Source organism: Zalophus californianus, chromosome 1, assembly GCF_009762305.2.
Source record: "Zalophus californianus isolate mZalCal1 chromosome 1, mZalCal1.pri.v2, whole genome shotgun sequence".
Classification (NCBI taxonomy): domain Eukaryota; kingdom Metazoa; phylum Chordata; class Mammalia; order Carnivora; family Otariidae; genus Zalophus; species Zalophus californianus.
In genome coordinates, this window is record NC_045595.1 from 53,264,128 (window position 1) to 53,552,485 (window position 288,358).

At 39.6% G+C, this 288,358-nt stretch overlaps 2 protein-coding genes and 1 pseudogene across 2 annotated transcripts; 1 reads left to right on the forward strand and 2 right to left on the reverse strand.

The window, feature by feature from the left end:
- Window positions 1–18,480: 18,480 nt before the first annotated feature.
- On the forward strand, window positions 18,481–224,538 carry SYN2 (synapsin II). Its single transcript, XM_027583091.2, has 13 exons — window positions 18,481–19,025; window positions 176,208–176,265; window positions 177,554–177,645; window positions 179,869–180,025; window positions 184,720–184,809; window positions 195,133–195,195; window positions 195,597–195,739; window positions 199,484–199,558; window positions 200,023–200,125; window positions 201,483–201,632; window positions 216,719–216,779; window positions 220,815–221,031; window positions 223,598–224,538. The coding sequence occupies exons 1-13, from the start codon at window positions 18,634–18,636 to the stop codon at window positions 223,731–223,733; spliced, it is 1,737 nt and encodes a 578-aa protein (XP_027438892.2). The 5' UTR covers window positions 18,481–18,633; the 3' UTR covers window positions 223,734–224,538.
- LOC113916574 lies at window positions 24,801–25,157 on the reverse strand (annotated as a pseudogene).
- On the reverse strand, window positions 182,166–192,935 carry TIMP4 (TIMP metallopeptidase inhibitor 4). The gene is made up of 5 exons (XM_027583092.2): window positions 192,396–192,935; window positions 191,114–191,211; window positions 190,594–190,708; window positions 187,846–187,970; window positions 182,166–187,184 (listed from the first exon to the last, which is right to left on the reverse strand). The coding sequence occupies exons 1-5, from the start codon at window positions 192,532–192,534 to the stop codon at window positions 186,987–186,989; spliced, it is 675 nt and encodes a 224-aa protein (XP_027438893.1). The 5' UTR covers window positions 192,535–192,935; the 3' UTR covers window positions 182,166–186,986.
- Window positions 224,539–288,358: the final 63,820 nt, after the last annotated feature.

The window sequence follows — 288,358 nt, forward strand, 5'->3', positions numbered from 1 at the left end:
AGAAGTCTCAACCACACACTTTTTCCTAGATGGGTCCTTTGTCACCTCTGGGTGAAGCAGAAGGAGAAATAGTTTACATAATGGTGTGATCACATCAATGTTTCAAACTAATTTTTCTCCAATCACATTTTCTGACAGCTGGTTTAGAAGTTGTTACCATTTTTTTTTTTTAAGCTGGAAGGCTTTCAGTTATAGATCTAAGTTTATCAGAGCATTGCTTTAAAGAGCACATTTAAACAGAGCTTCAGATTTTAAAACAGAGATAATGGGAGCTATTTTACCAATGACACAGACTGGAAAGAGAGTGATTCCTCCTCTGAGGAACCTAGGGAAAGATATTAATTGGGAATTTCCCCAATTAAACTCATGGGTGAAATCCCTCATAAGGCATCTTACCTTAGATTGTGGTTCAGCTTGGGACCTGACCTGTATGTGTGATAAACCTAAGTGACAGACCTATTGACACAGCTGATCAAAGATAATCAAGGCCCTGACCACTAGCAGGCATTTATGTAGTTGGTGAAACCAAGGGTTTGACATAATCCCTCAAATCTTGGATACAGTTGTCTCCTGTTGTTACAGGGCCATGATGGGAAAGAAGAATGAGTTGATTCAGATAAAAACTGGAGATAAACAGCTTTCTGCTATGAAAAGAATACAGGTTTAAGAGTCAGAAGTACCTCGGTTAGAATCCTTGCTTTGCTGCTAACTAGCTAGGTGACCTTAGGGCAAGACCCTACACTTCTCTGAGCTTCAGAATCCTCATGCATATGGTGGGATTGTGTGTAGGCGGATGGGGCAAGAGGATGCAACGGAAGTGCCAAACACAGGGCCTGGCGAATGACAAGTTCTCAGTACTTGGGTTAAGAGTAGTTTTAAGATCATTTCCTGGCATCTACCCCTAATCTTATTCGTGATTTTCATTTGGCTTCACCCATCCGACGGAGTCAGGTCACTCTGGCCATACCTCAGCCCACTTGTTAGACTCTGCTTACCAAAGAAGTAGAGAAAGCAGTTTTTGATACAGTGTAGCTTGAGGGCATCACACAAATCTTAAATGGCTCTTATGGCTCCCCATTGTCTCAGAATCAATTAATACTCCTTAGCAAGGAAGGCAGTGTTGTGGTGAAGAGCCTTGCCTCTGGAATTAGCTGGGTTTGAATCCCAGCCCTGTCCCATCCTTCCTGTTTGACCTGGTGAAGCTACTCCACTTTCTGAGCATCAATATTTTCAGTTGTAAAAAAGAAAAAGGGATTATAATAGTGCCAGTTTCATAAGGTTGTTGAGATTATGTGAGATAATGCATGTGAAGATTTCAGCATGGGCCTGGCACACATCAATCATGTAGTGTTTGCTATTGTTACTATTTATTATTATTACTATTATTATTTTATATTGTTGATTTTTAAAAAAATTTTTAGAGAGGGAGAGACACTGGAGGAGGGAGGGAGAGAATCTTAAGCAGGTTCCATACCTAGCATGGGGCCTGATGCAGGGCTTGATCTCATGACCCTGAGATCATGACCTGAGCCAAAATCAAGAGTCAGAGGCCCAACTGACTGAGCCACCCAGATGCCCCTTTAAATTTAATTTTATTATTATTTATTACCACTTGGTTTCAACTTACTTGTTTAGCCTTATTTTCCTCCAGCCATACTTCTTCACACAACACCATGCTTCAGCCACTTTGAAATACTACCAAAAAATGCATTGAGCAGTATAGTGGTTATAGTTAATAATACTGTATTATATAATGCAAGTTGCTAAAAGAGTAGATATTAAATGTTCTACCACAAAAAAGACATGGTAATTATGTGATGTAACACAGGTGTTAGCTAATGCTATGATAATCATTTTCAATATATAAGTGTATCCAACCGACATGTTGCTTAAACTTATACAATGTCATATGTCCATTATAACTTACTAAAGTTTGGGGAAAAAAATCTAAAAAATGCATTGAGCTCCTACTATATCCTAGGCCATTTCTAAGTGTTGAATACTCACTCAAGAATACAACTCAGTTTTTTAAGACACAAGGACTCATGGTCTAGTTAAAGTCTATTTGCTGTTTCTGAAAGTTTCTCATACCTTTATGACATCATCTCTTTGTAGATGCACTTCCTGCTGCCTAGCAAGACCTTTCTTCCTTCTCTCAGTGGTGGTCTTGTTTGTCCCTTAAAGTCCAGCTTGATTGTAAATATTTCCTGATCCCTTGAGGTAGAACTGAATGTTCTTTGCTCTTGGATTCTATAGCACCTCGCATATAATTCTATTATAGTACTTATTGTATCAGGGTGTTTATATATCTGTTCCTGCTACCACAGTGGGAGCTCACTGAAAGCAGGGGCTCTGCCTCACTTATCTAACAGTTATTTATTAAGCCTTATGTGCCTGGTACCACTACACATGCTCAGACATCAGAGATCTAATGCATGTTCCTGCTCTTGAAGAATTCATAGTGTAGTAAAGAAGCAGCCATTTATCCATCAAATTCAATTCAAATTGTTATAGGGCATACCCACGTCAGTCTTATTTATCTGTACATTCCTCATACCTAAGCTCTGTTAGTTGGCTTAATTTGAATTCTGTCACCAAAAACATTTCCCTTAATGACTGGCGATAGTGCTGAAATTTTACCATTCAGTTTGTTTCCTTTAAGTCTTTATTAATCAGGATTCTTTTGGTGGCAAGTGACAGAAACCTAACTCAAATGAGTGTAAGCCAAAAAAAGGAACTTACTGGCTCACCAAGGAAAAGGTGAACAGCCAAATTATGTGAAAAGACAGGGGAATGTGCATTTCAGGAAGAAGTGGCATCAGAGGCTCAGTGCATTTTTGCCTTATAGTTACCACCACCATCAAGACTAGTTATTAGGGGCACCTGGGTGGCTCAGTCAGTTAAGCATCTGCCTTTGGCTCAGGTCATGATCCCAGGGTCCTGGGATCGAGTCCACGTTGGGCTCCCTGCTCGGTGGGGAGCCTGCTTCTCCCTTTCCCTCTACTGTTCCTCTTGCTTGTGCTCTCTCTCTCTGTCAAATAAATAAATAAAATCTTTTTTTTAAAAAAAGACTAGTTATTATTCTTTAATTTAGTTATTAAAAAAAAAAAACAACCCAGAGAAAGACTCTGATTGGGATGGCCTGGGTCAGGTGAACCAATCAACTACGGTCAAGAAAGTGACTCATGTGAAACATGGCAGCCATGTGGATGGAGTTGGGAGAAAATACCCAAGATAAGGTTGGGGAAGAGGATGCTATACAGATTATGCAATTAAAAGTTTCCACAGGGTCTTGGAGACATGGCAGGTTTTCAGAACTCTTTGGAAAATCCATGGTGAAAAGGGGTGTTAGACCCATTCTTAAACCTTATTAGCTGGTGTCTTGTGGGTACTGATGATGGTCAACAGAGAATCAAGCATTATGGATGGTACCCAGGGGAGAATAGCAGCATCAAGTAATGAGAGTGGGAATGCAGTAGAGACAAACTTGTATCTTCTTCTGTTGCGGGCCAGCCTTATCTGAGTCCTCCTTAATGGAGAAACAAAGTCCTTAACTACTTATAATGGTTATGCATATCAAAAATTATTCAGGAGCCCTCAGGCTCAAAGTCCAGAGGAGAGACAAGCTACAAAAACCCAGAAGGGGCCAGAGGCAGGGATCAAAGTCAAGGAATGGAGCCAGGAATTTAGACCTAGGAGGTAGATTGAATGGGTAGGCCGATTAGATAGCAGTGGGGATCGACTGGCCTTGAGGGATTGCCTAACCTATCAGCTACCATTTATAGCTAGCTGTTAAGGTCTGGCAAGAATGTGTTATGTGGGTGGGCTGGTCTCATTGAAAGGTCCAGGGATGGAGCAGCCATGGCACAGTGCAAAATGCACACATTGAACACTTACCATGAGCCCAATTGAGCCATAATTATAGATTAGTATATTTGGAGCCTTAATGGAATTTTCCAGGAGAATTCAGGGCCAGAGAGCCCTGTGCAAGTCAACAGAAATCTGTAATTCTTGGGTGTCAGAGGCTTTAGGAAAGAAAGAGAATAACTGCAAGAAAGGATTTGAGGTATTTGTTTTGTATGGATCTTCTGAGATAAAAGGAGATGACTTTGTGACTGTCACGAGAAATGTAGACGAGGCCTCACAGGTGTCAAGCTTGGGAAGTCAGAGATCTAGGACCCTGTATTTATCCTGCACAGCCACTAAGCTGTGACGCACACTCTCTTCCCAGCACATGCAAGGTGTCCTTCATGCATTTACTATATGCCAGACATTGTCCTAGCATTTTTCATGCATAACTTCTTTGAACCTCAGAAAAACCCCATGAGGGAGTTACTAAAATTGTCCCATTTCACAGATGAGAAATGAGGGCCACAGAATGAAGTTGATTGGTGAAGTCACACAGCTAGCATAAGGTAGATCTGGAGCTTGAACACCAAGCTCCATGTGATTGGTCACCTCACCAAGCCCCCCCCCCGCTTTTAACTCCCTTAGTTACCCACTTTATTTGTTTTTACACATATCCCTTCGATGCCCACAGTTACCCATTCAGGTAGTACCCAGGGTCATATTGATTATTACTAAAAAATAACTTTGTTCTTTTTTTTAACTTGAATGTTTTTTTGAAAACTAAGTAATATAGGCAGATGGCATAAAATTTAGAGATACAAAAGAGCATACAGTTATTTCCCATCACCCAGTTATCTTACTAAGCATGTTAAAAAGACAGCAGATCCAAAATGGAGCCACTTGTGCTAGATCCCATGTCAGCAAACCAAGACCTAATGTAGTTGCAGTTTCAGTCCTCCAGGAATGTGATTTTTTTTTAAAAGATTGATTGATTGATGGATGGATGGATGGAAGTAATCTCTATACCCAATGTGGGGCTTGAACTCATAACCCTGAGATCAAGCATCACACACTCTACCAACTGAGCCAGCCAGGTGCCCCAGGAATGTAACCTTTAACCAGTCAACATGGAATCACCTGGTCAGGAATAGTGAGATAATCTGCCCAACAGACCCCTTTCATTTCCCCTTAGGAGGGTGACTTTGCCTGAAACAATGGATTCTTTGCTAATAATTTCTTCTTTCTGCCCCCTTTCTGCCTTTAAAAACTTTTCTTTAAACAGTATGGAGATTCCTCAAAAAGTTAAAAATGGAATTACCCTATGACATACAATCTTACTACTGGGTATTTACCCAAAGAATACCAAGATACTAGTTCAAAGGGATACATGCACCCCAATGTTTATAGTGGCATTGTCTATGATAGCCAAATTATGGAGATAGCCCAAGTGTCCATCGACTGATGAATGGATAAAGAAGATGTGGAGATATATATATATATACATATATATATGGAGATAGATATATATGTATTCATATATATATGTTTGATATATATTCAATACTCAATATATATATATATTCCATATATATAGAATATTACTCAGCCATAAAAAAGAATGAAATCTTGCCATTTGCAACACATGGATCGAGCTAGAATATATAATGCTAAGTGGAATAAGTCGGTCAGAGAGACAAATACCATATGATTTCACTCATATGTGGAATTTAAGAAACAAAACAAATGAGCAAAGGGGAAAAAAGGTGGGGGAGAGAGAGAGACAAACCAAGAAACAGACTCTTAACCATAAAGAACAAACTGATGGTTATCAGCGGGGAGATCGGTGGGGGGATGGGTAGATTAAGGAGGGCACTTGTGATGAGCCCCAGGTGATGTATGTATGGGTTGAACCACTAAATTTTACACCTGAAATGATATTACAACTGTATGTTAACTAACTGGAATTTAAATAAAAACTTAAAAAATCTTTTCCTTTTCTACAGTTTTGCAGAGCCTCGTTCTATTCCTCATAGTATACTGCCTTATCCATGAATCGTTGAATAAAGCTAATTTGATCTTGAAATTTACTCAGCTGAATTTTTGTTGTTTAAAATGCATGAGGTTTAGAAGTCATTTGTATTTTCTTTCTTTCATGTCTATTACCTATTTGCTATAGAATTGTTTTTTTTTTCTTACTAATATGTAGAAGCTTTTATTATGAGGGAATTAGTCCTACGCCTGTGGTATGAATTGCCAGTATTTTTCCCAGTTTCTCTTTTTGCCTTTTGAATATGTGAAGGTTTTTTTCCATGGAGAAATGTTTTGGCAGTCTAATTTATCAATTTTTAAAATTTTATTACAGAGATATGTCATCCTTAGACAGCTATTCCTTACTCCAAGATTATAAAAGAAAATACCCTACGTTTTCTTCTATTACTGTTTTGGTTTTGATCCATCTGAAAAATTTTTGATGTAATGTGTGAGATATGGATCCAATTTAGCTTGATAACTTTCAAGTTATTCCAACAATTTTTGTTGAATAATCTTGTTCCCCACTGCGTTGAAATGCCACATTTATTCTATACTAGATTTCTGGATATATTTAGCTTATTTCTGAGTTTTCTGTTTATTGACTTGTCTCTCTTTTTTTAAATTTTTTAAAAAATATTTTAAATATTTGACAGAGGAGAGAGAGAGAGTGCACAAGCAGAGGGAGTGGCAGGCAGAGGGAGAAGCAGGCTCCACAGTGAGTAAGGAGCCTGATGCTGGACTCGATCCCAGGACCCTGAGATCATGAACTGAGCCAAAGGCAGATGTTTAACCCACTGAGCCCCCCAGGCATCCCTATTGATCCGTCTCTTGATGTGTAAGTACCACATTGTTTAAATTACCGCAGCTCAATACCATGTTTAGTATCTGGTAGAGCCAGTCATTCTCTTGCTACTCTTCCTTTTCAGAATTCTCCTAGCTATTCCTGCTTGTTTCTTTTCTTTTCTTTCTTTTTTAAGATTTTATTTTTAAGTAATCTCTACACCCAATATGGGGCTGAAACTTGTGACCCTGAGATCAAGAGTCGCATGCTTTACTGACTGAACCAGCCAGGCGCCCCTCTGCTTGCTTATTGTCTATATTAATTTCAAAGTCAGCTTGTCTAGTTCCCCCCCAAAATCTGTCAGTATCTTTTTTATTGGAATTACATTAAATTTACAGATAAATTTAGGGAGAAATGACATCTTTATGATGTTGAGTCTTCCTACCCAAGAAAAAGATATAGCTTTCTTTTTTTAAGGGTACTTTGGTGTCCCTTAGTAACATTAATTTTTTTTCAAATAGAATTTGAATACATCTTTTTAAGTTTACTGATGGATAATCTATCTTTTTTATTGCTATTATAAATATTTGTTCCCTTCCTCTGTGTATTCTAACTGGATGTTCTTTTGGCAACAATTTAAAATCTCCACTGTGGCAGTATTGCCTCAAGCTATCTTGAGAACCATCATATCTGGTTTGATTTGGGTTCCAGTTCTTGCTGCCCCCTTGCAGGCAAGACCTAGACCACTTGAGACAGAGGTGGCCTCTGAGGGTTCTGGCCCAGGGAAAGCCCTATCCATTCACCCTAAGACCTTCTAGAATGGGTGCCATGGATACTAAAACAGGTTGATGATGTTATATATGTTATAAACAACTATAAATCTGTATGAATCGAATGCCTTCTCATCCACTGCAAGGCGTCTGTCCACATCACGGCAAAATATGGCAAATTAAAGCTTATGCTCCTTCAAGCTGAGACTCTTTAGCTAGATTTTTCTTTGGTGTCCTGACAACTCGTCACCTTGAGGAAATTTATGCAGCATTCAGTATTACACTTTCTAGAGATGTGACATGATTTTCTCCTCAAATCACAAAAGGCAATAGGGAGTCTGGTATCCTCCCAGAAAAATGGAATCTTGGGCTGGCATTGGAATTTGTTGATGTTCATTAGCATACTTAACCAACATTAATATTTAATGAGCACCTGCTATCTATGTGCCATCCTGTGCTGGAGCTCTGGACACAAATTAATAAAGTCACAATTCTTGTCCTAGAGGAGCTCATGGTCAAGTGGGAACAGTAGGCAGAAACTCACTGTAATGCACTAGCTTAAATACTCAATGGAGTTAAGATCAACATGCTCTGGGAATGCAGAGAAGGGCGTTGTGAAATTTATTTGGGCTTAGCAGTATTGGCTTTTGAGCTGAGCCTTGAAAGATAAGAAGTAGTTTGACAAGGGTAGCAGGTGGTACTAGTAGCCTGTAACTCTCTACTTAAGCACTAGCTTTGGTGAAGAGATATGTCTGGCTCTTGCAGGTTGGTGGGGGCACTAATGCTCCCAGGAGCAGTACTCAACCAATCTTGAGTGGGATTTGGCAGATAATTGCCCTGGTTTTCTCACCTGTTGAGTGGCATAACTCCAAGATATGCTTTACAATATCTACCAGGGTTGCTGAGTAGGATTGGACCCCAGCCACCCAAAGTGGTAACCTGCTCAGTAATGTCCTGGCTTTCTTCTCTTCCTGGTCTCACTTGTCAGTGTCCCCACTGGGGCTTCCTGGGAATCACCTCTGCGCAAACTATTTGCACTCAAATCCTAGTTTCAAGGTCTGCTTCTGGGAAACCGACCCAACAGAGCAAAGCATACGCAGAGTGCATTCCCAGAAGAGGGAAGAACATCAGTAAAGGCACAGAAGTATGACAGCATGCCTTCTTTTGGGCCTAGAAAGCAGTTGCAGATGATTGCAGACCAGTTCAAGGAAGGCTAGGAGATGAGCAATGTGGAGAAAGGATGGTGGGATTAGAATGGGTTTTTTTTTTTTTTCTATCCACCCAGTGTGGAGCCCAACATGGGCCTTGAACTCATGACCCTGAGATCAAGACTTGAGCTGAGATCGAGTCAGATGCTTTTTTATTTTTTTGTGTCTTTGAATATTTTATTGCATACTACAATAGAACATTTCAGTAGGAATCTTCCTACTATTTCTTCACACCACGGAGGATCAGTTGGTTGCTTTAACACTGAAAGTGTTTTCCAGAGTAGGGTTCACATTATGAAACAGGAGCATGTGTTATATGACACTGATTACAATTGCAGAAATGATCCCAAACAAGTATCACACAACCAAACTATTCTTATAAGTTTTTTCCATCCTGCCCTTGCTCACCTCATTATTTGAGTTATTCTAATTTGAGCACTGATTCTATCTTCTAATAGAAGTCATTTTTATACACTCATAGTCAAGTATCAGAAGATGGAAGTATGCCCGTAGAAGCAACCATAGGAAGTCTAAATTCATAAATGTAATACATACACCAAGAGTCCCATGCTTAATCGACTGGAGCCAACCCGGCGCCCCTAGAATGGGATTTTTAAAAGGCCCTCAGATGATTTGGTGGTGGGCAGGGGCACGGTTTGGGGAGCAGGGAGAAAGAAGACCTTCATCTTCTCCTCCCTGGTATTTTTGCCCAAGGCTTGGGGCTCCAAGCTCCAGCTCTGTAGAGCTATAGGGCTCAGGCCCTCACCTGGGCAAGCCTCACGCCCTCTTTCTGATTAGGTAGCTGCCTTCATCACCTGCCAGGCCAAGCCCTTGCTGGGATGCAGCCGCCGTCGCCGGAGGTGGGCGGAGCTCGGTCCACAGCCGGAGCTGTTGCCAGGCCCCAGTGGCTGTCTATCCCCGGCGGCTGCACAGACGGAATTTTCCGTCCTGCAGCTGTGCTTTAGCACTCACCACTTGCCTGTCTCCGCTCTCCGTGCGGGGCTCATCTGAGGCTTTCTATTCAGACAGTCATTGATATTCCCATCCTGTTGTTGGCTCCTGTCAATGGAGGAATTGGGAGACTTTTGCAGAATAGCCTAGGGGAGAACCAGGTGTTTTTCCTGTCTGCCTGGATACTGAGAGGTATTTTTGTTTTTGTTTTTGTTTTTTTGAGCAGGTTTCATAAGCAATCTTTAGCCTTGTTTTCTTTTCCTTCTGCCTTTTATTTTTATTTTTTAAAGATTTTTTTTTTTTTTTTTTTAGTTTTTATTTATTTGACAGAAAGAGAGACAGCAAGAGAGGGAACACAAGCAGGGGGAGTGGGAGCGGAAGAAGTAGGCTTCCCGCGGAGCAGGGAGCCCGATGCGGGGCTCGATCCCAGGACCCTGGGGCTGAGCCACCCAGGCACCCCTCCTTCTGCCTTTTATTCTTTCATCTTTCTTTCTTCTGCCTGTCCTTCCTCCTGCCAGGCCCTGGATGAGGCATTCTGGATTCAGAGATGACTTGGTTGAGATCTCTGCCCTCAGAAAGATCTCAGTTTAATGAAGGAAACAGAACATGACCCAATAATTACAATACCATGTGCTGAGTACTACAATTGAGTCATTTATGTATTTTAAGTATTTGTTGAATGAAGAAAGAAAAAAAAAGAATGAATGTTAGGGCATGGAGGAGGGGGGCATAGACAGAGAGGGCTTCACAGATGTGGTGGTGCATGAGCTGCATTTGGAAAGACTGGTTATGGTCATGAGCACCTGCTAACTACCAAGCACCATGCGAGGCCCTTTTAGCTCAAATCCTCATGACAGCCTGATGAGGTAGATAGTCTTACTCTACAGAAGAAGAAAACATCAGGGAGGTTAGATAAATTACCTGAGATCATAGATCTGCAAATGGTACCGTCAGGATTCTAAAATAGCTGTCTACTGCAAAGCTTGTTACCAGGTGTTCCACTGCACCATGTTGCAAGGCATGGGGAAGGGTATCCCAAGCAGAGGGAGCAGCTTGGGCAAAGGCTTGGAGGCACACTAGAGATGACATATGGGATAATTTTCTGGAACCGTTGGCTGCCATGCTCTAGTCCCGAGCACTTTCCAAAGTGCTCACTGTGGCTTATAGGAAAAGCAAGTGGCAAGTGAGTGTTCAACTCTTCCTCCTAAAGTTGTCAATTAGAGTTTGAATCTCAGCTCTTCTGTGACAGGCTGTGTGGCCTTGGGGAAGTCACTTCCCCTCTCAGAGCCTCTGTTTCATCTGTTTAAGTGAGAGCATGATTCTTACCTTGTAGAGTTGTACGAATTCAAGGCAATGCGTGAAACAATCATTACAATTGATTTGTTCAAGGTGACTTTAGGATACCCAGGACTGGCTCATGATGGAGGGGCTGGCTGAATCATCAGGCAAAGGGACTTTTAGATAATTGGATGGGGGAATGCCTTCCATCCTCCAAGAAATGAGAATGCTGGCAGAAAGCCTACTGCTAGCTTGCTTCAAATGGACCAGATGCTATTTTGGAGATGAGAAAAGACATTCTATTGACATGGCAGTGTAGGGAGAGGATAAAAACCAAGGAATAGGAAAATGGACCCACTCCTGATCAGGAACAGGGGACAGGCAAGCCAGCCAGTTCAGTTCTCCAGAGGGCCTCCAGCTCTGGCAGTCCTGCAGACTCTGGGGTTCAAGGGAGGGGATGGAAAGAAAGTGCTGATGGGCTTTCAGGCTGAATCACACTCATTAAAACAACAGTCAAGTGTTCGACCTTGGACTATGACTCTGTTTTTCTCCGATCCCTGGAGCTGGCTGTTTTCGAGAGAAGAAATGGGGCCATCTGCTCAGAGCTGGTCCTGGCACTAAGGAACCTTTCCCTGGGGACAGCTGTGCAGGAACTCATACAATGTGGTGTCGAGAATGGGGGTGGGGAAAAGATTCTTCTCAATGTATAGATACATTAAGAAGATATGCCATTGATTCCTTATGGCCTTTCACCAATAAAGAGGTGGATGTCTTTTTCACACAAATCCTCAGATATTATAACCACATCTTCAAAATAAATCTTCACTTAGAAATCATAGGTTTTGAGCCTATGAGTCTCTATGACCTCTTCCTTTTACACCTGAGGATACTGAGACTCAAAATGAAATTGACTTCAGAATATTACATAGCTATTAAGCTATTAAGTGGTGAACCAGGGATTCAAATATTTGTCTCCAAATCAGAACATCTGTTTCATTATATTTCTTTCTTTAAAATAATTGCTGTCATGAATATGTGGCAGACATTATATTGAGCAGTGTTTATAAATGATCTCACTTAATTTTCTTCAAAAATTCTGCAAAGAACGATTAACCCCACTTTAGAGATAAATAAACTGAGTCTCACTGAAGAAATTGCATGAGATTGCTTTGCTAATAAGCAGCTGAGGCAGAGGATAAAGCCATACGGGTCTGACACTAAAAATCAAATTGGTTCACAATCTAAGCAAAGCAGAGATTACAAACACAACAGCTCATTCACTGGCATCTTGTAAATATCTCTTCCTACCACCTGGCAGAAGCCTCCTTGAGGAGGAACTGTAACAGAAGTAGAGGGAGGGGGTTACCTTCTACACCCCCTCGGTACAGAAAGCTCAGCACTGTCCCTGGGGTGGGTTGAATGCTAAGTGGAAAGGATGCTCTTTCACTTATCCATGAAGTGGCATGAGGAAGCAACTAGAAAACAACCTCTGATGAATCCTCTGAGTTTCCCAGGGAGGGGAGACCCACTCTGTGCTGCTCCTGTGTGCGTGACAGTAAGGTTCCTCTATCACCATGGCAACAACCAATATACCCGCATCCCACAAGAGGCCAAAGCTGCTCTGTGGGGAACTGTGGTCCAAACTGGGTGGGAGTAGGAGTAGGGTGTATGGGGGGAGGGGTGTCTCATCAGCTTGGTTCTTTTTGGTTGAAGCTACCTTGTTCCTGGGGGCAGGAATGTTTATACAGGATGCCAAACCTCCTGTGTCTGCAGGATTTGGGGCAAAGGGAGATGACAGGGAAGCTGAGGAGAGCCCAGGAAGGCATGTTATTTCTTCTGTGGCTTCCAGTGAAATGTATTTATCAGGCAACTGCTGATGAATGGCACCTTTCTAAGGGGCCTGCCAGTGTACTCTAATGGGGTGTCTCATGGTCTTTGTAAGCAACCAAACCTGCCTTCCAGCTCTGCAATTTTTTAGTTATAAGATGTTGTGTTAGTATAATGTCTTTGAAGTCCAATTGCTTCAATGGTAAAAAGGGGATATTTAACACCTCCCTTGAGGGAGATTAAATGAGATAACACATGGGCAGTTTCTTGCATGTGGTCAGCATCTAATCAGTTATAGTCATTATTGTGTCCCCAATATTGCCAGAGAAATGGAGACTTGGCAAGGGGACCATCATCGACTCCTTTAAGTCACGGGAAGACTTGGAATTAGGATTCATGCCACCTGTTTCTCCTGGGTGCCTCTGCTTCTCTCTTTCTCTCTCCCTAAAGCCATGCTCAGTATTTGCTCCCCAGACCCAGCCCCTGTGTTCCCTGGCTCAGCCTGGTGACATCAAGTGCTTATTTCCCCCTGGGGGCTCTGCTCACAGAATCTCACAACACTAGACCTTGGGGATCACCCAGCTCATTTTCCAGGCCAGGAAATGAAAGCCTGAAGAGAGAAGTGCATTGTTCAAGGTCACCCAGCAAGGTTGAAGTGATTGTTGCTTATATTTTAGCAGGTATGACTAAGCCTGGGAGTAACTGCAGAGAATCCATTTCATGCTTTCCATGAATTCTCTTGGGTGTGTAACTTTAGGATAAGTATGTGTGGGGAGAGTCCTTTTTTATATTTTAGTTGTGGTGCTGGGGAGTTCTGTGATGCCCCTGGCGTCAGAAATATTAATAGCTAAAATTTGTACAGTGATTTACTGCTTATAAAATACACTCATAGACTTGATCTTATTTAGTCTTCATAATAGCCCTTCAAGGTCATTGTGATCATCACACCATTCTTCTACAGATGAGAAAACTGAGACTGTAAGTGATCTGTTCAAAGTTACATGTTACCATGATGTAGATTTAGGAATTAAACTTATATTTGTGTGATTCCTAATCATAGCAAACTGGCCCAGCTGACATGGATAACTTGGGAGAATTCAATGTCAGGGACATAGCTGTCCTCTATCCAGAGGTGGAGGAGGAAGGTATTGGCCGGGCTGATTATCAAGAAGGGCCACCTGAATGAAGGTGACAAACTCAATTCAATTGCGTTCTCCAAATGACAGGTAACTTGAGTGTGGAAAGCAATATTGATGCCTTTTCTGGTTAACCTTTTCACTTTCAAAGTGTTCCCATATTATCTCAGGAGAGGCTCAAGGCACACCTGTCCCTCCCTGTTTACATGAGAGGCCCAGAGAGCTGAGCAACTTGTTGAAAATCACGAAGCCAAGTAGTGATGGAACTTACAGTTTCTGAATTCCAAATTCTTTCTACATCTCTTTAGGGCAGGTGGCCTGAATGGGGTCCCCTGATCACGAGAAGCAAGCAAGGGCCAAAGGTGGCATGTTCTAGCAAACTTCCTTGTTTGAGAGGACACTTGGACAATAAGTGTTTGGTCAGGTGGCTTGGTGTGCCGGCCTTTCTTTAAGCTCTGTTTTTGACCTCTGCCTGCCTTTCTCCCCGTGAGCATTCTCTGCCGCATTGTTGTTCAGGGGAAGAGAGAAATCAGAGAGGCGATAAAGCATTTAAGTTTGTTCCTGATTTTAGCACGATTCTTTCATCTGCAGTTGCCAGATGTGTGCCTGTGTTTACAATTCAGTGGGAAGATAAAGATTACACACGGACAGGCCTTACAGTGCCCCGGGCTTCTAAAACTGGGAGAGACCTCTGATATTTCCGACATTTGGCTTGGTTGGACCCTGAGTGATTCAGAAAGGTTGGGGGAGACCCTTCCACCAATTTTCCTTGGAGAAATGCCTTCTACCTAGAGATGGGAATGGCTGGTTGGTCTCAGAGGGAGATAGAGAGAAAAGGCCTGAACTGTGCCAGAATTGTATATTTTGTAGAATTTCCAAGCCCTGCTTCCCTTTCAATTCCAGAGAAAAGGCAGGACATAAGATAGACTGAAAGTGCTATATTCTTCCTGCATCTGGAACCTGGATTCACAGGTAAGGATAAAAGAAAGATTTTCATGGGGCTCCTGGGTGGCTCAGTTGTTAAGTGTCTGCCTTCAGCTCGGGCCCTGATCTCAGGGTCCTGGGATCGAACCCCGCATCAGGCTCCCTGCTCCACAGAAAGCCTGCTTCTCCCTCTCCCTCTGCCCCTGCTTGTGTTCCCTCTCTCGCTGTGTCTCTCTCTGTCAAATAAATAAATAAAATCTTAAAAAAAAAAGGAAAGATTTTCATATGGCTTCTTAAAAACACAAGCCCACTTACAAGCAAGTGTCTTTGCATGCTACACTGACACTTCTCAGCAAGGACTCAGAGGAATATGGAAACTATTAGTTTAAGCAGATGTGATTTACAGTTGTGCCAACTAATCAAAATCTTCTGCTCATATACAACTGATTAATGACCACACATTCCCAATTATAAGAAAATAGTCTGTTTTTCCATAAGAATAATATTCTTACTGAAACCTACCAGAAAATAACAATAAATTCATGGACTATTTGATAAATATTTTTCAATGGTCTTGTAGACTTCCATTGTATCAATGAAGGAATCTAAACCTAAGGAGTTCTTTGGGAATATTCTAGTCTAGCACCCAAGACTGGGACACTAATTGTGTGTTAGATATTATATCAGGCTTTGTAGAACATTTTGAGAGAAGTGGAAGAAGAATCCCTCACCTTGAGGTGCTTGCCATCTAAAAAGAAACCTGGGTAGACACTAACAACATAAACACACACAAGTCCAGCCTGCAGAGCTTCCTTACAAATATTTAAGGGCATACTTGAGGCCAGGAGTATTCTGAAGTTCAAAAAATATAGTGATAACACAGGTGAGGTCTTTGCCTTCAAGGAATAGAGCAATACATTCTCATCACTTATCCAGTTCAGCTTCCCTGTCTTTGCTTTTCCTATCCTGTCTTGATTGCTTTCTCCACCATGTACTGGGTATCTGAATTCCACCCATTTAATGCGGACTGAGCCCTACCTCCCCTGTGAAATACTCTCATACATCAGAGATTCTTTCTTCTTCTGGCTCTTTTAACACTCACTGCTTGCTCCACTTTCTGGTCATTGACAGACTGCTCTGCTCTTGCTGGTTATGTGTTCACATGTTTATGAGCTGTCTTCTTAAGGGCATAACTTGGGTTTTATTTATTCTCGAATCTTCTTTATCCATGAGTGCTTAGCATAATACCCTGCATGTATTAGGTACTCACCACATGTTTTTTAAGTGGTTGGTTTTTAAAATTACACATACACTACAAGCTTAATGGTTAAGGGGTGTTACTTAGTGAAATATAAAAAAAAAAGATAACCCAAACATCTGAAAAATTGAAGTGATAACAGTATATGAAATCCCATCATTAGAGATTCATGCCTTTGGAAAAGAGTCATCTGATACTCTAAAAAATACTTACAGGAAGGGCAGTACATTAAATTAGGTTTATTTAGTTATTAGTGATGTATGTTTTATTCTCTAATAAACACAAGAAATGAGTTGGGTAAGAGTACAGTTCACCTCTCAAACGGCAAGCCAAGGATTGTGCTTCATGTTAGGGTCCAAGATGGCTCAAACATAATTCTCTCCTTGAAAAGCATACATTCAAGTCACCAGAATATTTTATTATAATTTTTTAAGGGGCTATGACAAACCAGACACAGGTAATGAAACACTTAGTCTACCTTGGAGGATTGAGGGAAGGCTTCCTAGAGGAGTCATCAACTAGCATTCCTCCAGGCCTTCTCTGCCTGAGTGCTTTATCCACTTTGCTGCTGGTAGTCTTACAGCTACTTCAAGACCCACTTCAAATGTCACCTCCTCTGAGAAGCCATTCCTAAACCTCACAGGCAGAATGCTTCCCTAACTCCTTGGTGCCCCTAAACCACTTTGCCCAATGGTATTATAGCATTTCTCACATCTCATTGTGGTTAATTGTTCCTGTGTCTATCTTCCCCATTCTCTCCTCAACCCTCATAGATCGTGAATTTCCCACAGACAGGGGCTACGTCCCATTCATATCAGTCTGTCCAGCACCTACCACTGCCTGGCACATGGTAGATGGGAAGACCACTGTATTATCATAGTTGGCTGGAGACCTCTTGAACATCACTGGGTCTCTGGCTCAGAGCTGGATTGTGCATCTAATTAGGTCCCAAGTCAAGTGCCAGCTGGGATGCAGGAAGCAAGAACTGCCTACCAATATTAGTGTCAAACTGCTCATTGATTCTATTCAGTCCAATGGATACTTACTGAGAACTAGCTCACATAAGAATAAGAATCCAGCCACTACTACTAGAATACCTACTGTGTGCCAGGTGCTTTATATACACAATTTCATTTATTCTGCATAACAACTTTGAAAAGTGTTATCTCCCCATAGCATAATGTATAAACTCATTGAATCACTGTGTTGTACACCTGGAACTAATGTAACATTGTGTCAATTATATGAAAATAAAAATTTTTTTAAAAGCATTATCTCCTGTTATCAGATAGGGTAAAGAGGCTCAGAGGCTAATTTGCCTGAGGTCACACATCACCCAGAGAGGTCTGAATGTAAAGTACTATATCTGCCGTGTCCTGTTCACATACAACACATGGATTAAGTATATCTCATGAGAGGTGAAAACAAAGGTCCAGAGATCATACCAGATTTAGGGAGTGCACATGGCAAGGTGATAATCTGAGGTCTTCATGGAGGTGGAAGCAGATCTAGCCAATTAATGAACTAGAAAAATAAATGGATTTTGAAGAGATGAACTTCTTGGTACAACATAGGACACACCACTGCCTATCAGGGAGGCAAACACAGAAGGGGTGGGGGAACCCTTAGATATCCCACTTGGGGAGAGGGGGTCTCCAGCCTTACACACGGTTTCTTCTCTCTGATCCATGAGGAGGGGAAGAGAAGAAGGTGCTCTTAAATGAGCCATCCCTAAAGCGCAGGCACCAAAAATGCGCCCTCAGACCCGTTGGAGGGATCTGTCAAGTCTCTGTCATAGAATGGATGAATGGGTGGGAGTGTGGGGGGAGAGGATGTCTTTCTCACCTAATATTGAGGAGGGAGTAGTTCATTTTTGTCTCATCATAGGAGCGTATGTGTGTTGGGAGCCGGGGGAGGGGGGGGTGGTGTCGCAGATTATTCCTTCCTCCATCACCTGGAGGTTGAGGACATGGCACCTTTCTCCCAGCTTTGGGAAAGGAGGTGGTTCTTTCCTTTCCCACTACAGGGAGTGTGTGCGTGTGTTTACGTGCGCGCGCGCCAGGGGGAATGGGTCCTTTCTCACCTCAGGTGGGGAGGCTGACACCTCTTTCTTCCAAAGGGAGTGGGGACATTTTCCTTCGCCTTCATCTCAGGAGGGACATGGCTCTTTTTTCCCCAACCAAAAAGGGGTAGGAGTCTCGGCTCCCTTTTCCCTACTCTCGGGGAGCAAGACTGGCTCCCACGCTCTCTCCACAGAGCTCCGCTCAGGTTGCAGGAAGCCTGGCAATCCCACGACCCAAATCCCCAGACTAGGGACCCCACGGCTAGGTGCGGGAGCGCTGGCTGCGAGTCGGAGGCGGAGCCGGCTCTGCGGCGCGGGGGCGGGGCGAGCGGTGACCCCGCCCCCGGCCCCGCCCGCTCCCTGGCGCGGAACCTCGCGCCTCCCGGCCGGCCCGGCCCAGTGCACCGCGGCTGTCTGCTGGGCTCGCTCGCCGCCGACCGGGCCGCAGCCGCCTCAGCCGCCTCAGCCGCCTCAGTGCCCCAGCCGCCGCCGCCTCAATCTCGCCCTCCGCGCCGCCCGGCCCCGCCGCCCCGCGCGCCCCCCAGCCCCTCAAGCCAGATGATGAACTTCCTGAGGCGCCGGCTGTCGGACAGCAGCTTCATCGCCAACCTGCCCAATGGCTACATGACCGACCTGCAGCGGCCCGAGCCCCAGCAGCCGCCGCCGCCGCCCCCCGGTCCCGGCGCGGCCTCGGCCTCCTCGGCGCCCCCGGCCGCCTCGCCGGGCCCCGAGCGGAGGCCGCCGCCGGCCCCGGCCCCGGCGCCCGCGCCGCAACCCGCGCCGCAGGCTGCCGCGGCGCCGTCGGTGGGCAGCAGCTTCTTCAGCTCGCTGTCCCAAGCCGTGAAGCAGACGGCCGCCTCGGCCGGCCTGGTGGACGCGCCCGCGCCCGCGCCCGCCGCCGCCAGGAAGGCCAAGGTGCTGCTGGTCGTCGACGAGCCGCACACCGACTGGTAGGTGCCCGGCCGCCGCCGCCACTGGGGGTTCCCGGGGCCTGCCGGGCAGCTGGAGGCCGCGGGGAAGGTGGTCCCGGGCACCAAGGAATCTTTTCTGACCCCGGAGAAGGAGGGTCTGCATGGTCCCGCAGTGGGGAGATGGGGGGATGTTGAGCGTTGTGTGTGCTGGGCCGGGGGGGAGTCTGGAAAGGTGAATCCTGAGGCGAAATAGTGCCTGGATTCTTTCAAATCCCTCACGACACATAAAACAAGGAGCTACTTTGTGCAGCAGGGAGGAATCTTAAAAAAACAACAACAGCAAACCAGAGTTTTGTTTTTTGTTTTTTGTTTTGAAGGGGGGGCAGAAGGAACCGACTTTCAGCCTAGACACGTAGCAGCTCAGGTGAAACATTTAAAGCTAATAAAAAAGATTCTACATCGTGAGGCACGGAGTGAATTTGCGGTGGAAATGGGTGTTTTGCGGGGAGAGGGTGATGGAGGGAGTTTTCACCTGGCTGGCTGAAGGCTTGTATCAGTATTGACATCCACGATGGTCAATAGAAGGATGTGAGAATCCAGGTGTACCTGAGCTTGTTCCAGTGGAGCATGGCTGTAGTCGGTTTAAGAATAATAAAATACTTGTATTTTGTGCCTCAGGGAGGGTATTTGTGGATTTTTAAATTTGTTTTTGTTTTAGTAAACAAAAATTGTGTGTGTGTGTATGTGTGGCGGGGTGGGGGGTTTGTGAAAATGATGGGTTTTTTTTCCAGCTGGAAAGATGATGACCGAGATAAAATATTCTGGATCATTAAAGGGGCACAAACAAATAAAAAGATTTACCTTAATGCAGTAGACAGAATTTGGAGAATCAATCTTTCTTTTATTTTTTCTTTTCTTTTTTCTAAGGGATATTCCAACTTAGAATGGTGAAGGCTGGGGGAAAATGTTACCTCAAGCTGGTAAAAGCATGAATGGGGTTCATTCAAGACAAATCTAAAGAAGTTCTATTTTATGTAGCAGGAAGTTGGCCCAGGAGATGGTTGGGGTGGGTGGTGTTGGAAGAATTGACTGGTGAAGGGCTTGAAAAAATGAAGAGGCATGGAATCTGGGTTGCTTCTTCTTCAGGAATACAGAAAGGGTTTTATTTTTTTCTTTCTCACAAGGGTTGAGGTTAGAGACCTGACCAAGTGCTTCCTCCCAAGAGTGAGGCCTGGAGGGACCACAGAGCTGTTTATCTCCTTTTCCTCTTTTGGCTGCTTTACTGCTTTTCTCTTATTTTCTCATTGGGAGACTTGGAGGGAGGGAGTACTGGCGTGGGTGTAATGGAAGTGAGATGTAGATGTGGAGATGCACTCCTGCTGGCCCCTAATATGACCATTCTGAATAGTCATTTGGGTGACTTGTGTAGTTGCCTTTTCTCAGAACAATGGAGTAGAAAATATTAAGGGATTTTTGTTAGGAAATAACAGAGGCACCAGCAAGAGTGTATGAGGAAAATACAAGAGTATATGATGGTCCCATTGGTAGTTCCCTAGGAGGATTATTCTTAGTTCAAATCAACAAGTGCTCATTAAGTGAGAAAGGTAGGTAAGTAAGTTTTATTGAGCGTCTGTTATATGTCAAACCCTGTACTAGGTGCTCTAACATATATCTCATTAAATTCTAAATACAAAACAGGCTTACAAAAAGTGAGTAATGTGTTCCCAGTCATACAGCCAGCAAACAGTTGATCTAGGATTTGAACTTAGACCCATTTAACTCCAGTATTGCCATTCCACTGTGCTGTGTTGCCTCACTATTATTATATTATTGGCAGTTTTGATAATAGGCTCCCTCTACAGAGTAGGCAGTGTAGGGGCCTTACCAAGAACTCACACTGAAATTTGGGAGACAAAATGGAGACATGAAACAGTTAACAAAAATGATTCTACAATTATTTCAGACGTGTTTTAGGCATTCAATAAACAGGGTGATTATGAGAGCCAGAGTTATTGGAGAAAGCTTTGCAAAAGATGAGTCTTGAAGAAAGGCCAGGAAAAGGAGGGGAGAAATGGGAATGATATTGGTGCTTCATTTTTTTATGCAAGAATCTGACACTCCTGTACCTTGGCCTGATCTCCTATCCTGTTGGAGGCATTTGTTTTGGGTTTAATTACCAGTTAGGTACCCAAAGGTGGAAGATACTCATTTGTATGGGTATGATGTGGCTGCTGTAGATTTGTGTTTAGCACTAACTGCTTCAGTAGCTTAGGATTCAAAACTCCTTTTGGATAGTATCTTTCTTTAGGAAAGACTGCCTGCCTGGCATGAACCAGAGAACTTGCCTTGCTCTGGGGACTAGATTTCTGATGGAAATAATAGTAGCCACTTTGGGCTGACTCCCAACTGTTTTCTGATTTTCTCCGAAGTAATAACATTGCTTTATTAAAACTCATAAACCCAGTTTGAGTCTAGTGCTTGACAGCATTTGACACTTCTCTGTTTCTGTGCTTAATAGCAATTCTCAGGATTGCAGATTTTGTCTTCTCTCTTGCCTGAATTTGTTAAAAACATCTCAGTTAAATATTGTTGAATGGTTTTATTGAAAGTTCTCTATAAGTTAAGGAGCAGGTGTCTGCTTATCACAAGCATAGTGACTTAAAAGGGTGCTTTTTCCACTAACAGCAAATTTTAGTAAATTTGTCTCACTATTTAAGCTATCTAGATAGCATTCAGTGAGCAGGTGTCATATATGCCCCATATTATTTTCTTGATGCTTGAATAGGAAGTCAGAGTGTAGCTTCCCAGTAGAATTTAAGAATATTGGTCCCATTTGAATTATAGAATGCTAAAATAAAGAGGGTTTTAAGAAGCATTTAAATGATCGGAGATTTTAAAAAGGGCTTAAAGTAGGCAGCCTCTCAGAGCAGACTTAATATACAGCAGATTCATTCAAATTTTTATCAGTGTAATTGTGGGCAATGGAATTTGGGGACTTTCCTACAGACTAAGTTGATGGGAAAGTTGGAGGGTGTTTCTGTCTTTTGCTTGAAATGTGTTTTCATTGGTTACTTGAGATCTTTAGATTAATTGCACACTAAAGAATCATTGAAAAAAATGGATCTGCTCCACTAAAAAATGAAATCAAGCTTGTTATATCTCTTATTAGTAATTGTTACTAGTGTTTTAAATATATGTATTTTGCCTGAATATGTGTGTCTTCTTTTAAGGTTCATACCTAAATTTTAAGTGCAGTTAAGACTGAACTCTAATTATCTTTGTGCTTAAATAAGGAACAAATGTCCATTTGTATGTTGTTTTTTCTGCATATTATACTCTCACTGTGAAGAGGTAAGTTTTCTCTCAGATTTTCCCCTGCCTCCATTTTCAGCAATTCCAATTCCAGTGACCAAGTGAGATTTTTCAACTTAGCATGTCTCAATGTTTGATTTGAAAATCAGCATAGCACAGACATTCTAGAGATTATCTAGGTGTTCTAGGGACTGTAGATATGGTAAGTCCACAGGTGTTTATTGAGCACCTTCTCAGTATAGGGTGTATATGCTAAGAAAAAGAAGATGTAGTATCTGTCTTTTAAGATCTTTCTGTTCAGGTGGACAGATAAGATAACATACTTTAAAAAAATTAACCTACAATGTATTATTTGTTTCAGGGGTACAGGTCTGTGGTTCATCAGTCTTATATAATACCCAGTGCTCATTATAACACAGACCCTCCTCAGTGCCCATCACCCAGTTACCCCATCCCTCCACCCTCCTCCCCTCCAGCAACCCTCAGTTTGTTTCCTATGATTAAGTGTCTCTTAATGGTTTGTCTCCCTCTCTGGTTTCGTCTTGTTTCATTTTTTCCTCTCTTCCCCTATGGTCCTCTGCCTTGTTTCTTAAATTCCACAAATCAGTGAGATCATATGATAATTGTCTTTCTCTTATTGACTTATTTTGCTTAGCATAATACCCTTTAGTTCTATCCACATTGTTGCGAGTGGTAAGATTTCATTTTCTGATGGCTGCATAGTATTCCATTATATATATGTGTGTGTGTCACACACACACACCCCTACCATATTTTCTTTATCAATTCATCTGTTGATGGACATCTGGGCTCTTTCCATAGTTTGACTATTGTTAACATTGCTGCTATAAACATTGGGGTGCAGGTGCCCCTTTGGATCAACTACATTTGTATCTTTGGAGTATATACCCAGTAATGCAGCTGCCTAGTCATAGGGTAGTTCTATTTTCAACTTTTTGAGGAACCTCCATACTGTTTTCCAGAGTGGCTGCACCAGCTTGCATTCCCACCAACAGTGTAGGAGGGTTCCCCATACTTTTTTTTTAAGTTTCCAAAAACTACCCCTTGTATTCAAAGAATATAGTCCTTGGATCAAGAGCATTGGCATCAAGCAGTAGCTTTTTTTTTTTTTTTAAGATTTATTTATTTATTTTAGGTAGAGAGCATGAGTACGAGGGGCAGAGGGAGAGGGAGAAAGAATCTCAAGCAGACTCTACACTGATCGCTGAGCATGACGTGGGGCTTGATCCCAAGACCCTGAGATCACCATCCGAGTGGAAAACAAAAGCTGGACAGTCAACTGTTCAACCGACTGCACCACCCAGGTGCCCCAACCGGGAGCTTTTTGAACTACAGATTATCAGGTCATCATACCTACTGAATCAATTTGCATTTGAATAAAATGTCCAGGTGATTCACATGCACATTAAATTTAAGATGCACTGAACTAAAGGATATGTGATTAGTGCTAAAGGTGTGGCGACAACACTACTATCATTTATTGAGAATTTGCTATATGGGAAATGTACTAATCTCTTTACAAATATCACTGAATCTCTGCCATAGCACTGTAGTACTTTAGAAGTTTAAAAGAGTGAAAAATTGATGTGGGCTGCAGTGGCAAGAGAATGCTTCATGCTAGTATCGAGATTTAAACTGAACCTTGAAGAATTTAAATCAAAAGAGATAGGTTTGGCTCAGTCCAGAGAGTGGATAGTATAAGGAAAGTACAGTGGTAGAAAAGAGAGAGACCATGAAGAGAATGGATTGATGCATTATCTAGGCAGCACCTATTTTCCATGCTTTTATTGTCCGTCTTTGGACATATCATTAAGAAAAAGGGAATTCAAAGTACAGTAGTATGAACCAGTGCTTCTGAGAAGCTCTAGAAAAATATTTGAATTAGAACTTGGGGGAAACTCAAGTGAGGTATGAGGCTTCTGTCTACTAAATATTTTATCTGTATGTCCTGTTTCTGACTTATGAACACAAACATACTGATTCTATAAAATTGCATTGTTCATAATAGCAGTAGACTATAGCTTAGAATTCTAGATTATTAGAGCTGGAAGATCATCTGGGTACTTTATAAATGGGAGAAATCTCGATCTGAAGAGGGAAAGTGACTTGTTCAAGGTTACTCAACTAGTTAAAGGCAAAACCAGAACTACAGTCTAAAACTTCAGTCTCTCTACTAAGCTTTTTTCCCCCATTATACCACAGCATCCCTCTATTTTACTATCTTTCTACCTTTTTTTTATCTTTCTCCATCTCTGACTCTTTCAAGGGTGGATAGGGACTTTTTACTTTTATAATTGTAACATTTGAACTTGAAAGAAACTGAATGATCATGTAGTGCAGAGAAATGGAATGATTTGACCGAGGTCAAATAAGAAGTTAGAGAATGAGGACTAGAACTTATATCATCTGACTCCAACTCAAGTTTCTTTCTATTCTCTTTAATTTTTTTTTAACAACTGATAATTTATATAAAAGGTTGATTTAAGCATCTGCAATGGTGACTTCAACCTTGACTCTTGGCTCAATACTGATGGGAGTAATTTGCCTAACAATCTCAGAAGGACTGTGCAGATCAATGAGTCGCTTGTGGATCTTCATCCGAAAACAGTCCCAAGTCTTAGAACCTTAACCACAAGGAATTTTTCTTGTAGTGATTCTCAGATCTTGGTAGGTATCCGAACTGGTCTTTCACTTTGAGATTCTTTTCCTTTGCACCTATGATCAAGTTAGCACATACTGTCTCGCAAGATTTTAGGTTGCTGCCAGCTGGAGTAATTCTAAATTGGTGAATCGCCACCTCTGGTTCCAGGGGGTCTTCCCAGTGCCTTTAAAAGCCATGGCTGCAGAGTGGCTTCCTGACTGACTTTCCTGGAGGAGAGCAAACAGTGGTGAGTCAGGAGCAGAAGCAGGGCATCCAGGGCTCCACTGTAGCCGCGACCACGTCTTTCTCAAAGAGGTCTTTCTACTATTAAGTCACTCTTTAGGCAGATCCCTCAAATTTAATCCTTTTCTCCTTAAAAATACTGTTTTTGTGTATTTCTTTTAAAGAGTCATTGTGGAATTCTTAGTAAATACTTTAAAAAGAGCCACATGAATACCACACTATATTCACACTGGCAATTTCATTGTCTTATTTGTGTTATTGTTTCAGCAAAGGTCACTGTAAAATGATTGAAGGAGAAGCTTTTCGAGAGTCTAGTAATCAAAATCCAATAATATAATAAAGACAGTAGAACTGTGCTACAGTAATGACCTTCCTTTCAGGGACCCATTTTTACCATAGTGTCCCTGTCTACCTGAGATTGCTTCCTGTCTTTCTGTACCCAAGTTCAGATCTGTAGTTACATTAGCCTTTTTAATATCTTGCTAAGCAAAGAGTAATAGTTTTCCAGAATTGTATACTTTCCCCTCAAATTGGTAAAACAGTTTTAACTGGGGTATGTTCAGTGCAGTTAAGCATCTAACACAAGCCAGGTGCTGGAGACATAAGGATAAGTTGGGCATAGGCCTTGTTTCCCAGGATCTTACAGTCCAGTAGGGGAGAAGACAGACATTTAAGTAGGATTTATTATAGTATGGTAATTAGTGTGCATAGGGTACTATGCACACTGTCCTAGGAAATGAAGATGTGGTTAGAAATGTTCATGCTATTAAAAATGTGCCATTGTATATCCTTAGGTAAACTACTTTGCCTCTTCAGATTTTGATTTTCTAAAATCTGTCAAATGAGAGGATTGAAACAGACATTCTCTAAGATCCTTTACAGCACTACTTTATTTCCATGTTACAGTTTGTGTGGCATTTTCTTTAAAGCTTTATAATTTACTCTATGGCATAATACTTGTAAATCTTTGGAAGAAGAGGCATAGGTCAATAAATGACTAAACATGTCTTTGATGAAAAGCTCATCTTTGAGTACTCTCCATTTAGTACCTCTTTCTCACCTCCTCATGATGGGAATTGGAGACTTGTGGTTAAATTCCTTTCTTCCTGATAGATCTAAGAACTTTTGTATACATATGTTGAAGTGTTGGCTGACAGACTTTATTTCTTGATCCCCGCCATGTACACTGTTCTGAGCAGTTTATACAACGTATGCATACACATTATCTCATTTTATCCTCACAGTGATCCTGAGCAGTAAAAAGAATATTTCATAGATGAATAAACAAACTCATAAAAGTAGTCACTTGCCCAGTAATAAATAGCTGTTAAGCTGAAATGTCAGGTTCTGAACCCAAATTGGTAGATTCCTATACAGACAAGACAAATTTGCCAGCAGAAAAATTAAATTATTTTTTGTTATAAAAAAGGTTTCTTTTGCAAAAGGATTTACCACATGATTCACTTAAATAGTAAGCACCCCACTGCTTTTGAAATTGCTCACTTTCCAAAAATTTTCTATGTACACAGCTTTTTCAGGATCATATTCATTACAGAAAGTGAGGGCATGGTTAAACATAGTGACCTCAAGATGGGAGAGTTGCATCCTATTTTTGGTGTTTAATGGTACTCACACTATGTGTGCTCCTCTAACTCTTGTGAATAAGATCTTCTGCCTACTCATTGGGTAACATTGTCATCCTTTGTTTTAGCTTTCCACGTAGATGCAATTGAATACCAGAAGGCTATATATCACTTTCTAGAGAGAAGAGAAGATGATATAAAAGCCTTTTCTGTCCTGCAGATACTACTTCAGTGCAGCAGGAGGAAGTAACTTAGAATATGGCAGGTGACCTATAGAGAAAATAAAGTGAGCAAGTACCATAGATCTCTGAACTCTAAAGATGCCCATGCAGCATGACTAAGAATTACAGGAAGTATACTGGCCTTGGTGTTTGTTGCTTAATAGCAGGCATTTCTGAAATTTTAATCTGTTTACATAAAATTTAAAGCAGGTTAAGATTATATTCAATCACTCCACCCTTTTCTTCTCTTTTCAGCATTCATGAAACAATGTGAACATACAGGATTGAGGGTCAGAAGACCTAGGGTTGAGACCCGGCTCCACCCTTTACCATATGACCCTATCAGAGTTACATAACCTCTCTGAGCCCCTTTTCCCTCTATTTGACACATTTTTCTTTGGAGTCTTACCATATGCCAGACACCGTTCTAGGTTCTGGAACAACAGACAGAAATTAGTTCCCATATGTGTGAAATGGAAGTAAAACTATGTATATCTCATAGCGATGTTATGAGAATTGAATAAAATAAGGTTTTGGAAAAGCACTTTGTAAAGGGTAAAGAGCCTTACTACTCATTGTTGCATCCTTCCCTGTTTCCAACTGCATATACCCAACCTATCTTTGTCCCTTTTTTGAGTTCCCCCGTTGTGTAGTTTTATTGTCTATTTTGCACACTTTGAGATGAAGAATATTTTAATTTTTTTAAATTGAAGTCTATTTGCTCAAAGGCAAAATTTTTGAAGGTTTTCTTTGGTATTTTTTGGAAGGAAATATAATTTAGCTTTTTTTTTAAGTAAGAGAAATATTACCTATTTGACTCAGTTATTTTAACAGTTAAGGACAGGACCACATAAATCCTTATTTAATAAATAAATGCTAAAATAGCTCTGCTTCATTTTCACTGTGACTAATTAGGGAAGGGTGGTTACAGAGGAAAATGAAGAGAGAAACAGAATGCTTTAAAAGGTGTGCCTGTGTTCTCTTCTATTCAACCTATCTTTCACATTGCATTCAAAGTATTAAAACAAAAGCATTCACAAATCTTATAATTTCCTTTTTAGTGTTCTTCTCTAACACATTGTTGCTCATGAGGCTTATTTGCCACCTGCTCCAGTTTATCTTTTCAGACTCATTTGTCACTACTCTCTTAATCCTAAACTTTTGCTGTATCCTGGGTTATACTCTTCTGAACACATACTTGGCTTTCAGGATTCCATGCTATTATTACACAGTTCCTTTAGAATGTTCCTGTTCTGCTTCTGTCTTACCTTAGTGCTCATTTTCTTTATTCCATTCTCAGAGCATGAGGATACTGTCTTATTTTATTTTATTTTATTTTTTTAAAAGATTTTATTTATTTGACAGAGAGAGACACAGTGAGAGCAGGAACACAAGCAGGGGGAGTGGGAGAGGGAGAAGCAGGCCTCCCGCCGAGCAGGGAGCCCGATGCGGGGCTCGATCCCAGGACCCCAGGACCATGACCTGAGCCGAAGGCAGACCCTTAATGACTGAGCCACCCAGGCGACCCCGAGGATAGTGTCTTATTTTAAAAAGACCCATCTCCTCCTGCCTTCTCCATGTCTTTGCTTTAAATGTCACCCCTTCTTTTTCCTTCTGTTCATTTTCTCATTTTCTACTGGTTGCTCCGTCCTTGCGAATAAAGGAACAAGCAAAATCTCTTCACCTTCTTAATCACTCTTCCAGATGTGAAATAGAAATCTCACCTTGTCTCTACTTCCTTATCCTGTATTTCCTTCCCCTCCTGCACTGATGGCTTCCACCTCCATAATACCGAAATTGTTCTTGCTAAGTCCAAAGGAAGGTGTCATTCTATACTTTCATGGATTGGTTTGACACTGTTTGTCTTCCATTTGGAAGTCCCTTCGCTTTTGAATATGGCAGTCTTTGTTCGTACCTTTTTAAAGTTCCTTCTCACTCTTTTTGTTCTTTTTCTTTGCTTACCTCATTAAATGTGAGTGTTCCTCAGGGCCCCATCTTCTGCCCACTTCTTTTTTTTTTTTCTTCACTCTACACACATTTCTTGACTCCTCTACTCTCAAGATGTCAGTTGCCTCCTAAATGCAATCAGTTCCCAAATCTCAGCTTTTAGACCAGGACGTTGTCCTGAGTTTTGCACACGTTTAGTTGCCTGCTGGATGTCTCCATTTGGGTGGTTGAGGGCAACTCAAGGTCATTTGTTCCCTACCGAATTGCTTATCCCTCCTATTCCAGCTCTTCTCACATTCTCTGTCTCAACTGAGGACAGTGACTGTCGCCTATTTCAAGTTCTCATTTTACCTAGAACTTTTGTAAGTTTCATGACGATTTCCACTTAATAGCTTGAATGAACTATTTAAAATACAAATCTGACTCCTTCACGCCTTCACTTAAAGCTTTTCATGTCCTATCCCATGTCTAATAGGTAAAGTTCATCACCTTCCCGTGACTTGACCCATGCTTTCTTCTCCAGTCTCCTAACCATTTCCATCCCTAAACTTCAATTTACAGCAATATTGAACTCTTTGTAGTTCCATACGCACATTATGGCATTCCTTCCCCTTGTCTTTGTTTGTGCTGCTTATTCCTCCTGCAATTGTCTTTCTCTGTCCTTCCTTTTCTTGACTAAACTCATATGCACCTTTTGAGACTGAGATGAATAATTCCTTTTTCAGAAATCCTTCTCTTACCGCCTGGACATATTGGGCATCTCTGTCTCCTCCATGCCCTCTTTCAGTCATGTGGATATCTTTATCACTGGATGCAACACAATGATCTGTTTGTGTGATGGAGAATTCTTTGCAGCAGGCTTAGTGTTTTATTCATTTTTATATCCTTAGTATCCAGCAGTGCCTGACACATAGTTTAAGTTCAGTGAATCTTTGCCAAATTGAGCTAAGGAGAGAGAGATCCAGAGAATGAGAAAACGTCCGATAGAAGGGAACAAAGGTGAGAAAAAGTATTCTAGGATTAGAGGTATATGTTATTATGTTGGAAATTATCTTTATTCACTGCAAATACAAGCTCTAGAATGCTTTGGCTCTTATGCTCTATGAAATACAAATTAACTTAATTACTAGTTTCCAACCAGTCCAAATCAAAAATCTTTAGAGATTTAGCTCTGAATGAGAACCATAGCAGCCCTCAATACTGGAAAGTATTATCTGGCCCATGGTAGTTTTGAGCAGGAAAAAGGCAAATGGAAAATGGAATAAAATTAAGGGCCAAGGTTCTCCTCCTTAGCCTATATTGGCTCTCATGGAACTCACTTTTTTGAAGTTAATCCTGCCTTTTTTTTTTTTTTTTTTGCTCTGTCCCGCAAACACTCCAATCTTGGGCCGCCCAAGATGCTTGTTTCTTTCTCTTTAGTGAGAAAAATTCCTATGGGTTATCCAAAGGATAATTCTGGAGAACTAAACAGCACTGTGACTGAAAAATGTTGAAAGGAAACACACAGTAAGCTTTTCATGATCTGACCCTGCCTGCCTCTTCAGTTCTACCTTTCTTTAATTCCCTACCCACTTTGATAGCCATGACAAACTACTTAGGTTTAACTAAATGTGCCATGTCCCTATGTCTTTATACTTTTCCTACTACCTGAAAGGCTTCTTCTGTGTTTTTGCCTGGATAATCTTCAAGATTCAATTCAGTTGTTGCTATTCTAGAGTCAGGACTAGACTTACTCCTTTCTTAATTCTTTCAATTTGTGTTAGAAACCATAATATGCTTGCTTATAGCAATTAACTTAGGATCACATTTTATTTGTCTGTCTTCTCATCTCCTCATCTTCAATGCTGAGATCCCCTTGAGGACAATGACTGTAACTTTTTTTTTTAAGATTTTATTTTTATTTATTAGAGAGAGAGCCCATGAGTAGGCAGAGTGACAGGCAGAGGGAGAGGGAGAAGCAGGCTCCCCGCTGAGCAGAGAGCCTGAAATGGGGCCTGAGATCATGACCTGAGCCTAAGGCAGACACTTAACCGACTGAGTCACCCAGGTGCCCCAATGGCTATAACTTTAATCTTGGTATCCCCAGCATTTGGTATGACAAGGTTTTCAATAATTATTCATTGGATCAGTCAATGACTTATGAAAAAATTACGAAAATATGAATGACGAGGAAAAGCAACTATTCAGCTCCCTATAAATATAAACAAACAAGAGCTACATTAACCAACGTGACTATTCATTAAGAATATATATTCATAGGGCACCTGGGTGGCTCAGATGGTTAAGCGTCTGCCTTCGGCTCGGGTCATGATCCCAGGGTCCTGGGATCAAGTCCCGCATCGGGCTCCTTGCTCAGCGGGGAGTCTGCTTCTCCCTCTCCCTCTGCCTCTCCCCCTGCTTGTTCTCTGTTTCTCTCGCAAATGAATAAATAAAATCTTTAAAAAAAAAAAAGAATATATATTCATATATATATGCCTGCATGGCTCAGATGGTTAAGCGTCTGCCTTCAGCTTAGGTTGTGATCTCCAGGTCCTGGGATCGAGCCCCAAGTTGGGCTCCCGGCTCAGTGGGGAATCTGCTTCTCCCTCTGCCTCTCCCCCCTGCTCATGCTCTCTCTCTGTATCTTTCTGTCTTAAATGAATAAATAAAATCTTTAAAAAAAGTGATACATATAACATATATTTTATATTTTATATAAATTTTATAATTTATATATATATAAATCATAAACTGTAAAATGCTATAAAAGCATTATTTTTACTAGCCTCCCTTACAAGAGGCTGATGATGTACCTGTTCTTCCCCTCTCTAACATACCCTTTTCTGATGGGCATAAACACTCCATGCTTGTTTTCTGGAGAACAGCCATGTGCTCTCTGTTTCTTCCCCTCTTTCAGCCTAGGCACTAAGATGTCTTTGTTTAATTGAGCCTTTCTCAAATTTTAGAGTCAGTTCTTTCTTTTTTTCTTCTGTCTAGGACCATTCTTCTCTTTAAAATTTTTTATTGTTATGTTAATCACCATACATTACATCATTAGTTTTTGATGTAGTGTTCCATGATTCATTGTGCATAACACCCAGTGCTCCATGCAGAACGTGCCCTCTTTAATACCCATCACCAGGCCAACCCATCCCCCCCACCCCCCTCCCCTCTAGAACACTCAGTTTGTTTTCCGGAGTCCATCGTCTAGGACCATTCTTCTATTCCAGCCCTCCTAAGTACAGCTATAATACCTTTCCAGGATATATACCTCTTATTTATTTGTTCAAGGGACCTAGCAACTTTATGCAATAACTTTAGCCTAAGGTATTCCTGCAAAAAGAGGCTTGGGCTTTGTGGAAGGAAATTGAGGTCTCATTTTTCTGTTGTAGACTCAAATCCTTGAACGGCCCTAATATTAATAATGAAAATTCAACTGAAGGCTGTTTCTTTTATACTTCCCGATTCCAGTGATAATCCAGAGAGGGAGCTGTGTGTGTGTGTGGGGGGGGTGGCAGTGGGGGACATGCTGGAGTGTGCTGTGCCCCAAGTCTCATGGAGCAGGGCTCCAAATTTGAGGGTGTGTAGTGGAATGTGATGGACCCACATGATACAACTCTAGGGATACATATGGATATGTTTTCCTCTTCACCCCCTATCACTCCCTGATGGTGAGAATTTAAGTTCTGTTGCATCCTATGTTGCAAAGTGTTAAAGTATTAACACTTTAACTATTGGACAAAGGGGCATCAGTGAAAGATTGATCTGCTAATCAATCAGCAAACATCCACTAACTTCAATGTGTTACTTGGCATGAAGGACACAAGACCAGTTAATACTTAGAATCAGATAATTATAGAATGTATGCTTTCAGCTTTAAGAAGTTGTGCAGAATCTCAAGAAGACAAAAGTTAGGAGAGTATAGTAGAAGGAACTTTACAAACATTTAAAATATCCAGATTTAGGGGCACCTGGGTGGCTCAGTCGTTAAGCGTCTACCTTCGGCTCAGGTCATGATCCCAGGGTCCTGGGATCGAGCTCCACATCAGGCTCCCTCCTCCGGGGGGGGCCTGCTTCTCCCTCTCCCACTCTCCCTGCTTGTGTTCCCTCTCTCGCTGTGTCTCTCTCTCTCTGTCAAATAAATAAATAAAGTCTTTAAAAAATAAAATCCAGATTTAGGTGTCTACTGTGCCAATTAACTTTTTGTGTCACCATAGACAATTTAACTCTTTAAGCTTCAGTTTATTTCAAAATTTAGGGATTTGGGTTAAATCATCTATCTTCAGAAGCCCTTAGAAATCTAGTGATTTCAAAAATTAAAAACAACAACAACAACAAACCAAGTGATTTCTACAGGTTTGATTGTTTGACAGTGTGAAGAGTTTTCAGAGAAGAATAGAGTCAGGACTAGAACCCAGGTCTTTGACTTTGGATCTTGTATATTTTTCTATGGGCTTTCTATTCTGAGTTGCAGGTGCCATAGAACTAGATGGATGGCTAATCTAGTTGGGAGTTTTCAGAGAAGGAAGAAATTACTGTGGGCTGATGAAGTCAGAAAATGTTTCACATAAGGGGCAGATCTGAGCTAGCCTTTGAAGGCTGAGTGAAATTTAGATTAGTGAGGAAGGAAAGAGGCATTTCACTTAAAAGGAAAAGAAAGAGCAAAAGCAAAACAACATTAATGAGTAACATGTATGTAGAGGAGATTTAAGCTAGTTAGCATACAGGTTTCAGGGCAGTGAAAAGAGGGAGAGAAATTTAGGTAAAGCAGTGTAGGGGAAATGCGGATAATAATACCTAATGTATTAGATACACCATGTGACAGGCAGGCGCTGTTCTAAGTAGGTGTATTAACTTACTAGGTTATGAAATAGGTTATTATTATGAACTTAATTTTGCAAACGAGGAAACTAAAGCTCATAGTGAATCCGGGATTTGAACCCAGGTAGTCCAGCTCTGAGTCCATGCTCTTACCCAACATGCTATCTAATCACTAGATAACAGTGTTTCAAATTTCTTGCCACTAAACACCTTGATATTTCTTATCCTCAATGACATAAACACACATTTGACCTTGGACAATTTCTTGTTCTCTCTGAACTTCAGTTTCTTCATCTATAAGGGGGAAATAAAATATATCTCCAAGGGTTCTTATGAGAATCAATCAAACTAAAAATGTCTAATACAGCATTTGGGACATGGAGATGTTCAGTAAATGTTCCACCATGACGAGCAGATTTTCACAGCAGCTTTAAGACAACAGCTTATGGGAGACTTCAAGTCAAGTAAAATAATTTGTAGACAGATTTCCATGACACTAAAAATAATTTTGAAAAAATAAGACAAACCTAGATGAATATTCCTTCATTTAGTGGTTTGTTGCATATAGTTTAGAAAACACTGATTACTAGTGTTTTGAAACAGTCTCTGGGGAAGATGTTTTTGAGATGGTTTATTGTAGATACTTTATTCTTTGAGTGCTATCACATCCATTGTCTCATTTAATCCTCCACACAGTAGTATTTGTGGGGCATAATTAATGTTATTCTCATTTTATGTATAAAGGAGTTAAGATGGAGAGGTTACCCAAGCTCACATAGCCAGGAAGCAATAGAGTCAGGACTAGAACTCAGGTCTTTGACTTTGAATCTTGTATATTTTTCTATGGGCTTTCTATTCTGAGTTGCAGGTGTCATAGAACTAGATGAAGGGCTAATCTAGTTGGGAAGTGGACAAGAATATCAGTTCTTCCAGCCATTTAACAGACTTCTTTGTTTTCCAAGGGTATTTAGCTTAATGATTTCCCTTTAATGCTATCTTGAGTTTCTCTTGCAGAAACTGCTGGGTTCTGACACAAAAAGCCAGTGAACATTGCCATGGAAAGTGATGATAGGAAGGTTGAGACTGGTGTTCTTTGGAAAGAATGGAGCCAAAAGGCCTCAAGAAGCATCATGGTGTTCTGAAAAGCATCGATTTGGAGTCAGATGGCCTGGGTAAATTCAGGCACAGCAAGCTTCTGAATCTCAATTTCCTTATCCTTAAAATTATAGTAATAATTCCTGCTCTTCTTTCTTCATGGGATTGTTGTGAGGTCAAATTGCAAACTGTACCACACAGATTTAAATATATATGGATTGAAACTATTGCAACAGGTGGGATTGAGAGTTGCTATGAAGAATTTCCCACTCAATTTCCTCTTAAGTATTGTCATTGGCAGTTTTTCTAGTTATGAGAAGTAGGAATTTAGTGGAGCAAATATATTTTTCCTAGAATCAGAGCTGTTGATTATAGTTGGAACTGTGGAGGTGGTGATTTTTTGTTCCCCACTTTTCTGTGCCTTCTCTCCCTGTTGATGCCTTTCATTCTGTGTTCATGGACACATGTCCTATGAATGACTTAGGTTCCATTCCAGAGATGAACATATTTTCTGAAAAAAAAAAAAACACCAAAAAACTGGGATATGAGGTCTTATTTTTCAGTGCAACTTGTCTGGGCCATTTTTAGGTGCTGAAATGTGGGAAATTGTGGTGGTTTGAGACGGTGGTGGTCGGAACCTCCTTGAAGTCAGGAGGTTCTTGGGAATTATAGGCCAAACTATTGTTGGCATCCCTATTTCCTAGCCTTTAATTTTCAGCAGACTGATTTAATCTTTGCTTAGCTAGGAGTTGTTAATGGTTATTGGCAATTCCTTTTCATAGGTTTTTGCCTTTTCATAAAAGGAGCTGGAAAATAGAAAAACTTCTCTAATCCTACCCAGTGAATAGTGGAATTTCAGCACTAAGATGGGGGGAAAAGAGAATAATTCTTTATTTTTTTTAAGATTTTATTTATTTACTAACAGAGAGAGAGTGAGAGGCAGAGAGATAGAGAGCAAGCACAACCAGGGGGAATGGCAGGCAGGGGAGAAGCAGGCTTCCCGCTGAGCATGGGGCCCGATGTGGGGCTCAGTCCCAGAACCATGGAATCATGACCTGAGCTGAAGGCAGCCACTTAACTGACTGAGCCACCCAGGTGCCCCAAGAGAATCATTCTTTATTGCCACTTGTCCACATACTCTTTGAAAGAATAAACTGTGAGTTAACTTGACAAAGTGGAATAAGACTGATTTTCTTGTAGCTTTCAGATGGCTTATGGATTCAGATTTGGCTGAAAAAAAAAATGCACTCAACTTAACCTTGACCCTGGAAAGAAATTGTAGCATTTAGGATTCTGTAATAAGGTCATACATTTAAGTAAAACTTTGTAATTTATTATATACTTTGACTTGCATGTGTCCCTGCATTTAATTGTCAACTTTGTAAGTTGGTATAGCTTCCTGCTTTGATTAGGAAACCAAGGCTCCAGTAGATTGTGATTCACTTATAGTTACAATGTGAAATAGGTAGAGCTACATCTAAAATCCAGAGTCTTCTTGGGGTGCCTGGGTGGCTCAGTTGTTAAGCATCTGCCTTCAGCTCAGGTCATGATCCCGGGGTCCTGGGATCAAGCCCCTCATTGGGCTCCCTGCTCCGCGGGAAGCCTGCTTCTCCCTCTCCCACTCCCCCTGCTTGTGTTCCCTTTCTCACTGTGTCTCTCTCTCTGTCAAATAAATAAATAAAATCTTAAAAAAAAAAATCTAGATTCTTCTTTCTGCTCTTTTCTCCTTACTCACTGCCCCTTTTCTCTATGCAGCTAAACCCTTTTCTGAGCTCTGCATTGGTCAATTATGACACTTTTGCCTAAAAGCACTAAGGATGGATAAAAAAACTGCTTAAGCTGGAAAGAGCCTGTATGGTCTGTGACAGGTGCTGTGTAGGTTGGTTGAAAAACAACTTAAAGATTAGCTCCTTTCCCTATGTGTTTTTGTTAATGCTTATAATATTTTTATGACTTAGAATCCTTCTGGTATCTCTGGTATATTTCAGACTGATTTTAAGTTGTCAGGGAAGGGGATGTTCACTCCAGAGCTCAGTTCCTTTAAAGCTTCTTATTTTCCTTTGTACCTGGGAATTTATTTCTTAGCCAGAGTTCAGGGTGGTATCAGATTTAGGTTCCTACCAAAAAGACTATTCCCTGATGATCTATTTTTTCTGCCTGCTTTTTTCCCCCATAGCTTGTCTCTTTTGCTACACCCCACCCCTTAATTCCAGCTTTAGTTATATGCAAGGTTCTGAGAGTCAAAGGACAGTGAGTTTGGGGGTAGGGAAAGAATATGAAGCTCCTGTCCCTTCTGATTCCATATGTTCCCTCCAAATCCTGGGAATACCCTGCTGTTACGTCCACTTCCCAGCATCCTGTGTCTTTCTCCAAACCCTTTAGGAGCATCTTGGCAGTGGCCTTGAAATAAAGACTTCCCAGAGATTTTTTAATGGTGGGTTTGTTTTTTTCCCATATTTAAAGCTTAAAAAAAAGGCACATAGAGATCAGCCTTTTGTTTACTTTTAGCGGTCCACGTCCCCTCCCCTCCTTGAGGATATTTATTGTGAGCTTTCCCATGTAGTTCATTCATTCTTTCATGAATTATTCTGTAGGAACTGGTGCTGTAATGCTGAGCACAAGGGACATTGACCTGTCTTTGCAAAACTTATAGTTTATTTGGGAAGATAGTAAATTAAATAAACAATGTAGTAAAGTGGGATTTATTGTTATATCAACATGATTAAAGAAAGTTTTAAATAGAACATATTTCTCTCATAATATCACCATAGCAATAGAGCAGCTGCTTTCACATTTTTCCATATTCTCTTCCAATATTTGTCCGTATGCATAACATATTTTTTACATAATTGTGATTGTTGTCTAGCTATAATATTATTTTTTTCTGCTTATAAGTAATTTTTACATGTTGTTACTTATATATTTTTTATAGCTGTTGTACCATGATTTATCCAATTATATTTCTTTTTGTTTTTTTAAAGATTTTATTTATTTTGACAGAGAGAGAGCACAAGCGGGGGGAACAGCAGGCAGAGGGAGAAGCAGACTACCCGCGGAGCAGGGAGCCCGATGCGGGGCTTGATCCCAGAACCCTCGGATCATGACCTGAGCTGAAGGCAGATGCTTAACCATCTGAGCCACCCAGGCACCCCATCCAATTATGTTTCTGTTAGAGAACTGTGTTGACTTAAGATTTTTCATGATTATTACATAGTAAGGCTATCAGCATTCTCCATTTTCAGGAAAGGAACTACTTGATCAAAAATTATAATATATGTAGCTTTGATAGAAGCTATACTGCTTCCTATAAAATGTTTTCCAGTTTGTAGTCCATCAACCAATTTTACCTCACTTTTCAGCACATTATTATTTTTTTAAGTGTTAATAGGTATAAAAGCCTATTTGAGTGTTCTAACATGCATTTCTATGAGTACGGGTAAGGTTGAATGTTCTCCCTAATGTTTGTTTATAAATATGTGAAATGATTGCTCTGGACTTTTAGCAGTTTACTTGTTGATTTGCTTACTTGATGGTTTGATTTTGAATGGGACATTCATTGTTGATGAAGAGGAATGGATCACAGTGGCTAGAATGTCTTTTTGGGAATTTGATCTAACTTAGCAAAAACTTCTGTGATTGTGGAGCCAAGAGTCAGATTCTTAGCTAAAGTCAGTACTATAGGGATGCCTAGATGGCTCAGTTGGTTAAGCGTCTGCCTTCAGCTCAGGTCATGATACCAGGGTCCTGGGATTGAGTCCCATATTGGGCTCCTTGCTCAGCAGGGAACCTGCTTCTCTCTCTGCCTGCAGCTCCCCCTGCTTGTGCTCTTGTGCTCTTTCTCTCTAATAAATAAATAAAATCTTAAAAAAAAAAAAAAAAGTACTACATGTAGGGCTGACACCTGTGGGGTCTATACTAGGCTGTGAGTTCTTTGAGAGCAAGGGCCATGTTTCTTTCTTTGCCTCAGCTTTTAGCACACTGGCCGATAGTAGGCCTCAAAAAATTGTTGAAGGAATATGAGTTTCTTGGGGGTACTGGATAAGCTCCGTCTCTAAATATTATTTTCACCTTTTCTTAAATTGCCTAAACTTTGACATTTTAGAGTCGTTCTTTAGGTCTTAAAGATTTTCTAATCTTGGAGGCCTCTGGGAATTTATTAATACCTATAGGAGGATGATTATGGTGCTCTCAGGCAACATATTGGGGATTATAACCACACTATGAGAGAAACACTCTGTAGGGATAGAATATAGAATAGACACCTGGTGGTGGAGGAGTGGAAATGGGGTAAGGTAAGAGAGATGCTCAGAAGAGTAGTAGGAAGTTGTCAGAAATAAACCTCTTCTATTACAAAGAATCCCAGGAGTATGAGAACTGGAAAGTAATCTTAGTAGTCACCTGAGCCTTGGTGTCATTATGCATAAATGTCAATGAGAATGCCTGCTTTCTAGGGTTATCGTGAGACTTTATTGAAATAAAGTAGGTTATGAAAGTGCTTTGTAAACTCAAAAGTGCTATGTGAAAAGAAATCATTGTTATAATCACTATCTCATGTAAGACACAAAGAATAGGGAGATAAAGTTATTTTTATTTTTTCCCAGGAGCTGGATTTATTCTTTATATTTTGCTGCCAATCTTTATCATTTGAAGATGAAATAGAACTTTCTAAAGTACTATTTTCCCCCAAGGAAATAGTGAAGAAGGATGGACGATGGGATGGGGGTAACTTTAGGGAGTGAATAGACTTTGTTAGCTTTTTATCACTTTTGCAAATGATGAGTTATCTTATAGTTAGTGGGAATAGTGAAGGTTTTGGACCAAGGGAGTAATTTGATCATGATCAGTGCCTTCCTAAGGGAGGTTCATCTGGAGACTGTTGAAAATTGGGAGGAGGGGGCGCCTGGGTGGCTCAGTCATTAAGCCTCTGCATTCAGCTCAGGTTGTGATCCCAGAGTCCTGGGATCAAGACCTGAATCGGGGTCCCTGCTCAGCAGGAAGCCTGTTTCTCCCTCTCCCTCTACCCCCTGCTTGTGGTCCCTTTCTCTCTCTGTGTCTCTCTCTGTCAAATAAATAAAGAAAATCTTTAAAAAAAAAAAAAGAAAATTGGGAGGAAAAACTGTGTTAGCCTGGAGACTTTAGGAGCATATTTTTAATATCTTTTTTAAAGATTTTATTTATTTATTTGACAGGGAGAGAGAGAGAGAGCACAAGCAGGAGGAACAGTAGAGGGAGAGGGAGAAGCAGGCTCCCTGCCAAGAAGGGAGCCCGATGCGGGGCTCGATCCCAGGACCCTGAGATCATGACCTGAGCCGAAGGCAGAAACTTAACCATCTGAGCCACCCAGGTGCCCCTAGGAGCATGTTTTGATTGTCCATCTCTGAGATACTGGAGGCTCGTAATAATGGGACATGGCAGTGAAGAAGGAGTGGATACAAGGAGGTAGTCCTAGGCTAAAGGAGCTGTGGGACCTTATGACCTTCAATCTGTTATCTCTCCAAGAAGTTTGTCTTCCCTGAAAACTTTATAAACATTGAAGTATAAAAGTGCACAAATAATAAGTGTATAGTCCAGAGAGTTTTTGCATAGTATAAAGTATAACCCAAGTCAAGATATACAACATAACCAATATCTGCTAAGCTTCTATGGTACCCCCTCAGTCATTACTTCTCCTCCCCCAACAGGTAACCACTATTTTGACTTCCTTCACCATATATTAGTTTTGCCTGACTGAGCTTATATAAATAGAACCATGCAATATAAACTGTTTTTTGTTTGACATTATGTTCATGAGATTCATCTGTTTTCTTGTATGGAGCATTCACTCTTTTTCATTGCTCATTTATATTCCATGGTTTGAATATATAACAATTTATTTATCTGTTCTGCTGCTTATAGATACTTAAGTTGTTCCCAGTTTGGGGATGTTTTGAAAAATGCTGCTGTGAACAATTCTTGTATATGTCTTTTGGTGAAGATAGGCTCTTGTTTCCTACCCAGGAGTGGAATTTACTGGGTTAGGGCAATATGTATATTCAGCTTTAATAGGTACTACCAAACTGTTTTATCCAGTTTTATAGAGTTTACCAGTTTAAATTCCCTCTAGCAGTCTATAAGAGTTCCTTACCAATACTTATGTCTTTGTCACCGTGGGTGCTATAACAAAAAACATAGGCTGGGTGGCTTAAACAACAGAAATTTATTTCTCACAGTTCTGGAGGCTTAAAATCTAAGATCGGGGTGCCAACATAATCAGGTTTTGGTGAATGTCCTCTTCTTGGTTTGTAGATGCTGCCTTCTTGCTATATCCTCATATGGTGGAGAGAGAGTTCTGGACTCTTCAAACTCTTAAAAGAGCACAAATCTCATTATGGGGGCTCTACCCTTATAACCTCACTTAAATCTAATTACTTCCCAAAGGCCCTACCTCTAAATACCATCACACTGGGGATTAGGGCTTCAACATAAGGATTTTGGGGGTGGGGGATGGGGGTAGACATAAACTTTCAGTTCATAATGAGTTGTATAGTTACTCAATATTGCAGTATTTTAAATATCAAGGGCTTTTTTTTTTAAAGATTTTATTTATTTGACAGAGAGAGACACAGTGAGAGAGGGAACACGAGAAGGGGGAGTGGGAGAGGGAGAAGCAGGCTTCCTGATGAGCAGGGAACCCGATGCAGGGCTCGATCCCAGGACCCTGGGATCATGACCTGAGCTGAAGGCAGATGCTTAAAAACTGAGCCATCCAGGTGCCCCAAGTATCAAAGGCTTTTATGTTTTAAGAAAATTGAATAGAAAGGGCTCTATCTAACAAAGGGGTGAAGAGGACTACTGGCTATTGAATGCCTGCTATATACCAGGTACTGCCTAAGTGCTTTTACTTGTCTTGTTTAATCAAGATAATACTCATGCAAAATCAGTGTTATTGCATTGATTTTACAAGCCATAAAACCGATACTCACAGGTTAGTCAGGCAGCTCATAATTGCCACCCAGAATCCAACCTAGGTCTTGAATCCAAACCGGTCACATCACATAGAATCTGTATTTTGTCAGTGAGATGCCTTTTGCTTTTTTTTTCTTTTTGTGGGTAGAGGGGGCTCTTCTTGAAGACCCTGAAAGCCCATAATATAGGTGGCCCCCTTCTGAGACTTAGGACTTAGCTGGCTCTGCAAACAGCAGCCTCTTAACCAGGCAACCCCCTCGTCCCCACTCCCCACCCCCAGTTCCTTAGGTCCTCTCTTGCCTCCCCAATGAATCTCTTAGCAGCCAGTCATTAAGACTGTCTCAAGGTAGATATTATACTGGCATATCCTCTGCTCCAGCTGGCAGGCTGATGGAAGAAGCTCCAATAGAATTTTTAAGGCTATTTAAGCCTCTTATTTCTCTCTCACACCAGTTTTCTTCATGTAGCTTTTTACCCCCAAGAGTAGGAAATCAAGAATGACATGTAATAGGGCTAGAAGGGAGGAGACCTGGGTCCTGGCCCTAATACTAAATTGTTATATACTCTTAAATACCACATTTCCCTTCTCTTGATCAGTTTTATAATTTATAAAAAGAGGGGGTTGGATTGGAGTTAGTGGTTCCATGGACCAACCTCAGGGCCTACTGTGGGAAGACCCAAGTAGGAAATACTTTGGATCCTCTGTATATTATTACAACCAGAGCAGCTCTGGTTTTATTTGTTGTGTATGTATTGAGCTTCCTTCTTAGATTTTAGTTAAAGCAAAGGATTATGTAACAAATATATGCTTGAAATCCACTAGACTTAGAAGATCTCTTAAAAGTGAAAGTAGTATTTTATGAAAGATTATGAATGGCACAACTAGGATGAACAAAATTTCACCTTAAACATTTTATTTTTCTTTTTTTAAGATTTATTTATTTATTTATTTGAGAGAGAGAGCAGGGGGAGGGGCAGAGGGAGAGGGAGAGACTCTCAAGCAGACTCCCCACTGAGCATGGAGCCCGATGTGGGGCTCAATCCTACGATCCTGACATCATGACCTGAGCTGAAATCAGTCAGATGCTTAACCAACTGAGCCACAGGTGCCCCTCACCTTTAACATTTTCTTGGTGTATGCAGTGCCTTCATGCTATCCTCTGACTATCATGAGGGAATGGAGGAGGTATAATTAATTTTGTCTAGGTAGGAGATTGAGAAGGATTAATCAAAGAGGAGGCATCTGAGCTAGAGTTACAGGAAGAATAGAAATTCACTGGGTGGATTAGGAGACTGGGGGGAATAAGGCATTTGAGGTAGAGGAATGAGGCAGGAGGGCATGAAAAGACACTTATTTTGGAAATACTGTGTTCTTAGTGTAGATATTGTGTTTGATGAAAATGGGAAGAAAGAGGAATGCTAGATGATATGGGTTGAGAGGTCAATGGGCTCCTCTGTAAAGACACTCGAATATTATAATGATGAGGACTAATGAAAATTATAAATATTATTTGAATTAATACTGCTTAATGAATTTTGGGTTCCTCTAGACTCCAGTGTTTGGATGGTAGCTATGGCAATTGTGAGGCTCACACACTCAGAAGTGATTTTTTTTTAAAGATTTTATTTATTTGAGAGAGAATGAGCTAGAGAGAGCACGAGAGGGGGGAGGGTCAGAGGGAGAAGCAGATCTCCTGCTGAGCAGGGAGCCCGATGTGGGACTCGATCCCGGGACTCCAGGATCATGACCTGAACCGAAGGCAGTCACTTAACCAACTGAGCCACCCAGGCGCCCCCAGAAGTGATTTTGATTAGAGAGAGCCTTGGTGACCTGGAGTCTACACTAATTTCTTCTTCTTAATTGGCTTAGAGTATTGGATATATGTGTAATGCTTGTGTAAAACAAAAGGGTAGGGGAGTGGAAGAGGCTCTGTTGTTGCGCAGCAAGCCTCCACACTGTAATAAATTCAGTGGCGTCCTTACCATTAAAACTTGTCATCAGAGGTGGAAGTGGCAAAATTGTAATTTTACCTCCTTTGTGAAAAATTAGAGTCAACCTTGTGGCTCAGGCTTCTTCCTATCTCCATAACAGATCTCTTCATTCTGTCCCTGGGAACATATGTTTATTTGTAATGCATTGCATTTGTAGTAACTGGAGCAGCGTGCCTTTTCATTCTTCTGTCAAACACCCATCTCCCTGCCTAGAGAGACCCAGAGCATGATGTAACGAGTCTGTGAATTGCATTAGATTGGGAATCAGGTTCCCAATTAAACACTCATAAAGATGTCCCACCCATTTGCCCCCTTTTTATCATCTGTACCCTTGAAATGTCCTATAAGTTCTATGCTGGTTGAGGACAGGTTTCACATTGGGGCACAGTATCTGCCCAGTTGGGGCCAGTGTCAGCTTCATCCATTTTACAAAACTGAGGAGTGAACTGACATTGAAAAGTTACAATGGCCAGGCACTTTACATACATTTTCTCATTGAATCCTTACACTTCCAAAGAGGTGTTATTGCCATTTTACATATAAGCAGATGGTTAAGTAACTTCCCCAAAGTTGCATACAGCTAGAAAGTGGTAAGTGAGGATTTGAATGTTTGTCTGAATTGAAAATCCATGTTTTTTCTACTTCTTGACTCTGAAAGTAGAATAATTGTGCTATTAGAGTCATAGAAATTTCACCTCTGAATGGGAAGAAGCTTAGGGGAAGAACTTTAGGCATAAAGGTCAGAAAAGAGGTTTTGGAGAATTGACACTTAATCAGAAGTAGAAGGTATACAAAGTAAGGAGTTATAAGCAATTCTAGTATTTACCCCACTTGGGAATGAAACAGATTATGCTGTGGCCAGTGGTGAGTTTAGATATTTTCCAAGTGTGAGACAGAGTAGGGAGCAAGAGATTGCTGGGATATGTAGCTGGGGCTTTTTTAAAAAAAATTGAGATGTAATTTGCATACCTTAAAATTCACCTTTTTAAAGTATACAATTCACTGGTTTTAATATATTTACAAGGTTGTGTAACCATCAGCATTATCTAATTCCAGAACATCTTCATCATTCCAGAAAGAAACCCCATACCCAGACCCCCTTTCCCCAGCTCCAGGCTAATCTACTTTTTGTTTCTGTGGATTTGCCTATTCTAGACATTTTATATACGTGGAATTATATAGTAACCCTTTCTTATACAGCTTCTTTCACTTAACATAGTATTTTCAAGCTTTATCTACATTGTAGTATGTTAGTACTTGGTTCCTTTTTATGGATTTTATTCATTTTTTCCTTTTTATACAATATTGTATGGATTAACATTTGTCCATTTATCAGTTGACAGACATTTGGGTTTTTAACATTTCTGTGCTATTATGAGTAATGTTGCTATGAGCATTTATGTGCAAGATTTACATTGATATATGTTTTCAGTTCTTTTAGGTATATACCTATGAGTGGAGCTGCTGGGTCATGTAGTAAGTCTATGTTTAACTTTTTGAGGAACTGCCAAACAGTTTTCCAAAGTGGCTGTACCATTTTACGTTCCCACCAGGACTGTATGATGACTTCACTTTCTCTACATCCTGGACAACACTGTCTTTTTTCTTTTTAATTTCTTTTTATTTTATTTTTTTAAAGATTTTATTTATTCATTTGAAAGAGAGAGAGAGACAGAGAGAGAGAGAGCACGAGCCCTGGGGAGAGGTTGAGGGAGAGGGAGAAGCAGACTCCCCACTGAGCAGGGAGCCCAACCTGGGGCTTGATCCCGGAGATGGAGACCTGAGCTGAGGGCAGCTGCTTACCGACTGAGCCACCCAGGCGCCCCTGTTTGTTTGTTTGTTTGTTTGTTTGTTTTTAATGGCTATTTTAGTGTGTGTGTGTGTGTGTTTGAGATTTATTTGAGAGAGAGAAAGAGAGTGGGGGATGGAGGAGCAGAGGGAGAAAGAGAATCTCAAGCAAACTTCTCGCTGAGCACGGAGCCTGATGTGGGGCTCCATCTCACAGCCCTGAGATCATGACCAGACCTGAAATCAAGAGTTGGTTGCTTAATCAACTGAGCCACCCAGGCATGTGTGTGTGGTTTTGATTTCCATTTCCCTACTGATTAGTGATGCTGATCATCTTTTCATGTATTTATCGACTATTTGTATACCTTCTTTGGAGAAATGTCTATTCAAATTTTTTCCCATTTTTTAATTGGGTTAATTGGGTTGATTTAATTGGGTCTTTTGGTTGTCCTTAGAGTTCTTTATATGTTGTAGATATAAGTACCTGACCAGAGATATGATTTGCTAATATTTTTCCCATTCAGTGGGTTGTCTTTCTACTTTTTTTTGTCTTTTCATGTTAGATATTGTTGTTGGGCTTTTTTTGACACTGTTTTTTTAAAGGACAAAGTTTTTAATTTTGATGAAGTCCACTTTATTTTTTCTTTCATTTCTTGTTCAAAGTCACAAATATTTACATGACCTTTGTTTTCTTCTAAGAGTTTTCTAGTTTTCTCTCTTAAATTTAGGGTTTTGAAAATCCTGGAAAATGCAAAAAATACATTTAGATTTTGGATTCCTGAAAAGCAATTTGCAAAACAAAAAAACACCCCCAGCAGTCTATAACATAATATAATAATAGTTTAATGATACAAATTATAATTTAAAAGTTGTGTCTTTTGCTGATAATGTGTTTCTTCTCTCAGGTTACAAATCTGAAACTTGTTAGGCAAGAATAATCTGATATAATTTCAAACTTTTTACTTATGAATTTATTTATTGAGTTTTGGGGGCTTTTTTCATTAATTTTATATAGAGCTCATTTTCTTTCTTTCCTTTTTTTTTTTAAAAGATTTTATTTATTCAACAGAGAGAGACACAGAGAGAGAGGGAACACAAGCAGGGGGAGCAGCAGGCAGAGGGAGAGGGAGAGGGAGAAGCAGGCTTCCCGCCGAGCAGGGAGCCTGATGTGGGGCTTGATCCCAGGACCCAGGATCCCTGGGATCATGACCTGAGCTGAAGGCAGACACTTAATGATTGAGCCGCCCAGGGGCCCCTAGAGCTCATTTTCAATTATTCATTTGGCTTGTTCAGTTTATGGATTATACCTTTTGTTTCTGAAGCTGCCTCTTTTTTAAAATTTGAATCACATATCTGTTCTTGTTAGCAATGGTATTAATAGATAATAAAAATCATTAACGTTTATTAAAAATTCTGGGGTTTTGAACCATTTTGCATTAATTTTTATATGCTGTGTTCTTATACATGTGGATATCTGTTTTTCCCAGCACCATTTGTTGGAAATGCTTTCCCCATTGAATTGTCTTGACATACTTGTTGAAAATCAATTCATGATAGAATTATGGGTTCATTTTTGAATTCTCAGTTCTATTGATCCAGTGAATTCCAATGATTCATTATCTATCCTCATACCAGTACCACACTGTCTTCATTATTTACTTTTGTAGTATGTTTGCTTAGTAATGTTAGAAAGTGTAAAAGGATAGTGTAAGTCCTCCGACTTTGTCTTTTACAAGATTTTTGTCTATTCTGTGTCTCTTGAATTTCCTTATGGATGTTAGGATCTGTTTGTCAATTTCTGCAAAGCTGGAATTTTGATACAGATTGCATTAATCTATAGATCAATTTGAAGATTATTGACATCTAGTAAGTCTCACAATCCATGGACATAGTTGCCTTTGCATTTGTTTTGATTTTGTTTAATTTCTTTCAGTAACGTTTTGTAGTTTTCATTGTATGAGTCTTGTGCTTCCTTTTCAACATTTACTGCCAATAATTTTATTCTTTTTGATGCTATCATAAATGGAGTTCTTTTTTTATTTAAGATTTTATTTATTTATTTGACAGAGAGAGACACAGCAAGAGAGGGAACACAAGCAGGGGGAGTGGGAGAGGGAGAAGCAGACTTCCTGCGGAGCAGGGAACCTGACATGGGGCTCAATCCCAGGACCCTGGGATCATGACCTGAGCTGAAGGCAGACGCTTAACGAATGAGCCACCCAGGCACCCCTGGATTTCTTTTCTTAATTGAATTTTATTCATTTAGTCTTTGGATTATTCATTACTATATATAGAAATACAACTGATTTTTGCATATTGATTGTGTTTCCTGCAACCTTGCTGAATTCGTTTATTATTTAATTATCTAATTGTGTGTTATGTATTCCTTAGAATTTTGTATATATAAGATCATGTCTTCTGTAAGTAGAGATAGTTTTACTTCCTTTCCAATTTGGATGCTTTTTATTTCTTTTTCTTGCCTAATTGTCCTGGCTAGAATCTCTAGTACAATGCTAGGTAAAAGTAGAGAGAGCAGACATCTTTGTCTTATTCCTGATCTTTGGGGAAAGCCTTCAGTCTTTCACCATTAGCATAACGTTAGCTGTGGTTTTTTTCTTTTCTTTTTTCATAGATGCCCTTTATAAGGTTGAGGAAGTTCCCTTTGATTCCTTGATTGCCAAGTATTTTTATTATGAAAGGGTGTTGGATTTTGTCAAATGCTTTTTCAGTGTTTATTGAAGTGATCATGTGGTTTTTGTCCTTTATTAATATGGTGTACTGCATTGACTGATATTCATATGTTGAACCAACCTTGCATTCCTGGGATAAATCTCACTTAGTCATGGTATATAATCCCTTTTATATATTGCTAGATTTAGTTTGCTAACAGTTTGTTTATAGCTGTGATATATTTAATAGATCTTCTGACATTACACAAAGAGAAATGTAAGTTGCCTCATATTTTCCACCAACTGCTATGTGCTACCACCTTGCTAAAGGCCTTACATAATGTTACCTTATTTAAACTTATACATTTGTGCTGGGTGGAGGTCATTTAATCTCCCACTGTATGCTAGGCAATGGTGTCCCTATCTTGCAGATGAGAAAAAAAAAGGTCAAAGATATTTTTTTGTTTTTTGTTTGTTTGTTTGTTTGTTCAGCACTTATCCTCCCTTAAATAGGGATTGATGCTGCAAGGAAAAGAATTGAGACAGAACCAAATAAAGCAATGGATTTTTTGAAGGTGTGTCCTGAGTTGTAAAACTAGCTTTATGTATGTAGTAACAGAACTGGACCTGGGTACAATCATAGAGTAGAGATCTTATATCAGGTGAAGTGTTGGGAGTAGAGAGAAAGAAATTAAAAGTTTTTTTAATTGTATGGCCACTCTTTTTTGAGATCAGATAGGATCAGAACCCCTAAATCAAAGCCATCTTTAAGCCTCAGGCTTAAAGAAGACATGTTTCCTGCCCCTAAGTAGTGAATGGTTTAGTTGTGGATGACATGCAAGCTGTACAGTGAGATTCTAGGCCTTTAGCAATGGCCCACGTTAACCAGGTGGGCAATGGTGTTGGGGGAGCCTGGAATATTCATTATATACTTAGTAGTTAATAATAATAATAATAATATGGAGTGATTTGGTATAAAGTATACTGGTTTGGGACACAAGTTAGTGATTTGGGAGACTTGTGCTCATGTTTGAGGAGGAGAGACTCCCTGAGTGTTCAGTAGTTTGATTATCATGAATTAGGATTGTGTGGACATTCAGCTTCCCAAAGGTGATTGGGATTTGATGAGAGATGGGCTGGCAAGTATGTAGTGGCAGACAGAAATGGCAGTGAAAGTAGATTTTGGAGTAGCAAAGTAGGAGGTAGGGGGTCTTTGGATGGGCAAATTAATCTAGTTTTGATGAATAGGATAGAAGAATGGTGATTGGTTACTTCTGATGGAAGGCAGGGTGAGACAGGAGGGTGTGGTAGAGAGCTTTAATGTTATCGGCAAGTTCTGTTCCTTAAAGTGAATGGTAGGTCCATGAGAGTTCTTTTTATTCGTAGGCTTTATAACTTCTGTATATATTACAATTTGACATATATCTAGTATTTCATTCAAAAAGGGAAAATAAGTCAATCAGAGAAAGACATGTATCATATGACCTCACTGATATGAGGAATTCTTAATCTCAAGAAACAAACTGAGGGTTGCTGGAGTGGTGGGAGGGATGGGGTGGCTGGGTGATAGACATTGGGGAGGGTATGTGCTATGGTGAGCACTGTGAATTGTGCAGGACTGTTGAATCACAGATCTGTACCTCTGAAACAAATAATACATTATATGTTAAAAAAGAAGAAGAAGAAGATAGCGGGAGGGGAAGAAGGAAGGGGGGGAATCGGAGGGGGAGATGAACCATGAGAGACGATGGACTCTGAAAAACAAACTGAGGGTTCTAGAGGGGAGGGGGTGGGAGGATGGGTTAGCCTGGTGATGGGTATTAAAGAGGGCATGTTCTGCATGGAGCACTGGGTGTTATATGCAAATAATGAATCATGGAACACTACATCAAAAAAAAACTAATGATGTAATGTATGGTGATTAACATAACATAATAATAAAAAAACATAAAAAGAGGAGAAAGAAAGAAGAATACAGGAAAATAATTAAGACCCAGCAAGGAACTAATGTGTTAACAATGGAAATGCCAGGTAGCCAAGAAATTTTTAATGTATTTTTTATTATAGCCATCTTGCCGCACATTTGGAGTCATTAGGGGACTATGTGCTTCTCTATTCTCTTCCATAACCTATAACTGAAAAGGTAATTTCTTAGAGCTGGGCTTTGGGAAGAAGAGAAAAGATGAAGCTTTGAAACAGATTTTGTTTCTGCTTCCAGAGGAGAAAGTGGTGGGTGTGGGAGTGGGAGCTCATGTGTTCAGGCATCAAACTTGGCAGACGACTCCCTCAGAGCAGATGGAGTGAGGATTTCATCGCCTGACAGACTGACTCAGACATGCCTCCCTGCAGGCAGCCACTACTGGGTATGGTTTGAATCTCAGTCAAAAGCTGCAGGATCGTGTTATTCCTCCTTCTACTCTAGCAGTGGCAAACTCTAACCTTCCCAGTGGCCCAGGACTCCGGAGGAACGAGTATTCCTTCAAGGAGCTGATGACATACTTGACCTCGGTCATTTGCAGAGATAGTGGCTTTGATGTAATGGACATTTCTTAGGCTGAAGTGTTTAAGCAGAGGCTGTAACTCCCAATGGATGTTACTCCCATCCATGTTGCTTTAGAGAGGATTTTACATTGGATTGGATTACCTGTGTGTCCTTCATGCTTCTTTTCTGCCCTGAGACGATATGTGAAATCGAAGCTTCTATACAGTCCAGTGATTGGTTCAATGAGGTCAGCAGAGGAAAAATCCCTGGGAAAGACTTGGAATTACTGCCTGAGAACTAAGTAGCTTTCCAGAAATTATAGATCTTGCTGCCAGTCACGATTTTAGCAACCAGTGAAGATGAACATGTTCTGGATTAGGGCCACAGCCTTTTAGTTAGTATCCTTGCCTTTAGTCTCTCTCCTGCCAATCTAGACTCTAAATGCTGCCAGGCTTTTTTTCCTAAAACCCTGCTTTCATCATGGCTCTCTTCATTCAGGTACCTGTGGAAGCTGGTGCTCTGCTTCAAGTCTAGGCATACTGTCTAGCTTTGAAATTTGTTATATCTGGCCTTAATGTCTTCTTCCCTAGCATTCATTCCTTTCTTCTTTGGCTAAAACCTACCTGACCTGTAAGACTTAGCTCAGTTTCTTCCTCCTTCAAGGTAGCATTGGTCACTGTCTTCTCGGCTTTGTCAAACATATATGGTCATTTCCAAGTAATTCAGTAGTAAATTATTTTGTAATCTTTATTTGTATTAGTACTGGACTATGAGCTCTTTGAAGTCATGGAGCATGGTATTTAAGATGATGCCTAGCAATTATCAGTATATTTTGTTAAATAAACATTGAAAGTTTTGTAAATAATAACAAGTATTTGTATATTATTTTAGAATTCCGAAATGCCTTCACATTTATTATCTTAATTCTCCCCCTATTTTTTGATATTCCCATTTAAAGATGAAGAAATTGAATCTTAAAGAGTTGATGTAATTTGCTCAAGGTCTCACAGTTGCTACTGGTAGAGAGAAGACTGGAGCCTAGGTTTTTGGGTCTGCTGAAAACGCTGGTTTGCTTCAGGCTTTCTTAAAATCCCAGTTTTCCTCTTAAGGAAATACCTTATATTTGTTGATATTATTATTCAATTACATGGAAATATTATAGGAGCAGCGAAAAGGTAATGTCTTCCTGTGACCTGGACACTCACAAAAGATGTTGTGAATGTTTCAAACTCAAATGAATTTGAAGAAGGGAGGTTGGGTGGGTTGACTAGTGTCCCCCCCAAAATTCACGTCCACCCGGCACCTTAAAATGTGAACTTTTTTGGAAATAGAGTCTTTGCAGATGTAATTAGTTAAGGATCTTGAGATGAAATCATAGATTTAGGGTGGGCTCTAAATCCAAAGACTGGTGGTACTTATAAGAAGAGGGGACACAGAGAGAAATATAGGGGAGAAGGCCATGGGAAGATGGAGGCAGATGGAGCCACGTAGCTGGGGAGCAGGATTGCTGATAACCAGTAGAAGCTGGAACCCATGGTTCCCTGTAACCTTCAGAGGGAACATAGCCCTGTCAACACCTTGATTTCAGACTTTTAGCCTCCAAAACTGTGAGAGAATAAATTTTAGAATAAGCGACTACATTTATGGTCATTTGTTATGGCAGCCTTAGGAAACTAAAATAGAAGGGATGAAAAATTAGTATTTACTGAAAGGTCTATTATGTACCAGACATGTTCTAGGCACTTTAATATGTTATTTTACTTTGTCTTCCAACAACTTTATTTGGGTAGGGGTTATTTATCCATATTTTATAGGTCAGAAAAATAAGGCTCAGGAAGATAAAATAAAAAGATTGTCCTTTCAGACTTTTTTTAAAGGGGGAAGTGGGGAGGGGCAAAAGGAGATGGTGAGAGAGAATCCCAAGCAGACTCCCTGCTGAGCACAGAGCCCGACATGTGGGCTTATTGTCAAGACCCTGGGATCATGACCTGAGCCTAATCAAGAGTCAGGTGATCAACTGACTGAGCCACCCAGGCGCCCCTTAAGACTATTCAAGACTATTCTATCATGTGTTGTCAGCTATGTGCTTTTTTTTTTTCCCTGTTGATTGCCTGAGGAGCTTATTTTGTGGCCACCAGAGTAACTGGGCACTGAATTATGATGGTCCATCCCTACTAGATTGTTTAAAGATGTGAAAGGTGGATTAGGCAAAAGAGGGCCAGAAATCTCATATGACCTTTCTTCTGGGATTAACTTTCAGCATCTGTCTCCCCCAGCATCTACCTATTCTTCACCCCCTACATACTCACACCTCCTTCATGACACTTTCCTAGATTCCTCTCTAATATTCTTCTATTTCTTTATCTCTTTCTTATCGGAGACTCTATAGCAGGTTATCTGTTTCAACTTTATTGCACTTTAAACAGTCTTTTATTATGTGATTTCTGCCTGTTTCTTATTTCCCCACGTACATTGTAGGCTTCTTGAAGATGAGGATCTTCTCTTGTCATTTTTATATCTTCCATATTACCTACTAGGAATCCTTACACAGAACATCTGCTAATTAATTGTTACTTGAATTTCTGTTTTCCTCTTCTCCTTCTTCTCCATTTTCCAGGTTATTGTGCCAACCTTTGGAAGGCAAAGTTTATCTTTAGTCTCTTCCTATCTTCCTTCTTGGTGACATCATTATCCTTTGTGATGTACCCCACACCGTCTCTGGGCCTTCTTGTCTGCTGACGCTCATTTAATTCTCTTCTGAAGTGATTGCTGTGCTGTGGCTGAAATCATTTTATAAGAGATTTATCATAGCTCATTTACAATGTGTTATAATTATATTAGATGTCTTCTTCCCAAACTGCAAACTCCTCAAAAGTAAGGGTTTTTCTTGCTCGTTCTTTTTTTTTCTTTAAAGATTTTATTTATTTATTTGAGAGAGAGAGCGCGCACAAACAGGGGGGAGGGGCAGAGGTAAAGAAAGAAGCAGGCTCCCCACCAGCAGGGAGCCTGACATGGGGCTCGATCTCAGGACCCTGGGATCATGACCCAAGCCAAAGGCAGACGTTCAACCAACTGAGCCACCCAGGTACCCCTTCTTGCTCATTCTTAAACCCCAAATGCCTCCTAGCTTTTTGCTTCACCTTTAATGTTGGTTAAGTGGATAAATTAAAGGTGTTTTTCTTTCTAGGATGTCTGTATTTTTCTCGGAAAACTGGTAGCTCGATAGACCTTCCAAATCCTATTGAATTTGGTGGTAGAATTTAAAAAGAATACTAATAGTAGTGAGGTAAAGGTCTGGATGGGGAGCTTTTTGATCCCCCTAAATATTCGACCTTATAGGTCACCCAGTATTTTACATGGCTGATCCTGCCAGGTATAGATGGAAAGTAGATCATAAGGCCAAGATTATCTTGAAAAGTGATTCTGAAACTCTCCATATGGAGCAGAACTATTTCCTGGAGAGTTTTGTGATGCTGTCTTTTCATGAAAATAGCTTTTAAGAAGCAAAGCAAAACAAAACATTTTAAGCTTTAGATAATTCAAGGCTTAGAGCTGATTGAGATCCTCTTTTATAGTTTCTTCCTCCTGGAAGAATAGTATAGTATAGTATAGTATGATAGCATAGTATAATAGAAAGAACACTGAATTAGGAGTCATAGTGCAAGTTCTGGTTCCAGATATGACTCCAATTAGTTATTTAATTGTAGTGGACTTTTGTTATTCTTGCCTTCCAGTGTCTATTTCCCCTTCTTTTTTTTTCTGGGGAGCCATCTCCTCTCCAGAACTCAGGCTTTGGGCTTTGGACAGAGCCTACTTTACCCCTGGCTCGAAGGATAGATATGTGATTCATGTTTTGCTAACTAAAGTATTACATTCTTCTGATCATGGAGATTGACTTAGGAATGGGCACCAACCTCAGTTTGGATCTATGACTCTGGTTTTAGATCAGTTTTTTAGAGAAGATAAGTATTCTCTTTTTAAGCTGGAAGGATGTAAGACCGGAATCCTCAGAAGTTCTGCCTGGGAGTGAAGCCAGAACAGATGAAGAGCAACCATGTCCTTTGAACTCCTAAAATCTGTTGAACTCAAAACCTGGACTTTTCAAATATGTGAATTAGTAAATTATATTTTTGCCTAGTTTACAATTTTAAGAGTCCTAACTGAAAAATTCAATTTAAATAAGCTTTTCTGAGTATTTTTTTTTTTAAATGAGTACACTGGGCTCATTAAGAGATAGATTTACATCTATCTTGATACCTGTTTGAAATAAACTGGATTTTTTTTTTTCATCAGAATAATTCGGGGGTGCCTGGGTGGCTTAGTCATTAAGCGTCTGCTTTCGGCTCGGGTCATGATCCCGGGGTCCAAGGATCGAACCCCGCATCGGGCTCTCCGCTCAGCGGGAAACCTGCTTTTCCTTCTGCATCTCCCTCTCCCTCTGCTTGTGTTCTCTCTCTCGCTGTGTCTCTCTGTCAAATAAATAAAAATTAAAAAAAAAAGAATAATTCAGATTGGTGGTGTAGATGTTCTTGGTGCTACTAAATTGTTACTTTGTTTCCCTATAGTTAAATCTAACCACTAATGTTTCAGTGGATTTATAAAATCATAGTATTGGCATTGACCAGCTTATAAACTTGGCCAAATCTCAGCCTCTGAATTTTAGTTTCTTCTCTTAGGATGCTGATGCTGATAGCTCTTTTTCATTATTTCATTCATTTCATTCAGTCAAATGGTGTAATGAAACCAGAGGTTCAGAAGAAAAGTGTAATTTGGACTTTAAAGGATAGGTAGGATTCAGATGAGGAGAGGTAAGGCATGAACATGAACAGTATGAGCCAAGGCAAAAAAGAATGGGAATTTTGTAAGTCACACTTGTTTGTATGCTGTGGAATATTGTATTTCATTTTGTCTTTCCCATTACATGAGTAATTAGGATATTCAAATATTTGAAATAAGATCCTTGTGGAAAAATAAAGGTTTCCAGAAACATGATGACTTAGTAATTCTCTAAAATTATTTGGCTCTGTGCTCAGAATAATTCTAAGCAACCGTTTTCCATCCTTTTCATAGGAAGGAACTAAGGGAATAGGTATGAGATATTTGGAATCTTATGAAGACATTTATTTAAATAATAGAACCCCTCAAAATAGGAGGAGGCTTTTTATCTTGGGTCATGATCATCTAGTTTTATGGAAGGGTGGGTATGGAGGCACTGAGATCTCTAGACAAGCCATTGGTATCCCTTTTAACTGTAAGTCTACCTGGTCATGATTTTTTGTTGTGAACTACAGCACGTTCCTGCCAGTGGGGAATAAGGAAAATACCTATAAGATAGGTTTTCTATATTTTATTGTGCTGTATGGCATTTGGTTTATAGAATTCATAGGACTTTAGAGCTGAAAGAGTAATAACATAATAACTATTGAGTACTAGCTGTGTGCTATGTACTGTGCTAATCTCTTTTTTTTAAAAGATTTTATTTATTTATTTGACAGAGAGAGACATAGCAAGAGAGGGAACACAAGCAGGGGGAGTGGGAGAAGGAGAAGCAGACTCCCTGCTGAGCAGAGAGCCCAATGCAGGGCTCGATCCCAGGACCCTGAGATCATGACCTGAGCTGAAGGCAGATGCTTAATGACTGAGCCACCCAGGCGCCCCTGTGCTAATCTCTTTACATATTTAATTCTTAAAATTATTCTATGAGATGGTATTGTTATTTCTATTTTATGAATGAAGAGATTGAAGATTACAGAAGTTAAGAAATGTACTCCAGGTCATTCAGCTAAGTGGCAGAACTGGAATTATTAAAAGTTAAAAATCTGTATGCCTTAAAGATTACATGGTCCAGAGGTTCCCAGCCTAGGCTTTCCAAGTGGTTAGGATCTTGAGTCTTAGTCCCCTAAATTTCAATCCATTCATTCCACTATACCACCACCAGGGGGTGTACCTGTGGTGTGACCAAATCTGTGCTAAAAATGAACTTGAGTTTACTGCATTTAATATTTATTTTTTTAAGATTTATTTATTTATTTTAGAGAGAGAGAGAGCAGGGGGAGGGACAAAGAGTGAGGAAGAGAGAGAATCTCCAGCAGATTCGAGGTTGAGTGCAGAGCCTGACTGGGGACTCCATCCCACACCCTGAGATCCTGACCTCAGTGGAAACCAAGAGTCCGAGGCTTAACTGATGGAGCCACCCAGCAGCCCCTGCACTTAGTATTTTAGTGTGTGTGTGTTTTAACTTCAACGACTCCTTAATGATTGAGATGTGATTATAATATATTAGAAGTATCAAGACTGGGCGCCTGGGTGGCTCAGTTGGTTCAGCGACTGCCTTCGGCTCAGGTCATGATCCTGGAGTCCCGGGATCGAGTCCTGCATGGGGCTCCCTGCTCGGCAGGGAGTCTGCTTCTCCCTCTGACCCTCTTCTCTCTCGTGCTATCTCTCATTCTCTCTCTCTCAAATAAATAAATAAAATCTTAAAAAATAAAGAAGTATCAGAACTTAAGATCTTTTTGATGCAATAAAAGAAAGTAGATAAAAAGTAAAGTACATAAATTTTTTTAAAAAGATTTTATTTGAGAGATAGTGCACATGAGAGAGCAAACATGAGTGGGGGGAAGGGCAGAGGGAAAGGGAGAAGAAGGCTCCCTGCTAGTGGGGAGCCCAACATGGGGCTTGATCCTAGGACCCCAGGATTATGACCTGAGCCAAAGGCAGAGGCTTAACTGACTGAGCCACCCAGGTGCCCCTAAAGTACATAAATTTGTCATTTGCTGCAAATAAGAATTTTGTTTGTAAAATGAGTTAAAATGGGATACTAAGAGTTAATGAAGAGAAATATATTTCACGTTTTCTTTTCTGGGTTAAATAAGCAAATGGCCATACTGTTTTTCTATTTGAATAGATGGTTTTTGTTTTTGTTTTTATTTTTTTTTTTAAGATTCTATTTATTTATTTGACATAGAGAGAGCACAAGCAGGGGGAGCGGCAGGCAGGCAGAGGCAGAGGGAGAAGCAGGCTTCCCGCAGAGCAAGGATGCCGACTGGGGCTCCATCCCAGGACCCCGGGATCATGACCTGAACCGAAGGCAGCCACTTAACCAACTGAGCCACCCAGGCCCCCCTAGATGGTTTGTGTTTTATTTTGTTTTGTTTTTTGTCCTTGGAGGATTCACTTGCTTAGCGAGACCACTGCCACTGCTGCCACCACTAATAACAATCATTTGAGTAAACTTTTACATTTTACAGAGTACTTTGACTTACATTATTGCCCCGGACAAAATTAATCTTCCCATCTTTTGTGTTCCCATAGTCCTCTGAACATAGCCCTGCACTGTATTTAAACTATTTTTTATATGTCATTAGCCTCCCCCCCCCACAGTCCCTACCTACCTCACTCCCAGAACAGTATTCATAGTCAGCTGATTTGTGGGCCTTGTGGAGTTGGAGAACTGCCATATTGACTGGCAGGGAGCTCAGGACTGCCTCCCAGAAGCGTAATAGAGAACTATGCAGAATTTGAATCTGCTGGAGTTATGAAGAAAAAAGTTAAAATCAGTTATGGGTAGAAATAAAATGAAGCTTGAATTTATAGCATAGTGTAGTGGGAAAAGAAGCTTAGACTTTGGAGTCAGAGGACCTGGATTTGAATTCCTTCCTTTCCCCATTTACCAGACATTCATTCATTCTCAAAGCACCCTGTACTTATCTTTAATAGTGGTATTTATCACAACAGCAATTAAATAATTATTTGTGTAATGATTATATTTTCCACTAGGATGTATATTTAATCAGGAAAGAGACTGTTAGTATTGTTCAATTATATTCTCTGCACCTAGCACAACAACTGGTATAGTTTAGGTGCTCAATAAATATTTGTTGAATGAATAAATGAATGAATGTCTGGTAAGTTAGGGGGAGGGTTAAAATTGGCTTGACCAAACCTGAAGGTTTGGAAAAAGTTTCACTGAGTATATTACATTTCAGCTGAGACCTGAAGGATGAATAGGAGTTTGCCAGGCAAATGAGGAGAACCACACTCCAGGAGAAAGAACATTCGTGAAGCTTCTGAAAGGGAAAGAGCATAGTTTGGAGAAATATATTTCCATGTGACTGGAATGTAGAGAGGGGAGAGTGGTGTAAAATGAGGTGAGAGTAAACAAAGTTTAGATCATGCAGAGGCTTATAGGCTTTGCTAAGTATTTTGCACTTTATTCTCATAGAAATGGGAAACTGTAACAGTTTTGATGGATGAGAGCCACGATTAGATGTTCCTTTTGAAATGACTGCTCTGGCTGCAATCTAGTGGACTCAGAATTGGAGGAGAGGAAATGTGGATGCTGGGAAACCATTAAAAGGCTGTTGCAGAAGCCCAGGTGAGAGATGATGTTGATTTGGACAAAGATAGTGGCAGTGGAGATGGAGAGAGCTGGAATAACATAAGAAATATTTAATAGGTAAGATTACCAGAACATGATGATTGATTAGATAGGAGATGAAGGAGAGGGTTGTAGCAAAGTATATCAACTAGATTTCTGGGTGGGCACTTGGGTGGATGTGGGTGATGTTTACTGAGATAAGGAATATTAGAGAGCCTAAAGGAACAGATTTTAGGGGCGATGAGGAGAGTTATTTTAGACATTAACATGTCTAAAGTACCTATGAGACATCCAACAAAAGGATGATTATGGGCAGTTGGGTATATGGGTTTGAATTTCGGGAAAGCATATTGTGTTCCATATGAGGACAGAAAGAACTACCTTATTCTTTTTTTCATGACTGTATGGCATTCCATTGTATATACTAAGGTACTGATTATGTGTCATAAGTAACTTAAGGAAAAGGTAAATAATATGGAGAGAGAAGAAGACTTGATAATGTGAATTTTAAGAGCAAGAGGGAATGAGGTCTAGCTCACAGGTGGTTTTGGTCTTAGATAAGAGGAGGGCCACTTGATTTATTATTTTAACAGAAGGGATGGAGGAGAATATGGATGAAGATACAGAAAGTTGTGTAGATTGGATGGTGGGAAGTTGAGGATGTATCCATCTGGTGGATTCTATTTTCTCTGTTAAGTAGGAGGCTAGGTCATCTACTGAGAATGAGGAAGGAGGAAGGAAGGGGTGCTATTTGAAGGGAATGAATAGGATTTAAAATTACCATTGCCTTTTGACCAAACACATGATTTATTGACAGTTGAAAAGCCTTATTGAGGTGCTAGTATGCCCTATTTTTTTTCATTTCTCAGCAACTTGGGGATACACTTGGAGAAGGTGGATAATTGGGCTTATCAGGGGTTTTTGAGGTTTTATCAAGTGGAGAGGATGAAAGGGAAAGGAAATTTAGGTTCTTGAAATACTAGGTCATGGAACCCAAGTTGAATAGAGAGGCAAAAGAAGATAGGGGAGTGGGGACTGGGACAGTGGTTCTCAAACTTTAGTGTGCATTATAATCATCTCAAGATTTCTTAAGATGAAGATTGCTTTCATTTGTAAAATAGGAGGTAAAGTTCTGATGCCTTTCTCACTTGGTTGTGATAGATATTAAGGAGGCAGCATGTGAATTTTCTAATTTGAAGAGAGCTATTTTTTTAAAAGATTTTATTTATTTGAAAGAGAGAGCAGAGGGAGAGAGAGAGAGAGCACGAGCAGGGGTGAGGGTCAGAGGGAGAGGGAGAAGCAGACTCCCTGCTGAGCAAGGAGCCTGATGCAGGGTTCATCCCAGGACCCTGAGATCATGACCAGAGCAGAAGGCTGCTGCTTAACCAGCTTCCCTGAAGAGAGCTATTAACATACTTTTTGCTCTAAGCTGTTCAGATTTAAGGTGGTTTAATAAATGAGCAAATAACTAGTATGAAAGTACTTTAGCTTTTTTTGGTACCTGATTGTGAGACCCTCTACAAGTTATATACTTTGTGTATCCCAGCCTTTTGCTTCTAACTTAAGGCAAAATGCCCATTACTTGTCTTTAGTGGACTGAGCATTTTATGTGACCCCAAGTGAAAACTTTAGCCTGTCTGTGCCTTTTTACAATGAGGCAATCAATGTTCCCTATGTTTTATTTTCCCAAAGAGATGGTGTGAGATTTCATTATTTTTTTTAACTACAAAATTTTCTGAATTCTTTTGAGACTGTTTTAACATATAAAGTCTCCATTTTAGTTATAGAGTCCGGTAATTTATTATAAAGATGAGGCAATAGCTAACATTTATTGAGCACTAATTGTGTACCAGGCATTTTGCCAATTACACAGTAAGGCAGTCTAAGGAATGCTTACTTAGTAGGTGCTTTAATGCAGTATTTAATTTAATCCTCTCAGCAGACTTATGAGGGTATATACTGTATTTCCCCATTTTACAAATAAGTCAAGTATGACTCAAGAAAGGTAAGTAATATGCCCAAGTCATGCAGCTAGTAAGTGATAGCTAGGGTTCAAATCCAAATTTGTCCAATTTCAAACCTCTGTTTATAATCACTATACTGGAATTGCAGCAATCAACACAGTAGTGTCTACTTTTAGTCACTATATCAGCTGGTTTATTAATTTTGCAATCACATGCAGACCTAAGCCCTGGAAGCTTTATGTGTCAGTCTTTTGAGTTCTGTATAAGATGGGATTGTCAGGGTTTCATGAATATGCAGGTGAGACATGGTGAAACTGGAGGCACTTGCTGTTTAGAAATGCTTATGGTTCCCATCTTTATCATTCATTCAGCAAATATCTGTGAACACTTAGGGTATATCAGGCCATTGTGCTAGGAGGATTATAAGACAGTCTGAATTCTTCCTGGTTTAGTATAACTTTGGGAATTTAACACGGGCTCAAAAGAGAAGTAGAGAGGAGTTATGGAAAGAACATTAGACTGAAGGTTGAGAGACCTGGGTTCTAGTATGGTACCGGGGTGCTATAGATGACTTGGAGGTTTATAGAAAATGATATAGTACTTCCTGTAAAGTGGCTAGTATATGTTGAATGAAAACTGTGGTTTGGAACTCATTTTATTTTTCAGTCCTCTGATGTTCTCTGTTAGGACATTCTTCTCTTTTGTTCATTCATATATCCATTGGGCAATACATATAGTTGTGTTACACCTCTGCCTGCGTGGTTGATAGATTTGGAAACAACATGCTTAAGTCCAGAGTAGAAGGACAAATAACCAGGCAGAGATGAAATTAGTACCTTGGAGAGCTCCAAGTGGGGGCTGGACCTGCACAACACAATCCAATCTTACCAGTTCGTAGGCTGTAAAGGATTATAATTCTCTGCAAGAATCTTCGCAGGTTTGTAGATCCTTAAGTTACTCCCTTCATTTAGTGTAGATTCCTTGACAGTGATGGCTATAGTCTGGAACAATTTCATAGGTTTGTAGACTTGAAAATATCTTTGGGATCTTCTCATCGAACTTTCTCATTTTAAAGATAGAGAAAATAGAGACCAAGAAGGAGAACAGCTAAAGGTAAGTGCCTTGTCAAAGGGATTATAGCAAGTCATTAGAAAAGTCTGGACAAGAATCCAAGTCTTCTGACTTGCAGGCCAGTGCTTAGTATATGACAATGGACCTACTTGTCTGACTATTTAAGTGTCCTCTCAATAAAAGCAGTTTAGATTATTAGACTACAGAGTATGGCTAGCAAAAAAAATTTAACTTTCTGGATGAACAGGAATTTAAGATGATCTCATAGGACTGTGGCAAGGGGATATTTAGGTTTCCTTGGCGGCTTTCAGTAGAGAATATTTTTTATTGGAATATAAGCAGAGGGCACTGTGCTGAGAGATGAATTGCTACATTGTTCTGTATCTCTGACAGAGGCACAGGGACTGATAACTTCTCCTCCAGAACTACTGCTGGTCTTCTACTTTTGGGTAGTGGTGGTCTCTTCCTCAAATTCTCCTGCCCCAATAGTTTTCTTAGTACAGACAAATCCCCAAATTTCAGAACTGAAATGTCATAGACTCCTATGGTCTACCTCCTTTATTTTATGGAATACTTTTAGTTCTTGAGCTATTCTTCAACATTAAGTGGATCCTAGGGCTCTGAAATGGAATACTCAGACTTACATCACCCCACTTGGAGGTGGCTTGCCAAAGATCTTCTCTGGACCAGAGGGAATATTTCTTAAATGGATCAGTTGTAAAGAATGTCTTTAGAAGCATACTGTACAACAGCATCTGCTTCAAGGCTTGCCTGTACCTGAGGTTTTAAGATCTCACCTCTTCAGGCAAAAACTCTCAGGTATTCATTTCTCCAAGAAAAAAGCTTTTCAGAGGCCAAAAATCTTATTAAATACATCATATATTTCCTATGGGGCTACTGCTTTTGAGTTGGTTCCCTGCTGGGTTCCTCTTCCATTCTGTTTATGTTGTGCTTTTTAATGATGATAATTCTTTGCCTTTGACGAGTGTTTTGGTTTTAAAGCATGTTGACACATCCTTATTTAATCTTCACACCAATCATATGAGATGAATATTATCCCCATTTTGGTACCTAGATTCAACAAACATTTATGGAATGCTTACTACGTGCTAGACATTTCACTAGACTCTCTCTTGAGATGTATGATTTTTAAAAGTCCCTTAATATCTTGGTAAGGTATTGTCCACATTTTATGGAAGAAAAACTAGAAGAATAAAGTGGTTAAGTAAGCAACTTCTGTTCCATTCATTTCTTCTTCTTCTTCTTTTTTTTATAATACCACCTGGCTAGAACTGTGCTTAGCTCTTAGGGAGAATAAAAGACATGTTTGATGTTCTCAAATTCATGTGGTGTCTGAGGGAGTTAAGATTTGTAAAGACAAGGTAGAATGTAATCTAATATTAAAAATTAACTGTTAGGGCACACCTAGGTGACTCCGTTGAGTGCCCGACTCTTTTTTTTTTTAATATTTTATTTATTCATGAAAGAGAGAGAGGGAGAGGCAGAGGCAGAGGGAGAAGCAGGCTTCCTGCCTAGCAGGGAGCCCAATGTGGGACTTGATCCCAGGACCCTGGGATCATGACCTGAGCCGAAGGCAGACGCTTAACTATCTGAGCCACCCAGGCACCCCGAGTGCCTGACTCTTGATTTCGACTCAGGTCATGATCTTGGAGTCCTGGAATTGAGCCCACGATAAGCTCTCCACTCAATGGGAAGTCTGCTTGGGGATTCTCTCTCTCCCTCTGCCCCTCCCCCTGCTTGCAAATGCACTCTCTCTCTCTCTCAAATAAATAAATCTTAAAAAAAAAAAAAGTTAACCGTTGGTTAAACTTCCAAGAAAAAAATTAAGTTGACTCTTGGAAGAGGGCAAGAAAAGACAAAATCTGAGTGGACCAGAGAAATTGATACAAGTTTATGGAGAGAAGGTAGAACCTTGAGGGATGTGGAGCCTTTATAGGTCCCTGATCTGTGGATAACAAGATAAAGAATTAGGTTAGGAATGGTAAGAGAGATAGGGATATTGTTGGAAAGAATGATTAGAGGCAGGAAAACAAACTAGGAGGTTATTTTAATCAAAATTACCCATAGGAGCCAGGCATGGTCATATCTTCCTCCTTCCTAGGGAAAAGAGAATTTTTTTTAATGCCAAAGGATCATAACGTTATTGAAATTCTTAGCTTTGCCCCATTCAGTTTAGCTTTCAGAGAAGTGGTAGGTAGGGGATTTGGACTCATATCCCACTTCTCTACCTGTGATCCCAAAATGCTGTTTTGAACTTACTGTGGTTCTCGTCCCTGTTTCTGTTTTTCAGTATACTTCCACACACGTTTCGTTTTACCTTTACAGCAACCCTGCTGCAAAAGGCATGACAGGCATTATTTGCATTTGGCAAGTAAAGAGACTGAGACAAAGGTAAATTAGACAACTTGTGCAAGATCACACATTGAATTACTTCAGAGCTGAGAATAGGATTCTGATTGTGTGATCCTTCTTTCTCATTACCTGGTGGAGATAATTTTAGCTGTCACACTCCTCTCCTCTCCATCCACCAAATTTAATTATTCCATAATTTGTACTTGTATCAGTGATTAGTGTTTACATTATTAAAATTGTGTAAATAAATAAAATATTAAAAAAATAAAATTGTGTAAATATTTTCTGCAGAGCTAGATCATATATTGTACTGTGATCACAGGGCTTACCTTACAACCCCCCCCCCCCCGGGAGTTAATAATATTCTGATGTTTTTCCTTGAATAATTTTTACAAACAAATTAAAAATTTACTATTTTCATCAGAATCTGTTATACATTTGTGACTTGCTCCATGTTCCTTAGACAACAGAGCTTGAAGCAAACATTAAATGCTAATTATATTGGGAGGTGCAATCTTAGGGCAGCAAGAATGAGGGTGGGGGAAGCAAGGCAGGAAGAATGGGAAGCAAATACAAGGTGATGCATTAATTCACTGGCTACTGCTTTACAACAAGCCATGAAAAACTAACAGCTGGTCATTTGGCAGGTTCACCTACTCACCCACTCAGCACATTTCCATATGGGCTATACTGAAAATTGTTAGAATAGTCTACCAGAAAGAGGGAAAGGGATTCTCTCTGTTAATTTCCCCATATTTTGTGTCTCCCACTGGTTAAAATTTGCCTCATGAAGAATAAACCCCCTCTCTACCCTTCTTGTTTGCATTATCAAATGTGTGTTTGGCAGTTTGGGGGGAAGCAAGATTCTACCTCCCCTAGTGTGATACTCATCTGATTCTGGAAGTTGTGGGAAGAGCCAGACACACGCTGAGGGGAACTCTTCGAGCCCACACAGAATCACTATGGTGGCACTTGAAGATAAAGTGAATAAAACCAAGAGAATCTGACGAGGAGCAAGAAATGTGAACTACTAACAATATCTGAAAAATCTTACCGGTTCTCCCTTTTCCCATCCCTTCCCTGTCTGGAGATCTCCCTTCCAGAAATCTCTGTTCTCTTGCAATCTGTACTATCTGCTACCTAAGCCTATTGTATTCTGGGACTTCTTTTTTTTTTTAACTGCTGTCCTTGGGAGTAGCTACTGTGTCATGGATCCCACTTTTTCCTTTTTGCTTTACCTTCCTGTCTTATTCAGAAGCACAATTTCCAGGAGTTTTTCAAGAAAGGATGCCTAAGAGATGAATCTTCTGAGAAATTGTGTGTTCAAAAATGTTATTCTACTCATACATTTGGTTTACAATTTAGTAGAATATAGAATTGTAGGTTGAAAATAATTTTTCTCCAAAATTAAGAAAAGTATTGCTTCTTTCTTCTAACATCTTGTATTACTGTTGAGAAGTTTAACACTGATAGTCAAGAAGGCAGAATTAAAAATTTAAAAGCTTTGGGGGGCCTGGGTGGCTCACTTGGTTAAGTGTCTGTCTTCAGCTAAGGTCATGATCCCAGGGTCCTGGGATCGAGCCCCTCATAGGGCTCCCTACTCAGTGGGGAGCCTGCTTCTCCCTCTACCTCCTCTGCCCCCTGCTCATGCTCTTTCTGTCTCTCAAATAAATAAATAAAATCTTTAAAAAATATATAGATTTTGATATCTAACAGTTTAAGAACATACCTTTTCCTCAAATATACATGGAACATTTATAAAAGATGTATAAAAAAAACAAGTCACAGAGTATATCAACAAATTTCAAAAATAAATATCATAAAAATGATCCTTGACTAGAACACAATGAAATTAGAAGTTAAGACAGAAAAACAAATTAAAATTTTCCATGTATTTTGAAAAATTAACACAGACTTAAGGGGGCACCTGAGTGGCTCAGTTGGTTAAGCATTGGACTCTTGATTTGGGCTCAAGTCACGATCTCAGGGTGGTGGGAATCCAGCTCCCAGTCGGGCTCCACGCTTGGGCTAGAGTCTGCTTGAGATTTTTTTTTCCCCCTCCTCTTCCCTTCCCCTCTGTTCCTCCCCTACCTCAAATAAATAAATAAAATCTTTAAAAAACCCACACAGACTAAGTAGTTAATGCAATTTAAAAATACCTAGGGCTGAATGATAACAAAAACATTACATAACAGTATTGAGGCATAAAACAGGAGTGGAGTATAGAAGAATATTGATCTTTTAAATACATATATTAGATATGAAAGCCTTAAAATGAATGAGCTAAGTGTCTATTTTATGAAGTTAGAAAATGAAGAGAATGAACTGAAAGGAAAACAGAAATACATAAAAAAGAATGGATTTCCATGTATACAAAAAATACTTGCTGGGATTTTGTGATTACATTGACTCTGGATCAGTTTTGGGAGAAATTACATCTTTGCACTTATGCATCTTCTAGTTCACAAACGTGATGTATTCCACCATTTATTTGATGCTTCTGTAACCTCTCTCAATTTCATTTTGTGGTTTTTTAGTGTGGAAGTCTTTCACATATTTTGTTGTGTTTATCCCTGGGTGTTTGGTGGTTTTTTTTTTTAATGCTATTATAAATGACATTACTCTTAGAATTTTATTTCTATTTATTGGTTGCTGGGACATAGAAGTAAATACTTTTTTGCATAAAAATGACAAAATTAAAGCATTACCATTTGCAGCTCCTATTGAACTAATGTATCTAGGCATTGAACATCACCAGCTATTAACATCACAAAAAAGACAAGCAGAAATTATGCACTCCTGATAAAAGAACATGAAGGATCCAACATGAGTCTGATAAAGCCTCTGAGTCCAGCTGCCAATTTGTAGGAAATACAAAGGGCTGAGGAACATGTTGATCTTCCTTGTCAAAAATTCTACGTATGGGTCAATGCCTCCAGATTCTTCAACAGATGTACCATAAGGGAAAGAAACAGATGAAGGAGGGAATCCTGTGATTAAAAGGGATTTAGAAGACACGTACAGTTGTTTTTTTTTTTAATGGGCATCTCTAAACTATAATTTCTAAGAGTATACACTTGGGTACAAACATAAGGTGATTACTATAAAGTCAAGATAGAGGTTACTTTGTGGGGATGGGAGAAGGTTAAGATTATGATAGGGGACTGGGGAAGCTGTTGGGGTAGGCAAAATTCTGTTTCTTAAACTGGATGGTGTATACATGGGTGTTTACCTCATAGCAACTCATCACACTCATTAAGCAATACATTTTTTGGTGTGGCTTTCTGTATGTTTGTTTTATTTTACAACATAAAGGTTAAAAAAATACCTTCTGTGGACTGAAATAATGAAGAGGATTAGTGGGTAGAGAGGAGGAAAGAAGGGAGCTGCGCTTGGCTTTCTGCTAGGGCATTTCACATATTTTATCTTAATATTCAAAACCATCCCTGTTTCATTGAAAGTCAGCCTTTGACACACGGGTTTAAAAAAAAAACAAACCCAAAACTGTCCTTGTTTTACCAAGTCTCATAGAGGTTAAATAAATTGCTCATGGTAATGAGTAGTAGAAATTCAAGCCCAAACCTGTTCTGGTTCCAAAGTAGAGTCCTTTTACTTTCCTTATTAGATTGGTGTTGGCAAGTAGAAGTGTGGGTGGTATAGTAATTTCTCTCTAAATTAAGTGGCAATAGTATCTGTCCTACAGTTAGTCACCCTTCTGAAAAGTTGTGTGCTTTGTGTATGTTAAAAATTCTATGGAAACATGTATATTAAATTCTAACAGAAGAAAATAATAGTTTTAAGAAGATAATATCAGATAGGAAAATACAGTGATACCTTTAAATCTCCTGTTTCTTGGGGAATTTTTTTCTAGTGAAACATGAACAAAGATATTTGAAATACATTTCAAATATCCAGCAGCTGAGTAGTACCAGAACAATCTTAAAAAATATAGAAATAGAGGGTGCAGGGAGGGATTTTCAGTATTTTATGTGGTATTAACTTCAGCCCTGAACAATATAAACTTGGATTAGACATGCCTGTAGGTTGAGTAAGAGTCAATCTGTTATTTCTTTGGTTGCAGTTTGATTTCAGAAAGTTGGTTTATATTTATAGTTTTTAATTTTGACTTGGATTCAGTTCTCTCAGCATCTTATTTGTCAATAATGTAATTTGTTCTCTTAATTTACAGGGAACTGACCTTTTCTATTCTCTCTGGTGTTTTGCTTTTCCACTCCCTTGGCTTGCTTTTCTTGTTGCTATGAGACAATCAGGAAAGATTTTATGAAAAAATATAACGCAAATACTTAAGTATGTAAATTGAGTTGGTTCTATAATTTTAAAAGTGTTTAAAAATAATTATATAAAAATTATATATAATATAAAAATATACTTGAAACATATTCTTTATTTTGATCATTTTAGAACATAGTTTCTCAAAGTGTGGTACTTCTACTACCTACATCAAAATCGCTGAGGATGCTTACTTTAAAATCATACTCCTTATGGGGCGCCTGGGTGACTCAGTCATTAAGCGTCTGCCTTCGGCTCAGGTCATGATCCCAGGATCCTGGGATCGAGCCCCGCATTGGGCTCCCTGCTCAGCGGGAAGCCTGCTTCTCCCTCTCCTACTCCCCCTGCTTGTGTTCCCTCTCTCGCTATGTCTCTGTCAAATAAATAAATAAAATCTTAAAAAAAAATACTCCGTTGGTCCCACCCTGTGAATCAGAACCTCTACATTTTTTAACAAGTGACTATGCCTAGAATTTGATCTTTATCTTTTTTCAGTTTCCCTATTTATTTCTTCACTTGTTTAAATTTATTTTTTTCTTTCTTAGATATAATTTCCCTTTTCTTTTTATCCCCCCTTTAATTCCAGTATAGTTAACATACAGTGTTCCATTAGTTTCAGGTGTACAATATAGCAATTCAACAATTTTATACGTTACTTAGACCTCGTCATGATAAACGCATTCTTAATCCCCTTCACCTATTTCACCCATCCCTCCACCCACCTCCCTTCCAATAACCATCAGTTTGTTCTCTGTAGTTAAGAGTCTGTTTTTTGGTTTGTTTTTTTTCCTTTGTTCATTTGTTTTGTTTCTTAAATTCTACATAGGAGTGAAATGTGTCTTTCATACTTGTCTTTGTCTGTGTATTTTTCTTTCTCTGACTGACATTTCACTTAGCATTATACCCTCTGGATCCATCCACGTTGTTACAAATGGCAAGATTTCATTCCTTTTATGGCTGATTAGTATTCCATTTTATGTATGCACACACACACACCACATCTTCTTTATCCATTCATCTATTGATGACACTTGGGTTGTAAATAATGTTGCAGTAAACATAGGGGTGCATATATCTTTTTGTATTAGTATTTTCATATTCTTTGGGTAAATACCAGGTAGAATTACTGGATCATATGGTAATTCTGTTTTTAATTTTTTAAAATAATTGTTATTTATTTATTTGAGAGAGAGAACAGAGGGAGAGTGAAAGGGAGAAGCAGGTTCCCCACTGAGCAGAGAGCCTGACATGGGGCTTGATCCCAGGACCCTGAGATCACGACCTGAGCCGAAGGCAGACATTCAACTGGCTGAGCCACCCAGGAGCCCCTGTTTTTAAATTTTTGAGGAACCTCCATACTGTGTCACAGCAGCTGCACCAGTTTGCATTTGACTTAAATTTCTTATCTATAATGTCTATAAGGACATGTAGATATCAGTAGGCTATCTGGAGGTTGATTTGATAGACCATTTGCATGTTTTTGAGATAATAGGTTTGGTGTTAAGTTAGAGATCTTGACAGCACTAAATACATTTTCTTTCCAACAAATTAAGGATCCCTTTAATGATAATAAATGATTTTTGAATGATTCTCAGCTGCATTATCAAAGACATTAAATTAAGATATGCTCTTATGCTGTGTGTATATATAAGACTAAAAAAGGAATCAAGACGTAGATTTTTTTTTTCTCAGAATGAGCGTCAGTTATTCCAGTCATTAACCTTTGTATGTTTGTGTGGTATAAGATAATAGTAATTTACTTCTTTTCCTGACAAGCAATTGTTTCCTCTGTTTAAATATGCCAGTGGCAGGAAATTCTCTCTTGGAGCAAACTGTTCCTTGCAATGATTGATGGTTTGCCTCTATTATTTTCTCTTATTCTAGTATCATCCCTTCTGATAACAATTAAGCTCTAGCATTTCGAAGTGGGCCCAGTGAGTAAGTCAATATAAAAGCATTGGGAAAGGGAATACAAAGGCAGTGCTGAAACAAGGAGAGAGGCATGGGCAGAGAGAAACCCAGAAAGGAGCCTGGGCACTGAAAATCTATTTGACAATTTTGCTTTCCCTGACCTAGTCCAAAGATTCTGTTGGAGTGTCATAATAGTGCAAATTGATTCTAAAAAGAACACTCACCTTTATCATCCCCTCTCCCCCATCACATGCCATGTCCCAAGAGTACCTTGTCATTCCAGTTCTACACTAGTTTCAACTACTTTCTCATCTTATAAAACCATCTCCTAATGACAGCACTTGGACCCCACATCACCAGCATTTGGAATGAGGGAGCCTTAATATTTGGCCAAGAGCTGAATCCCAACACTGAGGCTTATCTAAATCTACCTGCCAGGTATGTTGCTCAAGTGATTCCTCAAGAGAGCAACTGATTAAATCATAAGGATGAAAGTGCAAGCAGCAGGTATCAGCTCTGACATGTAAAGAGCTTAGAAATTATCATTTCCATCTTTACACAAGAAACAACTGAACAAAATGAAAATCAGTAATTTTTTAGGGGCGCCTAGGTAGCTCAGGTCATGATCCCAGGGTCCTGGGATCCAGCCCCGCATCGGGCTCCCTGCTCAGCGGGGAGCCTGCTTCTCCCTCTCCCTCTGTCTGCTGCTCTCCCTGCTTGTGCTCTTTTTTTCTCTCTCTCTCTCTGTTAAATGAATAAATAAAATCTTAAAAAAATAACTTTTCTTGGACAGTAAGAAGTAATAAGTTTTCCTATCAGAAGACTGAGATTACTACCCTAAAATATGAAGAGACAGGTGAACCCAGAAAGTCACAGTTGAGATCTGCTTACCTGGAATAGAAGCTTCTGGAGTCATAAACTTGGTAGGAACACTTAACTGATAATTTTGATGAATTGCTAGAGGCTGAGGGTGGACTAGTTTGAGAATGAAAAACTCCTGGGGTCCCAATCTTAGAGAAGACTAAGATTTTTCTTAGAGAAAAACCCTACACTTTCATGGATTTTATATCCAGGAACTCACTGTGAAGAGCCAAGAAAGATCTCATCTTGATTCTGGCAGGAAGAGAAGAAGAATCATTATAAAATATATCTATAGCCTTCATAATAAGGGTCTCCTCTCCAAGAGAAAAAAACTACTAGAGCCTTATCCTACCTGGGGAAAGGACATTTCTTCAATTCTACCCCTCTCTTAATATCTCACTTACATGAGGAGAGAGGAAAGAAGCTGAGAAACACTTGTGAAGGTCACAGCATAGGGACATAGGCTCACTGAAAGACTAAGATTTAATTATAAGATTATAAAATGCTTTCCCCATTTTACTACCTCACCATTAGGGCTCTGATAGAATAACTGGATTATAGCCAAAGGAGCTGCAACACATAGACTCTATCTGAGGTGTGGAGTTCTCAGGGAAACCACAACAACAGGGGGAGACACAAACAGGGACACTAGAGGAATTTAAAGACTCTGGCACCTACTGCTACAGCAAATATTATACAGCCATGCTCTTAGCCAGATTAATACAAAACTTCACACTAAGGGCCTGTTTACCCTAGTTCTGATTCCTGATAAATCATGTCTGGCTTTCAACAAAAAATTACAAGGCATGGTAAGAGGAATAAGAAAGCACAGTCTGAAGAGACAAAGCAAGTATCAGAAACAGACTCATATGGCACAAATTTTGGAATCATACAGGATATTTAAAGTAACTGTGATTAATATATTAAGGACTATATGGAATAGTAGACAACGTGAAGGAAGAGAGAATATAAGCAGAGAGAGAAAAACCATAAGAATGAAAAATGTTAGAAGTGACATCAGCATCATGATGGTGTGAATAGTTCCTTTTTTTTTTTTAAAGATTTTATTTATTAATTTGACAGAGAGAGAGCAGGAACACAAGCAGGGGGAGTGGGAGAGGGAGAGGCAGGCTTCCCGCCGAGCAGGGAGCCCGATGTGGGACTCGATCCCAGGACCCTGGGATCATGACCTGAGCCAAAAGCAGATGCTTAGCGACTGAGCCACCCAGGCGCCCTAGTTCCTTTTTTCTCTTTTATTTACAACTAATTGGATGTTTATAGCCTAAAAAATCACCCCTATACAGCATTCCAGGACATCCAAGATATCCACCATCTAAGTGGGTGGATTGAACCCTGGAGGAGGCTGTGGAGCAAGGGAAGTGGCAGTGGAACTGGCAGCAGCAGAGCTTGTGGTAGCAGAGAAAGCAGTGGCAGGTCCAGAAGCAGGACAGCAGGATCTTCATGGCACAGGAGGTAGAAAGTGAAGGTGCTTTTAAATATGGTGTGTTCTAAATTTTAGTGGTCAATCAGCTGTAGCAAGAGAAATTAAAAACTTGTGCTATAGCACCACCTTCTGGAAAACAAAAGAAAGGCGCCTAATTACCAACCTGTTGAACTGTTAGAATCCAAATAAAGCCCTTTCTAAGTAGGAAAGGTGTTTGCTACTTCAAATGTGGCGGCAGAGGCACTTCTCATCAACACCTTGAAAAGTCATGGTAGTACAGTATCACAAAAAGAAAATGACAGTTTTCCAGCATTGAACCCCCAAATGTGGAATATAGTGATCTAACTGGTAAATAATTCAGAAGAGCTATTATGAAGAAATTCAACAAGTTACAAGATAAATTAGAAAGGCAATGCGGTGATTTCAGGAATAAAATTAATGAATGGAAGGAGAACTTTACCGAAGAGAATGAAATTCTAAAGAAGAACCGAACAAATTCTGGAGCGGAAGAACTAAAAAAATTACCTGAAGAATGCATTAGCATGAGTTGGAAATAGAACAGATCAGATGAAAGAGAGAATTAGCAAGCTAAAAGACAGGAATCTAGAAGTGATTCAGGTGGAAGAAGAGAAGTAAGATTTTTAAAAAGTGAAGAAAGCCAATGAGAGCTATCAGGCTCCATAGAAAAGCCAACAGAAGACTAATGAGTATTGCAGAAGGAGAAGAGAGGTTGAAGGAGGCAGAAAGGTGTTTTTTTTTTTTTTAAGATTTTGTTTATTCATATGTCCAAGAGAAGAGCACAAGCAGGGGGAGTGGCAGGCAGAGGGAGAAGCAGGCTCCTCGCTGAGCAAGGAGCCCAATGCGGGACTCCATCCCAGGACCCTGGGGTCCTGACCTGAGCCCAAGACAGCTGCTTAGCCAACTGAGCTACTCAGACATCCCAACAGAGTTTATTTAAAGAAATAATAGCTGAGAACTTCCTAAACCTGAGGAAGAAGCTGAATATTCAGGTCCACAAAGCTAATAGAATACCTTATTATCTCAACACAAAAAGAGTGTCTCTAATATACATTATATTAAAACTGTTAAAAGTCTATGACAAAGAATTTTAAAGGCAGCCAGGGAAAAAAAGACTGTAACCTGCAAAGGAACACCCATTAGGCTATCAGCAGATTTCTCAGCAGAAACTCTACAAGCCAGTAGAGAGTGAGTGGAATGACCTATTTAAAATATTGGAAGATAAAAACTGCCAACCAAAAAAGCAACCTAGTGAATGGGAGAAGATATTTGCAAATGAAATCTGATAAGGGGTTAATATCCAAAATATATGAAGAACTTACATAACAACACCAAAAAAAAACCTCACACACACAAAAAATCCAATTAAAAAGTGGGCAGAAACCTGAATAGCCATTTCCAAAGAAGATACACAGACACATGACAAGATGCTCAACATCACTACTCATCAGTGAAATGCAAACCAAAACTACAATGAGATAATATATCACACCAGTCAGAATGGCTAGTATCAAAAAGACAAGAGATAACAAGTGTTGGCGAGAATGTGGAGAAAAGGGAACCCATATACACTGCTAGTGGGAATGTAAATTGGTCCAAACACTAAGGAAAACAATAGGGAGATTCCTCAAAAAATTAGAAATAGATCTACCATATGACCCTGCAATTTCACTTCTGGACATATATTCAAAGGAAATGAAAACAGGATTTCAATGAGATATGCACTCCCATGCTTATCACAGCATTACTTATAGCCAGGATATGGAAATAACCTAAATGCCCATCACCAGATGAATGGATTAAAAAAGATGTGGTACATATACATATTGCAATATTATTCAGCCATGAGAAAGGAGGATATTCCTCTATTTGCAACAACATGGATGGCCCTTGAGCATATTATGCTAAGCAAGATAAGTTAGAGAAAAACAAGTACTATATGATGGCACTTATATTGGAATTTTAAAAGTTAAATCTGTAAAAAACAGTAAAACGATGGTTACCTTGGGATGGGGGTTAGGGGTAAGAGTGATGGTTCTTAAGGGTATAAACTTGTAACAAGTAGGAAATAAGCCATAGAGATTTAATGCACAATCTAATGAATATAGACAATAATCTTGTGCTATTAATTATGTAACACGATAGAACCACATCACAACTAAATTATATAAATGTATCAAAGTAAATGCTGCATACCTTAAACTTATACAATGTTACATGCCAAATTTATTCAATTAAAAAATGCTAGAAATAACACTGTAACAGAAATGAAGAATGCTTTTGTGGGCTAATCACTAGACTGGACACAGCCAAGGAAAGTATCAGCATGCTTGAAGATATGGCAATAGAAATTTCTCAGACATAAATGCAAAGAGAAGAGTTAAAAAGAAAAAACCAGAACAGAACATCCAAGAATTGTGGGGCAATTGCAACAGATTTAACATATGTATAATTAGAATATCAGAAGGAGAAGAGAGAACAGAATATGTATTTGAATAACAATGACCAGAAATTGATGTTGAAAAAGCATTTGACAAAAATGCAACACCATACATGATAAGTGTTCTCAGCAAACTAGGAATAGAAGTGAATTTCCTCAAGCAGATAAAGAACATCTTACCAAAAACCTATAGCTAATATCATAGTTAATGATGAAAAACTGTGTGCTTTCTCCCTAAGATTGGGAATGAGAAGACATGTCCTTTCTCACCATTCTTATTCAACACTGTACTGGATGATCTGCTACTACAATAAGACAAGAAAAGGAAATAAAAAGGTATATAGATTGAGAAAGAAGAGATAAAACTCTTTGTTCACATGACATGATTGTCTATGTAGAAAATTACTAAGAATCGATCAAGAAACTCCTGGAACTAATAAGCGTGTAGAGCAAGATTTCAGGATGCAAAGTTAATATATAAAAGTCAGTTGTTTTCCTGTGTACCATCAATGAACAATTGGAATTTGAAATTGACAAAACTCTACTATTTATAAGAGCATTACAAAAAAAGAAAAGACTTAAGTATAAATTGAACAATATATGTACAGGATATTTATATTGAAAAAACCCCCCAACACTCTGATGAAAGAAATAAAAGATCTAAATGAATAGATATTTTATGGTCATGGATTAGAAGACTTAATATTTTTAGGATGTCAGTCCTTCCCAACTTGATTGAATCCCAATACAAATCCCAGCAAACTATTTTGTAGATACCAATAAACTTATTCTAAGGTTTATGTGGAAGGACAGAAGATCTGGAATAGTTAACACCAACATGAAGAAGAACAAGGTTGGAAGATTCACATTACCTGACTGCAAGACTTACTATCAATCTGCAGTAATCAGGACAGTATACTACTGGCATAAGCATAGACAAATGAATCAATGGAAGAGAATAGTCCAGAAATAGACCCATACAAATATAGTCAAGTGATAGTTGACAAACAACTCAAGACAGTTAAATAGAAAAAGAGTAGTCTTTTCAAAAATAGTGCTAGAAAAAGTGGGCATCCATATGCAAAAAAAAAAAAAAAACCTAGACACAGACCTTAGATCATTGACAAAAATTAATTCAAAGTGAACCATTTTAGACCACAATCTAAAAGGCAAAACTATAAACCTAAAAGAAAACACAGGAGTAAATCTAGGTGACCTTGGGTTTAGCAGAGTTTTTTTAGGTACAACACAAAAAGCACAATCCATAGATAAAAAATTGAAAAGTTGGACCATATTAAAATTAAAACATGCTCTATGAAAGACACTGTTAAGAGAATCAAAAAAGCTGCAGACTGGGGAAAAATATTTGCAAAACACTTACCTGATAAAGAACTTATATCCAAATATACAAAGAACTCCAAGGCTCAACAGTAAGAAGTGTAGACTTTAAAAGTCAGTTTGGGGGGGCTCCTGGGTGGCTCAATTGGTTAAGCGACTGCCCTCGGCTCAGGTCATGATCCTGGAGCCCCGCATTGGGCTGAGCGGGGAGTCTGCTTCTCCCTCTGACCCTCCTGCATCTCATGCTCTCTCCCTCTATCTCATTCTCTCTCTCAAATAAATAAATAAAATCTTAAAAAAAATAGTTTGGCAGTTTCTTACAAAGCTAAACATAATCTTATTAAAAAATCTAGCATTCATACTCCAAGGTATTTACCCAACTAATTTGAAAACATGCCCGCACAAAAACTGACATGCACATATTTATAGCAATTTTATTTATAGTGGCCAGAAACTAGAAGGAATCACCATGTCCTCCAAAAGGTGAAGGAATCTGTATAATGAATATTATTTAATGATAAGAAATGAGCTATCAAGTCACATGGATGAATCTTAAAAGCATATTGCTAAGTGAAAGAAGCTAATTTGAAAAGGCTACATGCTATATGATTCCAATTATTTGACATTTTGGAAAAGTCAAAACCATAGTGACAGTAAAAAGATCAATAGTTGCCTAGGGAAGTGGGGAGCAGGGAACTTGAATTAGGTGAAGTGTAGGAAATTTGGATTTTTTTGTTGGACAATGAAACTATTCCATGTGTTACTGTAATTGTGGTTACATGACACTATGCATTTGTCAAAATCTTTGGAACTTAAAAGCTCAGAGTGAACCATAATGTTTGGAAATTTTAAAAAAATCATATAGGTGGTTGAGTGATCCCAAGGTGAATACAGAATGTAACAGTTACAAATATATGAAACAATCTCACTGAAGTGAATGAGGAGAAAAAGTACTGACCTAATTGTGACAGTGAGTAGTTTTTAAGACTGAAGGCAAAGGAAACTACATAAGCACTATACTCTAGTTGATAATGTTGTATCCCATGAGGGTATGGGTTAACAATCTGCTACTGCTATGGACGTATACTGAAACTGAACAATTAAGTAAATGGATGGCAGATAGTGGAAACCAGGTTTCTCACTATTGGAGTGCGAGTTTATGGATAAGCATGGGAATGAGGCTAGAATAATCCATATAGTAATGGATTAGAATTGGAGACATTAATGTGAACTCATGTTTAGCTTAATGTAGGTAAAGATAGTTGTATATGGAAATGTTTATAGGTATTTTAAAAAAACAATGTTGGGGATGTGTTAGAGGAGCACAGGAGTCAACTGAAAGAGTTCCCAGTGGCTAAAGGTAGAACAATTTGAGCAAAAATATAAATAAAGTTCTATTGGGTTATAACCCCAAATATGTAATAAATATGCATGGGTCCATATTGATATAAATAAATGAATAATTGGGGAGAAGAGAAAAAATTTCCTTATAGCATAATTACAAATAGTTTATGTAGATTCTCTGTCATCGAGGAGGTGGAGCATAACTCCTCACTCTGTAAGTGTGAGCTGTGCATAGTGACCTCCTGCCAAAGAGCACAGTATACAAAGTGGGAAAAAGTAACTTTATAGTGGAGAAATTTGACAAACACTATCTCAGGCAGTTGATCAAGGTCATCATTAACAGTGATAAGTCATGCTAGTAGTATGTTCCCCTGCCATGCTGTGACTAAAATAGCACTTTATCTCTCTGCTCTTCCTCCCCCAAACCCATAACCCTAGCATAAGCATGAGAAAAACATTAAGTATATCCCAGTTGAGGCACATTCTACAAAATGCCTGGAAAGTACTTATTAAAATTGACAAGATTATGAAAAACAAAGCCTGAGAAACTATTGTAGCCAAGAGGAGCTTAAGGAGACATGACAACTAAATGTAATGTGGCATACAATATGGGAGCCTAGAACAGAAAAAGGTCAGTAGGTTAAAAACTAAGAAAATCTACATTTAAAAACAACCAAACAAAAAATGTAAATAAATTGAACTTCATCAAAATTAAAAACATGTTTCAAATGATACCATCAAGAAAGTGAAAAGAGTCTGCAGAATGGAAAAAAGTGAAGTATATAGCTGAGAAGGTTCTAGTATCCAGAATATATAAGGAACTCTTTCTTAAAACTAACAATAAAATGACAATCCAGGTGTTTTTGTTTGTTTTTTTAAGCAGCCTCCACACCCAGAATAGAGCCCAACATGGGGCTTAAACTCACAACCCTGAGATCAAGACCTGAGCTGAGATCAAGAGTTGGATGCCTAACCAACTGAGGTACCCAGGCGCCCCTGACAATCCAGTTTTTAAAAGGGCAAAAGATTTGAGTAGACATTTCTCCAAAGAACACATACAAATGGTCAGTAGCACATGAAAATGTGTTCAACATCATTAGTCATTAGGGAAATTTAAGCCAAAGCCACAACAAGATATAACTTCACACCCACTAGGATGACTATAATAAAAAAGACAATAACAAGTGGTGGGGAGGATATGGAGAAATTGGAACCCTTATATACTGCTGGTGTGAATTTAAAATGGTGTGCTTGGGAAAACATTTTAGCAGTCCCTGAAAAGGTTAAGCATAGGGCTATGATATGAGCCAGCAGTTCCACTTCTAGACATACCTGACAGAATTTAAAACATATGTTCATACAACAACTTGTATGTGAATATTCATAGAAGCATTATTCGTAATAGCCAAAAAGTGGAAATAATCCAAATGTCTGTCAAATGATGAGTGAATAAACAAAATGTGGTCCCATCCATGCAGTGGAATGTTATTCAGCCATAAAATAGAATGAAGTACTGATACATGCTATAACGTGGATGAACCTTGAAAACATTATGCTAAGTGAAAGAAGTCAGTCACAAAAGATCACATATTGTGTGATTCTGTTTATATGAAATGTCCAGAATAGGCAAATCTGTAGAGACAGAAAGTAGATTACTGGTTATCTGAGAATGAGAATGGAGCATTGTGGGTGATTGCTAATGGGCACATGGTTTCTGTTTGGGATATTAAAAATGTTCTGCAATTAGATGGTCGATGATGGTTGCACAAACTTCTGAGATACTAAAAGCCCCTGAATTGTACACTTTAAAGGGTGAATTTTGTGGTGTGTGAATTATATCTCAATAAAATGAAAACTGAGGAAATCTGAATAAAGTATTACTTTAGTTAATAATGACGAATAAATAGTGATTCATTAATTATAACAAATGTACCATACTAATGTAAGATGTTAATAGAGGAAGCTTGGTTTGGGAGTTGTGGGAACTCTCTACATCACTGTCTCAATTCTTCTGTAAATCTAAAGCTGTTCTAAAAAATAGTTTTTTTTTTTTTTAAAGATTTTATTTATTTATTTGAGAGAGAATGAGAGACAGAGAGCATGAGAGGGAGGAGGGTGAGAAGGAGAAGCCGACTCTCTGCTGAGCAGGGAGCCCGATGTGGGACTCGATCCCGGGACTCCAGGATCATGACCTGAGCCGAAGGCAGTCGCTTAACCAACTGAGCCACCCAGGCGCCCCTAAAAAATAGTTTTAAAAAATGAAAATAGCTGTTTTAACATAAGAGGGGAAAAGAAACAAAATCTCACTTATGAAAACAGAGGGATAGTTAGAGCCATTTGTTTTATAAAAAAAGATTCAAAGGGAGAAAATCTCTAATCAAATTGCAAAGCATGAATTGGGTATGTTGACCAAAATTCTTGGAGGCATTGGTAGAAAATCTGACTGACTCTTATGCAAACTGGATATCATGTTTGCATAACTACTGAGTTTTGCAGTCCAAATGATTCCCTCTTTCCTCCCCAACAATATTTGCATAGTGATATCACAATGTTTGTAGCATGTACGTTATGGAAATAAGTATGCTGGAGTCCTAACATCACAGAGGGTGGTATGGTAGTTACATTCAGAATGTAGAGCATTACATTCTGTTCAAGAACTTCTTCACAGGCTTTATGAAATTCTGTTTCATATCTCCCTAGCAGAGAAAGGACAGATGTAGATTATTTATTTATTTATTTATTTTTAAAGTAGGCTCAATGCCCAACATGGGGCTGGAACTCAGGACCCCAAGATCAAGAGTTGCATGCTCTACTGACTGAGCCAGCCATGGACCCCACAGATGCAGATTTTATTTGGGGAAAAGGAACAGAACACATCCATGTCAGAGTTTTAACCTAAGTCGTTCGGTGATATAAAGGGAAACTTATTCCTCTTATTGTTTCAACTGTGTCTGATCTTCTCTTGTGATAGTCTTTCTATCCTCCAAGGCCATTTCTTCTGTGAAACCTGTTTCTCTCTAGCCCATATTATATCCCTTTGTTGAATTGCTCTAACTATAATTGGCAACACCACTTTTTTATTTTTATTTTGTTTAAAGATTTATCTATTTATTTTAGAGAGAGGGAGAGAGAAAATCCTCAAGCAGGCTGCACACTGAAGGTGGAGACTACTTTGTTTTTTAAATAAGAGTCTGTTAGAATTTATATTTATTGATTATTTCAGATATCTACATATCATATATATGATATGCTTGCCTTTTTGTGAGAATCTATGGGAGAAATTCCTTTTAGTTCTTATTATGAAGCATTAGTTAGGACTCTCCCAAGTAACTGGTTGGTTTTCATTTAATGATACTACAGTTCTGATTGGTTTTCCCTTGTTGCTTTGTTATACAGACACTGAGTGCCAGATTTATTGTTCATCACTAGCAACTGCATATCAAACCTTATGGCATATGCCTGTACTGTTCTTAGTCCTGGCTTCACCATTTTTTTGCTGCTGCTATATTCCTTGCCTTAATACCATCAATAATTTATGTTTATTCTTCTCTATCATAGGTGTGTTAGGAAGCATTCTTAAATCCTTTGTGAAAGGATTTAAACATTAAAATTACTCACTTGTGTGTGGTTATAGCTGTTATGGTAAGAATAGTAAGTAGGAAGTCAGCTGACTTCAGTTCTCATGTGGGCTGGGTCCCTAATTAGTCATTTGCTTTTCCTAGCCTTAATTTCCCCACTTGCAAAATGAAAGAATTATGTAATTTCTAAGGCCATTTCCTGATATACTGTAAGTATGTGTGTCAGTCTCATCCCATTAACTTTGTGAATGTTCTGTGACAGTAGAAATTATTTCTTCTCTTTCTTACAGAGCATCTTACACATGGGGCTGAATACTTGTTAGGATCTTAATAAATTTATTTGAATTGAACATTTTTCTAGGCACTTTTTCCTGTATGTGGAATCATTGTTATTGGTATTTTCAAGTTGAAATCAGACTGTCATTTTTACTAAAATATGGGAAAGTACATTTATTTTACCTTATTCTCAGACTTTTCTATGCTGCAGGCATTGTTAACTATTTGCACATATTCTAGGGCTTTCTGTAGGACCTCAGCAAAGAAGTGGCTATACTTATTCCAAAAGCATTTGTGTTTTCTTTGGCCCCATTTATCAACTCAGTTACTACAAACCTCTGTAGTGTACATTGAAATAGTAACATAGGATTGTCAGGCATTCAGGGAGGAGATAGCAAATGTATATCATTGATGTGTTATCATTGATGAAAGCAGGGTATGAGGAAATTTAAGAGAATTGAACTTGGAGTTCCAAGTTTTGCTTTTGGCTCTGCCTCTGATTTTTATTTTTACTTTTTAAAAAAATTTTAATTCTAGTATAGTTAACATGCAGTGTTATATTAGTTTCAGGTGTATAATATAATGATTCAACAATTATATACATTACTCAGTGCTCATCATAAGTGTACTCTTGTATTTTTACTTTTGAAACAATAAATTTGTTGGATTTTTAAAAATCTGATCCCAACGTTATTGATCCCAAATCATTTTACACATAATTTCTCATCTTTTAACCTTAGGAAAATACCATATCTCTTAGATTTTTAGATTCTTCATCTTCACACTGAGGAGTTGAGCAAAATCATTGCTGGAGTCCTTTCCAGAACTAACATTTGAGACTTTGCAGAGCTTAAATATTAGGTTGAAGATGATAGCCTTTGCTTGGAGCTCCTAATGTGTGATAAAAGTATCAGGAATCACAACCAGATTCATAGCTTGAACCCAGAGCACTAAGAGAATCAATATTTTCTCCTAGATAATACCTCTGCAATGATTGCCTCTTAGCCCTTTAAGCACTATCAGCAGTATTACCTCCAAGATGGTTTCACTTCAGGGTCCTTTGCAACTCTTCTTATGACATCAAGGTTTAAGTGAAGTCACACAAATCCAGCCTAATGATTTGATTGCACTGGTTCTGATGGCGTTCAGAAAACCATCAAAGATTTAGTGGTTATCTACCCAGCACTTTAGGAAGATTTATGCTGCTATAAATGAAGCCTCATCAAGCTGGTGGAGGGGGCATTTCAAGTAGCATCAATTTCTCCCTCTGTCCTGAATCATTCCCATCAACATATCACAAGCTCTGGCTCACTTAGCTTTAACAACAACAACAACAAATAGACTTCCTTGACTCCTATACTCCCAATTTCCTTGTTCTTTCCCTGGGAAAACTTCACAAACTTAATCTGTCTCCATGTCTTCACTTCTCAAGTTTTCTTTAAATTTTTTAAAATGTGGATGAACTCAATTGTAATAAAGTATTTGGTATGAACTTGATATCTCTTTTTATGGGAACATTTGAAGTTCCACCTTTCATATCTGAAAATATCTTTATACTACTCTTGCACTTAATTGATAGTTTGTTGGCTTTAGAATTTTAGGTTGGAATTCATTTTCCCGTAAGAATGTTGAAGGCATTGCTCAGTTATCTTCTCGACTCCAGTATTGTTCCCAGGAAGTTCAAAGTCACTTTGATTTCATGATCTTTTGTATGTGATCTATTCCCAACCCTTTTCCCTGAAAGCTTTTAGAATTTTCTCTTTGACTTGCTCTTTTGAAATTTATAATGATGAACCTTGGTGAGAATCTATTTATGCTAAGCCCTATGGAGCATTTCTTTCATTCTGGAAAATAAGTCCAATTCTGGGACACTTTCTTAAATTTTTTCATTGTTGATTTTCAACTCATATTTTTCTGGCCTGCCTTTTTATAACTACTATTGTTTGGATGTTGAAATTTCTGAACCAATCAGGTAATTTGAATTTTTTTGTTTTCTGTTTCCATCTCTGAGTTTTTCCTGTATTTTTAGGAATATTTCCTCAACTTTTCTCCCAACATTACTATTGAGTTTTCTTTCAGTGATATTTTTTTCTCTTAAGAAATATTCCCATTTAAAGTGTACGCTTCAATGGTTTCTCTTATATTCAAGAGTTGTGCAATCATCACTACAGTTGATTTTAGAACATTTTCTTCACTCCAGAAAGAAACTGTACCCATTAGCAGTCATACTCCAAGGAAATGTCACATTGTTTTCCCAAGTTGATGGACATCTCATCAGTTGATGGACATTTAGGTTTTTGCCTATTATAAACAATGCTGCTATGAACATTAATGTATAAATTTTTGTGTAATTTTCATTTATCTAGGGCATATACCTAGTAGTGGAATTGCTGGGTCAAATGGTAACTCTTTGTTTAACCATTTGAGGAATTGCCAAACTGTTTTTCACAGCAACTACACCATTTTGCATTAGCTGTGTATGAAGATTCCAATTTCCCCACATCCTTACCAACACTTGTTCTTTTCTCCCTTTTTTATTGTAGTCATCTTAGTGGGTAAGAATTGGGATCTCATTGTGGTTTTGATTTGCGTTTTCCTGATGGATAATGATATTGAACATCTTTTCATGTGATATTGGCTATTTGTATATGTGCTTTGGAGAAATGTCTATTCAGATTTTTTGATCATTATCTAGCTGGGTTATTTGTCTTTTTATTATTGAGTTGTGAGAGTTCTTTATTGTAGATACTAGACCCTATTTGCAAAAATTTTCTCCTTAGATTGTGTTTTCACTTTATTAATACTGTCTTTTGAAGCACAACCTTTTTCATTTTAATGAGGTTCAGTTTATTTTTTCTTTTGTTGGTTGTGCTTTTGAGGTCACATCTAAGAAACTATTGTCTAATCCAAAGTCACAAAGATTTATGGTTGTCTCCTTCTTAAGAGTTCTGTAGATTTTGCTCTTATATTTAGGCCTTTTATCCATTTTGAGCTAATTTCTGCATATGATATGAAATAGTCCAAATTCATTATTTTACACATGGATATACAGTTGTTCCACCACCATTTGTTGAAAATACTTTTCTTTATTGACTCATCTGTGTACCCTTGTCAAAAATCAGTAGATCATAAATGTGAGGGTTTATTTCTGGGCTTCTTCTATATATATACTTTTAACTTTCAAGAACTCATTGTTTTTCTGTGATTATTCCCTTTACATCCTATTTTTGTATCATGGAACCATTATCTTTCTGAGGATATTAATGATAGCCTTTAAAGCTTTCACTTCTGTGTTTCTGTGGGTTGCTTTTTGATCTGTTCTGGGCTTTGACTCTGTGTTTCATTTTGTAGTGTCTATAAAAATGTGTGTTATTCTTAACTGTCTGCTCAAGTCTAAAGATGAGCACTACAGGCTGATTAAAAGCTCTATGGATTTGCGTGGAGCTTATCTACTATGGGCCTCTGTAGGGTGATCCAGCTAGATCTGATCAATATGTCAGTATGTTAAAGTATTTTTCTTTTACCTCTTCAGTTAGGTTTATTCCTAGGTATCTTATGGTTTTTGGTGTAATTATAAATGGGATTAATTCCTTGATTTTTCTTTCTGCTACTTCATTAATGGTATATAGAAATGCAACAGGTTTCTGTATTTTTATTTTGTATCCTGCAACTTTACTGAATTCTTATATCAGTTCTAGCAATTTTTTGGTGGAATCTTTTGAGTTTTCTATACAGAGTATCATGTCATATGCAAATAGTGAAAGTTCGACTTCTTCCTTAACTATTTGGATGCCTTTTATTTCTTTTTGTTCTCTGATTGCTGTGACTAGGACTTCCAGGACTATATTAAATAATAGTGGTGAGAGTGGACATCTCTGTCTTATTCCCAACCATAGAGGAATAGTTCTCATTGAGGATGATATTAGCTGTGGGTTTTTTGTAAATGGCCTTTATTGTATTGAGGTATGTTCCTTCCAACCTTACTTTGTTGAGGGTTTTTTTTATTTATCATGAATGGATGTCTCCTGAGGCAAGGGAAACAAAAGCAAAAATGAACTATTGGGACTTCATCAAGATAAAAAGCTTCTGCATGGTGAAGGAAACAATCAATAAAACTAAAGGCAACCTACAGAATGGAAGAAGATATTTGCAAATGACATGTAAAGGGTTAGTATCCAAAATGTATAAAGAACTTATCAAACTCAACACCCAGAAAGCAAATAATCCAGTTAAGAAATGGGCAGAAGACATGAATAGACATTTTTTTTCCAAAGAAAACATACAGATGGTAACAGAAACATGAAGAGATGCTCAACATCATTCATCATCAGGGAAATACAAATCAAAGCCATGATGATACCACCTCACACCTATCAGAATGGCTAAAATTAACAACACAGGAAACAATAGATGTTGGTAAGGATGGGGAGAAAGGGAAACCCTCTTACACCGTTGGTGGGAATGTATACTGGTGCAGCCACTCTGGAGAACAGTATGGAGGTTCCTCAAAAGTTAAAAATAGAACTACCCCTTACCTCCCAAAAAGAACTACCCTATGATCCAGCAATGGCACTAGTAGGTATTTACCCAAAGAATACAAAAATACTAATTGGAAGGGACACATGCACCCTGATGTTTAAAGCAGCATTATCTACAATAGCCAAATAATGGAAAGAGCCCAAATGTCCATCGATGGACTGATGAATAGATAAAGAATATGTGGTATATGTGTATGTATACATACACATACATATGCATGTATACATACATACACATAATGGAATATTTCTCAGCCATAAGAAAGAATGACATCCTGCCATAGGTACATATACACAATGGAATATTATGCAGCCATCAAAAGGAATGAGATCTTGCCATTTGCAGCGACGTGGATGGAACTGGAGGGTGTTATGCTGAGTGAAATAAGTCAATCAGAGAAAGACATGTATCATATGACCTCACTGATATGAGGAATTCTTAATCTCAGGAAACAAACTGAGGGTTGCTGGAATGTTGGGGGGTGGGAGGGATGGGGTGGCTGGGTGATAGACATTGGGGAGGGTATGTGCTATGGTGAGCGCTGTGAATTGTGCAAGACTGTTGAATCACAGATCTGTACCTCTGAAACAAATAATGCAATATATGTTAAGAAAAAAAAAGAAGAAGAAGATAGCAGGAGGGGAAGAATGAAGGGGAGTAAATCGGAGGGGGAGACGAATCATGAGAGACGATGGACTCTGAAAAACAAACTGAGGGTTCTAGAGGGGAGGCGGGTGGGGGGATGGGTTAGCCTCGTGATGGGTATTAAAGAGGGCACGTTCTGCGTGGAGCACTGGGTGTTATACACAAATGAATCATGGAACACTATATCAAAAACTAATAATGTAATGTATGGTGATTAACAACAATAAAAAAATTTAAAAAAATGGCATCCTGCCATAAATGCTTTTTAAAATCATTTATAAAGAAAAGCATGTATAATACCTGTTGTTTGCAACACTAGGACACGTGTGAGAATTTTGAAACAATGAGTTAGTTACTAGCTGTAAAGAGCACAGAGTTGATAATAATAATCAATGCTCCTTAAGTAGTTGCTATTTGTCAGGCACTGTCCTAAACACTTTAGAACATGTATTAATATAATCCTCAAAACAATCTTGTGAGGTACTATTATTATTCCCATTTTATGAATGAGAATACTGAGGAACAAGCTCAAGTCACAGAGCTAGTTAGTTGTAGAGCTGGGATTAGAATGCATATCTGACTCACTGCAAAGTTCGTGCTTTTCTCATTATGCTATGCTACCGTTAGAGGCAGGAAAAAGCAGGCTAGTAAGGAGGCTAATGGAGTAATGCTGGTGTGAGTTGTTAAATGCTTGGACTAAGTGCATTTGTGTTACCATAGTGATTGGATTTTCTCAGTACTGATTTCAAATAGTCTCCTTGTCCCCATGAGCCATGAAAATGTTAGGCAAAAATCCAGTGTTATGGTTTGTAGAATATATTTCCCAGGTTGCTTTTTGAATTTAGAAGTAATAATTTTTTTATTAGATTATGTTAACCAATTTTTTATTATGGTAACCTGATCACCATGGGAAATGAGAATGAAGAAAAAAAATTCAAAGGAATAATGCTAATAATAGTTACTTTTTAAAGATTTATTTATTTATTTATTTATTTATTTATTTATTTATTTATTTGAAAAAGAGAGCAGAGTGAGTGAGAACATGAGTTGGGGGAGGAGGGGCAGAGAGAGAGGGAGAAGCAGACTCCCCACGGAGCAGGGGAGGACAAGATCCCAGGACCCTGGGATCATGATCTGAGCCAAAGGCAGACACTTAACTGTTTGAGCCACCCAGAAACCCCTGTAGTTACTTTTTAAATCAGTTACTACCAGATGCCAGACAGTATGCCAAGTGTTTTACCTGTATTAATTAACCCTAATTAATCAATGCCATGGCTAAGATAGGTTAAGTACTTATCTAATTTCATATGGCTCCTAAGTAGTAGAATTTTTTTTTTTTTTTTAAGAGAGATGAGAGTGAGGGGCAGGAGAGAGAGAGAAAGAGAATCTTAAGCAGGCTCCACACCTAGCTTGGAGCCTGATGCAGAGCTTGATCTCACAACCCTGAGATCATGACCTGAGCCAAAATTGAGTTGGATGCTTAACCAACTGAGCCACCTCCACACGCCAGTAGAACTGTTTTGAACAAACATCTATATCATTATAAGCCCTTGAACTTCCCATTCTCCTACTCTGGAAATAAACTGGGGTTACCCTTATAGCTTACTGATGTTAAGATTATAACATGTCAAATGCGTCTGTAGTGACAGATGGTTTGGAGGAACAAAGTTGAGCAAAGTTAACTTTGACCTGGGAAATTGGGTGGTTTTAAACAGATATTAAGACAGAGGAGGAAAGAGTGTTGAGGGAAGCAGCTGCTAACCAATGGATTAGAATTTGACAAAGGGAGAGGTGTTGCAAAGTAGAGGTATGGTTTCCTCTCTGACTTTTTATTCCTGATTAATTTTACTACTCACTGCAGGATTGCAAACGGGACAGTCTTACTAGTGTCTCCCCATAATCTGTTCTCCACAACTAATTAGTTTAGTAGGTTAGATGAAGCCCTGAGCTTGATGTCAGTGACTCAGTTGAGATGAATTCACTCTAAGGAAAACTCCTGTAAGAATAAGCCTGGCCACAGATTTTAATTAAATTTTGCATAAAATTTTTTAGGTTATCTGCTGTCTCAATTGTGGTGGAAGAAAAATGTTCAACTATAAGAATTTGAAGACTGATAGTTTAAAGGATAGATAATTGTTAAGTGGTATGAAGAAAGTAAATAGCATCATCTCAATGTATTTTCACTGATGAGAGGATTTATCACACCTGGATTTTAGAATCAGAGCATTTTTAGAGAGCAAACAACAAAGTTTAGTTAAAGGTTAATCTGAACTGTTAGCCTGGTAGTGCTTGGCATATAAATGCTTGATAGATGCTCATCAAATAAACAAGTAAAAAGCTGCCTTTTATTTATGCATATACAATTGTCTTTTCTAATACAATGCTATAAGTATGTCCATAATATCAAATCACAAAAGAGCTACTTGAATAGAAAATGGAATATGTGATATTACTTTTTACTAGTTTCTGAAGGAGTGAGCTATTGTTCTAGATATTTTGCATTTCAACAAAAAAAAGGTAGCTGAAAAAGGATTTGCTTTTTTTTTTTTTTGGCATTCCTTAGCTTAGTGCATATTATTAGGTTGTTCATTTTAGATATTTGGGCCTTTAGTTTCTTCCCTTCATTTACTTTTTTGTTGTTGTCATTGTTACCAATGAAAATTGCAAATGTTCTAAGAGAACATTTGAGAAGGCAATTCAGGTCATGATCAGCACTTTGTAGTAGACCCAAAGAATGTGTTCTTTATACTTCTGGGGTTGGAAAAAGTTCTGTAAATGGACTGATGATTTCTAACAGTGCTTGAAAAATGGAGAATCAGAATCTCAGAAGTACTTTTCTCAATAACCATCTAATCCATCCTTCTGCCACCACATATGCCCCCTCCCAAACCAATTCTAGCTTTTACTATGTTCAGACTGCTTGCCTGACTAAATGGATTGAATTGTAATCTCTTTTCCCACCTATCTATATGCCACCCTGTCTTCAAGGCCCAAGTCAAGTATTACGTCCTCTAATGAGCTTTTCTAAAACTCACAGTGTTCTTTCTTTGTATGATTATCAGTTTGTCATTAACGTTAGCATTTGTTCTAAGATGTAGAACTGAAGGACCAATGGGCAGAAACTAAGGAAGACAGAATAAGGCTCAGTATGTGTGTCAAAACAGTATGTGGAGGGCTCCCTAAGATCATTCCTAGATTGGATGATTTGCTAGCTAGGAGTATTCTCAGAACTCAGCATATAGTCATACTCACAGGTATGATTTATTACCATGAAAGCAAAATCAGCTAAGGGAAAAGATGCATGTAGTGAAGTCTAGAGGAAACAGGTTTAAGCTTCCAAGAGTCTTCTTTGGTGGAGTCACATAGGATGTATTTAATTCCTGCAGCAGTTAAGTATTGTGACAAGTGTGAAATGTCTACCAAGAAAGCTTTATTAGACACTCAGTGCCTAAAGTTTTTACTGGGGGCTGGTCATGTAGGCACCCTCTTCTTACCACATACCATCCAGACCCCTAGAAAGAAAGCAGGTATTCATCATAAACCACATTGTTTGTATAAATAGTTTAGGCATAGTGAGCCATTCTTAGGAGCTCTGGCAATGGTGGTACCCTCCTGACATCTAAGTTCCTAGATACTAGCCAAGGGCCAACGTTGCAAGCAGGACTTTCTTTTTTTTTTAAGATTTATTTATTTATTTGACACAGAGAGAGACACAGCAAGAGAGGGAACACAGGCAGGGGGAGTGGGAGAGGAAGAAGCAGGCTTCCAGCTGAGTGAGACCCTGATGTGGGTCTCGATCCCAGGACCCTGGAATCATGACCTGAGCCGAAGGCAGAAGCTTAACGACTGAGCCACCCAGGCTCCCCCAAGCAGGACTTTCTTTTTTTTTTTTAATTTTTTATTGTTATGTTAATCACCATACATTACATTATTAGTTTTTAATATAGTGTTCCATGATTCATTGTTTGTGCATAACACCCAGTGCTCCATGCAGAACGTGCCCTCTTTAATACCCATCATGAGGCTAACCCATCCCCCTACCCCCCTCCCCTCTAGAACCCTCAGTTTGTTTTTCAGAGTCCATCGTCTCTCATGATTCGTCTCCCCCTCCAATTTACCCCCCTTCATTCTTCCCCTCCTGCTATCTTCTTTTTTTTTCTTAACATATATTGCATTATTTGTTTCAGAGGTACAGATCTGTGATTCAACAGTCTTGCACAATTCACAGCACTCACCGTAGCACATACCCTCCCCAATGTCTATCACCCAGCCACCCATCCCTCCCACCCCACCCATACTCCAGCCACCCTCAGTTTGTTTCCTGAGATTAAGAATTCCTCATATCAGTGAGGTCATATGATACATGTCTTTCTCTGATTGACTTATTTCACTCAGCATAACACCCTCCAGTTCCATCCACGTCATTGCAAATGGTAAGATCTCATTCCTTTTGATGGTTGCATAATATTCCATTGTGTATATATACCACAAGCAGGACTTTCTAAGGAGAGCATTCTCAAGCCTGGTATGTTAACTTTTTATGGTATTAGGAAGACCTTTGTAAAGTGCAGACAGAAGTTGAAATAGGCTAATGTAGGAAGTAAACATTACCTTGTTAGTAAAAGACATTTACAAATAAGTTGGAAAAAAAACTTGTATGAAAGGGGTGCCTAGGTGGCTCATTCAGTTACGCATTCGACTCTTGATTTTGACTCAGGTCATGATCTCAGGGTCATGGAATTGGGCTGTGTGCTCAGTGTGGAGTATGCTTGAGATTCTCTCTCTCTCTCTCTCCCTCTGCCCCTCCCCTGCTCATGTGCATGCTTTCTCTCTTAAATAAATAGATAAAAATCTTTAAAAAAATTTTATATGAAAAGTTTTAGAGAAAGAAAAAGTTTTAGAGGTGATCTGTCCATTGCTACTATCCAATTCTAGGACTTTTTTTAATTCCATGAAATATATTATTTTGTAGTTTCTTTTTTCCTTGTATTAGTCCTTTAATACACGGCACTGTATTAGAAGTCAAGAGACTTGAGTTCTTACTTAGTGCTGTCATTATTCACTTGTCTCCTTCATTTTTCTTATCTGTTTATAAGGGACTTAAACTTTTTGATCTCAAATGCTCCGCCTACCTCATATCTCTGCCCCTTGAGAGAGTCCATTTGATTACTTTGATTATTAAAAAGCTTTTGATGATATTGAGTAAAAATATACTTACCTTTAATGTCTAACCATTCCTATTGTTCTTAATTATGTCCTGGACAGATCTGTTCCACTTCTCACCTACAATGCCTGTGTATGAGTTCCACCACTCTTGGTGTTGGTGCTAATGAATATTGCAGACTAAAGTTTGAGTTTAGTTTCTTACCCTAGGTTGCTGGAACTGGGGCAATAAGGAATGGGGAAACTCCAGGGAGAGCTAAGGACAAGGGAAATGTTTGTTCCTTCCTCCCACAGTTCCCCTTAGATTTGGAAACCATTCGGGTTTAGGAAAACACTCAGAAAATACTGAAAGTGCTTGAATATTCCTAAAACTCCAGTGTCCCTATAATTTATATCTCTGTGGACTATAGTGATTCTTCCTGAGCATAAAGAGCCTAGGTGTGGACTTCTGTTGGCCTTTCATCATCTGTTCTACCCAGTGGTCTCTCCTGAGGATGGTGCAGAGCCCAATCATCTGCTAGTTTTAATCTGTCTGGAAACAGGAGCCCACTGGGGTTAAAAAAGACCTAACCTCTCCATCAGAATTACAATGACTCTAAATTTTACCCCCATAAGCTGTCAGTATTCTATCAAGTAGAAAATGACCTAAGTTAGGGAGCAAGAACCCTTTAGAGACCATATAATGTTGTTCATGGGTTGAAGTGGGAAGAGGAGAATGCTAAGATAGTCTGTTGTCCAGACATGTTTCTTCCCATTCATGTAATTCAGAAATCTATTTTGGCATCCCTGTTAGGTAGTCATCCACATTTGAATTAAAACCATTCATTGATCAGGAGCTTATTTCTGTGCCTTGAGATAATTCATTTGATCACTTTGAATATTCTTTATAATGTTAGGGTGAAAGCTGCTTCCCTGTAACATCTAACTATTTTTAATTTTCCTAATTATATCTCTTAGTGTCATTCAGACTGCCCTGTTTTCCTCTGAGGAAGCCCTTCAAAATATTGTTGTACCCTGAAGATGCCTCTGGAAAATGTAATTAATTAAATTCATATGTAAATTAGTTACCAGATTCTTTCCTCCAGGACAGTGGATCAGATAAGAATCTAGAAGGAATAATTAATTTTAGAGCAATCCTGGCTGAATAGTGTTATAGCAGCCTCTAGGGAACCTAAGGGCATTAGGTGTCTCGGGGGAGTCAGGGGAAGATGGAAAGTGACAGATGGTGTAGAAAGGTAGACAAGGTATCCCAGCATTTACAAGTTACCTAAGAATGAATAGAGTCCAGGGGGAAATCCTGGACTGGGTTCAAGAATCCTGGGTTTAGTCTTGCCTTTATTTTTGATGAGCTCTATAATTCTGAGAGTCACTTCTGGTGCCTGGTTTTCTTATTTATAATGTAAGGTAGTTAGATTAGAAAATTTAATAGGCCGTGGGTAGCCCTTAAAATGCTATAGCCAATGATTACCAGGAAATAGACCAAATGCATTTTAAGAAAATTTCTGCCCTAGATGTCTAACTTGGCCTCTAGGGGACACATATATTTTCAAGATGAGCAAATTTAATTCTAAACATCCTTTTTTCTTTTGATGGTTTCCTTGGTCCCTATGAATTATAAAATCAGTAGCTTCTTTTTTTTTATTAACATATAATGTATTATTTTTTTCAGGGGTACAGGTCTGTGATTCATCAGTCTTACACAATTCACAGTGCTCACCATGGCACATACCCTCTCCAATGTCCATCACCAGCCACCCCATCCCTCCCACCCCCCTCCACTCCAGCAACCCTCAGTTTTCTGAGATTAAGAGTCTCTTATGGTTTGTTTCCCTCTCTGGTTTCATCTTGTTTCATTTTTCCCTCCCTTTCCCTATGATCCTCTGTCTTGTTTCTCAAATTCCTCATATCAGTGAGATCATATGATAATTGTCTTTCTCTGATTGACTTATTTCACTTAGCATAATACCCTCTAGTTCTAAAATCAGTAGCTTCTTAAGAGATCTACATTCAGAGCTGATGAAGAGAGTCAGTCTCTAGCTGTGGCCTTCAGAAATGTTTAAGCCATTTGCCTGCAAATGTGTTACCTATGTTATTTTTGTTTTTTTCTTTGCTTATAATCTTTTATTATTTTTTTCTTAACAATAGTTTGTTTTTTTAAGTTTTTACTTAAATTCCAGTTAGCATACAGTGTAATATTAGTTTCAGGTGTACAATATAGTGATTCAACAGTTTCATAAAATGGGTTATTATTGGGCGCCTGGGTGGCTCAGTCGTTAAGCGTCTGCCTTTGGCTCAGGTCCTGATCCCAGGGTCCTGGGATCGAGTCCCATATTGGGCTCCCTGCTCAGTGGGAAGTCTGCTTCTTCTCCCACTCCTCCTGCTTGTGTTCCCTCTCTCGCTGTATCTCTCTCTGTCAAATAAATAAATAAAATCTTTAAAAAAAAAAAAGAAAGATTAGATTCTTAAAAAAAATGTGTTATTATTTTGAAATGACCATGAGGAAAGACAGGAAGGAGGTCCAACATGGTAGGGTAGGAAGACACTGAACTCATGGATTATTTCCCTCTGAAAAACATATGAAAACTAGATGAACTGCTTTCTACAACAAAGGATAAAAGGATCATATTGAGGGGCTCCTGCGTGGCTCAGTTGGTTAAACGTTTGCCTTCGGTTCAGGTCATGATCCTAGGGTCCTGGGATGGAGTCCCGCACTGGGCTCCTTGCTCAGCAGGGAGCCTACTTCTCCTTCTGCCTGCTGCTCCCCCTGCTTGTACTCTCTTTCTCTGTGTCAAATAAATAAATAAAATCTAAAAAAAAAAAAAAGGATCATATTGAGATGAGTAGGAGAGGCAGAGATAAGGTCTCACACAAAACCCCACCCCTGGCCTGGGGACCACAATAAGGAGGGTCTCACCAGACAAGCACTTCTCCTGGAGGAAGGAGGGATCCTTGCCCCACTTTGGGTACCTCAGCCCCTGGGATCTGAACTGAAAAGATGAGCCTCAGAAACCTCTGGCTTGGAACACCAAGAAGGCTGATGTCTGGGAGTCCTGAAGTGCTATAGAAAAGTGAGATTCTCCTCTTGAAGGGCTCACATGTGGTCTCACTTACATGGAGACCCAGTAAAAAATAGCAGTTTGAAAAGTCCCTAGACTATGTGTGAGAGAGATTCACTTGCTGATCTGGAGGCATCAACTGGAGAGGCAGGGGACAGCTGAAACACTCCCCAGAGATGGAGGCATTGGCAGATACTATTGTTGCACTCTTCAGATAGCCTGCTAGCACAGGCAGGTGATCTTGGATGTGGCACCCTCCTGACACCTTGTTGTGACCTATGGGGATGACCAGTCACAGTACTTTCTGAAGCTGGAGAGGATGGACAGTTGTAGCACTCCCCCACTCCCTAGAGGGGGTGGGTGAGCACAAATGGTTGTAGAGTTCTTCTGCTCCCTAGCTAAAGTCTGTGAGCATAGGGAGTTGTGACACTGTCCTTCCCCCTGGTTGGAGCTGGCAAATGCAGGCATTCCCTGCTCCCAGCCTAAAGCCTGTGTGTGTGAACAGACAGAGCACTCTCAGTGAATTGTTGAAGCCCACAGGTGCATTCAGTCAAGACATTCCTTCCCCACACAATGCCCCTTCTGCCCTGCCCTGCTGCTTTTCTGAAGCTGGCAGTTGTGCCCCACCCACTACAATCCATAGCAGCCTTACTAAAGCCATCTGGCCCATGCAATCTACAAAGGAGACACCCCTTGATTGCCTGGCCCTGGTGGCCCAGAGGGCTGGTGTTCAGAATTCCATGGGACTCGAAAAATCAGGAAGACAGTTCCCGGCACTATACCACTCTCAGGGCACTGCACAGACAGCAGACTGAAACACAACTCCAATCCTCCTATGAAAAAGCCCTCTTTACTTGGCCTGGAGCTTTAGAATGAGGGATAGGCTTCAGGTTTCCCATACATCAAGAGGCTAAGGAGGCATTCCCAGGGAGATACCATCCTTTCATATACCCTTGGCCTCATTATAGCTCTATGAAACTTCCCAGGAAGGAGCTAATATATTTGTCTGGAGCCCCAATTTTTGCAGCTCTGGCCCAGGGAACACCTTCAGATCTCCTAGCTTCCAATTAGCCTGAAACTAGGTGCTAAATGAGATTCCTCTGCTTGGAATAGTAACATGTCTTGGCACACCTTCAACAATGGGTACATATCAAGGATAAATCGGGCAGTTTAGACAATCAAAACGTTTGAGAAACAGCCAAGAGAAAGGGCAAGTTTGAACAAGAAGGATCATCACCTATACAAGCCCACTCCTTTAAGACCGAGAGAGGTAGCTGTTTCATCTAATACACAGAAACATAGAGTCAAGCAAATTGAGGAAACAGGGAAATGTGTTCCAAACAAAAGAACAAGGTAAAACCTCACAAAAAGACCTTATTTATATGGAGATAAGTAATTTACCTGATAAAGAATTCAAAATAATAATCATAAAGATGTTTGCCAAAGTAAGGAGGAGAATGGTTGAACACATTGAGAACTTCAACAAAGAGATAGAAAACAAGAAAAGTGCCAAACAGAAGTCACAGAGCTGAATAATACAGCAACTGAACTAAAAATACATTAGAAGGGTTTCACAACATACTGGATGAAGTAGAAGAATGGATCCATGAACCGGAAGATAAAGCAATGGAACTCAACCAGAGTTGAATTCAACCAGAGCAACACAAAGAAAAATAGAATTTTAAAACAATGAAGATAACCTAAGGGACCTCTGGCACAACATCAAGTGGGTTAACATTTGCATTATAAGGAAGGAGAAGAGAGAGAAGGGGAGCAGAAAACTTATTTGAGGAAATTATGGGTGAAAACTTTCCTAACCTAAGGAAGAAAATAAACATCCAGGTCTAGGAAGCCCAGAGCTTCAGATAAGATGAACCCAAAGAGAGCTACACCAAGACACATTATAATTAAAATGTTAAAAGTTAAAAAGAGAATCACAAAAGTAGCAAGAGAAAAACACATTGTTACATACAAGAGAAACCTCATAAGGCTATCAGAAGGCTTCTTAATGGAAACTTTGCAAACCAGAAGGGAGTGTCATGACATATTCAAAGTCCTGAAAGAAAGAAAGGGGGAAAAAACAAAACAAAACCTTCCAATTAAGAATATTCTGCCTGGCGAATTATCATTCGGATTCAAAAAAGAAATAAATAGTTTTCCAGACAAGCAAAAGCTAAAAGAGATCATCACTACTAAACTGGCCTTAGAAGAAATATTAAAGGGACTTATTTAAGCTGAAAAGAGATGGCACTAATTAATAACAAGAAGTATCCAAAAGTAAAAGTCTCACTGGAAAATGTAAATATAATAAAGCTAGGGGATTAATCACTCCTAAAGCTACTAAGAAATTTAAAAAACAAAAATAGTAAAATGAACTAAAACTGATAATTAGCAAAGCAATACATAAAAAGTTGCAAAAAGTGTCATCAAAAACATTAAATGTTGGGGGGGAGTAAAAATTTGGAGTTTTGAAATGTGTTCAAATTTAAGTTGGTATCAACTTAAAATAGATTGTTATATACACATGATGATACATGTGAACTTCATAGTAACCACAAAGCAAAAACTTATGGTAAATATGCAAAAGAAAATGAGAAAGGAATCTAAACATAACACTAAGGAGTCATCAAATGACAAAGGAAGAGAAAAAGAGAAGAATAAAGGAACAGAAAGGACTATGAAAACAACCAGAAGATAGTTAACAAAATGGCAATGAGTAGCGGCGCCTGGGTGGCTTAGTTGGATAAGCATCTGACTTGTGATTTTGGCTCAGGTCATGGTCTCATGGGACATGGGATTGAGCCCCGCATCAGGCTCCACACTCGGTGCTCAGAGGGAAGTCTGCTTGCGATCCTCTCTCCCCCTCTGCCCCTGACCTCACGTACTCTCTCTTTCTCTCTAAAATCAATCAATCAATCAATCTTTTTAAAAATGGCAATAAGTACATACCAATCAGTAATTACTTTAGGGATGCCTGGGTGGCTCAGTCAGTTAAGCGTCTGTCTTCAGCTCAGGTCATGATCCCAGGGTCCTGGGTTTGAGCCTGGTGTCGGGCTCCCTGCTCAGTGGGGAATCCGCTTCTCCCTCTCTCCCTTCTTCCTCACCCCCGCTCATGCTCTCTCTGTCTCTCTCTCTCTCTCTCAAGTAAATCTTTTAAAAATTTAATTACGTTTATTTATTTTTTTATTTTATTATGTTATGTTAGTCACCACACAATACATCATTAGTTTTTGATGTGGTGACCCACGATCCATTGTTTTCATATAACACCTAGTGCTCCATGCAGTACATGCCCTCCTTAATACCCATCACCAGGCTAACCAATCCCCCCTCCCCACTGCCCTCTAAAACCCTGTTTGTTTCTCAGAGTCCATAGTCTCTCATGGTTCATCTCTCCCTCCAGTTTCCCTCCCTTCATTTTTCCCTTCCTTCTCCTAATGTCCTTGCATGCTATTCCTTATGTTCCACAAATAAGTGAAAGCATATGATAATTGACTTTCTCTGCTTGACTTATTTCACTTAGCATAATCTCCTCCAGTTCCATCCATGTTGATGTAAAAGTTGGGTATTCATCCTTTCTGATGGCTGAGTAATATTCCATTGTATATATGGACCACATCTTCTTTATCCATTCATCTCTTGAAGGGCATCTTGGCTCTTTCCACAGTTTGGCTATTGCAGACATTGCTGCTATGAACATTGGGGTGCATATGGCCCTTCTTTTTACTACATCTGTGTCTTTGGGGTAAATACCCAGGAGTGCAATTGCTGGGTCATAGGGTAGCTCTATTTTTAAAATTTTGAGGCACCTCCACACTGTTTTCCAAAGTGACTGTACCAACTTGCATTCTCACCAAGAGTGTAAAAGGGTTCCCCTTTCTCCACAACCTCTCCAACATTTGTTGTTTCTTTCCCTGTCCATTTTTTGCCATTCTAACTGCAGCAACTTCTTTCAAGATACATCTCCAAAAGCTAGTGAAACAAAAGCAAAATGAACTTTTGGGACTTCCTCAAGATAAAAACTTCTGCACAGCAAAGGAAACAGTCAACAAAACAAAGAGGCAACCCACAGAATGGGAGAAGATATTTGCAAATGACACTACAGATAAAGGGCTGGTATCCAAGATCTATAAAGAACTTCTCAAACTCAACACCCAAAAAACAAATAATCAAGTCAAAAAATGGGCAGAAGATATGAAAAGACACTTCTCTGAAGAAGACATACAAATGGCTAACAGACACATGAAAAAATGTTCATCATCATTAGCCATCAGGGGAATTCAAATCAAAACCACATTGAGATACCACCTTACACCAGTTAGAATGGCAAAAATTAATTACTTTAAATGTAAATGGACTAAATTCTCCAATCAAAGACATGGAGTGGCTGAATGGATTAAAAAAAAAAGATGCATTTATATATTGTCTTTAAGAGGCTCACTTCAGAAGTAAGGACACACTGGGCCACCTGGGTGGCTCAGTTGATTAAGCGTCTGCCTCCAGCTCGGGTCATGATCCCAGGGTCCTGGGAGTGAGCCCCACATCGGGCTCCCTGCTCAGCGGGGAGCCTGCTTCTCCCTCTCCCTCTGCTGCTCCTCCTGCTTGTGCTCTCTTGCTCTCTCTGTCAACTAAATAAATAAAATCTTTTTTTAAAAAAAAGAAGTAAGAACACACAGAGACTGAAAGTGAAAGAATAAAGATATTCCACATAAATGGTAGCAAAAAGAAAGCTGTTGTAGCTATATGCATATTAGACCAAATAGACTTTAAAACAAAGACTATAATAAAAGACAAAAAGGAGCACTGCATAATGTAAAGGGGTCAATACAGCAAGAAGATATAACATTTATAAATTTTTGTGCACATAACATAGGAGCCCCGAAATATGTAGCAAATATTAACCAATCTAAAGAGAAATTGATAGCAATATAATTGTAATAGGGGATTTCTAAACCCCACTTCCATGAATGGATAGATCATCCATACAGAAAATCAATAAGGAAATATCAACTTTAAATAACACATTAGACCAGATGGACATAGTAGGTATATACAGAACATTCCATCCAAAAGCAACAGAATACACATTCTTCTCAAGTACAAATGTAACATTCTCCAGGTAGATCATGTATTCAGCCACAAAACAAGTTTCAGTAAATTCAAGAAGATTGAAATCATATCAAGCATCTTTTCTGACCACAATGATATGAAACTAGAAATAAATTATAGGAAGAAAACTAGAAAAAATACACGTTAAACATGCTACTGAACAACTACTGGGTCATAGAAGAAATCAAAGGAGAAATAAAATATTAGAGACAAATGAAATAGAACGTACCAAAATTTATGGGATGCAGTAAAAGCAGTTCTAAGAGAGAAGTTTATAGCAAACTTGGCCTACCTCAGGAAATAAAAGAAATCTCGAATAAACTATTTAACTTTATACCTAAGAAACCAGAAAAAGAACAAATGAAAGAACAGGAGAAAAAGCCCAACATTAGTAGGAGAGAAATAAGAATCAGTGTGGAAATAAATGAAGTAGAGACTAAAAAGACAGTAGAAAAAAATCAATGAAACTAAGAGCTGATTCTTTGAAAAAAATTTTTAAAAGTTGACAAACATTTAGCTAGACTCACCACAAAAAAAGAGAAGGCTCAAATAAATGAAATCAGAAATGAATGAGAAATTACAATTGATACCACAAAAATTCAAAAGATAATAAGAAACTGCCATGAACAAATTATACACCAACAAATTGGACAACCTAAAAAAATTAGATAAATTCCTAAAAACACAATCTTTCATGACCGAACCATGAAGAAATAGAATATCTGAATAGACTGATTATTAGTAAAGAAATTGAATCAGTAATCAGAAACCTCCCAACAAACAAGAGTCCAGGACCAGATGTCTTCACTGCTGAATTCTACCAAACATTTAAAGATTTAATAACTATTCTTCTCAAACTCTTCCAAAAAAAGAAGAGGAGAGAATGCTTCCAAACTCATTTCATGAGGCCAGCAATACCCTCATACCAAAATCAGACAAGAACACCACAAAAAAAGAAATTTATAGGCCAATATCTCTGGTGAACATAGATGCAAAAATCCTCAAAAAATATTGGCAAACTGAATTCATCAATACATTAAAATGATCATAAACCATGATCAAGTGAAATTTATTGCAGGGATGCAAGGGTGGTTCAACATTTGCAAATCAATCAGTGTGATACACCATATTAACAAAATGAAAGACAATAGGATTATCTTAAGAGATGCAGAAAAATAATTGACAAAATTTAATATGCATTTATGATAAAGACTATCAACAAAGTGGGAACATACTTCAACATAATAAAGGTTGTAATAACAAACCTGCAGCTAATATCATACTCAATATTGAAGTGCTGAAAGCTTTTTCTCTAAGATCAGAAATAAGACAAGGATACACACTATCCCCACTTTTATTCAACATAGTATTGGAAGTCCTAGCCACAAGAATTAGGCAAGAAAAAGAAATAAAAGGCATACAAATTGGAAAGGAAGAAGTAAAACTCATTATTTGCAGATGACATTACACTATATAGAGAAAACTCTAAAGACTCCACCTAAAACCTGGTAGAATTAATAAATGAATTCAGTAAAATTGCAGCATATAAAATTAATATGTAAAAATCTGTCACATTTCTGTATACTAATAATGAACAATCAAGAAAATCAAGACCAATCAAGAAAATAATCCCATTTATAATTGCAACATAAGGAATAAAACATGGAGGAATAAATTTCTTTCTTTTTAAAAATTTTTATTTAAATTCAATTTAATTAATATATAGTGTATTATTAGTTTCAGAGGTAGAATTTAGTGATTCATCTGTTGCATATAACACCCAGTGTTCATTCCATCAAGTGCCCTTAATACCCACCATCCACTTACCCTGTCCTCCCATCCACCTCCCCTCCAGCAACCCTCAGTTTGTTTCCTATAGTTAAGAGTCTCTTATGGTTTGTTTCCCTGTTTTTGTCTTATTTTTCCTTCCTTTCCCCTATGTTCATCTGTTTTGTTTCTTAAATTCCACGTATGAGTGGAATCATATGATATTTGTCTTTCTCTTACTGAGTTATTTTGCTTAGCATAATACCCTATAGTTCCATCCATGCCACTGCGAATGGCAAGATTTCATTCTTTTTGATGGCTGAATAATATTCCATTGTATATATATATATGCCACATCTTCTTTATCCATTCATCTGTCAGTGGACATCTGGGCTCTTTCCATAGTTTGGCTATTGTGGACATTGTATAAACATTGACATGTATGTGCCTCTTCAAATCAGTATGTTTGTATACCTAATAGTGCAATTGCTAGGTCATAGAGTAGCTCTATTTTTAACTTTTTGAGGAACCGTACTGTCTTCCAGAGTGGCTGCACCAGTTTGCATTCCCACCAACAGTGTAAGAGGGTTCCCCTTTCATGTAGGAATACATTTAACCAAAGAGGTGAAAGATCTGTATACTGAAAAGTATAGGACATTGATGAAAGAAGTTAAAGAAGACGCCAATGAATGGAAAGATATTCTGCGCTCATGGATTGGAAGAATTAATATTGTTAAAATGTCCATACTGCCCAAAACAATCTATAGATTCAATGCAATGCATACCAAAATTCTAATGACATTTCTCACAGAGCTAGAACAAAAAATTCTAAAATTTGTATGGAACCACAAAGACCCCAAATAGCCAAAATAATTTTGAGAAAGAACAAAGTCAGAGGTATCACCCTCCCTGATTTCATAATGTACTACACAGTTATAGTAAACAAAACAGTATGGTATTGGCACAGAAACAGAAACATAGATCAATGGAACAGAATCAAGAGCCCAGAAATAAACCCATGTACATATGGTCAATTAACTTCTGACAAAGGAGGCAAGAATATACAATAGGGTAAGGACCCTCTCTTCCATAAGTGTGTTGAAAAAACTGGACAGCTAAATGGAAAAGAATGAGACCAGACCACTGTCTTACACTGTTTACAAAAATCAACAGAAAATGGATTAAAGACTTGATTGTATGACCTGAAACCATAAAACTCCTAGAAGAAAACAGGCTGTAAGCTCCTTGACATTGGTCTTAGGGCTGTTATTGTTGTTTGAATCTGACTCCAAAGGAAAGGGAAAAAAGTCAAAAATAAATTATCAGGACTACATCAAATTAGAAAGCTTCTCCATAGCAAAGGAAACCATCAACAAAATGAAAAGGCAACCCACCAAATGGGAGAAAATATTTGCAAGTCATATATCAAAAATGGGTTAGTATCCAAAATACATGAAAAACTCATACAACTCAATAGCAAAACAAAAACCAAAACAAACAATCCAGTTAGAAAATGGGCAGAGGATCTTAATAGACATCTTTCCAAAAAAGATATACAGATGGCCAATGGGCATGTGAAAAGATCACTAATCATCAGGGAAATGCAAATCAAAACTATAGTGAGATATCGCCTTATACCTGTCAGAATGGCTATTATCAAAAAGATAAGAAATAGGAAGTGTTGGCAAGGATGTGGAGAAAAGACAACCCTCATGAACTATTGGTGGGAATGTAAGTCGGTGCAGCTACTATGGAATGAAATATGGAGGGTTTTCTAAAAAATTAAAAATAGAGCTATTATGATCTAACAATTTCATTATTGGGTACCTATCTCAGGAAAATAAAAATATTAATTTGAAAAGATATGTGCATCCATATATTCACTGAAGCATTATTTACAATAGCCAAGATATGGAAACAACTGAAGTATCCATCAATGGATGAATGGGTGAAGAAGATGTGGTATGTATATATGATGGAATACTATTCAGCCATTCCAAATGAAATCTTGCCATTTGCAGCAACATGGTTGGACCTTGAGGGTATTATGCTAAGTTAGTCAGCCAGAGAGAAACAAATGCCATATGATTCAACTTATATGTGAAATCTAAAGAACAAAGCAAGCAAACAAACAAAACCAAACCCAGACTCATGGATAACAGAGAACAGATTGTTGATTGCCAGAGGGGAAAGGGTGAAATGGGTGAAGAGGATTAAGAAGTACATACTTCCACTTATAAAATAAAAGTCATGGGGATATAATGTACAGCATAAAGAGTATAGTCATAACATTGTATTAACTGTTGAATCACTATGTTGTACACCTGAATCTAAAATGTCCAAAAAGAGAGATGACACAATAGAGTTGAAAGAATATCAAATAGAGAGTCTGAAGACTCAAGTTGAAGTACTGGCTCTGTCATCTCCTTGCCAGTAAAACCTTGAGCTAGTGAGTTAACTTCTCTGTGCCTTAGAATCTTTAGCTGTAAAATAAGAGAGTTGGACTAACTTTCAAGTAACTGAGACTTGGCAACTCAGAAGTAAGGGAATGGAGCTAGAAGCCCCTGGATGGAAAGTCATCTGGGATGATAGCAAGGATAGCAGGATGTTCCTGGCCAGGAGCCTGATAATGAAGCATTACTTCTTGTTGTACCTTGGCCTAACTGAAGTGTGGTGTTTTATCCTGATTGTGCCCCTGAAAGACTGGTTAGGTAATGCTTTTCTAACTTTCCTCCCACAGCTATCCCTAATGACAGAGGAAGGTAAACTCCAGGTTTTTGTGGGAGAGGGGAACAGTACAGCATTAAACAGGCTACTTCAAGTTGAGCAAAAGATATATTTAAAATGTCATATTAAGACAATCTCATGTAAATTAAAAAAATTCTATTCTGTAACATATTTTTGTTTTACTATCAACATTGAGTTTTAAATTATTTTTAGGGAAAAGAATATTCAAAACTATTTCCTTTGTCTCTTCCACTCATAATCTCAGTAGACAGAAGGCCTAAGTCTGGAATAATGATAGACACTAAACTGTTTATAGTAGTTTATTTTCAGAGGAGAGATAGAAGAGGACTTTTCAGTTAAGTTTATATTTTTATATTGAACTTATTGCAAGTATATATTCAGAAAAAGTAGAATTTTTAAATACACCCACCTTTTCTCCAAAAAATCATTGCATGAAATTGGTATTACAGGAAGAGTCTCTATGCATATTCTGTGGAGATATTTACTTTTTGACACATTAGTCCAATTTAAGGAGCATGGGGCAATAGGAGAGGATGACAACCTTGCACTAATCTTTTCTCAGAAATATTTTGACGTTTTATAGCATAAGTTATAGTTTTTAATGTTAGTGTTTCCCAGACTGTTTGCTTTGACCTGTATGGGCAAATTTGATTATCTTTACTAACACTCAGTAATAGGAAAAGGACTGGGCTTTGGAGTAAAAAAAAAAATTGTTATTTATGTTTCTGTATCTATCTGTGCAAAAAGCCAAAAATGCCAAAGAAGTTGAGTTCTGTTTTTGAGTTACAAGACCTTGGCAAACATCTAAATTCTCTAAACTTCTGTGATTTTATTCAGAAATGACCCCTGCATCCTTTGAGGGTTGTTTTGAAAATTAAGTAAGATAATATATGCATAGGGCACCTGGGTGGCTCAGTTGGTTAAGCAACTGCCTTCGGCTCAGGTCATGATCCTGGAGTCCCAGGATTGAGTCCCACATCGGGCTCCTTGCTCAGCAGGGAGTCTGCTTCTCCCTCTGACCCTCCCCCCTCATGTGCTCTCTCTCTCTCAAATAAATAAATAAAATCTTAAAAAATATATATATATGCATAAGTGCCCAACATAGCACTTGGCACATACTAAATACTTAACAAACTTTCTTTTCCTTACTTCTTTCTTCTTGTTGAGGAAGCACTTTATTCCTTTCAAAAAGCTTTCATATTCAAGGTCCATTTTGATCCTCACAGCTCAATTGATAATTATCCTTACTTTAAAATAAGGGAAGGTGAGGGATGTCCACTTGCACCACTCTTACTTAACATAGTACTGTAAGTCCTAGCTTCAGCAGTCGGACAACAAAAAGAAATAAAAGGCAACCAAATTAGGAGGGAAGAAGTCAAACTCTCACAATTTACAGATAACATGATACCCCATATAGAAAACCCAAAAGACTCCGTGAAAAAAATTGCTAGAACTGATACACTAATTCAGTAAAGTTGTGGGATACAAAATCAACATACAGAAATCTGTTGCATCTCTATATGCCATTAATGAAGAAGCAGAGAAATCAAGGAATCAATCCCATTTATAATTGCACTAAAACCATAAGATACCTAGGAATAAACCTAACCAAAGAGGTAAAAGATCTGTATGTACTCTGTAAACCATAAAGCAATTATGAAAGAAATTGAAGACGCCACAATGAAATAGAAAAATATTCCATGCTCACGGATTGGAAGAACAAATATTGTTAAAATGTTTATTCTTACCCAAAGCAATTTATACATTTAATGCAGTCCCTATCAAAATACCAGCAGCTTTTTTCACAGAGCTAGAACAAATCCTAAAATCTGTATGGAATCACAGAAGACCTGAATAGCCAAAGCAATCCTGAAAAAGAAAAACAAAGCTGAAGGTATCACAATTCTGGACTTCAAATTCTATTACAAAGCTGTAGTGATCAAGACACCGTGGTACTGGCACAAAAACAGATACATAGATCAATGGAACAGAAAAGAAAACCCAGAAATGGACCCACTGCTATATGGTCAACTAATCTTCAACAAAGCAGTAAAGAATATCCAATGGAAAAAAAGACAGTCTCTCCAACAAATGGTGTTGGGAAAACTGGACAGAAACATGCAAAAGAATGAAACTGGACCACTTTTTTACACCATACACAAATATAAATTCAAAATGGATGAAAGATATAAATATGAGACAGGAAATCATCAAAATCCTAGAGGAGGACACAGGCAGTAACCTCTTTGACATCAGCTGTAGCAAATTCCTACTAGATATGTCCCCTGAGGCAAGGGAAACAAAAGCAAAAATGAACTGTTGGGACTTCATCAATATAAAAAGCTTCTGCCAGTGAAGGAAACAATCAATAAAACTAAAAGGCAACCTACAGAATGAGAGAAGATATTTGCAAATGACATGTAAAGGGTTAGTATCCAAAATGTATAAAGAACTTATCAAACTCAACACCCAGAAAGCAAATAATCCAGTTAAGAAATGGGCAGAAGACATGAATAGACATTTTTTCCAAAGAAGAAATACAGATGGCTAACAGACACATGAAAAGATGCTCAACATCAATCATCATCAGGGAAATACAAATCAGAGCTATGATGATACCACCTCACACCTATCAGAATGGCTAAAATTAACAACACAGGAAACAACAGATGTTGGTAAGGATGTGGAGAAAGGGGAACCCTCTTACACTGTTGGTGGGAATGCAAACTGGTGCAGCCACTCTGGAGAACAGTATGGAGGTTCCTCAAAAAGTTAAAAATGTAACTACTCTACAATCCAGCAATAGAACTACTAGGTATTTACCCAAAGGATACAAAAATACTGATTCAGAGGGACACATGCAGGCTGTTTATAGCAATATTATCTACAGTAGTCAAATTATGGAAAGAGCCCAAACGTCCACAGGTGAATGGATAAAGAAGTGGTGGTATATACATACAATGGAATATTACTCGGCCGTAAAAAAGAATGAAATCTCGCCATTTGCAATGACATGGATGGAGCTAGAGAGTATTATGCTAAGTGAAACAAGTCAGTCAGAGAAAGACAAATAGCATATGATTCCACTCATATGTGGAATTTAAGAAACAAAACAGTGAACATAGAGGGAAAAAACAAAGGAGAGGTAAACCAGAAAACAGACTCTTTAACTATAGAGAACAAACTGAGGGTTGCTAGAGGGGAAGTGGGGGGGATGGGTTAAATGGGTGATAGGTATTAAGGAGAGCACTTGTTTGGATGAGTACTGGGTGTTGTAAGTGATGAATCACTAAATTCTACACCTGAAACTAATGTTACACTCTCTTTACTAACTGGAGTTTAAATAAAAACTTGAAAAAGAAAAAAAAAATAAGGGAAGGTGATGGGGCAGGGAAGGTGACTTCTTGAGATCACTTTCAATATAAGCAGAAGAGCTAGGACTTGAAGCCAGGTTTTTTGATTTGCCACGGGGCTTTTATTCTGTACTTAATTTGGTGGAATTTCTTTTGTATTTAAATTGGATTTTGGGTATTATTTATGGTATTTAGTTCTGTCAAAATAATAAAGTCTCAAGACTTAGTAGAGACTTAATGGTGGTCTAGCTTCTGTATCTTGCCCCTTACTCAACAGAGGAATTGACCATCAAATAAATATAAGGCAGCAGCCTATGTAGAAGTGTTTAAAGCATTACTTGGAAGTTGTGAGACATAGGGGTATAGCAAAATGAACATCAAGCCTTCTAATAAGAACTTCTGGATTTGAGTTTCAGAACGACTTTGGCCAAGTCACAAAATAATTGTACAGAATAGGTATTAACCATCAATAGAAGGAGATGTCACCATAAAGGCAATTAAGGCAAATTACTACAGATTGGTCATTATTTTTGCCAAGGAAAGTTTTTTTTTTAAGGTGAGTTTTTCCCCCCTTAAATATGTTATCTTTAAGTCTTCTTATATATCTAAGATCATTTATCAACGGCTTCTTGGAATTTGAGCTTTTTAGGGTCACCTAAGAGGAATTAGTGGGAAAAAATTTGAACTGTTATCACTGCTAAACAGAGCACCAGCGTTCAAACTTTCTTCACTATGTTTTAAAATGTGATTAGATAATAACCCTGAAGATAATTAGGGCTTATATCCAAGTATGGAAAAAACTATGGACTCAACTATGTGCTCTCCATTTTTCAAGAGATAGTTGAGACACAATCTCTGCTTTCCAAAAACTCAGTCTAGTAGGGACTACAGCTATGAATGCAATTAGCCATAATAAGTGAGAGAAAGGCTTGCTTGGAGAGATACCAGCAACACAGAGGAAGAAGTAAATAACCTACCGGGAAGGGTCACATCAAGTGACTTTGAAGGATGAGTTAAAATTTTTTGAGATAGACAAGGGACTCTAGTGGGGATGGGGTTGATTATTCTGGCAGAGAAAATAATATACATAAAAATGCAGAAGCATTAAAGTGCATATTTTTAAACGGTAGATCTTATGGTATGACTTGCTACATGGAATGGAGTTGGCAAGGATGACTTCAGAAAAGCAGGCTGGATCAAGGTCGTAAAAATCCTTGAAAACCAGGCAGAGCTTGACTTGAAGACATTTTTTAAAAATCCAAAGACTGACACGATCAAATAGAGCTTTTGGAAGATCATGTAGTATGGCTGGCTGGGCCTCGATTTTCTGAATCTTTGAATGCTGGGAAGGATAGTACTTCAGGCCTTTAAAATTTTTTATTTGTCAGAGAGAGAAAGAGAGCGCACAAGCAGGGGGAGGGGCAGGCAGAGGGAGAAGCAGGCTCCCCGCCGAGCAAGAGCCTGACGTAGGACTCCATCCGGACCCTGGGATCATGACCTGAGCCAAAGGCAGACGCTTAACCAACTGAGCCACTCAGGCATCCCTACTTCAGGCCTTTAGAATTCACTGTTTGCTTGGAATCAGAGATTCTTAGAATTGGAGGGGATCTTTTTATTTTTCTTTTCTTTAAATTTTTTATTGTTATGTTAATCACCATACATTACATCATTAGTTTGTGATGTAGTGTTCCATGAATCATTGTGCATAACACCCAGTGCTCCACTCAGAACATGCCCTCTTTAATACCCATCACCAGGCTAACCCATCCCCCCACCCCCTCCCCTCTAGAACCGTCAGTTTGTTTCTCAGAGTCCATCGTCTCTCATGGTTTGTCTCCCCCTCCGATTTACTCCCCTTCATGCTTCCCCTTCTGCTATCTTCTTTTTTTTTTCTTAATATATATTGCATTATTTGTTTCAGAGGTACAGATCTGTGATTCAACAGTCTTGCACAATTCACAGCGCTCACCACTCACCATAGCACATACCCTCCCCAGTGTTTATTACCCAGCCACCCCATCCCTCCCACCCCCCCCACCACTCCAGCAACCCTCAGTTTGTTTCCTGAGATTAAGAATTCCTCATATCAGTGAGGTCATATGATACATGTCTTTCTCTGATTGACTTATTTCACTCAGCATAACACCCTCCAGTTCCATCCACGTCATTGCAAATGGCAAGATCTCATTCCTTTTGATGGCTGCATAATATAGAATTGGAGGGGATCTTAAGTGTTATTTAGTCTAGCAGTTATCTGTCTTCTTATGCATCAGAAATTCATGCAGAACTTTTTTAAAAAATTAAGATTCCCAATTTCCAGCTTAGATCTCTTTAATGAGACCCTCCATGTTGGGATCCTTGATTTTTCTTTTAATAAATTTTCCAGGTGATTTTCATAACTAGTCAGAGCTGTGGAACAATGTTTGAGAACCATAGGTCTAGACCAATCCTGTTTCTCATCCAATTCCCACCACTTCATGAGTGAAAAATTTGTTTCCAGCTCTCCTGTTTCTTAATTCATGTCCAGGACTTAATTCAATCCACCTTCACTTCTCCAACATTTTCTTGACCTGATATTTCCCTTTATATACCTATTTTCAAACAAAAACCAAAGCAAAATGAACAGCAACAAAAGTACCCAGCCACTTATCGTCCACCTATTATACTCCTGGGTGCTTGTCCATGTTTACCTTATAATTCTTAAAATAACTCTGTGTGGAGGGTATTGTTATTCTGATATCTAAAGAGGTTACATAACACTCAAGGCCACATAACTTGTAGGTGACAGAACTGAATCTTCAAACAGGTTAATTCTGTGCTTTATTTAATTTTTTCTGCTGCCTCCAATGTCACCTTCTATTGTGATTCTGCTGAGTAGATCTCCTCTTCATCAATGATGAGGTCTACAAATTTATGTTCTCAGATCCAGTCTAGTCTGAAGGTGTTCCACCATGTTCTCTTCTAGCCAAATCCTGTCCTCATCATGTCCTTGTTCCTTCTTGAAATCTTCTTACTATACTATCTATTGAGCTCTTTCCAAGCCCATCTGAATTCAGAACAGTTATTAGCTATACCACTTACTTGGAATCCCTTCACCACTCACATTATTTCATCTCTCATATATTATTTCTTATGTCCTTAACCAGACAGTAGGCTTCTTGGGATAAGGGACTATATTTCATGTATCATTGTGTTCTACATCCTAGGTGTTTCAAAATGTTTTACATAGTTGGTACACAATAAATGTTTATTGATTGACCACCTGGAACATTTGGGAGATGAGAGAAGGGATTGTTGGGTCAGAATTTGAGGTGGCTTTTGAAATCATCTTTTAGGTTTCTTGACCAGTACCAAAGAGCTTTTGGAGCTCTGAAAGTAGCTTATAATATTTTTCCTTTTCCTACATTTTCATCACTTTTCTCAGCAGGGGACCTAATGACACTCCTTCTCTAGGTTCTGTTGGCCATCCTAATAACCCTTCCTCTCCTGGTCCACCTTTGACCTTGCACTTACCACTTCCTGCTTTGGGCCTCTGTGCCTTCATTAGTAAAATAAGATCAAAGTAATCATTAGGTATCTTTTCAGTTCTAATATTCTATGGTGCCATAGTCCAGAAGCTCTGTTAAATGATGAAGGAAATTATTTATCACATTTCCTTGTCATTGTAGAAGCCAAATTGGTTTGATGAACAGGTTCTGTAGAATAAAAACTTCTTCATCCAAGCCCCAGACTTAATGGGCATATTAGTATCGGTGGTCCCTATAGGTTTTTTATCAAAGGAAACTTCAGACATAGGGATGGTGATATCTGTCAGTGTTAGCTGCAACTGAGAGATATAAGCTAAGAAAATGTGATTGACATCATTAGACCCATTTTGACAGTGTGATATTACTCTCAAAGCACACCCCAACATCTGAATTATTTTTATCTCATGTAGGTCAGAGTCTAGGTCTTGTTCCCCTTCCCTGGGAAGGTGGGTAGGTAGACAGTTTAATGATGGTTTTTTTCCTACCAGGACATTTGGTTTTAATAATGGGCTCAAATGTTTCTTTGTTCCACTGGGAACTTAAACTGTAATAAGGAAACTTAGTAGTAAAAATACTTCGATGTGGGAAAAAATAAGCACTTTTTGCTGAAATCAGATTGCTCACATCACTGACCCTGAGCATGTTATTCTTCTTTCCACATCCGTATTCTTTTTTTCTGAGTGTCCTGCCCCTCTTTGCTGATAGCCTCACTAAATATCCTAACTGTACTAATAGGTCCTTTTCAAAAGCCCATTCCCATCTCCATCTCCCCAACAGCCCTTTATCCTTTCTCTGTAATTCTAATATAAGAAGCCTCTGTATGCAATTTAATGCTTAGTTCTCTACTGTCTTCCTATATTATCTCATTTATTATTATCTCATTGTATTATCTCTATATGTCTCAATGTGTGTTCATTTGTTTCCTTAAATTATTTGCTTTTTGAAGGCAAGGAGCAATCTTTGTTCATCTTAGTAATCCTAATATCACTGAGATGGCCCCAGAAACAGTATAGAGGAGGGAGTGAAGGGAGTGTAAGGGACTTAACATTTATTGAATTTATGTCTTGTACTAGGGCTGTGTACCTTATTGTTTATTTTTCAATCTTTATGACAGACTAAAGTTAGGAAATATTAGGTATATTTTACTCCTAAGGAGACTTGACCCCAGAGAGGTTAAGTCAGGGGGAAGGGAGGTCAGAGGCGGTGTGGAAACAGGCATATTTAGTATTAGATTCCTCCCTCTCTGCCATTTACTTTTTTTTTTTTATGTCTGATCTTATTTATTTGTCATTCTTAGAAAAATCTCATTTTTGACTGGACTCAGACTTAGAGGTAGAAGCTCTCATAGAGGACAGCCTTCTGTCTCTTGGCAATCTGTTCCTGGTGTTTTTCTTTGGCCTCCTTCATTCTCTTAGCCAAAAGTTTAGCATATTCTGCAGCCTCTTCCTTATTTTTCTTAGTGCACTGCTTTTTCAAAGCAATACACAGACGTTTGTGCTGGAGGACGTGTGGAGTAACAAGATGCTGAATCTTAGGCGTTTTGGTTCTAGGTTTCTTACCTTTTTGTTTAGGGACTTTCTCATAACATACTGGCGGACATCCTCTTCTTTAGAGAGATTGAAAGGTTTGCGGATTCTGCTGGCTCTTTTGGGCCCCCAGCGACGAGGCACAATAGTATCAGTGAGTCCAGGAATATCCTTCTCCCCTTATTTTACAATGACCAAGTTGAGAACACTGAGATTGGCATCCACAATGCAACCCCGAACAGATTTGTGCTTTCTCTCTCCAGTCCTTCTTGGTCTATAGCAGGAATGCCCCTTACTCAGCAGCAGGAGGACACGGCCATGGATCAAGACACCCTGATTCATGGGGAAGCCTTGTTTGTCTTTGCTACCCCTGATTCAGACCACACAACCCTTACATTCTTCACCCAGAGCATCAGCAGCAACTTCTGTGACCATATGCTTCTCATAAAAGGTACGAAGTTTGAGTTCATCACCCACTTCAGTGAGTTTCTGGCAGCTAGTAGCTGGGAAAGAGATGTTCAGCTTCATCCCGAAGCAGCCTACCGCCTCCGAGGCGCCACAAAAAAGAGGCCCCTCTGCCATTTACTTTTTGTTTTACCACAGTAAGTTATTTAACCTCTCTGAGCTTCAGTTTCAAGATGGAGATAAAACTACCTTATTGGGTACTTGTGAACCTTAATGAGAAAGATAAAATAAATGAGGAACCTTTGGGTGCTTGGCCCATAAACAGCTAATAAATGAGACATTTGAAGATAGAATGGACAGGACTTGCTATTGGATTGGCTGTAGTACACAAGAGGAAAAACAATGAAGCATGACTCCTGGTGTCTGTCTTGAACAGCTGAGAAAATAATGATATAATTTACAGAGAATCTGGGACACTAGAAACAAAACAGTTGTGAAAGGGAAATGACTAATTTTGAGATGTTGAATAGGTAATTGAATATGCAAGTCTACAGCTCAAAGGAGTGATCTGAAACAAAGATATATGTAAGATCTGGGAGTTGTTGGCCTATATGTGGTAACTAAAGCCCTCAGGTAGAAGAGAAAGATAAAGAGCAGAGTTAGAGTATCTATATTCTGTAAAACTTCAATGTTTAAAAGTAAGTAGAGAATAACCGAACAAAGGCAACTTCAAAAAGGTAGCCAGATGGCTTGGAAAACCAGGAAAGTATAGTGTCAGAGAAGCCAATAGAAGAAAACATTTCAAGAACAAACAACCACCTGGGTGGCTCAGTCGTTAAGTGTCTGCCTTTGGCTCAGGTCATGATCCCAGGGTCCTGGGATCGAGCCCTGCATTGGCCTCTCTGCTCGGCGGGAGGCCTGCTTCTCCCTCTGCCACTCCCCCTGCTTGTGTTCCCTCTCTCGCCGTGTCTCTCTCTGTCAAATAAATAAATCTTAAAAAAAAAAAAAAAGAACGAATTATTACACATGATATCTTTCTTTCTCACCTTCCATTTACTCTTCAACCCAGTACAGTCTGGCTTCTACACCATCCCCTCAACTGCATTGAAATGGCTCTTTTCAAGGGACCATTATCCACAGTTGGACACATTTAGTGGGCATTTCTCCATCCTCATTGAACAGCATTTAGCACAGTTGACCATTCCCTCTCTCTTTCCCTTACTTCTGTGGCTCCTCTTTTTTAGTACCCTTTCATAGTTATTCCTCCTCTACCTGATCCCTAAATGTTGGGATTCCTCAGGGTTCAGAAACAAGCTCTTATCTCTTCTCTTTCTGAAAATTCTTTTCTTAGGTGATCTCAACCATTGCTATAGATTTGTTAATGACCTTTTCTTTTTAAGATTTTATTTATTTATTTGACAGAGAGAGACACAGCAAGAGAGGGAACACAAGCAGGTTGAGTGGGAGAGGGAGAAGCAGGCTTCCTGCAGAGCAGGGAGCCCGATGTTTGGCTCAATCCCAGGACCCTGGGGCCATGACCTGAGCCAAAGGCAGAGGCTTAACGACTGAGCCACCCAGATGCCCCAATTTGTTATGAGTTTGATCTGATAACTTCCAAATTTTTTTAAAAAAGATTTTATTTATCTGACAGAGAGAGACACAGTGAGAGAGGGAACATAAGCAGGGGGAGTGAGAGAGGGAGAAGCAGACCTTCTGCCAAGCAGGGAGCCTGACGCAGGGCTCGATCCCAGGACCCTGGGATCGTGACCTGAGCTGAAGGCAGATGTTCAACGACTGAGGCACCCAGGTGCCCCCCCCTTTTTTAATGATTTTTTTAAAAAAATATTTTTATTTATTTATTTGACAGAGAGAGAGAGACAACAAGAGAGAGAACACAAGCAGGGGCAGAGGGAGAGGGAGAAGCAGGCTTCCTGCTGAGCAGGGAGCCCGACGTGGGGCTCAATCCCAGGACTCTGAGATTATGACCTGAGCCAAAGGCAGACGCTTAATGACTGAGCTACCCAGGCACCCCAACTTCCAAATTTTTATTTCCAGTAAGACTTCTCCAGTGAGCTTCAATTTTCTGCATGACATCTCCACTTACATGATAGGTATATATATATATATATCTCCCAGACAGAACTGTTGAATATTTTCCCCTTCAAACCTGTGTCCTCCTCAACACTTCTTTTCATCTTAATAAATAGTGCCACTGTCCAAACCAATCAAGCTCGAATTTTGGGGTAAGCTTCACTCCCTGTCATTCTTGACAACTAACACCAAATCAAATGTGTTCTATTTCCAGACTATCTCAAATTATCACATTTCTGTCTGGTCTAGGTCCTATTAGTTTTCACCTAGCCTCCTATCTACTCTTTTCTGCCTTCAGTCTTGGCTTCCTATAATTCTTTCTCCATACTGCAGGGAAAGAGATCTCTTAAAAATATAAATTTGGTATGGCATGTATGAGTTAAAGATGAAATTAATCACTTTCACATTAAAACAGAGTCTTGCTGGTTCCTTCAGAATCCTACAGCAGGTTAGGGGGTGGCTTGAAAGAGAACCCAGGTGTCTAGAGAACCAGTCCAGAGCTCCAGAAGGACACTTACTAATAGGATTCCAAGTGATATTTTCTCAAAGGTAAGTAAAAAGAAGGCACATGGCTTTTCTGTTTATTCTGTTAATTATAAGACTTCTGCTATTAGATTTATATTATAAAATTCATTTGTGATCATCAGCTTTTGCTTATGCTTGAGGGTTCAGTGCCTTTGATGAGTTATCAGCAGAGTGATAGCAGCAGAGACTTCTTTATTGAGAATCAATTCAAAAAACATTTCCTCAGTTCCTTCTCTGTGTTAAATTTTAGCTATACAAAGATGAGTAAGGTCTATACCTTATATCTGTCCTCAAAATTCACAGTCTAGTAAAGCAAACAGGGTAGATTAAATATTAGCTATAATAAATGCATATGAAGAGGGCTGTAGAAGAAGATGTAGGAGTGATTGATTTGGCTCTTGGGTAGATGGAGTGAAGACCTAACAGAGGAATTAACACTTATAGTAGATCATAAAGGATGAATTGGCATTTGCCACAACAGAGAGAGGGCATTTGCAAGAAAACATGATCACAGGCATAAAAATACATCAGATAATGATACGGAAATACTTCATAAAATTACACAGTGACTCTAAATCCCAGAGGAAAGAAATTGTGCACCAGAAGGTAAAGAGTCTGAGGAAACAGAAATAAGGAAAAGTGAAAAGTGGATCAAGTTAAGAATTGCCTAAGTCAAAAAGGAAACAGTTATGTCAGTGAGAATGATGGAGTGCAGCTATCTGACAAATCTCTCCATAAAAGTGGTGTAATCACCTTTATGAATCAGTAGGGAAAAAAAAGCAATGTGCTTTTTGGGCAAAACTTGTCAAAATCTACTTTGTCAGAACTGTGGAAATTAACTATAGGTCTACAGCAATCCAAAGAGCATCTTCAAGAAAAATGGCTGAATCTCCATGAGAATGAGGATGGAGCTCCTTCAAAGCCCCATAGCCAAAGAATTGCCATTATTTGACTTGTTTGATGGTTCCCTGGAAGACTCCATTTGTAAGGCTTGTCTTTATTGACCTGACTGGAAACTTGCCCAGTGAGAAAAGTCTTTTCTCTGGGGGCATTTTCTAAAAACAGTCAGTGGCAATGGCTTATTTAACATCATGGCTGCCTGAAGTAGTAGAAACTTAAAAGGAAAAATTGAGGAATGAGATGTCCATAGAGGACTTCAAAAAGCTCTGGAATATTACTTTAATTTAGAAGGCCATGCACATGTGCAGGGCTGTGTGTATGTGCAGGATTTGTAGGCTACAGCAGAGTTGTAAGCTGCCTGGCTGAGTATTGAAGTCCTATCCCAACACACAGAGATCCTTCAAGAAAGACTAGACTTATTGGTTCCAGGCATTTAAGGAAATCTCTGTTCAATTATTAACAGACCACTAAGCTAAATGAGCAGAGACTTCACTGGCTACACACAAAGAATACAGACTTTTCCCATCAAAGTCACTAAACAAACAGCAGCAGCAGTGCTTTGACTTATTCCCATGTGATCTCATTTATATGTGGAATCTAAAAAAGAAAAAAGGAAAACCAATACAAAACAAACCAAGGTCAAAGATATAGAGAACAGATTGGTGGTTGCCAGAGTTGAGGGATGGGGGTGGGAGAAACGGTCGAAGAGGGTCCAAAGGTACAAACTTCTCATTATAAATAACTTATGGAGATATAATATACAGCATGTTGAGTATAATTAATAATACTATATTGCATATTTGAAAGCTGCTAAGAGGGTAGATCTTAAAAGTGCTCATCACAAGAAAAAAATTGTAACTGTGTAAGGTGATGGACGTTAACTAGACTTATTGTGGTGGTCATTTCACAACGTATACAAATACTGAATCATGCTGTATACCTGAAACCAATATAATGTTATATGTCGATTATACCTCAATTTTAAAAAAGAATTAAAGGAAAATATGAGAATTATGTATTCCCAAATAGAGAATAACAATGAACAGAAAAATATATAAGGGTACATAAAATGGATATAAAAGATATATAGATATATAAAGATATATAGATATGTAAAGGTATATAAAATAGACATTCTGCAGTTTCAAAATACAATAACTGAAATGAAAAATTCACTAGAGAGTTTCAACAGCAGATTTAAGCAGGCAGAAAAAGAATCAGTGAAATTGAAGATTGTTCAATTGAGATTATATAGTCAGAAGAATAGAAATAAAAAAGAAAGAAGAAAAATGAACAGAGCCTCCGAGACCTGTGGAGTATCATCAAACATACCAACATAAACATAATGGGAGTCCCAAAAGGAGAGAGAGAAAAAGCAGAAAGAATATTTGACAAAATAATGGTAGAAAACTTCTCAAATTTGATGAAATACCCAAGAAGTTCAAGTAGTATAAAGTCAAAGGAGATATACACCTAAATCATCATAATCAAATTATCAAAGCCAGACCCAAAGATAATTTTGACAGCATAAAAAAGAAGGGACTCATCATGTATAGGGGACCCTCAAAAAGATTAACAGCTTATTTTTCATCAGAAATGATGGAGGCCAGAAGGCAGTGGGATGACATACTGAAAATGCCAAAAGAAAAAGACTGTCAATGAAGAATTCTATATCCAACAACATCATCATTTAAAAATGTAGGAGAAATTAAGACATCCCCAGATTAACTGAGAGAGATAGAATGAGCAAGAGAGAGAGGGTGGGGAGAGAGAATGAATTCATTGCTGTTAATGAACAGATTTAAAATAAATTTAAAGGGGCACCTGGGTGGCTCAGTCGTTAAACATCTGCCTTTGGCTCAGGTCATGATCCTGGGGTCCTGGGATCGAGCCTGCATCGGGCTCCCTGCTTGGCGGGAAACTTGCTTCTCCCTTTCCCACTCCTCCTGCTTGTGTTCCTGTTCTCACTGTCTCTCTGTCAAATAAATAAATAAAAGCTTAAAAAAAATAGATTTAAAGTCACAGATAGGTGGGTGGATGGGGTAACTGGGGGGCATTAAGGAGGGCACATGATGTGATGAGCACTGGGTGTTATATGCAAATGATGAATTACTGAACTCTACATCTGAAACTAATGACACACTATATATTAACTAATTGAATTTAAATAAGTTAAAAAAGAGAAAAAAAGTCACAGATAGTTTAAAAGTGAAAGCATGAAAAATATATGCCATGCAAATAGTAACCAAAAGAGTGGGAGTGGCTATACTAATATTGGGCAAAACAGACTAGATAAAAATTGTGACTAGAAACAAAAAAGGATATTATATATTGATAAAAGGTCAATCTATCAGGAAGATATAACAATTATAAACATACATCTAAATATACAAAGCCTCAAAAAAACCCTGACAGAACTGAAAGAATAAATTGACAGTTCAATAATAATAGTTGAAAACTTGAGTACTTCACTTTGAATAATGGATATATTACCTAAACAAAAGATCAGTAAGGAAATAGGGGACTTGAACAACACTAAAAACCTACTAGCTCTAACAGGTATCTATAGAGCACTTTACCTAACAATGGAGGAATGCCTGTTCTTCTCTAAACATATGGAACATTCTTCAAAGTAACAGACATTAATCCATAAAGCAAATCTCAATAAATTTTAAAGAATTTAAATCTTACATAGTATGTTCTCCAACTGCAATGAAATGCAATTGTAAAGCAATAACAGAAGGAAATTTAAGAATTTCACAAATATGGAAACTAAACACATTCTTTTTTAAAATTTTTTAATTTTTTAAAAAGATTTATTTATTAGAGAGAGAGAGAGAACAAGCAGGGGGAGAGGGAGAGGCAGGCTCCCCATTGAGCAGAGAGCCCAATGTAGGGCTAGATCCCAGAATCCTGGGATCATGCCTTCAGTGGCCTAACTAACTGAGCCACCCAGGTGCCCCAACTAAACACATTCTTTTTTTTTTTTTTTTAATATTTTATCTATTTATTTGACAGAGAGAGACACAGCGAGAGAGGGAATACAGGCAGGGGGAGAACACGAGAAACAGGCCTCCTGTGGAGCAAGGAGCCTGATGCAGGGCTCAATCCCAGGACCCCAGGACCATGACCTGAGCCAAATTAATAATACTATATTGCATATTTGAAAGCTGCTAAGAGGGTAGATCTTAAAAGTGCTCATCACAAGAAAAAAATTGTAACTGTGTAAGGTGATGGTTGTTAACTAGGACCCCAGGTCCTAGTTAAGCAGACGCTTAACGACTGAGCCACCCAGGCACCCCCAACTAAACACATTCTTAAACAACCAATGAGATAAAGCAGAAATCACAAGAGAAATTAGAAAATACTTTGAGATTAATGAAAACAAAAACAGCATACCAAAATTTGTGGTATGTGGTTAAAACAGTGCTTAGAGGGAAATTTACAGGTGTACATGCCTATATTAAGAAAAAAGAATGATTTTAAATGAATAATTATCCCTTGACCTTAAAAAAATGAAAAAAAGAGCAAACTAAATCCAAAGCAAGCAGAAAGAAGAAAGTAAAAATTAGAGTGGAAAGAAATGAAATAGAGAATAGAAAAACAATAGAGAAAAATCAATGAAACTAAAAGTTAGAAAAAGATCGACAAAAATTGACAAATCTTTTGCTGGACTAAGAAAAAAAGATACAAGATTCGAATTACTAAAATCAAGAATGTAAGAGGGGACATTGTTATTGGTCTTGGAGAAATAAGGATTTTATTAGAACACTATGATCTCTTATGCCAATAAATTAGATAATCTAGTTAAAATGGCAAACTCCTAGAAAGACACAGAGTGCTGAAACTGACTAAAGAAAAAATAGAAAATCCAAAGAGACCTGTAAAATTAAAGAGATTGAATTAATAATAATTTTTAAAATTATCCCATAAAGAAGAGTTTAAGACCAGATGGCATCGCTGGTGATTTCTAGCAGATATTTAAAGGAGAATTAAAACTGACCCTTCACAAACTCTTCCAAAAGAATGGAAGAGAGAGGAGCATTTTCTAACTTACCCTATGAGGCAATAGTACCCTGATACTAAAACAGGTAACACATTATAAGAAAAGAAAACTACAATACTCCTTATGAACGTATATGCAAACATCCTCAACAATAACAGAGAATTGAATTTGGCACCATATAAAAAGGATTATATATCACAGCCAAGTGGGATATATCCCAGGAATGTAAAGTTAGTTCAACATATGAAAATCAGCCAATATAATACACCATACTAATATAATAAAAGCCCACATGATTATTTCAATAGACACCAAAAAAGCATTTCACAAAATCCAACACTTTTCCTGATAAAAACGTTCAGTAACCTAGGAATCAAAGGCAACTTCCTCATCCTGATAAAAGACATCTATAAAAAATCCACAAGAAATATCATACTAATGGTGAATGAAAGCTGTCCCCCTAAGATCAGGAACATGACAAGGATGTCCACTTTCACAATTTCTATTCAACTGGAGATTCCAACCAGGATAATTAGGTAAGAAAAAGAAATAAAAGTCTTCTAGGTTGGAAAGGGAAAATTCAGTTGCATTTCTATGTGCTAGCAACTAATCCTCTGAAAATGAAATTTAGAGAACAATTCCATTTATAATGGCATCAAAAGGAATAAAATACTCAGGAATAAATTTAGCAAAGGCACAAGACTTTTACACTGAAAAACTATAAAACACTGTTGAAAGAAATTAAAGAAGATCTAAATAAATGGAAATATGTTTATGGATCAGAAAACTGTTAAAAGATGACATTACTCTCCAAATTGATCTTCAGGTTTAGGGCAGTCCATGCCCAAATTCCACCTGGCTTTTTCTTTTTTCTTTTGTTTTATGTGCAGGAATTAACAAGCTGATTTTAAAATCATATGGAAATTCAAGGGACCCAGAATAGCCAAAGCAGGAAGACTCAATTCCTGATTTCAAAAGTTACTACAGCGCATGATTACAAAGCTATTGTAATCAAAACAGTGTGGTACTGACATATGGGTCAAACATATAAACATATAGGTGAATTAAATAGAATTGATTGTCCAGAAAATAAACCCATATATCTATGGTCAATGATTTTCAACAAGGGTGCCAAGACCATTCAATGGTGAAAGAAGTCTTTTCAATAAATGGTGCTGGAGCAACTGAATATCTACATGCAAAAGAATTAGATTGGACTCCTTCCTCACAGTATAACAAAAACTAACAGTATAGATCATAGACTGAAGTATAAGAGTGGAAACTGGGGGCAGAGCAAGATGGTGGAGGAGTAGGAGACCTGGGTTTCCTCTGGTCTCAGGAATTCAGCTGACTAGGGATCAAACCACTCTGAACACCTACGAACTCAACAAAAGACCGAAGAAGAGAGTAGCAACAACTCTCTGAACAGAGAAGCAACCACTTTCTGGAAGATAGGACGCGCGGAGAAGTGAATCCGAGGCGATATTCGGGAGGATAGACGGCGGGGGAGGGGGCCTCCGTCGGCCGCTTCTGGCAAGTGATAGAGCCGCGGAGCACAAAATCGGAACTTTTAGAAGCCGGCTCCGCGGAGGGACGTGGCTCCAGTGGCTAAGTGGGGGGTGGAGCCCTCGCGGGACAGTGTGGTCTCAGGACCCTCGGGGTCACAGAAAGACCGGGGGTGCCTGAGTGCGGCAGAGCTCCCAGGTATTGGAGCGGGGAAGCCGGCTGCAGAGACGGAGCCGAGGCGCGGGCTCTTAGCACGGGGTTGCCATAAACTGTGATCCGCAGCCCAGTCAGGCCACTGCTCCTCCAGCAGGGACCCAACAAGCGGCAGATTCAGGGAGACTCTCCCCCCTCCCCCGGGAGGAGCGGCGCAGGAGCGCACCGCAGGTATCTGCTGGGTTTGGAGACTCCACAGTGGGTCGGGTGCCAGAGATAGAAACGCTCGGTCACAGGCCAGGTGAGCACGGAGTGTGGCCGGAGACCGGGTACACGGGAGTGACTGCTTTTCTTGGGGGGCGCACTGAGGAGCGGGGTCCCGAGTTCTCAGCTCCTCCGAGTGGAGATTAGGAGGCCACCATTTTCACCCTGGTCCTCCAAAGCTGTACTAGAGCTTGCAGGGAACAAATCTCCTGAGAGCAAACCTGAGCAGCCTGCTTAGCCCGGACCACAAGGGTGGGGCAATTCAGCCTCCGGCAAAGACATTTGGGAACCACAGCAACAGGCCCCTCCCCCAGAAGATCAGCACGAACAGCTAGCAAGCCAAGACCAAGTTTACCGATCAAGGAGAACGGGAGAACTCCAGCACTAGGGGAATACTGCACATAGAATTCATGGCTTTTTTTACCATGATTCATTAGTTTTTCAAAGTTAATTTTTTTAAACGTTTTTTTTTAATTTTTCTTTTTCCCTTTTTCAACCAACATTTTATCAATCCCTTTTTTCTTAAAAAAACATTTTTTATTTTTCATTTTTAGAGTCATATTTTATCCCTTCATAGTAGTTACCCTTATTTTTGGCATATATATATAAGTTGTTCTCTCTTTAAAATTTTGAGATAGTTTCTTCTAACAGATCAAAATATACCCTAAATCACTAGTGTATGGCTTTGTTCTAGTCTCCTGCCTGATCACATTCTCTCCCTTTTTTTCTCTCTCTTTTTTTTAAATATTATTCTTTCTTTTTTCAAACAACTTCTTATCGTATCAATTCCTTTTATAAAATCTTTTATAATTTTCATCTTTACAGTCATCTTCCATCCCTTCATTGTATCAACCCTTATTTTATACATATATAAGTCTTTCTCCCTTTAAACTTTTAGGAGGCACTTTTTTCTAACAGACCAAAATATGCCCAAAATCTTGTGTGTGGCACTGATCTATGCACTAGTCTGATCATATTTGATCATATTCTGGTTTTTTTGTATTGTTCTGTTTTTGTTTTTTTTCCTCTTTCTTTCCTTTCTTTTCCCCTGGTTTCAGGTCTTTTCTGATTTGTATACAGTATATTTGCTGGGGACGTTTTTAACCTGTTAGCATTTTGTTCTCTCATTCATCTATTCTCCTCTGGACAAAATGACAAGACGAAAAAAATCACCTCAGCAAAAAGAACAAGAGGTAGTACCGTCAGCCAGGGACCTACTCAATACGGACATTAGTACGATGTCGGACCTAGAGTTCACAATCGTGACTTTAAAGATACTAGCTGGGCTTGAAAAAAGCATGGAAGTTATTAGAGAAACCCTTTCTGGAGAAATAAAAGAACTAAAATCTAACCAGGTCGAAATCAAAAAGGCTATTAATTAGGTGCAATAAAAAATGGGGAAACTAACTGCTAGGATAAATGAGGCAGAAGAGAGAATCAGTGATATAGAAGACCAAATGATGGAAAATAAAGAGGCTGAGAAAAAGAGGGAGAAACAACTACAGGATCACGAGGGCAGAATTCGAGAGATAAGCGATACGATAAGACGAAAAAACATTAGAGTAATTGGGATCCCAGAAGAAGAAGAAAGCGAGAGAGGGGCAGAAGGTATATTGGAGCAAATAATAGCAGAGAACTTCCCTAATGTGAGGAAGGAAACAGGCATCAAAATCCAGGAGGCACAGAGAACCCCTCTCAAAATCAATAAAAATAGGTCAACACCCCGACATCTAATAGTAAAACTTACGAGTTTCAGAGACAAAGAGAAAATCCTGAAAGCAGCTCGGGAGAAGAGATACGTAACCTACAATGGTAGAAATATTAGATTGGCAACAGACCTATCCACAGAGACCTGGCAGGCCAGAAAGGACTGGCATGATATCTTCAGAGCACTAAATGAGAAAAGTATGCAGCCAAGAATACTATATCCAGCTAGGCTCTCATTGAAAATTGAAGGAGAGATAAAAAGCTTCCAGGACAAACAAAAACTAAAGGAATTTGCAAACACGAAACCAGCCCTCCAAGAAATACTGAAAGGTGTCCTCTAAGCAAAGAGAGAACCTAAAAGCAGCATAGATCGGAAAGGAACAGAGACAATATACAGTAACAGTCACCTTGCAGGCAATACAATGGCACTAAATTCATACCTTTCAATAGTTACCCTGAATGTAAATGGGCTCAATGCCCCAATCAAAAGACACAGGCTATCAGATTGGATTAAAAAACAAGACCCATCCATATGCTGTCTGCAAGAGACTCATTTTAGACCCAAAGACACCCCCAGATTGACAGTGAGGGGGTGGAAAACCATTTACCATGCTAATGGACACCAAAAGAAAGCTGGGGTGGCAATCCTTATATCAGACAAATTAGATTTTAAACCAAAGACTGTAATAAGAGATGAGGAAGGACACTATATCCTACTTAAAGGGTCTATCCAACAAGAAGATCTAACAATTGTAAATATCTATGCCCCTAACATGGGAGCAGCCAATTATATAAGGCAATTAATAACAAAAGCGAAGAAACACATTGACAACAATACAATAATAGTGGGGGACTTTAACACCCCCTGACTGAAATGGACAGATCATCTAAGCAAAAGATCAACAAGGAAATAAAGACTTTAAATGAAACACTGGACCAAATGGACTTCACAGACATATTCAGAACCTTCCATCCCAAAGCAACGGAATACACATTCTTCTCTAGTGCCCATGGAACATTCTCCAGAATTGATCACATCCTAGGTCACAAATCAGGTCTCAACCGGTACCAAAAGATTGGGATTATTCACTGCATATTTTCAGACCACAATGCTTTGAAACTAGAACTCAATCACAGGAGGAAAGTCGGAAAGAACTCAAATACATGGAGGCTAAAGAGCATCCTACTAAAGAATGAATGGGTCAACCAGGAAATTAAAGAAGAATTAAAAAAATTCATGGAAACCAATGAAACTGAAAACACAACTGTTCAAAATCTTTGGGATACAGCAAAGGCAGTCCTGAGAGGAAAGTATATAGCAATATAAGCCTTTCTCAAGAAACAAGAAAGGTCTTAAATACACAACCTAACCCTACACCTAAAGGAGCTGGAGAAAGAAAAGCAAATAAAGCCTAAACCCAGCAGGAGAAGAGAAATAATAAAGATCAGAGCAGAAATCAATGAACTAGAAACCAAAAGAACAGTAGAACAGATCAACAAAACTAGGAGCTGGTTCTTTGAAAGAATCAACAAGATTGATAAACCCGTGGCCCAACTTATCAAAAAGAAAAGAGAAATAACCCAAATCAACAAAATCATGAATGAAAGAGGAGAGATCACGACCAACGCCAAAGAAATACAAACAATTCTAAGAACATATTATGAGCAACTCTATGCCAGCAAATTAGATAACCTGGAAGAAATGGGTGCATTCCTAGAGATGTATCAACTTCCAAAACTGAACCAGGAAGATATAGAAAACATGAACAGACCTATAACCGCTAAGGAAATTGAAGCAGTCATCAAAAATCTCCCAACAAACAAAAGCCCAGGGCCAGATGGCTTCCCAGGGGAATTGTATCAGACATTTAAAGAAGAATTAATACCTATTCTCCTGAAACTGTTCCAAAAAATAGAAATGGAAGGAAAACTTCCAAACTCATTTTGTGAGGCCACCATTACCTTGATCCCAAAACCAGACAAAGACCCCATCAAAAAGGAGAATTACAGACCAATATCCTTGATGAACATGGATGCAAAAATTCTCACCAAAATACTAGCCAATAGGATCCAACAGTACATTAAAAGGATTATTCACCACGACCAAGTGGGATTTATCCCTGGGCTGCAAGGCTGGTTCAACATCCACAAATCAATCAACGTGATACAATACATTAACAAAAGAATGAACAAGAATCATATGATCCTCTCAATAGATGCAGAAAAAGCATTTGACAAAGTACAGCATCCTTTCTTGATCAAAACTCTTCAGAGTATAGGGATAGAGGGTATATAGCTCAACATCATAAAAGCCATCTATGAAAAACCTACAGCGAATAATCATTCTGAATGGGGAAAAGCTGAGAGCTTTTCCCCTAAGGTCAGGAATGCGGCAGGGATGTCCACTATCACCACTGCTATTCAACATTGGAAGTCCTAGCCACAGCAATCAGACAACAAAAAGAAATCAAAGGCATCCAAATCAGCAAAGAGGAAGTCAAACTCTCACTCTTTGCAGATGATATGATACTGTATGTGGAAAACCCAAAAGACTCCACCCCAAAACTGCTAGAACTCATACAGGAATTCAGTAAAGTAGCAGGATATAAAATCAATGCACAGACATCAGTGGCATTCCTATACACCAACAACAAGACAGAAGAGAGACAAATCAAGGAGTCGATCCCATTTACAATTGCACCCAAAACCATAAGATACCTAGGAATAAATTTAACCAAAGAGGCAAAGGATCTGTACTCAGAAAAGTATAAAATACTCATGAAAGAAATTGAAGAAGACACAAAGAAATGGAAAAACGTTCCATGCTCATGGATTGGAAGAACAAACATTGTGAAGATGTCAATGCTACCTAGAGCAATCTACACATTCAATGCAATCCCCATCAAAATACCATCCACTTTTTTCAAAGAAATGGAACAAATAATCCTAAAATTTGTATGGAACCAGAAGAGACCCCGAATAGCCAGAGGAATATTGAAAAAGAAAAGCAAAGCTGGCGGCATCACAATTCCAGACTTCCAGCTGTATTACAAAGCTGTCATCATCAAGACAGTATGGTACTGGCACAAAAACAGACACATAGATCAATGGAACAGAATCGAGAGCCCAGAAATGGACCCTCAACTCTATGGTCAACTAATCTTTGACAAAGCAGGAAAGAATGTCCAATGGCAAAAAGACAGTCTCTTCAACAAATGGTGTTGGGAAAATTGGACAGCCACATGCAGAAGAATGAAACTGGGCCATTTCCTTACACCACACACAAAAATAGATTCCAAATGGTTGAAAGACCTAAACGTGAGACAGGAGTCCATCCAAATCCTAAAGGAGAACACAGGTAGCAACCTCTTCGACCTCAGCCGCAGCAACTTCTTCCTAGAAACATCGCCAAAGGCAAGGGAAGCAAGGGCAAAAATGAACTATTGGGATTTCATCAAGATAAAAAGCTTTTGCACAGCAAAAGAAACAGTCCACAAAACCAAGAGACAACTGACAGAATGGGAGAAAATATTTGCAAATGACATATCAGATAAAGGGCTGGCATCCAAAATCTATAAAGAACTTATCAAACTCAACACCCAAAGAACAAATAATCCAATCAAGAAATGGGCAGAAGACATGAACAGACATTTTTCCAAAGAAGACATCCAAATGGCCAACAGGCACATGAAAAAGTGCTCGACATCGCTCGGCATCAGGGAAATCCAAATCAAAACCTCCATGAGATACCACCTCACACCCGTCAGAATGGCTAAAATTAACAAGTCAGGAAATGACAGATGTTGGCGGGGATGTGGAGAAAGGGGAACCCTCCTACACTGTTGGTGGGAATGCAAGCTGGTGCAACCCCTCTGGAAAACAGTATGGAGGTTCCTCAAACAGTTGAAAATAGACTTACCATATGATCCAGCAATTGCACTACTGGGTATTTACCCCAAAGATACAAATGTAGGGATCTGAAGGGGTACGTGCACCCCGATGTTTGTAGCAGCAATGTCAACAATAGCCAAACTGTGGAAAGAGCCAAGATGTCCATCGACAGATGAATGGATAAAGAAGAGGTGGTATATATACACAATGGAATATTATGCAGCCATCAAAAGGAATGAGATCTTGCCATTTGCAACGACGTGGATGGAACTGGAGGGTGTTATGCTGAGTGAAATAAGTCAATCAGAGAAAGACATGTATCATATGACCTCACTGATATAAGGAATTCTTAATCTCAGGAAACAAACTGAGGGTTGCTGGAGTGGTGGGGGGTGGGAGGGATGGGGTGGCTGGGTGATAGACATTGGGGAGGGTATTAGCTATGGTGAGCGCTGTGAATTGTGCAAGACTGTTGAATCACAGATCTGTACTTCTGAAACAAATAATGCAACATATGTTAAGAAAAAAGAAAAAGAAGAAGATAGCAGGAGGGGAAGAATGAAGGGGAGGAAGTCGGAGGGGGAGACTAACCATGAGAGACGATGGACTCTGAAAAAGAAACTGAGGGTTCTAGAGGGGAGGAGGGTGGGGGGATGGGTTAGTCTGGTGATGGGTATTAAAGAGGGCAAATTCTGCATGGAGCACTGGGTGTTATGCACAAACAATGAATCATGGAACACTACATCAAGAACTAATGATGTAATGTATGGTGATTAACATAACAATAAAAATTTAAAAAAAAAGAGTGGAAACTATAAGATGCCTAGAAGAGACTGAGATGTTAGTCTTTTTGACCTTGGATTAGAAAATGGTTTCTTAGGACACCAAAAGCATAAGCAATACAAATAAAAAATGATAAATGTCATCAAGATTAAACATGTTTGTGCTTTACAGGTACTGTTTATTAGAAAACAGAAGAAAAGAGAAAATAATAGCAATATATTTCATTCTCCTCTTTTCAGGCTGCCCCAAACTCAAACTAATATTTGTTTCTGTCATTCATTCCTGAATTTTAGCCCCCAACCTGTATTCCTTTTCCAGATTATACCCTAAACAATTGCTTTACTATACCTTAATGCAAAGTCTTGGAAATAATCGGATATAATTAGGTCTCATTCCTTAGATTTATTATTTATCTTCTTCTTGAGTAGATGGCTGAGAATTGTTGTCTTTGAGTTGTTTTTTTTTTTAAATGAGCAAGTCCTGGAACTCAGATGAATTTACACTTAATGTAATATTGTGAGAACTTGAAGTAGAAGATAGAGTATAATGTTCATGCCATTTAAACTCAGGATATGGAGTTAGAGCAATATTAAAAGCTAGGCAGAAACAGAGGCTACACTGAACTACAACAGATAGGAGAGGGGAAAGAAGTATTAAAAAGACATAGTCCTGTAGGAATAAAGAGCATTGAGGGATCAGGCGAGATTTCAAATGGCCCATAAAATGGAATAAAATGAAGCCATAAAGAATATGAGGAAGCTCCTTATGTACTGATATGGAACAATTTCTGAGATACCTTTTTAAATTAAAAAAGAGAAGGAAGTACAAAGTATATACAGTATGCTACCCTTTGCATTAAAAGGAAAAATTATATGTTTTATTACTTACATAAGCATAGAATATCTGTGGAAAGAGGCAAAGAAGTTGAAGACATTTGCTGCCTTTGGTGATGGGAACTGGATGGATTTTACTGTAATAAACTGTTAGCATGGTGGCAGAGCTATTTTGAAGATTCTTCCCATTATAACTATATCTTTGATAGCTTACAGTAAAAATAATATTTTTAACCATTATTAGACCCTCAAAAACATAAGGAAAATCTCCAAGTTCCCCTATTCCCCATCCCTCTATGAATTTAAAAAAAAGGATAAGGGAAAAAGTGAGTGCAAATTGAATTGAGAAATGTAAGCAATAAACAACTCCAAAGGCTGAATTAGCCTTGAGGGAAAAGGCTGACTGATATCAACACTGGGATATACAGACTAAGTGTTGTGTCTTCTGAAAGGTGGTTCCTGACCCTGAAACTTTACTGCTGACCACATTAAGGTAGTTTCTCAGAGAAGTCTAACATGATAAAATTGGTGATGTGATACTTCATCCCACTCCCAACTCCTGAAAGCATTTATGTGCAAAGCTTTTCTGGAGGAAAGCATCCTTAACTTAGGTGTTGAGGATTACCAAAAATTAAATTCAACGAAATATGAGCTCACAAGCGAAGATCATGAAACTTATGAGGAAACAAGGCACCCATGAGTAAGATACATCAGAAATAACAAACAGCAGATTCAGAATCCCAAGACTTCTGATATTAGAGCTTTCAAGTAAAGAAAGTAAAATCTTTATGAAAGATATATTTGAGGAAATATAATATGAAATTACTAGGAAGAATTGAAAAAGAACAAAATAGAACTTTTATTTATTTTATTTTTTCTTATTATTTCTCTGTCAGAGAGAGAGAGAATGGAGACTGAGCAAGCAGGGGGAATGGCAGGCAGAGGGAGAAGCAGGCTCCCCAGTGAGCAAGGAGACTGATACAGGACTTGATCCCAGGATCCTGAGATCAGGACCTGAGCCAAAGGCAGAAGCTTAACCTACTGTGCCACCCAGGCATACTAAAATAGAACTTTTAGAAATAAAAATTACTTGCAAAAAGAAACTCAATAGATTGGATTGAATAGCAGCTTTGATACAGCTGCAGAGAAAATTAATAAATTGAATGTTGACCTATAGAAATTGCCTAGAATATAGCACACAGAGAGACAAGTAGATGGAAAATATGAAAGTGAAGTTATGTGATATGGAGAATAGAATTAAAAGGTCTGAAATCCATCTACATTGTTGTCCCAGAGATGAGGGGAAAAAAGAGAGACATTATCCAAAAAAGATAATTTGAGCTGCTAAACCTAATCTCTGAAGAAAGCACAAAACAAAATGTTTTTAAATATGGGGGAAAAAAACAACCACCTTACACTATACACATTGTAGTGAAACTAGAATACCTATGAAAAAGAGAACTTCTTGAAAATAATCAGAATAAAAAATCACCTATAGAAGAACTATATAGTTAGACTTATGTAGTCAGCAGTGCTGTTACAAATATTTCATTTTCTTTTTGTCTTATTCTGTGAAGTTGAGTGTGACATGTAATTTCCTTTGGCCAAAGAAATGTGAACAAAATGAATGTCACTTCCTGGAACACCAGTATGTGATTCATCATTTCCCTTTTTCCTGTCTAAGCTGTTATGGAAGAAAGTGTCATGACAGAGCCTTTGAAAACCTGAGTGCCTGAGTGACTGAGGGACAGAAACTTCTGCAACTTGTGTAGAAAATGTCGTGTGAGCAAGAAATAAACTTTTGTTGTGTTAAGCCACAGAGACTTGGGGGATTATTTATTACTGAAGCATAACCTAGCTAATTTGACTGATACAGATTACAGATCCTCAATAGTGATAATAGGAGCCAGAGGAATGAAAATTCTATTTCCAAAGTGATAAGAGAAAATAAGTAAGAACTTAGCATTATGTAACTATAACTACTAATGCTTATTTAGAGTTTACAATGTGCCAGATACAGTTATAAGTTATTATCCTCATTTTATGGATGAGGAAACCAAGGACCGAGAAACAATGTGAATTTCCTAAAGTCAGTGGTTGGTAACAGACAGAGCAGGTATTCAAAATCAGGCATCTGCTGTAGTCAACTACTTTAATACTGTCTCTCAAGAATGAGTGTGAACCATTTAGCAGAGCTTTGTTTAAAGAATGTTAGGAATAAGGAAAATGATCCCAGATGGAAAGTCTTAGATGTAAGAAAGAAAGGTGAGCCAAGAAATGAAACTTTTCTCTATAAGTCTAAATGAACATTGTATAAAATAATAATGATAATGTATAATTATGGAATTTAAAAAGACAATTAAAATCCCAGACAACAATAGCATGCCAGTCTAAAGGGGGATGATTGAAGTAAAGTATTCTAAGGCATTGCTTCTCAGTAGCAGTGAATCATTTGGGAGCTTAGAAATGCAGAATACTAGGCTCACTTCAAAATTACTGAATTGGAATTGCTTTTTTAACACTCCCCAAGTGATTCGTATGGACATTAAAGATTGAGAAGCACTCTTCCAAGGTCCTTGAATTGTTTAGGAAGGAGGATTATGATATCAATTAACTTCAAATGTAATGAAAGGAAACAATATAATTTCAAGAATAACCAATGAAAGAAAAGAAATAACGTGTATATAATTTCCAAATTAGCACAGGACTCAGGAAATTAAATTTAAAAAGAAGGGGGCAGGAAAAGAGAAAAAATATGAACAGAGCAAATGAAAAGCACAGTTCAGCTGAAGTGTAACTGTCATTCCATTCAATGTCAGTGGCCAAAATTTGCCAGTTAAAAGAGAGAAAAATAAATAAATAAAAGAGATCATCAAATGGCATTTATTTATTTTTTTAAAAGATTTTGTTTATTTATTTGGCAGAGAGATACAGAGAGAGAACAAGTAGGCAGAGAGGCAGGCAGAGGGAGAGGGAGAAGCAGGCTCCCCGCCAAGCAGGGAGCCCGATGCGGGGCTTGATCCCAGGACCCTGGGATTATGACCTGAGCCGAAGGCAGCCGGTTAACCAACTGAGCCACCCAGGTGCCCCAAGATTTTATTTATTTATTTGACAGTGAGAGAGGGAACACAAGCAGGGGGAGTGGGAGAGGGAGAAGCAGGCTTCCTGCTGAGCAGGGAGCCCGATGTGGGGCTTGATGTGGGGCTCAATGTGGGACTCAATCGCAGGACCCTGGGATCATGACCTGAGCCGAAGGCAGACGCTTAATGGCTGAGCCACCCAGGCGCCCCTCAAATGGCATTTTAAAATAACCCCACTGTATGCTTTTTACAAGAAACACACCAAAACATAAGGTCATGAAAGTGAAAATATCAAAAAGGTATACCAGGCAAACACTAAACATAAGAATGCTAAGGTAGCAATACCACCCGGACAAAACTATTTAGAAAGAAAAACAAAAAAGGTTGGGTAACCAGATTAATATCAGACAAAATACATTGTAGGGGCAGAGCTTCAACTCAGAAGATTGATTAATTCTAAAACAACCTTGAAATATATAGAGCAAAACTGATAGAACCACAGGGAGAAATTTACAAATGCAGTATATCGCTAGGAGATTTCAATACATCTTTCGTAATTTTTTAAATTCAAGCTTCAAAAAAGCAGTAAAGATATAGAACATTTAAACAATATAATTAATATGCGTGATCTAATAGGCATTTTTTACAGATCTTCCTTTCAATAGTTAGGGAATATACATACAATTCCTATTGTAATGTTTTGTTGTATTAGTTATTTATTGCTGCTTAACAACACCCATTTATTATCTCACAGTTTTGTAAGTCAGTAGTCTGACATAGTGTGGCTGTGTTCTCTGCTGAGGGTATATGATAGGTGTTAGTTGTGCTGCTGGAGATACAGGGGAATAATTGCTTCCAATCTCATTCTTTTTTTTTTTTAAGTTCAATTAGCCATCATTAGTTTTTGATGTAGTGTTCAATGATTCATTAGTTCCAATCTCATTCTTGATGTTGGCTGAATTCAGTTCCTTGTGATTATAGGGCTGAGATCCTGTTTTCTTACTAGCTGTCCGCCAGGGGCCACTCTCAGCATCTAGAGGCTGCCTGAGTTCCTTACTGTGTGGCCTTTTTGATCTTTAACCCAGCAGTGGCACCTCAAATGTTTCTTGTGCTTCAAATCTCTGGCTTCCCCTTCAGCTGAAGAAAAGTCTCAGCTTTTAACAGGCTTCTGTGATTTAACTTGATCACAGGTTATTTATGGCCACCTAAATAATCTCCTTATATTAAAGTCCATTGTGCCATATAATAACCTACCCATGAGAGTAAAAGCCATCCTATTTAACAATCCTGGGATTAGATTGGGAAATCTGGGACCACCTTAGAGTTCTGCCTACTGCATTTGGATAAATCTTTTATCTAATTTACTAGATGGGAAGAGTCTTTAGGGCAGGTTAACGCCTGGCACATAACACTTAGTAAATTCTGATATTTACATTATCACTGACTAATAATTAATGTGTTAGAAGTATGAGATTATAATCTTATTCATGTTTAATCCCTAGTGTCTAGTATAGAGTATGATTTATAGTATAGTTTTAGCAAATACTTAGATGAATAAATGATAGAATGAATAATTATGTAATTCAGAGCAATAGCCACTATTCTGATGGTTATATAGCAAGATATAGTTTTCTAAAATAATGTACAATTAAGTTTGCAATTTCTTTGTAGATTTAATAAAATTATAGTCTTTTAGTCTTTAGTTATAGTCTTGTTTTCAATTGACGCTTTAAAAGCAAAATTCTACAAATTACTTATTCACATAAATATGTTTTATATTTTTTCCTGGTGTAAAGAAATGAGCACTGGAATAGGAAATGAAAGATAGATTCAGGGGCATCTGCGTGGCTCAGTTGTTAAGCATCTGCCTTCGACTCAGGTCATGATCCCAGGGTCCTGGGATCGAGCCCCACGTCGGGCTCCCTGCTCGGCGGGAAGCTTCTCCCTCTCCCACTCCCCCTTGCCTGTGTTCCCTCTCTCGCTGTCTCTCTCTCTGTCAAAAAATAAAATCTTAAAAAAAAAAAAAAGATAGATTCAAATCTTGACCCAGCCACTAACTAACTAGAGGAGTGTGTGTGTGTGTTTTCAGGGTGAAGACAATTTGGATTACATAATCTTTTAATTCCAATGTCCAATGCTAATAGTTCATACACTATTCAACTGTTCAAACATACTATTGCACATAACAATGTGCCTTATACATTCCAGGTACCCAGCAAAAGTATTCCAACTAAAGGAAAAAATACTTGAAGTTAGGTACCAGAGAGATTAATGGATGCCAACAATAGCTTCCAAGACAAATTTATCTTTGCAATTGAAAGTTTATTACCCGGGGACTATCTAATGTTAATGTTTTCCTTCCTGCTGGAGTAGCTTTTTAACCTGCAGTTTTGAGTGATGGTTATTGTTGCAATTTAATGACATTTGCTCAGCCCTTATTGACTATCTGCTCAAATAATAGATTAGCAGATACTAATCCCATCAGAGGGCTTGTCTGTGTAATGATGTCACTGTAATCAGGCTGGGTAATTTAATTCTCTGCTTAGCTCAGTTGCTAACGGTCATCCAGAGAGGTCATTCCCATTTGAGATGACTCAAGTGGAGACTTCTGGCATATGATACTGTATTTTCAAGGATACTAAATAAGGAGGAGCAATATGATTTATTTATCATCTCCACCCTTCACCTTTAACCCAACATTTCCTAAAATCATTTGGCTACAGAAGCCCTGACACAGAACACTCAATAAATCTCATAGAACACAGTTTGGGAAAGGCTGATTTTTTTCTAATCTAAGAAACTAAGACCAACTCATAGAAGCATTATAGAGTACTTTCATTAGAGGTAGCTTTAGACATCTGGTTGAAATCTTGGATTGAAGAGAGTTGCCCAAGATAATAAGTTGGTGACAGTGTTTGGATCAAAGTAATCCAGATAACTTGTCTCTCACTTCTGTGCTTTTCTCACTATATTGCAGTTCTTAATAAAAAGATAAAATCACCTAGGTACTATGATCCATAAGCCCTTTTTTTGCTGAAAATGACCATACCTTTAACATTGACTGGGCTTCCGTTTGGGGATAGGAGTGAAAAGAGGGCTTTGACTTAAAGCATATACTGGCTTTTGTTTAAAGAATGTCACAAGATAGCCGTTTTCAGTTCCAGTTTAATTTTTGTTTTGTTTTGTTTTGTATGTGAAGTCCTTTTAAGCAAGGTTTTCTTATCTCCCTTTCTCCCTTCAGGAGTAAGGGCTGTTATTAAGTTATCAGACTCTAGTGTAAACTAATCAGCCATCTTCATTTCTAACATCTATACTATTAGAATGTGTGTTCCAAGTGAGGACCTGCATCCTTCATAAATTATTTAATGTTTTTTGGGGGGTTATTTTTAATTTCCTTTTGTTTGGTTTGTTGGTTGTTGGTTTTTAAGGTGTAATCGGTCTGGCAACCAGTTTTCCCAGAGCTTTTCTTGACCCTATACTTAAGGGGGGGGGGGATATAGATGGAAAGTTTCAGGGAGGGAAGTTGTATGGAGAAAACTCAAATATCTATTCTTAATACTGAGCTTTCTGATTAAAAAGAAAATGTAGCCATAAAGACTCAACAAGGTTTGCAGGTTGCCCCTGCTTACAGTTTGTAATTCCATCTCTAAATATCTATTTCTTTACATGTTGAAGATTTTTTTAAGTTTTTTTATTTCTTTTTAGTAATCGCTGCACCTAACATCATGCTCAAACTGACAACCCTGATATCAAGAGCGTTCTTCTGATTGAGCCAACCAGGAACCTCCATGTTGAAGATTTTTTATTCTTGCTTTCTTTTGCCAGAAAGTGCCATCGTCAGAAACCATTTTAAGGGAATATTTTCTAGGAAATTGAAAGAAGCTGGACTCAGGATAGGAACACAGTTGAGGGCCTGGGGACATGGAGTGGTATAAGGTAAGAAACAGAAAGAAAGGCACAGGAGACACAGCTACCAAAGGCACCATAGTGGAAAGTACTTGGACTCTGAAGTCACCAGACTTTCTGATTCTTAGCTATGTCATTGTGGATAAGGCATTTAATCCTCTGGGTTCATTATCTGTTCCCTAAAATGAGGATAATACCCCTTTATCTTCAGGATTATGAAGATTACTTAAATCAAAGTATGAGTATTTATTATATTATCATATTCATCAATTAGAGTTTGCCTGTGAGAAGTGAGATTGAGAAGCATTTATAATTTCTCCTTTTTTGGAAATATTTATGATAATTATGTAGTATCAGAAAACCAGTAAAGATATTTTTGCTTTAATATAAAAAAGAATTATGTGAAGTGCCAGACATTTATTAAATGCTCAATTGGTTCTTTTTTCCTCTCTCCTTTCCTTCTTTCTCCAACACACTCCCTACCACCAAATTCCTTGATTTATCTCTTAGTACCACCTGTTTCCTCTGTAAGGAAGAGAATAAGACCCAACTATACAGACAACTCCTCTCATGGGTTTGGGTAGATACAGAACAAGAGGAGGAAACTCTGCCAGTCAAAGCATACAGATTCAGGACTCAAGCTCAGGAGAAATTCAATATGAATTTGTATCCTGGCTCCTATAATTTACTAGCTGAATAACCAAGACAAGTTATTTTTTTTTTTTAATTTTTAAAACTTGTTAGGGAGGAATGGGGAGAGACAGAGGGAGAAAGAATCTTTTTTTGTTTGTTTTTTCAAGATTTGTTTATTTGAGAGAGAGAAAGCGGGGGGGGCAGAAGGAGGGTAAGAGAGAATCTTTTTTTTTTAAGATTTTATTTATTTATTTGACAGAGAGAGAGAGCGAGAGAGGGAACACAAGCAGGGGGAGTGGGAGAGGGAGAAGCAGGCTTCCCATGGAGCAGGGAGCCCGATGCAGGGCTCAATCCCAGGACCCTGGGATCATGACCTGAGCCGAAGGCAGACGCTTAACCGACTGAGCCACCCAGGTACCCTGGGGAAGAGAGAATCTAAGCAGACTCCATGTTGAGCCTGAGCCTGATGGGGGCTTGATCTCACAAGCCTGAGATCATGACCTGAGCTGAAAGCAAGAGTCCGTCACTCAACTGACTGAGCCACCCAGGTGTCCCGAGAGAGAGAATCTTAAGCAGGCTCCTTGCTCAGTGCAGATCCCAACTGAGGGCTCAATCTCACGAACCTGAGACCATGAACTGAGCCTTAACGGACTGAGCCGCCCAGGTGCCCCTAACCAAGACAAGTTATTTTGATGAAACTTCTTTTTTTATTTTATTTTACTTTATTTTATTTTATTTTATTTTTTAATTTATTTTTAAAATTTTTTATTTATTTATTTGAGAGAGAGAGAGCACGAGTGGGAGGGTCAGAGGGAGAGAGAGAGAATCCCAAGCAGACTCTGCTGGGCACAGAGCCTGACCTGGGGCTGCATCTCACAACCTTGAGATCATGACCTGAGCCTAAACCAAGAGTCCGATGCTCAACTGACTGCACCATCCAGGCACCTCTGTTTGTTTCCCTTTTATTTATTTTTTTAAAGATTTTATTTATTTGAGAGAGAGAGAGAAAGAGAGAGAGAGAGCATGAGAGGGGGAGGGTCAGAGGGAGAGAAGCAGACTCCCTGTTGAGCAGGGAGCCTGATGCCGGACTCCATCCTGGGACTTCAGGGTCATGACCTGAGCTGAAGGCAGTTGCTTAACCAACTGAGCCACCCGGGCGCCCCTTGTTTCCCTTTTAAAATGTCAATAATTATAATATTTACCTAGTAGAGTTGTAGTTTGTATATATTTAGCATAGTATCTGGCACATTGTGACACTCAATGAATGTTAGTTGCCATTATCATTATCATTATTAGTATTATCAACATCATCCAACTGAGATCCCCTTCAGGTCCTTAGACAATCCTAAATGAACTTTTAAAGAATTGGCAATTCCTAAACAGTTTGATAGGGTGGCTCAGAGAAAATGGTCTTCATTTTTAGCAGGTCTTCCTTTATAAATCTTTCTCTTCTTTATCTTAAATAGGACTTCTGACTCAAAAGCTTTGAATGGGCTTTTGGTGTCAATATATTGCCCACTCTACCTGCCTTCAAATTGTCCTGGTTAGTGGGATGTTATTTAAGGAGGAGAAATATGGAACTCCTTAAGCATCAGTTCACCGCATTAGGCCATTTATCTCTGGGGGATATTGGCTACTAATCCATGTTGAAGAATCAGAGAATCCTTGGTCAATGTAGTATGATGAATCACTGTGGGATCCCTAGGCACTTAAGTCGCTGGGAAAAGGACTCTCAGTGTCTGATAAAGTGAAATGGAATCTGGGGCATGGCATCATTGTGTCAGCCAGGCTTCTGGGAAGGCAAATTTTTGAAACTACTTAAGACATTGGGAGAAACTCCTAGATAAGACCCACCCTGGGTGATTGTTGGTATAGTTTATCTCCCTAAAATCTCTAAGAGTAGGACAGTGTTTAATGCTGAAAAGCATGAGAGTGGCGTAACTTAAGAAGAGGCTTGACAGAGATGCTTTGAGTCTAGATCCTTGGAATCCAAAAGCACAGTACCTGTGTGCAAGTAAAATATCAGGCTGCAGGTTGACTATCTGCCATCCTCCTACCCATTGTTCTATTTCATGGATCAACTCCACTGTCTTTGAGGGCATTCCTGGCACCTTCACAGTCCGATTCAATTAATTCACTTTATTCCTGTATTCAGATTTGTTTATCTATCTCTGTCAACTGAATTGTGACATAGGCTTCTTAGGTTTGGTTTTAACTCATTTCACTATTTGGGAGTCTCTATCCTGTGCTCAGACACAGAGGGAATAGACATATAGACTGTACTTTCAAATTTTTTTACAGTGAAGTTACAGGGCTGTTAACCTACTGAAATATAAGTACTAAGAATCCCACACATTTGCATAGTATTTGGCAGTTTGCAAAATGTACATAATTCTCTTTCAGTTATCATGGAGCGCTGTATAGTCTTTGTTAACTACTACATAGATTTGTAGATGAAGACCCTAAAGCTTGAAGAGGAGAAATGTGTCCACCAGGGTCATAGCATACCTTTAATGGCAAACTAAAACATGAACCCATTTTTTTCTGCCTCCAAGTGAAAGCTCATTCAATTATGCCTCAGGTACCTCCATGGATATCTTGCAAGCACTTAAAAAAAAAACAAATATAATACTTTAAAGAATTAAGTCATATCAAGTTAGTATATGGTATGTACCTATGGTATAAACAGTAGATTCTATGGTAGTCTGGAATGAACATGGATTGTAATGATTAGGGAAGACTTTGTAGAATAGATAAGATTTGAGTTGGACCTTAAATTTAATGGAGGGACTGTGAAGGGGTTTTTGGTGTCTGTTCTGAGAGACAGGGCTTTCTTGTGCAGAGGTCTTTGTGCAAGTTCTAAGCTCAGTGGTGGTGATCTTTGTCTGTCTGTCATCCTTAAAAATGATTTCACCCTCCTCTCTATTCCACTCTCTAGAAATGATTGTGGCCGAGATCAGCATCTTAGTTCTGTGTATTAATATCTCCATGCAGTATTTTTTTCACCAAAGTATTCCTATGGAGAAGAGAGTACATATTGTAACCCAAATAGCTGCTGGCATTAACTTGGAATGTTTTAAGTCTTATGTTTTGATTTTTAAGTATATGTAAAATTTGCATTCTACCTCATAGTATTTGTAATTGTTTGACATTAAAACCTTTGGGGAAAAAAAAGGGAAAAAATAAGTAAAAATGATGCTGCAAGAAGACAGGCCATATTTACCTTCCCTCTTATTTTTGTTTTTTCAAAAATTTTATTTATTTATTTGAGAGAGAGTGTGTGTGAGAGAGAGAGCATGAGCAGAGGGAGAGGCAGAGAGAGAGAGGGAAAAGGAGAATCCCCGCTGAGCAGGGAGCCTGACTCGGGACTCAATCCCAGGACCCTGGGATCACGACCTGACCTGAAGGCAGTCGCTTAACCAACTGAGCCACCCAGGCACCTCTATCTTCCCTCTTTTTTTAAAAATTGTGGTATAATGAACAAAATGTAAAGTTCACCATTTTAACTATTCTGAAGTATACAGTTCTCTTCTTGGTATGTTAAGTGGCATTTAGTACATTCACAATGTTTTACAACCATCACCACTATATAATTCCAAAACATTTTCATCACCCCAAAAGGAAACTCTGTACTTATTAAGCATTCACTGCTATCCCACAGCCCGGACAACTACTGTTCTGCTTTTTGTTCCTATGGATTTGTTTATTCTGGGTATTTAATATAAATAAAATCATATGATGTGGTCTTTTGTGCCTGACTTCTTTCACTTAGCATGTTTTTAAGGTTCTTTCATGTTGTATGTATCAGTACTTCATTCCTTTTTATGGCTGAATTTTGTTTATTCATCAGTTGATAGGCATTTAGGCTATTTCTGTCTTTTCCCTATTAGAAATAGTGTTGCTGTGAACATTCGTGTAAAAGGTTTGTTTGAACATTTGTTTTCAATTTGGGGTTATAGTCCAAGGAGTGGAATTGCTGAGTCATGTTAACTCTATGTTTAACTTTTTGAGGAGCTACCATATTGTTTTCCACAGAGCTGCACCAATTTATATTACCCCGAGCAATGTATGGGAATTTCTATTTCTCCACAAACTTACCAACATTTGTTGTCCATCTGTTTTATTATAGCCATCCTAGTGGGTGTGAAGTGATATCTTACTGTGGTTTTGATTTGCATCCCCCTAATGACTAATGATGTTGAGCATCTTTTCATGTGCTTGTTGGCTGTTTTTATGTATTCTTACAAAAATGTCTATTCAGGTTCCTTGCCCATTTAAAAAACTGGGTTGTTTGTCTTTTCGTTGTTAAATTGTAAGGGTTCTTTATATATTCTGGGTACTAGATCCTTATCAGATATATGATTTGTAAATATTTTCTTCACCAGGATCATAGCATACCTCTAATGGCATTAGAGGGGGTTGTCTTTCATTTCCTGATGGTATCCTATGATATACAAAAGTTCTTTATGGGGGCGCCTGGGTGGCTCAGTCATCGTTAAGCGTCTGCCTTCGGCTCAGGTCATGATCCCGGGGTCCTGGGATCAAGCCCTGCATTGGGCTCCCTCCTCAGCAGGAAGCCTGCTTCTCCCTCTCCCACTCCCCCTGCTTGTGTTTCCTCTCTCATTGTGTCTCTCCCTGTCAAATAAATATTAAAATCTTAAAAAAATAATTTAAAAAAGTTCTTTATGAAGTCTAATTTTTTTTTGGTGTATATCTAATCGTGGATCACTACATCAAAAACAAATGATGTATTGTATGGTGACTAACATAACATAATAAAATAAAATTTTTTTAAAAAGTGAAAAAATAAATAAAAATAAAAAAGCATTGCCTAATCCAAAGTCATGAAGATTTATTCCTATGTTTTAACAGTTTTATCATTTTATATCTTACACTTAAGGCTATGATCCATTTTGAGTTAATATTTGTATATAATGTGAAGTAAGGGTCCAAATTTACTCTTTTGCATGTGGATATCCAGTTGTCCAAGCACCATTTATTGAAAAGACTGTTTTTTACCCATAGTCTTGGCAATGTTGTCAAAAATCAGTTAGGCAGGGATGCCTGGGTGGCTCAATCGGTTAGGCATCTGCCTTCAGCTTGGGTCATGATCCCAGGGTCCTGGGATTGAGCCCCACATTGGGCTCCCTGTTTGGCGGGGAGCCTGCTTCTCTCTCTCCCCCATTCGTTCTCTCTCTTGCTCGCTATCTCTCTCTCTCTCTCAAATAAATAAATAAATAAATTTTTTTAGAAAATCAGCTAGCCATAGATATATAGGTTTATTTCTGGACTCTCCATTCTATTCCATTGATCTATATGTCTATCCTTATGCCAGTACCACATTGTCTTGATTTCTGTGACTTTGTAGTAAGTCAGAGTGTGATTGAGTCCTCCAACTCTGTTCTTTTTCAGTATTATTTTAGCTATTCTCAATCCCTTGAAATTCCATGTAAATATTTGGATCAATGTTTTCACTTCTGCAAAAAGGACATTAAGTTTTTGGTACAAATTACACTGAACCTGGGTAGTATGGCCATCTTAACAATATTATGTCTTTCCTTTTGTTTAGGTCATCTTTAATTTCTCTTAGCAACATTTTATAGTTTTTATTGTACAGATCTTTCACTCCCTTAATTAAGTTTATTCCTAAGTATTTTATTATCTTTGTTGCTATTATAAATAGAATTGTTCTCTTAATTTTCTTGTCAGATTGTTAATTGCTAGTGTATAGAATATAGTTGATTATTGTATGTTGATCTTATCTCCTTCATTTTTGCTGAATTCATTTATTAGCTCTAGTTTTTGTGTATGTGTATTCTTTAATTTCATGTAAAATGTGTGATTTACTTCCTTCCCCACTTTTAAAGAAATATTACCCATTGCATCATACTACTTCACTTCGCTGTGAGTACATATTACCCCAAATGTGAGAAAATAGTCTGACATATTTCTTTTGTTTTCACTTAACAATTTGCAAAGTGCTTTTACATCTAATTTTATTCTTTTAATAGCAAGATGACCAATAATATTTCCTTTTACAGATAAGGACACGCCTCAGTGTCCAAACAATGATTTATTGTAGGCTCACACAGCTTTCAGTTAGAGCTGAGGTCTTCTCACTATAGCTCCAATATTCTTTTGATTGAACTTTAACTCCTTCATATATTTGCTGTAGTGAGTAGAACTTGGGCCACAGAAGTTTTCTTATGAACTTGAGAAGCCAATTCTGTGGCTAGGATCAGTATGCAATAAAATAAAAAATGAAACCAACATATGTTCTCAAAAAGACTCATAGAAGAATGTTCGTAGTTCTTTATTCATAATAGCTCCAAACTAGAAACATTCCAGGAGTCCATCATGGAGACTAAATAAACAAATTCTTATATTCATATACTGGAATACTACTCAGCAGTAAAAGGAACAAGTTACTGAGCATAGAGCACATGAATAATCTTTAAAAGATTATGCTGAGTGAAAAAAGCCTTACTGGGTGCCTGAGTGGCTCAGTCAGTTAAGTGTCTGCCTTCGACTCAGGTCATGATCCCAGGGTCCTGGGATCAAGTTCCGCATTGGGCCAGGGAGCCTGCTTCTCCCTCTCCTTCCCCCTCGTGCTGTCACTATCTCTGTCTCTCTCAAATAAATAAATAAAATCTTTAAAAAAGAAAAAGAAAAAAGCCTTACTGTATGACTTCACTTAAATGAACTTCTAGAAGAGGCAAAACTAATCTATCATGGAAAAAATCGTATCAGCAATGGCTTCTGGAAGTGTTAGGGAGGGGATTGGTGGGAAAGGGGTATAAGGAAGTTTTGGGGGGTGATAGTAATGTTCTATATACTTATCGGGGTTTGGGTTACATGGGGGTGTGCTCTTGTCAAAACATAGCAAATACACTTAATATTTGGGCATTTCATTGTATGTAAATGTATCTCAAAAGAAGAAAAGAATCAAGTATTAAACTTAATGATATGCATGCTTAAGTATTTAGGGGGAAGTGTATTGATGTTTGCAGTTTACTTTGGCATTGATAAAAAAAATAAGATGGATTAATGGATGGATAGAGGTATAGACAGTTGGACAGATATGTCATAAAGCAAGTATGGTACAGTAGTCTTCCCTTATTCACAATTTCAGTTACCTGTGGTCAGTCATGGTCTGGAAACAGATGGTCCTCCTGACATATGTTAAAAAGGTCAGTAGTAGCCTAACACTACATCACTATGCCTACATCATTCACCTCACTTCATCTCATCACATAGGCATTTTATCATCTCACATCATCACAAGAAGAAAGGTGAATACAACACAATAAGATATTTTGAGAGAGAGATCACATTCACATAACTTTTATAACAGTATATCATTATAATTGTTCTAGTTTATTATTAGTTGTTAATCCCTTCTTGTGGCTAATTTATAAATTAAACTTTATCATAGGTATGTATGTATAGGAAAAAATAGTATATATAGGGTTTAGTACTATCCACAGTTTAAGGCATCCACTGGGGATCTCGGAATGTATCCCCCTCAAATAAGTGGGGACCTACTATATAATGTTAATGGTAGAATCTAGGTAGTGGATTCTCTGTAAAACTCTCAACTTTGCTCTTTGTTTGAAATTCTCCATAATAAAATATTGAGGGAGGAAAAGAAACCAAATTTGGAAATATAGTTCCTCTTCAAGCACCCTCTCCTACCCACCTTCTCTTCAGCTTCATAAGATGGGCATAATTTACATAAATGCTGGGCAAGATGAGAGTAGCAAGAGTTCACTCACTAGGCTCCAAGCTGGCATGACAACTTTCTATTATCCCTAACTCCTTTCTTAGCCTGGGACTCTTTCCATATTGTTACCCAGAGTCTGTCCACCACCACATATGTTCCCAAGAAACTTACCTATCAGTCTTTAATTTTATCCCTAATTATGAAACCTGTTTCTGTTGGAGAACTATCTTATTGCCTAGAAAAGATTTCACTATTGTCATTCCAAAGAATTATCTAATTTTCATCTGAACAAAGGCATTTTTTTGTGTGTGTGGAAAGAATAGTCAATTGGGAGGCAGGAGACTTGTGTTCTAGAGTAGACTCAGGTAAATGACTTGTGCAAGGTCAAATAATTGAGAAATAATAGAGCCAGATTGTGGATCCAGGAGTGCCTAATTCCAATATGTCATACTGTTCCTCTTTAGGACCTAAAGGAATGTATGGTGGAGTTTCAGAAGGCAAGGACATTTTTTATTCTTTAAATTATGCTGTATGGACAGATACTACTTTAGAACCTAGCCCTGGAAGTAAATCAACTTTTGGGGGAAGAGAGCTTACAGCCAGCTCTTAGTAGCAGTATAAAAACAATTTCAGTCTTCATAACCTTAAATTATTTTCCTACTTTACTTACAAAAAGCTCTCCTAGAAAATTGGCCGTGAAAAACATGAGTTTTTGTGCCATATGTCAGATGAAACCTTTCAGAATTCAGGAATTCCTAGTGTTTAAGATCTCTTTAACCCTTTTTCATTATGTATTTGTAATAACCTGTTCAAGTCTTTCTTAAACAACCAGTTCCTGGGAAAAGGTGTACAAGGGCCTCAGGTTCCAATTTACATAGAAACTTAAGTCCCAAGAGCTTCTGATTAAGGGTCGTTGATGTTTGCCTCCCTAATTTTACATTATGGCAAGAGATTATGTTTTTGGCTTATTATTTTGCTCCCCAGAATACCATTCATTTTCCTTAGTACTTAATACAGTAAATAGTACATAGTAGGCATTCTGTGAATTTGTGATGAATTGGGATAACTATTGGTTTCCTCAGAGCAAGGTCTGGACTTGTACATCTCCTAATACAGTTCCTCCTAGCATAAAATAGATATTCAAGAATTTTTAAAGAATTAATTGAATTGAGATTTTACTTCACTTTGAGGGGAGTACCTGTTATTTTAAGTAGACATTTCTCCGCCAAGAGTGTCAGGCCCCTGAATGAACCATCAAGTCAGGATCAGAGGGTTAACGATAGCCTAGAAAAGATGGATTGAGCTTATAAACTGATTCGTGGAGCTGTATTTCAGCTCTTTTTGGAGAGCTGGCTTTTTGGAGTGGCCTAGATTAATCAAAGACTAGTAATACTGAAACCATATCATCCAGATAGAAAAAACTATGGATCTTCCTGAGTTCCTGGGAAAAGGAAATGACAAACTCCCCCTTACTCAGATTTCTGGGCTTGAAACTAGGGATTTTTGTGAGGATGCTGTATTTCTGATTGCCAGAATGGAAAGGGGGAGCAGAGAGAAAGGTTGGGAGAAAAGGGGAAGAGAATGGGAACACAGTTGGGAGCGGGAAAAGGTAGCTAGTAATACAGAGAGAAAAATAAGGTGACCTGAGACAATAGTGGCTATGCCCTCACCCTGGTTTTGTGATTGGTCAGTGATCAGTTGCAAAGGAATATTTGCTGGACAACTCTTTCCTCACAGAAGCCAGAATATCCACTGCATTGGGTTTGACTTTAGTAGTCACCATCCTCACAACCCTTTTCTAGTCTTGTAGGACCTTGGGATCCAGAGTGAGTTTTACATGTTTTGTGGAGAAAGAGGGGAGGAGGCTTTAAATAACAGCTCTCCTCCTCCACAATCAAGTTTCAGACATCTTAGAGAGGTTCACTCTTGTGAATACAGATGTTGCTGTAAGCTTTAGAGTCTAGGGCATTCTTTTTTTTTTTAAGATTATTATTTTTTTATTATGTTATGTTAATCACCATACATTACATCATTGGTTTTTGCTGTAGTGTTCCATGATTCATTGCTTGCGTGCAACACCCAGTGCTCCATTCAGTAGTGCCCTCTTTAATACCCATCACCAGGCTAACCCATTCCCCCACCCCCCTCCCCTCTAGAACCCTGTTTGCTTCTCAGAGTCCATAGTCTCTCATGGTTCGTCTCCCCCTCCGATTTCCCGCCCTTCATTTCTCCCTTCCTACTATCTTTTTTTTTTAACATATAATGTATTATTTGTTTCAGAGGTACAGGTCTGTGATTCAACAGTCTTACACAATTCACAGCACTCACCATAGAACACCATAGAACATAGAACACTCACATAGAACATAGGTCTATCACCCAGCTACCCCATCCCTACCACCCCACCACTCCAGCAACCCTCAGTTTGTTTCCTGAGATTAAGAATTCCTCATATCAGTGAGATCATATGATACATCGGAGTCTAGGGCATTCTTGATTAGAGTCATTGCAATTTCAATGTCACCCAGGAATTTTCTATAGGATAAATACATTTGATGAAAGTTACATAAAATCAGTGCAATTAGTTACAACCACGTGTCACTTTTCCCACCTTCATAGATACGTAAAAAGACTCACTTAAGATGTACTATCACTGTGATTTCTCCTTGCTCACAAAAGCTTCCAAATATAACATCAATGAATCTAATCTTTATTCCTAAAGAAAACTGCAAAGCAATTTCTTCCAATCATTCAGCATATATTTTTTGAGTGACAACTTTGCTAGGTGCTTTAGTTTCAATGTTGAGGTAGAGGAATTTAGTCCCTAAATTGTGCCTTACCAAGGTATAGTCTTTAGAAAAGGGAATATCCTATTTTGTTTAAATCTGGTCTCAAAATCTACAAAGAAATGCTGGAAATTATTTAGACATACTGACCTGGATTTTGTACCAATCAGTGCTGGCTCATATAATATCTCATCATTTGTTGTTTATAAAGGCCCTGGGAGACAGAGAACTAACTATATCCCAGCCCACCTTCCCAAATAACATTGGGAACTGGAACTAACAACACTCTGGATGAAATGAGTGGGTAGTGCCAGAAACTGTTATATAACCTGCAAAAAATTCTGCCTTGAGGTTGCAGTTAGAGTTGTCAAGTTTTAAATCCTCTCCCCTATGTTTTCTACCTTTTGCCCTTCTGGGAAGGGATAGAACGTCCTACCCAGAAGCTAGTGACATCTTCCCTAGAGGCAAGAGTCAGCCTTCCTGGAGGGAATTGGAAAATGGGGATTCCCAGGTCTTCCTATCCTGGTCCTCTGTGCCACATTCTACTTAGTCTTAATTCTGAGCTGCTACTACATGGAGAATGTTAGAAGATATGGTGGTTATGGAGATGAATGTGGCATGGATATTGCATTCAAAAATGTAGTCTGATTAGGGAGATAGGATATATACAGGAAGAGGTAAATGAAAAGCAAGAGCAGGAACTTTCAGATGAGTGATATTTGAACAGTAAGAGGTAGCATAGGGAAATGGAAAGAGCAGTCACCTTACAGTTAGAAGACCTAGGTTGAAAGGCTCAGTCTTATGTTCATAAGCAAATAAACTTTTGCCTTAGCTTACTCATCTATAAAATGGGGATAATGATCATCACCCCACCTAACTCTCAAGGTTGTAGTAAGGGTCAAGTGAGATATTATAGTATGTGAAACTTTGGAAAACACAATTTAAAATACAAACACAGGCAGACAAGTGGAGAGTGATCTTATCCTACTTTACAGATGAGGAAACAGGCATAGAGAGATGAAAAACTTACTGAAAGTCCTGATTGCTTGTGATGACACAGCCACCTGTAGTTTAAACACAAAACAGAATGACTTTGTCCATTTTTCCCCACCCTTATAGACCTTGTCTGCTGCAAGACTGTTAAGCAGCCAGTACGCTGTTGCCCCCATATAAAGTATGTTTAGGTTTAGAGTGTGAGGAAGTTTAGGGGTCCATATTTTATCCTAAGGATATTGGTTATAGGGATATGCTGTCACTTTATTCATTTGGCTTGGCAAAGGTTTGACACAGCACTGACCAACAGAAATATAATGCAAATTGCAAGTGTAAGCCTTGTGTGAAATTTTAAATTTTTTGGTAATGAGAGTAAAAAAAAAAAGGAAACAGCTGAAAATAATATATTTTGTTTAACACAATATATATGAAATATTCTCATTTCAACGTGATCAATATAAAACAAATCATTAAAGATATTTTTACATTCTTTTTTTTTTCATAATAAGTCTTTGAAGCTGGAATGTGTATTTTGCCTCCCAGCACATCTCAACTTGTTTTAGCCACATTTCAGGTGCTCAGCAGTCACACTATCGGTCAGTGTAGCCTTGTACAATCTCCTCTTTTCCCACCTTTCAGTTCTGGCTTTCTGACCTTCATTCCAATCTTAACTACTTTCTTTAATGGATCTTTTTATTTGCCCCTTTTTTGGTCCTTAAAGAACCAGGCTTCTTTTCTATCTAAGTGCCAGTTATCCTTCTTTGGTCAGGTAAACAATTATCTTCTCTTCCAGCTACTATTTGAAATCAGCTACTGTTCTTTGTACCATGCCTTTCTTTCTCTGTGAATATTCAGCTCTTTTGAACTGAGCTTTCCATCTCATGTTACTTATGTGTCTGTCTTTTCTACTAAATTTTGTACTCTTATGGACAAAGATAGTGTTTTAGTCATTTCTCTGATTCTAGCACCCAGCACAGTTACTGGCCCCTAGCAGAAATTTGATAAATTTTTAGTAATTGAACAAATAAATCAGCCTCCCCTGGATACTTCCCCATCTCCCTCTTCCTCCTCAACAGTGATTTTTTTCTGTAACGATAGTTTTTTTACAGAGCTATACTGTGGCACATAAAGACCACGCTTGTTATTTGTGGTTTTAATTATTTGCAGGAAAACAAATAGCCAGAATTTTAAACCGTATTCTACAGTTCTTTCCAGAAGCCCTTTCATTAGTCACTTTTTAGGTTGTTTGATTTTACCTATGTTGGGAAAGACTTCAGAGTCTGTCAGGCTTGGCTCTTTAACTCCCTACTTGATTCCTGATGTTTCTCCCAGGTTCATTTCCCTATCCTTCTTGCCTTCATACCTGCCTTTACCCTCTGTCCAGACTTTCCCTTCACTAGGAGTTTCTTATGCACTCTCAGCCCCAGTTGACCTTAAGGTGGGGACTCCCAAACAGCAACTTAATGTGAAACCACAAAGTCGTAGAACCCTGAAGTTAGAAATGATCTTAGAGATTCACACTCAGGGGTCTTCACACTTTTTAAAGTAAATGAATTTTTTTTAAACAAAGCTTTAGACACAACTCTGTATATAAAACCGGTGAAAATGGAGCTGCTTCAATGAAATAGGGCTAAAGGTTCCTAGAGTTAGTTTGGGGTTCCACAGGAATGGTTTGAGAACCACTAAACTGGTTCAACTCCTTCACAGTACAAATGGGTAAGCAGAGACGTAGAGAAGTGAAACAACTTGTCTAATCCACACAGCAAGCTAGTAACAGGATCTGGACTAGAACCCAGATTTTCTTTCCAGGTCAGTGTGCTTTGAACCACAATTTACTGTTTGGAGCCTCATTTCCCAAGGGGAGAAAACAGTAACAATGAGTCTTTTATTTTATTCTCCTTGATGAGATATGACAGGGTCCAACTCTTCTTCTCCTCTAGTAAGTCAGGTTGGCCCCCTCCTGTTATTGTTTTTCTCTAGAACCCAGGCTGGGGCTTGCCTTAGCCTTTGTTCTGTTCCCAGTTTTTGTAGTGCCAAGAAGAATAGGGAGAGAGCGGATTCAGGCAGGTCATGGTGGCACAGATGTTTCCTGTCCCTTGGCTAGTCTGGCTGTGCCTTTCAGAGGCAGCCGAATGCCATGGCCAGGTGTGTCTTTCAGGGCTTCCAAGCCCTTGGAGGTGGTAGGTGTTTATAACCGCAATTTCCTCACTAGCTTCTGTTTTTCACAGGCCTCTAGCCACTACCTGAGGGAATATATCTATCTGTCTATCTCTCTATATATATATATATTTAAAGATTTTATTTATTTATTTGTCAGAGAGAGAGAGCACAAGCAAGGGGAGCTGCGGGCAGACAGAGAAGCAAGCTCCCCGCTGAGCAAGGAGCCTGATGCAGGACTCGATCCCAGGACCCTGGGATCATGACCTGAGCTGAAGGCAGACGCTTAACCAACTGAGCCACCCAGGTGTTCCTACATCTATATATATATTTTTTAAAAGATTTTATTTATTTATTTGAGACAGAGAGAGAGAACATGAGTAGGGGGGAGGGTGTAGAGGCAGAGGGAGTAGCAGACTCCCTACTGAGCAGGGAGTCCGATGCAGGGCTTGATCCCAGGACCCCAGGGATCATGACCTGAGCTGCAGGCAGATGCTTAACCAACTGAGCCACCCAGGCCTCCCCCCACCTTTTTATTTTCAAAAACCGAAGGAATACATCCAAACCTCTATATTAGGAGTCATCAATCATTCAAAGCTCTCTGAGTCTGGCCATAGTTTACCTCTGTATTCTTATTTTGCAGTGTCCCCTTCATGCATCCTATGTTTTCTTCCAGAGTATTGTGTTTTCTTCCCTTCCTCCTCATCTTCACCTGTTAAGCTATTATTCATCCTTCCAGATCAAGCTTAAATGCCACCTTCTTTAAGTGGCTTTTCCTGTCCATTTACCCACAATTCCCTACCTTAATTTTTACTTCACTTTTGCCTGGCTAACTCCTATTTAAATTTAGGATGGGCACAGGCATACTTTTTTCAGGATGGCTTCCTTGACCCCTCCAAGCTGAGTTAGGTTACTCCCATAATAGAACATACCTATCTCTATCTTTGTACTTACATACTGTATTTTATCTATTTGTATCTGACTCCCACACTAGACAGTGTTCCAAGAGAGATATCTATGCCATACATTTTCTGTTTCCAGCATTTAGCAATATCTCATTAATAGTAGACACTTAATAAGTATTTGTGGAATAGGTGAAAAATTTTTATACTATTTTAATATTTTTATACTATTATATTTAAAAAACTGTCCATCACTAGACTATAAGTTGTGTGACAGCAGGGACAGGGTTTGAGTCTTACTCATATTTTTGTCCCTCACAGGGCCTAATTCATAATAGGTATATCAGCTAGGGTTTTCCAGAGAAACAGAACTAATAGGAATTATATAGATACATAGATTTATTTTAAGGAATTGTGTCAAATGCAATTTAATGAATTTTAAGGAACTCAGGCAAGAATGATACTGCAGACTTGAGTGAAATCTGTAAGGCAGGCCATCAGGCTGGAAACTCAGGCAGGATTTCTATGTTTGTCTTGAGGCAGAACTCCTTCTCTGAGAAACCTCAGTTTTTGCTTTTAAGATGTTGTACTAATTGGATGAGGCCCACACACAATTACCAAGGATAATCTCCTTTACCTAAAGTCAACTGGTTGTGGATATTAATCACATCTACAAATTACCTTCACAGCAACATCAAGGCTAGCATTTGACCAAATAATGGGGCACCACATCCTAGCCAAGCTGACACATAAAATTTAATCAAGTGACCAATAAATGTTTGCTGAATTGAAGTATGCTTTTGAGCTTCCTATCTGAAGCTCAGAAAGAGAATAATTTTATTTCTGTTTCCAGCAAGAATTTGAGCTCAATAATCTGAAAATCCTCCATCCATTAACCCCAACAGCTCTGAATAAAAAACAGTAGCATTCTTTAAAATACATAACTAAATTTGCAAGAAAGTAAGGAACTCTTTGGAGGCTAAAAAGGGGATAGACTAAGTAGTAAGTCTATAAGATGATGTCCTATTAGGCCTCTTGGGATATCTGTCTTGGGAATCTTGGGACTTGGATTTTAATACCCACACAAGAACAGGAGATGTGAATCTTCATGAGACAGGCATTAAAGCTGAGGCCTACAAGTGAGCCTTGGACTTCAGTAAAATGATGGATAGAAAAAAAATCTCATTAACATATGGACACAAGAGAGTTGTCTATCTCAGCCTATGCTGTGGATACAAAAAGAAAAAAAAGTCTCTCTCTGAGAATTCAAAACCATATGTCTATCTTAAATTGGGTTTGGAGTTTGGTTTTATACTACCTGTGTAGTCTGAGGTTCTCAAAGTTGATTAATTAACAAAAAAGTATGCCCAACCAACAATACCCTGGGGTGTCTAGCAGAAGAAAACACAAACTTTCTTAAAATGATATGAGATCTAAAACCATAAGATGATAAAAAGATCTATAAAATTAATATATTTAAAATTATTAAGGGGGTGCCTGGGTGGCTCAGTCGGTTGAGTGTATGCCTTCAGCTCGGGTCATGATCCCGGGGTTCTGGGACTGAGTCCTGAGTTGGGCTCCCTGCTGGGGGAGGGGCTGCTTCTCCCTCTGCCTGCTGCTCCCCCTGCTTGTGCTTGCTCTCTCTCTGTCAAATAAATGAATAAAATATTTAAAAAAAATAAAATTATTAAGGACAAAACAATTTAAAATATGATATAAGGCATATATGACAAATAGAATTTCTAAAAATAAAAAAGACATAAACATAGTCATTGAAATTAAAAGCATAATGTACTGCTTAAACAGGAGATTACATATTGCTGAAGAAAAAAATGGTGAATTGGAAGTTAAGGCAGAAATTACCCATGATACCCCTCACAGAGACAAAGAGAAGAAAAATATGAAAGCAGAGTTAAGAGACAAGGAAGATAGAATGAGAAGATCCAATATATGTTTAATAATAGTTCTAGAAGGAGAGAGAGAAGAGAGAAAGTGGAAAGAGGCAATATTCAGAAGTAATGGTTGATATTTTTCCAAAATTGATGAAAGATCTCAATTAGGTCTTTGAATTCCAAAGGATAAATTAAAATAAAGCCACTTCTAGACATATTTTAGTGAAACTGCATAACTGCAAAGACAAAAAGTAGATCTTGAGGACATCCCAAGATAGAAGAGATAACCTACTAGAAATCACAAACTGAGAACAGTGACAAAATAACAAAGGAATGATGTCCTCAAAAGCTGAGAGGGAGTAAAAAACCCACTCGATCTAGAATTTTCCACCTACTTAAACCTTAATTCGAGAATAAGGGCAAAATGGAGATAATTTTAAACAAATAAAGACATCAAGTTTACATCTCAGAGACCATTTCTGAAAGGATTAATGAATATTCTTCTGGAAGTGGAAAATTAATCCAAAAGGAAGTAATAACATGAGAAAAGCAATAGTGAGCAGAGAAATTGGTAAACATATGAGTAAATTGAAAACAAAACAACAGAAAAACTTGACTGTATGGAATAACAACAAAAATAATGACTAATTTAGGGAGTATGAAAACAAAGTGAAATTGAAATATTGGGCAGTAGTAATAAGTGACATGGCAGGGGAGTAAAGAGAAAAGAGGAGTGATCAGTCTTAAAGCACACTAAAATTTGGGGGGACTAGAGCTATTGATTAAATTTATACTTTAAAAGTATGCATGTTAAAAGAAGAATTAAGGGTAATCACATAATAGAAATAAAATGTGCAAGTGCCAGACTATTAAAGGGAAAAGACTTGCACCAGGGACCCCATACAAGAAAGATTAATTCTGCATACTTTGTAATAGCAAACGTTCAGAATAACCTAAGTGTCCATCATTGGGAGAAAAATTAAAATAAGTTTGATATATTCAAACAATGAAAATAAATGAACCAGGGTCTTATGTATTGCCACGAATACACATAAAAATTACAACATTGAGTGGAAAAAGGCAGCTTATAGGCAGGTAGATAGAGAATAACACCACTTATATAAAGCCCCCAAACAGGCAAAAGAGTACTACATATAATTTATCAATACACACATGTAGTAAAACTATATAAATGGAAATAATAAATATGAATTCAGAATAGTTATCCCTGGGGAGGAAAGGTAGGGGAATGAAACTGAGGCGGAGGGTGTAAGAAATTTCAACAGCAAATCTTGTATTTCTTTTTTTAAAAAAATCTGAGGAAAATGTAGAAAAATATTAAGACTGACAAAGCTTGGTAGTGGGATAAACAGATATTTGTTATAGCATTCTTTAAATATTTCTGTGTGCTTGAAATCTTTCTTCATTTAGGCAAATAATGAACTTAAATTCGGAGAAATGTGTATAGCTTTTAGAAAAGTGTATAGTTATGTGTACAACTAATTCTAATTAGTTAAGTTTATTTTTCTCATAGTAAGGCATGATATAAAGTGATGGCAGAAAATTAGACCGATACCACTGCGCCTGATTAAAATGTATAACTTTAAAGAAATACAGACTTGCATTTTTCCAAAATCATTTTTTCTTTAAGTGGTAGTTTGTCAAGAGAAAACTACATTGAATAGAATCTCAGATTTGTGTAACTTCTAATATATGTTGCTTAACTCAGATTTGCTCTGACCAATCCAGAAGATTTCATTATGTTCTAGTCTTCATGCCCTTATAAACTGGAGCATTTTCAAAGAGGAGGCTTCAGGCTGATGCTGTTTGGGAGAATAGTGGCAGTGTAACTTCAAGAGGTGAGGTCTCAAGAAGGCCTGTTCACTGTTCCCGACAAGGCAGACATGTACAAGAAAGGAACAGACGGGTTTTATGTGGGCAGAGCCAAAACCAAATAGCAAACTCCAAGATTTGGCTCAGTTTAAAAATCAACTGACTGAAAATGAAAACAAAAACAAAACCCCTGAAAAATAGTAATTTTTCTGAGGCCCCTTTTTATGAACATTGTAGAGTCCATCCTTACATTGGGGTGGGAAGTGAGATTTGTTGACCTAGTTTTAAGCTTCCTACACATGAATGATAGACTATTGAGTCTTTAAGCCATTCAAGCGAACATAGTCACATACCAGAATTGTTGACACAAAGGGGAAAACTACTCTTGGCCTCAGGATTTCAGCTTTATCTTAGGAAAATCCCCAAAGTACAGAAGCTGGAATCTGGGAAATAAACAACATTCAACTAGAAATCTCCCTTCAAGACAGTACTGTCAAGGTGTCTGTTTCCTTATTCCCCAAATTCCAAATTATCGGATTCACAGGTCTTCAGAGGCCCCTCTCCTGGTCATTGGCAAACCAGGAAGCAAGGAACTGGCTCCATCCTTCTTTCAGCTTATCCCTATGCCCTGTCACTTCCTCTCTGACATATGCATATCCTATATTATACCATAACCACATCACCACTTAGCAGGTTTTGGGAATTACACTTTCATGCTGCAATACTTTTTGTTTAAGCCATTTCTCTACTTGAAATGCCCTTTCTGCATCACACATTGAAATCCTAATTTTTTTTTTTTTTGGTGAAAAAAATTTAATTTAGATTTAGCCAGCTGGACTCAGTTTAGATGATTCCAGTTTTGTTGGCAACATCCAAAGCATCATAGTCAGGAGCCAGTCGAACATATGCCTTCTTCTCTCCATCAGGCCTGATCAAGGTGTTGACCTTGGCAACGTAGGTGATGTGCGGATTTTCTTTTTTTTGTGACTGTGGACGCCTTTCAGCACCGCTTTCTTGGCCTTCAAAGCCTTTGCTTTGGCTTCGGCTTTGGCAGGGGCAGGGGCTTCCTTCTTAGCCTTCGGCGCCATCTTCGTAAAAGGGTGAAATCCTAATTTTTTAACTCCTGTGCTGTCAGAACCTGAAAATTCCGTTAAAAACCATGTGATTAAATTGTCACATTTACATATAAAGAAACTGTAATTCAGATGAACTTTTAAACTACACAAAATTTCTCCCATTCACCCTATAATCAGAATTTATCACTTCTTGGGCGCCTGGGTGGCTCAGTTGGTAAAGCGACTGCCTTCAGCTCAGGTCATGATCCTGGAGTCCCGGGATCGAGTCCCGCATCGGGCTCCCTGCTCGGCGGGGGGTCTGCTTCTCCCTCTGACCCTCTTCCCTCTCGTGCTCTCTCTCTCTCATTCTCTCTCTCTCAAATAAATAAATAAAATCTTTAAAAAAAAAAAAAGAATTTATCACTTCTTTCTCTGTACTATAGCACAAACAGAAAATCATAATAGAATGTTTAGGACTTTATCTGTTCTAAATTAAAAATATATTTGAAGGTTAAGTATCTTGACTCTAAAAGAGCACAAGGAATTTTTATTTTTTTATTTTTTATTTTTTAAAAGATTTTATTTATTTATTTGACACAGAGAGACAGTTAGCGAGAGCAGGAACACAAGCGGGGGAGTGGGAGAGGGAGAAGCAGGCTTTCCGTTGAGCAGGGAGCCTGCTGCAGGGCTCCATCCCAGGACCCTGGGATCATGACCTGAGCCAAAGGCAGACGCTTAACGACTGAGCCACCCAGGCGCCCCAAGGAATTTTTATTTTTAATTATCATAAAATACGCATAACATAAAATTTACTATCCTAACCATTTTTAAGTGTACAGTTCAGGAGTGTTAAGTATATTCACATTGTTGTACAACCAATCTTCAGAACAATTTTATATTGTAAAATTGAATATCTATATCCATCAAATAACAAATCCCCAATGAGCACAAGGAATTTTTTTTTAAATTCTTTTTTTAAATTTTTTATTGTTATATTAATCACCATAGTTTTTGATGTAGTGTTCCATGATTCATTGTTTGTGCATAACACCCAGTGCTCCACGCAGAACGGAGCACAAGGAATTTTAAAGAGATGTTTTATCATGTAACGTGTGATGAAAGAAATAAAGGATTTTTTAAAGTGTATATGTCATAACTAAAAAGAAACTGAAAACTTTAATTTCTAGAACTGGAGAATTATGTAGAAGCCTGACGAAGAAAAGATTTTTCTCTTGAAATCTGCTTTGGAAAAAAAGAAGAGAATTAATATTTATAATGGTTGATTATTAGTGAGAAAGTTACCAAATAGTATCTAAAGGTGTTGATGGTTGGGGTGCCTGAGTGGCTCAGTCATTTAGCGTCTGCCTTCAGCTCAGGTCGTTGTCCCAGGGTCCTGGGATCAAGTCCCGCAGCAGGCTCCTTGCTTAGTGAGGAGCCTGCTTCTCCCTCTGCCTGCCACTCCCTCTGCTTGTGTGCTCTCTCTCTCTCACTGTCTCATTCTCTCTGACAAATAAATAAGTCTTTTAAAAATAAACAAATAAAAATAAAGGTGTTGGTTGTCTTACTATTTTGTATAAGTATCTGTTTTTAAAGCTATATTTTTATTACCAAAGTCATACTTGCTAGAAAACCATGTTAAAATAATAATAGAAATTCTTATGCTCAGTTGTTTTTATTACAAAATTTTATTTAGTCAAAAGTACAAGTTTTAAAAGGATGCAAAAAGGGAATATCTTAGGGGCACCTGGGTGGCTCAGTTGGTTAAGTGTCTGCCTTCAGCTCAGGTCATGATCCCAGGGTCCTGGGATCGAGCCCCACATGGAGCCCCATGTTGAGCCCCATGTTGCACCCCACATCAATTTCCTGCTCAGCAGGGAGTTTGCTTCTCCCTCTCCCTCTGCCCCTCCCCTCAGCTTGTGAGCTCTCTCTCTCACAAATAAGTAGTGTTTTTTAAAAAAGTGACTATCTTAGAAAATCATTAGTAAATTGTGAGATTTTCAAAAGTGACTACTCTTTAAAATTCTTTTTGAATAATTTCGTATTTTAGAAGTCATGTGAAATGGTTAATAAGATCTGCTCTGGAATCATTGTCATAAACCCTGAATCCACCACTCAGTAGTTGTATGACTTGAACAAATTAATCTCTCTGTGCCTTAGTTATCTGTTAGATTGGTATAAGGTAGATGTTATCTACCTTATATGATTGATAGGAGGATTTATTCAATAAGGTATGTAAAGTCAGCACAGTAACTAGTGCTTACTAAGTACTTAATAAATATTAGCTATTACTAATTTTACTCTAGTTAATATAATTCTGGTGCTTGGACTCTGTGGTAAATAATCTACTCTACTGCTGTTAACATTAATTTATATTCTTTGTGCCAGAGCTGGGTGAGGTCTATAGACTTTCCTCTCCCTATCCCCCACCCAGTGCGTTGCATATTGTTGGACAAATAGTAGGTATCTAATCTAACAAATCTTTGTTGAATGAATGATGGAATATTTTAAGGGTTTATAGAATATATTTCATTATAATAGCACTGAGTAATAAACTCCTTTTCAAAGGAATGTATCCAATGCTAAGTAAAAATGAACTGGGTTTTCAATCAGTTTGAGTGGATCTTTAAAACTATTCTTTTGGCTTTGTTAAATGTGAGGAGCATTTCGATGGATCATGAGAGGTGGCTGAAAGGATGGACAAATTCATTGAGGAGAAGAGAGCCAGACCAGCATCATATATATCTTTGCACTGCTATACCAAGGCATGAGCTTCTATCCAGATCCATTCTGGGCAAAACTTGGTATAACAAGAAGAACATAGGATTGAAAAGAGATGACCATTCCCACAGGGTTCTTGTGTACACTGGTGATATAGTAGTGAGCATAGCTGTCTTTCATAGGGTTCCCACCACATGACCTTGGGCCATTTTTCCTCTTTAAATCTCAGTTTCTTTCCCTATAAAAATGAAAGGATACCATTTAAGATCCATTTTTCCATTCAGAATATATGTGGTTCCATGTTGCTAAACTTGGGTGCATCTGGAAACCTATGGCATATCTCTTCCAGGACAATGCCAGTTTTTCTCCCATCCTGCCAAAATTCAATTGTTAATGCCTATTCTGGTGAGTAATATTTCCCCATGAATTGGTGCCAGTTGGAAAATTGTAGAATGGAATGTACCACCTGGGTTTGGATTTGGAAATCCAAAGTATTGTTGCCTTGAGGTACAAGGATGTTTCTACTGAGCCATTGTGGTGAGTAGGCTGATAATACCAGCCATGGCAGTTTTCACTTGGACCAGGAAATGAGGGTCAAACCTCCTTTGCTAATGATAACAGAATGAAGAGAAGCTCTTTTTTTTTTTAAGATTTTATTTATTTAATTGACAGAGAGAGAGAGAGAGACAGCGAGAGAGGGAACACAAGCAAGGGGAGTGGGAGAGGGAGAAGCAGGCTTCCTGCCGAGCAGGGAGCCCGATGCGGGGCTCAATCCCAGGACCCCGGGATCATGACCCGAGCCAAAGGCAGTCGCTTAACTAACTGAGCCACCCAGGTGCCCCAAGAAGCTCTTTTCTTATTTCCTTCCAGCAACTTGCTGTATGAACTGTAACGCAGTATCACAAACAGAATCAATGTATTAGTAATGTGATAAAAATAAGTAAAACTTATGCTTCTGTAATGCATAGCTGTTTATATTCTTTATCATATTTGATTTCACAAGCACTCTGAATGGAACTCAAGTCCTCAGTTTCCACATCTTATAATGTCACTTAGGGATCTCTGTTCAATTCCAATGTTCCTTGCTTTTGGGGAGAGTTGCCTTTCTTGCTCTAAGGGGGCAGCATGGTGGGATGGAAAGGGAATGCAGTCTACCTCTAACTAAGTGTATGACCTTGAATTAGTCAAGTATTTCCCCTTTCTGGGCCTCTGTTGCCTCATAAATAAGAGGCCTCTAAACAAAATTTTCTTTCTTGGAAGGCTGAGTTATTATGTTATTAAAGTCTCATATGAGACTAAAGTCTTATAAACACTTTAGTAACTAGTATGTTGATTTGTACCTAAAACAGATCATTAAGACAGAGGATGGTCTCATCAAACATTGGAGTAAATGACCATATTTCTGTCTATAATTATAAATGCCTGATCAACATTCAGAGAATCCATTTTGTTGAAATGCTCTCCATTTCAAAGGACTCACACAAGCACATTGTTTAACCCAGTGATTTTTACATAGAAAGGGGGAAGAAAAGTACCTATAGTGAGTGAATGGGTGCTGTGCTAGATACTTTACATACTTATATTCATTCAACAAATATTATCTGGCATCTAACATGTACCAGGTATTATAATAGAGCTGGGCATGGGATTGATACAGCAGTTACCATGACAACAAGGTCACTGTTGTCATGTAACTTACATTTTGATTGGGGAGATAGATAATAAACAAATAGTCAAGGAAATTTTTTAAAAAAGATTTATTTATTTATTAGAGAGAGAGTCAGGGGAGGGGCAGAGGGAGAGGATCCTCAAGCAGGCTCCCCACAGAGTCCAACTCAGGGCTCCATCCCACGACCCATGAGATCATGACCTGACCTAAAACCAAACATTGGACACTCAACCGACTAAACCACCCAGGCACCCCTCAGGGAAATTTTTAAATAAAGATAATGTCTTTGAAGATAATATGAACAGAATGGCTGGGAGGGGAAGAGACTACTTTAGCTCAGGTAGTCTGGAAAAACGTAACTGAGGATGAGATTCAGATAGTAAGAAGCAGCAGAATGTGCAAAGGTCTAGGGGAAGGATATATCCTGCAACAAGTGCAAAACCCCAAAAGAGATGGTAAATTTAGCATGTTTGAGAAATACATTAAAGGCAGGGTCATTTAAATCTAACAAATTTTAGAAATAGGTATTCTGTTTATCCTGTAGATTAAGATACAGAGAAATAAAGAGCCCAAGTTCAGGTAGTAAATTGAGGATTTGAGACTTATACCCCGGTTAATCCGGCTCTAAAATCCATGTTCTTTCCACTGAGCCATACCACTTTGCAACTGATTGAAATGCAAAATTTCTGAGTTGGCATAAATAACTTGTTTCTTTGTAACACAGTGGGAAAGGTACTCTTTCTTTGTGATTCAGGGAGTATGTACTCCAGCTGAAAGGTGTAAATGGCTATTTGCTTTTCACATTGATGAACATACAGTACTTTGTATTCTTATATGATACTATTTTGTGTATTGTGGTTCCTCATTCCCTCAAGTTTCAGTTGGGTGGGTGTCCTCTGCCAGGAATCAAGCAACATGTCTTTATTAAGGATTTTATTATGGGACTGAATGTGTGTGTGTCCCGTCTCCCCCACCCATCCACCCCCTGCCAAATTCATATGCTGAAGTTCTAACTCCCAGTGTGATGGTATTTGGAGGTGGGGCCTTTGGGAAATAGTTAGGTTTGGATGAGGTCATGAAGGTGAAGCCCCCATGATAGGATTAATGTCTTTATAAGAAGAAAACAGGGACGCCTGGGTGGCTCAGACAGTTAAGCATCTGCCTTTCCCTCATGGCAGGATCCCAGGTCCTAGGATGGAGCCTGGTGTGCGCTCCCCGCTCAGCAGGGAGTCTGCTTCTCCCTCTCCCTCTGCTCCTCCCTCTGTCCCCCCCTCCTTCTCTCCCCTCCACCTTCTCCTGCCCCTCCCGCTTCCCCCCCTCTTGCTCTCCCTCTAATAAATAAATAAAATATTTTTCAAAAACGAAGAAGAAAACAGAGTCCTCTCTCTCTACCATATGAGAACACAGCTATGAGAAGACAGCTAGAAGGTGGGTCTCTCCAAGCCAGGAAGAGGGTCTTACTGAATAGACTGCTGCCTTGATCTAGACTTCCCAGCAAAATGTCTATTGTTTAAGCACCCAGTCTATGGAATTTTGCTTCAGCAGCCCGAGGAGATAGATATCTGTATCTATCTGTATCTATATATCTACATATAGATAACATAAATAGTTAGTAAATACATAGATAATAATATATATTTCTATATATTATTTGTATATATATATCTGTAGATCAGTAGGGTGAGAGTATATAGAGAGATAAATAGGTAGGTAGGTAAGTAGGTAGATAGATAAAGGGAGAGACATTTATTATAAAGAGTTCACTCACACAGTTATGGAGACTGAGAAGTCCCAAGATTTGTCAGCAAACTCGATACCCTGGAGAGGTGATGACACAGTTCCAGTCCCCGTCTGAAGGCCTAAGCACCAAGAAAGCTGGTGGTGTAAGTTTCAGTCTGAGTCCAAAGGCAGAAGACTGATGCCCTACCTCAAAGACAGGCAGAGACAGAGACTTCTTCCTTACTCCATCTTTTTTTCATCTTCTTCTTCTTCCTTTTTTATTTTTTAAGATTTTATTTATTTATTTGACAGAGAAAGAGAGCTCAAGCAGGAGGAACAGCAGGCAGAGGAAGAGGGAGAAGCAGGCTTCCCGCTGAGCAGGGAGCTCAATGTGGGGCTCGATCCCAGGACGCTGGGATCGTGACCTGAGCCGAAGGCAGACGCTTAATCGATTGAGCCACCCAGGCGTCCCCACCATCTTTTTTTCCATTCAGGGCTTCAGTGGATCAGATTAGGTGTACTTACATTGGGGAACGCAATCTACTTTACTCAATTCTGACTCAAATGTTAATGTCATCCAGAAACACCTTCACAGACACACCCAGAATAATGTTTAGCCAAATATCTGGACACCTGGGGCCCTGCCAAGTTGACAGATAAAATTAACTATCCCAAGTATGCTTTGTTTAAGGCAGAGGTGAGTGTGAGAGTAAGTGGTTGGGGAGTAGGAAGGAAATATAAGACAGTGTGCACCCTCAGAAGGCTCTGATACAGTAGGAAAAGGCATGTATAAATGAATAATCAGTGGATTGTACAAAGCTGTGTCTTTCTAACGTGACGAGTGAATGGGTTTCAGACTAAGCTTTCAGAGGAAAGAAAAACCACCATAGGAGAGGAAGACACGGAGGATTTCATAAGGGAAGCAGAACTTGTTTTGGACTGTGGAGAATGAGGAGAGGTGATTTCTTTCTTTCTTTCTTTTTTTAACATTAATCTTCAAGTGGTCTTTAATAAGTTTTAGGATACATGCAAAGATAATTCATAAAATTTGTACCAAAAAAGAAAATAGGAGACTGTCCATCCAATTTGGCTGAGGCTAAAATAAACTTAGCAATAATTTGGCTAAGAGCAAAGAGAAAATGATTTGTCTCATTCCACTTACAAATTTAGATGCAATCATTCTTTGTAACATATTAATTAATAGACTCCAATTAGGTATCAAAAAGGACATTATATAATAAAGTAAGATTTATTCCTGGATCCAAGGGCTGGAAAAAAGTAGAAATAGACTTCACAGGTGAATTCTCCTAAACATTTATGGTAGAGATAATACAAGTTCCATACTCTTACTCCACAACTCATTCTGTGAAGCCATCAATATTACTCTGACACCAAACCAAAGCTACAAACCAAAGTCCCCAATAAACATAGATGCAACAATACTTAACAGCATTTTAGCGAATTGGATCCAATGATATATAAAAAGGATCATGCATGATGACCCAGTGGGGTTCATTCCAGGAATTCAAAGTTCATATGCATTTGAATATCTATCAGTGCAATTTACCACAGCAGCAAATGTAATGAGAAAAACATTATGATCTCAATAGATGCATAAAAATCCTTTGAGATTACCTTGTGTGTGTGTGTATTTGTGTGTGTGTGTGTGTGTATGTGTGTGTGTGTTAAGAACTCTCAGCAGATTTTGGGTGCCTGGGTGGCTCAGTTGGTTAAGCATCTGCCTTTGGCTCAGGTCTTGATTCCAGGGTCCTGGTATTGAGCCCCAAGTGTGGCTCCCTACTCACTGGGGAGTCTGCTTCCCCCCTCCCACTGCCCCTCCCCGCCCCCAGCCTGTCCTCTCTCTCTCACTCGCTTACGCTCTCAAATAAATAAATAAAATCTTAAAAAATGAACTGTCAGCAGGTTTCAAGTATATAATACAGTATTGTTACCATAATGTACATTAGATCTCCAAAAGTCATTCATCTTACCTGACTGAAACTTTGGAGTTTTTCACTCCCTCCCAAGCCCTTGGCAGCCACCATTCTACTCTCTGCTTCCGAGTTTGACTATTTTATATTCCACATGTAAGTGATCATGCAATATTTACCTGTATCTGGCTTATTTTACTTAGTATAATGTCTTCCAGGTTCATTCATGTTGCAAGTGGCAGGATTACCTTTTAAAATGCTGAATAATATTCCATTATATGTATACATCACATTTCCTTTATCCATTTGCCCATCAGTGGACATTTAGGTTGTTTCCATATCTTGGCTATTGTGAGAAAGGGGTGATTTCTTTTTTTTTTTAAAGATTCTGTTTATTTATTTCAGAGAGAGAGAGCACAAGTGAGGGGAGGAGCGGTGGGAGAGGGAGAGAATCCCAAGCAGACTCTGAGCTAAGTGCAGAGCCCAGCGCAGCTCGATCTCACAACCCTGAGACCACGGCCCTGAGCAGAAACCAAGAGTCAGACACTCAGCAGACTGAGTCACCCAGGCACCCCAAAAGCAGTGATTTCTGAGCAGGCCAAAGCACAGAGGCAGTAGTTTGATGAGAAGTAGTTGGGAAACAGTGTCTTCATGGTAGATTGATGTAGTAGTACCATTCAGTGTCTGAGTGGTGGTAGGACAGTGCTCCTGTATATGCTTGTGCAGGTTTTTCACCATACAGGGCATTTGAATGAGGAAACTAGTGGAGGATGAAACTCAGCCCCATATTCTCTTTTGTCAAGTACCCTAGTACAGGAGTATATCCACCTGGAGGAAGGAGTGTCTTTTTCTAAATCATACAAAAACTTTGCAGCTATCTTGCAGGAGTGAAATAATAGGAGATAAATTAGAAATAGAAGGGTGGGGCCAGATTATAAAGAACATTCCTCTGTATCTAGTCTGCTAAAAATGGATAGAAATGTGCAGCTTTGATGGTAGTGTTGATTGTGGGTATGATTTGTGACCCTACACTGGAGTTAAACCTAGAGATTTGTCAATGCTAAGAACGTTTATCTAGCATAAAATAAATCCATATCTTTTAAAAATTATATTTGCTTGATGTTTCTCTAAAGCAAACTTCATAACTGACCCATTTTGCTTCAAAATCAAATCAGCCTGATTTAATTTTATAAGCCAGTCATGGAAAGAGAATCTGTCCCATGACTCCAAAGCATTCTGTTCTGTAGCTTTGCTATAATTACAGACAAATGCATCTAATCTTCCCATCATGTGTTCTGAGTTACAGGATTCCTTTTTTTTCCCTTCTGTACTTGATAATCTTGTTATCTGGTTATAATGCATCATTTAATTATTTTCCAAAATAGAGATCTTCAGAAAATCTCAGATCTGCTCAGAAAAAGTGATTTGGTGTTCCCAACTCAAGTCACAACTGGGGTGTTTACTCAGAAATTAGTCATTTTCAGAGCTTTAAGATTACTGTTTTTCTTTTTTTTTTAAGATTTATTTATTCATTTTGAGAGAGTGAGAATGAGAGAGAGAGAGTACATGAGACGGGGGAGGGCTAGAGGGAGAAGCAGGCTCCTCACTGAGCAGGGAGCCCGATGCGGGACTCGATCCCGGGACTCCGGGATCATGACCCAAGCTGAAGGCAGTCGCTTAACTGACTGAGCCACCCAGGCGCCCAAGATTACTGTTTTTCTTAAAGGGTCTCATCTGCCGCCTAAGGCTGTTGAAGTCTTCCCACAGATAACTTGAGGGAGTAATATAAACCCCAGAGAAATGGACTATGTAGGTATCCTCAGAAACCTACAAGCCCAGGACTCTTTCACAATGAGCTTGGCTGAATTCTCCGATATTAACCTCCAAATGTCTAGCTATATTCAATTCATTAACTCCATAAACATTTCCTGAGCATCTACTATGTGTCAAATAGTACGACAGGTATTGGGAATGTAAAAATGAATAGAGCACAGTCCCCATCTGAGGAAGTAAACAATCTCTAAATTTGATCATCAGAAGCCCTGAAATTTAATTTTACTAGCTCTGCCACCTGTTAACTGCTACCTTTAAGCAAGTCACTTAGTTTATCTGAGCCTCATTTTACTATAAAACCAGTAACATTGAGATGACTTCCCTATAAGGCATGAAATATCATGAGATTAATAGGTTATTTGGGATGAATGACATACGTAGTCATTCAGTGTTCCCTTTCCCTCCCTCATACCTGTCTGTCCCCTTTGGATCTTTACCTTTACAGACTGAAGAAGACATTCATTTCAAATGAAATAATTTTACATTTTGTTCCATTTTTCCCTGGGCCATTTCTACTTTCATTATGTCATTTGTTTTTAGGTAAGTGGACCTAATATGCTCGGTCAGAAATATGAAAGTCCTATGACTTGTACAATAGGTCAGAGTGTAAGAAAGCCTGGGTTTCCAATAAACTTTCTGATGATACCCAACATTTTTTAACCTTTCACTTTCTATCTTTTTGTGTTTTTTCTGTGACATTGTACAGAACTGATGTCTTTTTTTTCCCCCTGTCATTTCAGGTTTCTTTACTGGATGATTCTATGATAAAATCATTTCCCCTGAATGCGTTTTCTTACACTTAGTCACATTAAAACTCCTCTGCCACTTTTCTGCCCACATCCACATCTTCTTTTGGTTTACCCCTAATCAGCTTGGCATTTTAATCCCTGGAAGAGCTGAATGCCATCTGCAGACTTGGCAGTTTCCCCTTGTACTCTCTTCCAGATCATTTATATCAATGTTAACTAAGATACCATGCAGCTTGCTTTCTATCTAAGAAGTGCCTTAGTTGCAGAGCATTTGATTGAACAGCTTAATTACTGAATTAATGATATCAAGGAGTAGCCACAGAACTCTTTATCCAGAAAAGTGTTCACTTATTCCTGTTGTTTGCTTCTTATTCCTAAACTAATTATCCATAACACACATTTTTCCACATACTGAAAGAAAGTTTTATGGTTCATGAATTAGAAAACAAGTGCAAATTTAAATTAAGAACCACTTCACCGATGTTAAGGCTCTACCTGACTATTTTAGGTCTCATTTATATCTCTGTTCCAGAACATCTTTAGTAAGAGTCCTATACCACTTTCTATGACTTCATTAAATCCTCTTTGTTAATATTTTTTAAACATCTTTTTAAATAACTGCCATTTTCCAGCCAGTTACAAAGTTCTGAGGCTTAATCAATCAAATGATCAATTGAGTTGCCCGATGAGTGCTGTGCAGTAGCTATCAGTTTGTTATGTCCCAGTAAACAAGTCCTGAAATCTGGTTACTGCACCGGCTTCCCAAATGATCTCAAGCCCTGGTTTGGTCCCTCCAGTCTTTCCCACATTCCAGGTAAGGTGGTCTCTCAGATTTTAGACACAACTGATTATGTCACCTCCCTGCTTAATATTTTTGATGACATTTTGGAGACAGTTGGGAAATTTGAAGATAGCCTCAGTAAAGATGTTAAAAATTATTAATTATTAAATAATTAATTATTAATAAGTCATTACCCTAAGATTGGCAAATTCAGAGATGGAAAGTTGATTAGAGGTTACCAGGGACTGGGAGCGTGGGTAGGTATGGGCGCTTATTGTGTAATGGCTACAGAATTTCTATTTGGGAGGATGAAAATGTTTTGGAAGTAGTGATGGTGATTGTACAACATTGTGAATGTACTGAATTTTAGACTTAAAAATGGTTAAAATAGCAAATTTTGTTATATATATTTTGTTACATTAAAAAAATAAATCAACACCAGTTAGGGATAGTACTTAAAATTTTATAGAAGAAATGACATAATATTTGGGATTTGTTTTAAAACGCTCAAACAATAGTCTCAACAACAGTGATAGTGATAAGATGAGAAAGATTGGCAAAATGTTGATAACCATTGAGGGTAGTTTTTTCATAATAAAAAGTGTTAAAAAATCTTTTGGAAACTAGCCATGAAGTCCCAACTATTCAGCCTGACATCCAAACCCTTTGCCAGTTCTTCCTTTCTTAGGACCTGCAGCTCCCACTGCGCAGCCTACAGGGTCCTTCCCTGCCGTGTTCTGTGCTCAAGTAGTCTCTGTGCCTTTACACTCAGCCATTCAATTCTGCTCCTTCTTCTCATGTGGCAATTTCCTACTCATTCTTTAAGACTTAGCTCCCTCTCTGGAGCCTTCCCAGACTTCTACAGGCAAAGAGAACTCCCTCCTTTGAGCTCCTAAAGTGCCTTTTTTGCACTCCTGCTACAGCTTATGCCCTATATTTACGCATATACCTTTTATTCATGCTTCTATTCCCCACTAACCTGTGAGCTTCTTGAAGGTAGAGGGAACTTACTTTCCACTGTATATGTTTCTGAGCTACCTGGAACTTGTTGTTTTAGTTGTGTGCTTTAAATATTTTTTAAAGAAAGATTGAAAGGTGGGAATGTGAATACTAGTTATAAATCTTAAGAGTTGCACGGGACCTTAGCAATAACCCATATTGGTAATGGATATTATTCTCCTTTTTTAGATTGTGCTTCCTCTACTTGGCAACTGCTAATGCGTTTTTATAGTCCCAGCACTTACCATTGGACACTCAGTAAATTGTTGCTGAATTTACTGACAAACCACAGGCTTTCTTTCTAGAGATAGCAAAAAGCTAAGTATCTAGCTTGGGGTGTATGAACACACACTTTCTAGGAGAAACAGTGAATTTTCAGGCATCGTTTGCCAAAGCAGCAAATAAGCACCTGGAGGGATATTCCTGGGCCAGTAGGGTTGGTGGCTGTTCAGCAGGCCAAGTAGTGAGCTGGGGCCACAACATGTCTGCAGTACACATCTTGCCAGCGGGTGGCAGCAGGCCCTCACAAACTCTCTCCAAGACCAGCAGGCCTAATTTTACCATAGGGTGGGAAATAGGAATCCTCTAGTGTTTCTAGCTTACTTTCTAACTTCTTGATGCCTAGAGATGCTTGACTGAAAGAACAAGGCCAATGAGACAGTGAGCGCCAGAAACTAAGCACCGTGTCAAAGATAAGTATCCAGACCAGTGCCAGGCATTTACTAGGTGCTAGACTGGTTCCAGAGCTCTAAGAATGCTTGTTAGTGCTTTCATATTTTAGCTTGAGGTTTTGATTCTTATACAAACCTCAGGCACCTAGGGAGGATTTACACTATAGGCTGTTTTCAGGTCCTTTAGTTCCAGTGTGGATGGAGATTGAGAACAGATTTTCACATGACATCTTTAGATGTGCACATGTGAGAAGAGAGGAGGCTGGGCCTGCAGAAACAGGCTCAGTCTGCTCAGTCCTGAAGGTGGCCTCTTCTGGTTTTTTACATTTGTCCAGGCAAAACCATCACTCCTAACATCTCCAGTCAATAAGCAAGCCAATTGTCAATCTAGGTAAATTCATAGCTCAGTGAAGGAGTTGGAAATTTATAGATACAATGATTATGTTTGCATAGGCCTTAGCTCAGTTCATATAACCTGACAACAGGACAAAATTGTTACTTAAAATCTAAAATGTTCTGGAAAATCCAGGGATCATATGTGGATGGTCCTTAATCCGAGCATTATTACATAATCCAGTTGTCTGAGGCTGAGAGTGGGAGAGTGGTGTCCCAGATTATTGGACAGCTGAGTTTGAAAGTTGGTATCAGATGATGATGCTATGAGCCAAATATCATGAGCAGACAATAAATGAGATGAAAGTTTAGAAGAGGAAGAGGCCATGTTGGCTGTGGTAATAATAAAACAGTAATAATACCTGGTACATAAATGTTGCATTTTGCTAATAGTACTCTATATTTGCATAGCATTTCAGACTTTCCAGAACACTTTCATGTCAGTTAGTCTCATCTGGCTTTATTAAGTCTTCACAACAACCTGTGAGTAAGGTATTAATAAATGAGGTCAAGTACATAAAATACTTAGAATAGTGGCTAGTACATAGTGAATGCTTGCTATTAGTATTACAATTATTATTAACCCTATTTTATACATGAGGAAACTAAGGCTCAGAGAGGCAATTACTTGTCCAAAGTTACACAGTTAAAAAGTGGTAGAACTATCCCTGAACCCAACTCCACTGGCTCCTATTTCTAGACCTTTCTCCATTATCCCATGCATAAAACAGGGAGAATTTAAGTTGGGCTTGCCTGAGTTGGGCCAAGTTTTGAGGCAGCCTTAGCAGAGAAGTGTCTGAAATCACGCTCCTCAGCCTCACAAGCCCTGGTTGGATAGGAATTGGTGAGCGTATTCATTGCCTTGAGTAAGAAGAGTTAAATCTAGAAGCCTCTACTCATTTTAGCAGTAAGGTGAGATGGTTCATTGGCTGGCCCATCAAGGAAGCTGCAAGCCATTAAACTCACATAGATCCTCAGCTGCTAGGCTTATTAAGAAAATGTTACAATAGGGGGAAATTGACAACACAGGCACCATAGATATTTTTAGTCTGTGCTTCAAGGATGTACATCTTGGGTTCTGTTTAGGATTGAGCAAAGGAGGTGAATTTGGGCTGATTTGACAAGACCGCCAGTCAGAAAGTTCTTTGTGCCCAGTTTATGCAAGGAACTGTGGGGGTTAGAGGAAGGAGAAGGGAACTAAGGGAGGTGAAATAACTTTCCCAAACTTTCAAACACTGAGAAGAGTGGTATATTTTCCTTATGGGGGGTGGGCAGTGTGGCAATATCAGTAAAAACTGTAACTGTGTCTGTTCCTTGCACCAGCAATTCTGCAATAAATTGTTTATCCTTCTAATGTACAACATGGTGACTATAGTTAATAATACTGTATTGTATACCTGAAATTTTCTGAGAGTAGATCTTGCATGTTCTCACCACACACACATAAAATGGTAACTATGCAAGGTGATAGATGTGTTAATTAACCTGAGTGTGTTAATCCCATTTCACAAAGTATAGGTATATTAAGTCATCATGATGCACACTTTAAATGTATACAATTTTATTTGTCAATTATATCTCAGTACAGTTGGAAAAAATAAGTTATTTATCCTATGGATGTATTCTTTTTTCCTATGGGGATATATATATATATATATATATATATATATATATTCTGTGGATATATATATTCTATGGATATATATATATTCAAGAATTTTATTTATTTATTTGAGAGAGAGAGAGAGAGCACAAGCAGGGGGAACAGCAGAGGGAGAGGGAGAAGAAGGATCCCCGCTGAGCAGGGGCCCAATGTGGGGCTCTATCCCAGGACTTCATCGCTTGAGCCGAAGGCAGATGCTTAACCATCTGAGCCACTCAGGTGCCCCTGGATATATATATTTTTAAGATTTATTTATTTGTTTTAGAAAAGAGAGGGAGGGGCAGAGGGAGAGAGAAAGCAGACTCCACATTCAGCACGGAACCCAATGTAGGGCTCGATCTCAGGACCCCAAAATCATGCCCTGAGCTGAAACCAAAAGTCAGATGCTCAACTGACTGCGCCACCCAGGATCCCCTCCTATGGATATATTCTTAAATATTAGCCATTATAGCACTGTTTATAATGGCAAAAACAACCCCAAAACTGGAAATCTAAATGCTCACCAATATATATTGGTGAAATTACTGTATGATCTTCAAATGGAATTTCATGCAACTATTAAAAAGAAAGAAGTCCATCAGTATGTGCTGAAAGCATATCACTAAGATGTATTTTTCAGTGCAATAAAAATCAAGGTTCAAAAAAGAAGAGTTTACATAGCGTGATGCTACATGTATGTTTGAAACATATACGTGTGCAGACATTTTCCCCACACTGGAAGGATATGCTTGCAACTGATAATGGGGATTATGTGTGATGAAAAAGAAATGAGAAAGGAGAAACTTATTTTTTATCTTATTCTTTTATGTACTTTTGAAGGTCGATTGATTGATTTCACCATATGACATACTTTTTTTTTTTTTAATTTAAGCCACTTGCCTAAGGTCACAGAGCCAGGAAAGGGTACATCTAGGATTCCCACCCAGACTATAATTTCAGAGCCCTGTGATTCACAACTCCCCTGGATTCTAACACGCTGCCTCCTAACAGTGCTCTCTTAGTATGAAGAGGTACTTCTGTCACTTGCTTATAAGTCATAAAATTTTTCATGAAAATATCTGGAACCTAAATTTCCAAGGGCTAGGGCTAGGAAAATGTGCTCATTGTCCAGAAGAAGGCTCTGTGCCCCATCTGTCTGCCATCTTAGGTCCTTTTCCAAAAGACTGTGCTCAGCCAACAGAGGTCAGTGACCTGGAGTCAGGAAACACAGACTAAGATTTTCAACAGGACAAATTACCTTAAGGAAAAGGCATTAAGATCATTGGAGAGGTGGGGGCGGGGAGAAGGCATGAAAACAGTATCATTAGCCAACTTTGTCAATGGGCAGGTGCAGGAAGTGGCAGATAAACCCAGCCAGAATCTATAAATATACTTCAATATCAGTATTGTAAACTCACAAAATAAGTGAGTGAATTAAAATACTTGGTAACACATAAGCACCTACATGTAAACTCTTAGTTCTAAGCTTAGCTCCTATGAACTTTTCTGTGGTTTGGGCATATTATTTCACTGCTCTGGGTTTCAATTTCTCCATCGGTCCAATGAACAGTGTTATCTGCCTTGGCTGCTTCACTAAGTTGTAAGGAACAAATAAGGCAAGGAATGTGCTTTGAAAGTGCAAGGTATCCTATGCCTAACAGAATGAGAGGTTATTGTTAATGTCTCTGAGACTTAACTCACAGAACAAGAGCTATTTTGAGACAGGAAGATAGGAGGAAGCATCAGGAAAACATTGCGGGTAATAAGGCAGACACACCTTGTCAATACAAGAAAGGAAACTGCAGGGTCATTTACTCCATTTCTCCTTTTTCTAGTCCTGAACAAAGGCCTACAGAGTCTAAGACCTACAGAGCAGTGATAGTGCCATGTGTAGATTATCATTTAAGTCCATAAATAAGTTAGAATAGTAGCCAAAGGGACAGCATAGGGTCCAGGCCCCTTGCTGGAGATGGTTGCTGAGCTATAAGTGTTGAACAGGGTTGTGGAAGCAAGTTGATGAAGGCTAGTGAGTTATTGGGGCAAAGGTTGGGGGATCGCTTCAGTGATCCAGCTCCAGGATGGCTGAGTGCCTCTGAGGAACAATTTGAGGGTGGCCAGGGACTTGGATAGGACAAATGACAACTTCCTAGAACAGACTGTTCCAGCAGAGAGGAAAGGAAATAGCGTGGCCTTGTCCTGGGTAGTTCACAGGAACCAGGGTAGGAAGTATTTGTAGTAGAACTAGTGCTCACAACATCAAGTCCCTTTTGAGCGGAAGAAGGAAAATGGGGGAAAAAACATGCAGTGCAGCACACATGACAAGTCAGTTTTTGTAATGGTGGGAATGAAGATGGAGGGAATGAATCAGCAGAGGGAGATGACTATACAGCCCCAGGAGCACTGGACTCAGACTTGGGTGTGAATACTGGCTCTGTCACTAACTTGCCATGTGACCTTGAATACACTATTTTTCCCTTCTGAGTCTTGGTTTCCTCATCTCAAAAATGAAGACCTTTCTCCCTATATCATAAATTGTTATTAGGATTAAATGAGATGTTCTTGAAAGCAACTTGCACACAATTCCTAGAACATTATGCCCAATAAATGTTGTTTATCCCTTTATTTTGGAGAGGGACTTTTAGAAACCTCCAGTGAAATATGCTAATTTGAAATTTCAAACACTGGGAAAGACCAGCCTCACTAACAGGTATAGCATGGAAAGGCCCTTTACACACATGGAGAACTAGCCTAAGTGGATGGGTAAGAAAATCTTTTGGAGGGTGGAGAGGGGGAGATTAAAGGCAAAGTAGAAATGGATATCAATGTAAACATGAACACAGTCTACTTACAAGTGGCTCTGAAGTCCCTGACGCATTAATGTGAGGTTCCTTTAGATCCGTGACAAGATAGGAAGATGGTAAGTACTGTATAACTAAACCTGACTAGTTTTCTTGACTGGAATTCAGAAATACAGAATAGGTTTTGTGTTCAATTATAGTAACTTTTCTCAGCCTCCTACCTTTTAAAATTTCTGGTATAATTAATGCTCTGTCATTCACTGATTGTCCTTTGATCCTTACTTTGTTGGTTATATTTGCCTTTTAAATTATTAATTGCCTCAAATCCTTTTTGGAAGTATAGGTATGAAGAGGTAAAATGATAATAGTTTCTTTGAAAACTAAAATTCCAAGGGTAGAACCCAACTAGAAAATCAGAGTGATGGGGGAAGATAAGGAAAGTATATAGAGATGTGTGGTACTGACCTGGTCTTTACCGGGAATCACATTAGAGAAATTCCTACTTCTAAACTTCTTTTGTAGCCCAAAGACAAAGGATACTATAAAATCCCAAAACCTGGGAGTGAAAAAGTGCGTTGGATTATTTTATGGATGGGTAAACTGAGTGTAAAGGAGAGGAAGTGGTTTGCTTGAGGGTCTCTCATGATGATCTAGTAGTTGAGTTAGGGTCCAACCCTATCCCAGTTCTCTTGACTCTCATTTTGGGGTTCTGTCTGCTGTGGTCTTCTTCTTTATGATAGTAAATTTCTGATCTCATACACTTGTACAAAACGAATTTGTGTGTTTTTTGTTTGGTTTGATTTTGGTTTTGGTTTTGTTTTTGTTTTCCTTTTCCAGGGCCAAGTGCTTCCGGGGTAAAAAAGTCCTTGGAGATTATGACATCAAAGTGGAACAGGTAATTACCTGAAAGCCCAGAGTTACATCTGCATCATTGTTCTCTCTTGACATCCCAGAGTGAATCATCTAGTCTTCAGAGTGGAGGACAGTGTTTGTCCCTGGATTCCAGGCCCTCCATCTACTCTCCCTCACCTTGTTCCCTGGGGCTTTTCTCTCTATGAGATATGGCCATGAAGGCTGCCTTTCAACTTCCCTGACTTCTTTTCATGGTGCTTTTGTCTGTAAAGTAGTGAGGAATGTGGTTCTTAGGGCTCTCTTCTACGTTCTCAGGCCGAGGAAAACCTTAGGGGAATGTCTTCCTGGGACCCTGGCCACACCTCCATGTTTTTGATGGCATGATATTCCTGGGTTGGCACATATCTGCCATTCAGTTGTGCAGCCTCCAATGCTGCCTACTCTGGGCAAGAAGCTACACTTCAGAGAGAATTAAAACACACACAACACACCCCTACTTCTTTTAATGTAGTGAAATCCTGAAAGCCCCTCCCCTTTTTTTAAATCTTCCTCCACCCTTTGCTTCATGATAAATAGAAATTAAGTCCATTTAGGTGGAGAGGGGGATGTCCAGTTTAAACAATGCAGGTACTTTCTATGTAATAATAGAAGTTACTCATCATTCTTTACACAGTGTGCTGTGATTTACAGAGTATTTTCCTACCCATTATTGTATTCAGTTCTTAAAACAACTTGTTGGATAGGCAAGGTTGATTAAAAATTATTCCCATTTTATAGATGAAAGAAACACTTCCTCCCCCACCCGACCCCCAGGAGGACAAGTCCATGGAGCTAATTGGGGGCAGAGCAGAAGTAACACCCAGTTGCCTAAACTAAAATCTAGTGTTTTTATGTTCAGACTGACAGAGGGCATGTTGCCCCAGTTTGCATTCCCTCTCTATAGAAAGGCAGCACAGAGTAGTCAGAAGACCTGAGCTTTGCTCCTGTCTCTGCCAACAATAAATTTTATTTGTCCAGAAAGTCACTTAACTGCTTCTTTGGTAAACGGGGAGAATTATCTCTGTCCTTCCTCCCTCACAGAGTTGCTATGAAAGTGAGATGAAATTAGTTTGTGAAAATGCTTTGAAAACTGAATGAATATTTGGTGGGAGAGCTGCTGCTGTTCTGTGGAGAACTTGGCAAAGCCAGGACTATGGGCTTATTTCCCTACAGTTATTTTTATTTATTTATTTTTAATTTTTTTTACTACAATTTTAATTGTAGTTTAAAAAAAAGAAAAAACCCACATAACATGAAATCTACCCTCTTAATCCCCCACTGTTATTTTCCAGGCGGAATTTTCAGAGCTCAACCTTGTGGCCCATGCAGATGGGACCTATGCTGTGGATATGCAGGTGCTCCGGAATGGCACAAAGGTTGTCCGGTAAGGTCCCTTCTCTCCTCAGGGTCACTGTCACTGTCTTCAGAGTTACTGTCTCTGGTTTGCATAGGTGGTTTCAAAGTCAAGTGTTGGAGTGGAATGGCAGTGCCATATATATAGTACAGAAGTTAATGATGTATGCTGTGTCAACGTAGAAGTGGCAGAAGAAGGCAGAGAAAACCAGCTCCCACTCTCAGGGAACTCTTAGTCCAATGGTAGAGAAAGGACTCAGGACTCATTTAGAGGTGACCAGACTCCTACCAGAGGGGTCCTAGGATTCCAGCCCCACTTCCACCAGTGTGATTTTTGTGCTTTTATCTCTGTATATATTTTCCCTGGAAAACAGGATTCCATTGCTTAAAAAAAGAAAAAAAGTTTGAAAACCTCTGATCTAGTTCAAACTCCTACTTTACATTGATTTGCTTAGATTCACTCAGTGAGTTAGTAGCAGAGCCTTGTGTTTCTATGTGAATTCTCTTAACTCCCAGCCCTGTACTCTTTCTTTGTTCCTCAGTCCTGGGAATTCGTAAGTCAGGAAAGTCTAGGTTGGAAGGGACATTGTGGATGGAAGAAAATTTGCAGGTACAGGGCACTTACATGCCAGGTAGTGTGCTTGGTAACTTACAGATGTGATCAAATTTAATAAAATAATTCTGTGAGGGAAGTAACAAGAATTCCAGATGGGGAAAAATGGTTTCCACAGTGTCATTTTTCCCAGGGGCTCAGCATGGTGTCAGGTTTTCAGATACAGAATCTTGTGCCAGGAAGAATTTTCACTTCATCCTCTACCCTACCTCAACCTACAGCATCCTGACATTGAGGTCTCTGGTGTCCAGTAGGAACTGGCTCAGTGACAGGGAAGGCAACACTCAGGTGTCTGGAACCTAACAACAGGAGATGTAAACTCCTCCATCCTAGAGATGAGGAGGACAGAAAAATAGATGTCCGTCCAAGTGGGGAGCGAGCTCAAGAGAGAATGATGGGCCCCTCCATCTGCAGGTAGATGAGTCATAAGGATGCATGCACACAGGTAGGTGGTGACAGAAAGGTCTGTAGAAGGGTGCCAGGAGGGATCTGGCAAAACTAAGGCAGGCCCTTCCAGGTACGCATGTAGGAACTTAAGAGCTGGCCAGTGTAGGAAATCTAGGGCTTAGTTCCTATAACTGGCATACAATTTTCAGAGGAAAATCAAGCATACAGCTGGAGCCAGTTTCCCAGAACTGGGGCACAAGGAGATCAGAACAGCTCCAGTACATGCCATACTGACTTGATGCTACATTCCTTTAGTGACTGAGGAGGGCTTCTTCCACCCCTACTTTAAAAGACTGATCTCTGAGCCCAGGTGGTACTGGAGCTGTAGGTGGGGGTTGAATGGGTGCCTGGGCAGAGAACCAGGTGGGTCATTGCATATGGTGTGAAACTGGCAAGCTCCAGAGCCTTGAGGGAGAATGCTGCTACAGAACTGACTCTCTGGGAAGGTGGGGGGGTTCCCTTGGAGTCAGGGCATGAAGATGGAGCAGCTGAGGAGCTTTGCTGGCTAGAGGGAAAACGCAGGGAGCCTTCCCATGCATGGGAACATTCTGTACTCCTAGTGCTTCCTGTAGCCATTGCTCAACCTCAGTTCTTCGAAAAATATTTGTACCCCTCCCTGGTGTACGCTTTGGAAGAATAACATTGGGAAGTTTGGCATCTATTCTCAGCCATCCTGGACCCTTGCTCTTCTCGGGGCCTGATGAGGGCATTGCTTTTTAAGGAGCAGTTTTAAGGAGTCAGAATAGGACACTGAGATCAGGGATCTCCGTGGCAGGGTGGTGAAGTCAGGCAACTATGTCTTCAAAGTCTACTGGGGCGCTCTTCGAGCACAAACTCTGAAGCCACAAGGAGCTTCTGCTCTCTTATTGCCCCAAGGGACCAGGTAAATTCTTATTCATTTAAGATGTGAGGGTCTGAAAGTGTTTCTTCCCTCCTGAGGGGATTTGTACCTTAGAAAAAGACAATGCTTAATCCAGAGGAATAAGGGAACTTCAGACACCTGTCCCTTAAATCTCCTTTAAGAGGTGCCATAATACCTCACTTCCTAGTCCATAAGAGAACAATAAAATGAAGGGCTTACGTCAGGTGACCCTTAACACCCCTTCTCTGTCTAGGGCTTTGGAAATAGGAGACAAGATGATATATGACCTGAGGGGCTGGTTGATGGGAAACTTGCCTCTACATTTTTACCAGGTCCTTCCGGCCAGACTTTGTGCTTATCCGGCAGCATGCATTCGGCATGGCAGAGAATGAGGACTTCCGCCACCTTATCATTGGCATGCAGTACGCAGGCCTCCCCAGCATCAACTCACTGGAATCCATTTACAACTTCTGTGACAAGCCATGGGTGGTGAGTGAGGCCCCCTTCCTCCCCGGTAAAAGGGTAGGGTCCAGGTCCTGCATCTCCCAGTCCCCCAGGAGGGACCACTGGTAATCAAGATGCACTAGGCACAGCTGAGAGGATGTGAGCGGTGTTTCAGATGAGACATGGGGTAGGGTGGGCTCTCCCAATAAAACATGATCATCAAGGGCTGGGCTGCCTTTGATGTAGAGTGGGCTTTTGGCCTCACAACAAAGTCACACAAAGATTCTGTAAAGAAGTCCTTATAAGTCTGCAAGCTGTGCCCTCAGCCATATAAGATACAAGAATAAAAATACCTGTTTCTTGCCTCTGAATGTTCTATTGGCAAGGCCTAAGGCCAGTGGGGACCCAGTTCCTATAACTGCTGCTCCAGGCTGCCCTCTTAGAAGGAAGCACCTGCTCCCATCACATCCTCTAACTCTTGTTTTTCGAAAATCACTTCAGGGCGCCTGGGTGGCTCAGTTGGTTGGGCGACTGCCTTCGGCTCAGGTCATGATCCTGGAGTCCCGGGATCGAGTCCCGCATCGGGCTCCCTGCTCAGCGGGGAGTCTGCTTCTCCCTCTGACCCTCCCCCCTCTAATGTGCTCTCTCTCTCTCAAGTAAATAAATAAAATCTTAAAAAAAAAAACAAAAGTCACTTCAGCTGTCACCCTGGCTTGCCAAGGGTCACTCGGAAGTTCTCAGACCCCGTGCCTCTCTACCACCCAGGGAGTTGGAGGGTGTGTATGTGGTTTTTTTTAAGATTTTATTTATTTATTTGATACAGAGAGACAGAGAGAGAGAGAGCACAAGCAGGGGGAGCAGCAGGCAGAGGGAGAGGGAGAAGCAGGCTCCCCGCTGAGCAGGGAGCCTGATGCGGGGCTCCATCCCAGGACCCTGGGGTCATGACCTGAGCCAAAGGCAGACGCCTAACGACTGAGCCACCCAGGAGCCCCGGAGGGGATATTTTTTAACCAGATGGACCCATCACCTTTGCTTTTGATCTCTTCCTCACACCTGAACTCACAGTTTTCCCATTCCCTTGGAAACCAGGGAGACCTCACAGTGTAAGAGAAATACCAATGAATGAGGAGTCAGTGGGAGCTGCTGTGGTTGAGGAGGGAGGGCTGGGTTCCTGATCACCACTCATTCATATGCCTCTGGCCTGAGGCATCTAAGAAGCCTAGAGTTTTGCAGAAACAAGCTAAAAGAGTTGTATGATTTGAATGTGTTACTAATCACAGAAGAGCATATTTGAGGCCTTCACCAAGTTTCTTTTCTAGGACCTCCTTTTTCCCCCTAGTCACACAACCTTCCCTACTGCACATAAGCCCTAGCTCTTTCCTTCCCCACCCTTTCAATACCTGCTAGAATTTGGCTCCTTCATGGCCACACAGAATGATTCTGCTATTGCTAGTTATTTTCTTCTAAGTAAACCTCTCTGTGCCTGGTTTCTTTGTCTGTAAACTAGGGATAATTGTAGCACCTGCCACCAGTTTGCCAGCCTGGTTGTTATAGTCCCCTAGTATTTAGGATCTCTTAAAGAAAATAGTACCCTCCTTCATGTTCCAAAACTATGCCAGAAGCCAGGGTGGGAGGATCCGTGAACCTATGCCTAGGGCTTTGCCCCTCCTGGGATCTGGGATCTGGTGAAGGTTCACATTCTCACCCATTCACAATCCCAGCACATTGCCTTTGGCATCACATGAGAACAGCAAGGCTCCCTGGCCAGGTACCAAGTTCTCCCTTCATTTTCATTAAGCCCCTGCCACACTAATGGCATTCTATATATTGTTCTCTGCTTGTTAATGGGAGTGAACAAATTTGGTGACTGTGAAGGGAGGGTCCCTCTGAGATAATGACTTTTGTTCATATTTTCTATATTTCTTTATTGTGACTGCTCTTGGTATGAGGGGTGACCTCAGTGGGGTTGTTAAGGCTCTACTTTGCATCACTGTGTCTCTGAGCACATCTGCTATTATAAATTGGTCAGGGCAGGCTGTGCCTTGGGATTTTGGAAGCAGAAGTAGCCCTATCAGTGAAGGTAGCATTCCAGAGAAAGCAAGAATGCCACCATACCATATTGCTGCAAATTTATCTAAAAATCCTAGCACTCCATCTGGGTTTTTTAGAGACAAAGGCACAAGAGTTGAATTAAAGCATTTATTTCCAGGAGGGCTAAGGATAACATATTAAACTCAGACTGATCCTGAAATCTCATTTCTTGCAAGAAGTCTTTACTGATTCACTGAAGAAATGGTGATAATGAACATTATCTTCCTATTCATTGCCAACACCACCCCTACCTCCTAAATCCATTCTTTTGTCTATGCATAGAGGAAATAACCCTTTTCAGATATTACATTTGTTTAATTGGTAACTGTGCTTGTGCTAAGTTTCCAAGGAGGCAGGGGTTATATGCCAAGCCCAGAACCTTGAGCAGATAGGGACTGCTGGAGATAAAGTGGAGGAGGGTAGGGTGAGCTCCCAGGGACCTAACTAGTGCCTGGGAACTGGCTGCCATTTAGTCTTGCTGTCCCAGGACTCTGGGATTTTGCCGTGGGCCTTCCTGGCATCGCTGTGGTGTCTGTGTAACTCTCCCACATGCTGGAAAGATAAGGCCCCACATGCCTTGGTGTCATGCCAGGGCGTGGGCTGCAGCAGGACAGAGGTTGTTAGGCAGAGCTGGCATGAGCTCGCCGGCGATGCTGGAGAGCCTTGGGAGCTCAGGCAGGTATCCAGGGGCAGAACAGGAATTCAGGCCAGCCAAGGTGGGCAGGCAGGACTTAAAGGTCAGATGGAGTGATGGAGAGAATCAGAGAGGGCAAGAAAAGTCCGAGGGGTTGGTCTTGACAGTCAAAGCAAGTTGAAAAACCAAAGAATAGTGAGGACAGCAGGGTACAGTGGATCATGCAATGGGCAGGGAGACCTACCTGGCTGCTGTCCTAGTGCAGTTCCCAATTCCAGGCATGATCTGGGAACCTATGCTTTCCTTTGCTTCTCTAGCCTCAGTATCCTCATGTGTAAAATGAGATGTCTGGTCTAGAGACTCTCTAAAGCCTCTTTCAATAACAAAACCTTGAGGGCTTGAGAGTCCCTGAATCATGCTTTCAGTTCTGGCGGAGGCCTTCAAGATCTGTAGTCACCAGCTGTGTCACAAAGGGGAGTGACCCAGAAATTCCAACATTTTCCAGCATTTCAAAAATAATAAAATTCTATCCTTGCCAGCAAAAGGATCACAATATATGATCACTTAAACTAGAGTTTGATAATGGAGTTCGGGAGGAAATGTAATAAAATGATGTTCCTTTATGGTAAAAATTTTGAGGAACTGATCAAATTCACTCCTTTCATTTTACATATGAAGAAAACGAGGCCTGGAGTGGAGAAATCATTTGCTCAAGGACACCTAGCAAGTTAAAGGCAGAACAAGAACCAGAAGACTCTAACCCAGTTTTCTAACAGCCCAGTTCTAAGTTTCTACTCCTCCCCCCATGCCCCCCTGTCCCCACTGTCTCATCTACCAACATCCCTTATAGAGAATAGGACCTGAGCTTCTGAAAAATGTTAGCTTTCCTTTCTCTGATAAATAGAAGGCAAGTTTGACCTGGCAACTTTTCCTTCTAGTAGTTCCAGCTACCAGTGATTTAGAGTGTAAACTAACCTAAGTAGCACTAGAGGGAAGATGCTGGATTACTCTTGTTGCCAGTGCACTGGAGATAGGTGTGTGGGTGGGTATGTGTTTGAATGGATTGAGCAAGAAAGTCCTGTGTGTTTCCTACGGGAAGAGCATGGTCTCTGCAGAGTCTGAAAGGCAGTCATGTGAAGGAGCAGGAAGAGTTATAGATTGGAAATAAAAGGGCCTGGCTATGAATCCAGCTCAACTATGATATGACCTTGGGCAAGTGATCTCTCTGGACTTCAGTTTCTTCACTTATAAAATGTGGGGGCAGGGGACTCCAGGGGGTGCTAGATGTTTGCCAAACACTTTTCAACCCTCACACTGTAAGTATGTGTACCTCACCTCTTACCACTTCTTCATAGAGTTGTTCTGGATTCTCCTAGGTGAAGGATCTAGTGATTTCAGTTCTTAGATGAGTAGTAAGTCCTAGAGAGACTAGGTCTGTCTATCCTGCATACCATGAGCATCAAAATCTTCCTAAATTAACAGCTTTATTCATGACCCCTGCTCAAATTCTTATGACTTCATACTGCCTGCAGAAGACAGTTACCATTCCTTTCTTAGCATTTGAACTTTCAAGACTTGTCCCCATGTTACCTATCTAGCTTTATCAATTGTCATCTCTAGAGATGCAAGTGTTTAAGGTTAGAGATCCAAATTTCAATCACAGCTTCACCTCTTTGCAGCTCTGTGACTTCAGGAACCTTTTCTACTGTCTCTGAGCCTCATATGTAAAATAAAGATGATAAAATACCTAGTTTATCAATTTGATATGAGGAATGAATGAAATATCATTAAAATTGTATAGGTAATGAATGAATGAAAGTGCATTCTCTCTCCCTTCCCCAACTAACACATGTGTTCTTTAAAAATAAGAATTGTACACCTCTTTTATATCCTTGATGTTTTGTACAAAGTCCCCAACAGAGCAAATGCTCAATAAATATTTGTTTGATAGACTGATGTTTGTCTGTCTGTTGCAGTGCCTAGATAAGCTGAAACATTCGCTTCTCTTTTGCAGTTTGCCCAGCTGGTCGCCATCTACAAGACATTGGGGGGAGAAAAGTTCCCACTCATTGAGCAGACATACTACCCCAACCATAAAGAGATGGTAAGTGATTGAGTGGGGACTTTAGTTACTCTGCTGTTTATATTCTGAGCCACATGGTGATTATGGAGCCCTAAAGAGGGCCTCAGCATTTCAACCCCAGAGACTCTGTTGGGATTGAACTGTGGACCTGCTTTGTGGGGCTAGAGCAGCTGAATTTTAATTGATAACCCCTTGTCTACGAAGTTTGCAGACCAAAGAGGGAAGGAGCAGAAACAAGGGCATTTTTTCAAGTTGAGAAAGTAACAAATCTATGGATCAACAGTCAGAAGATCCTACTGTTTTGGGTTCTAGCCCTGGGCCTGCCACATGTCACTGGATGAGTTAGATTCCTGGTGAGTGAGTTTTTCAATAGGAAATTTAAATGGGCATAATTATTCCTGACCAGGATATCTAATATGGTATTTATAAAATGTAAGTGAGATTAAGTAATAGCCTTCTGGAAGAGTGTGAAGCACTCCTCGGACATAAGGTATTGTTCCTATTATTATTCACCAGCCCCTTCCATTCCTTTGGTTTCCTGAAGATTGTGATAAGACAGGGTTAACATCTATGCCTTCTCTGAGGCCATGCTAGGATGTCAGAAGGAACAGAGAGATGGCATGGTTGGTTGGTGCAGAGGCTACAGCTAATGTTTTTCCTTTATGACAACCTCTAGCTCAATTCCCTTCTTCCTCTCTGACCCTATATCCTCTGCCCCAGGCCTGCTTGGTCAGTTGGGGATCCTGCTTAATCCACCAATGGAGACTCTCTGCCATAGCATTCCAGTGTTGTACTGTGGGACAGAGATCATGTTTGTTCCCCCTCCCACTCCCTACTCCAAAAGGGATCTCCATTTGAACCATTTCTGTGAATCAAGAACTTTCATTTGGCATATTAGGCATGGCCCTGCTTATTAGCAAACCACACAAAAAAGATGAATGGTAACCTTGGGACTTGAAAAGAACTACCTCCTTCATCTTTGCCAGGGAGAGGCTCTGGAACTTTAAGCCCCCATCCTTCATAAATCCTTGAGATGAACATAAGGGCTTTCCCTTTCAGGGCAAACCAGGAAGCCTTGCAGAATCTAAGGAACACTAAGGGGTCTGTGCTTGGAGTTCTCAGGGAGTCTAACACGCAGTGATGAGGGGACTGAACTTTAGGGCAGACAGGGAACAAAGCTGGCTTTTTTCCTGCCATAAAGTCTAGCAGGGCTAACCACTGAAAACAGTTGTAACAGTTGCAAAATATGTTCCCCATCTACCAGCTTTTGCCCCCAAGTGTCCTGTCTCTGAGGTGTCAAAAGCTAAAGGGGAATTTCATCTCTACAAGAGAAAGGCTTTTTTGGCTTAAAAAAAATTCTGAATTAGGAATAAAGACATTAGTAATCTAGTAGAGAATGACTTTCTAAAAGAAACAGGAGAAACTTTATGGACATCAGTTGAGGGCATTAAGGATAGTTAACCTGGAGAGACAATACCTAAGTCTATTCTTGTCCAAAGAGGTATGTTAACTGGGCCAGAACCTCTGCCCGGAATGGTATACAGGGGATTATAGAATGTGAAGGGAGGTTAAGTCATTGCAAGTCTCACATTGAGTGACTCTGTATTCCCCAAGTGTCTACCCAAACAGATGAAAGTATATGAGAGGATTAGGATGAGTTGGGACATGAGTAAAGGGCATACGGCCATAGTGGGTTGTTCTTTTCATTCCTCCAAATCAACTTGTTTCTGATTCTGTGAACCCACCTTCTGGTATTGTACATAGCAAGGCTATATTATCTCATATGTATAATAATCACCATTTCTCCCCCATCAGATCAGTTAAGGTAAGAGAAAACACACTCTCCTGGGGAGAAAAAGGAATAGTTCTGGCTTTAGAAAACAGACTAAGCCAAAATCAAAACTTTCAGTAACAGGTTTCAGCTAGACTAAAAGCGTTTGGGAGGCAGGGGAGATGGGCTGAAGGCTGGCTAGAAAAGTCATGTTACTTTCCCTGACCCTTGACAGGTGTTGAGCTGGCATTTGGACACAAGCTATAACATGCCCCATCCCTATCCTAACACTAGCCAGACCATCCACTTGGTACTTTCCATTGGCTGGCAGTGGTGAGGCGGGTGGTGACAGCCAGAGCTCCACAGGGAAGGAGAACTGGCTTGGGCTTCACGATGCTTGAAGGAATGTGATGGTCACTGGCCCCTACTAGGGCTGGATGATGTCAACAAACTCCTTCCTGGGGGGCAGGCGGCCCTGGTACCAGCTGCAGGTGCCATCAACATGCTTCATGCAGACATAATGCTGGGCCTGGTACCCATAGAGCTTCCGTTCCAACAGCCAGTCTGTCCAGAGGCACTCGTTGGGGGTTGAGATGGTACAAGGCACTGTATAGCAGGTGGTAATCTAGAGTCATAGCCACACAACATCAACGTGAGTAGGGTGTCCTTTTTCCATTATTGCCTTTCAGACTCCTACATATCCTTACAACCCAGCTCAAATGCCCCTGACTCCTGAAGCCTTTCCTAGTCCCCAGACTTCCTCCTGAGTTCCCTTTCCCCTATCTCCTAACATACAGTATTGCCTCTCAAATGATATCTCTGGAGTCAGACAGGCCTGAGGTCCTTAGTCCACCGCTGACCTTGAGCAAATCACTTCACTTCCTACAGCATGAATTTCTTCACCTTAAAATGGAAATCTTAAATCTTCATAAATTTGTTATAAAGACTAAATTAAATATTTTAAATAAATACACCAATACAGGGTCTGGCAAAAAGTAGACTCTCTTTAAATGGTAGCTATATTATCTCTTTCTTTAAATGATGGCCACCTTCCCAGCCAAAATGTAAGTATGGACTTACATTGACCATCTTGGGATCATGGACTATGGACCATCTTGCTTTCCCATCCCCAACTTCATACAGTACCTGATCCATGGCAGATTTCAAATATAGTACAATAAGTGAATAAATGTATGCACAAAGGAAGGAATACATGAAGAGTAAAGCTACAAGGCTCAAGACCCTTCCCTCACCCCCAAAAGACCTTGCAAATAATATTCCCTTACTTGGCAGCCACAGTTCAGATGGTAGTGGTGATTCAGACTTTCTCTCTGCAAAAAGGACAGGTTCTCCCAAGGTTCGATGTAGTTGCACAGATGGATGAAGACTTTTCCATCACTGAGGATCTGACCTTCAAGGGGAATGGAGGAAGACCTAGCATGAGGAATATGCTCATGGAGCTCCAAGAGCCCAGGTCCTCAAATAGCCCAGAATTGCAGTTTTTTCAATGGCTTCTTGGTGGCAGTGGTGACATGGGGCTCAATGAAAGAACCAGAAAAGCCTCTATAATTTTTATATCAAAGATATTAACAGATTATGTTTGTATGAGAGAGAGTTGTGGGATGAAGACCTTTTCCTTTAGTGTGGTGTAGAGAGAAAAACATGGGCTTTAAAGGCAGACTGTTGGTACAACCCCCTTCTTTTCTCTCATTTATAGCCGTATGACCTTAAGAAAGTCACATAATTTCTCTGCTCAAAGATGAAAGTAATAAGTTGTCAGGATTAAATGAGAGAATGTCTGTAAAGTTCCCAGCACAGCTTGGGCCCACAGAAGTTTCCATAAATAATAGGTCCCTTCCTCTTTCTAACCCTTCCCAATATCTACACAGCCTAGTCTCCCACCCCATTGATACCTGTCTTGGTGAGTCTCTCCCCAAGGAAAGTTCCCCCTCTTTACTTATCAGATTCTTTCCTAGCTTCCAAAGACCCTTTTCAGTACCACAGTGTCCTCAAAGCCATCTCTGACCACCTTAGCCCACACCTCTCTTAGAACCTCAGTCACTCAATTACTCACTGAGCAACTACTTACTATGACTTGGTACCAGAAATACAGAAATAAATATGACAGAATCTCCTCCCCAAGGAGCTTAATAACCAGTAGGGCAGATAGATAAGTAGGCAAAAATTATGCTGTTGTGTGATCATGTACAAGATGCAGTATAACAATGAACAAAGCACAATTATCTCCATCTGTGGAAGGGGTGGGCGGCAAGGAAGGTGTCTCAGAGGAGGTGATGCTTGTATTGGGCCTTGAAGGGGTGGGTAGGAGTTCCCCTGCCAGACAAATGAGAGAAAGAACTTCTGGACATTGAGACTACCTTGTGCAAGGTGGAGGGGTGCAGCCCAGCAGAACACCTTCTGCAACTGCAAGTAGTTTAGTTCAGCTCTGGGGGAAATAAGGAGCTGGGAGCTGTCACTCACACAAGGCCGGAGACAAAGCTGGAGAGGTCAGCAGTGTTCTGGTCACAAGAGCTTTCAACGTTAGACAAAAGAGCTTGTGCCTTCTCCTGAAGAGCCTGGGCACCACTGATGACTTCTCAGTAGACTTGTATTTTGTTGTTTATCCCAACCCTCAGTTAGACTTGACGTTTTTGAGGGCAGAGAACATGTCTCCTCCTCCCCCGATGCACCACAGTGCCTGGCAGAGGGCTAGGTACACAGAGGGAATGAGGTGGCCTTGCCTGCTAATCCTGGGACGTGGAGGGCTCAGTGGCATGCCCTGCCTCTGTCTCTCCTATCCAGAGGCTCCCAAATCAACACAACTCCACATCCTTAGATCTGGGGAGCCCCTACCAGTATGGCTTCTAATGGCTATGACTTCTCAAGAGCCAAGCTTGGACTGTGAGCTCTTTGAGGACTGTGGCTTGTCACCGAGTCTCCACCCTCCTGCCCAAGGCCTGGCAGCAAGTGGGTGGTCATGATTGCCGAATGGATGGACACATAGTAGAGATTCCTCCTATTCTCCCCACCTGCTGTGTTTTTCTTTTCCTTGCCTTCTTTCCAAATATTTTTCTTCCTTTAGGAGCAGTGTAGTTCCCACTTACACAGTGAAACTTCCCTAATTGTTTACAATCACACAAATACCTCTTTTCCTGAACTACAAAATAATTTAGTATTGCATTCATTCACTTACAGAGTCATAATCTTGTGTGGTTTCGTAACTGTCCTGTCCCAACCAATTGAGTACGGAGACCTGCCTGGGCCCAAGTTCATAGAGACTTGTTAGACTGAACGCTCCTGTTAGGGCTTGTGCTTTACTGCACCCCAGAATATGACCTGTGATGTGATTTAGCCACAGAGGCTCACTCTGAGCCAAGATCATGACCCAATGTAGCTATCTGAAGTTAATGTCATTGTAGACTATAGTAACTATAATACGTGTGTTGGGGGGTGAGGTTGCACACGCACAATCCTCATTTACCCTGCGAAACCAAGACATCACCTGTAGTGCAGTGTCCAGTTTAGGGGCCTGTGCTAGGGGAGGGGCAGGGACAAGCTATATCCCATTTGAGAAGGTGGCCAGGATAGGAAGGGGTCTGGGAACCATGGCCAGCAGGCCTGGAGCTACAGTGTGTGTATTTATGGTCCTGGAGCCTCTGAAGGATCATCATGGGCAGAGGGTAGAACTGAACCCACAAGGGGCAGTTTCAGAGAGGCGGATTTTTGGCTCAAGATATCAAACTTACATCAATTAAAACTGTTTAAAAATGGAAGCAGCTGCCCTAGGCTGGGAGAGCAGCCTGTCCTTAAAGTAGTGAAGCAGTGGCCAAGATCACTGTAGTGAAGCCTCTTGCACTGAAAGGAAGGTTACCACGGCTCCCCCCACTCAGAGGCTGGCTCTTAGTAACACAGCTCTGTTTTCTGCCTGAGAAAATGCCACCTAGCTCAGTTTGCTACCCAAGGACAGCCCTGGCTCCTTGACTGCCTTCCTTAAGACAGAGACTGTTAGGGTCGCTTGTTGGTCTTTAACTTACCAGTCAAGAGATACTGCTTCTGGCTGTTAGCTTCTAGTTTCACACCACAGAGGGAGGAATCAAAAGGTGTATAGATATACTGAACATCCTTGACTTTCTCAAACCCTTTAAACATCTGAAAGGCAATTACAAAAAAAGCAGTGTTGGGTCAGTGACTATACTTTATATCTTAACAGGAAAAACTCATTTCTCAATCTAAAAAAATTAAGCAAAAGTCTAGTTCAGGATTTGGTACACACAGATGGCCCAACTGGGTCATTTCTCTCTTAAGAAAAATCTAAACCTTGGTTTATTCCAGTGAGAATACCTCTAGTAGCCCCACACACAGGCAGATGTAGGACTGAATGGACACTGAGGGCCTGTGGGCCCTGCTCCCAACATGTCATCCACTTCCACTTCAGCATAAATACCCCAGGATCAATGAGCCGGGTCACCTGCCTACCAGCCCCACTCCCAGTACACAGACTCCACTCCTCCCAACAGCCCAAAGGGATTAATGCCCTGTCCTATCCCCATGTACCTTTATCTGTTTGATTTCATACCGGATCATTTTTTGAGGGTCAGCAGGGTCTGCACTGGCAGGAACTACCTTCTCACTGGAGATTTTGGCCCGAATGGCTGCATAAGAAGAGAAAAGAGGGGACCTTTAGCAACCTGTGGGAGCAGTCCATCTGGAATCTGGATGACCTGGGCCCCTGGAGAATTTTATAGGGGAATCCTGGGTTTAGGTCTTGTTGGGTTGGGGGGGCATGTGTGTAAAAGTGGGGTCCTAGAAACTCCTCCTCTGCAATTGCTAGAAGTTCCAAACTCCTCAGGCCAACTGGGTCCTATAATCTCTTTATACTTTACCTGCTGGTTTTGAGAGTCTAATTCTCCATAGCCCAGACTGCAATGGGCTGCAGGTGGACATCAGGGTAGAGGAGGGAGAAGGAGCCCCTTGAAGTTTGCAGTCATCTACCTATATAGCTGAGGCTTCAAGAGATCCTACCCAGAGCTGATATGGGTAAATGTTTATTGAATTAATAAATATGTTCTGACCCTGTACAGAGGTAATTTGTCTCTTGCCATTTGGGCATTAACCAAAAACGGGTTATAAAGTTCTTTCTATGTGCCTGGCCAAACACTAGGTACTAGGTCCACAAGCATGATTAAGACAGGGTCCCCCATCCTACAGAACTCTTGGTCCAGTAGAGAATACACTTACAAAGAATAACAGCACAGCATACTGGGAGTACAAAAATTTTTGTTAGAGATACCGTGGTAGCACCAAGAAGTCAGGAAGTCTTCAGGGAAAAAGAGATACCCGAATAAGACCTTGAAGGATGAATAGGAGTCTGCCAGGAATTTAAGGGTATGGGGGAAGGGCATTTCAGGCAGAGGAAAGAGAAAGGGCAAAAAGTGTGCTGTGGGGGGCGGTGCATGGAGTAAACATCAGTTATAGGCTTGGATACAGTGGGATGTTTATAATGAAAACCCAGTCCCCTCGCCCCTGGCTCCCCCTCCCTGCATCCAGTAGTTCAGAATAATCACTGGATAGCTCCCGTGACTTGTCATTCAAGTCCATAATTGCAGTAGGCAGGGGAGAGGGGGTCGCTATGGGGGTCCCTTACACGGTGTTTCATTTCCTTGCAAGTCCACCGGACTCTGTGCTTGCAAGGTTGCTATGGCGCCGGCCCTGCCCGACCCATCAGCCCCAGTAGGAGGCAACTGGTGCAGTATTTGATCTCCTCCCTTTCCCTCGGCCCCATACCAAACCCACACAACCACCCCCTGCTGTGGACCTGTCGGGCCTCCGGACTCACCAAGCGCCGAGTGGCAGACGTGCTGCTGGGGGTGCGCAGGGGCGCAGCTGCACGCCTCAGCCATCCCCGGCGGCCGCAGCAGTGCCAGCAGCCGCAGCAACAGCGCCCAGCTCGGCGCCGTCCGGGGGCTCCGGGGCATGACACTGCAAAGCCCCGACTGAGCCTGCGGGGACTGTCTGACCAAAGCGGCCCTCCAGGGCTCATCCAGAACGCGTTGCGCCCCTCGCCCCAGGCTTTTTGAGGTGGACCTAGGGCCAGTCCCGCCCGGATGGGCTCCTCCCTCCTTTGGCTGTAGGCCACCCACGGCTGTAGGACCCGCAGCCCTCCTGACTGGCAGGCTCCGTAAAAGGAAGAGGGAAGCCAGGAGAGAGGCCCCTAGCCTCTGTTTCCCTGCCCAAGCAATTCAGCCTTACAGAGTAGAGGGAAAGCACAGGGAAAGAAGGTGGTGTCAAGGCAGAGAGACAGAAAGCACAACAAAAACAAATGCGTGAGGGCAGAAAGACGGATGGGCTGTGGTTCACAGTGAAGGAACAAGAGTGAGGAGAGGCACAAACAGAAAGTGAGACAGGCAGAGTCAGAGAGAGGCAGACAGAATTACAACAGGCAAAAGAGACAGTGACAGAGAGGACGGACCCCTTGCTGAGCTGCACACTGGGAATGAGACAAGCTACTCAGGGCTTCTTTCAGCTGCAGGAAGTGTTTTCAATGCCCTATTTATGAGGCTCCAAAGCAACAGCAAACAGTAATGGAATAGGACAGAGAAAGTTGGGGTGTGTGTGTGTGTGTCTTGGCGCTGTCGGCTGGGGGGTGGGGAGAGATGTCAGAGAAAGCAGTCTGTGCTTTAGAAACCCTTTCCCATATCCAGAGCCTCAGACTCTGAAGATGGCTGAGGACAGCGCTCTTGGTGGGGGCTCAGAGCACAGGGTACCCCATCACTTAGGGCAAACCTGGGACTTCAAAGCCCTCTCCAGATCCTAGGCTACACTGGTTCCTATCTCATGTCATTATTCACTGGAGAGACTATGTCTTCTCATGGAAGGTGAGACAGCTTAGAAAACAAAGAAGCAAGGCACATGGGGTCACTGCAACCAGAGCCTTGTCTGCTCTGTTTGACAGAGCATAGTGCTCCAAGTCTCCAAATAGAAAGGGACCCATGAGATTATTATAGGATATTTCCACACAGTGCTTGGCTAGAAGGTAGAAGGCTGGGTTCTGATTGTGTCACAAGGTAGCTTTGCAATCTTTGCCTCTCTGGGCTCACTTTCTTCTCCATTAAATAGGCTTGAACTACATGTTTCCAAGGCCCTTGGAAGCTCTTTGCCCCAGATTCAACTGGCCTCAGCCAGGAATACTGAAATCCTCAGGTCAGGTACTCCCATGGGAATCTGAATTTTTATCAGAGTAACTTTAATTTTTCCAGAAGATATCTTCTCATTTCGATGTGGTAGTGATGTTTGAAAAGAAGGAAATTGAAAGAGAGCTGAGTCTGATTGAGAAAGAGGAGATTTGGTGACCAAGTTGATTCTTCATATAACATCCGAACCAAGATAGAGCCTGATGTATTTATTATTGGACGGACCCTGAAAGGCATCCAGTCCAGTCCCTTCATTTTGGCAAATGTGAAGACAAAGGCTCAGTGAGGTAAAGTGACTTTCAGAAAGCTAATGGCAGAGAGGACTAGAATGCAAGTCTCCTGACATACGGTGTAGTGCTCCTTCTGCTCTACCGTAGTACTTCCTCCATCGCCACTTTGTAACCACTTGAAATCCTGCCTTTGGAGGGTAGTTCTCCTTTTAAGTTTCTATTGTCCCTCTGTTAAAATATGGCTACCTCAAGATAGAGTTTATACTTTTAAGGATGTCTTTCAAATTAGATAAACATGTTGAATTCTTAAGTTAGCTCTCTTGCAAACCTCCAACTGGGCAGAAAGAGGCCTTAGCATCCTAAGCTGTGTTTGGTTGTGAGTTTGGGGTGTTGATGAGCTCTGACATTGTAAAAGGGAGGGAGAAAAGCCAGGTTCAGTATAGGAAGCTGGACATTTGAAGGGGAAGGGGAGGGTACTAAAAGGTACATGACAAAAGGGACATTGAGATTCCAAAGATACATTCCTTTTTAAATTCAGGTTTACTAAAATACAACTTATATACAACAAAATTCACCCTTTCAAAGATGTTCTTCCTTCTTTCCTTCCTTCCTTCCTCCCTCTCTCCCTCCCTCCCTCTCTCTCTCCCCCTTTCTTTCCTTCCTTTCTTTCTTTCTTTCTTTCTTTCTCTTTCTTTCTTTCTTTCTTTCTTTCTTTCTTTCTTTCTTTCTTTTCTTTCTTTCTTTCTTTCTTTCTTTCTTTCTCTTTCTTTCTTTCTTTCTTTCATTTCTTTCTTTTCTTTCTTTTCTTTCTTTCTTTTCTTTTCTTTCTTTCTTTTTTTTTCTTTTTCTCTGGCTAAGGACTGGTCCTGCCCAGGGTTTGTATAATACAGAGAAAGTTGAAGCAATGAATTTTAAAGATGTAGAGAGTACTGAGTGGCAGAGCAGGGTTCTTACAGTCCTACTACTAGTATGCTGTGACCTTAGGCAGTCACTGTCACTCTATGGGCCTCAGTTTTTTAATCTGTAAAGCAAGTAGGTTGGGCTAGTTCTTTAAAGGACCCTTCCAAGGGTGTTACCAAGAAAAATATTTGTAAGATTCCACAGAGAGTGAGGCACACTCTGACCAGTTCATTCCTTTCTCCTCTGCTTTCAGCTGACACTGCCCACATTCCCTGTGGTAGTGAAGATTGGCCATGCTCACTCAGGCATGGGCAAGGTAAGGCCATGGTAAGGGTTTGCTGTGCTTTGGGGTTGAGGCCAAGAAGGGTACTTTTTAGAGAGCCTGGTTATGAACTGTTCTGCCTCCTTTCCCCATGAAGTCTTTCCAAAGAGACGATTTGGCCCCTCTGAAGTCATGAGTGTTACCCAAACAGACTTCTTCCAACAAGCAGAGCACAGGCCACTTGCTTGGGCCCTTGGGCCCTTTGTAGCAAGTGTGGCTCCTGAGCTCTAGGAGGGGAAGCTAGAGAGAAAGGGTGTCCTAGGGAGATGTGGCATCCAGGTTTACATCTGGATGGATAACATCTCGATGGGTTTAGAGGCTTAGAGCTCTTGTGACTCTCAGTGTATGTATTTGTATGTCTCCTTTTCACCCTCTCTGCCTTGCTCCAACATTAGGTCAAAGTGGAAAACCACTACGACTTCCAGGACATTGCTAGTGTGGTGGCCCTCACCCAGACATATGCCACAGCAGAGCCTTTTGTTGACGCCAAGTATGACATCCGGGTCCAGAAGATAGGCAACAACTACAAGGCTTATATGTAAGTGGGGCTGGGGTACCAGTAGATATTCTTCACTTTCTCCTCAGCCCAGTGGAAAATCTGAGCCTCCAGGTAGCAGCCGACTCTCAGTTTAACCTCATCTGGCCCAAAAGGCAGGGGCCAGAGAGAGGGTACTATTCAAGTCAGGGACTCCCAGCCTGAGTTCCTTTCAAGTCAGAGGAGGGCCCATGAACTAAGATGAGAAATAAAATTAATATTTATTTTCACTAGCCTCTAAGTGAAATTTGCCATCTCCTCAGTCATAAACCATGACAACAGACTACAGTAGTTGCAACAGCACATGTGACTTTGTTACTAAAGGTAATCACAGAGATTTTTTTATTCACACTGCAGTTATGACCGATATCTCTAAATACCAATTATTTTGATCACTACTCAAGAATCATGGTAGTTATTAGACCTGTCACTGCATTTGTACCTGTAAATACTTTTGTTATTTACAAAGAAATGTATTTTTTACTAAATCACAGATTTGTTTAATATTTTGATAACTATTTTGATAATTATTTCAAAAATTGTGTTTCTTTGATAGCTTATGTACTTTATTTTATACATGTACATATCTTATGTATTTTTATACATTGAAAGGAATCCATAGGCTTCACCAGGCTGCCGGAATTCAGAAAAGGTTAAGAAACTCCTAATGAAAATATATAGCCCTGAAAACACTCCAGAGCATTAAAAACCTAGTGGTTATGAGAATAGGTGACTTCTCCACATGACTGTGTCCATCTGCCAGAATGGAAAGTTAAAAGTTTCCTCCATTCAACTTTAGAGAAAGAAAAGATTTCAGGATGACCCAGTCTTCTATAATATACCTAAGAATGAAAATAGCTTACAATGCCAACTTTGGAAATATGAGCCTCTCACTTTTTAAAACCTATAGGGTAGTATTTCTTTTATAAACAAGAACATTCTAATATCTGAATTTGGTCTTGGCCGCTCGGCACTTGAGCAGACTTTAAGGCTGAGCAGCTTCCCTTTCTCTTGCCCATTCATTTCCATTGTTCTTCTGTCTCCCCCTTCAGTGTTTTTACTCCCCACCCCTGGAATTAGTTAGGACCCTGCCCCCCTCCCTTGTCATAACCCTGTACACCCCTCTAGTTTAGCCCGCTGCACAAACAGGAATTTCTGTCACCCTCCTCTGAGCTCCCTGGGCAGGAACAGTGAAATCATCTCTGCAGCTCCACCAGCTTGTGCAGCTGCAGGCACAGAGTAAGCACCCAATAAGTATTCAGGGAAGAGCCCTTGAACAGAACCAAAGCATAGAATCTGTTTTACTTTTTTTCTAGATTATTACTTTTTTAAGCGTTTATAGTTTTTTATTTAAAGTCTTGCTGCTTCAAAAGGAATTTAAGATTGTTTTAAAATTGTGTACAATGTAAGACAAGATAATTTAAAAGACCATTATAAAAAGCAGCTAAAAGGAGCAGAAAAATCAGTATATGTAGGCACCTGGGAAAGCAAATTTCCTATCCTTTACTTTTAAAATCCCCTAAATAAAAATAAAAATAATCTAATAAAATAAAAAATAAAATCCCTTAAATAAACGCAAAATGTTTATGACAGTAGAGCAAGAGTGTCTTGATTCTTAAAAGGAGACCTCTCATTTTTAAAGGTTAGGATTTCTAAAAGCAATTTCAAAGAAGCATAAGAAAAGAGAATCCTCTAATACTGATGAAGGGCGGGCAACCAAAGAAGCTTTAGAAAACATTTACTTTCTTTTTAATTTGCAAAGGATAGTTATTTAGGGGAATATTCAGGTCCTATTGGCTCCTCTTCCCCAAGCTTTTAGCTATCCCCTTGCTTTCAGAAGGAATTGACCTGATAATAGCCAAGATAAGGTATGAGAGTCTTCCCTACCCCCTTAGCTCTCACTCTGGAGATCCAAAGACAGCCTTATTTGGTAGACAGAGGGTGTTGTTCCTGCTCTACTCTCAGTAGGTAATAATGTGCATCCCTCTGTGGAGGTCAGGTGACCTATAAGCCCTGAGAGGTAGTTGAGCTATTACTGAGTGGCTTCTGGGTGCCCCTGATGCTCCCCCATGCACTAGTGGCCTATATGGATCTATGCCCTGCATCTCGTTGTTAGAGAAAAGTGTGAAGTGTGAAGGACATTATTATTACTCACTCAAAGTTTCCAAGAACCTATTATATACTATGGCCCTGTGCTGGGGTCCTGAAAGTGTGTGACTCTCTGTCCCTGCCCTTGAAGAGCCCAACCTAGTCACAGGGACACACGCATAAACCATCAGTGTTAGGGAGACAGTGTTATTTTTATTATGATCTATCTTTGTGTCTCTACTCAGATTTTGCAAGTCACTCATCTGTTAGTTGTTTGTTTCTGAACTAGGTAATGGGGTATAGGGGAAGTACAGCACAATGAGGGAAAGAAGAGTCCTGGGCTTTTTTTATCTTATGTCTAATTTGACTGGATACACAACTTTGGGCAAGTCATTTAACCTTACTGAGTCTTAATCTCCTTGTCTGTGAAGTTGGGGCAAGGATGTCAGCCTGCTCACAACAGGAATTTGCACTGAGGCTCTGGTGAGGGGTTTGTGGAGGAAGAATCTTAGCAAGCAGTCAGTACTGTACAAGAGTGAGGGGTTGTTATTACATCAGTTGACTCACTAGTCCACCTCAGGGCTCTGAAAACTAGCTGTCTGTCTAGGTTGCTCAGTGTCTGAGATCAGACCTCTGGGGAAGGTACTCCTGGGAACTGCTGAGTGGAGACTACTACATGCATCCAGTCTCCGAATGGTAGCAAGTGACAAGGACAGCACATGAATGGCTCTTTCAGCAGTGTGAACAGGGCTTTTCTGTCTGCTAGACCATCCTCTTCCTCTTGACTGTGTCTGAGTGAAGGCTTATAATTAAGAAGGCCTATTTTTGGTGTTTTACAATTCATTTAAAACTGTATCAATTGATCCTCATGACAACCCTGTGTTTACGCAGGGATAAGAGGCTCAGAGAGGTGAAATGATTCACCCATGGTCACCCAGCCAGTCAAGAGCAAATCCAAAACCAGAAACTAGGTCATCCACCTCCTATTTAGTCTAAGGCTAGTTGACTCTAACACCTGCTCATGGATGGAGAGGGTGCTGAGGGCGCAGCAGAGAAGAGGTTGGTGACTTGATTCCATCAGCAGCATTTGATGGACAAGGCAACTTAAGCCTGAAAAAGTTAACTGACTTGTCCAGAGTCACATTGTTAATACTGTAGGCTCTCAGAAATTAACTGTTGAATGAACAAATAAATGAGCTAGTAAGGAAGCCATGGGGAGATATTCACGAGAATCCTGAGAGTGTTCCCAGGATCAATAGAATTCAGTTTGTATATACCAAGTCAGCCCAGATACTAAGTGGGTAGGCTGCAAGTGGTTTAGACTTGTGGACCTAAGGTTTAGCTCAAATAACTAATGTAAAAAGTAGATATAGGACTGTAAGTGAGGTTCAGGAGAGCAAGTGCTCATCTGGTTGAAAAGATCAGGGAAGTGTCCATGGAGCCACAGCAGTCTGGGCCAGACTATAGAGAGAAGAAGGGCATTGAGGGTAGGGGTTGGCAGGGCAGCCAGGTTCTCAGCTCAGCAGACAGGTGCCTGGGCTACTTATGCAAGAAGCAGGTGGGGAAAGCAGCAGTTGGCTAAAATTCCGGAAAGTTTCATGCCCCCCTCTTGCTGGTGTGGCTCACTGCCTGTCCTATCCTGGTGGGACCTTGTTGCAGGAGGACGTCGATCTCAGGGAACTGGAAGACAAACACTGGCTCTGCAATGCTGGAGCAGATCGCCATGTCAGACAGGTGAGTAAGAGAAGAAGTCCACTCCCCAGCCCAACTTCCATAGTTGAAGAGGTGTAAGAAATGAACCCTGACCAAAGGAAGCCTCTAATCAGGACAGAACACAAAGGCCCAAGCAACCAGGTAACAAGATCAGGCAGGACTGGGTGATATGCTAAATTATGAAGATAAAGACTGGACATGATATAGAAGCTCCAAGAAAGGAGCAGTTACTCTGCCCTGGAATAGCCAAGGAAGGCCACCTAGATGGAGTATGTGAGACCTGCTTTGAGCCTGGAAACATGGGTGGAATCTGGAGAGCAAGTGAGAGAGCACTGTAGAGAAGGCCATATGCTTGATGGGGAGAGGGAGGGGAGGAGGCCAGGGGTGCAATGGTAGAGGTAGAGGCGCCAAGGAGATGATGAGTAGCAAGGAGGCTTGATATGAGCTAACACTCCAGCCTCAGAACACCTTCCCATCCCTTCCAGGTACAAGCTGTGGGTGGACACCTGCTCTGAGATGTTTGGTGGCCTGGACATCTGTGCTGTCAAAGCTGTACATGGCAAAGATGGGAAAGACTACATTTTTGAGGTAAGTCTGGCCCAAGGAGTATCTCAGTAAGAGACAACCCCCAAGGCTAGAGGCCAGGCTCTTAGCTTGAGAACTATGTGGGCAGCCCAAACTACATTTAGATTAGAGTCTCTTGGGCCAGGGGACGGTTCCCAGACAACACGACCAATGGATGTGCATAGCAAAATACCTCCACCAGTGGGGAGCTATTGTTTCCAATTAGCTAGACTGACCCATGCCATGGGTAAGAGATGCCAGATTTGGGTTCCTTGGGTCATAGCCTAATGCTATTCCTCTGGGAATACTAGTGATTTACCATTTTGGGTCTCAGAAAGCTGGACTTGGGAATCATTTGGTTCAATCTGCTTATTTTGCAGATGAGAAAACTAAGGCCTAATGCCATGAGCATGTGCTCAAGGCCATGGAGTGAATCAGTGTCTGAACCTGGGCTAGAGTTCAGGTCTCCTGGATGCAGGAGATTCTTCTTAGCAGCTCTCTGAGCCTTGGAGTTGCTTTACTCAGCCTGGTCCTCTAACACAACTTTGCTTACTTCCTTTCCCCATATTAAAGGGAAAGTCAGTAGCAGTATGAATCCTTCACACATGTTCCTGCCAATCTTCCCGGAAGCAGGAAAGGCTCCTTGCCAGGAGTTGGTGGTATTTGCAAAGGATTAGAGTCAGAAGCCCAAAGTGGGCTTCAGAATCTACTCCATATAAACTACTTGGCACATAGTGTTCTAATCATATCCCCCTCTCTCAGTGGGACTCAGATTTCTTATCCGTAAATGAGGGTTGGACTACAGCATCTATGATCCTGGTTAGGTGGACACTTTCTAAAGGAGGAAAACATTTACCTGGACTTTGAGGTACAGGAAGAATCAGAATGATGGTGAAAATGGAAGGCATCCCAGGTCATGAGCAAAAGCAGAAATCTAGTTGTTTAATGGGCAGACTATGTGTGGAGATAGAAACTGCATGGGTGAAAAGTCTCAGAGATGAAAACTGCCTACTCCTAACTAGAGAGTTAAGGGAATGACCTTCATGTATTCCTGCTTTCCCTGACTGCAAACCTCTAAGCCCTGGAGCTGGGCTCTCTCCTTGCGCTCCCCCTTTCCCCACTACCTTCAGCCATGGATCTTTCAGTCTTACTGAACCCTGGCCTGGGTGACGTCTGGGAGGAAAGATCCAAAGCAAAAGTTTGCTGGAGGGGAGACTAAGTTCCTATTTCTGCAAAGGAACATGCTTCCAGCTCAAGATAAGAACACCAGTTTCATCCCCAACCTATCTCTGATGCCTTAAGTCTTATTCATTCTGAAAGTCTATACCAAGCCTTTGATGTTTCCAGACCTTTTCCTAACCTGGGCTACATCCTCCACTAGGTCATGGACTGCAGTATGCCACTGATTGGTGAACACCAGGTGGAGGACAGACAACTCATCACTGAGCTAGTCATTAGCAAGATGAACCAACTGCTGTCCAGGACCCCTGTCCTGTCCCCTCAGAGACCCTTAACCACCCAGCAGCCACAGGTAAGCAGCAGGAAGAGACACAGGGGAGCCAAGAACTATTCCCAAGCCCACTGCTGTAGACTGTGGTGGCTCCAGGATGGAGGAGCCTTCTCATTAGCAGTCTGCAGTATCAGCTATAGAACTGTCCAGAAATGGAGTACTGGATCTCTTCTCTCTGAACTTGAAGTCTCTGGGGAAACAGAGCCCATTTCCCTTGAGATACTCCCACTTTTATTTATTTATTTATTTATTTATTTATTTATTTATTTATTTATTTATTTATTTATTTAAAGATTTTTATTTATTTGAGAGAGAGAATGAGAGAGAGAGCACGAGATGGGGGAGGGTCAGAGGGAGAGGCAGACTCCCCACTGACCAGGGAGCCCAATGCGGGACTCGATCCCGGGACTCCAGGATCATGACCTGAGCCAAAGGCAGTCGCTTAACCAACTGAGCCACCCAGGCGCCCGAGATACTCCCACTTTCAAATGGGAGGTCTCTGAGGAAGGGCTGGGTCGGACCTCTCACCAGCTGTTCACTGTCTGTGAGGGGTCTGCCACATTTGTGGAGAAAGTGTTTATCAGAAATCTGCTGGTTATAGAGAAGAAAGGGTCAGGTCCCTCATTCTGGAAGAGAGTGATGAGGTAAAACTCAAATTAGAAATCTGCTTTCCTTCCTAAGGGAGAGGAGGCAGCTTTCTTCAGTTGACTATGGTGTGTGACTCATGGCTGATCACATCCACAACGGCGGTATCCCAGATGCAGGTCTGGTAGGAAATCCACATTGAAGTTTCTGTGGCTCAGGCCCTGTGGCTCTAGAATGGGCCAAAGAAAGGCAGGGGTTGAGGGTCTTAAGTCCCATCTAGGAGATATCTCACTTTGCAAAAATGTTGCCCAACTTTCTTCCCACTGAACTTTTGCATAATGAAGTGGTAAAAGCTTGGGAGACTCCAAGAACTGGGTCCCGGTCTAGCCGTTCCCCGAAACAGCTGTGTGACTTTTAGGGGACGTTACTACCTTTTCTAGGGCTCAAGTTTTATCACTTGTACATAAAAATCTCTCAGAAATCTTTCTTTCAAAATCCTACTTCAAATAGTTAAGGAGATAGAATAGACTAGTGATTTCAGAGTGTGGGCTTTGAAAAGAGAACTACCCAAGTTTGAATCCTGGACCCTTCATTTATTGGCTTTGTGACCTTGGATAAAGTACTTATATGTGGCTCAGCAGAGACGACAATGGCACCCCTCTCCTGGGGTTATTATGAGAATTAAATGAAGAACCTAAAATATAACACATATATAGTATATCATAAATGCTCAAAAAAGGTTACCTGTTGTTATTAAGTAAGTAAGCAGCCTCAGGGCTTGGGTTCCCTACAGCTTCCAGCTTTGGCATCATCACTCCCTTTTCTAAAGATCAGTGCCTTCCTGGGATTATACTGCAACCTTGGAAGCCAAGTAATTGGATTCTGGAAATCCTTTAGTAAAGAAAGAAGAAAAGGGGTGGGGAGGGAAAAACTATATAAACCAGCCCAGAAACCAATTACCCCCATTTGTCTTCTTATCATTTGAATGTTACAGAATCATAGCATAGGAGCACAGTTGATATTCATAATAATGGACCTGAACCATAAAGAAACAGTTATATTTAAGTCAGTATCCCACATGTTATTTAAGAAAGCTAGAAATATAATATATAAGAACTATCTGTAGAAATGACTAAAATAGGGGTGCCTGGGTGGCTTAGTCATTTTAGTGTCTGACTCTTGATTTTGGCTCAGGTCATGATCCTGGGGTCTTGGGGAGTCTGCTTTAGGATTCTCTCCCTCCCTCTGCCCTCCCCCCACCCAAATCAATAAATAATCTTTTTTCTTTTCTTTTTTTTTAAGAAATGACTAAAATAAAACTGTGACAATTCTTTGAAAAAGAATTGAAAAAGAAAAAGAAAAAGTCAGTTCTTTTTCTGGATCTCAGTTTCTCTACCTATAATATGAGATAGATCTAAATACCTTTTAAGCTCTGAAAATTTCTTTGAGTAGAATACTTCCATCCTTGGGGTGCCCGGGTGGCTCAGTCGTTAGGCATCTGCCTTCAGCTCAGGTCATTGTCCCGGGGTCCTGGGATCGAGCCCCACATCGGGCTCCCTGCTCTGCAGGAAGCCTGCTTCTCCCTCTCCCACTCCCCCCTGCTTGTGTTCCCTCTCTGGCTATCTCTCTCTCTGTCAAATAAATAAATAAAATCTTTAAAAAAAAAAAAAAAGAATACTTCCATCTTTACTCATGCTGGATAAATGGGAGCTTCTGGACCAGTAGACTTACTTTGGGCATCCAAGTTGAGAGTAGCCCCCTTCCGTGGGATGCTATCATACATAGCTCGTATGGGTGTTTTATACCTTCTGTAGCTGGCTCACATGTGTCAAACCTCTGGGCAAGTGCAAGAATCTGTTTCTGTACCTCAGGAATGTTAGTCACCAGAGAATTACAGTAGAGTAATTAAGAGAACAAAGATTAATTGCTTGTAGAAATACAAGCCCATTATTTAAATGTTGTACTTAATGAGAGGTGATAAAAAAAAGATTTTCCTGGTTAAAACAGTATCAGACCTGTTGTTAGATTTTATTATTTTGTAAACTTAGGGATTAGCAGATTGTTGTTTGTCCCTGCCCTACAGGAAGAGTGACAGGTGGTCCTTTTCTTCCCTTTAACCCTGAGAAATACAGAGAACATCTGGTTGCAGCTTAACTTATGATAGAGTAAGACAGCCTAATGCTACCCAGGTGAGATAAACAAAAATGGGTTGTTCTGGGATTCTGTGAGGATCCCTCAAGTACTTTTATAAATAGAAGTGTGCAAAACTCTCTTGGCCTTCTACAGGGAAGTCATTTTGAACTAGAATGCAGAGGAGACCTGAGTTTAGCCTTGTCCTTGCCACTGACTTACCAAGTGGCCTTGGGTAGGTATCTTCCTGTTTCCGTGCCTCAGCATCTTCATGTGTAAAATGAAGAACTGAACAAAAAAACTACTAAGATGTCTTCTAGCAATGAAATTTAGATTATACAAAAGTGATATCTGAAGCATGAAAGTTCAATAACAAAGAGAAATCACCAAAAAAACTTTCTACCCCACAGAAAGCATTAACTCTTCTTTGGTACAAGCCCCTTACTTTGCAAGCAATACATATTACAACTTAAATATTCTCAAGAAAAATCTAGAATGTATCAGAGTCAAGTCAAGAAACATATTAAGGAATGAGTTTTCCTAAATATAGGGACTCCTTCAAAAATCCCTTGTAGTAAAGCCAGACTGACTCAAGGATAAGCTTTTCTCTGCTCAGGATCATATTTAAAGCTACAACAGGATATTGTGGAAAGCACACTGTGGTGGGAGTCAGGATACTCAGGGGTTAGTCCTATTCTGTCATAACATTATGTGACCTTGGAACCCGAGGTCTATCTCTAGACCTCTGGTTCCTCACTTATAGAATTCAGTTGAATCAGATGATATTTAGATCCCTTTCAATTCTAAGGTCACATGAAACCTGGAGTCTGCCCAATTGCAAAGTCTGAGAGTACAGTTGTCTACAATATTGCCCTCACTCCTGACATGAACAGAAAGTTCAGAGAGTTCCCAAGAATTCTCTGGAAGGACTCACATACTTTACTGCAAGCTGTTACACTCACAGGGGCATTATAGGAAAGGATACAGATAAAAAATAAACCAAAGGAAGATGCACAGGGCAGAGTCTGGGAGTGTTCCAAACACAAAGATTCCATTGTCCTAACCTCCCAGCGTCCATATGTAACAGTACACATGGTGCCAATCAGGGAAGCTCATCTGAGATTCATTGTTCACAGTTTCATTGGCTTTCATGTTGTAGGCATGCTTGACTGATTGACCACCTGCTTGAAATTGATCTCTAGCATCCCCATCCATGAAAGTCAGGTTAATACCTTGTGGCCCCAGGGACCACTGTGAGTCATCTCATCAGCATGTATTATCAAATGCGGTCTGAGGGGCTTTCGCCACAAATAAAAAGACACTCCTATTACTTATGAAATTCCAAGAATTTAGACTTATCTCCCAGGAGTGGGGGGAAAGAGCCAGATTAATCTTTGGGCAAGGCCAAATTCTTTACTATATACATGATTAAATTAAGTTAGCAAATATCCCTCAAATATTTTTAGCTTTTTGTGCGCAAGGGCTTATTCAACTGTGTTTCCACTGACTAGCACAGGCCTACCTCAACGTGTGCAGTTAAAATTAGTTAATAGACTTAAGGCTACAGAGATAAATGAGATACCGTCCCTGTCGAAAATTGTTTATATTCTAAATTGAAATCATGACTGAATTCACAGAGGTCATCACCATTTATCAGATGGTACCTTCTTGTATTCTCTGTCAGTTTCCTCCTGAACCTTGTGCCTTGACCCCAGGCCACCCTAAAGACAGAAAGTATACCAGAATCTGTCACATTTGGCAAAACGCTGCAACTTGGGCTTGAGGTCATGACTGTACTGGTCATATTTCTACCTCCCATTTCTCCCTGATGATAGCACATTTCCACTGGTTATGATTGAGGAGATATTTCAGTCATCCTGGCTCCAGGCCCGTGGAGCTGTCAGACCAGATTGCTTCCATATTCCCACTATTACATCTGCCAGTTTATCTGCATCTTTAGCCACATGAATCTCTTCTAAGGCCCACCCTCCATGGGTGATCTGGATCCCACCTCCTTTTTGCTCTCATGTTATCCCTCTCTTCTCTATCATCAATTTCTTCTTTTCTAGAAGATTATCACACCCACCCACACACATCTCCCATTTAGAAAAATAAAATAAAAGCCAATCCCACCATCCCACTGAAATTGCTCTTGTCAAAGTGACTCCATGTCACCTAGTTCTCATCTTCCCATCTTTTTATCTTGCATGATTTCTTAGTAACCTTGATGCAGTTGACCATGCTCCCTCTTTCTTGAAACACTTTCCTTCCAGTGATCCTGTTCCTGCCTGATTTTCATTCCACCTCATTGGTTTCTCCTTCTCAACTCCTTTGCTGGCCCCTCCACTTCGGCTAAATCTCCACACGTCAGTGCCTTAGAACTTGGTCTGTGTACTTTCGTTGGTGATCTCAGCTAACCCATATCTATCTCCTGCCCTGACCACTCCTTGAACTCCAGATTCATATTTCTAACTCTTGCTTGACATCTTTATTTGCATGTCTAAAGGCATCCTAAATATAACGTGGCCAAAGCAGAACTCTTTTTTTTGCCTTAAATTTGTCCTCCCTTCAATTTTCGCCAAGCAATTCATGTAGGCCCCTACCTGCCTCTTTGCCTTCATACCATCCTAGCTGTTCCTCACTGGTAAGGGACTTTGTATGAGCTGTGTCCTCTGTCTGAAACGCTTTTCCCCTTGTTTTTGCATGGCGGGCTCCTTCATGACAGTATAACTGACATTTCCTCAACAATCCAAAGTTACCACCTAATCACTGGCTACCAACCCTGCTTCTTTAACTTTCTGCATAGCGCTTGCTATCAGCTAAAATTGTTCCTGTCTATTTATTTCTTTGGCTCTTCCAGGAGAATGTAAGCATCTGAAGAGTAGGGGTGTCTTCACTGCTGTATCTCTAGGGTCTGCAGAGTAGCTAACACCTAGTAGCCATTGAATATATCATGGGTATACTAAGGAGGGTGTAGTCAGTGGTCAGTAGGAGAGTTAAAAAACAATCTGTTAAAACTGTCTGCCTACTTTTTATTATGATCATATGATAGCAATTCTATGCAAGTGGCAGTGATTAAAATACTCCTCCTACCCAGACAAACCACTCCCTTCTTCTCCCCTAGATATGGCATTGGAGTACATACTTGTTGAGTGAGTTCCCAGGTGGAGTAAGTGTCTTTAACAGCCCTTGCAGCATATTAGAGTTGGTGTCAGGATCCTATGAGCGATTTTGGTAATGTGCAAATGGAAGGGATACAAACCAAGGGATATTACCTGGGTCCCAGCCAGAACTCTGCATGGTGCACTGAGCCTTTAGCTGCTGTCACTAAGTCACATTCCATTCCTCACAATTAAGCCCCTCTTGCTGGCCTCTTTCTTCTGTGGCTTTGGCAGCTCAGACTGAAAGAGCTTCTGGCCTGAGTCACAAGCCCTAAGAGCTATTTCTTGCCCAGTATTCTAGGTCAAGACCAGGACCAACAATGACTAGTTATTTATCTACCTTTCTCTTTCTCCCTCTCTATCCTTGTCTGCAGCTCCACCCTTAAAGCTTTCATTTCTTTGACTCTAGAAGAGCCCCTAAAGGAGGCTGAGGGGGAGATTAATAGAGGGCACACCTTGCCTTGTTGTCAGCCAGCCCCTTAGCCTGAGATGGATTAATTATAGAAAACAAAAAGCAAAGTCATTGGAGTGGGCCCAGGCTAGCTGCTTGCCCAGTTCAAAGGGGTAGGGGTGGGGGTGTAAGAGGCACTGGCTATGTTGCTAAAAGTAGGGAGGTGAGTGGCAAAGCCTTATCTGGCTAATGACAACTTGGTCTCAGCCTAGCTGGACTGCCAGCTTTGGAGCTGCCTAAGAGTTGGCCAGGGCAAGTGACTCCATCAGCTCTGAAGTGCTTCAGGGAGACTGTTCTCAAGGTGGCAGTGACACCTGGTGGCCAGTGATGGCCAAAGCCTCCAGGCTATATACCTCTGAAGCCTCCCCATAGGCTCTGCTCTCCCATCACCCACACACATCCTGGGGTCTGTCTTCTGGGATCTGAGCTGGGCCTTATAACCCAGGGCTCTAGAGAGGTGTATGCTGCTCCTGAGACTCTTGGGAATCAGGGAGAAATCTTAGGGTGGACAAAGCTTTCAAGTCATGCCAGTAGGGGTGGCATCCTGGTGCTCTCCTTCGTGTGGCTAATCTTTTTTCATTTCCCATTACACTGCTTCCACTTTTGTTATTTTCCTGTAAAGTTTTCCAGAGTCAAAGAACTGAATTGTTAATGCAGAGATTTCAGACACCAGAGAACTTTCTATTTGGCTTGTGGGTTATATCCATGAAGAGTGATTCTAAGACAGCCTTTGGAAGCATTAGTACACATGTGGTGTCCAGGAGGAAGATGAGCCTCTTCGCCTACCTTGAGCAGGTCAGACCACGCCTGCAATATTGTTTCCAGTCTGAGGGTCACAGTATAACAAGGACAAGTTCTAACTCTAACTGGAATGTGCTCCCAGGAAAGAACCAGGAGGTTGAGGCATTTGGCAAATCTTTGAGTAAAAGTTAAAGGAGCTCCAGTTGAATAGCAATAGTCTCAAGAAGCCCATGGCTTAGTACCTTCAGCTCTCTGGTAGCTGTCATGCGAGAGGACTTGTGCCAAAAGGCAAACCTGCCAAAAGACAGGAGTAAACTCTCTAACACTAGGAGAGGAAATGGCTCCTCTGAGAAGTGGTGTGTGGCTGGGACATCATCGCTGATACTCATTCAGGGGCAAGATGAGCTACTTGTCAGGGATATGGTAAAAGGATGGGCTGGGGGCTAGGGATGTTCGAGTAGGTAACTTAAAATCTCCTTCCAGATCTAAGATGCCGTGTGCTAGCCACAGACCTGGAAAGGGCAGTAATGAGACTTCAGAATTGAAGAACTGAGGTCCATAAACCTGTAGCCTCTGGCCTCTGGTGGGACATTCTGCCAGTCCTTTTTACTGGTTTTCTGGGCTAAAGAGATACTCAAAAATATTTCCAGACAGGTCTTTCCAGCTACAGAGGCTTGAAAAGACGAAGTCTCTTGAGTACAGGACACCAAGACTGAGAAGGGGTTTCATTGGGGTCTAAAGTGCCATGCAGTTAGGGAAGAGACACAGCTCAGATCCCAAACATGGGACTAAGAAGGACTTACATAGCTTAGAAGAAGTAAATTTAGGACAAATGAAAGGCCTTCCTGCTTCCCACAGCAGAACTGGCTTTAGGGAATTTGTTCCCCAGTGAGTGTAAGCTGAAAATGTGAGGAGATTTGAGGCAGGTTCAGATAAAGTCACTAGTGACCAGATCCCTTAGCAGACTATTAAGGGAAACTGACTATTTTGGGGATGTCTTAACTTTTAAGGGACATCTTTAATCACTTGAAGCTGACATTCTGACCTTGGGTGACCTGGCCCTTAGTGCCCCCATAGGTCTCATGGACTGCCCCCATGGGACACTTCTTATGTCCTTAGGAAATCACTGATTATGGGAGGGCCCCAATCCAGGAGATGAGCTCTGCCCTCAGTGTAGCAATTTCCCTCATGAAAGGAGAAGGGGGAGCTCATCCTTGGGAACCTTTCATAACCTTTCAGAGGAAGAAAGGTGGGCACTGGTAACTGCTGAAGTGATCTCAGAAAAATCCCAAGGTGCCAGAAAACATGCTGTCCCCTTTGCTCTGACTGAACCTACAACCTTCTGACCACATTCCTTCCTGCTGCCTCATTCCCCCTGGGGTCCTAGACCGGGGGAGTGGAGCCTGGGGGAGCTGATCAGAATAGCTCTGTGGCGTGTCCGGCGAGGAGCTTGGCCTGGCCTCTTTCCTGGGGCCAGACCCTGAGACCCTTTCCCAATTTCCTGTCTCAGATATGCTGAGTAAGCACAGGCCTTCCTCCTTAGTGGGGGCAGCTGGACTCAGGCCAACAACTCTCAAAAGTTGAGTCACTCAGTGTCTTTCCTTCCTCAGCTTTCCATCCTGCTGGGACCTCAGATAGGAGCTCCTGTCTCCCAGCTTGTCTGCTGAAAGCCACAGGATAGCAAATTAAACGTGCCTTTGACAAAACCCCATAAACCCTCATCCATGGGCTTGGTTTCTCTCCTAGACAAGTGATTTCCTGTCCATCCACCCCAAGAGCTAATATTTATTGTTCTGAAATGACTCTTCCGCATCTTCAAGAACCTCATTGGAACAAGTCAGTGATATACAGAGGGCATGGTATAACCTAGCTCAGAATCCCCTACATACTGAGCTGCTATCCACCAGGTGACAGGAAGCCACCCAACAATACTTTCTCCATCAACGCATTACAGTCTAGAGCTTCGTTAGAGCTGCATTCCTTTGGATTGATATTTATTATTATCTAAATTATAGTAATGATGCTCACTTATATCATTGCTTTGCCTAGCACTGTACAGTTTACAAAGCACAGACATTACTTTGAGTCTCACCACCCTTATGTGAGATGGTTTGGGCTGCTATCTATCTCCATTTCATACATCAGCAAAGAGAATACAAATGACTTGTCCAAAGTCATACAGTTTATAAGCAGGAGAGCTGAACCTTCTGGTCCCCAGTTTAGGGAGTGGTCTACAATGCTTTGCTCCATGCCTTTTTCATGAAGGTAAAAATGGAGAGAGCTGGGCCTTTGTCACCTTGTGTAAGGGAAACCCTTGCTTTCTTTCTCCTGATAACCAGGTGCTAAACATGTCAACATAGAGGAGTTTCTGATCTACACCTGCCTTTCCTGCCTCCCTGACTTCTCAGATTGCTAAAACAGTGGGTTCAGCAAAGTGGGATACCATCCCAACCGACTTTGATGGAAAGCAGTAGCACCCTCTACTTGCCAAGCCCCTAAAAGCCTGTGCCTGCAGACACCACTTCTCAGGCTCAATAGCCCTGGGGTCTTGCTGGACTCAAGATTCTGCAGCTAAGAAGGGCTTGTATCCTATCTCAGACAGCTAAAGAACTGAAAAATGCATGAAAGAATTAATGGAAACCCAGAACCAGAGAGCCTGAAGAAGTCATCTGCCTGCAACTTCGCGACCTCCTCCATAGCATCTCTGACCAGAGTTTGTCCTGGCCCTGCTTAAATACCTCTACGGCCAGGAGGCCAGGAGGCTCACTACTACCAAGTCAGTCCTTGACCTTGATCAGATTTACATTTGACTGACTTTGATCTTCTGCTCACTTAATCCTCCCAATTGGTCTGCTTGAGGAACTGAAACTCATAAGTTAAGTAACTTTCCCGAAGTCACATGAGGAAAGATGTCATTTCCATCCTTCTCACCATCCTATCTGCTCCAGATACCCACTTTTTCCCCATGTACCTATTTTTTAATTCCACTGGTGTCCCCCTTAAAGAAACACCCAGAACTAGTTCCAGTGCTCTCTTGTGAGGCTTATCAGCTGAAAGCAAAAAACCAGTGCCCTCCCCGCCTTGAGACACTGAAGCCCCTCTCACTGTATCAAATTTTTGGCAGCAGTATTATAAATGGAGACCCTCTGAGGTCATTGTCATTCTATAAAGCTGCAGTTGTTGTTTTTCCCCCTCTTATGCTGCTGTAAAGGCCACTTATTCCCCTTTTTTTAAGTGCAGCTGAGCACAAGCATTGGACTACATATTTCTTACCTGTTTGAGTCAACTCAGCTTCCTGAGGGAAACTGCAGCTCAGTCTTGGCCATGGGCTCCTGCTGCGAGCTGGCTACAGGCCAGACTTTGGCAGTGACGCCAGAGTGGCCAGACTTTTGTGGAATTCAGCATCTCAGGCGGTTCTTGGTGACTGGAGACAGATCCCATGGCGGCCAAACCCCACGGGAATAGCCCTAAGCCTCAACAGATGGATGGCTTGTGGGTGGAGCTAGAGAGTCTCAGCCTAGCAACGGACAGTCCTAGGGGACTCTTCCCCTACCCCTCAGAGTCCCTGGGAAGTCTTCAGTCCACAACCTCTGTGGAGCCAGGAAAGGGTGAAGCTCCCTAGGCGCCAGACAAGGGTGGCCAAGGCATATTCCCAGGCTCCAGCTCAAAGGACTGCCTCTGGGAGCTCTTCCTCTGAAGCTTTTGGAAGGGAACTTTTGGGCTCAGTTCATCTATGTCTTATTTATATATTTCTGAGGCTGAGGAGATCCAGGGCCAGCCCTCATTTGTATGATTACCCCTGTCAGCTCATCCAATGAGTATCTGGAGTTCTACCATTCGAGCTTAATCTATGGGATTTCAAAGGGTCTCCCCCCAGCCCCAACCCCGGAATCATAAGTTGTCAGGATAGAAGGAACCATAGTGTTCACCTCATCTATCTCATATTTAGTGAAGGAATATTCTCTACAATATCTTTGTCCTAATTCTCTAGCCTCTGCATGAACATACCCACCTCCCAAGATAGCCTCCTCCACTGATTTTACTATAGAAAGTTCTTCCCATAACTAAAATTCTACCTTTCTGGAGTTTTGCCCATTGGCCCTGGTTCTGCTCTCTTGTTATATGGTCTTCCATAACCCTATCTAAAAATAACAATTCTCTTGGAGGAGAACATCTTAAGCTGTTCCTGACCAATGTCTGAGGTGATTGGCAGCCATCGATGGTATGGGGTGAGGCCCCAGGAAAGGAGACTGGCAAGAGCCAGTCTAATGACTCCACAAACTATATGAACTTTACTGTCTTTCATCTGAGTATCCTTCTCAGGCAATGAGAAACCATAACACTGATAGCTTGTCAGGGAGACCAGAGGAGGCTTTACTATCACAACTAAATAAAGTTCTCTGAAGCCTAGGAATAGAGCATTGCAGGGGATATTCCATCATGGGATTAAGACTTGGGTAATGACAGAGTTTCAGAGGAAATTCCTCATCAATATCACCATCATCTGTTGCATTTTACTTAGCACCTACTGGGGCCAGATGCTTATAGATACCTAGATAGATGAATAGATAGATGATAGATAGATGATAGATGATAGATAGATAGATAGATAGATAGATAGATAGATAGATAGATAGATAATCTCAGTTAACATCACAGAAACCTTGTGAAAAGAGGTGGGTCCAGAGGGGTGAAATAACTTGCCCAAGTTCACAAAGCTGGTAAATGGCAGATCTGGATTGAATCCAAGGTCTTTGCAGCCCAAAGGCCCAAATTCCTCAGTCACTCTTCTGCCCAATCTTAAAGACTTGCTGCTGGACACCTAGGCAGCAGTGTATGTGTATGTGTGTTGGGGGTGAGGTTGATGTCCAGGCCCAGTCTTAGCATGTCAGAAGCCCAGGTAGAAAGGCCACCCTGTTACCTGTGCAGCCATTATCAAACACTATATTCTGGCCCCAGACTTCACTAGTTGGCAGCCAGGTCAAGAGAAAGAAGAGATCACAGTGGGAAAGAACTCTTGGGCCTAAAGTGCCCCTGGGTTAGGCAGTCTTGATGGAAGCAATTTCTGCTTCTTTGAGGCTTGTTTTAACTTTACCTTCTGCATCTGATATACAGGCACATATAGCAGGTCTCAAATTTAATTCCCTAACCTGAGCATTTTCAGAGCTGCTCCCTGGAGTTGATACCAAATACAATATGGTATCATATTACACATACAAAACTTCTATGATTGAACATTTCTCTCCTAAAGACTTATGCTCTAGTCCTTTTTGGATTTTCACCATTATTGTACTTCATGTTCATTTATTTAACAAACATTTATTAAGGACCTCTTATATACTCAGCCCTGTGCTTGATGGTGTTGGTAAAATGTCGATAGTCTTGAATTTTCCAAAATATTCCTAATTCCAACTGTTTTAACTTTTTAAATAAATAGTTCCTGTACAGGCCATATATCCCCATTTTTCTTTGAGAACAAGGGGCATTGCATTTGTCAGGAATTAGGGGAAGATGAAGACACGTAGTCTGTGCCCTGAAGGATCTGTCAGTCTTGTTGGGAGCATCATCCCAGTCTTTAGGATCATAACACAACACTACGAAGACCCTCTTCAGTAGTATGAGTCTTCTAAGTGCTGTTTCAGGATGTCAGAGCAGAGATCACAGTCAAAAGGGGCAGTCAGAAGGGAATATTTCATGGATGAGGTAGAAAGTGACTTAGACATCTAGGATGTATTGGATGGGATTGGTAAAACAGGTGGAAAGGTATTCCTGGAGGGTAACATGGTGTGGCCTAGCCTAGAGAATAAAGAGTGAGGGGTTGTGCCTGGAGGGAGCAGGTGTGTTTAGGACATGAGGGAGAGAGAAGGCTAGGAAGGTCATTTCCAACCATGCTGAAGCAAGTTTTAGATGTCAGCCTGAGGGATATGGTTGTCATCCTGTTGGCAATGGGAAGAAAATGTGAGCATCAGGTTGCCTAGCCTCACAGCCCATCTGCATCAGCCTCTACCGTGTAACCCTGGGCAAATTACCTGACTTGGTTAGGCCTCAGTTTCTTTGTCGAAAGATTAGGGGTGTTGATAATAATAGCATCTACCTCATAGAGGTCCTTTGAGGTTTGCGATACTTTATCAAAATGTCCATCATGTTACCTGTCACATATGCATGTGTTAGCTATACATTATTAGAGCAGTCAAGTGACACAATTTGGGAAGGAGTGTAGGAGGACACTAGGTAGGCACAGAGGGATAGATTGGAGAGAGAGGAGACTAAAGCATGAGGAGACTATTCTGGTAGTAGTAGTAGTAGTGGTAGTAGTAGTGGTAGTAGTGGTAGTAGTAGTGGTAGTAGTAGTGGTAGTAGTAGTAGTAGTAGTGGTAGTAGTAGTAGTAGTGGTGGTAGTAGTAGTAGTAGTGGTAGTGGTAGTAGTAGTAGTGGTAGTAGTAGTAGTGGTAGTAGTAGTAGTAGTAGTGGTAGTAGTAGTAGTAGTAGTGGTAGTAGTAGTGGTAGTAGTAGTAGTAATCTAGTAGTCTAAGCAAGATATAGTACAGGCTTGACCAGCAATGGTCAGGAGAAGGTGGTGAATCTTAGATGTTGAGAGGGAAAAACTGATGGGTCTTGCTGCTGACTGGATGGTGTGATCTCTAGCTGGTGTGTTGAGTGTGGGTATTTCCGTGTCAGAGCTCAGACCAAGCACCGTAACATTGCTTGGAAGAAGGAGAGGGGAAGTATTGGTGTGCTTGCTGTGATCTGTGAGAGGGTGGGGATTGTAGATAGAACAGCACCCTCTGATGTGGTGTCACGAAGGACATTTCAAATGTCCCCTGCCTCCTACTGCCCTAATTCCTTTTAGTAGGATAGGTTTAGGCAATGCTGTTAAAGACCATGACACTGGAGAGGGTAACACTTCAACTGTCCTTGAGTGGGGCTGAGGCCTTGGTAGGCAGGAGAGGAGAGGAGACTGATGGTGAGAATGGAAGGGCCGTAGGAAATGGGGAAGAGGAGAAACAGTTTTCATGTGGGAGTAGGGCTTAGGGGCACGTCACGAGGGAGAGAAGCACTGAAAAAGGAAGTGGGAGAATGCTAAAGACATGCTCGGCCCATTTCACAGCCTTGCCCCTGCAACTCCCTCTGTGACATCACCACTGGCACGCTTGGCAACTCGTAGGCTTTATAGAGCATTTCCCTTGTACTGAATTTAAGCTCCAAATGCTCACTGCCTTTAATTCCAATGTTAGACAAACTGAAGTCACATGCATCTTCGATCCTGTCAGGCCATAATCAGAATTACAGCTGGGAGGAGAGGAAGCATGGGAGTGGAGCCATGTTGTTGAATAAAATATATTTATGCTATTTGAGAAGAAAAAACAGCTTGGCCTTGAGTACTTTTACAAGCATTAACATCTTACTCTTTCCCTCTGGGTAAGGGAGGTTTGGGGGAAACAGATGACTGCCCCCTCCTTCAAGTCCTTCTCTGTGGGAGTTCCGGCATAGCCCAAAGTGTGGATCTGACTCCAGAGCCAGCTAGAGCTGATCCAACCCCAGAGTTAACTCTGCAAGAGAAGTGAGGCAAGTCTGGACTCATCACCTGGTCCAGCCCCTGCTCTCGGGGCCCCTGGAGTCCCCTAAAGCCCAACCCACTCTCTGGAGTTTGGTGTTGATCCTCCCTTTCCTTCAGGAGGCCAGGCCTGTGAGTACAACGAGGAACTGGACAGCAGGTAGCCACCAGAGAAGAAACCAGGTGCTGTTAGAAGACTCAAAGCTTCTAGACAAAATAAGTCTAAGAGGGAGGGAAATGAAAAGGGGGGTTGGGGATCACAGACACTGCCTATCAGTGTGGGACTAAGCCCCAGACTGCCTAGACCTGTGCCCCAGCAACACCCCAGAGGTTGAGAACCCCTTTGAGGTGTTTCTGGAACAGCAGAAGCCTCTAGGCCAGATCCCATGGTCCCCATCAGATCCCACTGCACTCATGCCACAGGGTTTCTCTTTGGAATCTGTTCGGAGTTTTGTTTTTATCTCTTTTGCATTTTGTCTTCCAGAGTGGAACACTTAAGGATCCGGACTCGAGCAAGACCCCACCTCAGCGGCCAGCCCCCCAAGGTTGTTTACAGTATATTCTCGACTGTAATGGCATTGCAGTAGGGCCAAAACAAGTCCAAGCTTCTTAAAGTGATTGGTAGTTCATTTTTCAAAGCAGAAATTTTAAGCCAAAAACAAACAAGGGAAGAAAGGAAAGCGGGGAGGGGAGCAACAGACCCTCCCATTGGTGCCGTTTCTGCGTTCTTTCAATGCTGACTGGACTGTGTTTTCCTATGCAGTGTCAGCTCCTCTGTCTGGTTGTTTACCTGTTCCTGTTCGTGCTTGTAATGCTCACTTATGTTTCTCTGTATAACTTGTGTTTCCAGGGCTGTTTGTCAACAGTGTACAAAAGAATTGTGCCTCTCCCAAGTCCAGTGTGACTCTATCTTCTGGGTGGTTTGATAGTATTTTTTTTAAAGCATTACATAATGTGGGGTGAAATAGGACTGGGGGGATGGACAGGGGAGAAACAAAGACCACAAAAATAAAACCCAACTCCTCTCCTTCTCCGCACCCCCCAGGCTCAGATTAAAGCGCCCCCCCACCCCCTGCTTACCTCCATGAGTGTGCTTGGGATCTTCAATGAATTGTGCTTTTTGCTTCCTTTCTGCATGACTAGGGTAAATAGATAAAAGTTTAAGAGATTTTCAAGGTCTAATTTCCATAGCTTCATCCGTTGAATCTGAAGGCATCCACCTTTTTCTCCATTTGCTAAAATTTGGTGCAGTTTGAGTTTATGTGAATAGGCTGGCTGTGCCTGTAGAGCTCTTGTGTTTTTAGTGATGACATGAAATATAAAGAACAAGCTATTTCCAGGAATGTGTTCTGTATTTTACATCCCAGTGTACCTTCTTTTTTATTATTAACTAATTAGCTATGAGATTAGACAAAAAAAAAAAAAAATGGGGCCGCTGATGTGCAATATCAAAGTGAACTTGTGAGTATTTTCTGTGTGTTGATCTCAGTCCCCCTAAGTTGTTTCTTCTTTGCTGCTGTTTCTGAATTGGCCATATTATGCGCTTCTGTGGAACTGAGGCTGCTTTGTATTCCCCAAAGCCTGACCTATGTACAGAGATGATACTTAGCAACTGTGGACATAGGATGCAGGAAACTACTGAAAGTCTGAGAAGGAGTCCACCATTCTGCTCTTGGCCTCTCCCTAGGCAATCATGAGACCAAATCAGAAATGTCCCATTTCACAGATGGGGTACACTGCCTACAGAACTCTGAGGTGGACTCCTGCTTTCATTTTCAGCTGTAACAAGAGCCCTCCAGAGGCCAGAGAATGAGGAGTGTTATCTTTCCTGGGAAGAACTGTCTCTGATTTTAGCTCGTGTGTGTTTGGGGCAGAGGCTCCACAGCCATGGCTCTCGAAGAAACCTCACCAGTCTGTCCTCTTTGCTCTGACACACAGTTCCTGGGCAGTGATGAGGCAGTTAATTAAAGCAGGCCTCGGCTTCAGTGCCTCATCTTGCCATCTCCTAGCCAGGTTGGGATGGGCGCTGAGTGGTCTCCTCTAGCACTGTGGTCTGTGGGAGTTCATGCCAGCAGTTTGCATTTTAAAGAAGTGCTTCTAGCTCTACTGTTACATTCCTCTCACTTCCATACTGATGAATGTTACCATTCTGGATTCCAGGTCTGAGGAGTAGTGTTGATAGTATGATGTATGTGTCAAGGGCACGTGCCCTAGTTTCTTCTTTGGTTGCGGGCAGATTCTGAGGCTACGGGGAAATGCACTGAGTGTGAGTGTTCTCATCTGTGATCCCTCCCTTAGATGGTGATGCTGGTCGATCTGTTGTAAATATATACATATATGCATTTATGCACTTCCAGGTGGGTTGCGTAAGAATCAGGTCCTTAAATACCTCCCAATCTGATGAAATGGTAGAAAGGAATAAAGCAACATTTCCCAGAATGGAGGAATACATTTTTATTTTTATTTTTACTTTTGTCCAAGTAGTGAGCTGATGGTGGTGTTGCTTCTCTGCATGTTATCAGTGTGAACATCCAGGTGCTTTTCATGTGACATTTGTGAGCCACAAATACAAAGTTGCCATTTGAATTCAGTCAGGCTCCAGGGTGGTGTTAGCCAAAGTTTCTCAGGTGGGGGAGAAACTAAAGCAGGCAGCCTAACCTGACTATCATGTGCCCTCAGGCAGCATGCTAAGGGACAACTCTGTGGCCTGGGGGACATCCATGTCACAGTATAGGATTGCTGTTCAGGTGTTTTATACCCATTTCTTTTCTGATGTTGTCCCCTTTTTTTGTACTGATCCAGCTGGGAGAACCTCAGCCAATGCTGGAAGTGTGATTTAAGTACCTCTCTTTTGTGACTCTCTTGTACAGCTTAATGTGCAATAAAGGAAAAGTTATATCTGTCTTCAGTGTTAAGTTGTAAAGTTTCTGGCTATTCAAGCATCTCTGTACAAGTGGGAAAGAACTCAGGTTCCTGGTAGAAGAGGCTGAGCCATCAACCTGCTGTACTTTACAAGAAAAGGCTGATACAGATGAAGCCAAACTTTGGAAGAGGCAAAAACTGGCTAACGTGAAATATGCTGATCTGTCATCTTCATCTTCACTGGTTATCTGATTTGAACTTTGAACTTCAAGTTTTCAATCCAAAATTCCATTTGTGTATTTATTTATGTAAAACTAACTCTGGTATTCATTGGTAATTGATACGGTGGAGTCCATGCCATGTAGTAGGGAGATGGGCTGATAATCATGGGTGCACAGTGGTGTAGATGGATAATTCTGCCTCTCCAGAGGGTATAGGTATTCTGGTGTTTCTAAGATACTAAGTTACAACACAACTCTTAGCTGCTTTTGAGTTTCTATAAGCCTACTCCTTCCAGCTGGTCCATGAATGTGGACGCCGGGAGTGAGACTTGAGAAATTGGATCTCTCGGGCCAATTATGCATCGTTCCAACAGTCAGTATGCACTGATGAGGACATCTATTAAGTCAAAAGATGACTAAGGAACCCCCGCCCCTTAGCAAAATCTGAGCAATCAGGTATCACACTTACTGCCTGACAACCCCCAGAGGAAGGATGGCCTTTTGCCCCTCCAGGCCACCGGATGGTTTTCTGTCTCATGCTGAGAGAATGGTATCCTGGTCCTTTTGGGGGTGGGGGTGGAGGTGGGAGGCTGCTTCTTTGTGGGATGGTGCCCACAACATTCCCAGGGGAGAATAGGGCTTGGGTTTCTGGAGAATTTCACCACACACACGGGGGAGGGAGAGGAGACCCCTGAGGATGGTACTAAGAGGCAAAAGAGCACATGGAAACAGAATATTCCCCCTAGTCATCTGCTTGAGTTAATGTTAAAATGAAGCTCTGGTGGGGCGGGGCTTGGCAGTCAGACACGTGCAGGTCAGGAGCTGGACAGGGCCCAGTTCTGTAAAAACAATGCAAGTCTGTGATCATTAATGACCATAAAGCACACAATACTTTTTGAAGAACTTTCTTGTCCATTAACATCTTTGAAACACTACCTTCTTGAAAGACAACTAAGACTAAGGATTACTTTTTCATAGTTTTATGGTTGTAAACATCAAGGCCCAGAGAAGTTCTCTGACTTGCTCAGGGAGTCACTGATGGACTGTGTCTTGACTTTCTGATTGCCAGACCTATGCTCTGTACTGCCTTGTACTGCATCTACAGTGTAGAACCTGAGACCTCCTAGTAAACCGTGGGGCACGTTGCCCTCTACCTGAGGAACCTCTGGGGAAGAGGAGTGGGGTCCCTCTGGTCTGGGGGGGGCCTTCTGTAAAAGAGCTTGCTTCTGATCAGGGCCCCTCATCCCATGGTTTCTTCCTTGTCCTCCTGACGTCTGCTGTGCCTGAGGTGCTGTGTCTCTGAGGAGGTGCAAGTAGTGGCAGTTGTATGAGGGAAACCAGGGGCTGGCTCTGGAGCCCGACAGAGCCTCGGGTGGCTTCTTGTAATAGAGCTTATCCTTTTGGTGATTAACTAATCTCATCCTTTAAGACGTAGATTCTAATAAGAAAACCCTTTGATACGGTTAAATTATGAAGTTTTTCTTGTACTGAACCTAGGGGGCCCTGGGCAACCCCAAGGAATGCAACCCCCAGGCAAGGTGATGCCTCCACGTCGGCCTCCCCCTGGACCATCACTGCCACCTTCCTCCTCTTCCTCCTCCTCCTCTTCCTCCACCACCCACGGAGATGCACCCTCCAGCAGCAGCTCCCTGGCAGAGGCCCAGCCACCCCCGGCCGCTCCACCACAGAAGCCCCAGCCTCACCCACAGCTCAAGTAAGAGACAACTCAGCAGCTCCTTCCCCTCCCCTCTTCCTGCCCCTCCTCACAGACCTTAGGCTCCAGAGCTGCTAGAAAGCACCTTCAATCAGGCTTTCTTCTACAGATATTGTTGTGGGACTTTTTTTGGGTTTTGGTTTTGGGTTGTTATTATTATTATATATATATATATATTTTTTTTTTTTTTTTGGTTGGGGGCATGGTTGGGGGTTGATTGGGGAAGGTAGAAAAGAAGGAAGTGAAAGTCTAAGGTCTAGCTAGAAGCTCAAACCCTCCCCTTTCTTCCTGGGGAATGCCAATAAGGCAGAGTCACTGCCCCTTTCCTATTCTTATATTAGCTTAGGGTTTTGTTTTTTTTAATCCTGTCTCCCACTCTTTTTTCCATTCCTTTTCTCTGTGTGCGTATGTGTGTTTCTCCCTCTCAAAATTTAAAAAAATAAAAAATCCTCTTTCCTGCCTCTGACTCACAGTTAGGGTGTGCAATCAGCAAGGCTGCCCAGAAGCAAAAGGGGAAGTAGTTAAATCCATTTCAACTTCTTACCTTCAGCTTTGTCAGAAGGAGGTTGGTTTCTGGTGTGGTCCACAGAGAGGGTCCAGATAGATACCCTGAGGAACTCCATCTTATTGGGCTTCCTCACTCCCTCTTCTTGGGCTTCCTCACTCCCTCTCTAGAAGCCCCCATCACACTGTCCTGCTTCAGAGAAAGAACTGAGGGCCCCTGAAAAACAGTAAAGCTGTACTTGGGATGCACCTGGGTGTGGATGGTGGTCAGTTCTACCCTCTCCTCTAGAACTAGAGCTGCCTCTTTGCACCATCCCCAAACAGACCTCTGTCATCACTATCAGCAGAGACAGCTGTAGCCTTGCAGGGATGGGAGGGACCCATCAGTGCTTTCAGAGTGAGGTGATGGGAATCTTCAGGGAGGGAGAAAAGGAGGCCACTTAGACATGGTCTAGTCATTGCATAGATGAGTAAACTGCTCAGAGAGATTTGATTAATTTTCTTTCTCAAAACTACTCCGCTAGTTAGTGGCAGAGTCAAGATTCAGGCTCAGGTAGTCCAGATGACCACTTTCTCTGGGTCTTCCAGCCCTCGTGACTGGAGGGGCATCACCCAGTCCTGCTCCCCAGCTCTGGCCAGTGGCACATTTCACATCTCACCTGACCCATAACTTCCCCTCAATCCAATTGTTTTCTGCATGCTGACTTTTAAAATCTCTCCTGCCTTCTCATTAGCCACCTCTGGCCCCAGTCTGAGAGCAGATCTTTGGGTTGCCATTGCCTTTGGGCTGAAGTTGTTGAATAGAGCCATCATCTGATAACAAGCAGGAGGCTTATACCTGGTGCCCCTGGCTGTGCATGCAGAGGGGGCCCTGCCTCCCAAAGGCCAGCATGTTGGGGCCCATCGCCAACCCTAATGGAAGATAGGGCATCTGTTCAGTCATCACTGCAGGAGATAAACTGCTCACACTCCTGTAGAAGGGAGTTTCGGGGGCTGCACCCTGAATGTAGGGAAGGGCTGGGAGCCCTAAGACATCAGGAGAAAAGTTCTACAGCCAGAAACCATCAGGAAAGAGACACAGTGAAAGTCAAGGAGATATGGCAGACCACTGGATATGCCAGACCTCGTATTCTCTTCTCAAGGACTGGGCTTGGCCTCCCGTCGACCTTCTTGCCTTCACAGTTTTTCTCTCTGAATCCCGTCTCTCAGGGGAGAGATTGGTTCCTAAAATGTATGTGATTTGGGTTTTTAATTAGAAAACTGCCTAATGTCCTTGTGTGCACCAGATATGTATCTCTTCTGCCCCTGGATACCCTGAACTGCATAAACCTCATATTAGGGCTCCTCTGAGGAAGGCTACAAAGAATGGTCATGTCCATTTTAAGAGCGGGTAACTTGAGGCCTTGGTTTATTCCAAGTTTATTTGGAATCAGAGAAAAAGAGCCCAGTATAAAGACCTGAAAAGGCCTGGAGGGCATTTTACCAAACATCTGCACATCACAAATGAGAAACCAAGTCCCAGAGAAGCCCAAGAATGAGTGAAGGGCAGATCCAAGACTTTGACCCAGGTCTTCTGATGCTGGCTTTACCACTTGACAGTTGATGGAAAAGAGAGTGCAAAGAGTCTGTGGTCCCCTGGTTGCTATATTTCATCAGAAGGGAAGGGTGTGAGATTCCTAGATTAGTATTTACCAAGTTGGGACCTCTGAAATGTAGCCTGTGGGCCCTTTAGCGTTAAGTATAAGAAACAGCCTTTGAGTCACTCCTCCCTCTTTCCCTTTTCTCTTTTTTCCCCTTCTCCCTCTTTTCCTTCTCTTTTCCCCCTTCTCCCTCTCTCCCACACTGCCCCCATCCTTTCCTGTATTAGCAGCACTGAAGGTGAGGATAATAGCACAGGGGCCTCCCCGGGTCTTGGCAGTACTCCACTGCTGGCTTTCTCCTCCATGACCCTGGTCTCCCTGGGGTGGGAGTGGGGGTTTGGTTGTGTATCCTCATGTCACCGTCTTTCCCTGCCTCAGTGGGAACACCCCCTCTCACGTTCTCTCTGGTTTTTATCTTCAAGCAAGTCGCAGTCCCTGACAAATGCCTTCAGCTTCTCTGAGTCCTCCTTCTTCCGGTCTTCAGCCAATGAGGATGAAGCCAAAGCGGAGACCATCCGGAGCTTGAGGAAGTCCTTTGCCAGCCTCTTTTCAGATTAGCTCTCCAGATACACGAGGGTGCCTAGCCCAACCGGGAAAGGCATCTGAAACATTTGCCAATAGTCAGCCACACTTGGTGATGTCCCATGACCTTGACGTGTGTGGTCCCTTCCTCTGTTCCGCTGTGCTAAGTGATATTGTGCAGCTCAGAAAAGACCATGTGAAAGTCTCAGGGCAAGTGCCTAACCAGCAAGGGGCACCTGACAGAGAGAATAGAGCTGCTTTCCTGTAGTCCTGAGAGTTTCCTCTGAGGTTATTGTTTGCTGTGAGTGTAGTGGCCTTATTGTGACAGTGTCCTCATGTCTTATTCTTCTTCATGAAACCAGGATTCCCTTCACTGAGGACTCTTGGTAGCTTAACCTAGCTCAGAAGCAGAGCTAAGCATGCCCCCGCTTTAGTCAGTGCTGCCTGGTTGGGGAGCATATACTTACCCAAAAATGCTCTTGGCTGTAAGTGTTAGGAACCTACCCACACTTGGATCCCTTGTCATACCTGTTTAGCTGTTTAAAACACACCTGCCCAACACAAGAGATTCCTCAACCACTATCATGGTAAAGTACCTCTAGTCTGTTGATACTGGAGAGAACAAGGATCTGCAGTACCCCCCACCCCACCTTTTCTCTCCTCCGGAGAGCAGTTCTTATGTGCGTGCTGCAGTGATCTTGAGCTCCGAAGCTGCACTGTAGGGAATGCATGCCACTGTAACAGCAGTATACCAAGTTTTGTGTTCATCTCCAAATAAATGTTAAGACCTTTGGTGTAATAAAAGCAGCAGCATTAACCAGCATTTGATTCAGCCATGAGGTCTCCCCTAGGCCACCCTTTTGGCTGAGAGAGTATATGTGAGGCATACGTATGTGCTTGCAAGTGTAGGGAAGGGAAATGTCTAGGAGAGTGAAGCTGTTTGTGCCAGTATGTTTGTGAATGTATTTATGTGTGAGTGGCAATTTGCAAGTGGTTGAGAGTATGGCTATCCTTTAGATGTCACTTATACTGGGCCTCCTGACATCTGGTGAATATCCCTGCAAGACAACTGAAGTTCCTTTGGTAACTAGCATTTCTACCAATTTTAGTGAATTTGTAGCCTTTCTAGTAAGCATAGCACCCTTGTTCCTGTGGCAGCCAAGTTAGACCTACCTGTCTGGTCCATCAAGCTCCTCAGCTAAAGCCACATGGGGGTGCCAATGAGGCTGTACCGACCCGCTCTGATGAGTGGTGTCCCACAAGCCTGGCCTCAGGCATCCTAAAGAGGTCTGCGATTGAGAGTGGGCTCTGAGGGACTTCACTCCGGCTTCTTCACAGCTCACACAAGAGTAGGTTCCTGAAGACCACAAGTCCTATGAAGATAAGCACCACATCTGCACTAATAAATGGAAACCAGTGTATTAACGTTATATCTATATAATTTTCAACACATACCCATCCAAACTCAACAAAATAGCACTCAGCCAAATGCCACTATCTTGCTAACCCTCCGCACAAGCAATAGATGCTGAGAGGCCAGAGTGTGAAGTTCTCTGGCACCAGGGTCTCCTTTCTAACTCAGTCCATGATTTCAGGGTTCAAGGATCCAGAACTCTACCTCCTTCTTACACTTAAAAAACAGGAAGTAGAACTTCCCATTGAGTGGCTCCAGGGGTGGAGGGAGTGGCAGCCCCTCCCTCAACAACACACATAACTAGGGAAGGAACTATTAAGCCAAACAAAGAAGTGAGGGACAGGGAACTCCTTATGCTCTAGGGAATTGATCTTCAGGGTTTCTTCTATTTCCACCCAAGAGTCTGCCACTTGTGGTCACTTCTGTCCCCCCGATTATAGAAATGTTTAGTAGAATGCATTCATTTCATCAAAAAGCATTTATTGAGCACTTACTATGAGCATAAACATTGTGATGGAGTCAAAAAATGTTTACTAACAGTTTCATAGTGCTTACCAAATTTCAGGCACCATTCTAAGCACTTAACATATATCAGTTCATTGATATATGTTATATCAAGAATATATATACCAGGAATATACCAAGAATCCTGTATTATAAGTACTAGTACTGTTTTATAAATGAAGAAATGGAGGCACATCAAGATTCAATAACTTGCTTAAATTCACCCAGCTGGCATGCAGTGGAGCTGGGGTTTGAACCCAAATAGTATAGCAGCATAACTCATGGCTTTGACAACTTTGCTATATTATTTTTTATTTAATCTAGCAAAGGAAACAACATATAATTTTATTAAATTGTACATAATGTAAAAGCAAAATAAGAGATATACACAAAAATTCTTCATCCCCATATCTTCCTCCTTCCTTTACCTTCTCTCTATCCATTGGTCCCAGGAAGGGAGGAGCAGTGGGAGAAGGTGAGAGAACTTGTAGCAGTGTTGACCCCTTGTCCTAGAACCATGAGTAACATACACAGTGTATCTTATTCTGATTGAATATAGTCTGGTTCTTAAAAAATTACTCATTCTTCCACATGTAATGTCAGACCAAAAACCACAAATGGCTTATTTAGAAAATGAGTCAGCCAGGAACTGCTAGGGTGACAAAAAGGGGAGGCATTTACCATAGGTCATGTAACACCCTAGTCCAAAGGACACATGGATTCTACTCAACCCTTAGTGATGGGGTGGGGCCAGAGGTGGGGGAGTTCCATTTAGAAACACCCCTCTTGGTACATAATAAAGCTTGCCCCAGAGACTGGGAAATTTTCCACTCACATCAATCAATAAATATTTAATGAATATCATGATTAAAAAAATTATCTAAACCTGGGATCTCCCAGGGTTGGTGATAGTCCACTATAAATCTTGAAACCTTCAGTCTGTAGGCTAGTTGTGACCACCCTGCAGCCCTCTAGGCAGCTGATGGGGATTCCCTACCCATATCTTTACACCAGATTAATAGAGATAAAACACCTCATCCCTGCCCCATGGAACTCCCCATCTCCTTGGGTCAAGATTAATTAATTAATTCTTATTTTTTTGTTCATAACTCTTTATTGTATACTTATTAAGCTCAATAAATTTTGTGGGAAGAATATAAAAATGAGTTAAGCAAGATTCTGCCCTCATAAAGTTTACTGTCCAGTAGGGGAGGTAGCATATATACAAATATAAAGAAGAAAGTGGTCAGTGCTGTGAGACATACGCAGTCAAAATGTTAGTTTGGAAAAAAAAAAATTAAGCTTGATAGGTATTGGTAAGGCTATGGGAGATAGAACGCTTACACACTGCAAGTGGAAACATATGTTGGTACTACCACTTTGGGTAACAATTTGGCAATATCTAATGCACAAACCCTATGACTCAGTAATTCCATTTCTAGACATTCTCTCTAGAGAATCTCTTTCACATGTACTCAAGAAGGCAAGTAAAAGAATATTAGTCGCAGCACCATTTGTGAAAAATGGAAACAACCAACCATCTCTCGTGAGGGAATTAGAACATAAATTGTGGTTTACTTATAAATTGGAATACTATATAGAAGTTAAAGAAATAAACAAAAATCTGGGCACCTGGGTGGTTCAGTCCGTTAAGTGTATGCCTTCAACTCAGGTCATGATCCCAGGGTCCTGGTATCAAGCCCCATGCCTGGCTCCCTGCTCAGCGGGGAGTCTACTTCTCCCTCTGCCCCTGGCCCTGTCATGTGCTCTTTCTTTCTCTCTCTCTCTCTCAAATAAATAAATAAAATCTTTTTAAAAAAAGAAATAAAAATATTTGAGGAATTTAGTTAAATTCAGATAAGGTATGGAAGGAGAATGCATAAGATGAGCCAAAAAAAGAGTCAAAGCAGTAGGTGTTGTGGGAGTGGAACATACTTCCAGCTTGGGTGGTCAGAGAAGGGGGCAGCCTACTAGTGAGTTGTGAGCAGCCCACAGAATGAGGAGACATGCCCATTGGGGAAATAGGGTGAGCACACAGAATGCAGTCACTGAATTTTACAGCTGGAGGTTTCATCTAGTTCTGTCTTCTCATTTTACAGTTGAGAAAACTGAGGCCCCCGGCAACTTAAGGAGCTGGCCAAGGTCGTGAAGGAAGTTAGTAATAACAGTAAATGAGTCTCAGTCCTAGGTGTTTGATGGGCCGTTCAAGACACTGTCCTTCAGGAGATAAATGAATGGGTTTCACTTCCAAGAGCCCTCCAGGGAAGGAGAGGCTTATGGAGCATTTCAGAAGCCAGGAAAGAAATGGGAAGAGACAGTGTTGGGCTATAGGAAGAGCCTGGAATCAAATCTGAGTTTAAATCTTGACTTTGCTAGTTATTAGTTAGTTGTCTTTGATTATAGCTTTTCTGTGTCTCAATTTTCTCATCTATGAAATGAGAACAATAGTACCTTGCTGAGGAGATTATTTTAAGAATTAAATGAGCTAAGCCTCTTCAGTAAGTGGTGTTGGGAAAACTGGACAGCTACCTGCAAAAGAATGAAACTACATCACTTTCTTACACCATACATAAAAATAAACTCAAAATGGATTAAAGGCTTAAACATGAGATCTGAAACCATAAAATTCTTAGAAGAAAACAGTAATTTCTTTGACATCAGCTATTGAAATATTTTTCTAGATATGTCTCCTCTGTCAAGGGAAATGAAACAAAAGCAAAATTAAACAAATGGGACTACACCAAAATAAAAGGCTTCCACACAGCAAAGGAAACCATCAACAAAATAAAAAGGCAACCTACTGAATGGGAGAAGATATTTGCAAATGATATACCCCATAAGGGATTAATATACAGAATATGTAAAGAACTTACACAACACACACACACACACACACACACACACACACACACACACACAAATAATCCAATTAAAAACTGGGCAGAGGATCTGAATAGACATTTTTCCAAAGAAGACATGCAAATGGCCAAAACACATGAGGAGACGCTCAACATCACTAATTATCAGGGGATTGCAAATTAAAACACAATGAAATATCACTTTACACCTGTCAGATTTGCTAAAATCAAAAACACAAGAAATAACAAGTATTGGCAAGGATCTGGAGAAAAGGGAACCCTCATGCACTGTTTGTGGAAATGCAAACTGGTATAGCGATTATGGAAAACAGTATAGAGGTTCCTCAAAAATTAAAAATAGAGCTACCTTATGATCCAATAATTCCACTACTGGGTATTTACCCAAAGAATTAAAACACTAATTTGAAAAGATATATGCACCCCTATGTTTATTGCAGCAGTGTTTACAACAGCCAAGATAAGGAAACAACCCAAGCATCCATTGATGCATAAAGAAGATGGAAAAGATGCAGAAGATCCGATTGGCAGGTGCTTGGCTTATCGCTAAGTTCTAGTGGTCTGTACCACTAAGCATCGCCTGTGCAGGTCTCTGTCCTCTGCCTCAGGCCACAGTGACAACATATGAATAGAGGAAGAAAATTTCTTCTTGCCTCAGTCCTTGCTCTCCAGAATTCTCCTTCATGTCAGAAGTGCTTCTCTTGGATAATCCTGATCTCCAAAAGCTAGATCAACATTCAACTATTTTGAACAACAAGGAAGACAATCTGAGGATTAGGGAAACAATCTGCACAGTTGGAGAAAGAGAACATGGCAGATGCGAGGCTTATTTTGACAAACAGATCAAAGCACACCTATTTAAAGATCCAAACACTCTGCACTACAGGTAAGGAGGAACTCTGTAGAGGAAGGTCCAGTGGGAGAGAGCAGCCAAAACACAACAGAAGGGTGTACACAATATGCATCAGAAACACTTCTTGAAATTTTTGTTTCTTGAAATTGTTGCTGTTTTTGCTGTTTTTTTCCTCTCTTTTTTTCATTTCCTCCTCCTTTCTTTTCTGAACAAAATGATTAGATTAGATGGAGAAATTCACCCCAAAAGAAAGAACAGGAGGTAATACTCCCTGCCAGGGATTTAATCAATAGGGATATAAGTAAAATATCTGAATTAGAATTTATAAAAAACGATTATAAAGATACTAGCTGGGCTTGAAAAAAAGCATAGAGGACACTAGAGAATCCCTTACTGTAGAAATAGGAGAACTAAAATCAAATCAGGCTAAAATTAAAATGCTATTACTGAGATGCAGTCACAAATGGAGGCTTTAACAGCGAGGGTAATGAGGCAGAAGAGAGTCAGTGATATAGAAGACAAAATGATGGGAAATGAGGAAGCTGAAAAGAAGAGATAAAGACAACTAATGGGTCATGAAGGGAGACTTCAGAACTCAGTGATTCCATAAAGTAAAATAATATCCAGATAATAGGGATCCCAGAAGTTGAAGAGCAGGAGAGAGGGACAGAGGTTTATTTGAACCAATTCTTCTAATCTGGGGAAGGAAACATTCAAGTCCAGCAGGCACAGAGAACCACCCCCTCAAAATTAATAAAAATATGTCAACTCCTCTACACATATTAGTGAAACTTGCAAATTTCAAAGATAAATTCCTGAAAGCAGCTCAGGACAAGAGGTCCTTAACCTACAAGGGTAGAACATAAGGCTAGCAGCAATCCTGTCCACAGAGACCTGTCAGGCCAGAAAGGACTGGCATGATATATTCAACATGCTGAATGGGGAAAATATGCAGCCAAAAATACTTTATCCAGCAAGGCTGTCATTCAGAGTAGGAGAAATAAAGAGTTTCCAGGACAAAAACTAAAAGATTTTTTTTTAAAGATTTTATTTTATTTGACAGAGAGAGACACAGCGAGAGAGGGAACACAAGCAGGGGGAGTGGGGAGAGGGAGAAGCAGGCTTCCTGCCGAGCAGGGAGCCCAATATGGGGCTGGATCCCAGGACCCTGGGATCATGACCTGAGCCAAAGGCAGACGCTTAACGACTGAGCCACCTAAACCAGCCCTGCAAGAAATATTAAAGGGGATGCTTTGAACAGAGAGAGAGCCCAAAAGAAACAAAGACCAGAAAGGAACAGCAACTTTACAAAGGTAATAAAATGGCACTAATTTCATATCTTTCAATAATTACCTTGAATGTAAATGGACTAAATGCTCCAATCAAAAGACATAGGGTATCAGAATGGATAAAAAGACAAGACCCATTGATATGCTGCTTACAAGAGATGATTTTTAGACACAAAGACATGTCCAGATTGAAAGTGAGGGGGTGGAGAACCATTTATCATTCTAATGGACACCAAAAGAAAGCTGGAGTAGCTATCCTTGTATCAGACAAACTCAATTTTAAACCGAAGACTGTAATAAAAGATGAAGAAGGACACTATATCATAATAAAAGTGTCTACCCAACAAGAAGATCTAACAATTGTAAATATTTATGCCTTTAACTTGGGAGCAGCCAAATATATAAGCCAATTAATAACAAAATTAAAGAAACACATTGATACTATACACATTCTTCTCAAGTGCACACGAATCATTCTCCAGAATAGATCATATACTGGGTCACAAATCAGGTCTCAACCAGTACAAAAACACTGAGATTATTCCATGCATATTTTCAGACCACAATGCTTTAAAACTTGAAGTCAACTACAAGAAAAAAATTGGAAGGACCACAGAAACATGGAGGTTAAAGAGCATCCTACTAAAGAATGAATGGGTCAACTGGGAAATTAAAGAACTTAAAAGATACATGGAAGCAAATGAAAATGAAAACACAACAGTTCAGAATCTTTAGGATGCAGCAAAGGTAGTCCTAAGAGGGCAGTATATAGCAATACAGGCCTTTCTCAAGAAAGAAGAAAAGTCTCAAATACACAACCTAACCTTACAACTAAAGGAGCTGGAAAAAGAACACGAAATAAAGCCTAAACCCAGCAGGAGAAGAGAAATAATAAAGATTAGAGCAGAAATCAATGTTATAGAAATAAAAAAAACAGAACAGATCAACAAAACTAGGAGCTTGTTCTTTGAAAGAATTAATAAGATCAATAAGCCCCTAGCCAGACTTATCAAAAAGAAAAAGAGAAAGGACCCAAATAAATAAAATCATGAATGAAAGAAGAGAGATCACAACCAACATTGAATAAACAGAAACAATTATAAGAGAATATTATGAGAAGTCACATACCAACAAATTACAGTCTGGAAGAAATGGATGCTTTCCTAGAAACATATAAACTACCAAAACTGAAACAGGAAGAAACAGAAAACCTGAACAGACCCATAACCAGCAAGGAAATGGAATCAGTAATCAAGTATCTCCTAACAGGGGTGCTGGGTGGCTCAGTCGGTTAAGCGTCTGCCTTCAGCTCAGGTCATGATCTCAGGGTCCTGAGATCAAGCCCCACATCAAGCTCCTTGCTCAGCGGGGAATCTGTTTCTTCCTCTCTGCCTGTGCTCTCTCTTGCTCTTGCTCTCACTCTCACTTTCTCTCAATAAATAAATTAAATCTTTAAAAAAATTTTTTTTAAATCTCCCAACAAACAAGAGTCAAGGGCCAGATGGCTTCCCAGCAGAATTCTACCAAACATTTAAGGAAGAATTAATACCTATTCTTCTGAAGCTGTTTCAAAAAATAGAAATGGAAGGAAAACTTCCAAACTCATTCTATGAGGCCAACATTACCTTGATCCCAAAACTAGATAAAGAACCCACCAAAAGGAGAGTTACAGACCAATATCCCTGATGAACATGGATGCAAAAATTCTCACCAAGTTACTAGCTAATAGGATCCAAGAGTATATTAAAAGGGTTATTTACCACAACCAAGTGGGATTTTTTTCCTGGGCTGCAAGGGTGGTTCAACATCTGCAAATCAATCAATGTGATATACTACATTAATAAAAGTAAGGACAAGAAACATATGATCTTCTCAAGAGATGCAGAAAAAGCATTTGACAAAGTACAGCAGACTTTCTCGATTAAAACTCTTCACAGTGTAGGGATAGAGGGAACATACCTCAATATCATAAAAGCCACCTATGAAAAACCCATAATGAATATCATTCTCAATGGGGAAAAACTGAGAGCTTTTCCCCTAAGGTCAGGAACATGACAGGGATGTCCAGTATCACCACTCTGATTCAACGAAATCTGGAAGTCCTAGCCTCAGCAATCAGACAGCAAAAAAAAGATAAAAGATATCCAAATTAGCAAAGAAGAAGTCAAACTCTCACTCTTCGCAGATGACATGATACTCTATATAGAAAACCCAAAAGACTCCACCCCAAAATTGCTAGAACTCATAAAGGAATTCAGCAAAGTGGCAGGATATCAAATCAATGCACAGAAGTCAGTTGCATTTCTATATACTAACAATGAGGCGGAAGAAAGAGAAATCAAGGAATTTATTCCATTTACAATTGCACCAAAACCCATAAGATACTTAGGAATAAACCTAGTCAAAGAGGTAAAGGAAAACTATAGAAAACTTAGGAAAGAAATTGAGGAAGACACAAAGAAATGGAAAAACATTCCATGCTCATGGATTGGAAGAACAAATAGTGTTAAAATGTCTATGCTACCCAAAGCAATCTACATATTCAAAGCAATCCCTATCAAAATACCATCAACATTTTTCACAGAGCTGGAACAAACAATCCTAAAATTTGTATGGAACCACAAAAGATCCAGAATAGCCAAAGGAATGTTAAAAAAGAAAATCAAAGCTGGAGGCATCACAGTTCTGGACTTCAAGCTGTATTACAAAGCTGTAATCATCAAGACAGGATGGTACTGGCATAAAAACAGACACATAGATCAATGGAAAAGAATAGAGAACCAAGAAATGGACCTTCAACTCTATGGTCAACTAATCTTTGACAAAGCAGGAAAGAATATCTAATGGAAAAAAGACAGTCTCTTCAACAAATGGTGTTGGGAAAATTAGATAGCCACTGCAGAAGAATGAAACTGGGCTGCTTTCTTATACAATACACAAAAATAAACTGAAAATGGATGAAAGACCTAAATGTGAGACAGGAATCCATCAAAATTCTAGAGAAGAACACAGGCAGCAACCTCTTTGACCTTGACCACAGCAACTTCTTGCTAGACACATCTTCAAAGGCAAGAGAAACAAAAACAAAAATGAACTATAGGGACTTCATCAAGATAAAAAAACTTCTGCACAGTGAAAGAAACTATCAACAAAACTAAAAGGCAACCTACAGAATGGGAGAAGATGTTTGCAAATGTCTTATCAGATAAAAGGTTAGTATCCAAAATCTATAGAACTTAACAAACTCAACACCCAAAAAACAAAAATCCTGGTCAAGAAATGGGCAGAAGACATGAAGAGACATTTCTCCAAAGTAGACATATAAATGGCCAATAGACACATGAAAAAAATGCTCAACATCACTCAGCATCAGGGAAATACAAATAAAAATTTCACAATGACAAACCACCTCACACCTGTCAGAATGGCTAAAATTAACAATTCAGGAAACAACAGATGTTGGTGAGGATGTGGAGAAAGAGGAACCCTCTTATGCTGTTGGTGGGAATGCAAACTGGTGTGGCCACTCTGGAAAATAATATGGAGGTTCCTCAAAATATTAAAAATAGAGCTACCATATGACCGAGTAATTGCAGTACTAGGTATTTATCCAAAGGATACAAATGTAGTTATTCAAAGGGGCACATGCACCCTAATATTTGTAGTAGCAATGTCCATAATTGCCAAACTATGGAAAGAGCCCAGATGTCCACCAATAGATGAACAGATAAAGATGTGGTATATACGTACAATGGAATGTATATACCACAACCAGCAAAAAGAATGAAATCTTGTTATTTGCAGTGATATGGATGAAACTAGAGGATATTATGCTAAGCAAAATAAGTCTGTCAGAGAAAGATAAATACCATGTGATTTTGCCCATATGTGGACATAAGGGAAGGGAAGGAAAATAAGAGGACAACAGAGAGGGAGACAAACCGTAAAAGACTCCTAACTCCAGGGAACAAACTGAGGGTTTCTGGAGGGGAGGTGGGTGGGGGGATGGGGTAACTGGGTGATGGGCATTAAGGAGGGCCCTTGAAGTAATGAGCACTGGGTGTTGTATGCAACTGATGAATCACTGAATTCTACCTTTGAAACTAATAATACAGTATATGTTAATTGAATTGAATTTAAATTTTAAAAATTTTTAAACTTTTTTTAAAAAAGAAGAATACAGAATATTATTCAGCCATAGAAAAAGATTAAAATCTTGCCATTTGCAACAACATGAATGGACCTACAGAGCACAGTGCTAAGTGAAATAAAAGTCAGAGAAAGATAAATACCTATTATTTCACTCATATGTGGAATTTAAGAAACAAAATAAATGAAAAAAAAAAACAGAAAAAAGGAATAAACAAAAAAACAGACTCTTAAATACAGAGAACAAACTGGTGGTTGCCAAAGGGGAGGTGGCTGGGAAGATAGATGAAATAAATAAAGGGAATTAAGAGTACACTTACCTTGATGGGCAGTGAAAAATGTATAGAATTGTTGGATCATTATATTGTACATCTGAAACTAATTTAACACTGTATGTTAATTATACTTGAATAAAAAAATAGTTAAATGAATTAATTCATCTAAAGTCTGTTCCTAACAGTGGTTGGTGTGTGAGAGGATCACAAGAAATCCTCTCTGTTTCATAAGGAGAACACCAGTGGAAGCCCCAAATCCTCCCTTGGCCAGGACTCCTCCAGGAGCAGCTAAACAAATGCCAATCATGCCTTTCATCTTCTCCTGTAACCAGGTGGGCCTCTAGGGCAATTTCAGCCCATTAGTTGCTTTTTCCTAGGGCTATGGCTCTTTTAGATTAAGTTGGTTAAATTGAGCTGGGGGTAGACACCTAGGGAAGCAAATGCTGCTACCCTAAGCATCCCACTAGCAAAGAGCATACATGCACGCACGCGTGCACACACAGGCACGCACACGCATACGCACAACAAAAACCACTGGAGCTATGGAGATGACAACACAAACCCTATATGACTCTAATGGGCTAATTTTTAGATACTCATACCATGTGATCATTCCAACAGTGGTGTGGTTTCCTTCAAACAATTCCTTTGGGAGCCTAAACATTTATTCCAACAAGCCTGCTGCTTATGCTCAGAAAAATGATTGTCCTTAGATCTGTAACCCTCAAATTTGAATTTCTGTAACTTGTGGAAGATCAGGAGTTCTTTACCTGGGAAAACACAGATTCCCATGCAAACAGTTCTGGGTATTGTGCATTTTGGCAGGTCCTCGACACACACACACACACAAAAACGGTTAAGAATTATTGTTTTAAGGAGTGAATTTTGATTTTAAAAAAACATGTAAAATTCTTTTGGATTCAACTCTCATGGTTAAGCTAGATAACATGTAAGGCTCAAAACAAAATGTGACTATAAATTAATGAGATAATTTGGGGTGGTTTATAAACTGGTTCTAAAGGAAATTAATCCCATTAAAGGAGTTTCATATGTTTTGAATTGTTTCTCTTTGAAATAAATGTCAAGCCCCATCAAGGTTATTGATTTTGAAAGAGAGAAGATGCATTTCAACAGGGAAGTTCTGTTGTTTGTAAAAAAATAACCTTATTACTGTCTATTCTCAAGCCACAGACTACATTCAGAATAATGTTTTCCTCCTCAAATAATCATAATCATCATCCCTTACATTTGTATAGTATTTTACAGTTTATATAGCACCTTGCAATTTAAAGACCCTTTACAGTTTATGAAGCACCAACTCATCTATCTTTTTGTTAGATTCCCACAACAGCCCCATGAGACTATCCCTCTTTACAAGTGATTTCTGAGTGTCTGAGCTTTGGGCTCCCACTTGAATGGTACTCTTCCTTCTACAAATCTCCTTGGACTTCAAAGCCTGTTGATTGTAAACATGTGGGGAAAATAATGCAATTACTAATTCTGTCTGATGTACCCTTCTTCTTCAACACCCTATCACTCTTTGAAAACTTGCTTTCTATCTTGTTTGTATATTGATATAGTCACACACGTGCACATATGCACACACACACATTTGTGCTGGTCTATATTTTCAGGAATCTTTTCTTCTCTTGTTTCATGGTCCATACTCCCTAGTCTTCCACCTTTATCAAGGAAATAACCCGAGAGAGAGAAAGGGGAGGAAGGAACACCAGAGAGCTGTTTCAGGGACCCCACACCATGTGTAAATAAATGTTCCCCAGGAAACACCACCCCTCTCATTTTCATCCACCTCCATATCCATATATATCTCTTTTGATAAGAATTTCCACCCTTCAGCTAATTCCTTCAGGCAGCTTGCAACAGAAAGCCACAGCCATCCCAGTGGATCAGGTTAAGTTCTGTGACTGCCTAACAAACGCTGGTTGTTCTAGTTCCAATTCTTGGGGGAGGGGATTAGCTCTGTTGGATTACTGATGGTATGACACAGGTTTGGATTCTTGGATCCACTCTAGAGCTCATGGGTAGTGATAGGGAATTGAAAGACTAGGTCCAAAGGAGTCCTGTAGATGTCTAAACCAATCCTGACCTATCTAAAGACTCTGTAAGGGCGTCTGCATGGCTCAATTGGTTAAGAGTCTTTGTCTCAGGTCATGATCTCAGGGTCTTGGGATTGAGCCCCATGTCAGGCTCCTGGCTCAGTGGAGCGTCTGCTTCTCCCTATACCTCTGCTCCTCCCCCCAGTCATGCTCTCCCTGTCTCTCTATCTCTCTCAAATAAATGAATAAAATCTCTTTTAAAAATACTCTAAAGATTCTCAAACCAGCCCTGAGACCTGAGTAGCTTGGTGAGTGGACTGGAATGACATTTGGGCTGCTCATTTGCCTTTGGAGTTTCACTGAGCTAACACAATATAACTCCTAAAGACACTTTTGATTTGACTCTTTGATACTAAAGCAGTGAATTTCTCAATATATTATTAGTAGGAAGAGGTCAATAAATTATTTCTTCTTAAAGACTATTCCTTTATTCTGTCTCTATAGATATTATTCTGGGGAAGACCTTTATTCACACCCGTTATTGTGACAGTCTCCTAATTGTGCTTCCTGGCTTCAATCTCTTGCTTATTTCTACAAGGTACACTTCCTTTAAGATCTCTGATCATCAAAATCTTTCAGTGGATCTCCAGTTAGAAAGTGGAACCCAAACTCCTTATTTTGGTAGTTAAACCCCACTAGAGTCTGGCCTCAATTTACCAGGGAGGCATTATGTCTAATGGTTAAGTAGTTGTGCTTTGGAGTTAGACAAACCTGGTTTCAGTACCATTTCTACCACTTATTAGCTGTGTGATATTGGGCAAATGACTAAACTTCTATAAGTATCAGTTTCCTTACTCGTATGACTGTAGTTGTAATATCTCATATGGTTGTTTTGAGGATTAAATGAGATAATTAAGTGCTATGTGCAGGTACCTCACACATATAAGGAAGATTCTTTTTTTTTTTTTAAGATTTTGTTTATTTATTTAACAGAGAGAGACAGCGAGAGAGGGAACACAAGCAGGGGGAGTAGGAGAGGGAGAAGCAGGCTCGCCCATGAGCAGGGAGCCCGATGCGGGGCTTGATCCCAGGACCCCGGGATCATGACCTGAGCTGAAGGCAGACCCTTAACGACTGAGCCACCCAGGAGCCCCAGTATTTCTATTTTTAAAAAAGATTTATTTATTTATTTCAGAGGGAGAGAGAGAGAGAGCAGGGGGAGGGGCAGAGGGAGAGCAAGATAAGCAGACTCCCTGCTGAATGGGGAGCCCAACTTGGGGCTCGATCCCAGGACCCTGAGATCATGACCTGAGCCGAAGGCAGATGCTTAACGACTGAGCCACCCAGATGCCCCTATAAGGAAGATTCTAACACATTTTATTTATCATTATTATTGCTTTTCCACCCTACCTCCCCCTTTTTAGTTGCAGCTAAGCTGATGTAAAATTCACTGTCTTTGTTTTCCCATTCTTGCTCTACACATATATTCACTTTATCATTTTTAGCTATCCTCAGCTTCTTAAAAATTACTTTTCTTATTTTCATTACCCATCCACATCATGCACATCCTTCAATACACAGCTGAAATATCACCTACTCCATGGAACACTTTTTTCCACCTAGTAGTCTCCTGTGATTGTTGTGTCTCCTTTAAAGTCTTACAATACAGTAGTCTCTTACTTATTATTGTAAGTACTACTTATAATACAGTAGCCTCCTGTGATTGTTGTCTCTCCTTTAAAGTCTTACAATTACTGTTTCCTTTGCAAGTTCACGAAATTTTATTAAAATGTATACATTTATTTCATCTGTTCACTCTATTCATAATCTTGAACTCTTGTTGATTATTTTTATACTGAATTATTTTCTTCAGCTTTTTTTTTCCTATCAAAGTCTATGTTTTAGGGTATTCTGAACCCCACATTTTCCCCAACATTTTATTTTGAAAAATTTAAGATACACAGAAAGTTGAAGTAACTTTAAAATAAATACCCTTATATTCAGTACCTGTATTCTACAATTAACATGGTATTATGCTTGCTTTATCCCATATCTATCCATCCCTCTATGCATCCAGCAATCCATCTTACATTTTTAATGCATTTCATAGTAAGTTGCAGACATCAGAACACTTCGCAAATCATGACACAATTTAGCTCCATCTGCTAAGGATTGTGAGGATGATCTACTCTATCCCCTGGTTTTATAGATGAAAAAACTAAAGCCCTAAGATATTAAGGAATTAATTTAACATTGGTCAGTTAATCTCCACGTATATATTGATCACCTACTATGTCCCTGGTATTTTACCAGGTCCCAGAAATATAGTCATGAACAAAACAGATAAAGGTTCTGTCATCATGGAGTTTACAGCTTAATGGGGAAGATAGATACTGAACAGATCATTACAAATTGTTAAATAATAAAGTACATAAGTATCCAACCAAGTCTGGTGGTTTAGAAAAAGAATGCTGAGAGGAGTCACTACTTACTGCTCTGATCTCCAGACTCACTACTGGTGATATCCACTTTCATGTATAATAATAGTCTCTTTTTTTCTGCATAAATAAATGACTGTAGTATAGAATTATTCTTGTTGTACATATAAGAGAAACCTGACAAATTCCTCCAGAGGAGACCAAATACTGTGAAACAAGAGTTGAAGGTGTAGCCTCTGTGGAAGAAAAGATTCTCAGGAACATGGAGATGTTAGCCCGAGCCCAAGAGTTAAAGCTGTGAACCAGAAACACAGTCTCTCGGGAGCTAGGGCAGAGATGCTCAGGTCAGACTACAGGAAGCACATGAATTCAGGCAAAAGGAACCCTAGACCTGCAGGAAGCTCAATTTAGGGTGGGACCAAAGAATTACAGATACAAGGATTTCATTAAGAGTGGCCTCCTGAGCTGGACTTTGTACCTATTTTTAGGGTTGTAATTTCCTAGTAGACTGAGTAGATGTGAGTGAAACATAACTTTTCCTTAGGAAATTTCTAGAGTTTCTCTCCTATTGAACGATCTAAGAATTTCACAATATCTCTTCCAAGTTTGTACTGTTGGGATCTGTTTTTCTGTTTTAAGGTAAAGAAATGGGTCCATGGCTCATCTCAAGACAAGGGAACAGGTTAGAGATTTATCAAGGCTTTAGATCTGATCTTTAGAATTCTGAAGCCAGAGTTTGGCCCCTAAGCTAAGTTCATGGATTGACTGAGTACATTTCCCTAAGACTGCCCTTTCAAAGAACATTGTTATAGCTGGAGAGACTAGCTTTTTTTTCTTTCTTTCTTTTTCTTCCTTCCTTCCTTCCTTTCTTTCTTTCTTTTTTGACATTCTTTTTAATACTTTTTTGGTTGAGGTATAATTGATATATAACATTATATTAGTTTCAGGTGGACAACATAATGATTTGATATTTGTATGTATTGCAAAATGATCACCACCTTAAATCTAGTTAACATCCATCACCACACAGTTTCAAGATTCTTTTTCTTGTGATGAGAAGTTTTAGGATCTACTTTCTTAGCAACTTTCAAATATGGAATATGGTATTATTAACTATAGGTTACTGCCTGTGTTCTCCTCTAGGATTTTTATGGTTTCATGTCTCACATTTAGGTCTCTCATCCATTTTGAATTTATTTTTGTGTATGGTGTAAGAAAGCAGTCCAGTTTCATTCTTCTGCCTGAGGCTACCCAGTTTTCCCAACACCATTTGTTGCAGATACTGTCTTTTTTTTTTTTCCATTGGATATTCTTTCCTGCCTTGTTGAAGATTAGTTGACCATATAGTCATAATTCCACTTCTGGGTATTCTATTCTGTTCCATTGATCTATGTCTGTTTTTATGCCAGTACCATACTGTCTTGATGACTACAGCTTTGTAATAGAGCTTAAAGTCCAGAATTGTGATGCCTCCAGCTCTGCTTTTCTTTTTCAAGATTGCTTTGGCTATTTGGGATCTTTCATGGTTCCATATAAATTTTGGGATTGTTTGTTCTAGCTCTTTGAAAAATGCTGATGGTATTTTAATAGGGATTGCATTAAATATGTAGATTGCTTTGGGCAGTATAGACATTTTAACAATATTTGTTCTTCCAATCATAGAGAGCAAGTCTTAAAAGGCTGGGGGAATCTGTGCATTCTCTAGGAAATTTATAAACCATAAGCATTATTTTTAATACATTAGTTTTGAAGCTTATTTTTTTTGTAATAGAACACCTTTTATTTTCAAAAAAGTTTTTTTGCATGGAACCTTAATGTATAAAACAGATCAAATTTATTCTGATTAAAGCAGGACAGCAGGTCAGGCACACCACTCAGTTGGCCTATTGTGATCTCTGCTTCCATTCCATGGAATGCCAAGTGTGCTAGTCTAGTCCAATTCTGCTATCCGGTCTATAACATCTCTGATGATTGTTCATCCAGCCTGTCTTTTTTTTTTTAAAGATTTTATTTATTTATTTGGGAGAGAGCATGTGCAAGAGAGAGCACAAATGGGGGGGGCAGAGGGAGGGGGAGAAGCAGGCTCCTCGCTGAGTAGGGAGCCTGATGATGTAGGGCTCGATGCCGGTCTTGATGCAGGGCTCGATCCTAGGACCCTGGGATCATGACCTGAGACAAAGGCAGACACTTAACCAACTGAGCCACCCAGGCAACCCCACTCAGCCTGTTTTTAAATCTAAGATCTTAGACTTCCTGTTTAGCTGAATCTGAGCTATAAGCTAATATTATAACCGTTATCAAAATGGAGAAGTAGCAGCGGCTCAAATCAAAATCCACCTGGGATGAACAGGTCCGGAACCTTCAACAGACAGCAACATGTGCTGTGCATGCCGAAGTACTCAGACAGCAATGAGGGACGGGACTCAATGTCAACCTCTGGATCAGAGCCAACCGCCTCCAGCCCAGTGAAGACAGCAGGAGGAGTTCTACACAGTGTACCTTGGAAAATGGGATTGGGCTCTTTGGCACTATTCTTAATTCCTTACAATTGCTCCAAGCCTCAGGGCTGCTGGCTATTTGAAATATAATTTTAATTAAAACATTTACTTTAAGTGACTGGATCAATCTAGTGAAAGGTTACAAGGACTAAGGCTGGAGAACATTAAAAATGTGTATCATATTGCCATTTTTTTTCACTCATACCCATCCCAGTTCTCTCTCTTTCATAGTGAAGTCCAAGACCAATAGATGGAAATCTTCCAGGATCACAAAATACATGTATTTTTCTTCTCATGGAAAAAGGAGCTTATCAAAAACCAATAAACATTTAAATGCCATTGTGCAAAGGATTCCTCATGCCAGGTTCTGCATCCAAATGAACTGAGGAAAAGTACTATGTGGCAGATAATCGTGGATAAACACAAGTAGGAAGCTTAACTTCCTGGTGGCTATCCAGAACCTCTTGGGGTTAAGCCAGTGTTCCCATTCCCACTCCTGAGTTAGGTGTGGTTGCCTTCCAACAAACCTGCAAAGGTGCCATGGTTGTAAGATAGAAGGAAGAGAGGAAGATAGAACTCTATATGAAAGGAAGTGATTCATTTTAAAATATACTGTATTTAAATACAATATTAAAATGAATATAAGATTCTACACTCTCCTGTGAGTAAGGGTATGTCTGCTGGGAGCCAAACTGGGAAAAAACAAAACAACCAAAGTTGGATTTTGGTAGATGTGCACCAGCCCATAGGTAAAATGCCAACTAGGTGCCTACTGGGAGAATGTATATTGGAGAGCACAAAAGAGAAGGGTGCTTCTGAGAAAACACCTGGCAAATCCTCAGAACACAGATTTCAGGCAATCAAACAGAACTATGAAACAAATACAACCTAAAACTTACCAATCAGCCCCTTTGCTTCTTCTGAATTATGCTGAGAGTGGTAGCGTACTTCCAAATACAGATGGTATGTTATTTAATGGGTAGTAACAAGCTGCTGGCATAAGGATTTCATGTTTTCAGTGTATAAATAAGAGCCATTTGGGCTCCTTGCTGCACAATTGCCCTTGCTGGAGATAAATCGTGTGTGCCGTTTCTGCTGTCAACTGAACACAGTGTAATAGGCACTAAAGAGTGCGGTGAAGTAACACTGGGCAGTGGCCCTGAGAACAGGGAGACCTGGTTGGTAATGGCCAGAATCGTATTCAGTCTCCTGCCCTTTTGCCACCTCCACTTTATTCTAAACTCACCTCCTATAAGAAATTTTCTACTTGGCTGCAGTCAGTCTAAGTGTGAGGCACACAATGAAGACGTTTGCTTTTTCTCTAGAGCCATAACATATTTCTGAGGAGAGGAACAACTATTTTTTAAAAAATAATTTTAAAGGGACGCCTGGTTGGTTCAGTTGGTTAAGCATCTGCCTTAGGCTCAGGTCATGATCCTGGAGTCCTGGGATGAGCCCTGGGTCAGGCTCGCTGCTCAGCAGGGAGTCTGCTTCTCCCCCTCCGCCTGCCCCTCCCCCCCACTTGTGTGTGCTCTCTCTCTTTCTCAAATAAATAAATAATATCTTTAAAGAAAAAGAATTTAAAAATCTGATCTGTAAACATACATTTAGAATATTTGAATCTTAGAATTGGAAGGACTTTCAGAGGGGATCTAGCCCAAACTCATTTATCACAAACCTGGCATGGAGTTGTGCATGAGGCTTGCAAAGTACAAACAGATAAACAGTAAAACTTCATGCTTTCAAGTTCTCCTATTCAAATTTTGCAATATTTTGTAAAGGGCATAAAAAAATAAAAAGAAAATTTAAAAAACCCATGTTATTTATGATATTTGAAATATATATAATCAAAAAGCCCTAGAATTTCTAGAAAATGCTGATACTAAAAACAGACATGTCAAAATCTCACCAATATAGCTAAGCAGTGCTCAAAGGAAATTAATAGTATTAAATATCTATGTTGATAAATATTAAAATAAATGAATTAAATGTAATTATAATGTGTAATATATAATGTTATATAATATAAAACAAATAAATAAAAAGTAGGAAAATAACACAAATGGAAAGAGAGCAGAAGAAAGAAATTGATAAGGATAAAAGGAGAAATAATGAGATTTAAAAACTGACTCTATTACATCAAAAGATGGTTCAGTGAAAAAATTTAACAAAAATAAATGATCCATTGCCAACCTATTTTTGAAAAAGGAGAGGAAGCCCAAAGACACAAAATAAGAAATGGCAAGGGGACAGTAACCATCAAAAGAGAAGCAATTTTGGGGTCTCCTCTAAAAATTACTGAAGACCCAAAAGAACTTTCATTTATGTGGGTTATATCTATTACTATTTACCATATTTGGTATTAAATTTGACAATTTAAACAATATTTATGTATTCATTAAAATTTTAAATAATTAAAAACCTGTTGCATGTTAACATAAATAACAATTTTAGGAAAAACAAAAATTCTGTTCTCCTTTAAAAATTACTGAGAGGAATGGCTGGTTTACATTTTTGCAGATCTCTTTAATATCTGGTTTGATAGAATATAGCTGGATTCTCACCCACTTTTACCCTGAGTTTATTGTGATGTCACATGCTGTAGCCTCTGGATACCTCAACCATGTATTAGTGAGACAATGAGGGAAAGACCTGGAGACTTGATGTTCTAGGAAAATATAATTTACAAAAAATATATGTAATTTACCCACAACAACAAAAAACTACAGACCCATCTTGCTTATGAATACTGATGCAGAAATCTTAAGTAGAATATTTGAAAATAGAACCCAACAGCATACTAAGCAAATGTCATGATCAAGCAGAACTTGTTCCAGAAATGCAAGAATGCTTTAATACTAGGAAATCATTAGTTATCATAAGTCAATCAAATACATAAACATCATATTAGCAGATCGAAGCATTTGACAAAATTAAAAACCTATTCCTGATAGAAGCACTCGATAAAATAGGAACCAATGGATACCTTCTTAAAATCATAAAGTACAAAGAGTGGGGCGCCTCTGTGGCTCAGTCATTAAGCGTCTGCCTTCGGCTCCCGTCATGATCCCAGGGTCCTGGGATCCAGCCCCACATCAGGCATCCTGCTCCACAGGAAGCCTGCTTCTCCCTCTCCCACTCCCCCTGCTTGTGTTCTCTCTCTCGCTGTGTGTCTCTCTGTCAAATAAATAAAATCTAAAAGAAAAAATGTGTTTATAGGGGCACCTGGGTGGCTCAGTTGTTGAGCTTCTGCCTTTGGCTCGGATCAAGCCCCGCATCAGGCTCCCTGCTCGGCAGGAAGCCTGCTTCTCCCTCTCCCACTCCCCCTGCTTGTGTTCCCTCTCTCGCTGTGTCTCTCTCTGTCAAATAAATAGATAAAAAATCTTTTAAAAAAAAGTACAAAAACGATGTTATTTCATTAACATGAATTTATATACACACTGTTTTTACGCTTTTAATTTTATATATGATATAGATGTACACATGAAGATGGAGATAGAAATAAAGATAGACAGACAGAGACAGAGAGAGAGAGAGAGACAGAGATATCTTAGCTCCCAGACCACCATCTCATTTCATGGGAAATCCTAAAGGCAGTCTCACTAAAGTCAGGTTTAAGATAAGGGTGACCACAGTCACCATTTTATTAACCTGGTATTGGAAGTGTTAGTCCATGCTGTTCAATAAGTGAAAGCAATTAGAAGCATAAGAATTGGAAAAGAGGGATAAAATTATCTTTTGGTGGAAATCCGAGAGAATTGATGAAAAACTACAAATAATTAAAGACTTTAAGAAGCAGGAAATTAGGTCTCCCCACCACCACCACCACTTATTTAATATGCTACATTCCTGTTTACTCTCTGTTCTGTTCCATTAGTTTGTTTTTTTATTTGTAGATCAGGATCATGCAATTTTAATTACCATAACTTTACCATGTGTTTTTATTGTTAGGAAAATTATAGCCTTTTCTCCCTTTCCAAAGTTGGCTTGATTATTTGATTGGGAAGGCATTGCATTTACATATTTATTTACCAGGAGAATTGACATCACTACAATATAAGACTTCCCATCTTGGTAGCATATGCTGTCCCTCTAAGCAAGGCCTTCCCTACCACCCTATTTTAAATTGCATCCCCCCAACAGTCCCTATTCCCTGCCTTATTTTTCTCCATAGCACTTGTCCCCATTTAACATACTTCATATTTTGTTATTTATTCTGTTTATCATTTGTCCCCCCCTTACTAGAATGGAAGCTCCACGAGGACAAGTACTTCTCTCCTGCTGTAAATAGCCCCAATGCCTAGGACAGTGCCTGACACTTAACAGGTGCTCTACAAATATTTGCTGATAAATTAATACAACTGGGTCTTCTTTTATTCCTTAAATAACAATTTACAGTTTTCTTCATATATGATTTGCTAATTTCTTAAAAATTAGTTCCAGTTATGTTTGTGGTTGTTGCTATTCTGAAAAGAATTTTATTCCATTTAACTTTCTAACTGGCTGAAAATTAGAAAATTCTAATAGTTTCTTACTTGATTGTCTTGGACTTTCTAGATCAACAATCATATAATTTGCAAATATTGTCTTTTCCTTTCTGATATTTTTACCTGAAGTATTACCCTGTTTTGTATTTTCATTGGCTGGGACCGCCAATAAAATGTTGAAAATTATGACTAAGAAGCATCCTTGTTTTGTTTCTTAATTTTAGGAAATGCTCATCATAGTAAATTATTAAATATGATTAAATATGATAAATGAAACATATCAGGTTAAGGAACTTCCCTTTTATTCCTAGGAAATAGGAAACATGAAAGTTTTAAATTTTAATCTACTCATATTATTAATATCTTCCCCTATGGTTTGTATTCTCTGGATCTTATTTGAGAAATCCTTCTTTTTTAAAAAATTTTTTATTGTTATGTTAATCACCATACATTACATCATTAGTTTTTGATGTAGTGTTTTGAGAAATCCTTCTTTTTTTTAAATTTTTTATTGTTATGTTAATCACCATATATTACATAATTTGTTTTGGTGTACTGTTCCATGATTCATTGTTTGTTCATAACACCCAGTGCTCCATGCAGAATGTGCCCTCCTCAATACCAATCACCAGGCTAACCCATCCCCCCACGCTCCTCCCCTCCAGAAACCTCAGTTTGTTTTTCAGAGTCCATCATCTCTCCTGGTTCATCTCCCCCTCTGACTTACTCCCCTTCATTCTTCCTCTTCTGCTATCTCCTTCTTTTTCTTTTTTCTTAAAATATGTTGCGTTATTTGTTTCAGAAGTACAGATCTGTGATTCAACAGTCTTACACAATTCACAGCGCTCACCGTAGCACATATCTTCCCCAATGTCCATCACCCAGCCACCCCATCCCTCCCACCCCCGACCACTCCAGCAACCCTCAGTTTGTTCCTGAGATTAAGAATTCCTCATATCAGTGAGGTCATATGATACATGTCTTTCTCTGATTGACTTATTTCACTCAGCATAACACCCTCCAGTTCCATCCACGTCGTTGCAAATGACAAGATCTCATTCCTTTTGATGGCTGCATAATATTCCATTGTGTATATATACCACCTCTTCTTTATCCATTCATCTGTCGATGGACATCTTGGCTCTTTCCACAGTTTGGCTATTGTGGACATTGCTGCTATAAACATTGGAGTGCACGTACCCCTTCGGGTCCCTACATTTGTATCTTTGGGGTAAATACCCAGAAGTGCAATTGCTGGATCGAATGGTAGCTCTAATTTCAACTGTTTGAGGAACCTCCATACTGTTTTCCAGAGGGGTTGCACCAGCTTGCATTCTCACCAACAGTGTAGGAGGGTTCCCCTTTCTCCACATCCCCGCCAACATCTGCTGTTCCCTGACTTGTTAATTTTAGCCATTCTGACGGGTGTGAGGTGGTATCTCATGGAGGTTTTGATTTGGATTTCCCTGATGCCGAGCGATGTTGAGCACTTTTTCATGTGTCTGTTGGCCATTTGGATGTCTTCTTTGGAAAAATGTCTGTTCATGTCTTCTGCCCATTTCTTGATTGGATTATTTGTTCTTTGGGTGTTGAGTTTGATAAGTTCTTTATAGATTTTGGATACCAGCCCTTTATCTGATATGTCATTTGCAAATATTTTCTCCCATTCTGTCGGTTGTCTTTTGGTTTTGTGGACTGTTTCTTTTGCTGTGCAAAAGCTTTTTATCTTGAGGAAATCCCAATAGTTCATTTTTGCCCTTGCTTCTCTTGCCTTTGGCGATGTTTCTAGGAAGAAGTTGCTGCGGCTGAGGTCGAAGAGGTTGCTACCTGTGTTCTCCTTTAGGATTTGGATGGACTCCTGTCTCACGTTTAGGTCTTTCAACCATTTGGAGTCTATTTTTGTGTGTGGTGTAAGGAAATGGTCCAGTTTCATTCTTCTGCATGTGGCTGTCCAATTTTCCCAACACCATTTGTTGAAGAGACTGTCATTTTTCCACTGGACATTCTTTCCTGCTTTGTCAAAGATAAGTTGACCATACAGTTGAGGGTCCATTTCTGGGCTCTCGATTCTGTTCCATTGATCTATGTGTCTGTTTTTGTGCCAGTACCATACTGTCTTGATGATGACAGCTTTGTAATACAGCTGGAAGTCTGGAATTGTGATGCCGCCAGCTTTGCTTTTCTTTTTCAATATTCCTCTGGCTATTCGGGGTCTCTTCTGGTTCCATACAAATTTTAGGGTTATTTGTTCCATTTCTTTGAAAAAAGTGGATGGTATTTTGATGGGGATTGCATTGAATGTGTAGATTGCTCTAGGTAGCATTGACATCTTCACAATGTTGGTTCTTCCAATCCATGAGCATGGAACGTTTTTCCATTTCTTTGTGTCTTCTTCAATTTTTTCCTGAGTATTTCATAGTTTTCTGAGTACAGATCCTTTGCCTCTTTGGTAAATTTATTCCTAGGTATCTTATGGTTTTGGGTGCAATTGTGAATGGGATCGACTCCTTGATTTGTCTCTCTTCTGTCTTGTTGTTGGTGTATAGGAATGCCACTGATTTCTGTGCATTGATTTTGTAGCCTGCTACTTGACTGAATTCCTGTATGAGTTCTAGCAGTTTTGGGGTGGAGTCTTTTGGGTTTTCCACATAAAGTATTATATCATCTGCAAAGAGTGAGAGTTTGACTTCCTCTTTGCCGATTTGGATGCCTTTGATTTCTTTTTGTTGTCTGATTGCTGTGGCTAGGAGTTCTAATACTATGTTGAATAGCAGTGGTGAGAGTGGACATCCCTGCCGTGTTCCTGACCTTAGGGGAAAAGCTCTCAGCTTTTCCCCATTGAGAATGATATTCGCTGTAGGTTTTTCGTAGATGGCTTTTATGATATTGAGGTATGTATGTACCCTCTATCCCTATACTCTGAAGAGTTTTGATCAAGAAAGGATGCTGTACTTTGTCAAATGCTTTTTCTGCATCTTGAGAGGATCATATGATTCTTGTTCTTTCTTTTGTTAATGTATTGTATCACGTTGATTGATTTGCGGATGTTGAACCATCCTTGCAGCCCAGGGATAAATCCCACTTGGTCGTGGTGAATAATCCTTTTAATGTCCTGTTGGATCCTATTGGCTAGTATTTTGGTGAGAATTTTTGCATCCATGTTCATCAAGGATATTGGTCTGTAATTCTCCTTTTTGATGGGATCTTTGTCTGGTTTTGGGATCAAGGTAATGCTGGCCTCATAAAATGAATTTGGAAGTTTTCCTTCCATTTCTATTTTTTGGAACAGTTTCAGGAGAATAGGTATTAATTCTTCTTTAAATGTCTGATACAATTCCCCTGGGAAGCCATCTGGCCCTGGGCTTTTGTTTGTTGGGAGATTTTTGATGACTGCTTCAATTTCATTAGTGGTTATAGGTCTGTTCAGGTTTTCTATTTCTTCCTGGTTCAGTTTTGGTAGTTGATACATCTCTAGGAATGCACCCATTTTTTCCAGGTTATCTAATTTGCTGGCATAGAGTTGCTCATAATATGTTCTTAGAATTGTTTGTATTTCTTTGGTGTTGGTCGTGATCTCTCCACTTTCATTCATGATTTTGTTGATTTGGGTCATTTCTCTTTTCTTTTTGATAAGTCTGGCCAGGGGTTTATCAATCTTGTTAATTCTTTCAAAGAACCAGCTCCTAGTTTCGTTGATGTGTTCTACTGTTCTTTTGGTTTCTAGTTCATTGATTTCTGCTCTGATCTTTATTATTTCTCTTCTCCTGCTGGGTTTAGGCTTTATTTGCTGTTCTTTCTCCAGCTCCTTTAGGTGTAGGGTTAGACTGTGTATTTGAGACCTTTCTTGTTTCTTGAGAAAGGCTTGTATTGCTATATACTTTCCTCTCAGGACTGCCTTTGCTGTATCCCAAAGATTTTGGACAGTTGTGTTTTCATTTTCATTGGTTTCCATGAATTTTTTTAATCCTTCTTTAATTTCCTCGTTGACCCATTCATTCTTTAGTAGGATGCTCTTTAGCCTCCATGTATTTGAGTTCTTTCCGACTTTCCTCTTGTGATTGAGTTCTAGTTTCAAAGCACTGTGGTCTGAAAATATGCAGGGAATGATCCCAATCTTTTGGTACTGGTTGAGACCTGATTTGTGACCTAGGATGTGATCAATTCTGGAGAATGTTCCATGGGCACTAGAGAAGAATGTGTATTCCGTTGCTTTGGGATGGAATGTTCTGAATATGTCTGTGAAGTCCATTTGGTCCAGTGTGTCATTTAAAGTCTTTATAACCTTGTTGATCTTTTGATTAGATGATCTGTCCATTTCAGTCAGGGGGGTGTTAAAGTCCCCCACTATTATTGTATTGTTGTCAATGTGTTTCTTTGCTTTTGTTATTAATTGCCTTATATAATTGGCTGCCCCCATGTTAGGGGCATAGATATTTACAATTGTTAGATCTTCTTGTTGGATAGACCCTTTAAGTAGGATATAGTGTCCTTCCTCATCTCTTATTACAGTCTTTGTTTTAAAATCTAGTTTGTCTGATATAAGGATTGCCACCCCAGCTTTCTTTTGGTGTCCGTTAGCATGGTAAATGGTTTTCCACCCCCTCACTTTCAATCTGGGGGTGTCTTTGGGTCTAAAATGAGTCTCTTGCAGACAGCATATGGATGGGTCTTGTTTTTTAATCCAATCTGATAGCCTGTGTCTTTTGATTGGGGCATTTAGCCCATTTACATTCAGGGTAACTATTGAAAGGTATGAATTTAGTGCCATTGTATTGCCTGTAAGGTGACTGTTACTGTATGTTGTCTGTGTTCCTTTCTGATCTTTGCTGCTTTTAGGCTCTCTCTTTGCTTAGAGGACCCCTTTCAATATTTCTTGGAGGGCTGGTTTCATGTTTGCAAATTCCTTTAGTTTTTGTTTGTTCTGGAAGATTTTATCTCTCCTTCTATTTTCAATGACAGCCTAGCTGGATATAGTATTCTTGGCTGCATATTTTTCTTGTTTAGTGCTCTGAAGATATCTTGCCAGTCCTTTCTGGCCTGCCAGGTCTCTGTGGATAGGTCTGTTGCCAATCTAATATTTTTACCATCGTAGGTTACATATCTCTTTTCCCGAGTTGTTTTCAGGATTTTCTCTTTGTCTCTGAGACTCGTAAGTTTTACTATTAGATGTCGGGGTGTTGACCTATTTTTATTGATTTTGAGAGGGGTTCTCTGTGCCTCCTGGATTTTGATGCCTGTTTCCTTCCTCACATTAGGGAAGTTCTCTGCTATTATTTGCTCCAATATACCTTCTGCCCCCCTCTCTCTTTCTTCTTCTTCTGGGATCCCAATTACTCTAATGTTGTTTCGTCTTATCGAATCACTTATCTCTCGAATTCTGCCCTCGTGATCCTGTAGTTGTTTCTCCCTCTTTTTCTCAGCCTCTTTACTTTCCATCATTTGGTCTTCTATATCACTGATTCTCTCTTCTGCCTCATTTATCCTAGCAGTTAGTGCCCCCATTTTTGATTGCACCTCATCAATAGCCTTTTTGATTTCGACTTGGTTAGATTTTAGTTCTTTTATTTCTCCAGAAAGGGTTTCTCTAATAACTTCCACGCTTTTTTCGGGCGCCTGGGTGGCTCAGTTGGTTAAGCGACTGCCTTCAGCTCAGGTCATGATCCTGGAGTCCTGGGATCGAGTCCCACATCGGACTCCCTGCTCAGCAGGGAGTCTGCTTCTCCCTCTGACCCTCTTCCCTCTTGTGCTCTCTGTCTCTCATTCTCTCTCTCTCAGATAAATAAATAAAATCTTAAAAAAAAAAAAAAAACTTCCACGCTTTTTTCAAGCCCAGCTAGTATCTTTAAAGTCATGATTCTGAACTCTAGGTCCGACATCGTACTAATGTCCGTATTGAGTAGGTCCCTGGCTGACGGTACTACCTCTTGTTCTTTTTGCTGAGGTGATTTTTTTCGTCTTGTCATTTTGTCCAGAGGAGAATAGATGAATGAGAACAAAATGCTAACAGGTTTACAACGTCCCCAGCAAATATACTGTATACAAATCCGAAAAGACCTGAAACCAGGGGAAAAGAAAGGGAAAGAAAGAAAAAAGAAAGAGAAAAAACAAAAAGAAAAAGAAAAAAAAAGGTAAAAACAAAAACAGAACAATACAAAAAAAGGAGAATGTGATCAAATATGATCAGGCTAGTGCATAGATCAGTGCCACACACTAGATTTTGGGCGTATTTTGGTCTGTTAGAAAAAAGTGCCTCCTAAAATTTTAAAGGAAGAAAGGCATATATGTACAAAATAAGGGTTGATACAATGAAGGGATAGAAGATGACTGTAAAGATGAAAATTATAATAGATTTTATAAAAGGACTTGATAAGATAAGAAGTTGTTTGAAAAAAGAAAGAAGATTTAAAAAAAAAAAGAAAGAAAAAAGGGAGAGAATGTGATCAGGCAGGAGACTAGAACAGAGCCATACACTAGTGATTTAGGGTATATTTTTATCTGTTAGAAGAAACTGTATCTCAAAATTTTAAAGAGAGAACAACTTATATATATATATGCCAAAAATAAGGGTAACTACTATGAAGGGATAAAATATGACTCTTCCAGAAAGTGGTCGCTTCTCTGTTCAGATAGTTGTTGCTACTCTCCTCTTTGATCTCCTGTTGAGTTCGTAGATGTTCAGAATGGTTTGATCCCTATTCAGCTGAATTCCTGAGACCAGATGAAATCTAGGTCTCCTACTCCTCCGCCATCTTGCTCCGCCCCCGAGAAATCCTTCTTTATCTCAAGATCATAAAGATACTTTCCTACACCTCCTTCTATAAATCTGCCACTAACATTTAGGTCTTTGGTGTACCTGAAATTAATATTTGTGGTATTGTGATGGAGGAATAGTTTCATTTTTCTCCTATATGGATAACCATGATCCCACAATAACTTCTTGAATAATCCTCATGTACTTGCAGTGATATTTCTATCATACATCAATGCTTGGGTATATTTGTGGCTCCTCAGATTTGTTCCATTAATTTATTCATCTGTCCTTACACAAATACTGCACTATCTTCCTGTAATTAATAAATTTTATTATCTGATAAGAAAAGTCCCTTACCACATTCTCCTTCAAAATTGTCTTTGTGATTCATGACTCTTTGCCCTTCCATAAAAATTTAGGGTGAGTTTGTTAGGTTGACAAATCAACCCTGTTGAGATTTGTATTGTAATTGTATTAAATATATAAATGAATTTTAGGGAGAAGTGCCATTTTTACAAACTGAGTCTTCTAGCCCATAAATGTGATATAGCTCTCCATTTATTTAGGACTTCTATGTTCTTCAGTAGTGTTTTTAAATTATCTTCACAAAATTATCTTGAATAAGCTTTCTTAGATTTATTCCTGGATAGCTTATAGTTTTTGTTGTTATGACATCCTTTACCTATTTCCTAACTGACTTATTATTACTGGTGTATAGGAGTGCTATTGGTTTTTTTAATTGTTGATTTCTTCAAGAATCTTGCTGCATTCTCTCATTAGCTGTATGTATAGAAATTTTTGGATTTTCTATATAGACATTCATATTGTCTACCAAGAAGGACTATTTTCAATCTTCCTTTACAATCCTTTGGCCTCTAATTTACTTTCCCTACCTCTTGATCAACAGAAGTTCTTAATTTTAATTAAGTCCTAAATATCAAGATTTCCCTTCATTTCATTGCTTTCTGTTCCTATTCAAGAAATTGTTCTGTATTCTCCTATATTCTAAAATCTTTATTGTCTTTCCTTTTATATTTAGATCTACAAATCATCTGGAATTGATTAGTGTATGATAGGAGATAAGAGTCAAGATTTATTTATTTTTCTATATAGATATCAAATCCATTCAGCACTATTAAATGAAAAGACAATCTATGACCTACTAAATTACAGTGACTACTTTATCATAAATCTCTGGAGGTCTGTTCTAGAACCCCCTATTATGTTTTAGGGGTCTATACTTTTGTAAATGGCATTGTCTGAATTACTATATTTTTATGGTAAGCCTTGTTATCAAGTAACTGTAACATGAGTGTTCATCAGAATTATCTTAATATTCTTCAGCTTGTCATTTTCCACAAAAAGCCTTCTGAAATTTTTTTGTTTTGTTTTGAATCCATTGGGAAGACTTGACATGTTTACAATATTGAGCCTACCAATTCTTGAATATGGTGTATACTTCTAGTTACTTAGGTCTTTTTTAATTCCTCTAAGTAATGTTTTCTAGTTTTCTGTATGGAGTCTTCCAAATCTTTTGCTAGATATTTTATCCTGGAGAGTTGATTTTTTTTCTATTACAAATACATATATATAATATATTATATTTATAAATATGTATAAATGATCATTTAAAAATTTGTGTTGTCTAATTGTTTATTTCTGGTATATGGAAATACCACTCATATTTTTGTATGTGGATCCAATATCTAGCAATTTTGTTAAATTTACTTATTTGTAATGGTTTGTAGACTTTTTTGGATTCTACTTATGCAATCATGTCATCTGTGGATGATGATTGTTTATTTCTTTTCCAATCCTTATATCCTTTTTCTTTGTGGCCCTACTGCACTGGCTGGGACTTCCAATATAATGTTAACTGAAGTGGTGATAACATATATTCTTGTCTTGTCTCTAATTTCAGGAGGAAAACTTTCAATATTTCTCCATTAAATATATTCACTGGGTTTCTCCTGCTGTTTATTTGGTTGGTTAATTTTTAACATACCTTTTTTCAGATTAAGGAAGTTCCTTATATTCTTAGCTTATTAAGAGTTTTTTTTAATTTAATTTTATTATGTTATGTTAATCACCATACATTACATCATTAGTTGTTGATGCAGTGTTCCACGATTCATTTTTTTCATATAATACCCAGTGCTCCATGCAGTATGTGCCCTCCTTAATACCCATCACCGGGCTGACCCATCCCCCTCCTGTCTAAAACCTTCAGTTTGTTTCTCAGAGTCCATCGTCTCTCATGGTTCATCTCTCCCTCTGATTTCCCCCCCTTCATTTTTCCCTTCCTTCTCCTAATGTCCTCCATGCTATTCCTTATGTTCCACAAGTAAGTGAAACCGTATGATAATTGACTTTCTCTGCTTGACTTCCTTCACTTAGCATAATCTCCTTCAGTCCCATCCATGTTGATGTAAAAGTTGGGTATTCATCCTTTCTGATGGCTGAGTAATATTCCATTGTATATATGGGCCACATCTTCTTTATCCATTCGTCTGTTAGACAGCATCTCAGCTCTTTCCGCAGTTTGACTATTGCAGACATTGCTGCTATGAACATTGGGGTGCATATGGCCCTTCTTTGCACTACATCTGTGTCTTTGGGGTAAATACCCAGGAGTGCAATTGCTGGGTCATAGGGTAGCTCTATTTTTTATTTTCTGAGGCACCTCCACAATGTTTTCCAAAGTGGCTGTACCAACTTGCATTCCCACCGACAGTGTAAGAGGGTTCCCCTTTCTCCACAACCTCTCCAACATTTGTTGTTTCTTGCCTTGTCAATTTTTGCCATTCTAACTGTTGTAAGGTGGTATCTCAGTGTGGTTTTGATTTGAATTTCCCTGATGGCTAATGATGATGAACCTTTTTTCATGTGTCTGTTAGCCATTTGTATGTCTTCTTCAGAGAAGTGTCTTTTCATATCTTCTGCCCATTTTTTGACCTGATTATTTGTTTTTTGGGTGTTGAGTTTGAGAAGTTCTTTATAGATCTTGGATACCAGCCCTTTATCTGTAGTGTCATTTGCAAATATCTTCTCCCATTCTGTGGGTTGCCTCTTTGTTTTGTTGACTGTTTCCTTTGCTGTGCAGAAGCTTTTTATCTTGATGAAGTCCCAAAAGTTCATTTTTGCTTTTGTTTCACTAGCCTTTGGAGATGTATCTTGAAAGAAATTGCTGTGGCCGATGTCAAAGAGATTACTGCCTATGTTCTCCTCAGGATTTTGATGGATTCCTGTCTCACATTGAGGTCTTTCATCCATTTTGAGTTTATCTTTGTGTATGGTGTTAGAGAATGGTCGAGTTTCATTCTTCTGCATGTGGCTGTCCAATTTTCCCAGCACCATTTATTGAAGAGACTGTCTTTTTTCCACTGCATATTTTTCCTGCTTTGTCGAAGATTATTTGACCATAGAGTTGAGGGTCCATATCTGGGCTCTCTATTCTGTTCCATTGGTCTATATGTCTGTTTTAGTGCCAGTACCATGCTGGCTTGCTGATCTCTGCTTTGTTATATAGCTTGAAATCGTGATCACGGCAACGTGATGACCCCAGCTTTGATTTTCTTTTTCAACATTTCCTTGGCGATTTCTGATTCCATACAAATTTTAGGATTGTTTGTTCCAGTGCTTTGAAAAATGTCATTGGAATTTTGATCGGGATGGCATTGAAGGTATAGATTGCTCTGGGTAGCATAGACATTTTAACAATGTTTCTTCTTCCAATCCATGAGCATGGAATATTTTTCCATCTTTTTGTGTCTTCTTCAATTTCTTTCATGAGTGTTCTGTAGTTCCTTTCCCTCTTTGGTTAGATTTATTCTGAGGTATCTTATGGGTTTTGGTGCGATTGAAAATGGAATCGTTTCTCTAATTTCTCTTTCTATAGTTGTATTGTTAGTGTATAAGAAAGCAACTGATTTCTGTGCATTGATTTTGTATCCTGCCACATTACTGAATTGCTGTATGGGTTCTAGTAATTTGGGGGTGGAGTCTTTTGGATTTTCCATGTAAAGTATAGTCATCTGCAAAGAGAGAGAGTTTGACTTCTTTGCCAGTTTGAATACTTTTATTTCTTTTTGTTGTCTGATTGCTGTTGCTAGGACTTCTAGTACTATGTTGAACAATAGTGGCGAGAGTGGGCATCCTTGACGTGTTCCTGATCTTAAGGGAAAGGCTCTCAGCTTTTCCCATTGAGGATGATATTCACTGTGGGTTTTTCATAGATGGATTTTATGAACTTGAGGAATGTTCCCTCCATCCCTCTACTCTGAAGAGTTTTAATCATGAAAGGATGCTGTATTTGGTCAAATGCTTTTTCTGCATCCATTGAGAGGACCATATGGTTCTTCTCTTTCCTCTCACTAATGTGTTCTATCACATTAATTGATTTGCAAATGTTGAACCACTCTTGCATCCCGGGGATAAATTTCACTTGGTCGTGGTGGATGATCCTTTTAATGTATTGTTGGATCCTATTAGCTAGGATTTTGTTGAGGATTTTGGAATCCATATTCATCAGGGATATCGGTCTGAAATTCTCCTTTTTGATCGGGTCTTTACCTGGTTTGGGGATTTAGGTAATGCTGGCCTCCTAGAATGAGTCTGGAAGCTTTCCTTCTGTTTCTATTTTTTGAAGCAGCTTCAGGAGGATAGGGTTATTTCTTCTTTGAATGTTTGGTAGAAGTCCCCCAGGGAATCCATCAGGCCCTGGACTCTTGTTTTTCGGGGGGTTTTTGATCACTGCTTCAATCTCGTTACTGGTTATTGGCCTATTCAGGTTGTCAATTTCTTCCTGTTTCAGTCTTGGGAGTTTATAGGTTTCCAGGAAGGCATCCATTTCTTCCAGATCGCTCAATTTATTGGCATATGGTTGTTGATAATAATTTCTAATAATTGTTTCTATTTCCTTGGTGTTAGTCATGATCTCTCCCCTTTCATTCTTAATTTTATTAATTTGGGTCCTTTCTCTTCTCTTTTGGATAAGTCTGGACAGTGGTTTATCGATCTTATTAATTCTTTCAAAGAACCAGCTTCTAGTTACATTGATCTGATCTACTGTGTTTCTGGTTTCTAATTCATCGATCTCTGCTCTAATCTTAATTATTTCTCTCCTAATGCGTGGCTTAGGCATCGTTTGTTGCCTTTTCTTTAGTTCTTTAAGGTGTAGCGTTAGTTGGTGAATTCGGGATTTTTCTTTCTTTTTTTTTTTTTTTTTGAGTGAGGCTTGAATGGCTATGTATGTCCCCCTTAGGACCGCCTTTGCAGTAGCCCATAGGTTTTGGACCAATGTGTTTTCATTCTCATTGGTTTCCATGAATTGTTTAAGTTCTTCTTTGATTTCCTGGTTGACCAGGTTGACCTGGTTGACTCTTGAGCTGAGTGGTCTTTAGCTTCCAAGTGTTTGAATTTCTGCCAATTTTTTTTCTTGTGATTGAGTTCCAGTTTTAAAGCCTTATGGTCTGAGAATATGCAGGGAATAATCTCAATCTTTTGGTGTCAGTTGAGACCCGATTTGTGCCCCAGTCTGTGGTCTATTCTGGAGAAAGTTCTGTGTGCGCTCCAGAAGAATGAGTATTCTGTTGTGTCATTCAAAGCTCTTGTTTCTTTGTTGAGTTTCTGCTTAGATGATCTGTCTATTGCTGAGAGTGGAGTACTGAGGTCTCCTACAATTAACGTCAATATGACTCTTTATTTTGGTTAACAGTTGGCTTATGTAGATGGCTGCTCCCATGTTGGGGGAGTAGATATTTACAATTGTTAGATATTCTTGTTGGATAGACCTTTTAAGAATGATATAGTGTCCTTCTGTGTCTCTAACTACACTCTTCAGTTTAAAATCTAATTTGTCTGACATAAGAATTGCTACCCCAGCTTTCTTTTGAGGTCCGTTGGCATGGAAGATGGAGCTCCATCCCTTCACTTTCAGTCCTGATGTATCTTTAGGTTCAAAATGAGTCCCTTGTAGACAGCATATGGATGGGTCCTGTCTTTTTATCCAATCTGCAACCTTGTGCTGTTTTGGGGGAGCATTTAGGCCGTTCACGTTGAGAGTGATTCTTGAAAGATATGAATTTATTGTCATCATGTTGCCTGTGAAGACCTTGTTTTTATAGACTGTCTCTGTAAATTTCTGTTCTGTATCACTCTTGGGGTCTTTCTCCTTTTATAGAACTCCGCTTAATATTTCTTGCAGGGCCGGCTGAGCGGTCACATATTCTTTCAGTTTCTGCCAGTCTTGGAAGCTCTGCATCTCTCCATCCATTCTAAATGACAGCCTTGCCAGATAAATTATTCTTGGCTGCATGTTCTTCTCGTTTAGTACCCCGAATATGTCTTGCCAGGCCTTTCTGGCTTGCCCGGTCTATATGGATAGGTCTGACGTTATTCTGATGTTCCTCCCTCTGTATGTAAGGAATCTCTTCCCCCTAACTTCCCTTAAGATGGTTTCCTTGGTTCTAAGATTTGCAAGTCTTACTCTTACATGCGGGGGTGTTGGCCTGTTTTCCTTGATCTTTGGAGGGGTCCTATCTGCCTCTAGGACATGAATGTTTCATTCCCCAGATTAGGGAAGTTCTCAGCTAGGATTTGCTCAAACACATCTTCTAGTCCCCTCTATCTCTCCACCCCCTCAGAGATCCCAATAATTCTGACATTGGAACATTTCATGGTTTCACGTATTTCTCTGATTCTATTTTCATAGATTCTGAGTTGTTTTTCCCTGGCCTCCTCTCTTCCCTTTTTATCTATTATTTGGTCTTCTAGGTCACTAATTCATTCTTCTTCCTTGCTTACCCTAGCTGTTAGATTATCTAGATTAGATTGGATCTCACTGATAGCATTTTTAAGTTCTGTCAGTTCAGCTTTCATATCTGCCCTTAGAGACTCTATGTTGCTATCAATCAATTTCTCCATTCTAGCTATTGTCTTCATAACTGCTACCCTGAAGTCCATTTCTGACATCTTGGTTATATCTGTATCCATTTGTAAATCTGTGGCAGAAGTCACAATCTCTGAGTCTTTCCTTATTTTGGGGGTTCTTCCTCCTAGTCATTCTCTTGAGGGGTGGTTGAGGGAATGTACAGAGTCCAAATTATTGACCACAACTCAAGCAAGATGCACCTGTTTTCTAGGGACCTTAGGGTTGCTGGCCTCTTGTTTTCCCAGCCTGTCTTCTGGGGGAGGGGTCTGCTGCACTGTTACTCAGGCAACGCTGTTTGGGCAGAGTTGCCCTGCCCCCTCTAGTGGGGGATGGGCTCAGTGAAAACCGGTTTTTGGGGGCTTTTGTTCTCTGGCGGCTTTCCCTTCAGAGAGTCAGAGCAGAAGAGATCGTTTCCAACCCTCTGCCTCAGAGCAGAGAGATCGCCGTCCGTTCTCCAGTGAGCTCTCCAGGCCATACTCTCCTTTTCTGTCTGTGCTGCTATAAACTGCAGGGTCCTGGGTTGTGCACCCCTCAGCAGCACTCCCAGTCCTCACCTCCAGGTTGGGGCTCGGGGGCACATCTCTGCCCTTTGTGCTTCTAAAGCCACCAGCTGCCCCCATTTCCCACGCGCAGCCCCACCGATCCGGTTTCTGTCTGGGGGGCTGCCCTAAAGTCCTTTCCCAGCCGCTACCGATCTGCGAGCCTTTGCCCAGTCCCCAGAGCAGGAGGTTATCGATCACCAGCGGTGTAGGATCCCCACAGCCAGGCTCCCTTCCACTGCTGTTTATCCTCCGATATCTGCCCGTGGAATCCCGACTCCCCGCTTTGTACCTCGAAACCAACCGCCTGCAATATTCTGTTTGTAGAGATCCAGATCTATCTTATTACATCTCAGGCTGATTTCATGGGTGTTCTTCAGAGTGGCCTGGTAGATATCCAGTTCAATTCTGGGGACCGGTTGGATTACAATGTGCATTCACTGAAAGCTTTATTTTAAGAGATTTAATTCACACACCAAGCAATTCATCCACTTGAAATGTCCAATTCAAAGTTATTTAGTATATTCATAGGTTTGTCCAACCATCACTACAATCCGTTTGGAATATTTTCACCATCCCCAGAAGAAACTATGTACCATTAACAGTCACTCCCTACCTCTCCCTCAGCCTTAGGCAACCACTAATCTATTTTCTGTCTTTATAGATTTGCCTGTGCTAGACATTTCATATAAATGGACTCATACAACTTGTAATCTTTTGTGACTGACTTCTTTCACTAAACATAATGTTCATACATCTTGTAACATGCATCAATACTTCATTTCTTTTAATCGCTAAATAATATTCCATTATATGATCATACCACATTTTATTTATCCACTCATTAGTGATGGACATTTGGGTTGTCTCCACTCTGGGGCTATGATAGATACAAATATTTGTGTACCAGTTTTTGCATGGACATGCGTTTTAAATTCTCTTGGGTATGTACCTCAAAATGAAACTGTTGGTTCTTATGGTAACTTTAGTTTTTTGTTTTATTTTGTTTTGCTTTTTTTGAGAAACTGCCAGACTTTTTCCAAAGAAGCTGCATAATTTTACATTCCTACCAGCAGTTTATGAGGGTTCAGTTTCTTCACATCTTTGCCAGTGCTGGTAGTAACTTGTCTTTTGTATTAGAGCCATCCCAGTGAGTGAGAAGTAGTATTTCATTGTGGTTTTGATTTGCATTTTCCTAATGGCTAGGCATCTTCAACATCTTTTCATATGCTTTTTGGCAATTTATATATCTTTTTTGGAAAAATGTCTATTTAGATCCTTTGTTTATTTTTAAATTGGGTGATTTAACTTTATTGTTGAATTGTAAGTGTTTTCTGTATATTTTAGATACTAAGCCATTAAGATATGCAAAAATTTTCTCCCATTCCGTCAGCTGTCTTTTCACTTTCTTGATAACATCCTTTGAAGCACAAAAGTTTAATTTTGATGAAGTCCAATCTATCTATTTTTTCTTGGTTGCTTGTGCTTTAGGTGTTACATCGATTTATAGCAATATTTTTTTCTGAGTTTTTATAGTTTTAGTTCTTACAATTAGGTCCTTGATCTATTTTTAATTAGTTTTGTGTATGGTATGAGGTAAGGTTCCAACTTCATTCTTTCACATGTGTGTATCCAGTTGTCCCAACACCATGTGCTGAAAAAACTACTTTCTTCCGTTGAATTGTTTTGGCACCCTTTTTGGAAATCAATTGATCCTAAATGTAAAGACCTTTTTGGGTTTTGCTTTTTGTATTTTGCAGACATTTCTACATGTTTGAAGCAGATAAGGTATGTGAAAATATGAACTTATTGCAGTATATTAATGGAAACTCACCATATTTATTTCACATTCTTCTTCTGTTAGCTTGGGAATTAATGTCTTAATTGAGTTTAATGTTTCTGTTATGCTGTGTTTTTTTTTTTTCAAGTATTTGGTGATTCTTTTTTGTATGCTTATCTTATGTGTGAGATCCTTATGTGAATGCTTTTTCTGTTTGCCATTGTCTAATTTAGATGCTAAATTAAGGAGAACAGATATCTTCCAAATGTGATATTACAGTGGTTTGTTTTTTGGCTGTGGAGATTCCCCATCTCTCATGGTTGGCTTTTACTGTATACTGGCCTACTTTTTATTACTCCAGTGCCCAAATTCAATGCATTCAATGGATTAAAGAACTAAATGTGAGACACGAAACCATAAAAATCTTAGAGGAGAACACAGGCAGCAACCTCTTTGACCTCGGCTGCAGCAACATTTTACTAGATATGTCTCCTGAGGCAAGGGAAACAAAAGTAAATTAAACTATTGGGACTTCATCAAAATAAAAGGCTTCTGTGCAACAAAGGAAACAGCCAACAAAACTAAAAGGCAATCTATGGAATGGGTGAAGATATTTGCAAATGACACATCTGATAAAGAGTTAGTATTCAAAATATATAAAGAACTTATCAAACTCAAAACCCAAAAAACTGAATAAGTTTTTGAGGAACCTCCATACTGTTTTCCAGAGTGGCTGCACCAGTTTCTTTCCCACCAATAGTGCAAGAGGGTACCCCTTTCTCCACATCCTCAACAACACCTGTTGTTTCTTGCGTTACTTTAGCCCTTCTGACAGCTGTGAGGTGATAACTCATTGTGGTTTTGATTTCTATTTCTCTGATGATGAGTGATGCTGAGCATCTTTTCATGTGTCTGTTAGCCATCTGTATCTTTTCTTTAGAAAAATGTCTATTCAAGTCTTCTGCCCATTTTTTATTGGATTATCTGTTCTTTGGGTGTTGATTTTGGTAAGTTCTTTATAGATTTTGGATACTAACCCTTTATCTGATAACACATTTGCAAATATCTTCTCCCATTCTGTAGGTTGCCTTTTAGTTTTGTTGATAGTTTCTTTCACTATGCAGAAGTTTTTTTATCTTGATGAAGTCCCTATAGTTCATTTTTGTTTTTGTTTCTCTTGCTTTTGAAGATGTGTCTAGCAAGAAGTTGCTGCGGTCAAGGTCAAAGAGGTTGCTGCCTGTGTTCTTCTCTAGAATTTTGATGGATTCCTGTCTCTCATTTAGGTCTTTCATCCATTTTCAGTTTATTTTTGTGTATTGTGTAAGACAGCAGCCCAGTTGCATCCTTCTGCATATGGCCGTATAATTTTCCCAACACCATTTGTTGAAGAGACTGTCTTTTTTCCATTGGATATTCTTTTCTGCTTTGTTGAAGATTAGTTGACCATATACTTGTGGGTCCACCTCTGGGTTCTCTATTCTGTTCCATTGATCTATGTGTCTGTTTTTATGCCAGTACCATCCTGTCTTGATGATTACAGCTTTGTAATATGGCTTGAAGTCCAGAATTGTGATGCCTTCAACTTTGATTTTCTTTTTTAACATTCCTTTGGCTATTCTGGATCTTTTGTGGTTCCATACAAATTTTAGGGTTGTTTGTTCCAGCTCTGTGAAAAAATGTTGATGGTATTTTGATAGGATTGCTTTGAATGTGTAGATTGCTTTGGGTAGCATAGACATTTTGACACTATTTGTTCTTCCAATCCATGAGCATGGAATATTTTTCCAATTCTTGTGTCTTCCTCAATTTCTTTTCTAAGTTTTCTATAGTTTTCAGAGTATAGATCCTTTACCTCTTTGGTTAGGTATCTTGGGTATCTTATGGTTTCGGGTGCAATTGTAAATAAGATCAACTCCTTAATTTCTCTTTCTTCTGCCTCACTGTTAGTATATAGATATGCAACTGACTTCTGTGCATTGATTTGATATACTACCACTTTGCTGAATTCTTGTATGAGTTCTAGCAATTTGGGGGTGGAGTCTTTTGGGTTTTCCATATAAGGTATCATATCATCTTCAAAGAGTGAGAGTTTGACTTCTTCTTTGCCAATTTGGATGCCTTTATTTCTTTTCGTTGTCTGATTGCTGAGGCTAAGACTTCCAGACTATGTTGAACCATAGTGGTGATACTGGACATCCCTGTCATGTTCCTGACCTTAGGGGAAAAGCTCTCAGCTTTTCCCCATTGAGAATGATATTCGCTGTAGGTTTTTCATAGATGGCTTTTATGATATTGAGGTATGTTCCCTCTATCCCTACACTGTGAAGAGTTTTAATCAAGATAGGATGCTGTACTTTGTCAAATGCTTTTTCTACATCTCTTGAGAGGATCATATGGTTCTTGTCCTTTCTTTTATTAATGTATTGTATCACATTGATTGATTTGCAGATGTTGAACAATCCTTGCAGCCCAGGAATAAATCTCACTTGGTTGTGGTGAATAATCCTTTTAATGTACTGTTGGATCCTATTGGCTAGTATCTTGGTGAGAATTTTTGCATCCATGTTCATCAGGGATATTGGTCTGTAATTCTCCTTTTTGGTGTGTTCTTTGGTTTTGGGATCAAGGTAATGCGGGGCTCATAGAATAAATTTGGGAGTTTTCCTTCCATTTCTATTTTTTTAAACAGCTTCAGAAGGATAGGTATTAATTCTTCTTTAACTGTTTGGTAGAATTCTGCTGGGAAGACATCTGGCCCTGGTCTCTTGTTTGTTGGGAGATTTTTGATTACTGATTCAATTTCCTTGCTGGTTATGAGTCTATTCAGGTTTTCTATTTCTTCCTGTTTCAGTTTCAGTAGTTTATATGTCTCTAGGAATGCATCCATTTCTTCCAGATTGCCTGATTTGTTGACGTGGAGTTGCTCATAATATTGTTCTTATAATTGTTTGTATTTCTTTGGTGTTGGTTGTGATCCCTCCTCTTTCACTCATGATTTTATTTATGTGGGTCCTTTCTCTTTTCTTTTTGATAAGTCTGGCTGTGGGGGGGGTGGTGGTAATCAATCTTATTAATTCTTTCAAAAAACCAGCTCTTAGTTTCATTGATCTGTTCTACTGTTCTTTTGGTTTCTATTTCATTGATTTCTGCTCTAATCTTTATTTCTCTCCTGCTGGGTTTAGGCTTTACTTGCTGTTCTTTCTCCAGCTTCTTTAGGTGTAAGTTTAGGTTGTGTACTTGAGACCTTTCTTGTTTCTTGAGAAAGGCTTGAATTGCTATATACTTCCTTCTTAGAACAACCTTTGCTGCATCCCAAAGGTTTTGAGCAGTTGTGTTTTCATTTTCATTTGTTTCCATAAATTTTTTAAATTCTTCTTTAATTTCCTGGTTGATCCATTCATTCTTTAAGATGCTCTTTAGCCTGCATGTATTTGAGTTCTTTCCAAATTTCCTCTTGTGATTGAGTTCAAGTTTCAAAGCATTGTGGTCTGAAAATATGCAGAGAATGATCCCAATCTTTTGGTACTGGTTGAGACCTGATTTGTGACCCAGTATGTGATTTATTCTGGAGGATGTTCCATGTGCACTTGGGAAGAATGTGTATTCTGTTGCTTTAGGATAGAATGCTCTGAATATATCTGTGAAGTCCATCTGGTCCTGTGTGTCATTCAAAGCCCTTGTTTCCTTGTGAATCTTCTGCTTAGATGATCTGTCCATTGCTGTGAGTGGGGTGTTAAAGTCCCCTACTATTTTTGAATTATTATCAGTGTGTTTCTTTAATTTTGTTATTAATTGGTTTATATAATTGGCTGCTCCCATGTTAGGGTCATAAATATTTACAATTGTTAGATCTTCTTGTTGGATAGACCCTTTAATTTTGATATAGTGTCCTTTCTCATCTCTTATTACATTCCTTGGTTTAAAATTGAGTTTGGGGATGCCTGGGTGGCTCAGTCAGTTAATCATCTGCCTTCGGCTCAGGTCATGATCCCAGGGTCCTGAGATAGAGTCCCACATCAGGCTCCTTGCTCAGCAGGGAGCCTGCTTCTCCCTCTGCCTGCGACTCCCCCTGCTTGTGCTCTCTCTCTGACAAATAAATAAATAAAATCTTTTAAAAAATAAGTAAATAAAATCGAGTTTGTCTGATATAAAGATTGCTACCCCAGCTTTCTTTTGATGTCCATTAGCAGGATAAATGGTTTTCCATCCCCTCACTTTAATTCTGGAGGTGTCTTTCAGTCTAAAATGAATCTCTTGGAGACAGCATATCGATGGGTCTTGCTTTTTTATCCAGTGATACCCTGTGTCTTTGGGGCATTTAGCCCATTTACATTGAGAATAACTATTGAAAGATATGAATTTAGTGCCATTGTATTACCTGTAAAGTCACTGTTTTTGTATATTGTCTCTGTTCCTTTCTGGTCTATGTTACTTTGGGGCCCTCTCTTTGCTTAAAGTATCTTCTTTAATATTTCTTGCAGGGCTGGTTTATTGATCACCAATTCTTTTAGTTTCTGTTTGTCCTTGAAGCTTTTTGTCTCTCCTATTTTGAATGACAACGTTGCTTGTCATTTAGCCAATTCTTGGCTGCATATTTTTCTCATTTAGCATCCTGAATATATCATGCCACTCCTTTCTGGCCTGCCAGGTCTCTGTGGATAGGTCTCTGCCAATCTATTGTTTCTACCCATGGACCTCTTGTCCTGAGCTGCTTTCAGGACTTTTTCTTTGTCTCTGAGATTTACAAGTTTCACTATTATATGTTGAGGTGTTGACCTATTTTAAGGGGGGTTCTCTGTGCCTCCTGGATTTGAATTCTGTTTCCTTCCCCAGATTAGGGAAGTTCTCTGCTATAATTTGCTCCAATATACTTTCTGCCCCCTTCCTCCTCTCTTTCTTTCCTCCCTCTCCCCCCCCCTTTCCTCTTCTTCTGGGATCCCAATTATTCTAATATTGTTTTGCTTTATGGTATCACTTATCTTTTGAATTCTCCCCTCATGATCCAGTAGTTATCTCTTTTTCTCAGCTTCTTTATTCATTTGGTCTCCTATATCACTAATGCTCTTTTCTGCATCATTTATCTTAGCAGTTAGAGGCTCCATTTTTTTATTGCATTTCATTAATAGTCTTTTTTAATTTCAACTTGATTAGATTTTAGTTCTTTTATTTCTCCAGGAAGGGATTCTCTAGTGTCTTCTATGCTTTTTTCAAGCCCTGCTAGTATCTTTATAATCATTATTCTGAACTCTAGTTCTGACATCTTACTTACATCTATAATGATTAGGTCCCTGGCAGTCAGTACTGCGTCTTGTTCTCTTTTTTGAAGTGAGTTTTTCCATCCTGTCATTCTTGCAGAAAGGGATCACTTTTCTATTTGTAGAGTTGCAACTATTCTTTTCTTAGATCTCTGGTTAAGTTTGCAGGTGTTCAGAATGATTTGATAGCCATCTATCTGAATTCCTGGGACCAGACAAAACTGAGGTCTCCTACTCCTCTGCCATCTTGGACTCCTCTCTTACTATTTATTCTTTATACACACATATATTTTTATCATTATAAAGAATCGTGCATGAGGAGTGTATAGATTTATTTCATATTTATTTAACCATCTTAATTCAATCTATGTATTTCAATAAAAAAGGAATTTTCTCAAGAAATGCTTTTCTAGATAAATTAAAACTATAAAGCAGATTTTAGAACATTTAAGACACTAAAAGAATGCTATCATACACTTCAGAGATATCCAATTGTGAATAATTGGCGTTACTCATTACAGATCATTATTCATAGGACCCACACAGTGCTTTGACATAGTTGAAATACATTAAGTATTTACTGAATGATGATAAACATGAAGCAGTTTTTATAGGGGCAGCCATCCAGACAGGTGCATTAGAATCATTTGGATTCCAGGAACATACAGATCTTAAATTCAATAAGTCTGTGTAGTAGAATGTGATTAAGGAATATGGTTTTTACAACATTCCCCCAGTAACTCTGCTAGGCAGTCAGGTTTGGAAACTACTCTTAGGGCAGTCTTAGGAGTTTGAATTTTACATGCTGAATTTTTTTTAAAGAACACAGCTAAGTTTTACTTATGTCTCCGTAGATTTATAATAATAGAATTTATATGGTGTTCTGTTGTTTGCAAAGGACTTTTACATAATTCTCTCATTTGATAGTCACAAAGTCCTATACTATACATGTTATAAATTAAGTCTAAATTAAGGAGCAAAGAAAAGCTATGTTAATTGTATCCTTTCCAAATACTGTGCCAAATAATGTGCTAACTTAAATCATCTCATTTAATCAAGAGTCCGCCATAAATTATTCTTGTCCAGTAGACAAGAAAGTTGAGGTTCAAAGGCCTATTTTACTTGCAAAGGACACAAAGCTAATAAGTACCAAACTGGAATTTGAGGCAGTAAGTTAAGCTCAACGAGCAATAAACCTTAGTTCAGTTCCTGGCTTTGTCTGTTATGAGCTTGTAAACTTGGGCAAAGTTACTTAGCCTTTCCAATTTTCAGTTTCCTCATCTGTAAATGGGTAATAATAATAATAATACCTATTTCACAGATATATATTGATTCACTGTGAAGATTCAATAAGATAAGGTATGCAAGGGACTTTGCACACTGCCAGGCATCTACTAAACTCTCGTAAATGTTAGCTATTATTATTGTTGTTGTTATTATTATTATTAGGTTTCTCTCCAAAGCTTACACTTATTTTGTCATGCCAATTTATCATCATAAAAGAATGTGGTAAAGAAAAAAGTATACAATGCCCATTGGTTCTTTATTATTAATGATACCTTACCTCTAAAGTCCTAAATTAATCCTAAATTACATAACTTCCCATTCAACAAGAATTTCTCTCTCTTTTTTTTAAGATTTTATTTATTTACTTGACAGAGAGAGAGCGCACAAGCAGGGAGAGCGGCAGGCAGAAGGGGAGGGAGAAGCAGGCTCCCCGAGGAGCAGGGAGCCCAATACAGGGCTCAATCCCAGGACCCTGGGATCATGACCTGAGCCAAAGGCAATCATTTAACCAACTGAGCCACCCAGGCGGCCCTCAACAAGAATTTCTTAAATGTGCTTTGCATATTGTTTACAAATGTACAATTAATTGGGTTTGAGTGAACATATTTAATGCTTTGTTGTACATGGTTGTATGTAGATTTTATGGTGAAAGACCTGCCCTTGCTCCGTGCCCCCACTAGCTGAATCCACATTGTTCTTATACAGTTATAGAAAGCTAGACTAAGTCTTGTCCTTTCATGGTAGTATGAAATTGTAAAAGGATGTAATTATAATTTGTTTTGTATAATAATTATCTGTATACCTATCTGTCTGAAGAAAGGTATACAGAGGCAAGGCCATGTCTAACTCAACTTTGTATTCCCTCCTTGGCATTTAGTGCAAAGTTGTATTGCATTAAACCAACCTGACTGGTAACTGAATGTTACTATGATCAGCATTTTAAAAACTTTAAAAATAAACTTCCCTGAGATGTAGTTTATACACAATAACATGTACTCTTTTTTAAAAGGTACACAGTTTGATGAGCTTTAAAAAAATGATTATACCCATGTAACCCCTCACCCATCAGGATATGGAATGTTTCTACCATCCCAAAAAGTTCCCTTGTGCCCTTTGCAATCAATTCCTGTTCTCCACCAGCCAAATAGCCCTGGGCTACAGACAACCACTGATCTGATTTCTAACACTAAAGATAGCTGTATCTGTTCTAGAAGTTCATTTAAATGAAATAAAAAAGAGGGTACTGTTTTGTGTCTGACTTATTTTGTTCAGCATATTGTTTTTGAGAATCATTCTTGTTGTCTATAGCAGTAGTTCATTCCTTTCTATTGCTGACTGGTTGTCCATACATATCACAATTGATTTATCTATTCATATCTTGATGGATTTTTGAGTTATTTACAGTTTGGGACTATTATAAATGAAAATGCCATAATCATCCATTTTATAAGCCTTTGTGTGGGCATTGGTTTTTATTTTTCTTGAGGAGTATCTAGGAGTGAAATTTCTATGTCAGATGGTAAGATACTAACTTTATAGGAGACTGCCAAATGATTTTCCAAAGTGGTTGGACTGTATTATGCTCCCACCAGCAATGTATAGCTGTCCTAAAGGTTCCTAACCTTGCCAAAACTTGATAGTATGTCTTTTTGATATTAGCCCTTCTAGAGGGTGTATAGTGGTATCTAATTGTGGTTTTAAGTTACATTTTCCTGATGCCTAATGATATTAAGCATCTTTTCATGTGCTTATTGGTCATTTGTAAATCCTCTTTTGTGAAGTGTCTAGTCAAACCTTTTTCCCACTTAAAAATAATTGGCTCATTTGTTTTCCTAATACATAAGAGTTCTTTATATTTTCTGGATACAAGTCTCTTGTCACATAGGTGTATTATGAATATTCTAGTCTGTGGCTTGTCTTCATTTTCTTGGTAGATTTCTTCTAAGAGTAGATTATAATTTTGATGAAGTCAAATTTATCATCATTTTTCTCTTATCGTTAGTTCTTTATTCATCTTATATAAGACATTTTTGCTTATCCTAAAGTTGTGAAGATTTTTCTCCTAACTTTTTTTCCTATACCTTGTAATCTTTTATTTTGTATATAGGTCCATAATCCATTTTGAACTAGCTTAGAGAGATGAAGATTGAGGCTCATTTTCTTCCATATAGATATCTAGTTATTCCAGCAGTTTGTTGAAAAGATTTTTCTATCCCCATTGCATTACCTTGGATATTTTGTTGAAAATCAATTCTCTATAATATATAGATACATATATATTTTCTATATCTTCTATATAGTATATATGATAATATATGTGATCATATCCTATATATATTATATGATATATAGACATTCTATATTCTATATATCTATATGTATTTATATCTATCTATATTCCATATGTATAGATATATATTCTAATATTCTATATATATTCTATATAGAATGAAGCTATATACCAAACTAGATATGTAAAGACTATATATATATAAAAACTATATATGACTATATATATAAAAAATGAGACTATATTCTGTAAAACAATGAGACTATATATAATCTAATATATATATATTAGAATTTAATTAAGCGACTTTATATATATAGTCTAATATAGTCTCATATATAGAACATAGTCTCATAAATATGTATATAATCTCATTGTTATATATATAACCTCATTGCTTTATAGAATATAGGTCAATCTATATTTTCATACCACACTGTCTTGATTATTATAGCTTATACTAAGTCAGGTAATATAATTTTCAAATTTGTTTTGGCCAATCCAGGTATTTTATGTTTCCATATAATTTTTAGATTCAGCTTATACATTTCTTTTCTTTAGAAAGCTTGTTGGGACTTTGATTTGGATTATGTTGAGTCTATAGGTCAATTTGAGAACTGAGTCTTTTAATCCATAAACATGAGTCCTCCCTTCATTTATTTTAACCATGTTTGTAGTTTTCAGTGTATATGTCTTACACCTATTTTGTCAAATTTTTTCCTAAGTAATTTAAATTTGGGGATGTTATTATGAATGTATTTTTAATTTTACTTTCCACTTCTTCTTTGTTGGTATGTAGAAATACAAATGAATTTGTATCTTCATCTTCTAATCTGTGCCCCGTTAATTTCACTTAGCAGTGTACTGGGGTTTTACTTTTCCCATATTCTTTTTTTTTAAGTTTTTATTAAGTTTGTAATTTTAATTCCAGTATAGTTAACATACGGTGTTATATTAGTTTCAGGTCTACAATATAGTGATTCAACAGTTCTATACATTATTCAGTGCTCCTCATGATAAGTGTGCTCTTAAATCCCCATCACCTATTTCACCCATCTACCCACCCACCCACTTTTCCCATATTCTTGCCAGCACTTGTTATTATCGTTTGGGTTATAACTACCCTAGTGAGTATGAAGTGGTATCTCATTGTGGTTTTTATTTCAATTTCCATGATGGGTAATGATTCTAAGCATCTTTTCATGTCCTTATTTTTCATTTGTATATCTTCTTTGAAAAATGTCTACTCAAATGTTTTGCCTATGTTTAAATTAGGGTATTTGTCTTTTTATTGCTGAGTTGCAAGAATCCTTTATATAGTTTGGATGATATCCTTTTAACTAATCTATGTCTTTATATGTAAACCTCACTTTTTGCAAAGAACATATGACTAGGACATTTTTAAAAATTCAGACTAGAAATCTTTGCACTTTAATTGGAGTGTTTAGATCATTTCCATGTAATATATTATAGATATGGTTGAATTCAGGTCTGTTGTCTTGCTATTTGTTTTTTATTTGTCCCTTCTGTTTTTTGCTCCTCTTTTGCTCTTTTCCTGCCTCCTTTGGATTAATTTAATATTTTTTAGAATACTATTTTATATCTTTGATTGGCATATTAGGTAAACTTTATGTGTTGCCTTTTGCATTTGCTCTAGGCTTATAATACCTATGCATATAATGCATATAATTATGTATATAATATCTATGCATTTTTGTATCACTTTTTAACTTTATATACAGCTAAGTAATATTACACCTTTTCACATATAATGTAAGATTCTTAAAAAAAGATACTTCCTGATCATGGAAAATAGTGAAGGAGAAAGCCTCAGGGTCAGTCCCTTCACTGAAACAAATATTAACTTGGAAAAAATCAGAATCAACTATTTCAGAACTCTGGAACCTGGCCAGACATTTACTGCAACCAGTGGAACACTTGGTGAAAGGAAAGACTACTGAACCTTGGTAAGAGAGCAGCAGACATGAACCAGCTACCACACCCTGTTCCTCAGTCCCTCTGTTGCTGTGGGGATAGCGCCAGGGTGGGCAATAATGATAACTGGGTTGTACATTTTGGTTAGCCTGGTTGTTCCCTGGGGGACCAGCACAAACACTTACCTCTGTTTCAGCCCTCTCAGGTTGTGACAGCTTCCCTGACAGCACCTATCAAAAGATTTAAAGAGCTCGAACACATTGTTGAGGAGATCACACTCTTCCCGTCATAGACTGACTTCAAAAATAACAACAGAAATTTCAGTGACCACATACAACAAGGAATACAGGCTCTGCAAAAGTAGTTTGGAAAAGTCATTATTAAAATAGAAAACTGTAGCCCTTGATAGCAATCCCTGAGAAGGGGTGAGTCTGATTTCCAGAGTTGCCACATTATAATATTCAAAATATCCAGGTCTCAACAACAACAACAAAAAACAAATATAAAGCATACAAAGAAACAGGAAAATGTGGCTCATTCACAAGGAAAAAAAGTAGTTGACAGTTTTGACATATGAAAATCAGTGTATGTTAATAGAATGAAAGGGGAAAAAAATCACATGATCATCTTAATTCACACAGAAAAAGCATTTGACGAAATGCAACACCCTCTTATGATAAAAACACTCAATAAGCAAGTAATATAAAAGACCTTCAACATGATAGAAGCTGAAGCCATATATGAAAAATCCTAGTGAACATAATACTTAATAGTGAAATACTGAAAACTTCTCTCCTAAGATCAGAAACAAAACAAGGATACCTGCTTCTGATACTTCTATTCAACATAGTACTGGGAGTTCTAGCAAGAACAATTAAGCAATAAGAAGAAATTGAAAGCATCCAAATTGGAAAGGAAGAAATAAAATGTGTTCTTTTGCAGATAACATGATCTTATATGTCGAAAATCCTAATGAATCCACCTGCCAATCTCCCCCCAAAAACCCTGTTATAGCTAATACACGAATTCAGCCTAGTTGTGAGATACCAAAAAAACACACAAAAATCAGTTGCCTTTCCATGTGACAGCAATGAACAATCCAAAAAGGAAATTAAGAAAACAACTTCATTTTAATAACACCAAAAATAATAAAATAATTACACATGTTCAACAAAGCAAGTGTAAAACTTGTATACTGAACCACAAAATATTGCTTAAAGAAATTAAAGACATAAATAAGCAGAAAAACATTCCATGTTCATAGATCAGAAGATTTAATTTTGTTAAGGTGACAATACTACCCAAAGTAGTTTACAGATTCAATGCAATCCCTATCAAATCCCTACTGTGTTTTCATAAGGAATTTGAAGGTATCCCAAATAGCCAAAATAATCTTGAAAAAGAACTAAGTTGGAGAATTCATACTTCACAATGTCAAAACTTACTACAAAGCTACAGCAATGTGCTACTGGGCATACAGATAGACATGTAGACCAATGAAATAGAATTGAGAGCCCAAAAATTTACATCTATGGTCAATTGCTTTTTGGCAAGAGTGCCAAGACTATTCAATGGGAAAAAGACAGGCTTCAGGAAATGGTGCTGGGAATATTGGATATCCACATGTAGAAATGAAGTTGGACTTTTAACTTACCTAAATTTAAGAGCTAAAACTCTTAAAAGTCTAAGAAAATATAGAACAAATCTTCACAACTTTGGATTTGGCAATGGCTTCATAACTACAACACCAAAAGCACAGGTAATAAAGAAAAAATAGATAAATTTGAGTCTATCAAAAAAGCTTTTGTGCATCAAACTATCAAAAGAATGAAAAACAATATGCAGAATGAGAGAAAATATTTACAAATATATACATGATAAAGGTTTAATATTCAGAATATACAAAGAACTCTACAATTCAACAACAAAAAGACAAACAAGATTAAGACAAACAATTTTAAAATGGACAAAGAAATTGAATGGACATTTTGCCAAAGAAAATATACAAATGGCAAATAAGCACATGAAAAAATGCTAAACATCATTAGTCATTAGGGAAATACAAATCAAAAGCACAGTGAGATACTGTGTCACTCCTAAAAGAATGGATGTTATACCCAAAAAATGATAAAATAACAAATGTTGGTGAGGATGTGTACTTTGGAACTCTCATATAATGCTGGTGGTGGGAATGTAGAATAATGTGGCCCTTGTGGAAACAGTTTATCCGTTCCTCAAAAAGTTGAACATAGAATTACCATACGACCTAACAATTCCATTCCTAGATATACCCCAAATAATTGAAAAAAGGGGCTCAGATACTCGAACACTAATGTTCATAGCAGCATTATTCACAATCGCCAAAAGATGGAACAACCCAAGTTCCCATCAACAGATGAATGGATAAATAAAATGTAGTATTACATATAATGGAATATGATTCAGCCATAGGAAGGAATGGAGTCCTGATATATGCTACCACGTGGATGAAACTTGAAAACACAGTGAAATGAGCCAGATACAAAAGGAGAAGTATGGGTATCATCCCACCTATATGAAATAAGTGGAATAGGCAAATTCATAATTATATAGTTAAAAATGGTTATAAAGGCAAATTTTATGTTATCTATATTTTACCACAATAAAAAATGCAAAAAGCTCCAAAAACCATACAAACAAAAATGCAAAAAAAGATATTCCATTTCTCCCTCCTGCGTTTGTGTTATTGTATACATTCTAAATTCTCTATATATATTATAAACACTCTGGACATTGAATACAATACTCTCAAAACAATAAAAAAAGAAAAAATCTTTTATATTTACCCACATATTTATTATGTCTGAGATTCATCATTTCTTTGTGTAAATCCAAACTTTGATATCATTGTCCTTCATCCTGAATAACTTTTTTTAAACATTTCTTGCAGTGCTTGTAAGCTGCTGACCAATTCTCTCATGGTTTGTTTGTCTAATAATGCCATTATTTCACTTTTATATTTTAGGGATATTTTCGCTGTGTATTTTTTTTCTTTCATTTAAAAATCATCTGGTTTGCAGGGCGGAGCAACATGGCGGAGGAGTAGGAGACCTGGATTTCATCTGGTCTCAGGAATTCAGCTGAATAGGGATCAAACCATTCTGAACACCTACGAACTCAACAGGAGATCGAAGAGGAGAGTAGCAACAACTCTCTGAACAGAGAAGCGACCACTTACTGGAAGGTAGGACGTGCGGAGAAGTGAATCCGAGGCGATATTCGGGAGGATAGATGGCAGGGGAGGGGGCCTCCGTCGGCCACTTCTGGCAGGTGATAGACCCAGGGAGCACAAAATCGGACCTTTTAGAAGTCGGCTCCGCTGAGGGAGGCCGCTCCAGTGGCTAAGCGGGGGGGGGGGGGGGGGGGGGGGGGAATCCTCCGGGGACAGTGTGGTCTCAGGAACCTTGGGGTCACAGAAAGACCAGGGGTGCCTGAGTGCGCCTGAGCTCCCAGGTATCGGAGCAGGGAAGCTGGCTGCAGAGACAGAGCCGAGGTGCGGGCTCTCAGCTCGGGGTTGCCATAAACTGTGATCCACGGCCCAGTTGGGCCACTGCTCCTCCAGCAGGGACCCAACAAGCGGCAGAGCCGGGGAGACTCCCCTCTGTCCCCCAGGAGGAGTGGCGCGGGAACGCACCGCAGGGATCTGCTGGGTTTGGAGACTCCACACGGGGTCGGGTGCCAGAGATACAAATGCTCGGTCACAGGCCGGGTGAGCACAGAGTGTGGCCGGAGACCGGGGAGACGGGAGTGACTGCTTTTCTCTGGGGGCGCACTGAGGAGTGGGGCCCCAAGTTCTCAGTTCCTCCAGGTGGAGATTGGGAGGCCACCATTTTCGCCCTGGTCCTCCAAAGCTGTACCGAGAGCTTGCAGGGAACAAAAGCTCCTGAGAGCAAACCCCAGCAGATTGCTTAGCCCCGACCGACAAGGGCGGGGCAATTCAGCCTCTGCAAAGATATTTGGGAACCACGGCAACAGGCCCCTCCCCCAGAAGATCAGCACGAACAGCCAGCAAGCCAAGACCAAGTTTACCGATCAAGGAGAACGGAAGACCTCCAGCGCTAGGGGAATACTGCACATAGAATTCATGGCTTTTCTTACCATGATTCATTAGTTCATCAAAGTTAATTTTTTTAATTTTTTTTAATTTTTCTTTTTCCCCTTTTCAACCAACATCTTATCAATCCCTTTTTGAAAAAAAACATTTTTTATTTTTCATTTTTAGAGTCATATTTTATCCCTTCATATTAGTTACCCTTATTTTTGGCATATATATATATAAGTTGTTCTCTCTTTAAAATTTTGAGGTACAGTTTCTTCTAACAGATCAAAATATACCCTAAATCACTAGTGTATGGCTTTGTTCTAGTCTCCTGCCTGATCACATTCTCTCCCTTTTTTCTTTTTCTTTTTTAAATCTTCTTCTTTCTTTTTTCAAACAATTTATCTTATCAATTTCTTTTATAAAATCTTTTATAATTTTCATCTTTACAGTCATCTTCCATCCCTTCATTGTATCAACCCTTATTTTGTACATATATGTCTTTCTTCCTTTAAAATTTTAGGAGGCACTTTTTTCTAACAGACCAAAATACGCCCAAAATCTAGTGTGTGGCACTGATCTATGCACTAGCCTGATCATATTTGATCATATTCTGCTTTTTTTGTATTGTTCTGTTTTTGTTTTTATCTTTTTTATCTTTTTTTTCTCTTTCTTTTTTCTTTCTTTCCCTTTCTTTTCCCCTGGTTTCAGGTCTTTTCGGATTTGTATACAGTATATTTGCTGGGGACGTTGTTAACCTGTCAGCATTTTGTTCTCTCATTCATCTATTCTCCTCTAGACAAAATGACAAGACGAAAAAAATCACCTCAGCAAAAAGAACAAGAGGTAGTACCATCAGCCAGGGACCTACTCAATACGAACATTAGTACGATGTCGGACCTAGAGTTCAGAATCATGACTTTAAAGATACTAGCTGGGCTTGAAAAAGCGTGGAAGTTATTAGAGAAACCTTTTCTGGAGAAATAAAAGAACTAAAATCAAACCAAGTCAAAATCAAAAAGGCTATTGATGAGGTGCAATAAAAAATGGGGGCACTAACTGCTAGGATAAATGAGGCAGAAGAGAGAATCAGCGAAATAGAAGACAAAATGATGGAAAGTAAAGAGGCTGAGAAAAAGAGGGAGAAACAACTACAGGATCACGAGGGCAGAATTCGAGAGATAAGTGATTCGATAAGACGAAACAACATTAGAGTAACTGGGATCCCAGAAGAAGAAGAAAGAGAGAGGGGGGCAGAAGGTATATTGGAGCAAATAATAGCAGAGAACTTCCCTAATGTGAGGAAGGAAACAGGCATCAAAATCCAGGAGGCACAGAGAACCCCTCTCAAAATCAATAAAAATAGGTCAATACCCCGACATCTAATAGTAAAACTTACGAGTCTCAGAGACAAAGAGAAAATCCTGAAAGCAGCTCGGGAGAAGAGATATGTAACCTACAATGGTAGAAATATTAGATTGGCAACAGACCTATCTACAGAGACCTGGCAGACCAGGAAAGACTGGCGTGATATCTTCAGAGCACTAAACGAGAAAACTATGCAGCCAAGAATACTATATCCAGCTAGGCTGTCATTGAAAATAGAAGGAGAGATAAAAAGCTTCCAGGACAAACAAAAACTAAAGGAATTTGCAAACACGAAACCAGCCCTCCAAGAAATATTGACAGGGGTCCTCTAAGCAAAGAGAGAGTCTAAAAGCAGCATAGATCAGAAAGGAACACAGACAATATACAGTAACAGTCACCTTACAGGCAATACAATGGCACTAAATTCATACCTTTCAATAGTTATTCTGAATGTAAATGGGCTAAATGCCCCAATCAAAAGACACAGGCTATCAGATTGGATTAAAAAACAAGACCCATCAATATGCTGTCTGCAAGAGACTCATTTTAGACCCAAAGACACCCCCAGATTGACAGTGAGGGGGTGGAAAACCATTTACCATGCTAATGGACACCAAAAGAAAGCTGGGGTGGCAATCCTTATATCAGACAAATTAGATTTTAAACCAAAGACTGTAATAAGAGATGAGGAAGGACACTATATCCTACTTAAAGGGTCTATCCAACAAGAAGATCTAACAATTGTAAATATCTATGCCCCTAACATGGGAGCAGCCAATTATATAAGGCAATTAATAACAAAAGCGAAGAAACACATTGACAACAATACAATAATAGTGGGGGACTTTAACACCCCCCTGACTGAAATGGACAGATCATCTAAGCAAAAGATCAACAAGGTTATAAAGACTTTAAATGACACACTGGACCAAATGGACTTCACAGACATATTCAGAACCTTCCATCCCAAAGCAACGGAATACACATTCTTCTCTAGTGCCCATGGAACATTCTCCAGAATTGATCACGTCCTAGGTCACAAATCAGGTCTCAACCGGTACCAAAAGATTGGGATCATTCACTGCATATTTTCAGACCACAATGCTTTGAAACTAGAACTCAATCACAGGAGGAAAGTCGGAAAGAACTCAAATACATGGAGGCTAAAGAGCATCCTACTAAAGAATGAATGGGTCAACGAGGAAATTAAAGAAGGATTAAAAAAATTCATGGAAACCAATGAAAATGAAAACACAACTGTCCAAAATCTTTGGGATACAGCAAAGGCAGTCCTGAGAGGAAAGTATATAGCAATACAAGCCTTTCTCAAGAAACAAGAAAGGTCTCAAATACACAGTCTAACCCTACACCTAAAGGAGCTGGAGAAAGAACAGCAAATAAAGCCTAAACCCAGCAGGAGAAGAGAAATAATAAAGATCAGAGCAGAAATCAATGAACTAGAAACCAAAAGAACAGAAGAACAGATCAACGAAACTAGGAGCTGGTTCTTTGAAAGAATTAACAAGATTGATAAACCCCTGGCCAGACTTATCAAAAAGAAAAGAGAAATGACCCAAATCAACAAAATCATGAATGAAAGTGGAGAGATCACGACCAACACCAAAGAAATACAAACAATTCTAAGAACATATTATGAGCAACTCTATGCCAGCAAATTAGATAACCTGGAAGAAATGGGTGCATTCCTAGAGATGTATCAACTACCAAAATTGAACCAGGAAGAAATAGAAAACCTGAAGAGACCTATAGCCACTAAGGAAATTGAAGCAGTCATCAAAAATCTCCCAACAAACAAAAGCCCAGGGCCAGATGGCTTCCCAGGGGAATTCTATCAGACATTTAAAGAAGAATTAATACCTATTCTCCTGAAACTGTTCCAAAAAATAGAAATGGAAGGAAAACTTCCAAATTCATTTTATGAGGCCAGCATTACCTTGATCCCAAAACCAGACAGACTCCAACAAAAAGGAGAATTACAGACCAATATCCTTGATGAACATGGATGCAAAAATTCTCACCAAAATACTAGCCAATAGGATCCAACAGGACATTAAAAGGATTATTCACCACGACCAAGTGGGATTTATCCCTGGGCTGCAAGGATGGTTCAACATCCGCAAATCAATCAACGTGATACAATACATTAAGAAAAGAAAGAACAAGAATCATATGATCCTCTCAATAGATGCAGAAAAAGTATTTGACAAAGTACAGCATCCTTTCTTGATCAAAACTCTTCAGAGTATAGGGATAGAGGGTACATACCTCAATATCATAAAAGCCATCTATGAAAAACCTACAGCGAATATCATTCTCAATGGGGAAAAGCTGAGAGCTTTTCCCCTAAGGTCAGGAACGCGGCAGGGATGTCCACTATCACCAGTGCTATTCAACATAGTATTAGAAGTCCTAGCCACAGCAATCAGACAACAAAAAGAAATCAAAGGCATCCAAATCGGCAAGAAGGAAGTCAAACTCTCACTCTTTGCAGATGATATGATACTTTATGGGGAAAACCCAAAATACTCCACCCCAAAACTGCTAGAACTCATACAGGACTTCAGTCAAGTGGCAGGATATAAAATCAATGCACAGACATCAGTGGCATTCCTATACACCAACAACAAGACAGAAGAGAGACAAATCAAGGAGTCGATCCCATTTACAATTGCACCCAAAACCATAAGATACCTAGGAATAAATTTAACCAAAGAGGCAAAGGATCTGTACTCAGAAAACTATAAAATGCTCATGAAAGAAATTGAAGAAGACACAAAGAAATGGAAAAACGTTCCATGCTCATGGATTGGAAGAACCAACATTGTGAAGATGTCAATGCTACCTAGAGCAATCTACACATTCAATGCAATCCCCATCAAAATACCATCCACTTTTTTCAAAGAAATGGAACAAATAATCCTAAAATTTGTATGGAACCAGAAGAGACCCCGAATAGCCAGAGGAATCTTGAAAAAGAAAAGCAAAGCTGGCAGCATCACAATTCCAGACTTCCAGCTCTATTACAAAGCTGTCATCATCAAGACAGTATGGTTCTGGCACAAAAACAGACACATAGATCAATGGAACAGAATCGAGAGCCCAGAAATGGACTCTCAATTCTATGGTCAACTCATCTTTGGCAAAAAGACAGTCTCTTTAACAAATGGTGTTGGGAAAATTGGACAGCTACATGCAGAAGAATGAAACTGGACCATTTCCTTACACCACACACAAAAATAGACTCCGAATGGTTGAAAGACCTAAACGTGAGACAGGAGCCCATCCAAATCCTAAAGGAGAACACAGGTAGCAACCTCTTCGACCTCAGCCGCAGCAACTTCTTCCTAGAAACATCGCCAAAGGCAAGAGAAGCAAGGGCAAAAATGAACTATTGGGATTTCCTCAAGATAAAAAGCTTTTGCACAGCAAAAGAAACAGTCCACAAAACCAAAAGACAACCGACAGAATGGGAGAAAATATTTGCAAATGACATATCAGATAAAGGGCTAGTATCCAAAATCTATAAAGAACTTATCAAACTCAACACCCAAAGAACAAATAATCCAATCAAGAAATGGGCAGAAGACATGAACAGACATTTTTCCAAAGACATCCAAATGGCCAACAGACACATGAAAAAGTGCTCAACATCACTCGGCATCAGGGAAATCCAAATCAAAACCTCCATGAGATAGCACCTCACACCAGTCAGAATGGCTAAAATTAACAAGTCAGGAAACGACAGATGTTGGCGGGGATGTGGAGAAAGGGGAACCCTCCTACATTGTTGGTGGGAATGCAAGCTGGCGCAACCCCTCTGGAAAACAGTATGGAGGTTCCTCAAACAGTTGAAAATAGAGCTACCATACGATCTAGCAATTGAACTACTGGGTATTTACCACAAAGATACAAATGTAGGGATCCGAAGGGGTACGTACACCCCAATGTTTATAGCAGCAATGTCCACAATAGCCAAACTGTGGAAAGAGCCAAGATGTCCATCGACAGATGAATGGATAAAGAAGAGGTGGTATATATACACAATGGAATATTATGCAGCCATCAAAAGGAATGAGATCTTGCCATTTGCAACGACATGGATGGAACTGGAGGGTGTTATGCTGAGTGAAATAAGTCAGAGAAAGACATGTATCATATGACCTCACTGATATGAGGAATTCTTAATCTCAGGAAACAAACTGAGGGTTGCTGGAGTGGTGGGGGGTGGGAGGGATGGGGTGGCTGGGTGATAGACATTGGGTAGGGTATGTGCTATGGTGAGTGCTGTGAATTGTGCAAGACTGTTGAATCACAGATCTGTACTTCTGGAACAAATAATGCAACATATGTTAAGAAAAAAGAAAAACACTGGGTGTTATGAACAAACAATGAATCATGGAACAGTACACCAAAACAAATTATGTAATATACGGTGATTAACATAACAATAAAAAAAGAAAAAAGAAAAAGAAGAAGATAACAGGAGGGGAAGAATGAAGGGGAGTAAGTCAGAGGGGGAGACAAACCATGAGAGACGATGGACTCTGAAAAACAAACTGAGAGTTCTAGAGGGGAGGAGGGTAGGGGGATGGGTTAGTCTGGTGATGGGTATTCAAGAGGGCACGTTCTGCATGGAGCACTGGGTGTTATGCACAAACAATGAATCATGGAACACTACATCAAAAACTAATGATGTAATATATGGTGATTAACATAACAATAAAAAAATTAAAAAACATCATCTGGTTTGCATGGTTTTTTGAGGAAAATCAGAAGTCATTCTTATCTCCATTTCCTCTGATTATAATGTGCCTTTTTCCTCTGGGTGCTTTTAGATTTTCTTTTTATAACTTGTTTTTCAGCAATTTGATTATGTTGTATCTTGATATAGTTTCCTTCATATTAATTTTGCTTGGAATTCATTAAGCCTCTTTGATTTGTGGGTTTCTAGATTGTTTTTTAATTTGGGGAAAAATTGGTCTTTACTTCTTCATTTTTTTTCCTGCCTCTTTTTCTTCTTGGACTTTAATTATATTCATGTTAGGCCATTTAATGTTGTCTCACAAGTCAGAAGGGCTCTGTCCATTTTTTTCTCAATTTTTTTTTCATATTTAGTCCACATAGTTTCTATAGCTATGGCTTCAATTTCCCTGGTCTTCTTTTATATATCCTAAAGTACCATTACTTTCATCCAGTGGATTTTTCAATTCAAATACTGTCTTTTTCAGCTCTAGAATGTCCATCCAGTCCTTTTACATATCTTTAATTTCACTCTTCATTGTGTTCATATTTTTATTCAAATGCTTGAAGACATTTACAATAGCTTTTAAAGTCCTTTCTGATAATTCCATCATCTCTGTCATTTTTATGACTGTCCTTATTGACTAATTTTTATTATAGATATGGATCAATTTCCTGCTTCTTTGCAAGTCTAACAACTTTTTATTGGATACTGGTAATTGTGATTTTTTTGTGTTGATTGTTTGGATTTTGTTATCTTCCTTCAAAGAGTATTGTGGAATTTTGGCAGGAGAATACTTGGAGATAAAATACTTGGAGAAAGTCCTTTCAAGGCTTCATTTTTAAGTTTTGTTATATAGGTGTAGAACAGCCTTAATCTATGGCTGGTTTAGCCCTACTTTTTTTTTTTTCTTTTCTTTCTTTTCTTTTCTTTTTTTTTTCAGAGAGAGAGAGCGTGGGTGGTGGGGGAGGGCAGAAGGAGAGGGAGAGAGAGAGAATCTTGAGCAGGCTCCTTGCCCAGTGTGGAGCCCCACCTGGGGCTCAATCTCACAGCCCTGAGATCATGACCTGACCTGGGAGCTGAATGTGCCAGGTGTTTTAAGAAGTCTATACTTGAATATCTCTCAGCATTGTGTGAGCTCTAAGAATCGTGCTCCATGAATTGAACTATAAGCTTATAGTTCCTGATAGTTATGATTTCCCCAGTAATTGTTATAGTTTTTACTACCACTGCCTTGTGTAGTCCCATTCTATTACATGCCCAGCTTAGTATTCAGGCACAGACTAAAGGGGAACTCATGCAAACTTCTGGAGCTTTTCTCTCCTCACTCTTATTCTACACCATAGATTCCAGCCTCCCCATTCTCCCAGAATTCTAATCTCTGTCTCCTCACTTAACTTGACCTACCTGTTCTGCTTAGGTTCCCCATCCCTACACTGTAGTCCAGAAAGTGTCTTGGCAGAAAGCTCTGGTGATCATAGGACTTGCTTCTTTTGTTTCTCTTAAGGATCACAGTCCTGTGCTCTCTATTGTCTACTGTCTGAAACAGTTGTTTCATAAATTTTGTTCTGTTTTCTAGTAATTTACAGTAGGAGGACAAGTCTGGTTCCAGTTCTTCTGCCATGGCTAGAAGTAGAACTATAATCTGCTTTTTCATCTCATGGGACAATGATAGTTTATAGCTGTGTTCCCACTTAAGGTAAAGGAAGAATGAGTGAATGAATAAAATGAAGTATAGTAAAATAAGTTGCCAATGCTGTAATCAGACCTCCTTTAGCTTGGGGAAATTTTAAGTTCTCACTTTCAACAAGAATTCTTTATGTCATGTTGCCGGTTTAATTTAAGGTTCTTTCTTTCTCTCAGGTCAGGCATATTTTAGAAATTACCCCATCACAATGGGCTTTAATTGATCATTAACACCAATGGAATGCTACCTTGAGTAACATTAGCTATCTTCTGTTTCCTCCAACATGAAGTTAAGAACACCGTATATCCCAAATGTGCCTTATTTCACTGAAGGATGAATAACAAGCTCCAGTTTGCTCCAGTGATGTTGGAATTAAGCTAGCCAACCATGTTTTCAAGGTCAGATACACTAATTTTTGTTTATGATTTCATAGGAAAAATAGTCTTTCTTTGTAAGATCTAAAAGTGTAAGATTCTGTTTTTGAGATTATGGCCAATTTCCTCACTCAATTTGTGTTGAGTGTTTGGATTTTTTTAACCATGGAGACATGATTAATAGTTTGAATGGGTCTTACATAGTTTCATGTATACTTTCAGAAAGATGCCTCCACTTCAAGGCTTACTTCATGCTAGATATTTTATCTGAGTAGAAAATTAACAATTAGGATAAATGGAAAGGTGAGTCTCTTAAGTATATAAATCTCTAATTTGAGTTAGCTTGTGTTATGTGTGGTCAGGACTATAGGAGATGTTAAGCAACTTCAAACAAAAAGGTAAGTAAAGAAGACATAATTATTTTTGCTTATTAATATTTATTCAAGTGCCCCCAGCACTGAAGATACAGTGTAAGCAAAACTGTTACCTGTAAAAAGGGTAGATTTAGTTAGTTATGCCAGGGTATAGAGTAATGTGTCATGCTATTCTATGGAAACATAGCAATCGAGGTGAATGTCAGAAATGCCAGGAGGCTTGACTGAGAACAAAGAAAGATGAGGGGAGGAGAAAGGCAGATAATGGATATGATTTGTATGCATTTAAGATGAGAAGATTTCCAGAATCTTGAAGAAATATCTTCCATGTTCATCACAGCACTCACTATTCACAGTAGCCAAGATAGGGAAACAGCCTCTGTGTCCTTTGGCAGAAAAAAAGTGAAGGAAATTCTGCAATATGTGAACAACATGGATGGACCTTGAGGAAGATATGCTCAGTGAAATAAGCCAGACACAGAAAGACAAATAGTGCATGATTCCATTCATATGAAGTATCTAAAGTAGTCAAATTTGTAGGATGACAGGGAAGAAGGATGGTTGCCAGGGGTGGGGGGAGGGGAAAACAGGGAGTTACTAATCAAGGGGGCATAAAGTTTCAGTTAAACAAGATGAATGAGCTCTAGACTTATGCTGCACAATATTGTACCTATGGTCAACAACACTGTATTGTACACTTCAAAATTTGTCAAGAGGGTAGATCTCATGTTAAGTGTTCTTATTACAATATGAAAAAAAGATTAGAGGATTCCTAATTATATTCGTGGTATAGAGATCTTATAGGAATGTTAAAAAGACTTCAAGAAAAAAAAATTGTTTTGAAGTCCAGTCCCATAAAGACTTTCAGGTTTTCGGCACATGCCTCGTTCTCTGACTTTATGAATGGAAGAAGGTGGCATGTATCCACTGGCTTAATCTAAGGTGTCAACAATCCCTCTCTGAAGCTATTGAAATAAGAGGAGTGCCTACAATTACTAAAGATCTTCCGGTGATAAAAGAGAAATTGCATAAACTTCTGGCTAATTGATCAGAATGATTCAGCGTTTCACAAAAAATTTGCTTCCATCGACTTTCCAGTTAGGTAAATTTTCAGGAATACTTTCTCCTCATACATGGCTGAGTCAGTGGAAAAGAAAATCATTCACTTCCAAAGCAGTCATGGCTTCTGAAGGCTGGTTGGAGCCCTGCTTTTACTGTCTTCTTTATATCCACTTTCCTCTCTGAAAGCAATAGGAAATGGACTGAATGGATGACCAAGCCAGGGCAGAATTCTACCTGCTGGCAGACAGTTTTTCTAGGCTAGGTTAGCAAGGGGGAGATGGCCGGTGAGGCAAAGAGCATGCTCCAGACTCCTTGCTATTGAATTGTCTAGTTCACCTGAAAGAATCTGTGCCTAGCGTCTTGCTTATCAACTGTACTCCTTAGAGGACCTGATTAAGGAAGGAAAGAAATAGGATATTGGAGCCACTGCCACAGATTGGCTGTGTGAACATCTACCTAATAAAACACTGCTGAAGCCATGCCTATTAACCTTTAACTTCTGAGTCTATGCATATAGTAAATATTGGCTATATGGGTCCTTTTGAGAACTGACTGGAATCTGGACAGCCAAGATTTTCTGGATAACTATGAATAAGCATCAAGCTTTTTAAAAATTAACTCTTCTAAAAGGAAATAGTTCTGAAATTTATTTTTCTTTTATAAGCAAAATGTATAGAATACAATTTTCTTTTTTTAATAATATTTCTTTTTTTTAAGATTTTATTTATTTATTTGAAAGAGAGAGAATGAGAGAGAGAGAGCATATGAGACCGGGGAGGGTCAGAGGGAGAAGCAGACTCCCCGCCGAGCAGGGAGCCCGATGCGGGACTCGATCCCGGGACTCCAGGATCATGACTTGAGCCGAAGGCAGTCGCCCAACCAACTGAGCCACCCAGGTGCCCCTAGAATACAATTTTCTTGAACACCTACATAATCATTAAAAATTTCAATCACAGTGATGAGCTGTAATGTGGTGATACTCTTAGGTATAGTGAAATGCTAGGACACATTTTTCCCTATGATACTAACTGGTTCCAGATTCCTGTCCCTTTTTAAGTTGTTGGGTGTTTTCTCCTCATGTCATTTTGTTTGGCTCTTTCCTCACAGATACAGTATGAGTGGACACTACTTCCTGTTATTAAGAAATTTTTTAATACTTCTCTCAATTTGTTATTATTGGATGTGGGCATAGATGATATGTTGCCAGATTTCCCGTGCAGAGACTCTCGGATGAGTCAAGTTCACTCGATTTGGTGCATAGACTTGGTAGCATCTGTTTCATCTGTTCAAAGGCATTTGTTATCACGATCTTTTTTTGGAAAATATAGGTGATGTTGCTTAGGAGCTG

What these genes read in the sequence shown, in the direction of transcription:
- SYN2 (XM_027583091.2), top strand. Translation starts at nt 18,634, where the DNA reads ATGATGAACTTCCTGAGGCGCCGGCTGTCGGACAGCAGCTTCATCGCC. An exon ending in GACGAGCCGCACACCGACTG is followed by an intron (nt 19,026 to 176,207) that starts GTAGGTGCCCGG and finishes TTCCTTTTCCAG; the next exon opens with GGCCAAGTGCTTCCGGGGTA. An exon ending in AATGGCACAAAGGTTGTCCG is followed by an intron (nt 177,646 to 179,868) that starts GTAAGGTCCCTT and finishes CATTTTTACCAG; the next exon opens with GTCCTTCCGGCCAGACTTTG.
- TIMP4 (XM_027583092.2), bottom strand. Translation starts at nt 192,534, where the DNA reads ATGCCCCGGAGCCCCCGGACGGCGCCGAGCTGGGCGCTGTTGCTGCGG. An exon ending in ATGAAATCAAACAGATAAAG is followed by an intron (nt 190,709 to 191,113) that starts GTACATGGGGAT and finishes ATTGCCTTTCAG; the next exon opens with ATGTTTAAAGGGTTTGAGAA. An exon ending in GAAGCAGTATCTCTTGACTG is followed by an intron (nt 187,971 to 190,593) that starts GTAAGTTAAAGA and finishes TTCCCCTTGAAG; the next exon opens with GTCAGATCCTCAGTGATGGA.